Here is a 288,358-nt window from a genome sequence, read left to right as displayed (position 1 = left end):
TTTTGAGAGTTGGGGGGTTGTAGGGGAGAGTCCCCTGCAAATTTGGGGGCTCTCCCTTCAACCCCCTCCCCTCGAAGCGACTTCCAATATACCCTATTTTGCCATTGATTTCAATGGCCATAGGGTATAATGGGGCCGTATATTCAGAAATAGCCATACATCTACCGTATATTTCAAGTACCGGTATTTCAAGTACCAGTATTCAGAAATATTTCAAGTACCGATATTCAGAAATATACGGTATTCTGAATATTTTGGCCCCATATATTTCCGAATCCGATTATTTCCGAATTATTTTTTTTTTTTTGCACACCCCTAATTCTGACCCGAAGGGGCCATTCCACTTCACAGCCTTAGGGTATTGCTGCCATCACTGTCCCAGTCTTTGGCTTTGGTTAGGTGGGACAGCCCCCTAACCTTCCTCTGGTGTCACTAGGAACTCACCTTGGGGCTTCCCAGTGATCTTTGGAGTTCCCCCGGACAGTTGGCAACTAGCTGTTTTACCACTTTTCTCCTCCCTAGGGATTTCCTGCCCCACTCCTAGCACTTCCAACTATATGGTGCAGAGGGACTTCACTCCTTCAGCAATCAAAGGATTTATTTAAAATTCACAACTATATACAAGCATATCAGAAGTGAACAGAAGAAATTAACATGGCAAAAACATTTCATCTTTCACTGTACTTTAAACTCATGCCCTATCCAGGTGGCATGCAGGCATACTTCGTTACTCTGGGATAAGCTGGTCAAACACATCTCCCAAAATGGCCACCGTCTGGCCCAGGAGCAGGCTATACCAGCCTCTGTCCATGGCAAGCTCCAACTGACAACTGACTGGCTTCCTACCCAAAAGCTCATTAAGATAAACAGCATTTCCTATGCAGGAACCGGCTCTCCCTCCTGAAGCATTCTGGAGCAGATCTCCTCTAACCTTAATAGTTTCCTGTCCTTACTAGGGAGTTGCCCTCAGATTACTGGTTGAAGACAGGAGGAGAGGGGGAAATGAGGAGGAAATTAGGCCAAGGCCTACCTAAAGTTTGATAGTCTCCTCCCATCCAACCCACAGACAGTTAAACCCACACACAAGGTGGTATTTCTCCACACTAAGAATTATGGACACATTTGTTTGCAGATTTCTTCATCAACGTGATCGCATGACCTATATGAGGTAATTGTATTATGGCTGCCAGGTTCCCCTTGGCCACTGGCAGGGGAGGTGGGGGAAGAGTTCACAGATCCAGGTTGGGAAACCCCTGGAGATTTGTTGATGGAGTCTGGAAAGGACAGTGACCTCAGTGGGGTACAGTGCCATAGAAAACATCCTTCAAAGCTGGCATTTTTTCCCACGGGAACTGATCTCTGTAGTCTGGAGATGAGCTGTAATTCTAGGGGATCCTCAGGTCCCCCTAGAGGCTGACATCTCTACATTATATAAAGACCTAAATATTGCCTAAACAGGGCCAGAATCTGAATAACTGATTTTTTTCCCCTACAGTTTTTCAATGGTTTATTTATACCCTGATTTTCAGTGTCAGATAATCTCTTTTTCATTTTGGGACTAGTTCATTTAAATTGACCATCCCAGTACATATACCAGATGGTGCAACTTTAAATTGTCAGAAGCTATTTTGGGAATATGAATCAGTTCTTTGAATTACATTATTAACATTTGGGAAGGAAGTGTGTCTAATCTATTTGCTCACGTTTGGCCATCCTCCTACACAAATCACACATTTGATCAATAAGATATGGCACTCAGTTTCCAGCAAGTGGTGCATTTATTCTTGTGAGATTAATCTCATAGAGAAGATGACTAGAGTTGATTTAGGAAATTATTCTTTGCTTCAGATGACATTATCCATATGTCCAGCTAACTAAGATGACATATGAATGAGCCGTAGTGTAACCGTGTCTGTGTTGTCCAAGTAAAGAATTGAGCAGAACATTTGACCCAGAGATGAACCAGCACTGTTATCCATGCTTTTAGCTGACGTTCCAAAAGTCTGAATTCCTCCCCTCATATGGCAAACTAACCTAAACGAACCTTTAATACTGCTCCTGTTTTCTCAAACTATAGTAATCAGCATCAGCAGTTCATGTTGCACTTGTAGCATATTATAGATTAGGTGGTAGTATTCTTCAAAATATGTTAAGAAGGAAATATTGATTGCTTTTCTTTTGGTTAGAGTTAGTGCAGAGGGGAGTAGGCATGCATGCATTGATTGGTTATATGTTACTGCCTTCTTGTGATGTAAAACTTGCCATAAGTACCAATGATGAACAATGTAACAGTGTCAGCATCTTGAACTTTCTTTGGACTTGATGCTTTCCTTGATCATGGTCAATCAATAAAGAAAAGAGTTTCACTTTCTAATCTAGTTGTTAGTACTGATTTAGACAGCTTCTTTGAACCCAGATAAATTTCGTAATTTCCCTGCCAGTAACTGAAAGAAAGAAGCAATAGGGCAGCAGAATCACACACATCCTCAACCATCCCCAAACATTTGATGCAATGTTTAAATGGTGAGCATACATTGCAAGGGGACTTTAATCAATATATTTCAATATCCTTAAAGTAGGGAGTTAGGTAAAGATTACACAGAGTGGGTATACTCATATTGCCATGTATTGTGATGTAACTGATGCATAATGCATGGAAGTCCTGCAGGGCCAAGAGAGGCTGTGGTTACTTGGAATGCAGGGATGGATCCTTTTCCCCACTGGCCCTTTATTGCATATTAGGAATAAGGCCCATTGTGAGCATAAATACAATGGGCTCTAGAAAGAGGCTCTAGGCAAGTGCCTCAGCCTTGGGCACTCAGTCAATTTGCTGTGGTGTCATAGCATGACAAACAGTCACACAGACACTGAACCTCAGAATTCTTTTAGTTCACAGAGCGTTGCTGCCATCTTTTCCTGTTGTACTCAGCCTTGCAGCATCTGGTATCAGCATGTGCTTATGGCATTTTTTTGTTTGGTTGGTTGTTTTCACCTGGCATGGTTGTGTTATGGTATACCACAGAATGTGCACCTCAAGGTGGCTGTTCTCTATAGGGGAATTGATCTGACTTCAGCTTTCCATCTCCCCCCCACCCCACACACACAGGCTCTACCTAGGAAAAGGACAGTTTTTCTCCACAGCGTGGACCAAAGCAGGAGGAAAGCAACCTAAGTAGGCTATAAGGACACAAAGTCCATCCTGAAAAGCAGCTATTTTCTCTGCCATCTAGAGAGCTATTGTAATTCTGAGTGATTTCCAGCCCTCACCTGGAGATCAGCAACAATGTTTCTCCAGGAGGAAATGGCTGGTTTGGAGGGTGGAGTTTATGGCATTGTACCTGTCTGAGGTCCCATCCCTCCTCAATCCCCACCGTCTCCAGGCACCATCCCTCAAATCTCCAGGAATTTCCCAACTTAGAGCTGGCAACCCTATCTCCTTCTCATCCAACCATCAACCTACCTTTATCTGCACCTCTAACTTCAGCTTTCCATCTCTTCCTCCCTCCCTGCAGCCCCTACCCAAGAAAAGGAGTCTTTCTCCACCGTGAGGACCAAGGCAGCTTACATCATTTTCCTCTCCCCATTTTGAGTTGCACAACAACCCTGTGAGAAAGGCTAGGCTGAAAGTCTGTGACTGGTCCAGAATCACCCAGTTAACTTCCATAGCAAGAACCTAGGTCTGGCAGACCCTGCTCTGAAGTGCTAGCTGCTGCATCACATAGTGGGGCTGGAGCTGGCAACCCTAATCAGGACTGGCCCAATGAGGTCTCCCTCAAAGGCCAAAACAAGCCTGGAAAGGGTCTCCCCCCATTACTTTTAACTGACAGAACCAAGCTTGGAATACTATGGTTGCCTAGCAACAGCCACTGAGGGATAATGGAGGAACCAACGGGATGGGCCAATGGGATGCAAAGGCAGCTTCCCCAGTGGCCCAACCCTTGTCTGTCCTGGGGTTGCAAGGTGGGATTAGTCTCCATGGAGACTGAGCGACATGCGACTCAGCCAATGGAAGGGTAGGTGAGTTGTAGCCAAGACGGCTTGCCTTTTATATTTATATAGGATAGGATGGTTCATATATTTATATTGAAATTGCATATGCTGCCTTGCCAGAGATCTGCTTGATGCAGTTTATCTGCTCAGGACTAGTAGGCAAGGGAAAGTAAAATTCTGCCATCTCTCTCTCCCTCTTCAGGATTAATCAAATAGTGTACTGTGACAGACAGGAGGCTGCTTTGTCCCTGAAGATGAGAATCCAATTAGCTGTTAGTGTTTAAGCCTCTCTGAATACTGCTCTAACATCCAATCTTTTTTGAGAGAGCTCTGTACCCCTTGGTTTTTGTCACACATACCATCAGCAAAGGTTGAGGAAATTTTCTGGGAAGCTCTTGGGATTGCCAGCTCTGGGTTGGGGAATTCCTGGCAATTTGGGGGCAGAGCCTAAGGAGCAGGGAATTTGAGAAAGGGAGGGAACTCTGCAAGCGGAGATTCTATCCTCTGAAGCTGCCATTTTTTCCAGGGGAACTGATCTCTATCATCTGGGAGAACTCCTGGGCCTGCCTGGAGGCTGGCAACCCTAGTCAAGCTCCCCAGTGAGGCCAAACAAAGCCAATCTTCACAACAAGCAGGGCTGCTATGGAGATAATAATGCCTCTGAGTCCCTTGCCATGTAATCAAAGTCATTATCAGCCCAATTACAATGTAACAGTTTTAATGGCAGTCAAACAAAATAGATAGACTACCCTTCTTCTAGCTCAGGTACCCTTCACATAAACAGTCTTTAAGATGCACAGCAGAGTCTCTCCCCACTTACACAAACAGGCACATATTTCTCCAGAAGGATAAGAACTGGCTTGGCATTGCTGCTTACATGGAATTACAGAAAGTATGTTTTTGGCTTTTTTGTTTGCTGCAAAATATATTTGACATTTCATCATACACTCAGTATCCTCACACAGCTCTTCTATGTACTGATTCTTGCTTATATACTTCTGAAACAGAAGGCTGGATGGGCATTATTTTCTATGCTTCCAGGGTTTTTTGTTTGTTTTTTAATCATTTTTAAAAGGGTATTCTATTACAGTTATTTCACTATCAGCCTTCACATTTGTGCATTCTTATCTGCTTGTTTTTTTTATTCAGGATCATCCGTGGAGCAGACATCTGAGAGGTACCACAGATGGAGGAGGAGGAGAGAAGAATTGGATTTATACCCCCAGAGCAGTTTACAATCTCCTTTCCCATCTCCCTCCACAGCAGACACCCTGTGAGGTAGGTAGGGCTGAGAGAGCTCTTTGAAGAACTGCTCTTGAGAGAACAGTCCTGGCTCTGAAAACTGTAACTAACCCATAGTCACCCAGCAGCTGCATGTGGAGAAATGGGGAATCAAACCCAATTCTCTAGATTAGAGTCAGCCACTATTAACCACTACACCAAACTGGCTCTCATTCTCTGCCCCCGCATTCAGAAAAGCACACACAACATGCTTGATTAGAACAGGTATTATCCCCAGCAAAATCCTACCCAGGGCAATCTAAGCCTTGAGAATTTTGTCCTTTGGTCTCCTCCTCTCCAAGCCTTATGGTGGAGACCAACATTCAAGCCTCTGTGTAGCCAACAATCCTGTCAATTTCTCTCCAGCGAAGCTCCCTCACGGAGCTGTTACAAGGACAAAATGAAAGAAGGTGGGAAAAGTTTGGGAAGGGAGGGTTTCCTGATATTTAACCAGCTCCCATCCCAAGGGCTCACAGCAGGTGACAAATCCAAAATCAGATATTCACTAGATAGCAAAGATTATGGTATCAAGCAGTATAATTAATCTGAAATTACCCCATGACCGTTCCATTAAAAGCCAGTTCTTTTAAGGGATAATTAATCTCAAACTGGAGCCTGTTTCTTGAGGTTAGTAGCTTATTATATTATTTCATCCTGCCTTTTCTCCAGTGGGCAGCCAGAAAAATTAAAAAGATCAGTTGTGCTGGATTTAACTAGTGGTGCATCTAGTCCAGAATGCTGCCTCACAGAGTGGCCAACCTGATGTCTCAGGTGGGTTCCCAGCTCCAGGTTAGAAAACTCCTAGAGATTTCAGGGTGGATCCTGGAGAGGGTGAGGTTTAGAACAGGGAGGAACATTGGGGTATAATGCCATACCCTCCAAATCAGCCATTTTTCTCCAGAGGACCTGATGTCTGTCATTTAGAAATCAGTGGTAATTCCATGAGATCTCCAGGCATCACCTGAAGGCTTGCCAACTCATATCCCAGGCAGGCCTGGAAACATGCCTCAACTTCCCCTCTCAGTATCTCTCAGTGTAGCCTTCAGAGTGTCCATCTGTTGCATATGTGACCTAACTAAGATGCTACTTGACAGATCTTAGATCAGCACACCAATCCAACAACTTCCTTACTTACACACAACTTTTTGTCAATAGGTAGAAGAAGTTACAACAGTTACAACAGCCTCTACACCACTCTTTGATTATGCAATAGAATACAGTGATCAAAACAGTTATGGTTTTTGGTATCAGAATAAATGAACTGAATTTCTCATAGGAAAGCTACAGGGCAGTTCACACAACAGTCTTCAATATGAAGACAACGAAGAATCTTATGGCACCTAACAATGTTATTGCGACATACATTTTTGCAATTCAGAGCTTCCTTCATTGATGAAAGAAGTATTACTCTCAATGCATCTTGAGGGAGAGTGAGAGAGAGAAGACCTGAACAGATAGGAAACAATTATAGGTAAAGGTAGTCCCCTATGCAAGCACCGAGTCATTACCAACCCATGGGGTGATATCACATCATGACATTTTCTTGGCAGACTTTTTGTTATGGGGTGGTTTGCCATTGCCTTCCCCAGTCATCTATACTTTACCCCCAGCAAGCTGGGCAGAGAGCCAGTTTGGGGTAGTGGTTAAGTGTGTGGACTCTTATATGGGAGAACCGGGTTTGATTCCCCACTCCTCCACCTGCACCTGCTGGAATGGCCTTGGATTAGCCATAGCTCTGGCAGAGGTTGTCCTTGAAAGGGCAGCTGCTGTGAGAGCCCTCTCAGCCCCACCCACCTCACAGGATGTCTGTTGTGGGGGGAGAAGATATGGGAGATTGTAATCCGCTCTGAGTCTCTGATTCAGAGAGTAGGACGGGGTATAAATCTGCAGTTCTTCTTCTACTCATTTTACTAACCTCAGAAGGATGGAAGGCTGAGTCAACCTTGAGCCAGCTATGTGAACACAGTTTCCACCAGGATCGAACTCAGATCGTGAGCAGAGCTTGGACTGTAATACTGCAGCTTACCACTCTGCCCCACAGGGCTCCTTCAGAATCAATTATACAAAACCACAAATTAAAACAACATCCAGTCAAATGATTACAAGACCTAGAGTGGGTTTGACTCACTTCCAGCTGGTGGTGAAATAGCAAAGCAAGCTGAATGGGATGCATGATGAACTTCTATCAGATGGGGCAGTTACTTTCTGTAGTCTAGTTAGCCATTTCCAGGCCCTACAGAGATGAACCTTCGGTTTTATAGCTCATGCCTTTGCTCTATCACTTTATAAATGTTCTCAAAATAACAGAAGATTGTCACTTTGATTAAAACTACAGCAACCTTACTTTGATTATATAGTTCACTGTAGTTAAAAGCTGAAAAAATAAATTATTGCCACAAAATCTGTCCAATGGATCCGATGGCTGTCTTGAATACTCTCGAAAACACTATCATTTTCTCAATTCCATGACTGATTTTGAACTTGTGTGGCACTTCCGTTTATACGACCATCCATTTAGTGGTCCCCTGGCAATAGAGACTATGTTAAATATTTGCTTCGGCCTCTCCAGTGCTACATTAAAAGGAATGCCAAGGACAGTGCATTCACAGCATTTGTGAGCAGGATGTAAATTAACCTGCCTTTCTAAGAATAATATTGCAAACTTTCTAATCTCCCAGGGTTTTGTCCTCTCTCATTTCACTGTTCCTTGGTACAGCTTTCCAATTCAGTGGGTGAGCAATTTCATGCTAATAAAGTCAAATTACAATTAAAAAAAAGGAAAATCCACATTCTGCTCTTATTTATTTAGATCCCTATATATATGCTTCCTTTTGTGAAGTAGGGATTAAAAGTTTTTCACATGCTAAAGCAACTTTTGAGTGATGTGGCAACAAAGTTTAAAATCATCCTTTATGAATTTCTATGGATGAGGTAACCTGAAAATTAAACAACAAAGAATTCAAGAATAAATTTCATTCTGGTTACTTTACTCTCCTGGTATAATACCCCTACATCAGTAAAGTAGTGCTTATTACAATTAAATCATAATAACTTTTGCTCAGTGATAGAGCACATCGTTTGCATACAGAAGGTCTCAGATTAATCCCTGACACAAAGTTAAAGAATCTTGAGTAGCAGATGCTGGGGAAGACATTTTGGGGCCCAAGACACTGAGAGCTGCTGCCTGTCTGTCAGAGAAGGCAACGTAGAGCTAGATGGGCCACTTAAGGCAATTCTATATGTTCTTGTGTGTTCAATTTTTCACATTCCGCATTTCTTCCTCACAAATATCCCCTTAATCCCCCAACGATAGCAAGAGAAGAATGTTTTCTTCCATTTACTTTAATTGGCTAGCTTATTTCATTCCTTTTTGCTAGCTTGACATCTTACCCATTGCTCCTGCATTATTGCTGGGTTGGCGGAATCTGATCAATAAACTCATGTATAAATTCCTGTTTGGTTTAGTACTATATACCCTGTCCATATTTGTGTGAGTGCTGGTGTGAGCAAGTAACATTAAAATGTGCATGTTTTTCCCAGACCAACTTTTGGGAAAGCGCCCAGATTTTGGTTCAGCCATGAACCTCCACCAGTGTCTTCATGTCCACAGCTATGTGTACAACATAAGAACAATATTGTCCATCTTGCAGGGTTGTGGTTATGTTTGTGAAGTACTATGAACAGTTGAAATGCACAAAACAAATATTTATTATCTCTCCAATGTTATTTAACATCTGCATGCTCCCCCTAGCCCAGCTGGGCTATCGTCAATATGCAGATGACACCCAGCTATTTTTTGATGAATGGATGGATTAACTCTGCCCCAGATATTCTGGACAGTGCATTAGGGGCCATGGCTGCAACAGAGCCAACTGAATGAAGACAGAGGTCCTGTACCTGAGACATGGCTGTCTGGGATCAGGAATCAGGCTAATGGTCTTTGGTGGTGCACCACTGGTGCCAGCACAAGGGGTAAGGAGTCTTAGGGAGATGTTGCATTCCTTGTTCTGAAGCCCAGGTCACTTCAGTTGCTGGATCAACCTTTTATCATCTTTGGCCAATCTGGCAACTGGTTCCCTATCTCACCCCCAGGGACTTAGCTAAAATGATCCATGCAATGGTCAATTCCAATTTGAATTATTGTATCTTGCTCTACACAGGGCTGCCCTTAAGCCTGATCAGGAAATTGCAGCTAGTGCAGAATCCAGCAGTACATTTGCTGATGGTGACACCTCTGCGGGTGCACATCCAGTCAGTGTTGTGCCAACTGCACTGGCTACTGAACAAATACCGGATCCAATTCAAGGTTATGGTTTTGACCTTTAAAGCCCTATGTGGCCTAAGAATCATATAGGTGGGTCCGCCTCTCCCCAAATGAGTCCTGTAGAGCTTTTTGTTCCTCTGACCAGCACCTCCTGGTAGTTCCCAGACCAAGGACATCCACTTAGCTTCAGCTTGGTGGAACATGCTCTCACTTGAGATCAGGGCCCTACAGGACTTACTTCAGTTCTGCAGGGCCTGTAAATGGAACTGTTCCACCAGGCTTCTATGTTTGACCATTCTGGCCTCCCCTGCTCATAGCCCCTTTTCCAGTGCCCCATTGTTTTGGACATTAATTGGGAATTAGAGTCTTCTGGGGCACCTATTTTCTGTCTAATATGAGGCATGAATTCTTGTTACTATATGTAGTCCCATCTATTGTTGATAGGTTTTTATATTGGAAGATGCCCTAAGCCTACTTTGAATAAGGCAAGGTATAAATTAATTAAATCAATAAAGCCAGAGACCAGCCTGAGGGAAAAAACTGAAGGTAAGTCAGAGAGGCTGGCTGTCTAACAACCCTCTCCGCACCCCAAGGAGATGCAGAATAAGGGACAATAGGTTTCCCAAGAAGCAATAATGTCACCTTGATCTAGACCCATCAACTCCAGCTTAGTTTCCACCTTATGTATTTAATTTAAATTAGCAACACTTAACACTATTCTTCAGACCTGATAGTTTTCCCATCCAGCGATCATTGGGTCATCAAGGAGCATTTACACCTTTATTATACCTCAGGAAAACCCATCAGGGTTCTTCCAAATCACAGTGTGAAACCCATCAAACCTCTGCCAAGTCTTTGTCCATCTTTGAAAGGTTATTGTTTTGGGGGCAAACACACCAGCATACCCCAGGGAACATTTTCCCTATAATTGTAGCCCTCCATACCTTTGCAAAGTGTGTGTATTATATTCAGACCTCTCACTCACACTTGCATGTAGGCTTCCTCTCATTTGTCTCTCTGTGAAATGCAGATTGTTTCTCTGCTGCCTCCATTGGACCTCTATCTTTGAAACTGGTAACTATTGCCTACCAAAAGCTTCTTTTCCCCTCCTCCCTTTATTTCTGCTTAGCTAGCTTGTGTGTTTTAAGTGTGGTTGTGTGTGTGTGTGTGTGTTGCCATTTATTCTGTTTCAATAAAAACCTTTGTGGGTGAACATCTGACTGACTCATTTTGAGAGTTCCCTAAGGGAAAAATCCCCATAAAAATTGGTGGAGATCCCAAATTACGCCCTCCAAATTGTCTTCTTTAAGTTAATTTCCCCCAATTAAATGGGAGACTGCCTCTTTGGATAGCAACATCCACATTTTGAATGAACTTCCCTACTTCACTTAGAATTTTTTTAAACATCAAAAACAATATTAATTTCACACCCTGCCTTCAGCAGAACAATCAGTCACAGAACAAAGCTAAGCAGAACTAGAACTTAATTTGGCCGGTGACCAAATTAAGGATTGCGGACTGCCTGGAGAAAAGGCAATGTATTTATGCAGCACATCACTCTTCTATTAAAGTGCAGATCACTTTATGAAAGCAGCATACAGTTAATGGTATATGCCTTTTCCTGTGATCAGGCTAATTCATGCCATAATGTTCCGTTACTACGTATAGGTGCGAAAGCTGAAAAATGCTGATTCATTTGAAAATTGGTGTCGGAGGAGAGTTTTACAGATACTGTGGACGGCAAAAAAGACAAGCAGGTTGTAGAGCAAATCAAGCCTGAAGCTACAATGACTAAACGGAGGCTATCATGCTTTGGTCCCATTAAGAGAAAGACAAGAGTCACTTCAGAAGACAATAATGCTAGGAAAAGTGGATGGCAGCAGGAAAAGAAGACGACCCAACATGAGATGGATTGATTCCATAAAGGAAGCCACCATGGCCCTGAGTTTGCAAGACCTGGTCAAGGCTGTTAACAAAAGGACATTTGGGAAGATATTAATTCATAGGATGGCAATAAGTTGGGAAATGACTCGATGGCACTTAAAGAACATAACGCACACACCTTTCCCCGTTTTCAATGACTGACATTACGGATTGGGGAAAGCATATTAAACTGACTGAAGTCCCTGCAGAGGCTCCATTCGCCTTTCTATCTGAGGTACTGCCAAGACAAGCCTGCTTTGCCTTTCATTATTAACGTTGATAAGATTTGACTCCTGCAACACGCACAACATAAAGTATTTAAAAACTGAACCAAGGATGGCCAGCTTAGCTCGGTCTACTTAGATCTATTTTGATCATTCAAGCTCAAGTTATTGTTGTGACAGAATTTTCGTCTGGGAACTGTCAATACTGGAAGTCACTTGGTGGCAAAGACCCACAGATCTGTCGCAGTCACTTCGGCATACTCAAGAGATCGGTGAACTGGAAAAGGGGGCTCATAGCCCAGATGAATCGAAAACATCAGCATGTAACAGCTAAGGTCATGTCTGCTGAAGGGGTGAAACATATTTACTGCTTCAATGAACTGCGTAAAATTTAGTAAAGCTGACTGAGTGAGTGGTTTCCAAAAATGTAAATGTGACCAGACTTGATTCCCCTCACTCTTTGTCTGATGCCATCTTGTCTAAAATGTAGAAGTTCAAAGTTCACACTACTTCATGAGGCTAAGCTGCCACTTGCTAGAGACAGAGTATTTATTGTTGCTGTTTGTAATTCATGCACTTAAAGGAGGAGAAACTTTCCTGTTTTCATCAACTTTAGCCCAGCAGTGTGGAAATAACCTCCAACCCCAACCCCCAGAAAAACTGCTTTAATATTAACTGCTCAGCCTTGACTCAATATTTATTCTTCTTGGCAGTGGCACCTTTTCAGATTTTGAAGGGGGATGCCAAGATTCAGCAAGGTCCAAAAACTCACTCTCAGATACATTCAAGGTTAAACTGTGCAACAGGCATGAATATCAAGAGCAATTATTGAACAAAGTTTGAGTCCAGTGGTACCTTTAAAACCAACTAAGTTTGACTCGAGATATAAGCTTTTGGGGGAAACACAGTGAAGGAAATCTGGAGATTGGCAAGCAGATGTATCCTTAATTGTTGGATGCTGAACAAAGTTTGAGTCCAGTAGCATCTTTAAGACCCTGCCATTACGCTCCATCCATCTCCTCTCAAGCATGGAGGGGACCCTCACAACATCTTCTTCTTTGAAGTGAAGCAAATGGTTGTGTAGAGTTATCTCCCCTGGACCCAGACCAGAAACATATGTCCAATCTACCATACCAAATTCCCCTGGAATTAAACCCAAACAAATGGTAACCATATAAGCTAAGTTTGTTACTTCTGTTTGTTCCTTGAATCTGTTAAGCATTTTCATTATGCTACATGCTAACTTGCTGCTCACCCTATATATCTGGAGTGGTCATTTCTATTTCATTGTATCTGAAGAAGTGTTCATGCACAGGAAAGTTCATATCTTGAATAAAACTTCGTTGGTCTTCAAGGTGCCACTGGACTCAAACTTTGTTCAGCTGTTTCAGACCAACATAAGATACCTACCTGAATCTAAGAGGAATTGTTATTCTTTTCTATTCATTTATGTTTCATGATAATAAAAACAATATATAAATATTTGGAGAATTGCATAACAATTTTTAAATTGTTTTAAATTATGTTTTAGCCCAGTATGCTAGAGACACAAATCTGTCTGTGAGTCAAACCAGCAGAGTGTCTAGAGATATAGTTCACTTTTCTCCAGTGTGTTTGTGTCTTGTGAAGAGGTATCTGTATCCCCAATCACCACAATAAGAGTATAAGAACTGCCTTGCTAGTCAGGTCCAATATTGGTGTAGTCTAAGACTGGCTAAACTAGATGACATATGTGACATGAATTCGTTCAGGCGATCCTGTCCCAAATTGTAGTTACACATGACTTCAGGAAACCAATGTTCCCAAGTGTTCCAGAGTTCAAATCAGTCTGGAAGCATGGTGCAGGAAGAGACTTCAGCCTTCCCTCCCACGTCATTTTTCCAAACAGAAACAGCTGCAGGGGCCCTATTTGCCCTATTCTGGGGCTCCATGTACTGCAGTTAGATCTCTAAAATTACATGTGACTGCTTATTCTTCTCCCCCTCCCTGCAAGGAAAAGGGCAGTGCAGGGTATAAGGACACAGTCTACCCTGCAAAGCAGTCACTTTCTCCAGGGCTGCTGATCTGCTATCTGTAGATCAGTTGTAATTCTGAGTGATCTCTAGCCCTCACCTGGAGATTATAGCAACAATGGATCTCCAGGAGGAAATGGCTGGTTTGGAGGGTGGAGTCTATGGCATTGTACCTGTCTAAGATCCCATCCCTCCTCAAATCCCACCCTCTCTAGACTCCACCCCTCAAATCTTCAGGAATATCACAACCTGGAGTAGACAATCCTATCTCCTTCTCAGCCAATCATCAACTTACCTCTATCTGCCCCTTTGACTTTCTATCTTCTCCCCCCTACCTGCAGCCTGGGTCTGGCAGACTCTTCTCTGAAGGACTAACTTCTATGCAACAATAGCTAACATAGAGGGGCTGCTGCTGAGCAGTAGCAAGTAGCCAGGCCTAGGGTAGCCAACCTCCAGGCAGAGGCTGAAGATTTCCTGATATCACAACTGAACTCCAGACAACAGATCTCTCTCCCCCAGGAGAAATTAAGTGCTTTGGAGGGTGGACTCTATGGCATTATATTCAGCTGAAGACTCTTCCTTTACTGATAGGGCCAAGCTTGGTTGCCTAGCATCAGCCACCGCCTAGCAGCTTCCCCAGTGGTCCAATCCTCATCTCTCTTGGGGCAAGGCTGAGGGGAGGAGGGCAGGAAGGAGTGACAGGAAAGAAGCAGCCGCCATGGCCTCTGAGAAAACACTCCTGGTGGAGCCAGACCTTGCTGCCTAGTTGCATTATCACCTTCTATCCCTGTCTCTTCACCATCTCCCTGCCACTGCTGCTTACTTTCTCTTCCAAATGCTACAGAAAGTGGGTAGGTGATAGCAGGCAGGAGAGAGGAGTGAACTCAACCAATGGAACACAGTGGAACTTGAGTGGTAGCCAACCTCCAAGCAGAGGCTGAAGATTTCCTGATATCACAACTGAACTCCAGACAACAGATCTCTCTTCCCCAGGAGAAATTAAGTGCTTTGGAGGGTGGACTCTATGGCATTATATTCACTGACTGATGGAGTGCACACCACAGCCAATGTGAGAATTTGAAAGTGCCAATACACTTGGCATTTTATACATATAGGATATGTATAATCTGATGATGAGCAGAGTGAGCATGTAGGTTCATGTGTGCAAAAAATGTCCTGTGGCTGGGCCTCCCACAAAAGTTGCTTACAAAAGCTAATCCACTGGTAAGGTTGCCAACCTCCAGGTGGTAGCCGAAGTTCTCCCACTACTACAGGTGATCTCCAGTCCACAGAGATCAGTTCACTCAGAGAAAATAGCCACTTTGGAAGTTGCTCTATGGTTTTATTTCACCAACCCTGCACTCCTGAGGCCCTCAAAATCTCCAGTTATTTCCCAGCTGGGAGCTGTCCATTCTATCCATTGTGTATTTCCTAGCAATACAATGGTATCTTAATAGGGTTTTCTCAGATATTACTTCAAAATGTGTCTATTCAGTGGATGCAGATATGGCCCTTGCACAATGAAGAATGAGACAGACTGCTTAAAGGGTATTTGGAAATTCCTACTTAACAGGACTTTTTGCAACAGTAGCAGTAGTTATCAGGGAGAGCAAATAAATCTTGCAGTAGATCACAGCAGGGAACAAACACCAGCCAGATGAATCCATAGAATAAATCATTTTAGGAATGTATAATACCAAAAAGGATCAAGATGAAACATTGCTGAGGTAACATATGGAAGGAAAGTTTAATCCAACAGAAAATGAGAGTGGCAATAGAGGAGAGTGTTTTGAGTTCAGTCATCTCCCTACCATCATGCAAATTTCTGGAGAATACTCTGCAAGGAAGGATTTCTTTTTTAAAAAATTGCAAATAACTATTTTCAAAATTCAATTATGCAAAAAATATAAATCACTACACATTGAACATATTGTATTATGATCTCATTGCTGAGTATTTGGGAGGAATCCTGCCAAATCAAAGAGCCTGGGGGAGGAGAACTGATATTAATTGATTATTTTAAAATTTTCTTATTCTATGCCAGGGTAGTCAAACTGTGGCTTGGGAGCCACATATGGTTCTTTCACACATATTTTGTGGCTCTTGAAGCCCCCACTGCCCCACCAGCTGGCTTGAAGAAGGCATTTGTTTCTTTAAATCACTTCGACAAACCAAGGCAGCTGGCAGTTATGTGAATGCATTTTAAAGTAAAGTTGCTTTCTTTCTACCCCTCCCTCTTTCCCCCTATCTATTTGCTTTCTTTCTACCTTTTCTTCCTTCCTGCTTCGGTGGGGAGGGTAGGATATAAATCCAATAAACCTACCTACCTTCCTTCCTTCTCTCAAGTATCTGATGTTCATGTCTTGTGGCTCTCAAACATCTGGCATTTATTCTCTGCAGCTGTTACATTAAGCACATTTGGCCACCCCTGTTCTATGCATAGATAGGGCTTTCTTTTCCATGTGGGTTTTTAAAGCTGGTTCTGGCCTCATACTGCTTTGGTTTATCCCTTGATTTCCATATTGTTGGGATTTGCAAGTCTGCAACACTTCAGTAGTTATAGTCAGCCTTGCTGTTATTGTTAGTCAACAGCAAGTCACATGTGTTTACTGTTAGCTAGACAGAAAGCCCGTGAAAGTCTGTAGGAAGTCTTAGTTAAATGACCAGTAATTGAGTGCTGTGATTGGAAATCAATGTATTGCCTATTCTGCATTTTATGGCATCTCTTCCTGTCTTTGTCTAAGTTTGGAGAAGAGAGATCATTCCTAGTTTTGTACTCAAGATGTAAAGATGTAGGAGTTACTGTTTGTTATTTTACTCCCAGTTTACTCTTCCCTTGTAATTTTAAGTAAAGCAATCATATTCTTTTAAACACACAAATGATCTCTGCGTATTCTCTGCTGTGCTATTTGTTCTAACTCTGCTAAATAATATTTTTCTCTAAGAATACCCAATAGATTATGGGCTCCAGTTGTGGGCAACAGTAGTTTTTTAAGGGCTGCCAGTGTTACGGGCACCCAGAAGAAGAATGTTTTAGAATACCTATGTGTGTGTGATTGCTTAAGTTGATTTCTTAAATGCAGGCAATTTTTTTAAGCTGTTTTGCAAGAGTCTCAGTCTTTTTGATATAGCTGAAGAACACCTCCTCAATCCCCAGAGTTCGTCTTGCTATATGTGGATGAAACGAGGACCTGAGATGCATTCTTTTGGCCTTTTGAGTTTTTGCAGATAAGAAAGCGGAGAAGAAAGCGAAGGTGCTTTGCTTCTAAGCTGATACCCTGCTGAGAAGGAACAAAGGAGTGACGCTTAAGAACATAGGAGAAGCCATGTTGGATCAGGCCAATGGCTCATCCAGTCCAACACTCTGTATCACACAGTGGCCAAAAATTTATATATATATATACACACACACACACACACACACATACACACACACACTGTGGCTAATAGCCACTGATGGACCTCTGCTCCATATTTTTATCTAACCCCTTCTTGAAGCTGGCTATGCTTGTAGATGCCACCACTTTCTGTGGCAGTGAATTCCACGTTAATCACCCATTGGGTGAAGAAGTACTTCCTTATATCCATTTTAACCCGACTGCTCAGCAATTTCATCGAATGTCCACGAGTTCTTGTATTGTGAGGAAGGGAGAAAAGTACTTCTTTCTCTACTTTCTCCATCCCATGCATAATCTTGTAAACCTCTATCACGTCACCCCGCAGTCAACGTTTCTCCAAGCTAAAGAGCCCCAAGCGTTTCAACCTTTATAGGGAAAGTGTTCCAACCCTTTAATCATTCTAGTTGCCCTTTTCTGCACTTTTTCCAATGCTATAATATCCTTTTTGAGGTGCGGTGACCAGAATTGTACACAATATTCCAAATGAGACCGCACTATCGATTTATACAGGGGCATTAAGATACTGGCTGATTTGTTTTCAATTCCCTTCCTAATAATTCCCAGCATGGCGTTGGCCTTTTTTATAGTAATCGCACACTGTCTTGACATTTTCAGTGAGATATCCACCACGACCCCAAGATCTCTCTCTTGGTCTGTCGCTGCCAGTTCACACCCCATCAACTTGTATTTGTAGCTGGGATTTTTGGCCCCAATGTGCATTACTTTGCACTTGGCCACATCTGCCACGTTGACACCCACTCACCCAGCCTCAACAGATCCCTTTGGAGTGCCTCACAATCCTCTCTGGTTCTCACCACTCTGAACAATTTAGTGTCATCTGCAAACTTGGCCACTTCACTGCTTACTCCCAACTCCAAATCATTTATGAACAAGTTAAAGAGCATGGGACCCAGTACTGAGCCCTGTGGCACCCAACTGCTTACCATCCTCCACTGCGAAGACTGCCCATTTATACTCGCTCTCTGCTTCCTATTAATTAGCCAGTTTTTGATCCACAAGAGGACCTGTCCTTTTACTCCATGACTCTTGAGCTTACTAAGGAGCCTTTGATGAGGAACTTATCAAAAGCTTTCTGGAAGTCAAGGTAAACAACATCTATTGGGTCTCCTATGTCCACATGTTTCTTCACCCCTTCAAAGAAATGTAACAGGTTAGTAAGGCAAGATCTTCCCTTACAGAACCCATGCTGAGTCTTCCCCAATAACTCGTGTTCATTAATGTGCCTACTCATTCTGTCCTTGATAATGGTTTCTACCAACTTTCCTGGTATTGAAGTCAGACTGACTGGCCTGTAATTTCCCAGATCTCCTCTGGAACCCTTTTTAAGGATGGGGGTGACATTTGCTACCTTCCAGTCCTCAGGAACGGAGGCAGATTTCAATGAAAGATTACAAATTTTTGTCAGAAGATCCACAAGTTCAACTTTGAGTTCTTTCAGAACTCTTGGATGTATGCCATCTGGACCTGGTGACTTATTAGTTTTTAATTTGTCTATCAGTTGTAGGACCTCCTCTCTTGTCACCTCAATCTGACTCAGGTCTTTCAATACCCCTTCCAAAATAAGTGGTTCTGGAGCGGGCAAACACTTCTCATCTTCCACAGTGAAGACTGAGGCAAAAAATGCATTCAGCTTCTCAGCCATTTCCCTATCCTCCTTCAGTAATCCTTTTACCCCTTGGTTATCCAAGGGCCTCACTGCCTCCCTGGCTGGTTTCCTGCTTCTAATATATTTGAAGAAGTTTTTATTGTTGGTCTTTATGTTTTTTGCAATATGTTCCTCATAGTCCCTTTTTGCCTCTAATCCTGCAGTGAGCCTGCAATTGTTTGCTGACCAGAGTGCAACAATGTCGAGGAACAGAACGACAGACACATCTCCACCAACAGAATCTACGCATCCAAACATCAGTAACATGCTTTTAAATCTCCCAATTCTCTCAAATATAAATTTCGTTTGGTGGGAAACTCATTTGAAAGCAATGCTTAAGTCCCAAGGGGCCTCGAATGTGCTCACAAAAGATCCCCCTGCAGGTCAAGCAGAAAGGGAAAAGTTTGATAAAATGGATGGTTTGGGAATCTCTTTGATCTTGGGAAGCATTAACAAAGAGGAGAGCAGAGTAATCCTCGAACATACAACAGCTAAGGCCATGTATGATTACCTCAGTCAGAAATATCAGTCAAAATCAGAGACCAATAGCCTCTTCCTTCTTCAGAGCTTATTAAACATGAAAATGAGAGGAGACAAACTGAATGACTTTTTAAGCAAAGTAATGAGCACATTTTCTAAACTGAAAACTATAGGAGATCCAGTCTCAGATAAAACTTATTTCTTTGGTCCTCAATGCACTTCCAAGCTCATATGCTAATGAAGTTGCTGTGCTAAAGGTACAGAAACAGCTGCCCTTAGAATATGCAATATCATTTTTGAAGCAAGAGGGGAACAGACGGGAAATGTCTCAAACTCCTGATATGCAACCTGTGTTTAAAGTAAATGCTGGGCTTCAAATGGGAACTGCAAAGAAAGATATTAAGTGTTTCATATGTGCCAAGTATGGACATTATGCAAAAACGTGTGCATCTAGACATGTGGAGCATGAAGGAGATCATGCTACACGTGCTCCCACTGAAAGAACCCCCTCTAGAGGTCGTGGGAGAGAAAATGCTAAACCCAATGCAAAGAACAAAAACCTTGCATGCTGTGTCTCAGGAAGTGGAGACCTACAGGCTAGAAAAACATTTGCCCTTTCTGTTACTGAAGAGAAATCTGATACCCGTGGATTTGCTGTGAATGATCACAACTCTAAGGAAGATGGCCTGCGGCTCTTAGACTCAGGCAGTTCCCATATAGCAAATTCCTTGGACTATTTTGTTGATTTGAACAGACAGAACAGACCTAAGCTACACCAAGTAAATGGTCAACTTCTAAAAGTTGAAGGATGTGGCACTGCTATGTTGAAAGTTTTAACTGTGAACAATGAGACTGAGGAACTCACTTTGAATAACTGTATATTTTGCCCTGAAGCCTCACATTGCCTTTTGTCCACGAGATGGATAATTCAAAAGGGTTTTGAAATCAGTCTTAAAGAGAAAAGCAGCAAAATTGTGTTTGATGAGGAAACTGAATTAATACTTGAAGAAACTGATGGTTATCATTACCTGAGAAATGTTGGAGATACTGATGGGGCAGTATGCCATACAAGGTGACCTACATGTGATCACAAGAACTGTCTTGTCAAACTAGGTCATAGAGATGTGCAGAGTGTGCAGAAGCTACTGAAAGACTGTGATATCAATGCTGTTGATTGTGGTGTGATGAAAAATGGCTGTGAGACATGTCTGAAAGCAAAGGGAACAGCTCCCAGGTATAAAAGTCAGCCTCCTGAACAAAATGTACAATTTCTGGAGATAGTACATTCCGACCTTGTGGGGCCAATTAAAGATTCAGCCGTAGGGTCCAAATATTTTGCAACTTTTATGAAAGCAAAAAGCATTTATGTCTATGTATATCTACTCAAAAGCAAAGATCAAGTCTTCGACAAGTTTAAATGTTATGTTGCTGCAGTGAAAAACAGATTTGGTAAAGCTCCTGAAGTACTATTCACGGACAATGGTACTGAATATAGCAGCAGGGAGTTCCAAAGACTCCTGGAACAAGAGGGAATTGAACATAAGACTACAATTCCTTATCCACCCCAACAGAATGGGAACGAACGTTTAAACAGGACCATTCAAGGAATGGTATGTTCTATGCTGATGCAGTCTGGATTTTCAAAAATTTTCTGGGCTGATGCAGTCAACACCGCTGTATATCTACATAATAGAATCCCATCTAAAGTGACAGGAAAATGCCCTTTCCAAATGTGGTTCAATAGAATGCCTGGACTGAAGCATATAAAGGCCTTCGAATCTAAAGCCTTTGCACTCGTACCTAAGGAAAGAAGGGGCAAATCTGACCCAAGGGCAGAACTTGGTATCCTCATGTGATATGCTTTTGGCGGCAAAGGCTATGCAATCCTGAACCCTGAAACTTATGAAGTGAAAGAAATCAATGTGGTACATGTTTATGAAAGCAGCATGTTGCAAACTTCTGAACAAGCTGAGTCCACAGTGAGACCTACTCAGGAAACTACTGCAATCTCTTTCTTCGATTTAGGCACTTGGAACACTGCAGGGACCACCTGTGACCAGGCAGGTCCATCTCCAAAAGAGAGTTCTCGCTCAGAAGGGAAACCAAGAGACCCTTCTCCAAGTGAGCCAGAATCTACCACTGTGAGACAATCAGCAAGAAGCAACAAAGGAGTACCACCACCTACACTTCGAATTTGTGCAAGTGTACAACCTGTGAAGGAAATGCCAAAGGAACTTATTATCAAATATACCACTCTCAGAACTCTACTAAGTATAGTAGCATCAAAGGAGATGCATGTTCAATACTTTGATATTGGGACAACAGATCTCAATGAGGAACAAGTGAAAGCATTGAATGAAAAGTTAACTGCATTACTGCAAAAGCAAGGGTTCCAACCAGGAAAAATAGAACCCAACCTGTTCAAGAAACTGAAAGATGGACAGTACCAATACATGCTAACATCAATGGATGGACTGTTGTTGTGTTGCCAAAGTGAAACTGATGTACAAGAAATTGTTGATGAACTTAACAAAGAAGGACTGATGGAAATGGAATTCTGTCCTACAGAGAAGATGATCGCGGACATACTGACAAAACTGCTCGCCAAGGAGAAGTTTGAAACTCTTCGTGAAAGTCTGAATTTACGTGACTTCAGTGTTTTAACTTGAGAAGGGGTGTTTGGATTTGCAAATCTGCAACACTTCAGTAATTATAGAGTTAGCCTTGCTGTTATTGTTAGTCAACAGGAAGTCACATGTGTTTACTGTAACCTATCTGTTAGCTAGAGAGAAAGCCCACGAAAGTCTGTAGGAGGTCTTAGTTAAATGACCAGTAATTGAGTGCTGTGATTGGAAATCAATGTACTGCCTATTCTGCATTTTATGGCATCTCTTCCTGCCTTTGTCTAAGTTTGGAGAAGAGAGGCCATTCCTAGCTTTGTGCTCAAGATGTAAAGATGTAGGAGTTAGCGTTCGTTATTTTACTCCCAGTTTACCCTTTCCTTGTAGTTTTAAGTAAAGCAATCATATTCTTTTAAACACAAAAATGATCTCTGCATATTCTCTGCTGTGCTACTCATTCTAACTCTGCTAAATAATATTTTCCTCTAAGAATACCCAATATGTGGGTTTTTAAAACTGATTCTGGCCTCATACTGCTTTAGTTTATCCCTTGATTTCCGCATACATTTAATGTCTTTCATTTTCACTGGGTGGGGCTGTTTTTCCCCATCCCCCCCCCCCCCCCACAGAGCTTTTGAGACCACTTTTACCCCACTGCTTTTCTGGAATTTTGAGTCAGTTTGAGTCAGCAGGCAATGGGGCCAGGAAATAAAAGGTAGAGACACTGAAGTTTGGGGGAGGAAGAGAACTGGGCTGGAGCCCAGAACTACTCTAGGGTGTGACGGAACATCTGACCAAGGTACAGGAGGTGACGGGATTCAGGAATGCAGCAACATATGAACATATGAAGCTGCCTTATACTGAATTAGACCCTCGGTCCATCAAAGTCAGTATTGTCTACTCAGACTGGCAGCAGCTCTCCAGAGTCTCAAGCTAAGGTTTTTCACACCTATTTGCCTGGACCCTTTTAGTTGGAGATGCCGGGGATTGAACCTGGGACCTTCTGCTTACCAAGCAGATGCTCTACCACTGAGCCACCGTCCCTCCCCAACAACAATAGCCAGGAGCCTGTGAGAGACAGTTGGTAAATCTCAGATCTTTGCGGTAGCAGAAAGGATAAAGTAAAATGCGCATCCAGTAAACAAGTGACCAGGAAGGCAGCCATCAACCTTCCTCCAGAAGAAAGGATGGGAGGGGCTGCCAGAGGGCTGGGAGGCAATCTGGGGGAGAGACTTGGGGAAATGGAACATGAACTGGAGAACAGGCAAGCCAAGTACTGCCCTGAGTCAGTTCGCGGAGAGGGTGGGATATAAGTTTAAAGTAAGTAAGTAAATAAATAAAACTTGCAGTAAAGTAGCAGCAGAGGCCTAGTTGACCCTGGGGATACACTTTCTGGTGAGAATACTGACTGTAAATAAAGAGCACCTGAATCACAGTACTCAGAGTTTTTGGCCTTTAAAAACAGCCAGAGCTGCATGAATCATCACAGGGTTTTTCCCCCCAGTGTATAAGGTTTCTATCTATTTTCTTTGTCCCACCCAACTCCAGCACACTCCCACTCCTCCCAAGATAAGTGGTTTGGTTTTGTTTGTTTTTTAAAAAGCCCTAAAGTATTGACAAAACACTGTCATGTTTATACTGATAGTTTAAGTAGGTTCTCTGAATTCCCAGCTTTCTTTTTTTTTTTTTGTCTCTATGCTCCTCCCTCATGAAGATATAAGGGAAAAGGCATATCTCCACATGGGAAAAAGATAGAAACTTGCCTTTTTAAAAGAAAGCTGGGGATTCAGATAACCTGTTTAAACTATCAGTACAACACCACAGCATTATAATGATACCTTAGAGCCTTTTTAAAAAATTGGGGGTGTGCTTGGTGCCACCAATAATGACAGCATTCTCCCTAGAAATTTCTCACTGTTTAAGCCACATGCAGAAGAAAATAAACTAATTCAACAAAAGTAAAACTGCACAGGGGGTAGATGTGCAGAAGAATCCTGCCCAAACCAATTCCACTGCTTGTGAAACAACTCCCAAGAAAATTGGTAATAATTAAAGCATGCAAAAAAGGGCATAGTCTGACAATTGTAGTCACAATCTGTCCTTATCATACTAGTTCTTTTGCCTACAAAGAACAGCTTTGGAAAATGTTGGTCCTCAGATTGGAGGATCATTTTCTCAGTATGATCTGAGAACAGGCAAAAATCAGACTGAGACCAGCAGTAGTTTATAGGAGAGATGAAAAAGGTTTGAGATACATTGTTTCCTATGGTTATACATACATATTTCCTTTGTTCCGTGGCTGCCTCTGATCAAAGAGGTTTTTTGAAACAATAAAATAGCCTGCAAAACCTATTTTGCCAGAGGCAAAGCTTAACAACAACTTCTCTCAATCAAACAAGCCTTCAGTTCTGTGAAAAAGCTATTGCCTCCCTCTAGCCCAAAACTGTTTCAGAAATAGCTGCTGTGGTGTATTGTGAATGGAGGCCATAGCCTCCAAGGCCTCCATTCACATACCTGTCCCAGTAGACTAGCAGAAGAGCCACGAACTGACAGCTCAAAGCCGGGAACCAAATTATGCCAAAGTGGAAGGGGGTGGAGCCCAAGGACAAGCACATTGTCACCATGGCGACCGTGCAGCACCTGAGTGTTGGAAGTGGTGTCATCGTTGTGGCAGCCTTTGCAACAAAACAAAAATTATCTTAATCTCAAATTTGTTAGCCATCACTAGAATTGTAATCGTCACAAAATGGAGAGACAAATCACCCCCATCTTTGCAAATGTAGCAAAATAAACTATGGGAGTATTTCATATATAGTAAAGTCACAAGTAATTCCTTAATGCCTAACTTGGAACAATATCAAGAAAAGTTCTAAGCAGTTTGGTTTCCTGTGCTGGATTATCTAGTTAATCAAGACATTTTTCCCAAAGTCCCATTCTATCGCAACCTCATATTATTTTTTTTTAATTATACTAGAATTGTAGAGATCTTTTGCTTGTTGTCGTGGTTAGGATGGTAATATTAAAATGATTTTGAATATTGTTTTGCCATAAAGAAATGGTTACAAAAACTTATTTGTAATCTTTTTATAAATGAATAATAAAACTATATTTTCACTTGTCCCCCCCCCCCAAAAAAAATCATTGCAGCAACTGCGAGTCAGTCAGCAGCAAATAACAGTAAGGAGGAAAGCTAAAGAGGGAAACCACCCCAGGAAGGGGGCAGAGCCAGGGCAATATGGAAATATTATTTACCTACTCATAGCCTGCTTTTCTCACCAATGGAAACCCCAAAAACTCCTAACGTTTTATTTGTTATTTATTTACAAAATGTATATCTCTGTTTTCTGACCGCACAAGACCAACAAGGCAATTAGCAGTTTAAAACATACAAAATAAAATTGCAGTAATATCACCAGTTTAAAAATAGTTAAAGTACATTAAAACGTTGTATATGAAGAAGTGTGCAGGCACATGAAAGCTCATACCTTGAATAAACTTTTGTTCATCTTAAAGGTGCCACTGGACTCAAAATCTCTTCTACTGCTTCAGACCAACATGGCTGTCCACCTGGATATATAAAACATCGCTTATTAAGGAGGGGTCATTCAGAGACTGCCAAATGAAAACAAAATTTCTGCACCCTGCAAAAGAAGGGGACAGACGAACCTGAGAGTTGTCAGGCCATGTTTGGCATAAAATATAAATGCCAGGTACTGGAGGACTTTTGCCACTGACTGTAACCCATACCCCTCCTTAGCAGAGCTTGCAGCCAAACCAGCCTTCCTTATGGTTGCCAACTCTGTGTTGGGCAAACCCTGGAGACCAAGGGGGAGGACCTGCATTTGAGGAATGGTGGCGCCTCAGCAGCAGATATAATGTCCTCATATAGGCCCTTCTGGTCCACATTTGAACTAGTTTGCCCACAGTTGCTCATGGGTCAGATAAGAGTCTGGACTGGCCAATTCTGGCCCCAAGGCCATATGTTTGGCATGTCTGATATAGAGCTTTGAAGGTGACAACCGATACCTTGAATTGTGCCCAGAAACAAAGTGGGAGTCAGTGTAAATAGGATAGGAATGAAGTGATATGGTTTCTATGGCCCACTCCAGTCAACATCCTGGATGCAGTGTTCTGTACCAACCTCTCCTCCTCCATTTTATCCTCACAATACCCCTCTGAGGTACATTAGGTTGAGACAGAGCAATTGGCTCAAGATTAGCCAGTGAACTTCCATACCAAGTGGGCATTCATACCTGGGTCTCCCAGGTCCTAATCTAACATTGTAACCACTATGTCATGTTAACGTGAACCCCACGTTGACCTATTTCAAGCAAGTTTGACTTGCAGAAGAGTTAAGAATTTTCCAGAAGGCTACGAAACTCACTCCAAAGAACAAAAAGGTCATCCCAGGGAACTGCCTAATCCCACCTCCTTATCAGAAGCTCTAAAGCAGTTAGGGTCCTCAAGGCAATGCCCTGATCACACCACAGGCACATAATCCTTATACTTTCCCCATGTCCAGTCTAGGGATGTGCATTCGGTTTGGAAATATACAGCGCTGATTCGAGAGTATACAGCGCTGTATACTTCCGAATCCATTTTCAGCCCATTAAACGAGAGCCGTATACAGCTCCCCATATACTTCCGAATATATATTTGGAAGTATACGGAAGTCAATGGAAAAGGCGGGAAAGGAGCTTCTGCAGCTTGCCTCCTTTCCCGCCTCTCCCATAGCCTCCCTGGGATCAGGGAGGGAGGGGGAGAGGAGCCTCAGCAGCCAATCCAAAGCATGCATTTGCAAAATGCATTGCAAATGCATGCTTTGCAGGGCTGTTGTGTAGCTGATGGCTGGGCTAATCCCCCAGCCATCAGCAACATTGTTGTTCTTTTGTTTACTTGGGTATCCAAGTAAACCGTGTTCTCTGGCCAATCACAGAGCAGTGCTATTTTTTGAAACTGCTCTGTATAGGGCCAGATAACTTTTTTAAGGAGTCTGGCTGGCTGGACTCCATTCCATTGCTGCTGTGTTGGTATGAGAGAGAGATTGTGCTGTGCTGGCCCTTGGCCTCAGCTGCTGCTGCTGCTGCTCTCTCTCAGCCTTGCCTGACTTGCCTGGAGTAGAGAAGACGTCTAAGGTAAGACAGTCTTGGGGGTTTTGTTTTAGTTAGTAAAAGGACTTTTTAAGACTCAGTCCATTTACTTATCCAGATTTGGGTGGGTGAGTACTGGGCAGCTTATTTGGGGTTAGGGGATTCTTCTGGGGGTGGGGGCCTGAGGTGGGGGCCTGAGGTGGGGGGGCGTTACCAATTTGCCCATATCTTACTTTAGTGAGAGGACTTTTAAAAGTGCAGTGTCCTTTTACTTTTCTTGATTTGGGTGGCTTGGATTTCTTGGGGTTAGGGTGAAGGTTTTTGGGGGGAGAGGGGTTGGTAAAGTTCCTGTATTGTTAAAAGTCAAGTTTTTTACTGTTTTAAAAGGATTCTGTCTTTAATAATAATAATTTTTAATTTATATCCCTCCCTCCCCGCCGAAGCAGGCTCAGGGCAACTTACATGGCATAAAATGCAGACATTACAATAACACAATAATAAAATACACTTTCATAACAATTATATCTCTCAATTAAAATATACTATTACATTAAAACCATCCATTAAAACTATCAAATTTAAAACCAACAAATTAATTTGATGCTACAATCTTGAAGTTACTCATTATGACACAGATTGATTCATTGCTGCTGTGTTGTGCTGCTGTTGTTTCTTTTCTCTTCTGGTTCTAGTTCTTGGGGAGGGGCTGTTTGGTTTAATTTTCATTGTTAAAAAGGTCACTTTTTAACAGTTGAGTTTGTTGGCCTTTTCTCAGTGATTTGGATCTGTTATTGTTGGTTTTGCATCATGTCCTCTTGTCCCTTTTCCTGGTTTTTTATTGAGGTTTTGAGTTTCTTGGTTGAGTTTCTTGGATTTTGAAACAGTTGAGTTTCTTGGATTTTTCTCAGTGATCTGTTTGGATCTGTTGTTATTGTTGTTTGGATCTGTCCACCGCTTCTCTTGTTTGAGAGTTGTGTTGTTTGGGGCAGGGCTGGAGAGCCGGCATCTTTAGATTGTGTGTTCTGTGGCAGAGAAGCTGGCATCTGGGTGAGAGACCCAGAACCAGCATGCTTGATGTGCTTGGCTAGCTCTCCCTGTGCTGTTTGGGAGAGGGCTGGAGAGCTGGCATCTGTAGATTGTGTGTTCTGTGGCAGGGAAGCTGGCACCTGGGTAAGAGACCCAGAACCAGCATGCTTGTTGTGCTTGGCCAGCTCTCCCTGCGTTGTTTGGGGCAGGGCTGGAGAGCTGGCATCTGGGTTTGCTGCAGCCAGATCTGCAGAGCAGACCTTGAGCAGATTGTGTTTTGTGTGGCAGTGATGTTGGCATTGGCAACTGGGTTTATATTGGTTCCAGGCCAGCAGGGTTCATAGAGTAGATAGATGGATGTAGTGCATTTGGGTCCTATAGAGATTCTCTGGTGTGAAGTTAGGTTTGGCTTTGGGTGTCCCAGGAATTGGACCCCCTGGTCCAATTTTTTTTGGTCTTGTGGGACAGTGCCCTGAAGCTGCACAGGAGTTTGGGGAGCTCTCCTCAAAACTCCCTGCTCTCCAGAGCCACTTTTCCCACGACAATTACAGTGGGGAAGTGGCTCTAATTGGTTTTTTCTCACCATTGGGAATAGTGTTCCTTTTGGGGTGCCCACAGATGGGTGCAGTCTTTTTGGGCCAAAGGGGTTTCATGCTGGGGAGTCCCCTGAAGCTGACCTGCAGTTTTGGAGCCTCTCCCTCAAACCCCTCTCTGGCCAGAGCCACTTTCCCCACAACAATTATAGTGGAGGAAGTGGCTAATTGGGCTTTCCCCAGCATTGGTGGCAATGGACCTTTTGGGGAGCCCAAAGACAGAGACCCCCTGGCCCAATCTTTTTGGGACTTGGGGGTTTTGTACGGGAGAGTCCCCTGCGGGTTCCCTGCAGTTTTGGGGGCTCTCCCTCAAACCCCCTGCCCCCCAGTAGCCTCTGATTATACCCTATGCTGCCATTGATTTCAATGGCCCAGGGTATAATGGTGGGATAGGGGCACCCTTTTTGGGTGCCCCTGGAATGGGACCCCTTGGCCCAACCTTTTTGGGACTTGGGGGGTTTGTAGGGGAGTGTCCCCTGCAGGTCCCCTGCAAATTTGGGGGCTCTCACTCAAACCCCCTCCCCTCCAAGCGGCTTCCAATATACCCTATTTTGCCATTGATTTCAATGGCCATAGGGTATAATGGAGCCGTATATTCGGAAATAGCCGCGCATCTACTGTATATGCGGCTATTCTGAGTACTGGTATTCGGAAATACACGGTTTTCCAATTTTTTTGGCCCCGTGTATTTCTGAATCCATGTAAATCCGAATTTTTTTTTTTGCACACCCCTAGTCCAGCCCCCACAACACTACTATTGGCATCTATTATGAAAACTGATTTTTCTCAAACACTCTGCATATCGATTCAGTTAGATAGCAGTTAAATCCAAACAAATATGGAATCATTTGCTTCACCATGTTTTCCCCTGACATTAAATCCAAACAAATGTTAGCTTCTTATTCCTGTTTGGTCCTTGCATCTGTTAAAACATCTTCATTATGTTGTTTGCTAATTTGCTGCTCACCCTCTACCAGGGCTGACCCTGTCGCTAGGCAAACTAGGTGATTGCCTAGGACACCAGCCTTCTGGGGTGCCAAACTGGGTGCCCCCCATGTGACTCGTTGACATTATCAGTGCAGGGAAGGTGCCAGACAGTCTGGGGCCAGCCCGGCCCTCTAGCTCCATGTATGGACTGGTTACTTCCATTCCAAAGTATCTGAAGAGGCATGCATACACGGGAAAGCTCATACCTTGAATAAAACACTGTTGGTCTTAAAGGTGCCACTGGACTAAAACTTTGTTACTCTGCTTATCAGTTGGTGATAAAACCAGCCACAGTAAACAGACATTAAACACAATAACACAGATGCAGCATATGGACAAAAAAATGGCATAGCGAAGGCAAAAATATTCAGCCACCACAACAAACTCTTCATAGATGAAAACAGGCATCTGAATGACTCTGTTTTGCTCTTGATCTCCATCGTTCTTACACCATAACATTATTGTCACTTGCGACTCAGCTGAGTTATATGGTGATTAAAATTTACTGGCCTTTTATGCATGAATGTCCTATGTTTTTGAAGCAGTTTGGAACATCTCTCTTAGCCTTTCTGAGGATTTACGATACACTCGGTAGTTTGTCTGAATCTCAGCGATGAAAACAGGGGGGAGAGTGTAGCTCGGTGTTGGGGGGCTGGAGGTGGAGAATCAGCGTTTCCAATATTCAGACATAAACCATCACCTCTTCTAATTTATAGGTCATCATGGAATAGCTGTGCATTTGTAGATAAGTCCACAAAGAGATGAGTCTCAAAGGTTGGGGCTGCTGCATTTTTCATGGCTTCAGCCACCCATGCTTAAAAAGTGATTCATTTGCCCTCTCTTTCATTGTTATAGGCAACAAAATAAAATATTTATTTTACCCAGAACAACAGCCTTGTAAAACTCTTAGAATGCTGAAAATTACAAAAGAAAAAAAAAAACGAGGTGAAAGTCTATCCCTGCTGAAGTCCACTAACAAGCTGGTAAATGACTCCAGATGCAAGGTGAACAAAAAATAATTTCAAGTAGGTTGCCCCCTTGCAGCATGATGTAGTGGTTAAGAGCAACGGACTCTAATCTGGAGAACTGGGTTTGATTCCCCATTCCTCCTCCACATGAAGCCTGCTGGGTGACTTTAGACCAGTCACAATTCTCTCAGAACTTTCTCAGCCCCAGGGCCAACCCTGCCACTAGGCAATTGCCTAGGATGTTGGCCTTCTGGGGGGCACTACATTTGGTGCCCCCCATGTGACCTGGTGACATTATTAGTGCAGGGGGGAGTGCCAAAAGTTAGCCTTTTCTAGGGTACCAAACAGGGCCAGCCCTGCTCAGCCCCACATACTTTACAAGTTGACTGTAGTGAAGCAAAAGGTGATTGTAAGCCACTTGGAGTTTAGGGTTTGTAGAATCTTTCGGGGCTCACGTGCCGTGTTCTACTGGAGAAAGTTTTCCTTCCAGACGTTTCGTTCTCAGCTGCGGAGAACATCCTCAGTGGCGTTGCAGCCGGAGCAGGCGCTCTGACCTTCTTGGCTGCACAGAGCGCCTGCTCCGGCTGCAACGCCACTGAGGATGTTCTCCGCAGCTGAGAACGAAACGTCTGGAAGGAAAACTTTCTCCAGTAGAACACGGCACTTGAGCCCGAAAGATTCTACAAACCCTAATGATGTTACCAGCCATGAAAACCTGAAATCTTTGATATCACTTGGAGATTCCTTAGGGTAAAGAAACATGGAGTATAAAAACCAACTCTTAAAAACCAAAAGCACGATATAAAAACCGACACTTTTTCTTCTTGCAGGAAACTCAAGAATGGAGACTCCTTTCTTGAATTTGGTGCTCTTAATTAAGGTATACCTGGGTGCCAGCATTTCATTCTCACCTATGATAGCAAATAGCTGGAAAATCCCCTCTGCACATCACCAAATCTTTTCTGCCAGGGGAGAGGAGGCAGGGCTGGTTGAAGCTGTTTTATCGCCTCATGCAGGTACACGGCCACATTCTGTGATGGCAAACTGAGTCCCACTTTCAGCATCATCATGCCCAGTGCCTCCTTCTTTGTGCTGCCCCAAGCAGCCTCTTGACAGCTTAAGCAGAGAACTGGTCCTGGGTGGTGGTAGGGAACTTCATCAAAATATTATATATGTATTAATCTCTTCTTTGAAACCTTAGAAATCAAACCTTAAGGGCCTATCTACACACGGCAATGGAATACCATGACTAGACTTATCGCTTGTAGTCAAGTAATTGGAATGTCAACAACATAACTCACTCTTTAGTTTTCCCCAGTTCTTTTCAAAATTTGTGTTTCCTGAGAGTAGTTAACCTTCCAGCTGACTCTAATTACCCATTGGCCAGTTTGGTGTAGTGGTTAAGTGTGCGGACTCTTATCTGGGAGAACCGGGTTTGATTCCCCACTCCTCCACTTGCACCTGCTGGAATGGCCTTGGGTCAGCCATAGCTCTGGCAGAAGTTGTCCTTGAAAGGGCAGCTGCTGTGAGAGCCCTCTCCAGCCCCACCCACCTCACAGGGTGTTTGTTGTGGGGGAGGAAGGTAAAGGAGATTGTGAGCCGCTCTGAGACTCTTCGGAGTGGAGGGCGGGATATAAATCCAATATCTTCTTCTTCTTCACTGCCAAGGTGAAGTGGACTCCATCTTTGGAAACTATATTTGCAAGAAGTCAAACCTATTAACCCCAGCGATGGCAACTAGTCTGGCGATATCTGGGCTAAAAGTTATTTTTAAAATTTATACTATGTTGGAAGATTAAAAGTATGAGAACTCTCCCTATTTCAATTAATTGTTACAGTGCTAAAAAAAGTAGGTGGAATTTTTTGAAAATGGGGCTTCCTTTCAGAGTTATAGAGCTGTTAATAAAGAATTGTATATATCTGAGAAGCACAGAATTGTTTTAATAATGTCTAGTGGACTGTGTTAAATTATTTTATATTTCTAAGCCTTTTGGAGAATGGCCCTGGAAGACTTAACATTACAATTGCAGGCACCAAGATGTACTTTCTCCTGTTTGTAAGCATGTCTTTCTTATAAATCAATAAAATAATAAGTTCCAACACAGGATGGACAAGGAAATAAGCAACTGTACAGCTCATAATAGAATGATCACACTGGGAAAAAAACTAGAACCCCAAAACAGACGGAACATACTGTGCCTTAAGTAACATTGCTACCTTTTTTCTAGCATGACACCTAGGGAGGGAGGGAAGCAAGGAAAATAATTTCCCCCACTGATGCTGATCTATAGCAGGGAAACCTACCCAATCCAAACTTGTCCCATAATACAGCTTTTTTAAAATATACGACCTCTTCAGGATCCTGGAATGGGGCCAGGGGATCCTGAGCAAAGTGTAATGAAATTCACTCCCTGAATTTCCCCTTCATAAGAAGAAACCAGAAACACAGCCTATGTTGGGAGGAGTTCCCTCCTCTTCAGCGACAGATTCATTCCAATCATCGTGATGCTTTAAAGGAATTGTGAGGCCAAAGAATTTTGAAATCAATTGCTCTGATGACTACTTAGGGTTGCCAAGTCCAATTCAAGAAATATCTGGGGACTTTGGGGGTGGAGCCAGGAGACTTTGGGGGTGGAGCCAGGAGACATTGGGGGTGGAGCCAGGAGCAAGGTTGTGACAAGCATCATTGAACTCCAAAGGGAGTTCTGGCCATCACATTTAAAGGGACAGCACACCTATTCAATTCCTTCCTTCCATAGGAAATAATGAAGAATAGGGGCACCTTCTTTTGGGGCTCATAGAATTGGACCCCCTGGTCCAATCTTTATGAAACTTGGGGGGTATTTTGGGGAGAGGCACTAGATGCTATACTGAAATTTTGGTGCCTCTACCTCAAAAAACAGCCTCCCACCCCCCCCCCCCACATCTCCAGGAATTCCCTTCGCCCAGCTGGCAACCCCCTCCCCCCAAGAGGGAATATTCTCCTCCGAGCCCTTCTCCCCCCCCCCCCGCCCAACTGTAGAAATCTTCATCGTGTCCCGCAGGCCAGCCAGTGAGGGCATGCAGGCAGTTCCCTAGAACTACAAAGAATTCCCAAAGTCCAGATTCCCGGAGGGAATTCCCGGAGGGAATTCCCAAAGTCCAGCCGAGGAGGACTTTTGTTCTCCACCCGAAGCAACCCCCCCCCCCTGTGCATTTCTAGGCATTTCCCATCTTGGCTGGAGCTGACCTCCCCGGTCCCCCGCCGCCCTTTACCGAGGCTCTCCAAACGGGCCGGTGCACTGTGCCTTCCCTCTTCAGCGCAACAAGAGCCTTCCAGCCACAGGGCCAGCCCGGCTGCGCGCCGCCTTCCCAGCCGGACTCCGCTCCGCTCCCGGCGCCTTGGCTCTCTCCGGTCCCCGCCCCCCGGCCTGGCTGAGCAGCGAAGGCTGCAGGGAGGCCGCCGCTTGGTCTCCGCAACGCCTGACCGGCGCTCCTCCAGCCACCAAAGGCGAGGGCAAGGCAGGAGGCAGGGCCCCAGGGAAGCGCTGCGGCTCGCCTCTAGCAGCAGCAGCGGGCAGCCAGCCGGGAGTGAGGCGCGCCCGGCACTGCCGCCGCCTCTGGAGCCGCTGGCTGGGCTGCCCTCAAGGGTGGGAAGGGAAGGGGCGAGAAGCTGCTGGGTGGGAAGGGCCGCCATTCCCCCCCGCTTTCCAGACTTTTGGCCAGCAGGGGGAGAAGGTTCCAAACCGGGGGTCCCCAAGCCAGGCGGGGGATTTGGGATGCCTATGACTACTAGAAGTTTAGTAGTTGTTTCTTCCAATTGCCCAAATGCAGGCCTGAAGTCATTCTGAAACTTGTGTGTGTTAAGTGCTGTCACATTGCTTCCAACTTATGGCAACCCTGTGAATTAATAGCCTCCAAAATGTCCTATCAATAACAGCCTTGCTCCTGTCTTGCAAACTGAGAGTCATGGCTTCGATCCACCTCATGTTGGGTCTTCCTCTTTCCCTACTGGCTTCAACTTTTTCTTTTTATCAGGGCTTTTTTTTTTTAAGCAGGAAAGCACAGGAACGCAGTTCTGGCTGGCTTGGCATCAGTGGGTGTGGCCTAATATGCAAATGAGTTCCTGCTGGGCTTTTTCTACAAATAAAGCCCTGCTTCTCATAATGTGACCAGAGTACAATAGCCTTAGTTTAGCCATTTTAGCTTTGAGGGATATACCAGCTGATATAACAGTTTGTATTTGGATACATGCTACGAGGGTATGACAAGACTGTGTGCCTCATACCTGGGAAAATATTATTCAAATTTATAAAATTAAAGGTGATGGCAGAGATTGGGTAGAAGACGTTACTTTCCAAATATATCAGAACTTTTGATCATATTAATATATTGTCACTTTATTTGATACAGAGCCAGAACTCAATATCCAGCCTGAGGAAAAACTCAAAAATTAGTTTACTCTTTTGTTTTCTGAGCAAACATTCTTAGGATTTCACTGTACCTTTTCCACATGTTGTTAGGACTCAAGTTTGGAACATTCATTTGTAAATGCTGCACTGTTACCCATCCATTCCCCAAGATGCTCAGACCATGTTGACTGTGGATATTACCAACCTAGTTTCACAGTCTTTTGTTTATGTCCTTCTTTTTGTCCTAGTTGCCTTTCCCATCGTTCCCCATATTTCACAGTGTTGTGTAAGGAAGTGCAATTCAGGATTCTCAGGCATCTAGTAATGACCCATGACTATGAAAGATGGTCTTGAGTGTTATCAGCACTCAAGATTTGCTGTGGATGGCAGCCCTAAACAAAAAAAGAGAGTCTTATGTTAACCTTAAAGACTGGCAGATTTATTGTGACATATGCCTTTGTAGGCTACAGGCCACTTCATCAGATTCTAAAAGTTTTACGATACAGGAAATGTTCTAGGCTCTTTTTACATATTATAAACAAGTGGAAGGTTGTTTATGAGTGCAGACTTGATTTTGTTTGTTGAGGTCACTTACTTGTAGGGTTGCCAGCCCCTCGTAAGGGCAGCGTTTTCCCCAATTTTAGGACTCCTGTTCACCATTGGCCAGCTGGCCACCAGGGGAAGCCCCACTCTGAACAGCCCCTCCCACATTGACATAGTCAGTGGAATGACATCACCCAGAAGTGCATTGTCATGCTGGGCATGTCATGCACAAATGCTCTAGCATTTTGGCCAAAAACTCTATGATAACCACAGAGTTTTTGACAAAAATCCTAGAGAACCTGTGCCTGGTGTGATGACATCATTTACAGGTGACATCATTGTGGACCTGGGAGCTGCCCACTGGAAACCAAGTAAGACTTTGTAACCCTACTTACTTGAGTCCTAACCCTACCCCGGAAAATATCTGGCTGTCATCAACCAGAGCCAGGTCTTTTTTGGCCCTTGCCCTGGCCTGGTGGAACTCTCTGCCGAATGACATTCATGCCCTGCAGTACTTAGTGCAGTTCCGCAGGGCCTGTAAGACAGAAATGTTCCACCAGGCCTATGGTTGAGGACAGCAATGATTTCTACTTTTCCTGGCTTCTCCCTTTCTCTCTCCCCCTCCACTGGTTAGTGATAAAACTGATCAATTTTAACACCATCTGGAATTGTCATCTTGTCAATATTTAATTATTTAACTTGATCTGAATGTGTTTGTTGAAACTGTTGTTGTTCACTGCCCTGTTGTTCACCACCTTGAGCCTTGTTTTCGGGGGAGGGCAGTCTATAACTTATTTATTGTTTTCAACTTAAATTCTGCCCTCCCTGCAAGCGGGCTCAGGGCAGATCATTGCAGAAAGCCAAATCTATAAATAAAGTAATGTGAGGGAGGTAAAGAGGAGCACAGCACGGAACGGGCCTTAAGACTCCCCAGCTGGGGAGAACAGGAAAGCAGGAGCAGCTGGGTCAAGGCAAGGATGATTTAAACCCAATGCCAGTGCAAGTAAGGAAGAGAAGGAGGAAGAGAAGAAGGCCTGGAGAGCAGAGCAGCGGCAGGATGAGGACAGTCCAGAGAAGGAAGGCTACTGGGCTTCGGGAGGGCCCCTGCCGGAGCGAGAAGGTCGGGAGAGTCCAGAGGAAGGGAAGCCGCACACCCTTGTACGTGGACTGGTAGAACTGAGGACAGTCGGAAGGCTCTTGCCTGGGATGCAGTCTGGGACTGTGTGAAGCATTATGTGGGCATGGAGGTGTAAATAAAAGTGACACTTGCATCCAAAGAACTACCTACCGCTCGTCTGTCACAAGTAAGTTGAATTTATAAACAAATAAATGCCTAAAGTGCTGTTGTAGGCTTGCTGGTTCATGCAGTCATCAATCTAACTATAGAGTTTTTGTGAAATTTGGATGCTTCAACAAATCAGTTTTCTTCTTGCCATGTAACCCAGATCCTAAACCAGGGGCAAATCACAGTTTAGAATCCCAGTTACAGTTGCCAGTTTCTTCTGGCAACCAGCAGGGGATTGGGAGGGGGGGAACTTACCAATAGAAAGAAGGCAGCCTAGGCTACATTGCCAGCATCACATAGGAAGTGACACCCTCACACCAGTAATTTCTGGTTGATGTTCTGGTATTTGGGCAAAAACTCTATGGTAAAACAGGCTTCTAACACAGAGTTTTCCCCAATATCAGAACTTGCCCAAATTCAGACCATATTGTTTTAGAATTGTAAAAGTGCCAATAGTCTTAAAAAGTTTGGGGATCCGTGCCCTAGACTCTAGCTTTCCTAGTTTGTGCATAAATCCAGTTCCAAACAAATAACAGTTTGCTGAATGCCTGCTATTACAGCAAATTGGAAGGGTGAAATGAAGGGAGGGGGTTGAGGAAGGACAGGGACTCTTCATCCATCTTTCCATCATATATATTTAAATAATACTCGGGTCACTGGATATCTTTCAAGTTCACAACAAATCTTTGTAAACAGTTACTGAAACAATTATGAGCAACATTCTCTACTGAGAGGAATACCACTCTAAGCAACACACACAGTTCTGTTACACGCTAATATAATGAAAAAATGGAGCTCTGTAGGAGATTGTTTACGGTTTCTGATGAAATTGAGAGGGTGCTGCACCTGCCCTTCACCCTGGGCACTGGAGTGGCCAAGGAACTGATTTAGTCCTTTCCTATGGTTCTCCCAATTGCCTCACATAGCTTTCTCCCTTATAAAGAAACAGTTGGTATGTATGCCTCTGGGAAGATAAAGCATTGCACTAGGGATACTGTTGAACCAAAGGCTAAACTGGTGTCAAGTCCATTGCCATTGACTCAGCTATAAATCACAAAGTCCTCTGCTTGTCCACCACAAGCATTTTCAATCAGATATGATCAGACATTTCAATCAGACATTTTCAATCCACATTCTCGTTTTCCTCACTTGTGAGCTCCTGTTGCGGGGCAGAGGGGAGTCTGTTCCACACATGATTTCCTCCATCTAGTGCTCAATTAGATATTACATCATCTGATGTCTGGCACAAAAACCTACAGTTTAAATCTGCAGGGAAATATGCCAGACATAAAGTGATGTAATAGAAGGAGCAAAACACGTGCAGAAAGACACACACACCTCTGAAGTATCAGGAAAAAATGGGAGGGGGGGTGAGAATACCAAAAAGTTCATGCAAATCCCCACTGGGAACTCAGTTCCTAGATACTTAGGGACCCAGTGCTGCCTGAGAATGCAGGCAGCAATGAGAGAATGCTTAGGCCTTCCCCACATGACATTTCCCCAACCTGAAACAGCCTCAGGAGAAATAATTTGCCCCACTGGGGACTCCATGTGTACACAGAAGTTTCCCCATTTCAAGCTGGGGTCGGGGAAAGCAAGGGAGAAGGCATAAGCACCCTCTCCCTGCAAGCTGTGGGCTTGACTCAGTTGAGGGCCTCTGTATGGGTGGGAATTAATAATAATAATCTTTCATTTGTATCCCGCCCTCCCCGCCAAAGCAGGCTCACAGCAGCTCACATAGCATAACACAATATACAAACATTAGAATAGTTAAAAAAAACTGTTCTCACAACATATTACGAATCCAATATATATCCTACATTAAAATCATCTAATTAAAAACCATCAGTTAACATTGGTGCTAAAATCTCGGTGTTATCCATCTTACAGTTTTTCCGTGGCGATGGTATTTCTTCTACAGTAACTTCCATATTAGACAAAAGCCAGCTGGAAGAGGGTGGTCTTGCAGGCCTTGCAGAACTGAGTATGGCTCCGCAAGGCCCGCACCTCCTCCGGTAGTTGGTTCCACCAATAGGGAGCTATAATTGAGAAGGCCCTTTCCCTGGTGACTTTCAGTTTGGCCTCCCTCGGCCTGGGGATTACCAAAAGATTTTGAGAACCAGATCGCAGTACCCTCTGGGGAATATATGGGGAGAGACGGTTCCTAAGGTAAGCAAGCCCTCGGCCATATAGGGCTTTAAAGGTGATAACCAGCACCTTGTAACGAATCCTGTACACTATTGGCAGCCAGTGCAGTTCCCGCAGCCTCGGCTGTATGTGCTCCCACCTAGGGAGCCCCAACAGCAACCTGGCCACCGCATTCTGCACTAGCTGCAGTTTCCAAGTTCGGCACAGGGGCAGCCCCATGTAGAGGGCATTACAGTAGTTCAACCTCAAGGTGACTGCCGCATGGATCACTGTTGCCAGGTCGTCACATTCCAGGAAGGGGGCCAACTGCCTTGCCTGCCTAAGATGAAAAAAGGCGGATTTAGCAGTGGCTGCTATCTGGGTTTCCATTGACAGGCAGGCTCCAGCAGCACCTCAATGGCACACCGTCACAGCTCAGGCAAAGGACCTCTGTCTTCACTGGATTCAACTTCAACCTACTCAGCCCGAGCCATCCTGCCACAGCTTGCAACGCCAGGTCCAAATTTTCTGGGATGCAGTCAGGCTGGCCGTCCATCAGTAGATAGAGCTGGGTGTCATCAGCATACTGGTGACAACCCAACCCATACCTCTGGGCGATCTGGGCAAGGGGGCGCATGTAGATGTTAAATAACATCGGGGAGAGTACCGCCTCCTGTTGCACCCCACAATTAAGTGGGTGCCTCTGGGACAGTTCACCCCCAATTGCAACCCTTTGTCCCCAACCTTCAATGAAAGAGGAAAGCCATTGCAAGGCCAACCCCTGAATCCCCGCATCAGTGAGACAGCGGACCAGTAGCCGATGGTCGACCGTATCAAATGCTGCCGATAGGTCTTACAGTATCAGCACCTCGATCCAGAATTGAGTTCCAAGCTGGGAATTCACAAGACATGTCTGGCTGAAAGTCCTTGTAGCTGACCCAGATGCAACACAAGGACATTACAAGGCATAGTTAAGGCCTCGAGTTACTTTACCATCAGTGACAAAGGTCCTACCTGCTGTGTATGTAGAGTTGCCATTTCCAGGTTGCGAAGTTCCTGGAGATTTATGGGTGGAGGCTCGGGAGGACAGGGCTTGATAAGGGGAGGGACCTCAGCAGGGTATAATGCCATAGAGTCCACTCTGAAAAGCAGCCATTTTCTCCAGAGGAGCTGATCTCTATAGAATGAATATCAGTTGTGGTTTCCAGGAGCTCTCCAGGCCTCACCTTGAGGCTGGCAACTGTGTTATGTGAGTGTTCAAAAGGCACAGCCACAAAGAGGCAGCATCTGATGAAGCGGGTCCTGGCGCTATACGATTGTTCATCTTTAAAGGGTTACAAGCGCTGGAGTTGTTTTGCATCCCAGAGGGATCCTTGAAAATAAGGCAGCTCCCCTAAACACATCCATTGCCCATCTTAATTATAGTCATTTGGCTAGTCTCAGAATAAAAGAAAAAACAATTACAGCTTTCCTTTCATTCAGGCAGTTCCAAGCGTGATCTCTGCGGTGTAAAAATAATGACAGAGTTTTGGCCTGTAGCTAATAACATGCACTACGCTAGCTTTAGGGAGCAGCTGATCTATCACAATGAAGGTGTGGGAACAGGCCCATAAATAAATCCAGCTGCTGTTTAGCCTTATCTATCTGCTTCTGTGGTCCTATAAACGCTGCAACACCCCACAGAACCAGCCGATTGCCGGGCCTCTTTCTTTGGCTGGCGTTAAAGATACATTTGATTAAAATAATGAGTGTTGTTACTTCAGCCGCCACCAAGATGGACAGATTATTTGTTAGTTTATTTCGCTGCCAAGAAGTAATCACAGCTTAGCAAACAAATGGCAGCATTTGAGGAGTTCATCCAGTATTGTGTTGGGCGAAAGGACAAATACCAGCCCCTGTTCCGTTGATCCTGTTGTTATAATTAGCCTGACACCACGCAAATTAGAATGCTGGAGGGTGACAGTCTCTTCCGCAAACAAACTATGAAATAAAAGTACTTCTCGTTTGAAAACAAAAGGAGATTTTATATAAAGGAGCTGAACAATGATAAATTAATAATACATGGATACGTATCCTGATATCTTAGAAAATATAATCTTCATGTTCTAAGCAGCTGATTGGAATATTGATTCCTGTTTACATTGTAAATGCTGGGTGCTGTCCCAGATCTCTTGTTCCTCTTAGTTACCAATTCTACCACAATTCTACTCATGGCCTGCTGCTCTCTGCCCAGCATCTTGGCAGAATATACTTGCCTCAGTTTTTCTAAGCCCCAAAATCAGTGCTGTGGAACTACTAGGGGACGAACACACATGTGTGCCAACTGCTATATTTTACCTATTTCTAGCAAACAGGAGTTTTCAGTTCAAAGGTGAATACAAATACCTCAGGGGATTGTTAGGATAAAATGGAAGATGTCAGAAGGAAAACAAGGTGCCAATCTCTATGTCAGGGGTGGCCAACGGTTACTCTCCAGATGTTTTTTGCCTACAATTCCCATCAGCCCCAGCCATTGGCCATGCTGGCTGGGGCTGATGGAAGTTATAGGCAAAAAAACATCTGGAGAGCTACCGTTAGCCACCCCTGCTCTATGTTAAATAAGTATATAAAATGGAAGTCAGAAGTATCCAATTGGCCAGGCATTAATAATGGCCAATAGAGAGGAGGAGATTGGATTTATACCCTGCCCTTTGCTACCCAAAGGAGTCTCAGAGCAGTTTACAATCTCCTTTCCGTTCCCCTCCCCACAATAGACACCCCGTGAGGTAGGTGGGGCTGAGAAGTCTGGCAGAAACTGCTCTTGAGCAGAACAGCTTTGAGAGAACTCTGGCTGACCCAAGATCACATCAGCAGGTGCATGTGAAGGAGTGGGGAATCAAACATGGTTCTTCCAGATAAGAGTCTGTGCACTTAACCACTACACCAAACTGGCTCTCACCTAAAGAGGGTTATATGTGCAACTTCAACTTCAGATGTTTAGTGATGTCCAAAGAAGATGATGCAAATGCACAGCTGGGGTACAGCCCGGACAGAGATGAAAGTAACTTACATTTATTTCCGATTACTGGTAACCGATACTGTGTCTAAACAATATCATCTCGCCTGGGATGCTCAAAGCTGAAGGTGGGAGCCTCTTTCTTACCGGTTCTCCAACTTACTTTCACCCCTGAAACCAAGAGAGCCTTGATGAGCAGTGGAGCTCTTGCATGCTACTTTTGGGCATGTTTAGGCAAGAATCAGGCCCCAAGACTGAAACTCGCATGCTGCTTAATGAGCTACTGTGATGTATTAAGAGATAAATAAAACGGAGCTGCGCATCTTGGCCTCATTTGACAATATACAAATTTAGCCATAGTGCTGAGGCTGCTGAAACTGAGTCACAGAATGAATTGGGCCATTCATTAGTCAGTCGTCTCAGCGTCTGACACTATTTTTTGCATGAGAGATAAAAGGATTGACTGGATTGCGCCATCACCTAAGCAGAAATTATATTCCCCCACAGTCTAAGTAGGACTCTAAGAATGATTAGTCTTTAATTGGTGCCTTTGAGAGTGGAAGGTGGGGAAAAAACTCTTGAACACACCTCAGCCTCTTGTTCCAGCATTCACAAATGAGAGAAAATGTTCAGTTGGTCTAGAGAGGGCTTGGAGCTCATTAAGATTGCTAAAACAGTTGCGCTGAAGGATTTCAGATTTTCTGAAGGATTTCCAGGATGATATCATTATTCCCTTCTGGGCTCAAGCTTCAGAGCCTACTTCAGGTCTAGAAGGAAATATAGATGAACAATGTTGTCTCCTGTAATTGGCAGGCAGAATTAAGCTGCCATCATTACCACTACCACCCTGAATTGACTTGGCCTAGGATAAATATCAGCCCTGTTTTCTGTTACTGGCAGTTCAACAAAGCATTCTTCTTTCTACTTGCTGCACTTCCTTTTCAGGCACTGAACCCCTAACACCTAATCTGGATATAAATATGGCTGTCTATGAGCCCTGCCTTACCGAGGGTTGTCAATCTTAAGGTGGTGGCTGGAGATCTCCTGGAATTTGATCAATAGATGGCTTAGATTAACTCCTCTAGGGAAAATGGCTGAGTTAGTATGAACTAGCTCATAGTTTTTTAGCCTCTGGCTCACACATTATTGTCTTAGCTCAGCAAGGATGGCCCCAGAGCAAACTGATTTATGCAGTAGCCAAATCTCTTGCTCACAACTTTAATGCCAGTAGCTCACAAAGCAGGATGTTTGCTCACAAGACTCCACAGCTTAGAGGGAGCATTGGTCCAACTCCTGACCATATTCACCTCCCTCCTGCTAGCACACAAGAGGAAGAGAGGAACAGCTTGAATAGCTGCAGAAACTAACAGTGCTAGCTTTTTCTTTGCTTAATACATCACTAAATCCCTGTGCATTCTTTGTTATGGCTTATAATTGCCCTTCTTATACCAAAATGTATAAGTATGAGAAAGTTTTATGGACAGATGGAGATTGTTAAGCCATACCATAAATTCATCATATCTGTACCTCTTCCATCAAACACAACAAAAATATCATCAATATTTCTTTTTTAAAAAATTAAACATGATGTTCAAACTGAAGCAAGTTGAAAATTAGCCTCATCCTCTAAATTGCCCATAAACACATCAGCAACAGCAGGTACAACAGGGCTACCCATCGCCACTCCTTGAATTTGAAAATAAAATTGGTCCTGAAAGCAAAAATAATACTTTCCCAAAACTATCTTGAACTATTGAATCAGAAAAGAAGTGGGAGGGACATGTTCATTCCTCTTTTGTAAATATGATTCAGCTCAGGCCTCAGATTCAGCAAGAGCTCACAAGAGCGCAGCTCCTGAACCTTTCTGAGGGTTCCCCCTCTTCCTCCCCACTTACCTTGTCCATTGAATAGTGGGTGCAGCTGCATAACAATCCCTAAATTAGGAGAGAGGGCAGCCAGCCAGCCACCAGGGGCTTTGCCATGCCCCCAGCAGCCCTCATTAACCCCTGGAAAAACCCACACCACTCTTTCTCCACTTTCTGTGTGATTTTGTCCGGTAGGCGACTTGCTGGCCTTTTGACAAGGGAAGGGGAATGTGGCCCAGGAGAGCCCCAGGTGAGCGAAGCCTGCTTGGGCTGCCTGGATCTCTAGCCAGCCCAAGAAAGCCTCACTCGCCTGGGGCTCTCCTTTCTTGTATAGGGTTGCTTTTGGCTGGGGGGGGTTATATGCAAATGGGGGAGTTATGCTAATGAGCTCCACCACCTATTTTTCTACAAAATGACTCCTGTTTCAGCTACTGTGATGGCTTCTGTATGTGGTATATTCATATATTATGATGTGGCCAGAAGATATTGATCATCAAATGACGTATGTTGTACCTTAAGAATAAAGTCAGTGCTTTCCAAAGCGTGCCAAGACAGGCACTTTTCTGGGAAGCAGTTCCACAGGGACAGCACTACCCCACTAAAAATGCTCATGAAGCTGCCTTATAGTGAATTAGACCACCTCTTCATCATGGTTAGTATTGTCCAGACAGTCTGGCAGTAGGTCTTCAAGGTCTCAGATGGAGATCTTTCACATCACCTGATCCTTTTAAATGGAGAAGCCAAGTTTTGAACCTGGGACCTTTTGCATTGCCAAGCGGATGCTCTGCCACTGAGCCACTATTGAAATGATGAAAATTCCATGATATGATTTGGAGTTGGCAGTTTTCAATGTTCTTCATCATTCTGTAATTAGCAAAAGGAACAGATTTCCATAATTGAAATCAAGGACGTCTGTTGCTATAAGACCGGACAAAGACTTTTGATAAAACAGGATTTCTTACCGGTCCCCTTAGTCTTACAAGCTTCAGTTCATCCCAGCATTCTTTGAAATTTTGTATATTGTTTTCCATAGCCTATTTGTTAGACTTTTGTATATTTTCTTCATTTACACTCATTTACAGAGTTCAGTTCATAGAGCATAAACAGAGTTGATGCTGTACTAATTGGTTTAATTTTTTTTAGCTATTTCCATTTCCTTTATTAGCGTCCATGACCAAAGGTCTTAAGTTCAACCGAAATAATTTTTTTAGCTTTTCTTAGCTTAAATTTGTTAGCCTTTTGTATGTTTTCCTTCCTATTTAAACTTGAATTGTGCATTTGTGTTATAGCACTGAGAAACACATTACTCAATTTCATCGAAGTTTTAAGTATTCTTTATTGTTAACAATTTCATAAATATAGTGTATTAGCTCTGGATGAATTTATACATGGTGCTTTAGTTCTTTTTGTTGTTTTGAGGACTGGCAGACTTTCCTTGATCTGGATGAATGATGAATTGAGTACACAATTTTGAAAACTAATTGCATAACTCGTAGAGGCCTTTTCTACCTTTTCTTTTCTAACACAAAAGCTTTGGCCTCTCAGGCATGTATTAAGTTAGGTGTCTCCCCTATTCGTCTTACAGGTACCACATTTATCAAGCTGCTTCCTTGCTCCTTATGAAATTGAATCTGTGCTTATTACTCAAGGGATGGGTCACATCGATCTTGTCAGGTTTCACTTATAAGCTAAGCTTTTAAAAGTTGTGGCTCAGGTTGCAGAAAGAGGTTTTGACCAATTCACAGCAATTAAAATGGGTAATTGCTCCAGACTTGCTCTTCTCTCTGCACTTCATTTCACACTGTGCTGACTGGAGCAACCTAACTCTAATGTCCTCCAGGAAAGCACTGAGGACAAGGACAGGCCTTTCCGGATGATTAAAAAGCACGAGGGCATAACCCCACCAAATTTAAGCATTTTCATCCCTACAGAATTAAGAGAGAAGGTTAATGGGACTTGATTGTGCCCACAATTTCCCTCTTACTACTGGCTGATATGTGATAATGCTGGTCTATTGCAAATAATGGAAGGGAAAACCTTCATGAAGAGAACTCGTTGACATTTTTTTCTGAAAACCAAAACTGATCAGGTTTTCCACTTCCTCTGTTCTAGATTATTTATTTACTTCATTTATGACCCACCTTTCTCCATAACAAAAACCCAACGCAATCTACATGGGTCTCCTCTCCTCTATTTTATCATCTCAGCTCCTCTGTGAAACAGGGTCCATCAGTGGCTATAATGTATTGTTGGAACTCTCTGTCTGGGCAGTGATGTTCTGTATCTTTGGTACATGGGAGGGCTTCTCATGTCCTGGCCCCACTGATGGACCTCCTGATGGTACCTGGGGTTTTTTGCCACTGTGTGACACAGAGTGTTGGACTGGATGGGCCATTGGCCTGATCCAACATGGCTTCTCTTATGTTCTTAGGTTAGGCCAAAAGTGTGTGGCTGGCCCAAGGTCACCCAGTGAGCTTCCATGGCAGAGTGGGGATTCAAGCCTTGGTCTCCCAGATCTTAGTCCCCTCCCCTCTAACCACTACACCATACTGGCTTTCTCTCCTGCTGGATTAGAGCTCATTTTTAAGTACAAAGAATTATAGAAGCACAGAGTTGGAAGGAAGCTCCAGGGTCATCTAGTCCAACTCCTTGCACAATGCAAGAAACTCACAAATGCCTCCCCTTCACACCCCCAGTTACCCATGTTCCATGCTTGAAGATGGCAAAAAACAAACCAACCCTACAGGATCCCTAGCTAAAGTGGCCTGGAGAATATTGCTTCCTGACTCCAAAGTAGTGATTGGCATTTCCTTGAGTGTGTAAGAAAAGGCCACAAGAACTAAGCACTGATGCAACCCCTTCCTGCCTTCCCTCTCATGATCTGCCTAAGTTCACAGAATCAGCATGGATGTCAGATTGTCAGCTAGCCTCTGTTTGAAAACCTTCAAAGAATAAGAACCCACCACCTCCCAAGGAAGCCTGTTCCACTGAGGAACTCCTCTAACTGTCAGGAAATACTTCCTAATGTTTAGCTGGAAACTCTCTTGATTTAATTCCAACCCTCTGGTTCTGTTCTAACCTTCTGAGGCAACAGAAAACAACACTATACCATCCTCTTGGTGACAGCCCTTCAATTACTTGAAAGTGGTTATCATATGACCTCTAAGTCATCTCCTCTCCAGACTAAACATACCAAGCTTCTTCAGCCTTTCCTCATAGGATTTTGTCTCCAGACCACGCACCATCTTTGTTACCCTCCTTTAGACACATTCCAGCCAATGTTCCCTCCAAGCTGAGTTAGTATGAGCTAGCTCACAGTTTTGAAGCCTCCAGCTCACACATTTTTTGTCTTAGCTCAAGAAAAATGGCCTCAGAGTAAACTAATTTATGCAGTAGCTCACAGCTTTAATGCCAGTCACTCACAAGATAGAATTTTTGCTCACAAGACTCCACAGCTTAGAGGGAACATTGATTCCAGCTTAACCAGGGGTGGAATTCTAGCAGGAGCTCCTTTGCATATTAGGCCCACACACCCCTAATGTAGCCAATCCTCCAAGAGCTTACAAAAAAGAGTCTTGGATGATTGGCTACATCAGGGGTGTGTGGCCTAATATGCAAAGGAGCTCCTGCTAGAATTCCACCCCTGTTGTTGTTTTTTTGATGGTCTATTTGTTTTTTTTGGAGGGGGGGTTGCATTAACAATTTATTAAATTAAAATCTACGATGAACATTAATTCACGTTATCTCCCACATAATTCCATCTATCTACTATACTGTTCATCCGCAATATACAATAGAAAAATTTTCTCCAATTAATCCACATACAATTAATACACATATATACTAACCAAGAGTCATTTTCTATTCTGAATCTTATTATCTTGTATCACCCGTTTCCTCTACACCCTTCAGTTCCCCAATTTCATCTTATCCTAATCATCATACTAACAATCCTCGTGTCAACCTGTTTACTTTTATGTCTTCTATATTAAACTCCCTCCACTATCTATTTTCACATTTCTTCCAAGAAGTCAGCTTCACCTAGATAACAAAAAAAGGGGGGGAAAGGAAAGAAAAACCAAATGATTGCCTCTCATGCTGGAGCCAAGAGAACTCGGCGGGAGGGGGAAGGATGCCCTCCCTCCTGTTAGAGAGACTTTTATGGGGAGGCTCCACCCTCTCTCCTCTTGACACCAAATGCTTAAACACAAACTTAATTTATATATTCCCAACTGCCTATTTTACGTTTCTGTTTAATGAATTTCAAAAACAATAATTATATTACGTTACAACAATTTACTAATAACTAATAATATCTAGAAACCTTGCTATATAATATTACACAAATATCCTTACATCTTTACAACATTTTAAACTTTTAAATTGCACCTTGAATTATTCTTAACAAACTTTCAGCCACTGCTTAAAGACTGCCAGTGAGGGCACCTGGTTAAGCTGGAATCAATGTTCCCTCTACGCTGTGGAGTCTTATGAGTAAAAATTCAGTTTTGGTGTAGTGGTTAAGTGTGCAGACTCTTATCTGGGAGAACCAGGTTTGATTCCCCACCTTTCTCCTTGAAAGAGCAGCTGCTGTGAGAGCCCTCTCAGCCCCACCCACCTCACAGGGTGTCTGTTGTTGGGGGAGAAGATATAGGAGATTGTAAATGGCTCTGAGTCTCTGATTCAGAGAGAAGGGCAGGGTATAAATCTGCAATCTTCTATATCTTTCTTAAATTGTGGAGCCCCAAACTGAACACAATACTCTAGGTGAGGTCGAATCAGAGCAGAGCAAAGCAATATCAACACTTTACATAATGATATGGAGACAGAAAAAACCAGCACCCTTTCTGAAAGTCACTATATAAAGCAACAGCTTCATTGCTTCAGGGTATGGCTGGCCCTAGCCCAGAAGATTGCTATGCTAGTTTCCATTTTTAAACTAAATAAGGAGAGGTGCATATTTAATCTTCCCTCTGTTTATTCAGTTTCCTTTATCTAATTCAGGGGTGTCAAACATGCAGCCTGGGGGCCAAATCAGGCCCCCCGAGGGCTCCTATCAGGCTCCGAGGGCTGTCATCTGCTTCCTTCTCCCTCTCTCTTACTTCCTTCTGCATCACAACTTGCTTTGCCAGGCTTGCTCAATCGCACAGCAGAGCTACTGAACCAAGCCTCTGTTCCTTCTGTTGACTGAGGATCCTTCCATTCCTGTGCCCCTGGAGAAGGAAGGAAAGAACCTTAGCTTCCTTTGCCCTGTTCCCAGGATCACATGGGAGAGATACAAAGAAAAGCACCATTAAGACCACTAAGTGCTAATGTTTTAAGCATGTTTTATTTTAAAAAAATTTAAAATCTTTATTTTTGTGTTCATTATAAAATTATCTCTCTGCTACCTGGTATTACATTTTGTGACACACATGGCCCGACCCAACAAGGTCTCATTTATGTCAGATCCGGCCTTCATAACAAATGAGTCCGACACCCCTAATCTAATTAATACTTTCTGTCTCACTTCTTGCAATAAGAACACACAGACTTGCTTGTTTTCATTTTCTTTGTTTTGGGGCTTGTTGACAAAGGATTGGAAGCAAAGGACTAAGGACAGGAAAGTTTTTTCAGCCTTAAAAATGAATTTGTCTACCTAAGGACCCAGAAAAACTATGGGGCTTTGCCAAGGCATTTCTCAGGTGCCAAAAATGTTTATTTCAAGAGTTAGGCATCCCCTGTCCATTTTAAAATTGGCAGAGAAATATGATGACACCTGTTGACTTGCTAGGCTGCAGCCCAGATATTCACATTGTGCCTTTAAAATTTCTGATTATATTGGACATGAAGTGGTCACGGTTTCTCCTACGCATTTCTTTCCTCATCTCCCTCTTCCCAGTTCTCTTATATGGCAAACCTCTAGTCAGCAGATGAGAAGGCTACAGAAGAAAGGGGTGTGAGAAGCTGCTTCATCTCCCAGTTCATTTTTAAAGGCACACCACAAATTCCAGCTTGCAGTCTGAAGTTAGCAAAACAAAGTTCCCCCAGAAGGCTCCATATATCAATATAAGAACACCATACTTGCTATGGCAAAGAACTGTGGGAAGGCAGCCTCATGACACAAGAGCACAGGCACTTATAAATCACCCCTCCTAGAAAATAGATGCGAAATGTGATGCGATCACTCCCTCCCCGGTAATAGGAGGTCTGGCACCTGCGGGTTACCGATATCCAGTCTTAAATCCTCAATAATATTCCAGCCCTTGGAGAAAGCACAATAAATTCCTTTCACCAAGCAAGCCAGCAAGATAAGGGTAATCTCCTGTGGAAATGTCAATGTTTGTGCTACCCCAACTCCAGACTCTTCCTTCAAGGCATACATGTCTCAGCCTGCAAAAACAGGGATATAAAAAATGTATTCCCCCACTTCAGTCTCCTGAGTAAGGTTGCTAAGTCCCCACTGGCTGTCGGCGGGGGACTTTTTTCTATAGGGTTTTCCCCAAAATTGCTAGAGAATACCCATGCAAAACCATACAGTTTTCCCCAAATTGCTAGAGCGCCTTGGCATGGCATGCCCGGCACAATGATATCACTTCTGGGTGACGTCATTGTGCCATGTGCTACTGCGCACAATGGAGCTCTTTGGGGGCAGGGATCCCCCCAGCAGCCTGCTCTGTGTTGGTGGGTTGAAGGCCCTGAAACCAGGGGAAACCCTGCCCCCAGTGGGAGCTTGGGAAGCCTACTCCTGAGGCCAGGTGAGATTTGTCCTGAAGAACTCCTCAGCCTAAGCTAGCAATGAGACCAGGCAAAGTATCCTTAAAACCCTCCTTTAAAATCCTTGCTCCCTCTTCTCTACATTTCCCTTCTCTTTCTCTCTCAAATTTGTTCACCTGTAACTGTTCCCAGCCATTCCCTAGCCCTCTAGTCCCTACCAGGCTGCTCCATACGGACCTCTCTTCCTCCCTCCTCCCTGCTGATTCTCCCTTTCACTTTTCTGGTGATTCTATTCCCTCCCCCTTTTCTTGTCATTCATCCAAGTGACCCTCCCCCTGCTTCCCTGAGCAGTGTCCACGGTAGAGTTCAGGATTGGCAGAACTTCCCTCTCTCTATTTCCCAACCAACCGTCTTTCCCCCCACCACTGAGCTCCCACACCATTCTAGATGGGTCCCATCATTCATTAAGCAACCTGGCTTAATTCCCGTCTTCTAAGTACGTCTCAAATGCAACCGCATGTGGAGAGGGTGTCATCAAATCATTGCTTCCACACAGCAAGTGTCTGTGGAGCTGGTTCCAGCTGAGCATTTTCACTGTTTATATGGCCAGCTATTATATTGTGTGAATTGCTAGTAAAATTGCCTCACTTCTACCTTTTGGCACCCCTTGGAGAATACAATTCAATCAATTTTAGAATGGTCTCCTTTTCCTTTCCAAGACATCTCATCCAAACATGCTTGTTGATAGATAGACTTCAAAAAAAAAAAAAAGATCAGGGCATGCAGATGTGAAGGTCACAGATGTGAGCCTTTTATTCTGTGGCAACACTGGCAAACATGGCTGTACAAAATAACCAGGGCAAATAACGTGTCCTTCATTCATCTAGTTCCTCTGTATCTGTTCAGTGCAATCTCTCTTGCTTTATCCAATGCCTTTGTATGGTTCTCCCCCTCCCCCCCCAGCTTTCTCTTATCCCTGGAATGCTTTAAAAAGCAGGGCAACTTTAAAGAAGTGACACTTCAAGAAACTAAAAATGCAAATGTAAAACACTGCAACATGAAATGCTGGATCCAATTTAAAACAGACAGAAAGCCTCTTATTAGGGAAATCCTTAAGAACATCAGAAACATCTCTATATTTCTTCACCAGTAGTCTTGGGAGCGTTAATAAGCCCCAAGACCTTTTTTTTTTCACTTGCTTGTTAATCCTGGTGCAAAAAGGCTTACATACAGCCAGGCTTTCCCCCCACTTTCTCCCTCATCCCAAAGGCACCAATTACAAGGCCAATCATTTTTAGAGTCCTGCTCAAATGACAGCACCATCTAATTTCTACCAATCCAAGCAAGCCTTTTATCGGTCAGACAACAAATTGTTTCAGATACCAAGAGTCTACTAACGAGTGGCCCACTTCATTTGATGACTCAGCTACCCAGGCATAAGAATCACAATGACTACTTTTTTCCACAAGGAATGTGGAGCAGAGATGTCCAGCAGTATCCATTTGCCTTGGAAACCAAGGGTACAGCCATCATTTCCAGCAGTGGAATCAGTGAACCATGCTTAACATACTGCTTCAAGAACAGTCGTAACAGGTTCCCAAATTCCTGTGACAAGACTCAGGGAGGAAGAATGCTGAGGCAATCTGGTCACTGAGGGAAGAGAGGAGCTTGTCAGACAGTGACCAATAAGATCAGACTGATCTTCAGTTCTTTCTCCCATTGCTGCAGAAGGTGTAAAGAAACCACAGTGTGTAAGCCAGGGGTGGCCAAACTTGCTTAATGTAAGAACCACATGGAATAAATGTCAGATGTTTGAGGGGAGGATGGGAGGGAGGAAAATAGATGGGAGAGTGAGAGGTGTACAGAAAGCAACTTTAACTTTAAATGCATTCCCACAGCTGCTGGATGGGTTGGCTTGGAGAAATCATTTGAAGAGAGAAATGGCCGATGAGGCAGTGGTGGCTTCAAGAGCCACACAATATGCGTGGAAGAGCCACATGTGGCTCCTGAGCCTCAGTTTGGCCACCCATGGTGTAAGACATTCTACTCCCTTTGTATTATGTAGGCATAAACTGTGGGGAATGATACCTCACCCCTACAAGTTTTGTAAAAATTACAATTTTGAAAGAGAAGTGTCTATTTTACACTCTGCTGATACTCAGAGGCTAATTGAACATAACACAGGCCTCTCAACTGGACAAACAAGTTAACCTACTTATCTTTCCACTCACTGGTTTAGGAGATTTCTGTGATGTAGAATCAAAAGAAGTGCCTGCTTGGGTGGTTAAGTCCAATACACCTGAGCTATAAGATAAAATGCAAAAACAGTCTACATCCAGATAGTTCTTTTATATAACGAGTTCATACTATGCAAGTATACAATGCACTGACTAAGCTATGCATAACAAACCTAGTATTAAATTGCTATGCAGGCTGAGTGAACAGGATAATGCCAACAGCCAGAGAAAGCATGCAAATTCCACATTGCTTCTCCCTTCCTAACCAGCATTTAATGGCAGCAGAAGGCAGGCTCTGGTGTGAGCACTAAGGAGCTGTCCCTTGTGCTGGAAATAAAAATGTCTCTCCAATTATCGTAGGCCAGGCTACACCCATTCACCAGCCCAGGAAGCAGCACCCATTAGCTCATAGGTCAATGCAAAGGCCTCTGTCTCCCTTCTGATGGGTTGAATGATTTAGTGAAAATCCATGGTCTAAACCTGTTAATCTCAGCACTCCCATCTCCCAGTGACCTCCTCATACACTATTTCTTCAGTGGCAAAGATGACTTCCCATGAAGAATCTTCCTTTCCCATGAACCTTTAAGAAAATAAAGATCATGCTTCTGAGTCTTGCAGAGAGGAACTTGGTTAACGCAAAGGAAAGACTGAAACTAAGAGAGATGCTAACAGTCTGCCATATTCTAGAAGGGTAGCAAGGAAGAAGGCAAACAAGAAGGAGCTTAGGGCAGCTGAACATGGTGGGGTAGTGCCCCCATTTGCTCTAATGGATTGGTATAACTGGTAGTCAAAAGAACAAAAGAAATTTCTCCACCCCTAATAGCACGGGTACCATTACATATAAATAGCAGCCACCGCCACCACCAAATCTGAAACTGTGTTCCTTACTAGATGAATTTGTAGCTCTGTGTTAGAGCCTCTACCTTGTTGCCTTGTCTCCTATTTTCCTCATACTAGCTGGCACTCAAGTGCGCCTTTGTACTTTGAGCTATAGTCCTCAAGGGATGACAAGTTCAACTACCACCCCTCCCTTTTACTGCTCCTTGGAAAGCAAGACCAAATAGGCATGATGTCTTTACAAACAAAAGACCATCATATGGAGCAGAGGTCCATCAGTGGCTATTAGCCACACCGTATTGTTGGAACTCTCTGTCTGGAGCAGTGAAGCTCTGTATTCTTGGTGCTTGGGGGGGCACAGTGGGAGGGCTTCTAGTGTCCTGGCCCCTCTGATGGACCTCCTGATGGCACCTGGGGGTTTTTTGCCACTGTGTGGCACAGAGTGTTGCAATGGATGGGCCATTGACCTGATCCAACATGGCTTGTCTTATGTTCTTATTAGGCTTTGAACATTCAAAATATTCAAAAGTCTAATAAACAAAAAATAGTACACATGATCTGAACATATGAAGCTGCCTTATACTGAATCAGACCCTTGGTCCATCAAAGTCAGTATTGTCTACTCAGACTGGCAGCGGCTCTCCAGGGTCTCAAGCTGAGGTTTTTCACACCTATTTGCGTGGACCCTTTTTGGGAGATGTCGGGGATTGAACCTGGGACCTTCTGCTTACCAAGTAGATGCTCTACCACTAAGCCACCATCCCTCCCCATCTGTTTAAGCATCGGGCTGAGCAGGGATACAAAGAAATGGTTAAAACACAGTCTTCTTACCCTACACTCTATACTCATCCTAAATCATGTTTAATTATTATAGGCTAGTAATTCTGGAAACTGCAGCATTTAAGGTCTACCATTACCTTTGTTCTCAGAGTTGGGACTTCTCCCACTGTCCCTCAACAAAATGGTCAAGATTGGAAGATTTTGGATTTATATCCCACCCTTCACTCTGAATCTCAGAGTCTCAGAATGCTCACAATCTCCGTTACCATCCTCCCCACAATAAGCACCCTGTGAGGTAGGTGGGACTGAGAGAGCTCTTACAGAAGCTGCCCTTTCAAGGACAACTCCTGCAAGAGCTATGGCTGACCCAAGACCATTCCAGCAGCTGCAATTGGAAGAGTGGGGAATCAAACCCAGTTCTCCCAGATAAGAGTCCACACACTTAACCACTACAACAAGATGGAGTCCCTACTTTTTCTTGGCTTGTGTAAAGAAAAGTCCAAGAAACAAAAGAGCTTCTTCCTCATGTCCAGCGAATTTATATTTTATTTTAAAATTTACTAGTGGCCTTTCTCCCTTGTGTGACTCAAGACAGCTCTCAGTAGAATACAATGCAATAATCTCTCCCTTTTTAAAGTCCATCCTGATCTGGGATCATTCTAGTCTTCCTTCTTTAAGAGGAAAAAATTACTATTAGCCTTTTGGGTGTCCCAGTTTCTGTCCCCTTTTGATATGACATTCTAGTGAGGTGAGATGTTAATCCTTTTGTTCTTACTATTTGCATAACTAAGATCTGGGGTGCTGTGTGCTTGGGAGAGAGATGAGTCATCTCCTGTAGTTTTTCTTTTACCACCATTGAAGCCCCTGAGGCATGAGTAGAATACAGGCCCCAATTAATAGAATATTGACGAAGATTCTAGGGTGGAGGGCATTTGTCCACACTTTCCTTCCCCAATTATTCCTCCTCCTTTCTGAAAAAATAAATGTCCTCTTTATTAAAAAATCGAATAGCCTGAACAGAGACATGCTTTTTCCCTGTCAAAGGTAGCTAATAGGCAAAGTAACATGTCCACAGCTATCCATTAAATAAGAACTAGGGGCAGCCCTCCTCACAGAAGATGTCAAGAAATACTTTTTTGGGGGGGGAGGGGGGCACTTCTTTAATTATTGTGGTAACTAAAACTTTCAAAAATAACAAGGAAATTTTCAGTCTAGGTGATGGATGCTTCTCACATCTCTGTTGCTAATTGAAGCACTGAATCATTATTTCTTTTTTGCTTCTCTATAGCATATAATACATACACATACATATATGATAATTTATTTTCTTTGTTAAAAGCTATGCTGTTTGTTTATTGCATGAAGTTTATTAAACCAGTTTGGTGTAGTGGTTAAGTGTGCGCACTCTTATCTGGGAGAACCGGGTTTGATTCCCCACTCCTCCACTTGCACCTGCTAGAATGGCCTTGGGTCATCCATAGCTCTGGTAGAGGTTGTCCTTGAAAGGGCAGCTGCTGTGAGAGCCCTCTCCAGCCCCACCCACCTCACAGGGTGTCTGTTGTGGGGGAGGAAGGTAAAGGAGATTGTGAGCCACTCTGAGACGCTTTGGAGTGGAGGGCAGGATATAAATCCAATATCTTCTTCATCTTCTTTTCAAAATCTAAAACCATCCAATATAAACATTTGAATGTAACACCATACATTTTTTTTAATGTTGTTAAACTTAAAGTTTTATATTGTTAAATTTAAAGGTTTTATTTATTATTGTATGTTTTATGAAATGCTGTTAGCCGCCCTGAGCCTGCCTGGGTGGGGAGGGCGGGATACAAATAAAATTTATTATTATTATTATATTATTATATCCTTTCATCACATTCCAGGTAGCTTTTCAAAAAAAAAAACCCCGTTTCCTAAAACAAATGCCAATAATTACCAACTTCTGCAATATCTGACAACAACTCAGGCAATGTTAACAGCTTCTAAGTCTAAATTATTTCAATGGGAGGCTATTAAGTATGTGCTTAATCCTCCTGTTGACAGCAAAGGGTAATTAAAAATGTACTCTATACCATACCTTCACTCCTTAATCAACTTTATTATATTATAATAACATTGTTTCAATTTCACCCTGCTCTTCAGTCTTACTAGTACTATAGTTGCCCAATATATATTGGTTCTATATTTAAATTTATTATAATATTATTAGTCATATATACTTTACCATTATCTGTGGTCTTTATTTTTTTAACCAAACAGCGGCACAACCAGGCCCTAGCTAACCAGGGGCCCTCAGGGCCTGGCCTCCTGACCGTTTTAGGGGGGCCCTCACCCCCCCATCCCAAGGCTGCCCCTCTCCTTCCCCCCTGCATAATTTAAATTATGTAGGAGGGGGCACCCAGGAGTAGCCGCTGTCCCTCCCATGCCATTTAAAGGGCCCACAAATCAGCTGATCAGTGGACTCTAAATCAGTGGGAGGGGGAGCAGGAGCAGTCACCCACCTCCTGCACTATTTAAAGGGCCCCTTCCCCTCACGCCCCCCCCATCCCCCTCCCCCTGTGACCTCTAGCTACGGGGCTGGGCACAACATATTCTCCTCCCCCTTTTGAACCCTGCAAAACTGCTGTTGGCGATCATGAGACCAGTGTTGTCAAAAGCGGAGCAGGTGGGGGGGCTGCAGTAAGGAGGAGGAAATCAGACAAAGTTGTTCCTCTTTTGCCAATGAAGAAGGAGATCAGAAAAGGCTAGGGAGGAAAGAGAAAGGGTGAGAGCACAGCACTTGCTCATGTAATGGTAAACCATGGGTTGATATTAACTTCTGGATCTTCCTAGGGAGTTCATAGACACATTGAGATTCAATGTGGCCATCTTGATTTACAGCTCAGTTTCTTAATCATAAAGACAGATCAGTTTTTGCTGGAAGTTTTCCGTTTTATTTCTTAAGTGCTTAAATTTACATTTTCAGCATTTTTAAGATACAACACACACACACATTCAAGGTAACTTTTTTTTTTTAATGTGCTGCTCGTATAAATTAAGGATGAGTGAACTCAAGGTCTGCTCCGTTACTTGGTGCCATTTACTTATCTTACAATTACACGCTGAATCAACAATGCCAAAGATAGTCTGCCAATCCTTAGAACAAGTTTTCTCTGATACAGCTGGAGAGTTCCCTCACAGGAGAGATTAAAACTCTCTATAGGCATTGCCAGCTAAGTGGATTAATAAAGAAGTTATTAAGGAAACTTTGGAAGGAAAACATTAGGTGAGCTTCAGATGTAGTCAGTGCTTTTGTGAAATTGTTTCATTAGCACAAAGTCACTCATGTACCAGGATACCTGCCTGAGATTCCAGAGTGATGGAGGCAAATGGTGCTGCCAAGAGGACATGGTGGAGTCTGTGGATGCCCCTTGATAATCTATAGCACCAATTTCTATACTTTGAAGGAACTAGCCTGGAATGAAAAAGTTACGTGCCAACACTTCGTAGTTAATTTGTTTAGTTATTTGCTTGTTTGGGTGACTTATTTCAGCTGTTTCAGCACTAGAATAAATACTTTACAACCCAATCCTCAGCATGTTTCTTTGCCATTGATTACAGACAGGAAAATGAATTGGCTAGAACTGAAGGGGTTTTTCACCTGTGCAGTTCTGGAGATGATGCCATTGTAGCACAGGGCAGTGCAACTAAGCCATTGTACCTGCACTGGCGTAAAGGCTGGAAGGAGATTCAGGTGGAGAAGGCAGAACAAGCTAGTAGCAACATGAAGTGCAATTGTGTTAACAAGTGCCGGCCCTCTCCAAAATCATTCAACTAGGAAACATTTGTATTAACTCAAACACAGGAATACCCATTGCCAAAGCTCAGGTACCTGAGTTAAATCACTGTGGAAGCTGGGTCCAGGTAGCCGGCTCAAGGTTGACTCAGCCTTCCATGCTTTCAAGGTTGGTAAAATGAGTACCCAGCTTGCTGGGGTTAAAGTGTAGATGACTGGGGAAAGCAATGGCAAACCACCCTGTAAAAAGTCTGCCATGAAAACGTCACGATGCAACATCACCCCAGAGTCAGAAACAACTGGTGCTTGCACAGGGGACTACCTTTACCTTTTAGACACCAAAAGTAAATGGCAGTAATTAAAATAAATCAGATGCTTCTTCTTTTGCACTTGTCATGGTCTGCAGAAGTTTCACCAGAGGCACCTGCCATGAGAGAAGAGGCTCTTCTGTCTTTGGAAGGAAAGCTGTGTGGTTGCTGAGCCCAGCTGTTTTCAGCTTAGCCAGACTAGTTAATATATGTAAGATGAGTCCAGTCAGCAATCCCGAGTTTATGGGGGTCTTCTTACAGAAAGCTCCAAGTCAGAGATACCCAGGTTGGGGATCCCACTGGAGGAAGCTTCAAGACAATATTGTAAGAGCAAGATGATACAGACACTAAAGAGCCTTTCCAACCAGCAACACCTTGGTCTTTTCAGAATTCATTTTAGCTCATTCACTCTTAGCCATTAAATCACAACAGTCAGGCACTGGCTGAGGATCTCTACAGCTTCCCTAGGCAATTCAGCTAAAGGAGCATTGAGCTGAATGTCATCAGCATATTGATGACAGCCTAATCCAAAACCATAAATGTTTTGAATTAAAGGTCTGCATAGATATTAAATAAGGCCCATAGAACTCCACAGGACAAGCCTCACACTGACGACAACTGGTCTCCAATAACAACTTTCTGAGTCTGAGTCCCTTGATACCTGCTTCTACCTCCAGACTTTGCAACAAGACAGCATGGTCCAAGGCTGCTGATGAATCCAAATAGAGCAATAATGAGGCATGGACCTTGTCTGCATCCAAATGCAGATCATCAGCTAAAGCTATCAGTGCTTTTTCCATCCCATCTCCTTCCTTAAGGCAGACTCGAAGAGGACTAGAGCAGATGAGTCTCCAGGAAGACCTGAAGACATTCTGCAACTGGTCCCCCAATGATCTTGCCAAGAAAGGCCAGTTGGAGTCTAGATGCTAATTAGCCACGTTCTTTTCAAGTGAGGAGATTTTCAAAGTAGTGCACAGATAATTGCCTCTTTGCATGACTGGGGAAATGTGCACAGTGACTTACAGACTGGGAGGAAACAGGGAGGAAACATGATCAAGGAATGATTAGTGCTTTTTCTCTAAAATGGGACAGCTGAGCTGATAGAAAGCTGCAGTCTTATGCATAGGATCAAGAAGTCCTTATAAACCATATGCAACTTGCCTGTGAGAAAACATACTTTGGATTTTGCCATACAGCTGAAATCTATCATTAGTAATGCACTCCCTGCTTTTTCTTTTGCTGTGCGCAAATGTGTCTCAGTTACAATTCTTCTTGAAGCTAAAGACAGAAAAAGAATAGCTGAGCACTACACAACAAAGCTGCCATGTGGCGCTACCATAAGAAAATTGATGCAAATGTACACAAGTTGGAGGATTGGGGGGGGGGGGCAGTTTACAGGGGGTGGGGTGGAGAATTTGGATTTGGTTAGCCAGGGGTGTTGGTTGGTTTATTAGACTTCATTAATCACACCATCCTGGCTCACACCTGGCTCTGGGCAATGTACTTTAAAATACAAAATACATACCTTTAAAACAATATCAACATTCAAACTAAAACATCTTATAACTAATGTTCCCGCTAAGCTGCAGAGTCTTGTGAACAAAAATTCTCCTTTGCGGACTACTGGCATTAAAGTTGTGAACTACTGCATAAATGAGTGTGCTCTGGGGTCATCCTTCCTGAGCTGTGACAAAAATGTATAAGCTGGAGGCTAAAAATCTGTGAGTTAGCTCATGCTAACTCAGCTTAGATGGTACACTGTTTATAACATCTTATAAACTCCCCAATGGTGACTTATTAATTCCTTCTGTTCCATCACATTGGGGGAGGGAGCTCAGAGGGGCAGAAAATGAGGTGAGGTGCCAGCTCAGCTACTGTCGCTGCGGACTACTCAAAAGCCTGATGGAACATCTCTGCCTTGCAGGCCCTGTGGCATTGCAAAAGATCCCCCAAGGCCCTGATGTTAGCTGGCAAAGAGTTCCATCAGTTCCACTAAAAAAGCCCTGGCCCTTATTGAGGAACTCATCAAGGAAATGTTGAACTCATTTGTTATGAGGGCCAGATCTGACATAAATGAGACCTTGTCAGGCTGGGCCATGTGTGTCATAAAATGTAATGCCAGACAGCAGAGATAAAAACTAAAATAAAGGACACAGACAAACACAACTAAAGATTTTTTTAAAAAAAACTTAAAACATGCTTAAAAGATTAACACCCTTGCAATATTTTGCTTATTTAACAGTCTCTGATAACTGATACCTCTTGCTCTGAATTACTGCATCAAAATCTGGAGACAATGTCAGTGCCATAACAATCTTGAGTATGCTGTTCATGTGTTGTTCAGGTACATGACTATAAATTGCAAACCTACTATTAATTTATTGACATTCGTTACAGAAATTTCACGGTCAATACTTTGAGCCTAAGACTCATGGGAAAACATGAAATGGCTGGGCATTGCAAGCTTTTGTACATAAGTTGCTTCATGTGCTGGTCAAGAACATGTGAAGGCACCATGACACAGACTGAGGACTATGAGTTTGTCTACAAAACTACAGTTTTCCCCATAGAAAGAACTACAACTATGAGACAGTGCAAGAATAGAGAGACAGCCATGTATAGTTGTCAGAAGCAACCTACAATTTAGGAAGTATAACTTCAAATTTCCCCATATGCAAAGAAAATGTGCTGGGTGAACTTGGTTTGGACACACAGAGAGATACAGTCTCTCTCTCTCTTCCCCCCCCCCACAACCCCTCCCCCATAACTTGAATAAAACTTGGGTTGCCTTAAGGTGCTTTCTTTGTGTCTCTCCCATGAGATCAAGGGAATTAGCTCCTTCCCTCCTTCTCCAATAGACAAGGAGGTGGAGGAACCTCAGCCACTAGAAGGAAAAGAGTCTTGGATCAGTAGCTCTGCTGTGCAATTGAGAGAGCCTGGCAAAGCAAGCTATCTCCCCCCCTCCTTCCTTCTCAAGGGAGGAGCCTCAGTCAATGCAGAAAACAGAGACTTTGCTCAGTAGCTCCTATGGGATTGAGTAAGCCTGGCAAATCAAACTGCAATACAGAAGAAAGCAAAACAGAGGGAAGAGGAATCGGAGACAGTGAGCTGCTGGTGGGCCTGTTAGGAAACTTCCAGGGGCTGGATATGACTCAAGGGCCACACATCTGACATCCCTGTCCTAAGTGAACCTTTTCTACCTTGCCACAGTGTAATTACTTGCCCTGTTCATGCCCTAGTCCAGGAGTGTCGAACACGTGACCCGGGGGCCAAATCAGGCCCCCAGAGGGCTCCTATCAGGCCCTTGAACAATTGGCTGTCATCTGTTTCCTTCTCCCTCTCTCTTGCTTCTTTCTGCATCACAGCTTGCTTTGCAAGGCTTGCACAATCGCACAGGAGCTACAGAGCAAAACCACTATTTTCTCCAATGATTGAGATTCCTCCCTTGGGGAGGAAGGGAGGTAGGCAGAGTTTGCTTTGCCTAGCTCTCTTACTCAGCAGAGGTACTGAGCCAAGCCTCTTTTCCTTCTATTGCCTGAGGTTCCTCCCCCTCCTGGTCCTCTGGGGAAGGAAGGAAAGAGCCAGAGCTTCCTTTCCCCAGTTCCCTGGATCTCATGGGAGAAACACAAAGAAAACATCTTTAAAACCGAGTGCTAATATTTTAAGTATGTTTTATTTTTTTAAAAAAAAATCCTTTAATTGCATTTGTTTGTGTCCTTTATATCTCTGCCTAATCTTAAATAGGTACACATGGCCCAGCCCAACAAGATCTCATTTATGCCATAACAAATGAGTTTGACAGCCCTGCCCTAGTCTCTACAAAACACAGGCAGAAATGCAAATGACCATGCTATATCACAAAACTATCAAGCAACTTGCTGACACATCTGGTCACTGGCACCAACCAACAGCAACGTGCCAAGGCCCTTATCACATAGTCCCCCAAAAGCCCATCATATATAACAGGGGTGGCCAATGGTAGCTCTCCAGATTTTTTTTTTTTGCCTACAACTCCCATCAGCCCCAGCCATTGGCCATGCTGGCTGGAGGTGATGGGAGTTGTAGGCAAAAAACATCTGGAGAGCTACCATTGGCCACCCCTGTTATATAGGAAAAAGTGGACCAAAATAAAAGGTAATTACAAAATAATTGCGTCAAAAGATATTTTCCTGATGGTCAAATGAACAAAGGCTTTGTTTTATCATGACTGATTCAGCAACCGAATATTTTTTACAAGCATTTGGATTATTTCAGAAAAATTCTGGCTCTTCGTTCTATGCAAAACAATGACATCTACTCCATGGATAAAGCAAAACTGATCGCTGTTTGGTGTTGGTCTGGTACTCAAGACCTTAAGTAAACACCAGGCAACATGGTCATCTAGTGTCATAAACCTGTCTTTAAAAATAAATATTAGAATATTGCAGAACATCTCCAGGTCTTCTTGGATGACTCATCTGCTCTAGACCCCTTTCAGTCTGGCTTAAGGCAGACAGTGGGATGGAAAAAGCACTGATGGTTGTACAGAGTGAGGAGTGGAAATGAAGAAATCAAAATCTCACCTATGATTTTGGGTTTTTTTAATTTTTATTCTATTTATTTTAGTAGATTTTAATTCCGCCCTCCCCACAAGCAGGCTCAGGTCAGATCACAACAGAAAACACAAAACAATAGTTAAAAGTCCAATAATTCAGGAACTAAAACAGTTAAAACCATCTAATAGAAAAGCTGGTGACAAAATGTACTAGATTTCCACTAGTACTAGATGATGTATTCCCTCCCCCCCCCCCTCCGCAAAAAAAAAAAATCTGGACAGGATTAAAGATCAACTTGTTGCAGAAGTTCTATATTTCATGTTGACAGTAGTGGGAGAAACTGGTTTTCCTCTTACCAATTATGAAGGTTTCCAATGTTATGCTCTTCAATTGTATTGTGAACTACCTTGAGGCCAGGATGTGGTCAAAAGGCAGGCTTAGAATGCTACTAAAGTAAAACAAACATTCTCAACAACATTCTAATCAATTGCCAGAATGGAATATTATCATCTGAAAGCGTTTTTGAAATGATAGAATATACAGCACAGTTGCTGATCATAAAGTAAATAAAAATAAGGGAGAAAGATCCATTTAATTTTCAACGCAACTTGAAGGTAAGAATTTAAGAGTTCCTATAACGTAATGCATGAGAATACATACCAGTATTTCAGTACTGACAAATACCTGGGAACATTTGAATTGTGGCTGAAGCAAGATACATCAAAGATTTGCAGATGTTATTTGCTAGTGATGGGATTATTCTGTTATATTTTCTAGTCTATTCTATTGATAGTCAGATTTTTTGCTAATTAGGTATTAGGCCAAAATAATAAGTTGAGAGACTTAAAGAATGAAGCAAAATATAACAGCAGAGGAACCATTTCATAGAACAGGGGAGGGGGGGAACCTTGTACATTGCCCTGATCTCCTTTGAAGAAGGATGGCATAAAAGCATATGAGAGAAAGAGAGAGAGCAATTCAAAGGAAGTGGGGACCGGCACAAAGTGGTATAGGGCCATTGGTTAGATTATAACAGCTTGGAAATTGAAAGGGTTTAAATCTAAAAGCAATACTGTATAGGATAATGTGGGAGGGAAGGCAGCATGATATCGTAGCCAACCTTCTCAGATCTTGGAAACTAAGCAGAGTCAGTACTTGGATAGAGGACCCCCAAAGAAGACTGCAGAAGAAGGCACGCTAGCAAACCACCTCTGCTTCTCACTTGCCTTGCAAGCTGCTTATTGGGGTCACCATAAGTCACATATGGGGTAACGTATTTGTGGATTCAAACATTAAAAAACTAAGTATGATTTCTATGAAAAGTTGGAACTGTAAAATGGTTGGCATGGATTTTATACATGACTGGAGGAATGCTCCAGGGTTATTATGTGCCAGGAAATAGTGATTAGAATTATAAATAGTATTACTAGGTATATATTTGGAAAAGCCCCTGTGAGAGCTAGTCCGGCTCTTTAGAGGATCTTTGTTAATGTTTAAGATAGGTATGTTGTATTTAATTTGTTCTTTGCTACTCAAGTAATTTTTTCTAGGCAATGAAAATCAAAAACCAACCCAGAGGAGAAAGAATGGTTGATTAAACCCTGGCAATTGGAAAGAATGGTATATGCCAGATGGATGGGGAGAAGGGGAAGTCACAGAGAAGTAAAATGACTGCAGTAATCTGGGCAAACTTTGTAACATATTGAAATACATCCCAGCACAAAACAGTCTGTACATTATTTAATATTTTGAAGGTTGGTCTGCCCTTTTCCTTCATTTCCTCCCTGTCCCTCTATGTTTACAGGCTTCCTGCATTGTGTTAGCACACAATATAGTTAACCAATGCATAAATTTCAAATAGAGTGTCTCCTCCCAGGGAAGTGATTTTGTAATAGTCTGTCCCTGCAGAAAGCAAGAGTATCCTCTCCTCTTCCACTCCATCTATGTAAAACACATAATGGCATTACCGAGATCCTATAAAACATGTTTTTCGAGTCAGTTCAGTACCTTCAGGGTCAAGTAAGTCATACTGGGAGAATCAAAGAAAGCTTATTGCATAGATACCTGGAGAGCTGAGTAATACTGGGTCATGCCATGGGGAACTCGCTATAGAGTAGCTTAGAAAGACAGTGTTATTTCATAAAACTTATTCTGATTGCCTTGACTTTGGATGGCAGAACATGTCACAAGGCACAAAGAAAAGTTGTTGCCCCGTGTCTCAACAAGCCCACCTCTATCTGAGTGGATGAAACCTTAATATGAAAGTTTCCCTATTATTTAATGCAGCTGACAGTTTCCATGAGCGTGTCAGGAATGCAGATAAAGACTGCTGAGCCACTTGACTGAAGCGGAGAGGTAACATTTGCAGGAGGAAAGGATAGGAATCTACTGCCTCATTCAGCCTAAAATCCACCAATGAGTCATCTGGCATTAGATTACTTTTGCCATTCAGTAAAATTCAAGCATTAAAGTGAGTCCTAGTGAATCAGAACTGGTTGAATGGGTTGAGCTGAGTTGTTTTAGTAAAAATGTACATTTGAGAAATATTTTCTGGAGTTGTCTTCATAAAAGATGTTGCTTTGGCTGTTTCGGCCTCATCCTCAACAGTTTACTAGACTAGTCCACCCGCATCAGGTGGGATAAAATGGAGGGAATTACCCATTTAAGCATATTTGTGAAAGTATTCCTTAAGAAGCAAAGAGAGGATATCTCTAGTGACATCTCCAGTGGAAAAACCATCCCAACAATTTCTGAGGGAGGCATACTCCCTCCCCTCTACCTTCCTTCTTCCCATCTCTCACACAGCTTTATGAGTCTTCCTCCTTTCCACAGAGGAAAGGGAGGGAGGGTGTGTGTGTGAGAGAGAGAGAGATAGCATGCACTGAAACATGGGAAGAAAGTGGAAATAAACTCCTTGCTCACTTGATTTAAGAAAATATGGATGTCATGCTATTAAGTTTGTTTCGAGGGTGGGTAGGAGGTCTGTATGTTCATATATGATGTTGTCAGTCCAGTAGACAATCCACTTGGAGAACAAGGGCCAAGCTAAATATGCCACAGCAAACAAATTAAGTATCTCACAACTTTTATTTTGTATTACAGGCCCACGTGGCCTTCATATTTGATCAGAAAGCAGTTTTGTGCTTCACTGCTCTGATATTGCACAGTATGAATGCAGAAGAAATATGGCCCCTTGCAAGTCAATGTTCAGGATGCTACAGAGGCTAAGCATCCAACCCTAACAGTTGATAAATTCCATCCCTGTACCTACCAGCTCCCATCTGCACTGCTATAGTATATTTATTAAACACCATGCTCCAGATAAAGTTTGCCCCTAGTACCACTAGCAATCCCCCCCACCCTGCACATTCAATGGGCTACTATCCACAAAGAAGCCATACAGATCTCTGGCTATTATCCTGTTTGGGGGTAAGTCCCAATGAAATCCTGTTGTTACCACAGAAGCAAAAAAGGGAAAGAAGCAAAGTCAAGGAGCTGTCCAGCAATGAAAAATGACCTTGAATGGACTTTAGGTCCAAGACCTCAGTGGTTGAACAGCAGAGTATGCCTAGCATGGACCAGGGGATATACTCTGATGCCCTAGAATTCAGATAAATCCAAGGGCGGTTTGTCCTCCATACGTGTAGTTTCATAGTCTACCACAGGGCCCTATACCTTCCTGGGCTCAGGATGTACTAGGGCAGGGGTGGTCAAACTTGCTTAACATAAGAACCACACAGAATAAATGTCAGATGTTTGAGAGCCACAAGACATGAACATCAGTTGCTTGAGAGCAGAGAGGGAGGGAGGGAGGGAGGGAGGGAGGGAGGGAGGGAAGGAAGGAAGGAAGGAAGGAAGGAAGGAAGGAAGGAAGGAAGGAAGGAAGGAAGGAAGGAAGGAAGGAAGGAAGGAAGGAAAATAGATGGGGAGGGAGGAAATGCTGGAAAGAAAGCAACTTTAACTTTGAATGCATTCTCCAAGCTGCCATCTGGCTTGGCTTGGAGAAGTGATTTAAAGAGAGAAATGCCTTCTCCAGGCCAGCTGACAGGGCGGTGGGGGCTTTGAGAGCCACACAATATGCGTGGCTCCCAAGCCACAGTTTGGCTACTCCAGTAGTAAGATCTGCCATGGCCTCTTCCTCTTCTTCTGAGGATCCCTAAGGCTAAGGGACCTGGCAGATCCTGATATGGGATCTCACCTTCTGAATAAATTCAGACATGCTCTGGTTGCCTCTCCCAGTGGTATTAGTGGAACTTTTGAATTTTCTCTGGCTTACCCTCTTGATCTCTTTAATATGGTAAATTGTACCAAATTACAGTATGATATAAGAGTGCACTTCTACTGTAGGAATCCTTTACAAGCTATCCACAAACTCACTGAAAAGCAAAAAAAAAAAAAGCCACATTGTCTCAGCCTCAGTTTCACCATCAGAAGAAGAAAAGTTGGATTTATACCCCCACCCTTCACTCAGAGTCTCAGAGCAGCTTACAATCTCCTTCCTTTTCTCTCCCCACAACAGACACTCTGTGAGGTAGGTGAGGTTGAGGGAACTCTCAGATAACTGCTCTTGAGAGAACAACTCTGAGAGAACCATAACTGACTCAAGTCACCCAACTGGCTGCATGTGGAAGATTGGAGAATCAGACCCAATTCTCCAAATTAGAGTCCACCGCTCTTAACCACCAGACCAAACTGACTCTCAGAGCAGGTTTTTAGACCACACCTCTACCATAAATTTTACAATCACATTCCCGTTCTCTCACCTCAACAGGCACCTTTGTGAGGTAAGTAAGGCTGAGAAATTTCTGAGAAAATTGTGACTGGCCCAAGGTCACCCAGAAGGTTTCTTGTGAAAGAGTGGGGAGTCAAACCTGGTTCTCCAGATTAGAGTCTGTCACTCTTAACCACTGCACCTCACTGGCTCATAAAACCAGCCTAACTGGATAATAAGGCAGCCTACCTTTCTGAACTCTTGTAAGGATTACTGTAATGTATATGAAGCACTTTGAACACTGAAAAGCACTATGCCAATGCTAAGTTTTATAGTTATTCTTGAATTCTGAAGGATGGCCCTCCACTTGGTTCTTCTGTCATAGCTTTTATCTTGAATACCACAAGAAGTCTGCTGACAAAACTGTATTTTTGAAATGGATACTATTCTGCAGTAAAAGCTATTAGTACAGACATATCTTGACCATTCTCACAAATGGTGGAAAGTCTCATTATTTGTTTTTAAAGTTAACCTCTGTAAGTGGATTTTTATGCATAAAGCACAGCCATGGACTAAAAATGAAGACACTTATGATAATGGTTTAGAAAATGGGCCTTTAAAAAAAATAATAACAGCACAGGCTTTAAATGAGAGTCATTTTGATAAAGTGATCTCATGCAGCTGCAAAAGAAGTTGCCAGCTTATGAGGACAAAATTAGGATAATAATGTAGTTTTGAAAGAAAAAAAATCAATATCCATTTCATGGAGTGGGGGGGGGGGGGAATGTCCACCTTTGACTTCACATGAGTTCCTTACAATTAAGGGTACTTCTACACTAGCCTTTTTCTGCCATTAATATCATTTGCTCGCTTATTACTGAGAATACAGATGATGATCCTCCCAAACTGTTGCATTCTCATGTTTTTCCATTGCTGGCCTAAAAAAAAAAAAGATCTGGTTTACCACACTAGTTTCCCTCAAGAGTTAACTTAGTTATTCAGGCCTGCTGTGGCTTGTAGGTGTCCACGGTTTGGGCCTTCCCGCAGATACCATCCTCATCTCTTTCAAGGCTGGATTTAAGAATGTGGTAATTGGTTAATCGCTAGAACCTGTGCTCAGTTGTATAACCAAATAGGAGGGAGGTATTAGGTGAGGACATTAACATCTTCTGGAAAGTTCTACCAAGGGAGATTCCTGATTGGATCCAAGAAACCACCTGTGTCAGAGGGCAAACGACTGTAATAAGGCTATAGGCCAGAAGGAAGCCATGCTAACTTTGTACTTGTGCCAAGCTAGTATGTTTTGGTGTTATATTACATCATGATAGACTACAACGTATAGAATGCTTTGACCTACAACAACATGGATTCTTATGCTGCAAGAAGGTACTCACAGTATTAGACAGAAGGGTGTTTTTTTTCATTTCTCTGTTCCTAAACTGTAGAGACTGTACAGCATAGTGATATCATTTTTTAAAAAAACTGTTCAATAAACCTTTATATATAAAAATATATAAAGGTCTGCTTTATTTGTGTGCATTTAACCTCAAGGACTCATAGGGCTTGGTGCTGCTCAGATAAAAAGGAGTGGTGACCCAGGCTTGGTTCCCCGACACCACTATTGAAATAATACTTTTTAAAAAAAATTCCTGGACCATGATTGCAGCACAGCCCTTGACTGCTGCAGTTGTCTCACCCAGTGCAAAGGAATGCTGGTGATCTGGTTGGCTGACAACATCTGCATTACCTGCACATCCCCTTCCACCATTCCCAATCACCAGTGTAACTGCGGAAGCAAATGGAAAGCCCTTGTCAATTTCACAGCTGACTTAATATCAAGCCTTTTTTGTAAAAAAGAAAAGAAATAACAGTGTATAGCTGAACCCGTTCATTTAAGGACAAGGACAGAAGAGGTGCCCTGCTGGGTCAGACCAGCCATGGACTAAAGAGAGACATTAGTATGCAAAGGAAAAAAACAAGCAACCAGATAGATAAATCTATCTTCCTCCAGATAGATTTTTCACACTGTGGGCAACCACATTCCTTTGGAAGGCTGAAAAACAGGACATAAAGTTGCAAGTGTGGTGTAGTGATCAGAGTGCTAGACAGGGATCCGGGAGACCCAGGTTCGAATCCCCACTCTGCCATGAAAGCTCGCTGGGTAAACTTGAGCCAGTCACACACTTTGTGCCCAACATATTTCACAGGGCTGTTGTGAGGATAAAATGGAGGCGTGCAGAATGATATAAGCTACTCTGGGAAGACAAAAAAAAGTAAAGGTAGCCCCCTGTGCAAGCACCAGTCGTTTCCGACTCTGAGGTGACATCACATCACGACGTTTTCATGGCAGACTTTTTTAATGGAGTGGTTTGTCATTGCCTTCCCCAGTCTTTACCCCCAGCAAGCTGGGTACTCATTTTACCAACCTTGGAAGGGTGGGAGGCTGAGTCAACCATGAGCTGGCTACCTGAACCCAGCTATTTTCTGGGAAGAAAAAAAGGTAAAGGTAGTCCCCTGTGCAAGCACCAGTCATTTTCGACTCTGGGGTGATGTTGCTGTCACAGGGTTTTCAGGGCAGACTTTTTACGGGGTGGTTTGCCATTGCTGAAAAGAAGAGTCTAAATGAAAGAAACAAATAAAAACCTGCTGGTCTAAGCAGAATCAGGAAGGTGAGAATTGCATTATGACTGGTTTATGTGAGCTATGGAACAATGGTTCAAGTGACACAGGGGACCTAGGAGGTGATTATCTTAGAACATAAGAGGTGCCCTGCTGGATCAGACAAGCGGTCCCTTTAGTTCAGTATCTCATTTCACACTGTGGCTAACCAGCTGCCAATGAAGATGACATACAAGCCAAGGGGTTTCCCTCCTGTTGCTTTCCAGTCCTGGTATTCTGAAGTTTACTTTCTCTGAATATGGAGCTTCTCTTTATGGATTCTCTGAATATGGAGCTTCATCATAGCTAGTAGCCACTGCTAGACATCTTCTCCACAAAGTTCATCATCCTACTTCTTCCTCCTGCCTCTCTTCTTCCACAGCCGACTGTAGGGTGGCCAGACCGTCCCGGTCTCCCGGGACATTCCCGGTTCTGGCCACCCAATCCCGGCTCCCGGGCTGCCTATACCGGGACCATTAAAGGTCCCGGTTTAGCCAGCCCCGGAGCCGGTGGGCCGCGGGCGCCGGCGGGGAAGGCGGGGAGGGAGGGAGGGAGCGTCCCTGCGCCTGCGCAGGGCCCCTGCGCACGCGCAGGGACGCTCCCTCCCTCACTCCCCGCCTTCCCCGCCCGCGCGCGGGGCCGGCAGCGGTGGGGGAGGCCTCTCCGCGGCCTCCGCTGGTCGCTGGGGGCCTTCCAGAGTGTCTGGAAGGCCCCCAGCGACCAGCGGAGGCCGCGGGGAGGCCGCGGAGCACCCGGCGCTGGTCCGGGAAGGCCTTCCAGAGCCTCTGGAAGGCCTTCCCGGACCAGCGCCGGCCAGCGAAGGCCTTCCCGCGGCCTCCGCTGGTCGCTGGGGGCCTTCCAGAGTGTCTGGAAGGCCCCCAGCGACCAGCGGAGGCCGCGGGGAGGCCGCGGAGCACCCGGCGCTGGTCCGGGAAGGCCTTCCAGAGCCTCTGGAAGGCCTTCCCGGACCAGCGCCGGCCAGCGAAGGCCTTCCCGCGGCCTCCGCTGGTCGCTGGGGGCCTTCCAGAGTGTCTGGAAGGCCCCCAGCGACCAGCGGAGGCCGCGGGGAGGCCGCGGAGCACCCGGCGCTGATCCGGGAAGGCCTTCCAGAGCCTCTGGAAGGCCTTCCCGGACCAGCGCCGGCCAGCGAAGGCCTTCCCGCGGCCTCCGCTGGTCGCTGGGGGCCTTCCAGAGTGTCTGGAAGGCCCCCAGCGACCAGCGGAGGCCGCGGGGAGGCCGCGGAGCACCCGGCGCTGGTCCGGGAAGGCCTTCCAGAGCCTCTGGAAGGCCTTCCCGGGCCAGCGCCGGCCAGCGAAGGCCTCCCCGCGGCCTCCGCTGGTCGCTGGGGGCCTTCCAGAGTGTCTGGAAGGCCCCCAGCGACCAGCGGAGGCCGCGGGGAGGCCGCGGAGCACCCGGCGCTGGTCCGGGAAGGCCTTCCAGAGCCTCTGGAAGGCCTTCCCGGACCAGCGCCGGCCAGCGAAGGCCTCCCCGCGGCCTCCGCTGGTCGCTGGGGGCCTTCCAGAGTGTCTGGAAGGCCCCCAGCGACCAGCGGAGGCCGCGGGGAGGCCGCGGAGCACCCGGCGCTGGTCCGGGAAGGCCTTCCAGAGCCTCTGGAAGGCCTTCCCGGACCAGCGCCGGCCAGCGAAGGCCTCCCCGCGGCCTCCGCTGGTCGCTGGGGGCCTTCCAGAGTGTCTGGAAGGCCCCCAGCGACCAGCGGAGGCCGCGGGGAGGCCGCGGAGCACCCGGCGCTGGTCCGGGAAGGCCTTCCAGAGCCTCTGGAAGGCCTTCCCGGACCAGCGCCGGCCAGCGAAGGCCTCCCCGCGGCCTCCGCTGGTCGCTGGGGGCCTTCCAGAGTGTCTGGAAGGCCCCCAGCGACCAGCGGAGGCCGCGGGGAGGCCGCGGAGCACCCGGCGCTGGTCCGGGAAGGCCTTCCAGAGGCTCTGGAAGGCCTTCCCGGGCCAGCGCCGGCCAGCGAAGGCCTCCCCGCGGCCTCCGCTGGTCGCTGGGGGCCTTCCAGACACTCTGGAAGGCCCCCAGCGACCAGCGGAGGCCGCGGGGAGGCCGCGGAGCACCCGGCGCTGGTCCGGGAAGGCCTTCCAGAGCCTCTGGAAGGCCTTCCCGGGCCAGCGCCGGCCAGCGAAGGCCTCCCCGCGGCCTCCGCTGGTCGCTGGGGGCCTTCCAGACACTCTGGAAGGCCCCCAGCGACCAGCGGAGGCCGCGGGGAGGCCGCGGAGCACCCGGCGCTGGTCCGGGAAGGCCTTCCAGAGCCTCTGGAAGGCCTTCCCGGGCCAGCGCCGGCCAGCGAAGGCCTCCCCGCGGCCTCCGCTGGTCGCTGGGGGCCTTCCAGAGTGTCTGGAAGGCCCCCAGCGACCAGCGGAGGCCGCGGGGAGGCCGCGGAGCACCCGGCGCTGGTCCGGGAAGGCCTTCCAGAGCCTCTGGAAGGCCTTCCCGGGCCAGCGCCGGCCAAGGAAGGCCTCTCCGACGCCTCCCTGGCCTCGCCGCCGCCGCCGCTGGACTCGCCGCCGCCGCCCGACCCGCCGCCGCCGCCCGACTCGCCGCCGACCGCCACCGCAGGTAAGGGGGCCGAAAGCGGGGGGGGCGGCCTTCCTTTCTTCCCTCCCTCTTCCCTTCTTTCCTTTCTTCCTCCCTTCCTTCCCTCCCTCCCTTCCCTTCCTTCCTTCCCTCCCTCCCTCCTCCCTTCCTTCCTTTCTTTCTTCCTTCCCTCCCTTCCCTCCCTCCCTTCCTTCCTTCCTTCCTTCCTCCCTTCCCTTCCCTTCCCTCCTCCCTTCCCTCCTCCCTTCCCTTCCCTTCCCTCCTCCCTTCCCTCCTCCCTTCCTTCCCTCCCTCCTCCCCTCCCTCCTCCCTTCCTTCCTTTCTTTCTTCCTTCCCTCCCTTCCCTTCCTTCCTTCCTTCCTTCCTTCCTCCCTTCCTCCCTTCCCTTCCCTTCCCTTCCCTCCTCCCTTCCCTCCTCCCTTCCTTCCCTCCTTATGTTCTTATGTGGCGCAGAGTGTTGGACTGGAGGGGCCACTGGCCTGATGCAACAGGGCTTCTCTTATGTGACACAGAGTGTTGGACTGGATGGGCCACTGGCCTGATCCAACAGGGCTTCTGTTATGTTCTTATGTGACGCAGAGTGTTGGACTGGATGGGCCACTGGCCTGATCCAACAGGGCTTCTGTTATGTTCTTATGTGACGCAGAGTGTTGGACTGGATGGGCCACTGGCCTGATCCAACAGGGCTTCTCTTATGTTCTTATGTGACGCAGAGTGTTGGACTGGATGGGCCACTGGCCTGATCCAACAGGGCTTCTGTTATGTTCTTATGTGACAATACTGACTTTGGTGGACCCAAGCACTGATTCAGTGTAAGGGAGCTTTGTGTTTGTGTCTTCTGGTGCAATTTTGTTCTCAGATCCTGTATTTACTTCATCAGTATATGGGATAAGGCACTTTCTCAACTGTGCTGCATAATGCAGCCTATTTATTTTGTCCTGTTGGCTCTGTTGGCTCTATCTGCGCCACCTTCATCACTTTCGGGGTGTGGATCCCCCAGTGGGGTGGGCTCCCGACTCCCTCTGCCGGCTGTTTCTGATAGCCCTGCGCCCCCTCTTTCATTTGATATGTGTCCCGTGCGGGTGCCACCCTCCTGCCGGGAGATGCCGCAAAATGAGCCCCCTTGAGGCTTATGGCGGCAGGGCTCGGGGGAAGCAAGCTAGACTGCTGTTCTTTTGAGGGGTTATAGAGTGTTTCGAGCCCCTCCCTGTGGCATCGGTCCCATCGTTGTGGGACCCAGGGGGCCGGCGCAGCGGCCCGCTGAAGCAGCCTGTCAGTCACTTCCGCATCTCGACCTGTGTTATTAGTGACAGGCTGCTTCGGCAGGCTGCTGCGCCGGCCCCCTGGGTCCCACGACGATGGGACCAATGCCACAGGGAGGGGCTCGAAACACTCTATAACCCCTCAAAAGAACAGCAGTCTAGCTTGCTTCCCCCGAGCCCTGCCGCCATAAGCCTCAAGGGGGCTCATTTTGCGGCATCTCCCGGCAGGAGGGTGGCACCCGCACGGGACACATATCAAATGAAAGAGGGGGCGCAGGGCTATCAGAAACAGCCGGCGGAGGGAGTCGGGAGCCCACCCCACTGGGGGATCCACACCCCGAAAGTGATGAAGGTGGCGCAGATAGAGCCAACAGAGCCAACAGGACAAAATAAATAGGCTGCATTATGCAGCACAGTTGAGAAAGTGCCTTATCCCATATACTGATGAAGTATATACAGGATTTGAGAACAAAATTGTTTCTGGCGGTGATATTTGGGGGATTTTTGGGGACGTCACAGGAAGTGCTGTGAAGTCACTTCCTGTTTCCGGCAGTGGCATTTGGGGGAAATGATGCCATTTGGGGGAAATGATGTCACAGGAAGTGATGTCACTTCCTGCTTCCGGCAGGTGGCGCGGGGGAAATGATGTCACAGGAAGTGATGTCACTTCCCGTTTCCGGCAGGTGGCGCGGGGGAAATGATGTCACAGGAAGTGATGTCACTTTCCTGTTTCCGGCGGTGGTATGACGTCGCCGGAAGTGACGTCGCCGGAAGTGACGTCACTTCCTGTTTCCGGCGGCGCGCGCGCGAGGCGCGCGCGCACTCCTGCCTTCCCCCCCCCAAGGTGTCCCTGGCTGGCCTTCAGACATTATGGCCACCCTAGCCGACTGGCTGAGATCAACACACTTTTCATGCTCCTCCATGTACGGAGTAATTAAACACATCACAGATTGAGAGCAAAAAGTTTAATTAGCCCTCTCCTTGATGCACTAGTTAACTGCCGATGGGAGCCTACGTATATGTGGCAGCACATAAGAACACCCTCCCCCCATTTGCAGCACATAAGAACACCCTCCCCCCATTTGCAGCATGAAGTAGTACAGTCCCGAAACCTACACTTCGCCTAGCAACCATATGATCACCAAGTAACCAAATGTATAATTTCCTCATCCTCTCTGGCCTTTAGCAGAGTTGCTAACTCTGGCTTGGGACATTCCTGAGTGGAGCCTGGGGAATGTGGATACTGGGGAGGGAACCTCAGTGGTTATAATGCCATACAGTCCACTCTCTGAAACAGCAGTTTTCTCCAGGAGAACTAATCTCTGTAGTCTGGAGATGGGTTGCAATTCTGGGAGATCTCTAGGCCCCACCCAGAGATTGGCAGCCATATTTTTTAGTTACTTACTTTATTTTTATCCCAGCCAGATTTTTCTGGATATTCTGAAGGGACCTGAGGACTGGTCTAAATGAGATATTAGTATGCAAAGAAAAAAAAAACAAGCAACCAACCCTGTATTCACCCAAGATTCCATGCATGAACTTCTGTGTTAGGAGTCAACTGAATTGCCGGAGCCTCAGCATGCATGGTTAGCCTGCCAAAACTGTATCCACCTGAGTCACAGATTCAGCTTTGGGAGCAGCTGCAGTGATTGTGCAGTGAAGAGAGAAGTCTTGATATCTTTCCCCTTCCCAGAAACACTGGGATAATAAACTAACAAAACAATGAAACAAATCTAGCATACTAATATACTTAACCAATACATGTTTAGTTTTCAGAATATCTAGACTGGTTCAATTGGTATCATACTGGAGGTTTTCTGCAAATTTCTGCACTTGAGATGCTACGAAAGAAGTGGCAAAATAAGCAGTAGAGAAAACTGAAATTCATCGGGAAGGTTGCACAGATAAAAAAAAGAACTTGAAGCTGCCTGTGGGAACCTGCAGACATCTTGTAACATACCTTCTTTTACTGGTAAGGCATTGCCACACCACTATTTCTGACAGACTGAAGAAAAGGTCTCAGTTTTATTAACAAAAGAGCTCTGTGGTTACTTCCATGAAACAGGCAAGTCGAATCATGCTTAATGACAGCGATGTGGAGTGCTGGTTTACAGCGCAATCCTAGGCAGGCCTAGAATCCTACGCAAGTCAACTCACTGAGGCTTACTCCTTAGGATTGCACAGTTAGTTTCAAGCTCACACCACGTTACAGACTAATCGCCATGAAAACAAGATGAGGGATCTAGATGTTTTGTGCTTGCTCCTGTAGTGCACTGGAGTCAGTTTGGGGAAAAAACAAGGCTGTGCTTCAGTAAGCTGGAGAACTGTAAAATAAATACCCACAGAAGTATACCTATTTGCTGCCAGCATGATGTTTTGGACACAGGAGCTCACTTCATCAGCTGCATCTGGGCTCAACTTAATTAAATGTGCTTGCCTTTATTCTAAAGAGGGTAACTGTGTTTGCATTCCCTACCCTACCTGGCACCAATAAACTTATTTGGTCCCTCTGCTTATATATTCCCTGTTCTCTCTGTTGGCTTTCCTGTCTATTTGCCTGTCCCCCTGTTTGCTTATAACTACCTGCAGGGCTTTTTTTGAGCAGGAACACGCTGGAACACAGTTCTGGCTGGCTTGGCATCAGGGGGTGTGGCCTGATATGCAAATGAGTTCCTGCTGGGCTTTTCTACAAAAAAAGCCCTGACTACCTACATACTCAGCCCTGTCTTCCTCCAGATAGATTTCTCCATTCAACTGACTCCACCTACATATGAATCCTTTTGTAAATCTATTGCACATCTCTAGCCAACCCAAGTGAAAATGAAAGCTTTGGGAGAACTGGGAGGAAAACTGGTTGGAGCACACATGCAGAGGCAGAGTTGGTTGGAAACCATGGGATTGGATCCAGACTAAATAACGGAATATCCCTTCCTTCCCTTGCTACTTCAGCCTACTGGTTTCCACAAAATACTGCTCCAGTGGGACCAGGAATCCTGAAGAATAAGATGAGGGAGATCTGCAGTGGGAAGGGGAATCAGTGGGAATTGCTGATTTAGTCTGGATCCAACCCATGGTATGAAAGACTTCTTTGTCTACTACCTTAGGCAATATAAACCTGGGGAGTTTGCCCATCCCATACCTTTGCTTACCACAAGGGGTACCAGTGCACAGGCTGCTAGTTTGACTCTCAATGGTCTTGATGCCTCTATTACTAGAATAGACTCTACTCCCTGAATTCATGTTTACCAATTAAACCCATGCAGCTATTTAAGATGCAGCAAATACTAAGCTTGCCTTCAGCAGGATGGTCCAGGCTAACCCAGGGGTGGCCAAACTGTGACTTGGGAGCCACATGAGGCTCTTTCACACATATTTTGCGACTCTCAAAGCCCCCACTGCCATGTCAGCTGGTTTGGAGAAGGCAAATCAATCAATTTGTCTCCTAAATCAATTCTCAAGACACGCCAGTCAGTGGCTTGGAGAATGCATTTAAAGTTAAAGTTGCTTTTTTCCCACCTCTCTCCCTTCTTCCTCCCCATCTATCTTCCTTCCTTCAGGCTCTCAAACATCTCACATTCAAGTCTTGCAGCTCTCAAACATCTGATGTTCATTTATGTGGCTTTTACATTAAATGCAAGTCTGACCACCCCTGGGCTAACCCAATCTTGTCAGCTGTTGGAAGCTAAGCGAGGTCAGCCCTAGTTAGTATTTGGATGGGAGACCAACAAGAAATTCTGGGGTCACTATGTGGTGGCAGGCAATGGCACGCTATCTCTGAACATCTCTTGCCTTGAAAACACTATGGGGCCACCATAAATCAGCTGAGAGACTTGACAGCACTTTACACACATAAATACTAAATTTGCAATCCTAAGTGCCTTCCTCCTGAGCATCTCTTCCTGAGCGCCAATGATGCAGCCTGACTGTGGCATGCAAGAAAGTGAAATCATTTAGTGCTGGGTGGAAATCTTCATTGAAGAATGGCTTATGCAAGGTAACAAAGATTGATGCAGAGAAGAGACAAAAGCTCAGGCAGCTGGAGAGGAAAGGATAATCTAATCTGCAAGAGAAAAGGTGGCTATTAAGGAATCTACGTATACAAGGCAAAGTACACAAGTGCCTCTGTTACCTGATTTGCGCATCGAGAGTGCCATCAGTGTGCCTAAATGCATGGTTTATGGGATTAACTTGTGTGTGCCACCGGCAATTTGGTCTAAAATGTATAAATGTCAACTCTGTTCTTTATGATAGCATTTTTCTTAAAACATTCACTTCCCTCCTCCATTTCCTTGAGCTATAGCTAGGACCCAAGAGTACTTCTCCAAGTCTTCACATTTTTTTTTAAAGCTGGATCGTAAATATTTTAAAGCTGCTTTTAATGCTATCCTCTAGACCACTTAAATAAGAAGCATCTTCCATTATGCCTTAACTAAAGGCCCAATCAGTTCTTCATAGAACTTGGCCAGCCTCTCACATTTTTCCCATGGAGGAATATGGCTCCTTGTTCAGTGTCTGCGTAACTAAAGCAAAACTGGTTTCTTCGCAGATCTAATGGACCCAAATTGCCAACCCAGTGATTTCTGAATTAATGCTACCCTATTATATTTATTATCTCCATCAGCTAATGATTCTCTGGTCCCATTTGTATGTTTATTTCCTTTTAAGCAGGCTTTCAGTGAGGCTGCAAAGGTCTTGCCTTCTGCCTAAAAATAGTAATAACAGCCTCTTTCTCTCCTGTTACTCACATAATGAATGTTTTTTACTACCAGTTGTGGACTGAATATCACACATTTAGACATGTCATTCCATTGTTCTGTTTCAATACTTAATCATAATTCAAAATTCTGAACACTGTGTTCGAGGAGGGAAAGCTATATTTTAGCTAAGTTCAAGTCAGTGTCCATTTGCTCTCTTGTAATTACTGCTTTTCAAAACTATTAAACTTTCCCCCCTCTTGCTGAATAGGGATGAGATACGGGAAGAATCATCACCAGCCCAGGCTCATACAAGCTTCAGAAAGTAGGCCTCTATAGTTGATGCTCTGGCACTATGAGCGTTGGATGTTTCCCTGAGCGAAGTTGGAACCTAATCCACTTTCTTAGCAAGTTACTCCTACTCCTCCCCTTACTTGAGGAATGTGCTTTTTAATAATTCAGAAACCCCGCAGAACTGTCATGTGCATGAAAGTGCAGAAACAGATGTGGACACATCTGTATGATTCTTCTTCCGTTGATGTGTTCTACTGTCATCATCCATAGGTTATTCTTTTATCATTTTGAATGTTGTTCCAGTTAGTGTGGGAGAAGATTCTCTCCCACCAGCCTGCCCCAGATGCTGGCGTACAACACCCTCTAAGCAGACTCAGTTGCAACCCCATAGATGTATTCTATTCTCACACACAAGGAATTTCTATAAAACTAGTTTTAATCATTCACCAGTCCTGGTGCATACAGAATCTTTTGTAAAGGAAAACAAAAAGTTCGCTCTTCTCAGAGCAACAGCTAAAGAAAGTGGCCCTCTAGTTTTTCCAGCATTAGTGAAACTAGCAAGGCCTTGCCTGATCTTGTTAGTTTTATTGGCAAAGGAGGGGGTAGTGACCGAAATTGGTTTCTATGACACTTACAAGATTTCTCCACACACATACCTTTTGTCTGTGAAAAGGGACAAGCAGATTCTTTTCATCAAGGAATTCCTTTTATCAAGTCACACGGAAGCGTAAGCAATTGGGAGGAAAGCCCTTCAGTAACAACTTACATTGCAGCAGAGCCTTTTCTGGTAGAAAAGGCCAAGCAGGAACTCATTTGCATATTAGGCCACACCCTCTGGTACCAAGTCAGCTGGAACTGTGTTCCTGTGCATTCCTGCTCAAAAAAAAAAGTCCTGCACTGCAGATTTAATAAAGTTCTGTCCTAGTCCAGAGATCCCCAGCATGGTACTTTGGGATGCCAGGGCACCCATCTACATGTTTCCTGATGCCCACTTGCTTCTTCCACAAAGCTTCTCCTCCCCAAACCAAAGAGTTAAATCTGAAACCACCCGCCTCCAATACACACACAGATTTCAGGACAGGTAGAATACAGTGAAACACACACTGTCTTGCACCTTCGTCCATCGAAGTCAGTACTGTCTATTCAGACTGGCAGAAGCTGAATAGTGTGCCTCTCAGGCAGAGGTCTTTCACATCACCAACTGCCAGATCCTTTAAATGGAGATGCCAGGGATTGAATCAAGGACCTTCTGCATGCAAAGCAGATGCTCTACCACTGAGCAACAGCCCCTCCCCTTATGTGAAAACCTGTTGCTGTATTCAGAAAGGTAGTTTTGTTAATCTACTCTAGCAAAACAAAACAGGCCCCTTGGCACCTGAAAGACTGTGTGCTGGAATAAATACTGTTTAAGATGCGGGTAGACTTCTGTTTTATTTTGCTGTATACACTGGCAGCCCCCCCTCACACCTTTGCTCTCAAAAGGGTCAGGCACACAGCTGAAAGCACAAGGATGCATAAATCATACGGAACCCTAGGCAGCTCAACCAATCCAGGAAATTTGGGGGCATAAGATTTAAGAATGCCAGACAGCAGGCGCTTTTTGCAGATGTGGCACCCTGCCTTCTCTCAGTCTCAACCTATGCATAGGAATAGCTAATGGACATTACAGCAGAACAGGGGATTAGAGGAGAGGCTTTATTTCTCTCTAAATCCTGGAAGAGTAGAACCTTTTGCCAGCTGTTCCTCCAGTTACATAAGGACAGGGGAGTGCTTTGAATTGTCCTGGCCATTTCAGCGAGGAAGATTCAAACTGAGTGTTCAAACCAACAGAAACAATGTAGGTTTGTGTGGAGCAAAGCTATCATTCTGCAGCTTTGGAACGATCTGATCGTCCATAGCAAATTACTGCAAAGGAATTGGACAGAGGAATCCTTTGGAGATGTCAGCATAAGACAGGACAGGACATAAAACAGCCAATGAACAATGCAATTGTACCAGGATTACAGAATTAGAGAACAAATGTAAAACAAACTATCTAAAGCTAGTGTGAGGTCAAGCACTAGGGGTGGCAGATTGGAGTCCCCCAGATTGGTGTTCCCCTGGTCAGACTAAAGGTCTGGCAATCCTACCAAGGGTGAATGTGAATGGTAATGGGCTTGTTCCATCCAGCGGTGTTACTAATTGATCTCTCAGCCTACATAGTTCATATCATCTTCAAGGTCAGAGTTGGAAACACAGTAATTAGCTTCTCACAAGAATCTGCAGTTGCAGGATAGGAGGGAAGAGGTCAGGAGTAATGAGGTAATTTTCTAGAGGATTCCAGCAAGACTGTGTGCTGATTGGGTATCATCATCACCTGATGTCGCTTGACCAAAAAATATAATTGAACTAAGAACCTGGAGGGAAAAAACTAGCTTGGATTCTGATGGATTAGAGACTTGGAGACTATGTTATGCCTGAATTGGAATAGCTAGCAACATAAACAATGCTGGAGCTATGGTCCTTCGACTCTTGGAACTAAGGTTTGTGCCATCGAAAGCAAGTCCTGGAAAGTGAGAGATCGTTAAGCTAGTTTTCTTGCTTTTTTCTGCTGTATGATTCTGAAGTAATGTGTTGTCTGCAGATTGAACCTTTGGTAGAAATTAAATAAACTATACAAAAACTTTTGTTTTTAAACTGAAGAAATGTCTGCTCACTTGTGTGCAACAGCACCGAGGGCCCACGGGGTTCAGCCTTGGACTCCTTGACAGCTAAGTATGTTATAAACAATACTGAAAGTGGATTGCTGAAGCTTGGAGCCTCTTAACATTTCATTGAACTTCCCAGTGTTCTGCCATCAGATCTACTCCATATGGTAGTCACTTTGTGATTAGTCCAACCCACATCTCCCATGGCAGCCCTTTTTAAATGGTGCCCTACCATCTGTCCTTAGAATCTCAGAAGTGCCCGCAGTTCAAAAAGTTTTTGAACCTGTGCTCTAATTTAGAGCTGTGCTTCAGGGTAGGGAGAGACCCATTCTCAAAAGCATATTATTATTTTTTTTTAAATGATGGTTGGAAGACTAAAATTGCACTGCAGGTACAATATGGTTTACAGGCAGGGCTTTTTTTGAACAGGAATGCAGTTCCGTCTGGTTTGGCATTGGGGGTATAGCATAAATGAGTTCCTAATGGGCTTTTTCTACAAAAAAAAAATTCCTGTATTAAATAATGGTGATATTAGGGTGTGTTGCCTAATATGCAAATGAGTTCCTGCTGGGCTTTTTGTACAAAAAAATCTCTGCTCATAGGTAACACCCAAAGAAAAAGGAAAGCTGAAATAAAATTATAACTCTACCAGTATGCATAATCATCGACCAATTTACAAACCTGATTCAAGCATGCTTAAAATCATATTTCCACCTCCTGCACAAGTGTGCCAGTAACAGAAGAGAAGCAAAGAAGCGTGTATAAGAGGCCCGTGTGAAATCTGGATTGCTCAAGCTCCTCCCTGCAAACCTGAGTTCAGAAAGGTTTTTCTTTGCAGGCATAAAAGCAAACTTCCTAAAACTTTTGTGTGTTTAACAGCTATTTATTACAAGAGGACAGATGGGGGGTAGTGATGTTAGCTGATGTATGGCAAAAGCTTTCCTGCCTGTCAGCTTGCCAGAGCCCATCTGCTGTTCAGAAAATATGCTGTTTGTACAGTAAGTTAAGATTTAGGTTGCTGTGAGAGTTATAAAAAGAAACCCAACAAGGAAGCAAGGGACTTCTTTCCTGCCTGCCTCCTACCCACACATTTGAAACTTCTGATAGATGTGGTGTGAAAGGAGTTCGGCCTCACAGACCTGTGTATTATTCATCATACCCTCTTAACCAGAAGACCACTACGCTAGCATTGCACCTGGTAACATAAGACACCCACCTCCCCAACCCTTTGCCCATCTCCTTTTGTGACTGTTGGCTTTGAGATTGCAAAGAATGAGGCAGCTCCTTCAATTATCTTGACGGTCGCAAGCAGGGGTTGCATTGAAGCAAATGGCAATGGAGTGGGCTGGCCGCCCTTCAGGGATGACATATATAGCGCTCAGTGAACTAAAACTTGCAGCCTGCCCATTGAGTTGCAACCACTAGCAACCTTCTTCTTTGTTAGCGAGGGAATTGCCTGGAAGGGGAAATTACTAATGATTTACAACAGCAGCAATTAAAAGTGAACATTTAAAGATGAGGGTCATGGACACCTGCTCAGCTCTCTGCAAGTCAAAAAACCCTGCAAAAGTGGGTGTCGCATGCAATTAAAAGGCAGACGCCACTTACGTGGCCCTATTTCATCACAGCAGCTTCATGAAGGCAGCATTGGAAGTCATTAGCGAGCATATCAGAGGACAGGCACATTTCTTGGGAGCTTAGCAGGTTCCTGCTAATCGGACTGGCTCTATAGAAGTAGCCAAAAATGTGTTGTGAAAAGATTCTACTGTTTCATGTGGCTCCCCCACTTCCTCAAAGCAGTATGGCACCAAGGGGCAGTGGGAGGAAATAATGGAGATGTCAGGTTGTTTAGGAAGTTATGTCAAATGGAATTGTTTCAGGGGACATTTGAAGGGGGGTAACAGCAATGTTAGGAGCCCCGTGGGAAAGAGTGGTAAGCTGCAGTACTGCAATCCAAGCTCTGCTCACGACCTGAGTTTGATCCCAGTGGAAGCTGGGCTGAGGTAGCCGGCTCAAGGTTGACTCAGTCTTCCATCCTTCAGAGGTTGGTAAAGTAAGTACCCAGCTTGCTGGGGGTAAAATGTAGATGACTGGGGAAGGCAATGGCAAACCACCCCATAAAAAGCCTGCCAAGAAAACATCAAGATGTGACATCACCTCATGGGTCAGTAATGACTCAGTGCTTGCACAGAGGACTACCTTTACCTTTTACAGTTATGTTGTTTGGGTACTGTTCCTTGTTGGCAGGTTTCAATTGTTCTGTAGTCATGTTTACTCTGATTCAGATAGCCCAGGCTAGCCCAATCTTATCAGCTAACATTAGTACTTGAATGGCAGACCACTAGGCTTGCCAATTCCCAGGTCCCAGTGGGGGTTCTCCCGCTTTCCCAGGTTCCTTTCTGCTCCCAGTCAGCTGGCCAGCAGGGGGAAGCCCCGCCCCCACAGCCATCATGTGCCTTTCCACCTCCGGAGGCTTCAGACTCCACTCGGAAAGGTTTCCTCTTGGGATGGTGCGTCTGTGTCTTTAATGCTGAATGGAGGCAGAGGTAGCAGGCAGAAGAACATGGCTGCTCCCAGTGACTGTGAAAGCAGCCCAGACCCTTCATTGGTTGCACAATCTTTTCAGAAGTAGTTTGCATAGGAAAAGTAAACTTGAACCTTTGGTTGCTCTGTGTTACTTTGAAGAAGTTGGAAGTTCAGCAACTCATGAGTAGAGATGCCAATCCCCCGCTTCAGAGTCGTCAGAAATGGGGGTGGTGAGGGGCGGGATGTCTGATAGGCATTTCATTATTCCCTATGGAGAACAATTCCCATGGGGTATAATAGAGAATTGATCTGGGGGTATCTGGGGCTCTGGAGGGGCTGTTTTTTGAAGTAGAGGCACCGGATTTACAGCATAGCATCTGATGACATGCCTCAAAATGCTCTCTATGTTTCAAAAAGATTGGACCAGGGGGTCCAATTCTATGAGCCCCAAAAGAAGGTGCCCCTATCCTTCATTATTTCTAATGTAGGGAAGGCATTTAAAAGGTGTGTGGTCCCTTTAAATGTGATGGCCAGAACTCCCTTTGGAGTTCGGTTGTGCTTATCACAACTTTGCTTATGGCTCCACCCCCAATGTCTCCTGGTTCCACCCCCAATGTCCCCAGATATTTCTTGAATTGGACTTGGCAACCCTACTGACCACCGGGGAAGCCCAGGGTTACTATGCAGAGACAGACAAAGGCAAACCACCTCTGTTTGTCTCTTGCCTTAAAAACCCCATGAGGAGTCACCATAAGTGGCTGTGACTTAACAGCACTTTACAGTGTGATGTTTGGTGGTTTTAACCTTTTGTTGTAAACCTTTTGGTCAGGAAAAAAGTGCGGCGTAACTGTTTTCAGTAAGTAACCAATTGTGTTTTTATCTGTTTGTCTGCAAATGTGGGCATTTGAGCAAAGGGTGACTAGATAGTGCCTAGGCAGTACCAGACCCTCAAAGTGGCATCAGTTCCCCCACTCATCCACTCACAAACAAAAATATTTGCATTAGGAGCTTCTACCTCCATGCCCTCTCCACACACAAAAAAAGTTACTTATCCCAGTCTGGTTCAAAATTCAAGCCTTCCTAATACTGGCTACGTCAGCTTCTTATTTGTCTGTCTCCAGACTCAATCCAAGTAGTGTGTGTCCAATCTAGTAGTCACTAACCATCAATACCTATTGAAGAAATATCTTCAGAAATCTTCTACTAAACCAAGAACCATCCACTGACCCTTAAGCAAGCCATCAAGCAATCCAGTTACTCAAAAGTGGACCCACACATCACAAAACACAATCATGGTTCTCTAAAATAACATAGGTCTTTTTCAGGCTTGAATTTTACAGCCAACTTGGTAGATGTGGCCCTTTCTTACACATCCAGGGAAATGCTGGTTGACACTTTGGGGTCAGTAATCAATTTTTCTCCAGACCAGTTTGGCAAGGGATCCTGGAGGTTCTTGACATCTTCTGGGCATGGAGCAGGGGTCACTGGGGATGCATGTTTGGGAGGGTGATATTTGTGAAGTTCCTGCATTGTGCAGGGGGTTGGACTAAATGACCCTGGAGGTCCCTTCCAACTCTATGATTCTATGGTCTATTGCTGATGGGAGAAAGGTATTCATCCCTCCACACACCACTGCACACTTGGAGGACATAACTAATTTCATTTTTCAATCACAGAAAACTATATGGCCTCCCATTTTCATTGTTTTGCAATCATGCTGCAGCCTCATTGGTAAGAGACATTCAGAATCTGTTTGCTATTGCCTGCTTCTGCATAGTAACTCTAGACTCCTTTGGTGGTCTCCCATCTGAGTACTAACCAGGGATGACCCTGCTTAGCTTCTGAGATCTGATGAGATCAGGCTAGTCTGGGTAATCCAAGTCAATTGCTAGAGACCCAATAAATATATTCCAGCAACTTGATATTCAAATACAGGATCATACTGCAGTCAACAAGCAACTTCATTTTCCATTCAGTGGACCTAACATTATTTTTAATGGCTGCTACTAGCATGGCAATCTGAGAGTCAAATGCATGTTGGTAGATTTAACAAGATCTTTTCCTGACAGCCATTCTGCAAAGTGATGGTACAGCTGACAGTGTAACGGGAGAAAAGAAGTGATGTGAATCCAAATTTAGATCTCTTTCCCTCAACCTCCTTTTAAGATGCGCAGATCAAGAACTACAACCAAAAGTCTCTTTCTAAATGAAGCCATTCAGTAATTTGTACAACCCTTTTCAGCTCATTTGCTCAGTTGTTTACAAGATTCTGCTCAGATTTAGCAAATGCACATCCACCTCTGAGCGTATGAGTCGCGTGTTGAGATTAATGACTCCTCTCGTGCCTCAAGCTAGTGAAGTTTATAAGTACACGGTTCAGCTGCCGCCTTACCAGTCCAATCACTAGAAGCCTAATTACTCATTACTTCTATGGCATACGTTGGTTGAGGAAGTGCTAGATAAAATCTAATTCTATAAAGGCTGCCTTGCAAGCTATAACAGGCCTTTAGAACAAGCTGTCCTTAAAATGCCAATTGACAATAACATGAATTATTACGGACAAATGGCATTAACAAGTGAAGAATAGTGCCACAATCTAGAGAAAGGTTGGTGTGTCTTATTCTGATTGAAATCAATGGAACACTAACTGAACTGTGTGGCTTAGTCTCATAAATTCCTGCACTCAGGGTTGTTTCTTCACAAAGAGTTATTTGCTGAGGAACTACTGCATTTTGAAGTGGGGAGTCAGTCTCGTCCAAGAGATGGGGCAGGAACAATTAGGTCGGGGTCCCCAATTGGTGCCTGTGGGTGCCATTGTGCCCATCAACATCTTTCCTGGCACCCACAAGAGTTTTTAGAAAGTGGGTGGAGCCAACTGAGACTATTGCCCAGCATGGCTTCTGATTGGTTGTGCAGATTTTTAAAACATTGCTTTGGCAGCAGCTGCCACCACAGCACAAGAATCTTCACTGTGTGAGTAGCAGTAAGCTGCAGCAGCCACTTTGTGGCTGACTCCATTTTCTGTGGCAGCCATTTTGGAGCTGTGCCCACTACACGGTGTCAGAATTCCAAAGCTGATCACAAAGGTTGGGGATCCCTGAACTGGGATATCCTTATTCACCTAGAACTCATGAACCTGTTTTATACTGAATCAGAGCATTGGTTCATAAAGATCAGTATTGTCTCCTTTGTCTGTCAGCTGCTTTCTGGGATCTCAGACAAAGGTCTTTCACATCACCTACTACCTGCTTCTTTTAGCTGGAGATGCCAAGAACTGGACCTAGGGCCTTCTGCAGGCAAAGCAGATACAAAGTTTAGTGACATAAAGAGTCTTTACAGCATATTCAAAGCAATGGGGATGGATTTCACCTTGACTATACCAACAAACCAGGCTGGCAGACTACGGTGGGACAAAACAGGGGTCCCTCTCGTATGATGCTTAAGTCTCAGTTGTGTAACATGAGCCCAGAGGGGATTTTCGCCAAGTGGCTGTGGTGGGCCAACACAACATGCTACAAACAAAAAGGAATTTCTAAAGACTCTGTCCTAGCATGAGGAATATCCTGAGAAGAGCAATCAGATCCTAGCAAAACTAGCTTTTACACAACTGTGACTTACTATTTATGAATGCTACCCATGTCCCACCTCTGAACACAGATCTGCCAAAGTACATTCAAGGGCACCGTCTCATAAGTTGCCACTTGGGCCTTATCTTTGCCACATGCTTAACCAATTGGATGACTTTATCTGTTAGCAGAAAGTGCTGATGGTTTTGGATCTTCCCATATTCCCACCCAACAGCCACCCTTGACTCCCAGGGGTACAAGATCCCCATAATGTAAAAAGCCATGGGGATTGGGGAGTTGCAGTGGGGAGGGGGAATAGTGCAAAATTGCTCCAACCTGCCTCTTCTGTCAGAAGAGTGCAAAACTGCTCCATCCTGCTCACATAGGAAATAGGAAGCCATTTCACCTCCTCTCACCTCTCACCTCTCCACTGCAGCCTCACAATCCACATGGCTGTTTCTCCTGCAACCCTGGGAATAAACTCCCCCAGGGTCAGAAAGGTCTGCAGGGAGGAAGGGAAAGCTAGGCAGACTGACAGTCCTCATATGGTCCTTGCACTGGATCCAACCCCAGGAGTGTGCCCCCAATGCTATTATGTAGCCGGAGTGAACAAATTGACTTTCGAAGGATGCTCATCGACCGCTACTAGTGTTCTCATTGAGGAATCCCTGATAAGCTTCCATGGACTCCTAGGAATGAAATCTGAAAATCACTGCCAGTGGCACAACTGACTTCCTCCGGATTGCACTCGCTATCACTAGCATAAATCTTATGATAAGCTGCATCAGTAGTTTTCAAATACCTGCTTGCTAAATCTCACATCTATGTCTTTTGATTCCAGGGAGTGAAAATGCAGAACGTGTTCTCTTTTCTGCATCTGTCATTTTAAAGAGCTGTTTTGATTCCTTGTACCAACCAGCGAGTTATTGATTCATAATATGAAGAATTTGTGTTTGAAAAGAGGCAGTTCTGGGAAACACGCTGCAGAAAATAACTGTAATGTTTGCATAGCTTGTTATAAAACCTCTTAAACCATGCAAGATTTCAAATGATCATACGTCAATGATATAGCAAACAAAACCAGTCCAAAGTCTTGTGCAATCTTTTACAGCGAGGGCAGGTTTTCAGTTGGGGTTTCTAAGAAATGGATGTATTACTTAATGCAAAGATTGGGCTAGGTGCTAGGTGTACATGGAGGCAGCAGATACATGTTTTTTTTAACCCAGATTTACAACAAGGACGTAGAAAGTAAGGTGTTGGAGTATGCAGGCAGGGGGAATGGAACTCTCACCATCCCTAGTCACCTCCATGCCACATTCACCCTCATTTCGAAGGGACTCATTGCTCTCAGGAGCAGTTTTTGGTGTAGTGGTTAAGAGCAGTGGACTCTATTCTAGAGAACCATTTTGATTCCCCACTCCTCCAGCTGCTGGGTGACAGCAACATGTAGCTACCTGGTGACCTTTGGTCAGTCACAATTCTCTCAGAGCTGTTCTCGCAAGAGCAGTTTTCTCAGAGCCCTCTCAGCCCCATCTGTCTCACAGGGTGTCTGTTGTGGGGAGAGGAAGGGAAAGAGATTGTATAACTGTTGGCTCATTTTGATGATCAGAAGGCTGGTACATTCTTCCCGGTGCCCATACCCCTTCTCTTTGGAACACCAATACTCTTCTTGAGTTTTTGATTAACTTTTACAATATCTACAGGCAATTTCTAATCACACCAGACCAGTGAGTTCTGTACTCCTCAGAGATAAATCTCCTTGTTTGACTGTGTATGGATTCTTTTTCTCTCTCTAGAAGATTTGTCCCAGTTCTTTTGGCCTGAATGGGAGTCTTCTCTACTACCCAAACCTCCTTGCCAAGCTTTCCCTCAGTTCTCTGTCTGTGTTCAAACTGCTGTAGCTAATGCTGGATTCAGATTGCATTCAGTCAAGGCTGAAATCTGACTCTGTCAACACTAAACCCTTTTTTCTCAGTTAAGGCAGGAATCTGACGGAATCTCCTCAGCATCCAGTTCTCACAAGACTTTTTCTGCTCAGCCGATGCCAACCAGTCAGATTGCTTAGAGCAGCCTGTCACTCAAAGTTCTCTGGCTCTGTGAAGAATTAACCCTTCACAGTCCTTTAGTTGTTGGTACAGCACATCTGAGCCTCAAGTGTACTCCATCACATCTGCATAATCTTGGTCCCCACCTGGCATTTTCCGTCTGCAATGCTTCCCCTCCCCAGCTGCTTTGCCATTCCATCAGATTTCCAGACACATTGCAAAGGCACTTACAGTGGCAATGAAGCCTTTGCATGCAGATCTACTTTGTATGTTTCCCTCCCACCTACCATTCCCCCCACCCCACTTCCTACCAGTGCCCTTTTTGTCTTCCACAGGTTCCTGAAACCTGTTTTGGGTACTGTTTTTAGGAAAGATCTACCAAAGCAGATTTGGAGAAATGCACAGCAGAGATGGAGAAAACCCATCAACAGAAGCACAACAATGTAATGCAGAAGCCAAAATTAAATCTGCCGCAGTTTGGGAAGAAGCATGGAGTAAGAGCTTCATGTGGAAACAGCTTTAGCCACAGGGGGTTGCAAGTCTGCCTTCAAAATCCTTATTATGACCTTGCCAAGGTTGCTCTTTGTACACATCAGTAAGGTTACTCTTCCCCATGGCCCCACCTCTGGAATTTCCTGTCCCTATTCTCTGCAGTCTCTTATAGATTTCTTTGTCTTGCTTATGATCCAGCAGCTATAAAAGACAGGTCAGCAAACAGCATTGGGGAAGAAAAGCTCAAGTTTCACACAAGTTCTGAAGCCAGAGTGTTAATTATTCATTAAACTAGAATTTCATATCTACATAGCAGATGTAACTTCAAAGTTTTGGGTGAAAAATGGTTTCTTATTAGCATTTAAGCAAAAAACATTTATCCTGTATTATCACAGTCAGGGGCTGAAACCAAAGTCTTTTAATAAGCACCTAGTCACTGCAGGTCAGGCTTCTAACAGTGTCCTTAATTGGAATATAGTACATTTTATGGATGAAACGGCAAGATATTGAGAAAGTAAGCTTTTCTGCCCCTTCTGCCTTGTTAGTCAAAGCAATGGAAAAGAGCCCCCCTCTGGATTTCAATAGAGCTTTGTTTGGAAACTGCAGTAGGGAATCACCCTAAGTAAAAGTAAATAAATGGTGTTCAGTCCAAGGACAAAATCCCATTGAAGGTTGAAGGTACTACCTGTTGTCAGTTTATTCGTCAAAAATTGAAAATGGGTTTTTAACTCAGATTTCATTTGGAGCCATCATGAAACCCCAGAACTCCATCAGTGATAACAGGTCAACAATCATAATCAATAAAGAGGCACATACTTGATGTTTCATTTATTTGTCATGGGTAACAGCCATTGATAAGGCATAACCTCCATGAATTACCCTTTAAAACCATCGATGGCATCAACAAACAGCACAGCTTGTGGCACTGAACTCCATCCCTGAATTGTACTTTGTACAAAAAAGGTCTTTCCTTTATCCCAAATCTACCACCAATCAATTTAACTGGATGACCCCAAACTCAAGTATTATCGGAGAAGAAGAGAAATTACTGCTTCTTAGTCTCTGACCTTTCACCGGCTGCTATTTTTCACTCCTGTCCAGTCCAAGTTCTGAACTACTTAATTAGGAGGTGACAATCAATTTCTGGGCATCCAGAGGTGATGCGCTGTCCATGGTCCTACTCTTAAGAGAAGCCACATGAGGAGCTTGGGCCATCGTCTCTGTTGCTATCGCTCAAACCCAGCTAGCCTTACAAGGCTGTTGAGAGAGTAAAATGGACATTCATGGATGATGCCCTGAGCAATTTAAAGGAAAGGTGGGATTTAGATGTCACCAACAAACAACAAAACAAACAGAAGTAGCTTGCACCCTGATACCACCATCTATCTACTTCTCACAACCTGGAGTAAATAACACTCCTTCCCCAGATGTCTAACCAGGGTGGAATTCTAGCAGGAGCTCCTTTGCATATTTGGCCACACACCCCTGATGTAGCCAATCCTCCAAGAGCTTACTAGGCTCTTTTTTGTAAGTTCTTGGAGGATTGGCTAATCAGGGGTGTGTGGCCTAATATGCAAAGGAGCTCCTGCTAGAATTCCAACCCTGTGTCTAACCACAGAGTGGCAAGCTGAGCATGCCCAGTAGGATATCAAGACTTCTCACAAGATATTAATGCAAGAAGAATCTTGTGAGAGTTTAGGAAGCCTTACCACAAGGGTTTTGAACTCATTTGTTATGAGGGCCAGATCTGACATAAATGAGACCTTGTGTCACACATCACCCATGACACTTTGTTGGGCCAGGCCATGTTGGGTTGGGCCGAGCCATGCTTGGCCAGGCGATGTGTGTGCCTATTTAAGATTAGGTAGCAGAGATATAAATTTTATAAAAACACAAACACAAATATATTTTTAAAAAACTTAAAACATGCTTAAAATGTTAGCACACACTGGTTTTAAAGATACTTTTTTTGTATTTCTTCCATGGGATCCAGGGAATTGGGCAAAGGAAGCTCTGGCTCTTTCCTTCCTTCCCCGGGGAACTGGGGGGAGGAGCCTCAGCCATATAAGAAAGAGAGGCTTAACTCAGTAGCTCTGCTGTGCAATTGAGAGAGCCTGCAAAGCAAGCTATTCCTCCCCCCTTCCTCCCCAAGGGAGGAGCTTTAGCCAATGGAGAAAATAGAGGTTTTGCTCTGTAGCTCCTGTGCAATTGAGCAAGCCTTGCAAAGCAAGCTGTTATGCAGAAGGAAGCAAGGGAGAGGGAGAAGGAAGCAGATGACAGCTAGTTGCCCAGAGGCCTGATAGGAGCCCTCTAGGGGCCTGATTCAGCCCCCAAACTGCATGTTTGACACCTCTGCCTTAGTGGGTATGAACAACTTGTCCCCACTGGGCTCAAAGAAGTTTGGAAGAGTGATAAAGGAGGGCACTTTAGATGCTGTGGCCAGGGGACAGACACAAGCACAGAGAAAGCAGCAGCAGACATGATGAGGGTGGAGGCAAGGGAGGTGTCCAACCTCCCCAAAACCCCACCACCTCAGATGACCAACCTCACCCTTCCTCATTATAAAGCAGTAAAGGTAAACAATATCCACCAGAGCCTAAGGAAGTGCTACCTGACATCCTATGTAAGGGGAGGAAAGTTAAATCTATAGCCCTGAAAGAAAAAGTAAATGTGTTGACTCAGAATGAAAGAAATAAAATCTGCCTGGCCCAAAAAGACATTTTCAAATACTGCTGAGGCATTTTACACTGGTAACCTTCATAGGACTTTAGTGGGGGATGACTGACTCAGTGACCATGTACAGTAATCCCAAACACCCTCTGCCACTTCTCTGTTTACTTCCAAAGTAATCTAAAGAAGGATTAATATCAGGAGAATTGCCAGCTGCCAACAAAAAAGGCAGATTATTTAACAAAATGACACCTCTTTGCCAAAGCACTTGATAGTAGATCCTTCATGGCTCTCAGACTTAGGGAAAGCAACATAAACACTCTTGGGCTAAAGAAGAGTGAGAATATCTCAACCAGCTGAGGAACTGGGGAAAACAAGGTTGAGTGTGTTCCAAAATGCTGTGCAAAATGTCAGGCATGTCAATCCCAAATAGTCCCAAAATGAGAGCTGAGGCTGTGAACAAAACCCAGCTAATTCCCTGCTTGTGCTGTGGCAAGGTGACCTAGAGAAAATGCACTAGCAAATTTGCTCTTAATGATTCTGACAGAGGCAAACTGGAGATGGATGTGGTTTAAAAGATAAAGACTGAAAAAGGTCACTGAGATGACAACTTTTATATAGAACCATCAGTGTTTGTGGTGCTCTAAATTTGGTTCGGGAGGGGACATGAAAAGTTATATTCAAAAGACATGGTAGAGAATGGCTTATATTCTGTTGTTGTTTTTAAGCAAACACTGTTTTCCAGACGAAGTCCCTTTCCTCTGAAGCATTTCTTTTCCTCTTTCAAAAATTCATCACTGCCCACTCTCGGGCCAAAAGAGGAGGAGGAGGCGAAGAAGAAAAAGAGATTGAAGATTTATACCCCGCCCTTCTCTCTGACTCAGAGACTCAGAGCGGCTTACAATCTCCTATATCTTCTTCCCCACAACAGACACCCTGTGAGGTGGGTGGGACTGAGAGGGCTCTCACAGCAGCTGCCCTTTCAAGGACGACTCCTGCGATAGCTATGGCTAACCCAAGGCCATTCCAGCAGCTGCAAGTGGAGGAGTGGGGAATCAAACCTGGTTCTCCCAGATAAGAGCCCACACACTTAACCACTACACCAAACTTGGAAAAAGTAAGTGACCAGAAGAATAGTCACAGGAACAAGGAGAAATAACAACTCTTGACATTTGTCTGCATACATGCTCCTAACCCTAGTCAGATCAAACCAGAACAGCTCTGCTCCCAGGGCTGGGGGGAAAGAAGACAACCCTGATCCAAGGTAACTCACAATTTATACACCATGGCATATACAAGTTGGGTCCAAGGTCCTCATACTGTGTTCTGTACAGAAGTTTGATGTGGATTTCAAGTCCTCTTCAGTTCCCAAATGTGTGGTGGCCAGCTTGGATCATGAGTGTAGTACACATGGATCTGGGACTTTGGCCTCTCCCTCCCCAGCACCATTTTCATGAACTGAAGAGGATGTATTCTTTGGCCTATTGCGGAAACCTATGTGTACATCGACACATGGTGGGGCCCCAAACCTAACTGTGTATAAGTCAGCAAGATAAGGGAAGGCAAAGGAGGACTGTTTCTATTCAACCCAACTTGAAAGTTCTAAATGTTACAGATAGAGATGGGCACAAACCAGAAAAAAATGGTTTATGGTTTGAACCAAATTGGTAGTTTCTTCTGTAAAGCAAACTGGTTCATGGTTTGTGGCCCACAAGCTCCATTGAAGGGAACTGCAGAAAGCCCAAAAAACAGCTAAGCAAGGGAGAGCAGCCTGGTGCCCACCATTCAGCTGTTTCGGGCTGTCTTGTGCAGTCCCTTTAAACCCCTGCTTTCTGCTTTATCCATGAACCACCACAAACTGCTATGAAAGTTCATGACTGTAGACCCATCACAAACTTCAGTTTGCAAACCAGGAACAGGCAAAATTCATGATATATTTTGCTTTGTGGTTCAATTTGTGCCATCCCTAATTATAAAACTGTGCAAGGATTGAAGTATGGAAGGGACATACTGTTTATATTTTAAGGGACCCATTTTTGGATATCTTGCCTTATGTCATTCAAAATCATGGAGAGGACACTAATAAAGGAGGAGTCTCCTCCTTTATCTCACCAAGGACTCCTGAGTCAATTTAGCCATCATTGGATAAGAGAATGGGTTAAAACTGGTTAAATGGCAGAAAGGAAAAAGTGGTAATCTCAGGAAGGAAAGAGTGGGAATCTTACAATGGAGAGAAATAAGCAGTGGGGTCCCACAAGGATTGGTTTGGGGGCCATGATCAAGCAGTGATCTGGAATTAGGAGTGAGTACCATACTGGCCAAGTTTTCAGATGACACCAAAGGTCCAGAGACCTACTACTTTTGGATACATTCAAGACTACAGATGAAGGGGCAGCATATTTCAAGAGTGTCTGCTGTTGTATTTGTTATTAGTATGAGAACAAGCAGGCACATTTTCTAAAGCAAGGAAATACTAAACCCATTGGAATTTATAACGATACAGAGGGCTGTTTCATTGCAATAGTGAGTAAGAACAGCAATGGCTAAGGACTTCTGAGGCAAAATTATCTACAAAACCAAATGTGATTTTCCAGATAGTGTTCCTGATAGGGACATTGCAAACACAGCCTAGTTTTTCCCTTTTCATCTATGTCATCATCATTCGGTGGTAAAGTGTTCAAGAGTGTATTCATTTTTGCACCTTATTCTATTAGTTTCTTTCAATGGGAATCCACCATTCCATTTACACAAAATGGCTGCTATACAGACTTGTGCATGTCTTATACACATTTATCTTACATTATTTTGCAAAAAGAAAAAAATCACCCGCTCTATTGATGCTTTTTAAATTTGTGACATAATCGTCCCCAATATATTTATCAGTTGACAGCTTCAAATTTTCATAACAATAATCTCCCACATTAATCATTCTGGATTATAATAGAATCATTACCTCAGTTCTCGAATGGGCTGCTCCGAAACACTGAGTCGCTGTAATCTTGCACTGTAAAAGCATTGTCCTTGCAATGTAATAAGATTCCCAAGCATTTGCATCCAAATTAGCCTGATGAAATGCTCACCATTCATTAGGGCATTAACATCTCTGGAGACTTCATGAAATACTGCCACCATTGGAATCCACCACCATGTAATTTTCTAACATCGCTGCTTGACAATGAAATTCATTCTCTATCAAAATTGTCCTCCCATCATCATCTTACACATAATGCTAGACAAGGATATGGAGAAATTATTATGTATCAATCTGACTCAAGGTACGATGAACTTTAAATAAAGAAAAGTATACCAACTGACTAGGGCACAACCCATCTCACTCACTACAGTTCTCACTTCAGTAGCTCATATGCAACCGACCTACAGCTCCTTCTACCATTATTTCTCTGAAAAGCTCTATCATAATCTGTCACTGGATATCAGAAAAAAATGTCTGGGAAACATTTTTGGTCAAAAAGTGAACAAGAAGAATTTTCAAACCAGAAAATGTTCATTAAGTGGGGGAGGGGAGAACAACCATCTCTGATCACCATATTTCAAAGTGGCATAGTTCAAAGCAGACACAGCACAAAATCCTGAATACTTCATGACAGCATCTGGAGCAGCGTCCAAAATGGCACTAGGCATATGGGAAATGTCTTAAGGGCTGCAGTTTGATGGAGATCAACCAATTAGAGAGTTTTGCAAGTTCAAAAAACTTGTGTCTGAAAATTAGACTTTGTTTCATGAAATTAAATCTTTCAAAAGTAGAGCTTTTTACTCAGCAGCTGATAGACTTCAGGCTCTTGAGCTGCTCTGTATATATATAATCTATAACTGGTGGGTGATAGAGGGAGAAGAGTTAGCCGACAGAATCCCACACCATGAGAGATTACCAAAATTTGATGCAGCCTTTTCCGCACCGACTTGGAAGTAAGCAGGGTGCTTTTTTGTAGAAAAAGCCCAGCAAGAACTCATTTGCATATTAGGCCACACCCCTGATGTGACCACTATTTCACATAGCACTCTTTTGTAGAAAAAACCCAGTTGGAACTCATTTGCATATTAGGCCATACCCCCTGACACCAAGCCAGCTGGAACTGTGTTTGTGTGTTCCTGCTAAAAAAAAAAAAAAGCCCTGGAAGTAAGCCCCATTTAACATAATGGACTTACTTGTGAATCTATGTGTGTAGGATGGCACTGCGTGATAGATTTAAAAACAGGGCATGAAGTAGGTACCCATGTTCTTAAGAGCAGAGCAAAGGAAAAGAGGTAGAAATTTTATAAAGCAGGTGCCAACAGGGGGGATGCTGCTCTCTCTCACACATGTACCAAATCATTAACACACTGTGGTGGGAAGTTGCAGCCAACTTGTAGTGACCCCATGGTTTTCAAGGTGAGAGACATTCAGAGGTGGTTTGCCATAGCCTGCCTCTGCCTAGTGACTTTGGACTTCCTGGGTAGTCTCCCATCCAAATACTAACCAGAGCCAACCCTGCTGAGCTTCTAAGATTTGACAAGATCAGGCTAGTCTGGGCCATCCAGGTCATGCCTTAACATGCTCAGTGAAAAGGGACTGGCTCATGAGTCCTTTTATCAATTCAAGCCCCGTATGTCTTACCTTAAGAGAAGTCACAAGAAAGGACACAAACATGATCTAGTGTGGGGAGAAGGTTAGAGTTGAAAATTGTATTGGGAATGGTGGGGCAATGGGGAATGGTTAATAGCCAACACTTCAACTAATCCAAGGGTAGATGCCAGAGTTCCAGTTCACTCCAGATTGGAAACTCATCCCCGAATTAAAGTGGGTGTGACTATTGTGTAGTGAGGGAAAGTGGGCTATGCATGCTCATGGATACTCTCCTCATCTATTCAGTCTTGACAATAAGAGCAGGGCTTATCCTTAGTACAAATATACTTACCCACACCCTTGCCATTTTTGGAGACAGAAATGGAGAGGTTGAAGACTGCCTGGTTGAGGGGGGAGGGGGTCAACCCTGTATAAGGTTAGAGTTGCCAGCCTCCAGGCAGTGGCTGGAAATCTCCTGGGATTACAATTGATCTCCAGATAACAGAAATTGATTTACTGGAGAAAATGGCTGCTTTGGAAGGTGGACTTTATAGTATTATAGAGCCAGTATTAGAGCCAGTTTGGTGTAGTGGTTAAGTGTGCGGACTCTTATCTGGGAGAACCGGGTTTGATTCCCCATTCCTCCACTTGCACCTGCTGGAATGGCCTTGGGTCAGCCATAGCTCTGGCAGAGGTTGTCCTTGAAAGGGCAGCTGCTGTGAGAGCCCTCTCCAGCCCCACCCACCTCACAGGGTGTCTGTTGTGGGGGAGGAAGGTAAAGGAGATTGTGAGCTGCTCTGAGACTCTTCGGAGTGGAGGGCGGGATATAAATCCAATATCTTCTTCTTCTTATATATTATTGAAGTTCCCTCTCCCCAACCACCCTCTTAATCTCCAGGTATTTCCCAACAGATTCTCAAATTCAAGCCTATTTGAACATTAAGACCTTTTTAGCTCTTTAACCTGAATTCTTCTTTGAAGAAGGTGATCACACAGGCTTGACAAAGCTAATTTTTTGTGAGACAAAGGCATTTGGCACATGTTCTGAGAAACAGTTGCCTTTATACAGTCATCTTTATATGCTGCATAACTAGAGGTTGCTACAATGAATGACTAAAAACAGATACCAATCTGGTTGGTTTAAGAATAAAAGAGAAGCCATGTTGGATCAGGCCAACGCCTGAGTCACACAGTGGCCAATAACCAGGTGCCATTAGGAGGACCAATTTTTTAAACCAAACTCAGGAATTCTGTTTTTATTTTTACAGAGAACTGCTAGCTTTTGATGAGTTTTCAACCAACTGTTTCCAGAAACATTTCTAATAAGATCAGAGAGAATTATTCAGCTTTTTGAGGGTTGATCTGTAACAAAAATTCACATCAAAAGTGTAATCTCCAAACTTAATATTTTTCCCAATTTGTGCAAGTAAAAGTGGACAGATATTATGCTTCCTCAATGACTAAGGGGTTTTTTTTTGGGGGGGGGGGATAACATAAAAAATTGTAACCTTAGTTATCTAAAAGGGCAAGGGCAGATCAATCCCAGACATCAGTGTGTAGTACACACCAGCATGGCACTGGTATAAACACTGTTCTATAAGTAGAGAAAAGAAATGCAAAAAACAACCAGTCAGCCAGAGTTAAGACCATAGCAACTGGGTAAATCTGCAATGACCCCACTGATATCCACCAATTACAGAGTGGCATGCTGATGATCAGGGCTATTTTTTGCAGCAGAAACTCCTTTGCATATTAAGCCACAAACCCCTGATGTAGCCAATCCTCCGAGAGCTTACAGGCTCTTCGTACAGGGCCTACTGTAAGCTCCAGGAGGATTGGCTATACCAGGGAGGTGTGGCCTAATATGCAAAGGAGTTCCTGCTACAAAAAAAGACCTGCTTATGATGTAAGTCATCTTTTTAAGCCTGTGGGTACAGTTGAAATGTTGACACAATGTGGTAGGCACAGCACAAAATGGCTGTAAGAGGAGGCAAAGTTAGCCCCAAAATGGAGCACAGATCCTTCACTGCTGGTGGCAACTGCTGCCAAAGCAATGTTTCTTTTAAAAAATCTGCATAGCCAAACAAATCTCCACTGGCCAATCAGAAGCCTTGCTGGGCAAAAGCCTCATTTGGCCCCACCCACTTTCTGAAAATTTTTGGCAAGTACCAAGAAACATGGCAGCAGGCACCACTGGGGACACCTGATGTAAGTCATGAATGGAAGCAGCCAACCCATGCACAATTATGCCAGTACACCTCCCTGATATTACCATTCTCCTTACCCTCTCACAGAATATAAGAGAAGTCTGAGCCTGTCTCCATCGCAGAAAGGAGTGTGGCGTGCCTACAATGAGCCCTGGACCTACTACACTCCTGGAAGGTCAATCGATGGAGAGCTGCAAATATGTATCCTTTTGACAGATAGCCACACAGGGAAGAACGTGTGTCTACCCCAGCCGATATCACATGGGCATTTCCATAGTTCACTTAGTTGGGGAAACACTCCAAGAAACCATGGAAGGTTCTCCACAATACCCCAAGAAGCACAGATCTAGGCATCACCCAGAGAACTCACAACAGATCATTTACAGAGGGCATTCCTGTCATCTGTCAGAGAGCTCTGTAGGGGGAGGCATTCATATGGAAAACAGCAATGAGAGCTATGAATCCCACCAAGCGGAAAGCTGGAAAATAACAGTAACCTCACTGTTTGGCCTGCAGCAGCTAATCAGCAGCAAAAACACAGGCAGAACAAAAAACCATACCTCATGTATTGCAGATATTCCTCTAACCCTACAGCCACCTGGGCACAAAAAGAAAAGACAGATTTGGGGGCAAAGTCAAAACCAGCCATAGACTGCCCCACAGATTTTCCTGCTATGGGGCAGGACACAATGCTGTAGAGCTTGAGCATACATGCTGCCTCCTGGTCAAGCACTGCATAGTTATTTCTAAACAGCCCAGGAAGGAGTCCCTGCAGGGCTGGCCCTAGACTGTCTGGCACCTTAGGCAAGGCTAACTTCTGGCATTCCCCTCCCCTCCAAATCGTGTTTCTTGTTTTCTCTTCTCTCTGCCTCTTGACTCTGGCACTGGAGATGACATTGCAGAGCTGCCAGGGGAGACAGCACAGCAGGGCTGGCAGGCAAGCCTCAGCTTTATCAGCAGAGTGTGCATAGCTGGAGTGCAATCTTCCCTTGCAACCAAGGCATGGATGTTGTTGGGAGGTCATTTAGCCTAGCCCCTGATGTCCAATAGATAGAGTATCAAAAGGTCATTTAGCCTAGCCCCTGATGTCCAATAGATAGAGTATCAAAAGGTCATTTAGCCTAGCCCCTGATGTCAAACAGACTATCAAAAGCTTCACATGAATCCTTTTTAGGAGAAGAGGACAGGAGAAGAGATTGGATTTATACCGCACCCTTCGCTCAAAGTCTCAAAGTTTACAATCTCCTTCCCTTCCCCTCCCCACAACAGACATCCTGTGAGGTAGGTGGGGCTGAGAGAGTTCTCCGACAACTGCTCTTGAGAGGAACAGCTCTGAGAGAATTTGTGGCAGACCCAAGGTCACCCAGCAAATGCATGAGGAGTGGGGAATCAAATGCATCTCTCCCAGATTACAGTCCAGCACTCTTAACCACTACACCAAACTGGCTCTCAGTTACCAAACCAGCTCTTTTTAATCATATGAAAGGGGGAGGGGGGGAGTATATAGCATTTTATTCACTATAATGGGGAGAGCATCAGGCTTCATTAAATGGGCACAGTAATTCACAGCATACTTTCAGATTCTCCAGTAATATCATGAGTTCATATTGTGCTAATTACTTAGCCTGTGCAAGATATCATGCAAAATAACACATTATCTGGGTGAACGGCATAAGCCTGAGAAGGATCCCAAGCGTTGTGTGTTAAGACCAGCGTTAGCAGTGCAGCATCAGTGGCGAATGAACGCCTCGCAGCCTGAGAGTGCCACCTAGTGCTTCCAAAGATACTCAGAGGCTTTCATCTCTGTTGCCAAACCATCTCCTTTTTTTCTTAATGTAGATCTGGGTCAAAGGATGTGGATAGCTCCACTTGAATGAGAAGAAAGGCATTGCTGCTACTGCAGTGTCTTAACATCTAAAGAGGAGGCAAGAATGTAGTGCTCACCTCCACATGTTTGTTTATTTAATCCACTTATATACTATCTTACAAGCATATAGTTCTCAAAACAGTTAAATAGCAGTTAATAAAACCAAAGGAACTGGCAACATTTACAAACCACTTCAACATTGCTGCAGATAAAAAGAGCACAGTACCAATAGAGAGAGGCAGGATTTAACACTACTAGAATGTTCAAGAAGTAAAAATTCTAAAGAGAAGCAGTGAAAGCAGGACAGAAGCTGGTGCCTGATAGCTCCACCCCCCACTTCTCCCCCAGGAGGTGTGGGTTTTTGCATTCCAAGATCCTCTAGCGCCTGACAAAGCCAGAGGCTTGGATGAATCCTTCTGTCACATTTTCCCATATGGGCCTCAGACTAGGATCCCGAAGTGGCTTTTCTTCCTTGGCCCCTGTTGACAGCTTCTTTGGTTTTCTTTTACTTGCAGGCCCACCATGCTATCATCATGAATGCCCTTACCCCAGCATGCCCAACACCCATGCACCATCCTGCATGCAGATAAATCCAGCAGCATCCTCTTTCAACCGCATAGGCTGCAGGGGTGGACCCTGGCACCACTACCCACCACAGGCATCCCATCCATCACTTCTGGCCCAGATGTATTGACATCTGGCCAGGCCAGTCAGAACACAGCACCGCGGCCTGGGCTCCACCGCCTCACATCAAGTTAGAGCCTTTTGATTAAGGCACATATTTCCCCAGGCTCTCTCAACAGCAAGTAGACTAGCTTCCATGAGAACTCCAGGTCCCATTAAGTAAGAGGGTTTTTTTGAGGTCTTCTAGAGTTTCTCATGTCTTGGCAATAAGGAAAGACTTTTGATTTCAGAACAAAAACCTTTCTGCTCAAAATCTCCCTCACTGTGCAGATGTCCATGGAAATCTAATCAAGGATCTAGGAAGGGCCGTCGGCCCATCTCTTGACCACTGTCAGCAGGTATGAGCCAAGCCACCCAATTGAACTCAGTCATATGCAACTGGACACACCTCCCCTTCCCATCACACTATGCATATCCCTCACTAATACATCTTACAAGAAACTCTGAATTATCCAGTGACAGTTCAGATTCTGACCTCGCAATAAATGGATCCTAAAAATTCCACCAATTGCAGTACAGCCCTCATTTCACCAAATAAGCAGCCAGATCCTGAATTTTGGTCCAATGCCACTGAGGATCATAATTATCTGCCAATGGCACGGCTTCCCCTTCTCTGAGCCCAGGTAAATCCAAGTGAATAACAAGGCCATCTATGCTTGCAAGTGGTTATGCTCTCAAGCTTCCTTACATCATTGCTGATAATGAAATCACTAGACTTCCTCCTTAGCACAGGCAGAGTATGCTTCTTCCTTCTCCCATTCTACTTCTCTTCCTGAAACTGAGCCTCTAGGTCAGGGGTGTCAAACATGTGGTCTGGGGTATGAATCAGGTCCTTGGAGGGATCCTATCAAGCCTCTGAGCAAGTAGCTTTCATCTGCATCCTTCTCCCTTTCTCTTGCTTCCTTCTGCATTACAACTTGCTTTGCCAGGCTTGCTCAATCACACAACAGCTACAGAGAAAAGCCTCTATTTTCTTCATTGGCTGGGGCTCCTCCCCCAAGGAAGGGGAGGAAGGAGAGCTTATTTTGCCAGGCTCTCTCAATTGCACAGCAGAGCTACCAAGCCAAGCCTCTCTTCCTTCTATTGGCTGAGGCTCCTCCCTCTCCTGATCCCCTGAGGGAGGAAGGAAAGACCCAGAGCTTCCTTTGCCCAGTTCCCTGAATCGCACAGGTGAGGTACAAAGCAAGCACCTTTAAGACGAACTAGTGCTTATCTTTTAATGTTTTATTTTAAGCTTTTAAAAAATCTTTGTGTTTGTCTGTTTATATATCTGCCCGTTTGTGTTTATAAAGTTTATATCTTTGCCAGTTTGGTGTAGTGGTTAAGTGTGCGGACTCATCTGGGAGAACTGGGTTTGATTCCCCACTCCTCCACTTGCACCTGCTGGAATGGCCTTGGGTCAGCCATAACTCTGGCAGAGGTTGTCCTTGAAAGGGCAGTTGCTGTAAGAGCCCTCTCAGCTCCACCCACCTCACAAGTTGTCTGTTGTGGGGGAGGAAGATAAAGGAGATTGTGAGCTGCTCTGAGATTCTGAGTGGAGGATGGGATATAAATCCAATATCATCATCTTCTTCTGTTACCTGGCATTATGTTAGGGGAGGGACGGTGGCTCAGTGGTAGAGCATCTTCTTGGTAAGCAGAAGGTCCCAGGTTCAATCCCTGGCATCTCCAAAAAAGGGTCCAGGCAAATAGGTGTGAAAAACCTCAGCTTGAGACCCTGGAGAGCCGCTGCCAGTCTGAGTAGACAATACTGACTTTGATGGACCAAAGGTCTGATTCAGTATAAGGCAGCTTCATATGTCCATATGTTTTATGACATGCCTGACCTGACAAGGTCTCATTTATGTCAGTTTTGGCCCTCATAATGAATGAGTTTGCCATCCGTGCTCTAGGTCATTCCACCCATTCCTGTCTCTTTGACTTGTCCCCTCCTCACTCTTAGCCAGTCAACTCTACAGCCTGCTGGTCTTCTCCTTCAGCATCCCCACCTGGCTAGGGATTCCTTCCTCCCTATTCTGACCCCTCCCCATTCCTTCTGGTCCCTTTAGAGGCAATCTCTACATCTATGTCTTCTCAGCAAGTTGTTTCTCCAAAGTAGCCATGTGGGAAGAACACAATTTTGGATCAAAAGTACTTTTACTTTGGTATTAGCTCAAAGTCATAAAACTGAACACTGGGACTGTGCAAAAGTCATGACCAGTTTTATTGGATCGCCACAAGTAAATTGCTATTGTATTGTTACCATTAAATAGTTCAGCCTCACTGTCTTATGCTGCTACTGTTTAGCTTCTGTTTGCTGTTCACTATCTTTCTTAGGAGGAGAAAGGTACCATACTTTTTGTCCGCCTCCTCTTTTCTTCCCTGGGGGATTTATTAAGCCAAACTGGGAACAGTGTATACACTAGACTCATAAGACCTCCACCCTAAAATCTATGTCCAGTTCTACACATGTAAAGGACACTCTCATGTCTGGACCCTGACTTAGGGAATGACTTGGACAGCAGACCAGTAAAACCAATAAGCTCCACAATAAAGTTAATCATTAAAACCCCCAAAAGAACAATGTTTTTATCTGGTCCTAAAACTGATTGATGCAAGTATCAAGCCTAGAGTTCCACAAACAAGGCACTCCTTGCAAACAGAAAACAAGCACAGCAAGCAATTGGAGGGGTAGAAGAAAAGCTGTGCTAGTTTACTGTCCACATGGAATTTCACGTGAATGAACATTCCAAGCTGGAATCCAGCCACCCAAAGTACATCCCTCTACCTTGTTCTCTGGCATTTGTAAAGCAGCCTGACCTGGATGAAAAAAGAGAAGCAGAGCTGAGCATCATTCAGACATTTGCAATACTTCATGCTGAATTTCCAGGCAACCTTTCCCTATAGTTTAATGTAGATGTGAAATAACATGAGACGCAAGAAGGAACCTGATACGACCCCATATAGCACAAGGGTTAAGCAGTTAAGCAGTTCTCTACAAGCACCTTCTGCTATCAGCCTGCCAGATACAGCCAGAATCTGCAGAGCAGAGTCACCAGTACCTGCATTTCAGAGGTGATGCCACCAGAAACATGGCTTTTTCAGTGGTGGCACCCGATTTCCAGAATGCCCTTTCCCTTGAAGCTTGCCTGGCACCTAGGCTACTCTCTTTTAGGTGCCAGACCAAAGCATTTCTGTTTGCCCAGCTTTTTAATTAAAGGGTTGTTGTTGTGTTTTAACACTAGTCTGGAAACTCTTATTTTAAGCTGTTATGTTTTTATGCTTTGTAATGCTTTTCTGCTTGGCTGGGTTTTTTAATGCTGGATTTTATTAATATCTACTAATCTTTTGTTGTTATTATTTTTATTTTGTAAGCCACCTCGGGGAGGATCCTAGAGAGGCAGCATAAAAGTTTTCTGAAGAAATAATCCTAGAGGGCTTGTCTTGAAAGATACTACAACTGATGATGCTGAAAGTCACTGGAGACATCCCGGTGAATTAGTGGGGTTCTCTTCTCTGTCTCTTTTCTGGCCAAGGTCATCTTTCAGGGAGGAGGCAGGAGGGCTGATACTGCATAGGGCTATCCCACCCTAAAAATCACAAGCAGGTGAATGCAACCAGGTGGAATGATTTTGGACACCCACTTTCAACCCTTTTTGTAACATACAAGTGTGCTTTGGAAGACATACATACTAGCTGTGTTCACACATGACAGTGAATGCCCATACATCCTGCACATATGTGCATACATTTGTTTGCAAGAAAGATCAAGCATTCACTTTGTAAATGAAACCAGGGCCTGGATAAATGGGGGGGGGGGTTAAATGTCTTGAATGTAACATGAAGATATCTTGGATGTCTTGAATGTAACACGAAAAATATTCAGTACACGTATACAGTGTACACAGATTTTTGTGAGTTCACTGTTACTTGTGAACAGGACTATAGTGCTGGGGTTTCGCTGGCTCTCTTCCTCACTCTGTTGCAACCCGAAGTCTACACTCTTCTTCAAAGGAAGGGCAAAGAACAAATGTCCATGATCTTAAGAGCATCTTGCGGCGATTCAGTTTCTTACATGAAAAAGCTTCACCCTGCTTCCTATCGAAGTCATTATGCTGTTTCAATGCACACATTTCATATGGCTTTTTTATTATTATTATTGATCCTCCACTTCCAGGACTGCTGCAAGGGACATCTGCCATTTCTTCAACACTTTTAAGCAAGAAGAGATAACCTCCCAGTGAAGAATACTGCTACTTAAAACGCTCCCCACAGCCTATTCTCAGAGACAGGCTGCTAGTGCAGAACGTTGCAGTTTGTCTGATGACGGCTTTTCCCCTTTGGTAGCCAGCACTTCATAATTTTACACATCTGAAATGCCAGTCAGTGCTGGCCCCATCATTGGGAGCCCTTTGTACAGGACTTCTAATTTCTTGCTGTCAGCGGTCAGTCTAATAAGGTTGGCTGGCTGCTCTGCAATGCTCGTGGCTCCCAGATCCCTGCTAAGACACAGGGCACTGAAGAGATTGTCATAGATTAGGTACTAGCAGCACAATTAGTGAGAATTCCATTAAAGCACTTTTTTTAATTGCAGAAAGGCAGCTGAGAAGTGAGAAAGCAACAGCCTGTTTTAAGTCAAACATAGCCATTAGAATGACACCAGTAACATCGCACTATCTGAGCTGAGTTACAGCTGCTTTTTAAAAGGCAAATGGCTTCTTACAGCTGAGTATACAAGATCAAAATGGGTATATTGTGCAGCTAGCAAACATAAGTGGAGGTTCATCAGTGATAATGATAACTTCAGTACACATGCATGCACAGTGAAGCAAAAGGCACACACTCAAAATACTCAGATTTCCCCTAACGAAAGTAGCAACATTATTGGTGTCAACATCTTATGCATCTCATCCTTTCCAAGTAGGTAAACAAGGGATCTAGCAAAGTGTAAGCAGCAGGTGGATCATGGACAGCAGCTCACCAAGCTAAAAGAGGTTCCAAAAATGGATTACAGAATTCAAGACCATTTAGATTAGAATTGCCATGAAACTGCTTTTGCCAGAGAGAGATGATTTCGTTAAGATGCTAAAGACCTTCGTAAAGATGAAGAGCTCCATCAGAGAACCACAATTCCCAATACTTTTTTTAAAAAATTGAATCAGCACAGAGAAGATAGGGTTTCTCACTAGTTTCTCATCAGGATTTCTCACTAGTTTAAACTTTATATGGCAAGGGGCAGTTCCTCTGCTCAAGACCTTGCACTTGTGATTTCCAACTAGTAGTTTGCAGGACCATGCCTGGCTGGGCCACAGCAAGACCTCTGATTCCTGTTCCTGCTGGTGCATGCAGGGCCTGCCCTGCCACTAAGCAAACTAGGTGACTGCCTAGGGCACCAGCCTTCTGGGAGCACCGAATTGGGCACCCCCATGTGACTCAGTGATGTTATCAATGCAGGGTGGGGTGCCAGAAGTTAGCCTTGCCTAAGGAGCCAGACAGCATAGGGCCAGCCTTGAGTGCACGTGAAGCACTCTGCTCTCTTTCCTTCAGTAGCAAACGCAGACTTTCCATCCTAGCAGTTTGAAGCTATGCTGATCTTCTATCAGAGAGGAATCATAATTAAAAGTTAAAATCATCATAATACAGTGCAAATGCCAACAACATAGTGATGAAACTGCCAATGTGTGCCACTGCCTCAGAGGGGAGGAGAAGGAGGAATGCCAGCCAGAAGGGGAAACCATTGCTGTCCTCAACCAAATGCCCAGCGGAACACCTCTGCCTTGTGTGCCCTGCAGAACTGCACTAAGCTCTGCAGAGGCCATGCATGTTGAGACCAGGGCAAAGAATGCCCCGACCCTGGTCAAGGACAGCCGGATATCTCTCAGGCTGCAAGTTCTTCTTAGCTGAGCGCAATGCCTTTTGGGGGCATACCAAAAGTCGGTCATGAAGATACATGGGTCCCTGACCATTTAGGGCCTTAAAGGTTAATATCATAACCTTGAACCTGATTGGATACACCACTGGAAGCCAGTGCAGCTCACAAAGCACAGACAGGATATGTGCCGTATGCAGAGTCCCCATAAGGACTCAAACTGTTGCATTCTGGATCAGCTGGAGTTTCTGGGTGAGATGCCAGGGTATCCCTACACAGAGCAAATTACAGTAGTCCAATCTGGAGGTGACCACTGCATGGATTACACTGACTAGGCCGTGGCAAGACAGGTAGGAGGCCAGTTGCCCGACCTGGCAAAGCTGGAAAAATGCCAGTTTGACAACATTTGCAATCTGGGCCTCCACTGACAAGGAGGCATTCAGAATCACACCCAGTCTCTTGACAGTTGATGCTGGTGTCAAGGGGACACCATCAAGAGCCAGGAGAAACACTGCTTCCAAGAAGTGACTCTTCATCACTACACCACACAAGATATCAAGGAGCAAAGGGACAGAGCTACATGGCACATGGACAAGAGCTCATAGGCAATGTGCTTGTCTAAGCTTATTACACCCCACAACTTTAAGGCCAAGCTACAAAACACATCCAACACATGCTGGGTCATGGGTGCATGACTATGCACAGGAAGATGTGCACTGAAGAAACTCGCCTTAAAAAGTGCTGATTTGCTCAGAGCTGCAAGGGAGCACTGCAAGGGGAGGGGGGAAAGGAGCATCCAGTTTTCATTCCACTCTGCTTTCACTAGTGGAAAGGAAGGCAGAGGAATTTTTGCCCTTTTCTCTGGCTCCACATGTCCTTCCTAGGGCATGTAGAGCCAGAAACAAAGGATGAAAAGTCTTCCCCCTCCTCGCAGCCTTGCTCTCCACTGGCAAAAGCAGGGTGAGATGGAAACTTGAAGCTCCTTCTCCCCCACACCCCATCTCCGAGCATATGACCACTCTTAAGGCGAGCTCCACCAAGTTCTGTGTGCTGGTCCAGTCCTACTGGGAAGCAAGGGCTGGTACCTAGCAGGGCAGTCCAAAAGCAGGAATTACAGAGAGAGAGAACACCCCAAAGTCCAGTCCAAAGTCAGTGGTTCCAGAGAGCAGGTTAACAGAATCCAGTCTAAGTGTCTAGGAAGCAAGTTCAAGTCCAGCCCAGGGTCAGAGATTCCAGCGTCCAGGTCCATTGCAGGGTCCAAGGTTTCAGAGATCAGATATCAGCAAAGGCAGTGACTCCGTAGCAAGTGTACTTGTTGCACCCCCAAGCAGCTGCTTCTCTCAGCTGGTTTTATAGCTAGGTCTTAATGAGCTTACAGTCAGTGACTTGGCAGCCACCCAGCAACCAGTCATCTGTCTCATCAGTTAACAGCTAGCAACAGGCCAGGAGATGTGTGCTTTATCTCCTTGCTTGCAACTCTGCACACCATTGGCATCGTCAGCACTGAATGGGTGTGGGGCTGCCAGGTGGGCTGGGAATTGCCTCTGAAGGCTTGTTTACTGATTCAGACCCACAGGGTGTTGGACCAGCTACGGACTGTGAGTTATGGTCAGGCGGTAACACAATCTCCAGTGGCTCCTCTGCTGCCTCAGGGCCAGCTACAGCCAGCTCTTCTTTCCCCAAGGAGTCCACACTTTCACTGCTTGCAGGATAACATACAACAGTCTGTCTGTCTATCTGCAGGTCTAGTCATGTGCCCGTCACTCTGCACCTGTTGGGTATATCATGCAATAACACCCTTAAAGGTGCAGATGAGGGAGAAGAGGGAAACAAAATGGGCTTCTAGTCACTCTCATGGCCATGGCATTACGAGGGTCATGTGATAACATTTGGGCTGAGTCTCAGCAGTGGGAGAGGGACCCCGAGGGAAGTTTTGAGGGCCCACTGCACACAAGCAGAAGGACCCCGTCCCTATTTTATTAACATGTGTACATACCATGCCAATGAGAAAGTGACCTTCACCTACTTTGGGGGGAATGATCTTAACAGAATAATTTTGCTTTTAAAAAAATCCAACAATATAATGCTCACCTCTACCCATGCACTTCCCTGCAAAACACATCCAAATTCACATCACCCTTCTGATGAATCTGAGCAACGCATGAAGGTTTAATAAGCTACTGAAAGAGGATCTACAGATTCTCTTGTAACAGAAGTGTTCTCCTATAATCTCAGGGGATCCCCAGGTCCCACCTGGAGGCTGGCATCTCTATTACTTGTCCAAGAAGGTCAAGAGGAAACTATTTCTAACTGCTTACCAAAAGAGGTACCAAATAGTCTTGTTTGAGAGGGAATTTCAAGGATGCTTGGGGGTTGCTATTGAGGAAAAGCGCTGTTGTTAAAAGCAAAGCTGGATTGGTCAGTTTGTATTTTTCACATTAATTTTTCATTGCTGGATGCTTTAACTGTGGTTATTGGTGTACTTTCGGATATTTTCCTGAGTTGTCTTGGGATCTTTGAGGAAAAGATGATGTATAAAAATTTTAAGCAAATAATTAAACTATACTAGAAGCATGCTCTTGGAACATTTGCATGCATGGAACACACATTGTAAAAACACACACAAATTCAGAATACAATAAGCAGAATATACATACCCTTTCCACTTCAGAGATAAGTACCCAGATATTTTTATACCCTGCAGAACCGCAGTGTCCAGGGGCCCTAAAAATGAAACTGATGCCCTCTCACGAACTTCAGTGGTATCATACCTTTTTAAAAATCTACAGAGAGCCCTCTTAAAAACATTTTCTTATATTAAAAAAGATCTCAGGATTCTTCCCCCACCCCCTGCATGAATTTCTGTCACTTGTAAATGCAAGGGAATGTGACCTGAGGCTTCAAAAACAGATGGAGAATGAAAATAGCTGCAACTGTTCTTTTAGTTATTTAATCTTCTAATTTTCTGTCCTTTTTTAAAAAAAAAAAACACCCTGTAATTTGGAAGCAGAGGCTAACTTAGTGTTTCAGCGGGAGAGGAAAGGCAGAATGCGGCAGGCTTCCAAGAGATCTTACATGATGACTTATAAATACAGAGGTGGTGTGAACATCAGGATGTGCCAGAACATCTGCTTTTTAAACCAAGTGCTCTCATGCCACCACCATGCACAGCTGCCCCATCTAGCCTTTTCCCTATGTGTCACATTTTAAACTTTTTGTTGTTGTTCTTTGTACATGCCTGTTCCTCTATTTTAAAACAGTCTTGCTGTTCATTTAATATCCACAAACTTTTAAGCACACAGAACTGGCTGGCCTGGGACAACCCAATATTGCTTTATTATGTACTCTAATGAGGAGACATTGAAGTTCAGCATTTTTCTGATGTAATGTAAAAAAAACCTCCAGCCACCTAGGAAGAACTCACACTGCTGATTCTCCTCAGACCAGCATCATTCCAGTTTTATTATTGATTATGTGCCCCATAATCAAGTGCTATGTGTGTTGGAATATATAACATTCAATGTACAAAGGAGGTCAGCTCCTGCATTGGGCAGGAAGAAAGCTAGTTAGTTAGGGATATGAGTACTTTCCTGTATTACTTGCTAAGCTGCTTGTCCCAGAAAGCAAGCGGCAGGCTTGCTTCCTGCTTCGGTTAGCTGCGTAACTTAAAACTTTTCTCTCACTATCTAGCAAAACAATTTCCTAAACAAATGCTTTGTTCTTTTAAACAGGACATGCTTCCCAGTGCATTCTTTTTATGAATAAAAAAACCTCACTCTGCCAACAATAGCTGCATGTATAAAACCATCCCATCCGCACCAGCATCATAGGAAATACCTCTCCTTCTTCTGAAGGCCAGGACTTCATCTTCACCTCACAGCATGGAAGCTGCTGCCTCAGGGCTCTGTCTGCCCCAGTAATGTCCCAGACCTCGAGGGCAGAAACGATAACATGGTTCTTTCTCACCTGAACATCACCTGACATGGCCCAGCAGGGGGGATATTCATTGTGCTGCAAGCATAGCTTTGGTTCCAAGAAGCAAGTGTTTCTAGAGTGGCAAGAGCAGACTAATGTAACAATGGAAGAGAAAAGTTCATAAAACGTTGAAGCCACTATGGAGTAGTACAGAACTAGGCTCTGTCGTGTTTCATGGCCAAGGCAAAAGATCCAGCACCAGTAAGTCACAGGAAGGCCCCAGGCATCTAAGTTTGGCAGCCAGTCCCAACTACAGGTGAGTCCCCAGGCAAGAGGTCCAGACACCAATGTCAGGAGTCAATGCAGGGTGACTTCCAAGAGATGTGGTCAGGTCTTGTTCAGAGGTCAGGGCACAAAGAGTCAGGATACAAGGTGGGTCCAAGAAGTGTGGTCAAACCCAGAGCAAAAGTCATAGCAGAAGAAGCCAGAATATAGAGAGCAAGTCCAAGAGGCATAGTCAAGTCTGGAATTAAGGTTGATTCACAAGGAGTCAGGAAGCAAGGCTGATCCAGGGGGTCATTTGGGAAAGCAGGGTGCTGGGAGGAAACATTGCTAGAAAAGAACTGGCTGTAACTGCTCAGTGTTTATGGGGCTGCAGCAGATGTTTCTTATCCTTTAATGAAGCTAGCAGTTACTCCAAGTGTGAGCACTTACTGCTGCATTCACTTCTGCCTTTGCCTCTTCTCCCTTTGACTCTCTAGCTGCAGAGGGAGAGATTCCCTCTTCCACAGATTGTAATTCAGGGGAAGGCTCAGCTGTAAATCTTGGGGAGTGTATTTACTTGTTGAAGGATCTGGTTGTAAAACCTGGGGGAGGGTCTGCATCTGTCAACAACCCAGGCATTTCCTCAGTCAACAGGCCAAGGCATTCCTCACCTGCTCCTGACAAGGTGTGATTGACACATGAAAGCTCAAACCCTGAATAAAACTTGGTTGGTTTTAAAGGTGCCATCAGACTAACTTTGTTCCACTGCTTCTGAGTCATCATCAGAGTCACTATCAGCTTGAGCTGGCTCTGTGGAGCTGGCACTGTGGAGATTGACTGAGCTGAATTGTGAGCTGTGGCAGGATCAAAGAAACCAGGGTTCAAATCCCCACTCTGTTATGAAGTTCACTAGATAGGGATGCCAGCCTCCAGGAGGGACCTGGGATCCTCCAGAACACAAAGATCAGTTCCTCTGGAGAAAATGGATGCTTTGGAGGGTGGATGTTATGGCGTATCCCACTGAGGTCCCTGTCTTCCCCATACTCCACCTCCAACAGCAGTTTTACAACCTAGATTTGGCAACCCTAGCCCCCCATCCCCCATGGTGGCTAGGAGAAACCTGAAAACCCTATCACTGAGTGATCTATGGCCAGTAATGATTTCTCAGTCAAACATACCCCACAAGTTTGTTTTCAGGATAAAATGGGAAGGAGTCACCATGTCCTCTGTCCTCTGTGGAAGACCAAGGCAATCATCAAGATTTTGCTGAACTTTCTGTTTCTTACTCTTACTCTTACTCACCCCCAAGCAGGAAATTAAAATATCTACTATTCCAAATATTCACTCCTTTCCATTGACAAGTATCAACAAGTTTTAATTCACGAAGGTATATAATATTTGTTCTAGCCTGTTCAAGACATAGCTTTCTCTTCTGTTTTATACTTAGCTGTTGAATTATTGAATTTATGAAGGTGAAGCAGAGCTGAAACTACTGATCGGTGAAATTGGGTGCAACTGGGTGTAAGCATGCAGTGTAAAGAACTACAACAAATGGCAACATTGCTCAAAGCTTACAGGTTTCTGCTGTGAAAACATTGCCCAATGACACACACACAGAGATGCATAAAGTTCAAGATTGTTTCAGGAGCATGGTAAAAAGGCTTGTATGATATTGAGCCAAGTGACACAAGATGGCAAATACAAAAATTATAGGGCGTTTTTGAGACAGTTGGGGAAATCAATTTTGTACACCAAAATATTGCCTGTAACTCAGATTCTACACAACCTATCACACAAAAATTGTGTTGAAGTTCCCTACAACAGAACTAAATGGTCTTCATCATACATCTTCAAAAGCCCACATGCACACACTCACACAATCCTTGGACTTCCTAGTAAGACTTTATTACACAAACCAAGCATTAATGTGTAATATGCAGTCAACAAAAGGAAACAATAGAAGACAGTGCACATGAGCCTGAAGGGAAGCCCAAAGCTATGAATAGTTACCATGTAATGATGCATGCAGTTACATCCACAGAAGAGGTACCAAGGAATGTGGTAAGAACCTTTTGCCACCTGTGCACAAAGAGCAAACGGAGCTAGAAGAGAGGAGCTGCAATAGGTAAAGAAAGAGCAGAAATACTGAAAGAGATTAGATCTGCTCAGGGGTCATTTTGCAGAAAAAGAGGTGTTGGAGTTAATTAGCGCAATTCATTTGCATAACTCATTTGCATATGTCACACACCCCTGACATCATCAGCTCAGCATCTACCCTAAAATGTTTCTTGACTTATAATTGTCATAATAAAACCTTGCTCCCACTATACCTTTTAAACTGCTGTCTTCTATGTGGCCACAGTGGCATGATGAAGATTTCCATTTGTCTGCTTTATATGTTTGGGTTATTTTCCCAATTTTTTGTGAGGGGAAATATTAGAAAGTTTGTCAAATCTTAGAGTTCAGCAAAATTCTCACAGGGGGGTTGAACAATGGAGCCCAGAAGCAAGTATTGGGGGAGGGGAGGTTAAGAAAGAAAGAGCACAATAAAATTCAGAGGTTCCAGAGTTCTGCTCCTGTGAGCTCCTGCCCAAAATGAGGCCTGGCTCTGCTCCTAAGAGGCAACTGCCGCATAAGACAGTGTGGTTTAGTGGCTGGACTAGGCTTGAAGATACTCACATTCAAATCCCTGTTCACCATAGGTGACCCTGGACCAGTCACACACTTCCACCCCAACGTATCTCACAGCGTTATTGTAAGGATAAAATGGATGATGGGAGAGAAACATGTACTCTGCCTGAGCTCCTTGAAAGAAGCACGGGATAAAAATGTACTATATAAATAAAATATGGAGCAGTGTGACATCTGAAAATCTCATGGGACAAGAGCTGAAGTAGGAGAGAAAAGAGATGTTCCTTATTACCCAAGGACATGGTCATTGGGGTTTTTAAAGGGGACACTGAGTACTTGGAATAGAGGCTGCCACCCCTGAATTTGATGGGAAAAGGACATGATTAATTGACTAGACACTTCAGAACAACAAATGACATTGCACAGCAAGTATAAAAGATATTACAGGGTACTGGATACAAAAATGGACTCCCAGGAAATAATTTCCTTGAAGTAGAACAGCAGTAACTCTTCATAGAGGTAGAAAGGGAGTCCCTGTTTTGCAATCTGCCCAGGAAGAATGGTCCACACCATTCTGTTTATTACACGGAAAGCAGTCACATTGCCTTCATTGTCTGGAAAAGATGCCTATACTGAGATTTTAATAGCATGCATATTTATTTAAATTTAATCAATCCGTTAAAAGGGGGCATATGACTGCTCAACTAAAAAAAAATCTGTAATTTGTTTGGCAACCCAAGGGAGGGAGAAAACAACAACAACAGCGTATGGCTCCTAGTTGTAGCTCTTCTGATTGCATGGAGACCAGTTTGCAAGGTTGGGTGCTGAAAGGATTTGTTGCTGGATTCACACCATCCAAGGAGTTACATCTGGCTGGCTGTGCTGTCAATTTGCCTTACACTGCAGTGAGCCAGATGCCTCATTAAGAATGGTTCTTTTATTCTTTCTTCCTTCATTTGACGTTACTGGACTACTCAGGATCTTGGCATTACACCACGATCATGATAGCAAAGTGCAGGATGAACTGCGTGCAAATGAAATGGTTAAGAAAAGATTGCCCTGTGAGCCATATATGCAGAAAATCAGCATTTTACATCTCGGTGTCTAACCTTGAAGTGAAAATGAAGACTTTCAGTTAGAATGTACTGTGGGGATATTCCCCTCTTGAGTATCACCCATTTCTAGACATACCAAGTACATTGCTTGGAAGTCAGTTCTACTTGTTTCAATGGAACAAGCAACAGATGCACACAGGCCAAAGCCACACATGGATTCTCTCAGGGTTTGTTTAGTAAAAAAAGTCCAGCAGGAACTCATTTGCATGCCCCCAGATACCAAGCCAGCTTGAGCTCCGTTCCTGTGCATTCCTGCTCAAAAAAAAGCCCTGGATTCTCTTCTTATACAGGAAAACAACATGCACAGATGGGATATAGATGGACAGCTACATTGCAATGCCTTTTTTTTTTAATATGAGGCATTTGATATGGCCCTCAATCACAGTACACAGTGTACTGTGTATTGAGCATTTAGTACACAACCCAAAGCACAGTCTGAGGTTGAGCACGCTTTACTTTGTGCAAGGGTACCTTTGGTTATTTAAATTATTTCTATACCACCAAACAGCCATAAAGTTATCTTGGGGTGGTGTACATGAATATGCAAACAGGGCCATTTTGTTTAAAATTGAAAGTGAGAAAGAGAATAGAGGAGAAAGTGGCCTTTTTCATTCTGCATGTCCTATTCCTTTACAAGAATCTCTCATTCCATTTACAGTTGCCAATCCCCAGTTGGGGGCAGGGGATCTTCCAGTTTGGAGACCCTCCCCCCACTTCGGGGTTATCAGAAAGCAGGGGGGGGGAATGTCTGCTGGGCAATCCATTACACCCTATGGAGACCAAGTTCCATAGGGTATAATGGAGGGTTGATCTGTGAGTATCTGGGGCTCGGGGGCTGTTTTTTTGAGGTAGAGGCACCAGATTTTCAGCATAGCATCTGGTGCTTCTCCTCAAAACACCCCAAGTTTCAAAAAGATTGGACCTCCTATCCTTCATTATTTCCACATGGAGGGAAGGCATTTAAAAGGTGTGTGGTCCCTTTAAATGTGATGGCCAGAACTCCCTCTAGACTTCAATTGTGCTTGTCACACCCTTGCTCCTGGCTCCACCCCCAAAGTTCCCAAATATTTCTTGAGTCAGACCTGGCAAACCTAATTCATCTTCTCATCAACCCTAATATAGGGGATTTAAAGGGGGTGGTGCAGTATAGCTAGTTACTAAAGGGGGTGGCAGAAACCAGATAGTAGTTGGCTCAGGCATGCTGATGGAAAGGGAATAGCCATCCTCCTCCATCATCACCAAGTTTACTGCTTGCTGATGCAAGATTCAGTTCAAACAAGCTCTGTGGTTTGAAAAATTCTCTCTGCTAACCAATATGCTGTCATCTTTTTTCTCAATCATTTCTATTGTTTTTCTTCGAAGAAACTCAAGACAGTTTGCAAAGTATCTATAAAATCAGCACACATGAAACTTCCTAAAACCCATGAAACCAAACAATTTTAGTTTTCAAAAATTAAAAAATTCACCTACTCCATAATGCATCTAGCATCAAATGTCCACCCAAATAAAACTGCTTTACAAAGACTAAACAGGGAACAAGCATACACCTGTCCTAAGGAAGTTCACTCCATAGAGCTGGGACTGTCATATAAAGGACCTGGACTGTGCTGAAAATGAGCATACCAAGCAGATTTTCTGTCCCTGCTTTTTGACCTCTTGATGTCACCTGGGTTTTGGCCATTATGTGACACAGAGTGTTGGACCAGATGGGCCACTGGCCTCATCCAACATGGCTTATGTTATGCTTTTATGTAGGAAATGTAATCTTCCAGAGATGTACCACAGGAAACATGTTCAGTAATCCAGCTTCAAGGTTACAATATTTGGATCAGCGTGGTCAAATCAGCAGCATCAATAAAATAACTTTCTCACAAGAAGTAATGGAAAGAAGGTGTTCTTTGCAACTGCTCTAGTCATACATGCCCTGCATACATGCCTTGCACTCTCCTCACCATGTAAGCTTCATAGGCTGAGACAACAACTCTCTTTTATGACATCAGAGCAAGCAGACAAATAGCAGCCGAGCTAGAGGAGCAATGACAAATATGCACATCAAGGGCAAAGACAGAGAAAGAGACAGGAGGGACCCTAGAAAAGTTTTGAAATGGACAGCTTGTGGGTATTGACCTTGACTGGAATTCCATATGGCTTTTTATTTTAAAAGAGACAGAGAAAACAGAAAAAAATATTTTGTTGTGACAAAGAAATAAAGATACAAGGTACATTTTCAGCTATATATTGGAGTAGTTAGTTTTACTTCCCATCCAAATATTTCTACAAGGTTTTTAAATAATGAAAAACGAAAAGAAAAAGAAAAGCCTCAAAAATAGCATTCTTCATATGGGACTGCATTAACGATTCAAGCTGTCTGGAGATGTATTACAATTCATTTCCAGAGCTGTAAGATTTCTGTCCTGCCACACTTACCATTATTTATTGGTAACCTTTTTGTGTCCTAAGAGCTTTTCCCAAACCTATGAACATTCCTTTAAGTTGTTTCATCACAAGAGTGGTCAGATTTAACAATATTTCTAGCTTTATGGCACATTTTTCTTGTATTCCGTTCATCTAGGCAGAGGGTACGCTCTTAGATACGAGAGCTGTTCCTTTCTATAAATACTTCAGGGTAATTACCAGAAGATCCAAGGAGAAAGCTTGCAAATAGAAGACGTTTCAGTGCAAATGTTCTGCCACATTAATGGCTTTGGGGCTGGCTAAAGCTATATGGCCTACCAGGCTACTGCCACAAAACGATTATCATGAACCCAGTATGATCAACAGTCAGGCAAGTATTTTCAGTCAGATACAGTATCTGTGGTCTCAAGTCTTTCTTTCTTTGTATCATTATTCTAAATATCTCCAGGGGTGGAATTCTAGCAGGAGCTCCTTTGCATATTAGGCCACACACCCCTGAAGTAGGCAATCCTCCAAGAGCTTATAAGGCTCTTTTTAATAAGCTCTTGGAGGATTGGCTACATCAAGGGGGTGTGGCCTAATATGCAAAGGCCCTCCTGCTAAAATTCCACCCCTGAATATGTCAAATGTCTTTTAATAAACCAGAAGGATACTTGTCTGTCTAAAAAGACTATCAATCAGATGCCATCATTCCAATGGTGGAGGTCCTTTCCTTTAGCAGAATGGGGCTCCTGCAATGGAAGAAGTTGTTTTGCTGGTAGAGTCAGGGGGAGGTTTCTTTTTGAAAGTGGAAAAACTCCTCTAGAGGAACAGAGCCCTGGGCTCTAATCCCACCATCCAAAGAAAGAGATGAAAATTGACAATGGATTTCCTGCTTCTCCTGGCTTGACATAAGCAAACAGTTAAGCAAGAAGAAACCACAATGCACTGGGAAGAGGGAATGTTTAATTGGTAGCAGGGATAATTCCTCTTCCCCCGTAAAAACAAACTGACCTCCTTGAGCTTACATTTTATGGGCAAGTGAGAAGTATTTTAATGGATAAATTTAGTAGCATCTAAATCAGGGGTGGGGAACCTTTTTTCTGCCAAGGGCCATGTGGATATTTATAACACCATTTGCAGGCCATAAAAAATATATCAACTTAAAAAACAATGCTCCGCCGAGGGAGAATGATTCAGCCCTGCAAAATTAATGCAAATAATTGTATTTCTATTTGAAGTCATGTGGGGAGAGCCTAATCTGGCGCGCGCACACACACACGACCCGCTGCCCTAGGCAAATGCATAGGTCCAGGGCTTTTTTGTAGAAAAAACCCAGCAAGAACTCAGTAGCATATTAGACCACATCCCCTAATATTAGCATATTAGGCCACACCATCTGGAATAATCAAGTGCAAACTGAACCGTGACAGTAACTTTTCCAGACCCTGCAGCAATTCTAGCCTGCCAGCCAGGCCCCAAAGAGGCTGCCGCACAGTACATCTGGGCCCTGTGATCCCTGGCTGATCCTGGGGGGGCTGCTGCACAGCACAGGTGGGCCCCACGATCCTTGCTGGCCAGCCAGGCCCCAGAGAGGCTGCCACATGGGTCGTTTCGGCCCAGCAATCCCCGAGGGCCACACCAAGTGACATTGAGGGCCGCATACAGCCCTTGGGACAGAGGTTCCTCAGCCCTGATCTAAATCAACACTGGCACAACAGCATCCACTTTGAGAACACTGTTGATTCCCTACCTGCATCTATTTTGTTTCATTGTATTTTTTCACCCACCTGGGCAACTGTCCATGAGTTGGTATCGATGGCTGTCCAAAAATGTGGATCACTGGAACTTAAAGATGCCTGAATATGTTTTGTCTTTGGACTCATCATTAGCATCTCATTTCCATTACATTAAAATGCAATTTTGGATATTTCTGACAAGAGGATTAGACATATTCTTTGTTTAAAAAAAAAGGTTATGAGGCAATCACCACTAGAGTAGGCCACTAACGATGTTTTAGTTGATTAATCATCTGGGATTCTCCCAACTCAACTTTCTGATTGATCTTTTCTCAACTTTAATTCCTTTTGTCCTTTTCCACAGGTTTTCATGACACTGCCTCATCTGACCCTTCCTTCAACTAGCCTGTATCCTTAAGTCACTGCTTGGGAAAAAGCTTCTCAGCGTCTTTAAAGCCAGCCTGTTCTGGAGGATGTTGCACTACCCTGAAGGAGCAGGTTTTCCACTTGGGGGTGCTACTAGATCCTGACCTATGGTTGCGGGTTTAGGTCTCCACCGTGGCACATACAGCCTTTTATTAGCTCCAGCTGGTTCACAAGCTACAGCTGTTATTATTGCCTCAGTGATCCATGCCCTGGTTACCTCCAAGTAGACTATAGTCAAGAGCCCTACATGGGGCTGCCCTTGAAAACAATTTGGAAACTTTGGTTCATCCAAAATGTGGCAGCCAAGCTATTCTCAGAGGCTGGTTACAGGGATTGCATCACCCTCCGTGATGAAAGATCTGTACTGGTTATGGTTACCCATCTATTTTCAGGCACAATTTAAATTTCTGGTTCTTATGTTTAAGGCCCTAAATGGTTTGGGGCCTGAGTACCTGAAGGATTGTCTCCTTCCATACTATCCAGTCCATCTGTTAAGATCTACCTCTCAATACCAGTTCTCAGCATCCCTGTCTTCAGAGGAAAGGTGGATGGAAGCCAAAGATGGGGCATTTTTTGTAGTGGCACTTCACTTTCAAAACACCTTTGCCCTTGAGGCTCACCTGGCATCTACTTTCTCTTAGAACCCAGGCTAAAACCCATCTTTTTACACAGGCTTTTAACATGAGGTTTTATTTTATCAGCTTTTTAATAGTTTGCTTCTGCATTATTGATACTTTTATGCTGACTTATGTTCAACAGCTTGTTTTTTGATGGTTTGTTTTTTAATATTGTGGGGTTTTTTTAATTGTAAACTGCCCCAAGCAGGACTCTGAAAAGATGGCATAGAAATTTTAAGTTCTTCTATGTACCCTTTCCATTCAGTTTCTAGTAGGCTTGCCAAGTCCAATTCAAGAAATATCTGGGGACTTTGGGGGTGGAGCCAGGAGACATTGGGGTGGAGCCAGGAGCAAGGGTGTGACAAGCATAATTGAACTCCAAGGGAGTTCTGGCCATCACATTTAAAAGGACAGCACACCTTTTAGAATGCCTTCCTTCCATAGAAAATAATGAAGAATAGGGGCACCTTCTTTTGGGGCTCATAGAATTGGACCCCCTAGTCCAGGGGTCCTCAACCTTTTTAAATAGGGGGCCAGTTCACTGTCCCTCAGACTGTTGGAGGGCAGGACTGCCGTTACTGTACAAGGCCGCGGGCCGTCAGTTCTCCGTCTTCTGCATCTCTCTCCCTTCCCCACACCACACACCCTGGCCTGGAAACTCACCTCACCTTGGTATCACCTCACACTCTGTCTCCGCCGCCTCAGCCCAGTGCCGGAAGTGTGCGTTGCTAACGCAAGTTTAGGTCGAACGTCACTTCCGGTCTGATTTTTCCATAACCCGGCGGGCCGCATAAACGTCCTCAGCGGGCCGCATCTGGCCCACGGGCCGTAGGTTGAGGACCCCTGCCCTAGTCCAATCCTTTTGAAACTTGGGAGGTATTTTGGGGAGAGGCACTAGATGCTATATAGAAAATTTGGCACCTCTACCTCAAAAAACAGCCCCTCCAGAGCCCCTGACACCCGCAGATCAATTCCCCATCATTCCCTATGGGAATCGTTCCTGGAGGTGCATAATGGCTGTGGGGTGGAGCTTCCCCCACCAGCCAGCTGGCTGGGGGAGGGGGGAAGCCTGTAAAACCAGGGGATCCCCCACTGGGACCTGGGGATTGGGAAGCCTAGTTTCTAGGCCTCAACCTCTCCCCTGCCCTTAAGCTTTGTATAAAAAGTGCTCCAGCTAAATCAACCTTTCGCTTTGAGAGGAGGCAGCTATGGAAAGCAGAGCAATAGCCAATTCCAACTTACTCTAAATTTAAAATACTTCTCTATCACTTAGGGGTTGCCAGGTCCAACTCAGGAAATATCTGGGGGCTTCGAGCCAGGGTGGAGCCAGCAGCAAGGTGGTAACAAGCATGATTGGACTCTGAAGGGAGTTCTGGCCATCTCATTTAAAAGAACCATGCTCCTTTTAAATGCCTTCCCAACTCTGGATAATAATAATGGATGGGGACACCTTTTTAGGGGCCCATGCAATTAGGCACCCTGGTCCAAACTTTTTGAAATGGGAGCAGGGGGGGAATTGAGGAGAGGAAACAGATGCTAGGCTGAAAATTTGGTGCCTAAATGGCAAAAAATAGCCCCCCAAGCCCCTGACACCCACCAATCAATTCTCCATTATACCTTATGGCAGAGGCGGCCAAACTTGCTTAATGTGAGAGCCACATAGAATAAATGTCAGATGTTTGAGAGCCACAAGACATGAATGTCAGATATTTGAAAGCTGCAAGACAGAGAGACAGGGAGGGAGGAAGATAGATGGGGGGAGGGATGGAGAGATGGAAAGAAAGCAACTTCAACTTTTAAATGCATTCTCCAAACCTCTGCTGGCTAGGCTTGGAGAAGTGTTTTAAAGAGAGAAATGCCTTCTCCAAGTCAGTCAACAGGACCACAGAGACTTTGAGAGCCACACAATATGTGTGAAAGAGTCACATGCGGCTCCCAAGCTGCAGTTTGGCCACCCCTGGAGTATCCAGTGGACATTCAAACCAACCCACCCACCCAGGTTTCTGATAACCCTGAAGTAGGGGAGGGCCTCCAAACCACGGGATCCTCTGCCCCCAACTGGGGATTGGCAACCTTACTATCACTTCACCTGTGTTTTTATTTTATATAAGGCTGTTTAAAATTAAAGATAATGAAACCCCACATACACACACACACAATATTGTTACCTTTTCCCTAGAATTGAATAATTTTTGAAAAAAGTTTTTAAAAGAGAGCAGGAGGGGAACAAATGAGAACTTATTCTGTTCTGTATACTGAGAAGTGAGCTTTCAAGTGTTCTGTGTATGGCGCCATCGCCCATCTGATATTCAGCATTTAGTACTTTTTTTAAGGTGTTTTAACTCAGCACAAATTATTCCAACAACCACAGCTGTATTAAGTGGCAGGGGCAGGAAAGCCACCAGCAGCTTAGAGCAGGGCAGTGTCAAAGTGGAAGAGTTAACAGATGCAGGGGGTCTCTGTGCCTGCAGCATCTCCTCCACCTTCTGTGAACCACAGCCATCAGGGAGAGCAATTAATCTTTCCAACCTATAAAAGCAAATGCTCTTCACAGCAGCCATCCTCCACCTGACAAGGCACCCCTGTCTCACAACTGCTGGTTTGGTTAAATACAAATAATCAACGGTGTTTGAAAGAAGCTGACAAAGCCAGGAGGACATTATGAAAATTATGATCAGCTCTTTGAGAGTTCAGCCATTCACTGAACCGGTCTCCCTCTGCGGGACTCTCCCCTCCCCACATACACACTGCATTGTTACCTTAATTATAGGGGTTTCATAATACCCACATTACATTAAGAGAAGTGGGTTATGACCTCTTGCTAAAAACAACATCGCAATATTAAACAAAATTATATATTATCACCATGGAAACTGAATATCTACCCATGCTATAGATTCAGATGTAGCTTTCATTCTGAATTTACTTTACTGTGTCAAAAGAGAAAAGCCAACCATCACTGTCAAGCTTGTACTAATTGTTTTTTTTAAAGGGAAGAGAATGGTGCTGAGATCAAAAAGAAGGAAGATGTCAGGTAATGGGGAAAGAATCTTGCTGGCAGGTTCCAGAAAAAGATTTGAAGAAGGCCACGTTGCTCTTGTTGTATGACATCTCTCTCCCCCACCCAAGAAATTGCTGAATGATTCATCCGAAATTTCAGAAAGCAAATACAAAGGGAAAATTGTCTACAGTGGACAATACAGGACACATCTCTTCTGAGATAGATTGCCTTGAGACATTTAGAGGTGCCATACACAAAAGAGAAATGTGCTTCTGTCTCCTTTATGAATCCTTCTAATGCCCTGAAATATTTGTATACAACAGTAAATTCAGTTCAGATTAGTAAGTCAACTTTCCCATCTCCCCATATCCCCCCTCCCTTTAACTCTCAGCAGCTGTGCCTTGTGGAACTTCCTTCTTATTGGTAGGGATATCCTATTTTACTTTATGACGTTATATTTTTCTGCATACCTGTGAGTCCCCACAATGTGTAGAAAACCCTACCTTCTCTATGGGTGGCCTTGCTTGGGCTTCTTTCACAGTTGGCATAAGCAACCCACTATTGGATACAGTGATACAATACATTGCCAACATAACAACATTCATTGCTGTTGAAGACAACCATGTGCCATTACTTGTGTTCTTAGAAACAGCCTGACCATACTCTCACCAGGAAAGAATTGTCTTGGCAAATCAACCTTACTCCAGGGCCAGGGGAGACTATGTTTTTATGTCTTAATGTAATTTTATATTCTAGGTATTTACATGAACATGTAAGCCGCCCTGAGCCTGCTTTCATGGGGAGGGTGGGATATAAATCGAACTAAATAAATAAATAAATGCAATAATCTACAACTGCTTGCTCTCATTCACTTATTATCATACGATTAAGGGCCTTTCTACATTCTGTTTTTACATCACAGTATCTCAGTAGAAAAGTTGCTATGCCTTTGGTTGGGATCACTCTCTGCGGATTATGCTTTCTATATTTCCACCCCATGGTGGGGGATCTACAGCTGGCTGGTTTGGATGAGAAAGTTCCTGCTGCCGTGGCAGGAAATAAAAAGCCAAGACCACAGAAAGAGAAGCCAGAGAGAACACTCCACCCCCTTAAAAATCCATCAATAAAACTATTAATGAGGGAGGGGAAAGCTGAAGAGGATCCTGGTTGGACATTGATGGCTTTCTCCTCTGACAGGACATGCGAAGAGAGAATAGGACTGTGTACCTTTAAGAGAAGCCAAAGCAGGAATCCTCTGTCTGATGTCCTGAGAAACCATATTTCAGCAGGAATTTCCAGCATAGTTATTCCACTCTACTCATTTCCTCTTCAGCTCAAGCCAAACCTCTCAAGAAACCGTGATGGGAATGGGATTCATCAATTTGGATGAACTCTTATGTCAAAATTTCCTTCCCTGTAGAAAGACTAGATCTGAAGCTCAGCGTACAATGGCAATGTTATACCACCTATATGCCCTGTTCATACACATGCTTTGTGGAGAGCATAGCCAGGTTGCACTGCAGTGTGAGAAGCCCTCAGTAAAATGGGGTACTTGTAATATTGGAACACCCTGGAAACCCTGTGCCAAGCTTGGCACACAAACTGGAGTCTGGCAGCACTCTAGCCAAGCTGGTCTAGCTCTCAGACACACTGCAACCCCAAGGCTCAGCACATACAAGCCTTTAGCAAGCCTGCAAAAATGGGAATGGCAAAGGCTTAGGGCAGGTCTTACTCAGCCAGCTCAGATGTTCCTGCTTTCTTCCTTTTCTCCATCATTGCATACTACTCTGGAAATTGTATGATATTATTGTACTTGGACCAATTGCTGAACAGAACTGTGTTTCCTAGAAAGAGTACCAATCCTTAGAAGTTTGGGACATGAATTACGTGCAAAAATAATAAACAAAAATGTTCAAAGGAGGGGGCCTTCACTCGTAATATGTGGGCTCTTTTCTCTTCATGTTATATTTCAAGATTAGAATTCCTTTCAAATTAAAACTTTCAACTTCAAAGACTCCAGGGTGGGTTTTTTATTATTTCCCCCCTCCCCTTTCATATTAGCACACAAACTCTGTTCTTTTTCACCGCAGGTTAATTATGGCTTCTGTCTTACATTAAAATTCTGTTTGCTCTGCTTTAAAACCTCTTTCACTATCTTTGCCTATTGACCTCGTGGAGTTTTTTCCCCCTCTTCCTCCTCTTTGCCTATACCGTGTTTCAGAATTCTCTGGCTTTTGCTGATTGGTTCCCACTTTCAGTATGTATGGCCTTTTGTCTTCTACTGCTGCACGCTTAGCAATTAAACCTTTCTCTGGTGCTTAAAAGTCACCTCTCCTTGCTCTAAACTGCAAACACAGTTTCACGCACAGCCATTCCACATTTGCCTATGAGGCTCCTGGCTGGCTAGATCTCAAGCACTGTGCGTATCAGGGGGTGGGATGCACTCACCCTCGAGTTTCAGCTACTTTTGAAAGGGGCAGGAAAACAACAGCAACCAAAGACAGCATTGGCCTCTCCTGCTGCATATTCAACAAGGCATATTCATAAACATGACCTGTTGATACAACCCATCGTGAGAGCCACAGCCATGACTAAGAAGCAGACTTAGCCTTTTCTGGATTTCGGGTACACTCTCTCACCAAATTGCAGCTGCCAAGCCATTTACCTTTCATTTTTGTCTTTGATTCCCTCTTTGCAAAGACTCTTCATTTTCTATTTGGAACAACATACTGTGAGTATTTTGCAGTCCTTTTAGCCTTTCCTCTAAAGGAGAAAAGGTAAGCAGCCAATCACCCGCTCCAATACTCTTTATTAAAATGCTGTGAACTTGAGCTGCTCTCATTGTCATTTGCCAGAGCACACTCCCAGGATCTCTAGAAATTAAATCCAAGCAATGAATAGAAGCTTCTACAGTCCTCTAGCGCACATCCATGTAAATGCACACACATCGTACACTAAGGTATCCCAAAGTGCACAGCCTGGTGTTTGGTACATTACAACAGCTGAGATATTCTGAACTGTTGATGACGTATTAGAAGGCAGAACAAAATTTGAGCACCTTTAAGACCAATGGCCTTGTTCGCCGCCCTGGGCCTGCTTCAGCAGGGAGAGTGAGATATAACTAGAACGAAATAAATTCTCAGTATAAGTTTTCATTTGCACATAGGCCCAGCACTAGGATTTCCTGCTCCCCAGGCTGAACCCTGCTCCTCCATCCTGCCCCCAGAGTATATTTGTTTGTGTGCCCCAATGACATCACCAATGATGTCATGTCAGCCCCCCCCCGACTTCGCTGAGGTCACCTGAGCCTCAGAAGGCCTCAGCGAAGTCCAGAAGGCAGCACATATGCTCAGAGCCCAGCTCTGCCACACACACACTGCCACACACACACACTGCCACACACACACACCCCGAGATCTCCCGAGCCTTGGGAGGCCTTGGCGAAGTCCAGAAGGCAGTGTACACATGTTCAGAGTCCAGCTCTAAGCGTGCATGCTGCCACGCCCCCTGACTTCGCCGAGGTCTCCCGAGCCTCAGGAGGCCTTGGTGAAGTCTGGAAGGCAGCAGGCGTGGGAGATGGGGTGCCCTAGGTGGCTGCCTACTTGGCCTACCTCCACACACCAGCCCTGTCTGCATGTAAAAGGTTACACTGGGTGAGAATTAACTTTGTTGGCCTTAAAGGTGCCAATGGACTCTAACTTCGTTCTGCTGCTTCAGGCCAGCACAACTACTCACCTGAATCTGTACTGGAAGACAATTATTCTTCTCCTGGTATTTGCTTAGCAAAAGAACTGCTTTAGCTTTAAAACAGTACAGGATGGCTCACTGTGTGAACTAGAAGAATATGACACGTTTCCAGCGGGGAGAAGCCTTCAGCAAGGCCCAACAGCAGAATGGTGGCACCCATTGCACAATCCTTTTTATGAGAACGGAGGGGAGTGTTAGAGGCATGCCCCCATTCCTTATGCTCCATCTGTACCATCTGTCACTCTGTAGCTGTTCTGATGTTGTCCCTATCTTTGCCTTTTGGAGGCACCTTATTAGCAGGGCCAGCCCTGCCACTAGACAAACTAGGCAATTGCCTAGAGTGCCTGCCTTCTAGCCGCAGAATCTGACCTAATGTCCACAAGATTAAGAAATGGCAATGTGCAAAAATGTCAAGAGGAATGGGACCCTATTTATAAATGGGTTAAAAGCAGAGGTGTCGGATCAGAGTAACCATGGGGTTTTTCCCCCTTTGTCTTTTTTGATGCTTAACTCTCTCCATCTCCCAGTGTGTATGGTTGGGTAGATGTCAGTTGTTAGATGTTAGATTACAGTTGATTGTTTGTATCTATTTTGTTTGTGGTTTGCGAGAGATAATTGTTTATGTATTTTATGTCTATTTTTTATCTTATTTCTTTGTCTTTTCTTTTACTTGTATTATTTCTTCTCAATAAAACTTTAAAATTCTTGGGGGGGAAAAAATAGAGTGCCTGCCTTCTGGGGGTGCTGAACTGGGTGCCCCATGTGACTCTGTGATGTTATCAGTGCAGGGGGGGCAGAAATTAGCCTTGCCTAGGGTGCCGAGGATCTAGGACCGGCCATGCTTATCAGAGAGTGTTTTACTCATATTTTCCATTCTTCAGAACTTAGTTTCTTCTTAGTTTCTTCTCAGGGTCTCTTGAAGTTAAATCTCTGAGTAGAGGAACTGATTCAATGTGCCTCTCATGTGCACACTTGTCAAGGCATGTGTATGAATGTTAAGGTGCTTTGTGGCACTCACCCTGCCATTTTGTACACAGCAGCAGAAGGACAGAGAACTGGCTTTTTCTTTAAAATGTTTGTATTCCATGTTCTCAGTTTAAATTGTATTTAGTTTGATTTACATCCTACTTTTTTCCCTAGTGAGAACTCCAAGCAACCCTGTGTGGTGGGTTAGGCTGAGAGTGAGTGACAGAGCTCAAATAACCCAGAAAATTTCCATGGCAGAGTGGGGATTCGAGCCTGGTTTTTCCAGAGCCTACTCCAACACTCTAACCCGGGTGCCCCCAATGTGCCCCAATGTGCTCACCAATATCTTTCCTGATGCCTGCCAAGTGTTTTTAGAAAGTGGGCAGGGTCATGTGAAGCTTTTCTCAGCAAGGCTTCTAACTGGCCACTAGAGATTTGATTGGCTATGCAGATTTCTTTAAATGTTGTTTTGGCAGCAGCTGCTATCACAGCACAAGGATCTTTCAGTGTGACTAAAGAGAAGTTGTGGCAGACATTTTGTGACAGTCTCCACCTCCTGCAGCAGCAGTTCTGAGGCAGCCATTTTGTGGTTGTGCTCACCCCACTGTGTCAGAATTCCAAAGGCATCCACAGGATCAAAAAGGATGGGGGCTACTGCTCTAACCCTCTAAAAATGCTCAAGAATCAAAACATTTGACATTTAAATCAATCAAAACATTTATCAGTAAAATACCATTACAAAAGAAGCTGGCATCAAAGAGATAATACAAAATGAGCAGCAGCATATGAAATAAAACAGCAGTTTGCATTAAAAACAACAAAGCCCAGATCAGCAGGGTACAATGCCATAGACTCCACCCTCCAAAGCAGCCATTTTCTCCAAGGGAACTGGCCTCTGTAGTCATAGAATCAAAGAATCATAGAATCAGAGTTGGAAGGGACCTCTAAGGTCATCTAAGGTCACAATGCAGGAAACTCACAAACACCTCCCCCTAAATTCACAGGATCTTCATTGCTGTCAGATGGCCATCTAGCCTCTGTTTAAAAACCTCCATGGAAGGAGAGCCCACCACCTCCCGAGGAAGCCTGTTCCACTGAGGAATTGTTCTAACGGTCAGGAAGTTCTTCCTACTGTTGAGCCGGAAACTCTTTTGATTTAATTTCAACCCATTGGTTCTGGTCCTACCTTCCGGGGCCACAGAAAACAATTCTACACCATCCTCTAGATGACAGCCCTTCAAGTATTTGAAGATGGTGATCATATCACCTCTCAGCCGCTGCATCTCCAGGCTAAACATCCCCAGCTCCTTCAACTTTTCCTCATAGGACTTGGTCTCCAGACCCCTCACCATCTTCATTGCCCTCTTCTGGTCTTGAGATCAGTTGTAACAGCAGGAGATCTCCAGATGCCACCTGGAGGGTGGCAACCCTATCTTGACCTCAGTTCCCCAGCTGTAAACAGGAATAACAGTAACTTACCTCACACAAGCAAACCACAATGGATAAGATATACAAAAGTGACTTGCCAAAGGTGTCAGGAGCTGAGAATAAAATACAGGACTCGTGCTCACTAACTCACTGCCATTACTTGCATTACTTCCTTTCCCCCCTTTAATTTGAAATTTCATAGAATTCATTTAACTTTATTCCCATATGGGTTTTGCCCAACTTCTACCAATTTCCTTTATAGCCCTTTGACCACCTTTGACAGAAAGCTCTTGATTTCTATTACAGTTCCTACTCTCTGGGGGTCTCTCACTCTTCCCCCACCCATATTTCACTCACATTTCTTGTCTTTTTTTTTTTTTTAAGAACTAGAATATCTTTATCACGGCTCCTTTGCTCAGCTTCACTTTCCACCTTTTCTCAGCTGCTTTATCTCTGCAGCAATTATTCAAGGCCACAAAGCATTAGGGGGATACACGGAGTTAGCTGAAGCGCCAGGGCTTATGGTAAGTTGGAGAATTTGTAAGGAGAGACCACTTACATTTTGACCTTCTCTGACCTTGAGAGGCAGGATTTAGCAGCTTTATATGTATCTGGGACAGTATTATGTCAGAAAATCCCTGCAGATGTCAGTCACTCTCTCTGGGGCACTCACTGGCGATATTACCTGCTGCTGCCTGAAACAGTTTCTCGCTTGTATACTTAGCCTGGTTCTTTGGCTGTATAGTCAGAGTCAGTCACCAGGCAGAGAGGGACTCTGCAGCTTCATCTTCACAAAGGCGTCAAGATCAGGCCAAGAAGGTCTGGCAGGGTGATGTTGTCAAGTTTGTTCTGTTGGCACTGAGCTGTTGTTGTTTTTGCTTTAAAGCTCAGATTATTCAGTTAGGAAAGACCTCTGGTGCAGAACTCATTTGGAGGACCTACTAAGTTTTAATTTTTTTTAACCAGGGATACAATTTCCCCAAGGGTATCACACCTACCAGTCTCTCCTCTAGAGAGAATATTCCACTGTGTCACAGGCTGGGTGCAGGCATGAGAAAGTCCGAGTCCAGTCCTGGGCCAAGCCAAAAATTCCAATGAAAGCTGAGTCACAAAGCCAAGTCAGAGAGCGGAGAGCAAAGTCGTCCAGAGCCGGGAGGCAGGATACCAAGAGTCTGAGTGAGAGTGCAGGGGCTGAGGTGGATGTGTGTCATGCTAAAACGTGTTGCTTCCACGGAGGTCCCAGCCCTAAGCAGGGACTAAATGGGCTTCTGGTGGTGCTCCTGCTAATACTCAGGGCTTAATGACCACCTTCCCCTTAGGTGTGAATCCTTCTGCCAGGCTGCTAAGTCATGGTGTAGCCATATCCTTAATCATGCTACTTGCTGGGGGGTGAGTCAGGCAGGCTCCCTGCTTGCAGCTGTGCCTGCTCCTCCTCCTGCTCTGCTGCTTGGTCAGGTGCAGGGACTGCTGGTGGCAAGCTGTCAGCCTCCGGAGCACTAGAGGGGCCAGCTGCAGGCTCAGATGCCTGATCATCCTCGTTGCCTGTGACACATCATGCATCAGATTTCCATTTTAAAAACCCTCAAACCTCGTTTCAATGAAGAGGTCTACATAAACTGCTTTTCCAAAGATGCAGGAGGATGCAGGAGGACCTACTGAAGACATCATATTTGGGGAGTACATGCAAGCCGAGCTCTGAAAAGCACACGATGGGGCACTTAGTGGAAAGCACCTTTCTGCAAAGCTGGCACATGAGAAAGAACATTAGGCTACACATCTTCTTCCAGATTCTGTGTTTATTCTGTGCGCACAAGGGAATTTTAATATGGGGGCACTGTCAAATAATACCTTCCTGCAAATGCTTGCCTCATGCACTGTGCTCATAGTGAAGAAGGGATGATTTATGAACTGTCAAATTCACACTACATAAAAACTGGAAACCTAAGTTCCAGATGTGTGCATGCCACTGAAAGAAGAATTCAAACTACACATGCTTAAAATCAGGCCTCATTTTGGGCAGGAGCTCACAGGAGTGGAGCTCTGGAACCTCTGAATTTTATTGTGCTCTTTCTTTCTTACCCCACCACCACCACCAATACTTGCTTCTGGGCTCCATTGTTCAAACCCCCTGTGAGAATTTTGCTGAACTCTAAGGTTTGACAAAGTTTCTAATATTTTTCCCCACAAAAATGGGAAAATAACCAAAACAAATGAAGCAGACAGATGGAAATCTTCATCATGCCACTGTGGTCACATAAGAGAAAGTAATTTTAAAAGTATGATGGGAATAAGGTTTTATTATGACAATTATAATTCAAGAAACATTTCAAGGTAGATGCTGAGCGGATATAATTTAGGAAACCTTCTGGTGATGTCAGGGGTGCGCGGCATATGTAAATGAGTTGTGCTAATGAGCTCCAGCTCCTCTTTTTCTACAAAATGACCCTTGCTTAAAATACATTCTCTTTTCAAATATGATTAGGGTTGATGGGTTGCCCAGAATAGTGGGAAACCTCCCACCACCAGCCCCCACTTCCTGCCACTGCATGAATGAAAAATGGGGAGGGAAGTGAGGTCAATCAGTGTTGTGAAACCCAGAAGTGTTCATGATGCTGTTGGGGAAATTTCTAAAACACACTGGGCATGTCATTGGGGGGGACACTCTAGCACTTTGGAAAAAATTCTATGATTATCACAGAGTTTTTTTCCAAATGCAAGAGAGTTCCCCCCCCTCCCGGTGACATGCCCACGAGATAACATCACTTCTGGGTGACATCATCACATCAGGCACATCGCAGTGCACCAGAGCTCTTCAGAGGCAGGGCTCCCTCATTGGCTAGTTCTGTGGTGGCAGTTTGGAGGCCCTGAAATTGGGGGCAACCCACCCCCAGCAGGAGGCTGGGAACCCTAAATGTAGGGTAGGTAGGTTGAGAGTGTAGAACTAGCCCCAGCAGACATGCGCATTGCCAGACCATCCGAGAATCTGATGTGTCGCTTCTGCTTCTCCGATCAACACAGGATCGGGGGGGGGGGGGGGACATTATCCCACTATTCAGAACAGGAAAAAAATCTTTTTTTTCCAGTGTGGAGGATTTCTAGATATCATTGTCACTGCCAATTTCTAGGAAAGTAGTTTCTGGTAGTTCCCTGGTTTGAATTGGCAACGTTAATTCCAGAAACTTTCCCCCCTTCCCACCCCCCACCCCCCGCCTCTGAAGCGTTTGATTTCCCACCTCCAAACAGTTGGGCACATGTTCAATGGACACACCCCCCTCCCAGGAATCACCATCTGATCACGCATGCGCCAAGAAAAGAGCGTGACAGTATTGGATGTCTGATCGCTCAACAACAGGATGAGTTGCATTCTTCGATGCTCGTCTGATCGGCCCTGCATCGAATCAATATTCAGCGGTTTAAATTTGAGCGCTACACACCCCGCTTTTAATGTGACGTGTGACCGCACCAAGATATACAAATTTTATAAAGAACACAAACACAAATATATTTTTTTTAAAATTAAAACATGCTTAAAATGTTAGCACTCATTGGTTTTAAAGATGCTTTCTTTGTATTTCTCCCATGGATTCCAGAGAACTGGGAAAAGGAACTCTGGCTCTTTCCTTCTTTCCCCAGGGGACTGGGGGGAGCCTCAGCCAATAGAAGGAAGAAAGGCTTGGCTCAGTAGCTCTGCTGTGCAATTGAGAGAGCCTGGCAAAGCAAGCTATTCCTCCCCCCTTCCTCCCCAAGGGAACAGCCTTAGCCAATGGAGAAAATAGAGGTTTTGCTCTGTAACTCTTGTGCAATTGAGCAAGCCTTGCAAAGCAAGTTGTGATGAAGAAGGAAGCAAGAGAGAGTGAGAAGGAAGCAGATGACAGCCAGTTGCTCGGAGGCCTGATAAGAGCCCTCTGGGGGCATGATTCAGCCTCCAAGCCACATGTTTGACGCCCCTGGACTAGGACTTGCCTATTACAGCATGACATCACTAACACCCACTCAACCAAAAGCAATGTCATGACATCGCACTGATGTCCCCCTGACCACATTTTTCCTTCTCACTGCTCCATAGGGCAGGGCAAGACCTGGAGCACAGGGGCAGGAGGTAAGGGAAAGGGGCTGTTATGGTTGCTTTTCTGTCCTTGTGTCTTCCCCCCACACACATGCTGAAATTTGGGTTGCAAGTTCCTTGGGACAGGGGACTATTTTTTTAATAGATTATTCTATGAACCACCACCTATACCCAGGGCTTTTTTTTTTCTGGGGGGGACACACCAAATGGAGTTCTGGAATGTTTTCATGGAAACTAAATCCTCAAAAAATGTCAAAAAGTTCATGAGGGGCACCGGGAGAGCATGGCAGTCTTTAATCCTACAAAGTATGGTAGAACAAAGTTGCTTCAAGGTCTTCATTCAGCCCTAAGCACTAAAAGCAAGACCCGAAAAAGAACTGAGAAAGCTGGTGACATGGCTAGAGTTTGGCAACTACTTTAAAGTAGAGGTAAGTCCATAGTGCATGAAAATAATATGGTTTCAAAGAATCCTGTGTGTTTCTCCTTCATTTCCCTCTTAAGAGTCCGGTCACCTCTTTTTCCAGGAAACAAGTCCTGCTTACACCCAAAGGCAGTAGACAAAAATAACATATTCAGGGTTTTTGTTCTGTTGAACCTTGGCTCCAATTATAACCTACATCTGCTTCTACAAAAACCAGGTTCTGACACTCAGCTGCAGAGGTATGCTGATTTAATTCCAAAAAATTATCATAGAGATGAAAACCTTGGGCAGACATAAGTTGATGCTATATTTACCTTTTCTCCTAACTAGATTGATCATAGTGTTATGAATTCAAAGAGAGCTTTGCTCCTGGTTGGGTTTTTGTTTTGTTTTTTTCATTTTGGCAGTGAATTTAAGATAAGAGTAAAAAAATAAATATAATTGTCCAGTTATTCACCAAGGGAATAGAAATAAATGGAGCCATCATAATTCAATGTTTCCATAACAGAATTAAAAAGATTTCCAAAGCCCTAGTGGGTGGTGGGATGGAGGGGAAGCGACAGGATTGTTCCATTTTGGAGCGTGTTCTATTTTATTCACAGGCTCCCTTTGTGTTTGGCTGCTCTGCTTATATATAAAACTGGGTATTTGTTGTATGACAAGACAGGAGAAAGCATTTGAAAAGAAAAGAATGAATAACTCTACCGCGGAGCCTTTTCCCGAAATATGTTACATCTTATACTTCACAGCCAGATTCTATGAAATCAGGCATGGTTAATAATAAATAAGTGACAGGGTATTTATATTAGGAGCTCTTATAGTTAACAGTCTCACTTGCTGAGAAATATGGCTGCAACTTGAGGCTGCTGCCTTGAGAGAGCTATTTGCACGGATTAACTCCCTCATGCAAGATGCTTCCAGCCCAGAGCATCTGCTCTTCACCTAGAATGTGTGCCTTGCAGAGTAAGCCTTTCACACTGTAACCTCATCCACTTTTCCTTTTAGTAACCCTTATGTCGGCTATTATTAATTGAAAGTGCTGCAGTTTGTTTTTTCAGGATCAGCCCACAATGCTCCTAAGCTGTCTGGCTCAGCAATGCTTTTGGGTAGCCAAAGCCTTAAGGGCTGTGCTGATCTACAAAACACTCCTTTAACTTCTTTAACAATGAGGTCAATTCAACACGCCAGAAATAACCTCAAGGACAAGTAATGCGTTATTCACCCTGGCCATGTTGAAATGGCATCGGGGAGCATTAAGCCGGGGATCATTTCTATAACTGAGTCATATAAGTGGTGGACTTTGACATGACAGTGCTGACTCAAAAGCATAAACACCAGAGCGGCCAGCCATGGGGACTTCAAACCTAAGACTTTCACATTTCAAGATAAGCATTTGCTATAAGTATATGCCACCTTATAGATACCATGTGATCAGTATTAGAAAGATCTGTGTTCTGGAAACGACCAGGGCACCTTGAACCCTTGTCCATGGAAAGATCAGAAAGTCAGCACAGCTCATCACTCGCAGCAATTCATTCCAGGAAATCTGGAGCTGCAGGGAAGTGTTAAGCAAGCAGTAAATAGAAAGAGTGTTCTAGGTCACTCTCTTGATGAATGCAAGTCAATAGCCGGGTCAGGTCAATGCCCTGTTTCAAGGTATGCTATAGAACATACTGGTGGATCCAGGGCAGACACACAAGGACCATTTGGAAGATGATTCAACATGGAATGGAAAATGATTTCTGGAAAGTTAGCAAGCTTGAAAACCATTCAGATAGGTCAGTAGGTGCAACTGCCCACTGAGACCCTTGGAGATTTCCTCCATTAGACCAGTGGTGACACTCGGTCTTCTCTGAAAAAATAGATTCCCAAACATTCCCAATATTCAGCTGCAGAGGATGACAAGTGCATGCTCTTAAAGAGTGTGCAAAATATCCAGGAACCAAGGCTATTACCCTACAGCACTACTTCCCCTTAGGGTTCCTAGCCTCCCTCCAGAGGTGGGGATTCCCCTATTTTTGGGACCTCCAAACCACCAGCATGGAGCTGGCCAGCAGGGGGATCCATCGGTGCCCAACATACCCCATCTGGTGATGTCACCCGGAAGTGCCATCATTGCGCCGAGCACATCACAAGGGGGATGCTCTAGCATTTGGATAAAAACTCTATGGTGCCACAGGGTTTTAACCTAAATGCTAGAGCTTCCCCCCACACAATGTGTCTGGCATGATGTCATTTCTGGGTGATGTCATTGCACCAGAAGCCTCCCCCGCCAGCAGCCAGGTAAGACCTGGCAACCCAACTTCCCCTGGTACCCTCCAAGCTTTTCAGAAAGTGGGCAGGGCCATTGTAAGGCAAGGACTTGTTACTGGCTGCTTTCATCCAATGAAAGGGTTCCCTGCAGGTGTAATAGCAGCTGCAGCTACTGAAGGATCAGGAGGCTTTGTAAATACCTGGGCTTTCCTTAGTATGTGATTCCATTCTCCTTTCAGTTTTTCTTTTTTTTTTTTCTTTATTATTTTTATTAATTAAATTTATATCCTGCCCTTCTCGTAAACAGAATTAGGATCCAGGGCAGACACACAAGGACAATTTGGAAGATGATTCAACATGAAATGGGAAAGACTTCTGGAAAGCAAGCTTGAAAACTACTCAGATAGATTGGTAGTCCAGCTGAGACTCTTGGGGATTTTTCTTTGCTATTCTCTTTCTCACTCCTTCCCTAGGCTTTCTTTTGTTTCATTGCAGTGAAGTGTGATGGTGAAGACTGCCTCCTGCCACCTTCATTGTTATGTATATGGTTTGTAATATATGATTCCTGCCAGGCTCATATTCATCGAGAGCAAAAGTTGATTCTCCACCTTGACCTGGCACTCTGACCCATGCCACAAAAACCTCAAGACTAAACTACTATAACACCCTCTTAATGGGACTGCAAATGTGTTAACAGACACGTTACAGTTCATCTCAAGCTGCTGGGTATCCTGATGAGTCTTTAGGCCTAGAGCTGCCTGTGTGCATGCCTGTTGCTTCCCCGCTCCTCAATTTGTATCACTGCAAGCAGACATACCATAAATCTCCAATACTGCCTCTTCCTAATGCAAGTGACCTTATATAAGACTGCCTCCAGAACTTCCTGTGACACAGGAAATGAAGCATACAAAACATGACCAAGAGAAATAGTTATCTCTGTGGCTGAATTCCTGATGCTCTTGCCTTGACTTCTAGCAGACATCAGATAGAACCTCAAGCGTACATTTGCCACTTTCCAAATCAAATAGTGTCCCCTTCCAAACTGAAGTGCTACCAAGGAGGGCTAAAGAACAAGAGCAAGCTTGCTTTGTCTTTACCTTTGAGACTCAGTGTTGACGGACTGACAGCAGCTCATATTGCTGTCGCTGGGCCACTAGCCAGGACTGTGGCATTTGCCAGCTTTGTGGCTTTCCTGCCAGTAACCTTCAGAGCTCACAGTTACTGTCTCGTGTTCTGGTTCTTCTCTCCCAAAACCTGCCACAGAGAGTTGTCTCCTCCAAAGAGGACTAGGCAGCAGCTGAGACCCAGGCATCAGTTCCTCTCCAAGTGCTGTGGGGGGGCGGGGGTTTCTCCTCATTGCCTGATTACATCTTTGCCTGGTCAAAGGGAATGAGAGACTCCCAAAGATGGATGCCAGCATCGTTCCCACACTTTCAAGCCAGCTTGGATTACAAGAGCTGCCACGCTAGGCTGTGCCCTGCTGGAGGGAGTTACCAGATTTTGTGAAACATTCTGCTGGAGAGTCAAGATTGGAATTGTCTTTTTTTCTAAACTATGCCGATGACATTTTAGATTTGTTCTTTAAAAATGTCCTGATCTGGATAGCCCAGGCAAGCCCAATCCCATCAGATCTCAGAAGCTAAGCAGGGCTGATCCTGGTAGGTACTTGGATGGGAGACCTCTATGGGATACCAGGGCCGGGACACAGAGGCAGGGAGCAAACCACCTCTCTGAATGTCTCTGCCTCTGAGCACCACTAGGGGTCACCAGAAGTCAGCCATGACTTCCAGGCATACACGCACAAAATAAATGCATAAATAAAATAATCAGCGGAGGAGGAGGAGATTGGATTTATACCCCACCCTTCACTTGGAGTTTATAATCTGCTCTTTCAAGAACTGCGACTGACCCAAGGATACCCAGCAGCTGCATGTGGGGAGGAGTGGAGAATCAAACCTAGTTCTCCTAGAACAGAGTCTGCAATCTTAACCATTACACTAAACCGGCTGCGTTCTTAATCACCACACCAAAGCTGAAACTCATTTTTCCATCAGTATTATATAAATGATGACATTAACATAGACATGCCATAAAAATGTCATCAAATATAAAGTCTGTAAGAGAAACTAATGAACTAGGAACTCCAGCAACAAAAACAGCCAGCGTGGCATAGTTGTTAGACTCTCAGGCTAGGATTCGGGTTGAATCCCTACTATGCCATGGAAGTTGGCTCAGTGACCTTGGTCCAGTCACTCTCTTAGTCCAGCCTCACAGAATTGTTGTTCTGAAGATCAGCAGGAGGAGGGGGAGAGCAACATTGTAAGTTGCTGTGGTTTCCCATGGGAAGATCAATGGGATATAAAATATCTAATCTAAAATAAATAAATGGGTAGGATAATGAGGCTGACATCGACAAGGCAAGAGAACAAAAATGCATTTAAAAAGCTGATGTATTCATGCTGTGCTAATCCTGTTCACTCTATCCTGCTCATTTCTAATACACTATGGTAGTTCTGAGACACTGGAGGAGCTAGAGGAAGAGCTCATAAGGGAAGCAGAGGCTTCCACACCAGTCTGTTCCTTCCCAGGATGACCACATCTCTGAGCTGGTTATCCATGATGTCAAACATCTTTAGGTTAAAAGTTCGCCATTGTGTTATACTTTTGCAAAGACCCCCGCCCCCATTAGCAGCTCTCGGAAAGCTGAGGAGCAACGTTGATTCATAGCCTCTATTAAAATTAAATTACTGGATGGTGAAAAATAATCTGCATGACAGTTACCTTGCTTCAATAAGTAGGTCAAGGAAAGATAAGGAAGGTGGAACAGTTACAATAGGGAACAAGAGAAATATATATATTTAATTACATTATGAAGGGTTTTTAAAGGGTGTATGCAGAAACAGTAACCTTAGTGGAGGTGGTGGGAGTTTCTCAGCTATGGAACAGGATGCACTTACCCAAAATGTATCTTCCTGTAAAGAGCTGGGTGCACAACCAGTGCTGAACTAGGCAGAATTGCAGGTTTTGTTTGTTAAAAAAGAAACCCAAGCACTAGACTATTTATCTAGTGCAGGGGTGGCTAAACTTGCTTAACGCAAGAGCCACATAGAACAAATGTCAGATGTTTGAGAGCCGCAAGACAGACAGGAAGGGAGGGAGGGAGGGGAAAAGGAAGGAAGATGGAGGGGTGGAATTTTAACTTTAAATGCATTCTCCAAGCCCCCCCATGCCAGCCGGCTTGAAGAAGTTATTTAAAGTGAGAAATGCCTTCTTCACACCAGACAAGGGGACAGTGGGAGCTGTGTGAGAGCCACACAATATGTGTGAAAAAGCTGCACGTGGCTCCTGAGCTGCCGTTTGGCCACCCCTGATCTGATGAATTGTTTACATGGTACATTTTAAAGTCAGTTGATTTACACAGACACACACTTGAAACACTGCCCACGCAGAGGAGGGGAAAGCAGCTTTGTGACTGTCATAACAGCTAGCCAATCAGCTCTCTATGCTGCCAGCTGGCTTCTGCTAGAAATAGGAGGGAAACATTGTTCTTGATCAGTTCCCTACAAAAGGTTTACATGTGGCCCAAAAAGGCCGCAAACAGGTATCCACAACAGGCTTGTTACTTAAACTATCCACATAGATATGCTATCTGACTTTACGATCATTGCCATTTCTCTCTAATTAAAAGGTATTTTAAAATATAATTAACGTAAGTCAAGACTAATTGTTCATACTATGATTGCAGAACTTGGCAGAAGGAACATTAACTATTTGAGATATGTCCATGACACCACATTACCGGCAGAAAATAGTGAAGACCTGAAGTGATTACTGATGAAAGTTAAAGCAGGAAATACCAAAGCAGGATTGCAGCTGAACATCAGGAAGACAAAAAATGATGATTACTGAGGAATTACTTCACTTTAAGGTTGATGATGAAGAAACTGAAATTGTTAAAGATTGTCTATTCCTTGCCTCTGACGTCATCCAAATGGGAGACGGCAACCCAGAAGTCAGGAGATTCAGTCTCGGAAGGGCAGCCATGAAGGATCTGGAAAAGATTCTTAAGATCAAGAGAAATCATGCCTTAGTAATCCACATTGCTATGTATGGGTGTTTTAAATAGTTTTATCTGGTTTATTTATGCCTTGAATTTTTTACATGTAAATGTGTTATACAATTGATCAAATGACCGTAATAAAGTATGACTGACTATGCATAGGTGTGAAAGTCAGACAATGAAGAAAGCTGGCAGAAAGAAAGTGGATTCGTTTGAAATGTGGTGTTGGAAGAGTTTTACAGGTACCGTGAGCAGCCAAAAAGACAAATAAGTGGGTTCTACGTTGAATCAAGCCTCTCCCTTCAGCATCGACAATCTCATTGACTATAATGGAAATCAGAAGCTTGCCATCTTGGATTTTTAATATGTATGGAAATGTTTTTATATATTTAATTTTAATATGTTTGTAAATTGCTAATGTTTTTAAACTGTTGTTAGCCGCCCCGAGCCTGTCGGGGGAGGGCGGGATATAAATCGGACAAATAAATAAAACTCTGCCTAGAAGCTAAAAGACCAAACTAAGACTATCAATAATAATGCCAGGAAAGACAATAATGCCAGGAAAAGTGGAAGGCAGCAGGAAAAGAGATGGATGGATGGACTCAATCAGGAGGCTACAGCCCTCAGTTTTCAAGACCTGAGCAGGGCTGTTAACATTATGTTGTTTTGGAGACCATTAATTCATAGGGTCACCATAGGGTCACCATAAGTCAGAAGGGACTTGATTGCACTTCACTTACACACACACACCCACAATAGCAATATGCAAACCACATGGCATCATTTTGCCATGAGAGAGACTTCAAAAGGAAAAGGCCACTCAGTAATTCTTAGGGCGTTTTCGCACTGACCTGAATCGGCAGTGACGCCCCTCTTCACCGCACAGGATCTGCACGGATTTCGCACCAATTGCCGCGGAGCACCCAGAAGAGCCGCAAAGTCCCGCGGCTTTTGCGGCGCAAATGGAAACCGCCAAAAGCCAGTTTCCATTTGTGCCGCAAAAGCCGTGGGACTTTGCGGCTCTTCCAGGTGCTCCGCAGCAATTGGTGCGAAATCCGCACAGATCCTGCGCGGTGAAGAGGGACGTCGCTGCCGATTAAGGTCAGTGCGAAAACGCCCTTAGTCTGAGTTCACACAGTTCTCACTGTCTGCCCTGGAGCCATCTTCTTGCATTTACTTTAGTTCCTGCTTATGTTTCTTCAGCCTGGATTCACTGGCCCCACCTTACGAATTAGCCCAGAACAGTAAACTGGTATTATTCCTGTCAAAAAAATCCAGCAGCTTTTAAAATGAATGAGTAATTGAGATAAAATCTGAACCAAGGGTTTCCCAACTCGGACATTAATGGGATTCCTAAGGGGCAAGAGCAGGTTTGTGACCATACACTCAGTATGTCACAAACCTGCTCTTGCCCCTTACATTTGTGACCATACACTCAGTAAAGACCATGTTAACTCACATCAAAGTGTGCAACCAAAAGTGAAGGCAATGTAAAAGAGGGACTGTCGCTTGAGGTGTGCATACTCATCAAACTTTCATCTGTGGTCAAACAGGCTTTGCAGGTTTCTGTCTCGTTTCAAATACCTGCAAAGCCTGTTTAACCAGCATTGGCAACACTTCAAATTTGCATGCATACTATGTGAAGCAAAATCTCTCTCGAACCCTTCCCCGCTGTCTTGAAAACAATGGTCTGTCTCCAGCCACAGATGGCAATTCAGAACTCCCATGGATGGCTGTAGAAGACAGACCATCTGATCCACTGGACAGCAGGTTGGAAACCAGGATTAGAAGCAGATTAAAAATGAATTCTGGCTGCTCTGGGCCTGGATTTCTCAGTTTTATTTGTCTGGATGAGAATGGTTAAATTCCATCAACCATAAACCATCAATCCTCCTCCTAGAAGAACATTTTCATGTACTAAAAAGTGTAAGCGAAGCAGTTGCTAAGGGGGTTGTGCTTGGCTTAATCTTAACATGAATCATTCCAGCACTTGAAGCAAATGTGAAATGTTTTCCTTTTGGTGAAAAGTCTTAGATTGCTTGCTAGAGTGAAGAACACTTGCTTCTGAATTAATGAATCTCCCCCCCCCCCCGACACACAGAGGGTTCAGAAGGCTTTTTATTTTCTTTTTCGGCTGGCTTTAATTTTGTGCAAGCCATAACAGGCGCCATTCAGAGCAAGCAAAAGGTGTTGGGGAGGGGGAAGCTTAGCGAAGCAGCTCTTGAGAACTTCTACAGACAATTATTTAGAGTGAGACGTTTCATACTTCACGCAAAGCTTGCTTATACAAGCAGCTCTCCTGAAATAACTACTGTTTAAATCACTGCATCTCTGATTTGTTTATATGCTCTAGAAATGAAATGAGACTTGCAAGGCAAAAGTGGAGAAGAGATACTCTAGATCATGAACTACAGGTTGCAGCCCAAGGACATCGACACCCACCAATAGGTGGGGCTTGGAGTTTCCCCAAGATTTCAATTGATTTTCTGACTACAGAGCTCCATGAGCCCAGAGGAAACTGCAGCTTCAGAGGATGGAATAAGAGGGGGGGGGGGAAGTCCCAGAGTGACATGTCCCACTCCCATCCCCAGACATTAGCCGTAAATCTCCAAGAATTTCCCAAGCTGGAGTTGGCATCTCTATCCTCCATGAACTCCTCTTTTTTGCTACTTGCTGGCAAGCCCTGCATCACATCTGGTGCTACTCCTGAGGATAGCATTTCTCTGCTCTCCTCACATTCCTTTGGATCCAAGCTTTTATATCCAATAACAACAGATGGGTGTGACATTAGAAGTGTCATGCCCATGCCTGCCCATGGACCCTGACATAGATTCAGCTGAGGAGTTGTCCAGTCTACCCCTTCACATAGATCCACACAGCCTGACCTCATCCACAGAAGAACAGGATAAGGGACAGAAGTGGCGTCCCTGAAGTGGAACTCAGAATAAAGTATGCCAACCTTCTCCCCCCATCCAATACACAGCAAGAGCACTCAGAAGACCTGAAGGCCATGACCACCACATCCTACTCAACAGATTCTTTGTTATCCGCCCCCCGCCCCCCCCCCCCACATACACACACATAGCAGCTTTGCTTCTGCTTTCCTTCACCCTCCTCTCCTGGTATCTCTGGCACTGTTTCACCTCTTCCCTTGGCTCCAGTTCTATTTCCCTCTCCTCCTCTTGGATTCAATGACTGCTGTTAACAATGCTGGACATCATTCTGGGTCACTATGACATGCATGGACGCCACTCCTGAAGGTTTTTGGGGGAGTAATCACAAATTAGTCAATACTTTTTAGAAAAACAATTCATTTTTTCCCCAGCCTATCTTGATGTTCCTCCAGCTTTGTAGAACTCTAAATTGTAGCTGTGGGTGGTCTTGTTGTGTAGGTTTTTTATCCACATGGAGACCAGCTCATGGCTATTAGAAAAGGATTATTGTGTAATAAAGCCTCAGCAAGGAAAAAACCCTGCAAACATTTCTCTCTCCCTTTATCACTATTACAAGCATAATCCAGACCCCAATATAAGATTTACTTTCCCTTCCATGAAGTTGCAAAAGCATATGGAGCTAAGATCAGCTGGGAAATATGGGAACCTTAAATGTCAACAACAATTTATTTACCACTTCCTTCTCTAAGTATGAATTTCTGTCTTGTGAGAAAAGACATTTTATTGATTTATTTGATTGACAGTTGTTCCGGATTAAATTTAATAAAGTGGGAGAAGAAATGTGGGTCAATCAGGATTTATAGATATAACTCCTTTCCCCACAAGAATCTCTCTAGTTGGAAGGCATTTAGGTTTTTCTGGTACAGTACTGCCCACCTCAATAAGTTTGCAAACAATTGCTGATAGAATTGATCTTATTCCTCTCAAGCAGATACCTATGTACGTAAGGCTCTATATACCTATTTTTCTGTTAACTGGTCCCCCCCTTCTTTTGATGTTTCTCTCTCTCTCTTTCCCTCCATCCCTCCAAAAGCTGAGCTAAAACTAACAAAATTAAATTCAGCAAAGACAAATGCAAAGTTCTGCATTAGGGCAAATGCCAAGGGACAGGATAAGGGATACTCGGCTTTGCAGCAGGGCATATGAAAAGAATCTCAGGATTGCAATCAATCACAAGCTCAACAAGAGTTTACACTGTGATATGGCCGCAAAAAAAGCAAATGCGATCTCGGGCTGCATTAATAAAATCAAAGCATCCAAGTAATGAGAAATATTCGTTCCACTCTATTCAGCACTTGTCAGATCTCCTTTGGAGTGCAGTGTCTAGTTCTGGGGCCAAAGAAAGATGCAGACAACAGACTGAGTTCAGAGAAGGGCAAAGAAGATGATCAGGAACCTGAACAGAAAGGTTAAAGGAATTGTATTTGGCCTGGCATACAGAAGACTGAGAAGAAACATCACTGTGCTCTTCAAATATCTATGAAGGGCTGACACATGTTCTTTGCTGCTTCAGAGGCCAGGATTAGAGGATGTAACAGGGTTAAGTTACAGGACAGTAGATGTTGGGTCAACATTAGAAGAAATTTCCTATAAGTAAGAGCAGTTAGTGAATCGTCCATTTACAAGTAGGGATGGGCACAAACCTTAAAAAAGTAGTTCAGTTTAGGGTGGTCGCTGAACCCAACCCCAAATTGAACCAAACAAGCCCCACCTGAATCAAATCAATCCAGCAAGTTTGGTTCCCCCTTCTCCCAGCTGCAGCTCACTGTGGCCTGAAGAAAGGGGGCAGGGATCACCCTGGAAGGGACTTAAGAACATAAGAGAAGCCATGTTGGATCAGGTCAATGACCCATCCAGGCCAACACTGTCACACAGCGGTTAAAAAAAAACAGGTGCCATAAAGAGGTCCACCAGTGGGACCAAGACACAAGAAGCCCTCCCACTATGCCCCCCCCAAGTACCAGGAATACACAGCATCACTGCCCCAGACAGAGAGTTCCATCTATACCCTGTGGCTAATACCCACTGATGGACTTATGCTCCATGTTAATTCAATCTCCTCTTGAAGTAATCTATGCTTGTAGCTGCCACCACCTTCCTTGGAAGTGAATTCTATGTGTTAATCACCCTTTGGGTGAAGAAGTACTTCCTTTTATCTGTTCTAACCTGATTGCTCAACAATTTCGAGTGTCCACAAGTTCTTATATTGTGAGAAAGGGAGAAAAGTGTTCCTTTCTCTACCTTCTCTATCCCATGCATAATCTTGTAAACCTCTATCACAGGGATGTCAAACATGTGGCCTGGGGGGCGAATCAAGCCCCTAGAGGGCTCGAATCAGGCCCCTGAGCAACTAATAATAATAATAATAATAAAATGTTATTTATATCCCGCCCTCCCCGCCGAAGCGGGCTCAGGGCAGCTAACAACATTTTCATAAAATTGTACAAAGTTTAAAATCACATTAGCTTTAAAACATTCCAGTTAACCAAGTACTATACAGATTTCCAGGTGCTAATTCCATTTATAGATGATAATAGGGAAAGTCACCCAACAGCGGTCTCTCAGCCAGCAAAGGCCATCCTGAAAAGGGTGGTCTTGCAAGCCCTGCGGAACTGGTCAAGGCACCGCAGGGCTCACACTTCTTCTGGGAGCTGGTTCCATAGGTGTGGAGCTGCGATGGAGAAGGCCCGTATACGGGTGTTTTGAAGTTTGGCCTCCTTTGGTCCAGGGATAGTCAGCTGGTTCTTCCCTGCTGACCTCAGTGCTCTCTGGGGTTCGTATAGGGAGAGACGGTCCCTCAGGCAGGCAGGTCCTCGGCCATATAGGGCTTTAAAGGTAATAACCAGCACTTTGTAACGAACCCGGTAGGTAACTGGCAACCAGTGCAGTTCGCGTAGCCCCGGCTGTATGTGCTCCCACTTTGGGAGCCCTAATATCAGCCTAGCCGCCGCGTTCTGCACCAGCTGCAACCTCCGGGTTCGGTACAGAGGCAGCCCCATGTAGAGGACATTACAGTAATCCAATCTTGAGGTGACCGTTGCATGGATCACTGTTGCTAGGTCCCGGTGCTCCAGAAAGGGAGCCAACTGCTTTGCCCGCTTCAGGTGGAAAAATGCCGACTTGGCAGTGGCTGCTATCTGGGCCTCCATTGATAATGAAGGCTCCAGTAGGACTCCCAAGCTCTTGACCCGGTGCGCCGCTTTCAGAGGCACACCGTCAAAAACTGGGAGAGGCATTTCCCTCCCCAGGGCGCCGTGACCCACGCAAAGGACCTCTGTCTTCGTCGGGTTCAGCTTCAGCCCACTCAGCCTAAGCCAAGTTGCCACGGCCTGCAATGCCAGGCCCAAATTCCCTGGAATGCAGTCAGGCCGGCCATCCATTAGCAGATAGAGCTGGGTGTCATCTGCGTATTGGTGACACCCAAGCCCATACTTCTGGGCAATCTGGGCAAGGGGGTGCATATAGATATTAAATAGCATCGGGGAGAGAACTGCTCCCTGCAGCACCCCACAATTAAGAGTGTGCCTCTGGGGCAGCTCACCCCCGATTGCCACCCTTTGTCCCCGACCCTTGAGGAAGGAGGAAAGCCATTGTAGGGCTAGCCCCCCAACCCCTGGCTGTCATTCATTTCCTTCTCCCTCTCTCTTGCTTCCTTCTGCAAAACAGCTTGCTTTGCAAGGCTTACTGAATTGTTCAGAAGCTACAGAGCAAAGCCTCTATTTTCTCCACTGACTGAGGCTCCTCCCTTAGGGAGTGCTACTGTGCCAAGCCTCTCTTCCTTCTAATGGCTGAAGCTCCTTCCCCTCCTGGTCCCCTGGGGAAGGAAAGAGACAGAACTTCCTTTGCCTAGTTCCCTGGATCCCATGGGAGAAATACAAAGAAAGCACCTTGAAGACCAAAAAGTGCTAATGTTTTAGGCATGTTTTAAATTTTTGAAAAAAAATTTTTTTGCATTTGTCTGTGTTCTTTATAAAGTTTATCTCTCTGCTACCTAATCTTAAATAGGTACACACATGGCCCAGCCCAAAATGGCCCAGATAAATGACAGATAAATGACAAAGAGCCCCAAGCGCTTTAACCCTTCTTCATAGGGAAAGTGTTCCAAACCTTTAATCATTCCAGTTGCCCTTTTCTGGACTTTTTCCAATGCTATAATATCTTTTTAGAGGTGTGGCGACCAGAATTGTACACAGTATTCCAGAAGAGGCTGCACCATTGATTTATACAGGGGCATTATGATACTGATACAGCTTGCCACAGCCAAGAGAAAGGGGGGTTTCCTTTCTCTCCCTATCCTCCTTTCTTCAGGCCACAGCTCACCAAAGCCAGGAGAGAGGCGGCAGGGATCCCCCAAGAAAGGACTTCATTTAATCCCTTGTTCTGCTCCCCGTGGCGCAGAATGGTAAAGCAGCAGTACTGTGGTCTGAGTTCTATTTCGGTGGAAGCTGGATTCAGGTAGCCAGCCCAAGGTTAACTCAGCCTTCCATCCTTCCGAGGTCAGTAAAATGAGTACCCAGCTTGCTGGGGGGGGGGGGGGGGAGTGTAAAAGACTGGGGAAGGCAATGGCAAACCACCCTATAAAAAGTCTGCTGTGAAAACATTGTGAAAGCAAAGTCACCCCAGAGTCTGAAATGACTGGTGCTTTCACAGGGAACCTTTCCTCTCTTTATTCTCTCTTCTCAAAATGGCAGGGATCAAAACCAAAGGGTTGAATGAACCCTGCATCTTTTTATACATGACCCTTCTCTGCTTGCAAAAACACCTGGGGTGGAAGGGAAGGAGTGATGATTCTTCTCCTGCCCTCAGACACATGTGCAGTGCTCCATTTCCCCCCATACACACACTATTTTGAAGCTGAGTGCCAGTCAGACATTGAACATGAGTTGGGTTGAGGTTTCCCTAAACCCAATTCATGTTTAGCTTATTGTCTAAATAGATCCCAATTCACTATAAGGCAATTTCATTTGCCCTTACAGTAATTATCATATCCTACCACTCGGTTCATCTAGAGGAGGAAGAGGAGGAGGAGGAGAAAAGTTGGTTTCATAACCCACTGTTCATTACCCAAAGGAGTCTCAGAGTGACTTACAGACACCCTGCTCTTCTTAACCACTACACCAAGCTGGAGGAAGAGAATTCTTTCACAGGAGGAAGGTTCTGCACTCAGTTGAGTTGGTAAGACACAACCCACAGTCATGAATACAGGCTGACATGGTGCACATCAGGTGGCTGAGTGTGCTATAAACTCGAAGGAGCAGAAATGGATACTTGAACAACATGCATTTGACAGTGTGGAGAAGCTGCAAATTACACCCATGGGTGGAATTTCTCCCTTTCACAAATACTGGTTGACATAGGGACCCATACCCCATCTTTAGCCAAGCTGGCACAATTTTGTCACCTGCAGGTCTAATTTCATCATTATCGAAGTATTGATTTGAGCAGAGAGAAGTTATTGCTGTTCTCACAGCTCTTGACACTGTACTATCAAGTCTGGATTAAAAGATAAATGCAAAATAATTAAATAGGATTCCTGCATGCCTAATGACAATACAAGTTGTCTATGGCAAGTGCTGGAAAAGGATAGCCAGAAAACCGGGGTGGGGATCCTATTTCTCAAGCTCAACACGTCATCTATGACTCTTTTGCAACTTATTCATACCCCAAAGAAACATGTTGCATGTATTACAAAATGAAGAACAGTATGTCTCTTCTGCTGTAAAAACAGAATGTTTGCATTCCAGGCATATGAAATCCAAAGTGAGTGGGAGAAGAAATAAAGCTCTACTGACATCTAGTGTTAAAAATAGCATTGCAGTTACTTTTGTTTTTCCTGGCTTCTGTGATCAATTCTATTATTTCTATTTCCCATCTTAGAAAAATGAAGAAATATAAACAAGAAACCTTCTTATATTGAAACAGGGCTATGGATGTGCAGAGGACAGCACCACAAAAGGCAACGAAGCCAAATGGTCATAGAGAGGTCCCTGTGTGTTTTGTGCTTCAGTGGCTTTTCAACATGCACGTCTCCACTACAAACTTAGTTGTTTCATCAGATCACTCTGGGGTGTTACAGTTCCTGTGAGAGTGGCTAATTCTCAGCACCCTTCCCAAACTACAATACCCAGGATTCCTTGGGAGAAGACAGAATAACTAAACTTACCTTGATGGCCCTTCAGGATTCACATATTTAAAAGGCAATGTTTGAATTCCTGCTGCAACTGTGTTCATCCCAGCAGTTTCTCCTCCCTTAGCCCCATCTACCTCACAGGGTGTCTGTTGTGGGGGAAGATGATAACGGAGATTGTAAGCCACTCTGAGACTCTGATTCAGAGAGAAGGGCGGGGTATAAATCTACAGTCTTCTTTGTCTTCTTCTTCTGTCTATTCCTTCTGCAATGCTAATTAAATCTGCTTCCGCCTGGTCACACTCACAGGTCATATTGATTCTGGTTCTAGTTATTCAGAATGATTTACCCAAGAACATCAGGGAGGTTCCTGATTAGTAGCACATTTGCTAAATCTGTATTGTTCAGGAGACTTTCCAAGAGGAAATAAAGACACTTGAGATCTTCTAGAGGAGCCTCAGCAAACCTGATTGTTTGAAATTACCAGTCACACATATATTCAACACTCACAATCAGGCTGTGAGCTGACTGAGGATAGGTTCAGATTGCATCAAGCAACTTGAACCAAATGAATCAACTTGAACAATACCAGAACAGATTTGCAGCTGCCTGTTGGTCAGAACAGAAGCCAACTTGCAGTTAATTGGGGGATTTAGTTGGGAGTGGGGTTCTGATACACCACCACCCCTCAGCAAAACGGCTACACAGTGAAGCTGCAAAAGGGAGAATACACAGAACTGCTTTCTGTTCTCTCATCTCTGAGCTGAACAGGGACAGAAACAATGCACCTGAGCTTCCAATTGCAAAAGGGAACGGAAAAAGCTTGTTTTCCTCCTTTTTTTGAAGTTCAATAGTGTTAGGTTGGGTTAGGGTTAGCAATAGTGTTGCTGTTGACACAGTATCATTGCTTCCAGTGCACCCTGAAAGTGATGTCATCTCATTATTGGCAATGTGGGACACTCTGGTATGTGGGCAAAAGCCTGTGCAGCTATCCCTATCTCCACCAGCTATTCCTACCACCAGCAGTAGCAGCAGCAGTCTGCCTGCACTGCAGGGTAGACAAGATGCTTATCTCAGAGAGGGGGACAAAACCTGGGCCTCTGCCACTGTTTGCCTGTTTCTACAGTAGGGTTGTCAATCCCCAGTTGGGGGCAGAGGTTCCCTTAGTTTGGAGGCCCTACCCCTGCTTCAGGAAGCATGGGGGAATGTCTGCTAGGCACTCAATTATACCCTGTGGAGACCAATTCCCATTGGATATAATTGAGAATTGATCTGTGGGTATCTGGGGGGGGGGCTGTTTTTTGAGGTACATGCACTAAATTTTCAGCATCACATTCAGTGCCTCTCCTCAAAACACCCGCCAAGTTTCAAAAGGTTTGGACCAGGGGGTCCAATTCTATGAGCCCCCCAAAAAGGTGCTCCTATCCTTCATTGTTTCCAAATGGAGGGAAAGTTATTTAAAAGGTGTGCGGTCCCTTTAATTGTGATGGGCAGAACTCCCTTTGGAGTTCATTCATGCTTGTCATACCCTTACTCTTGGCTCCACCCCCAAAATCTCCTGGCTCCTGGTCCCCAGATATTTCTTGAGTCAGACCTGGCAACCCTATTCTGCAGCCTTGCCTGCTCACTACCTTTTCCAAGGCCATGACCTCATGTGACATGAGTTCCTATTAATGCAGTGTGCTGTCTAGAGATATCAGCCTCCAGGTGGAGCTGAGGAATTCCCCCAATTACAGCTCATCTCCAGGCTACAGAGATCTGCTTTGGAGGCTAGACTCTATGACATTCTACCTCACAGAAGTCCCTGTCCTCCCTGGGATTCATCCCCAAATCTCCAGGAGTTTCCCCAGCCTGGATGTGGCAACCCTACCCCCCATTACAGGGCCATAGCCCACAGAAGGATTTGTTGTTTGTGGGGGGGGGGCGCTGGGGCCATCCAGTTTGGCGGCCCTAGGCTCTCAGCACTGTAAGCTGCCTTGAGTTCCACAAGCTAACCCCACTTTGCCTGGGCAGGTTCGGCAGCTCCACTCCCCCCACCCCTTTCTTATGTGCCCCTCTCGCAGCAGAGAGACCAGCAACAATGCTACTACTTGTTCAGAGTGGCGGTGAGCAAAGGGGACAGACTGGGGGGCCTACAATGGAGGCGGCCATACAGTTGGAAGGGAGGTTTGAAAGGATGGGCCTGTCCCCAGGCCCCACTGTAGCTATGGGCCTGCCCCCATTGCTCTCTGGTGGCCAGGGGGGACCTGGCTACTCTAGTGTTACCTTATTGCCACCACTGTAAGCTATAGCTTTGGCCTATGTGGGGTAGCATTCTGGTGGCCCTGATCTCTCTGGAGGTAAGTAAGGAGAATTATTCTCATATGAGTTTGAGTGATATGAGAAGTCCCCAGAGGGAATCTCTGTCCGCAGGGCTATGGAGGCTATTGGTGGCCTTGTTATTGATCCTGGAAGGAAGATCTTCTTTGAGCCAGTTTGGTGTAGTGGTCTCCAATCTGGGAGAACCAAGTTTGATTCCCCACTCCTCCACATGCAGCTGCTGGGTGACATTGGGTTACCCACAATTCTCACAGAGCTGTTCCGTCAAGAGTAGTTCTCAAAAGAGCTCTCTCAGCCCCACCTACCTCAGGGTGTCTATTGTGGGGAGATGAAAGGAAGAAGATTGTAAGCCACTTCAAGACTCCTTTGGTTATTGAATGGCACAATATAAATCTAATTTCTTCTTAAAGTGAAGTGTATGGTCACTGGCTGTATTTTATCAGTCATAGGGAAAGATACCACACGCTCACTATGTTTTCTGCTGGTGGTGGTGGTGAAAAGTACCATCAAGTTGCAGCTGACTTATGGCAACCCAAGTGGGGTTTCAAAGGAAGAGACAAACAGGTGGTTGGACATTGCCTGACTCTGCATGACAACAACCCTGGACTTGCTTGGTGGATTCTCATCCGGGGGTGGAATTTTAGCAGGAGCTCCTTTGCATATTAGGCCACACACCCCTGTTCTGCTTGTGGCTGCACTTCCTTCCAGAGGAAGGAGACCTGCCAGGATGCAAGAGACTTACAGAACAAAGCAGAATCTGTTGCTGTGATTTCCATAGTACTTTAATCCAGAATGGTCTTCTCCAGGGGTGGAATTCTAGCAGGAGCTCCTTTGCATATTAGGCCACATACCCCTGGATATAGCCAATCCTCCAAAAGCTTACAAGGCTCTTTTTTGTAAGTTCTTGGAGGATTGGCTACATCAGGGGTGTGTGGCCTAATATGCAAAGGCGCTCCTGCTAGAATTCCACCCCTGCTCTCATCCAAGTACTAACCAGAGTTGACTCGGCTTAGCTTCCACAATCCAGTGATATCAGGTTAGCCTGCATTAAGTACCAAATGGGAAATGTATGCCTGTTCACACCTGCTTATGCCTGCTTATAAAGTGTGACTCCTACAGCTTAAACTGGAGCAACTCTGAATTGCTTGGTACATTGTCTATAGAATTGGGATGCTTTCTCCAGTCTGCATAGAATCTGGCAGGGAGGTCCTCTTGAGTGACTTGCTACCATTCCTGGAAATTTCTTCCAAACAGAGGGCACTTGCACCCAGAAATAAGTACTGAAATTACTATCTGATTGAACCCCACTGAAACTACTATCAGATTGATTAGTATACAGAACAGTCCAACTCAAGTATTTTTTTAAAAAAGAAATACAATCCTGCCCCAAATCCAGGTTCTTATTTAAAGGGGGAAAAACCTACATCTGGCACCATGAATTGTACATAACCACCAGGATATAAATGCAGACATAACATAGCTGCCCTGCAGTACCACAGACATAGACAGACCTGTCTGGAATGGAACCAGCAGCAGGCATGGAGATGTAAAGTGAGGGACCTGAGTTATTCCTGCATGGATGGGTGCAGTAGTGGATTTCCATTCCTCCAAATAATCTGTCTTGACTGCTGCTTTAGCAACTCAGCAAAATGTTACTTAGCACCAGGTTTCATTTATCTGCCACAAAACTGAAACTGATTCAGTAGATGTGATGTCTTGGGGCAACATGGAAAGTGGAAGGCAATTTCTATTCTTTAAGGTTTCATATTAAATTGAACAGCAACTCTCGCTGCTACTACTACAAAAATGTCTAATACATATGTACACAATGCAGATTCACCACTTAGTTTCTAAATACCAATCAAAGAGCGTCCTTCATCTTCAGTCCAAGTTCTGTCTCTACCAGAGTATAGAAACCTTACATACTTTATTTAGGTTTTATATGCTGTTTGTTTCCCTGCCCTGATTATCTGGCAAGAGATTTCTTGTGTGCTGCGCATGCAAAAACCAGAAGAACATGATCAAACTGCTGAAGCAGACATGGGAAAGAACAAATGACCCAATTAGTGAATACTCTTTCTTTTTTTATACATCAAAAAAGGTCACAAGGACTCACAGAATTCCAAGTGTTAAGGCAGATGTAATGCAGGGAAAAGGCAGTAAATGAGGACTGGCAGTACTCAGTGTGGCTAAATGTTATCCGGCACCTACGCTAATGGCTCCATGGGCATGGTGAGAAATGAATGGTGACAAATTGAGTGGGGTTATAGAACAGCAAAATATGCCTATCGCTGGATACTATGGATAAAAAAAGAAACATCCCTAAGCCTTTATTACAAATTTAAGACAATCACAGAAAGGATCTAGAGCAGTAACAAGCCACTAATCATGTCAATTTGTTTTCCTAAAGACTCTGCTATTCCTAGGGATGTGAGAAACATCGACAAGAAATTTCACTCAGTCTGAATGATTAACTACAATTATGATATCCAGTAAGTGTGCAACATCATAATGGAAATCTCATCTTTTAATGAAAGTCAATGCACGGAAGTGGCTCAGAAATATGTGTCCTGAAAGAACGGGGATAAAGAACGCCTGTAAGAAATTGGACCATTTTATTCAATCGACATTTCGATTAAAGTGACATTTCACTTCAATACTGTTTCATAAAATTCATAAAGAGAAAGTTTCCTAATGTAATGGACTTTTGCAAGTGCTTCCTAAAGGATGCCCTGACCTAGATGGTCCAGACTAGCTCAGCCACATCAGATCTTGGAAGCTAAGAAGGGTCAGTTCTGGTTACTACTTGGATGGGAGACCACCAAGGAAGTCCAGGGCTGCTACACAGAGGCAGGCAATGGCAAACTACCTCAGTTTGTCTCTCACCTTGAAAACCCTATGGGGTCACCATAAGCTAGCTGCAACTTGACGGCAGTTTCCACCAACTCCATCATATAAAGGAAGTAGATTTTTCATATATGTATCAGCGGTGCAAGATGATTAAGAAATTCTGCGAAGACCAGGGGTGGAATTCTAGCAGGAGTTCCTTTGCATATTAGGCTACACACCCCTGATGTAGCCAATCCTCCAAGAGCTTACAAAAAAGAGCCTTGTAAGCTCTTGGAGGATTGGCTACATCAGGGGTGTGTGGCCTAATATGCAAAGGAGCTCCTGCTAGAATTCCACCCCTGGAGAAGACCATTCTGGATTAAAGTAATGTGGAAATCACAGCAACAGGTTCTGCTTTGTTCTACAAGTCTCTTGCATCCCGGCAGGTCTCCTTCCTCTGGAAGGAAGTTCATCCACAAGCAGAACAGATCCACAGAATTCAGCCCTTTGTAATTAAATTGTTCATTTGAAAAGTCATCTGAAGGGTGTGGGGAAGCACAGATGCTTAGTTGGCAATTTGCAATCAGCAGCCAAAATAATTACCGGAAAATCCCAGAAAAATAAAGAGGAAACCTCCAACAGACAAATTGTTTCGTGAGGTCTGGTACATGATGCCAACAAAGGAGATAACTGAGTGTATTTAAATGAGAACTGTGGAGGAAAGTTTAAGGCCATTTCCCACTTATGAGATAACTAGAGATGCCTGAGCGACCACCAGTTCAGCTGATGCCTAGGGCTGCCCAAACTCCTGCAAGATTGGATGGAGTAATAATTGCCAGCCATAAATATGCCGCCATTTGTCACTGATCAGATTGACCAGTCACTGAGCCATTTATAGGTATTCATTGGGTGGTTGCACAATAGTAGTATATGCACAGAGTATTTCAGGCATGTGCGTAGTCTCTTATGACCTGATGGTTGTGCTGCACAGGTGTTAATTCTTTTTCTCTGCAACCAGACATAGATCTATCACAGATGTCTTCCAAAATGAATGAGCTTTAAAGAAGATCTTCCCCATTAATTATTTCCAAGTACACTCACCAAAATGTATGGATTGGCATGGGCTTTATCATACTGTGCAGATGGAGTACGGAGGTTATAGTTTCCCATTAAACACAAAACTGATCAAAGAAAACAAGGTAATGGGTCATATATGGTCTTTGCAAGTAGAATAAGGCTGCAATCAGTGTTCTCTCTAAGTTAATGTGAGCTAGTTCACAGTTTTTTTAGCCTCCAGCTCCCGCATTTTTGTCTCAGCTCAGGAAGGGCAGCCCCAGAGCAAATTAATTTATGCAGTAGCTCAGAACTTTAATGCCAGTAGCTCACAAAGTAGAATGTTTGCTCAAAAGACTCCACAGCTTAGAGGGAACATTCACTGCCGTCCTTCTTTTTGGAAGCAATCTCATTGAGTGAACAGGGTATTACATCTGAGTAGACCTGCTGGGGCGGACTGAAAGGCCATCACCATCTACCACCCAGCATGGCCATTTGTTTATTCCATGCAGAGGGAACATTCATTCCAATCTGCGGGGCTCTCATCCCTGTTCTAAAGCATTCATTCCAGTCCTTGGGAACTTGGAACCAAACCAGCTTCCCCAGACCTAACTCAGGTTCCCCATGGCCCCACAGCAGCTGCAGGAAATGGCTTCTTTTATTTAAAATGAATAAAGGGGAGTGCAAACAGGCTTAGAACATTGTTGTGGAGAGAGGAAAGCCAGTTTGGTGTAGTGGTTAAGTGTGCAGACTCTTATCTGGGAGAATCGGGTTTGATTCCCCACTCCTCCACTTACCGCTGCTGTAACGGCCTTGGGTTAGCCATAGCTATCACAGGACTTGTCCTTGAAAGGGCAGCTGCTGTGAGATCCCTCTCAGCCCCACCCACCTCACAGGGTGTCTGTGGTGGAGGGAGAAGATAAAGGAGATTGTAAGCTGCTCTGTGATTCAGAGAGAAGGGCGGGGTATAAATCTGCAGTCTTCTGCAGACCAATAGGACACGAGGCAAGGAGCTTCTCGTCTTGCATAAGACTGCCCTTGGCAGGTGAGGCCACTCTTATCCTGAAAGATGGTGAGAAAAGTAGCACCCATGTGCCTGTTTGCAAACAACCTTCATTCCCCGCAACAACCTGCCCTCCTTCTAAAAGATAGAATCAACTAACCAATTGTCACATGCCATGCCTTCACACCAATGCATCAATCCACCCATTCACCATCCACCACGCCGCAAAAAAAAAAAAGTGTTGCATTGCCCCCAACAAGTTTGGAAAGTTTGAGATGTGGGCCACACCTAATAAATGAATCCTGACATTGATTCACTAGAACCGTTACCATCAATTACAGAAAAGTTCACCTGACAAGCTCATTCATGGCAAAGTGTGTGGCATCCCTGCACTTACATCCTGATCACCCATCACGAGCAGGGCACTGATAATTCAGCAGACAGTTCAGGTTGCTCGAGAGCAGCTCAAGCCTGTTCATCAGGTTATTTTCCCTGATAGAGTCATAAGCAATGTACATTGACCTCCCCCCCAAACATACACAAACACTGATTGTTTCTCCTTGATCTATCACCAACTGCTTAAATAAAGAAACCAACTATATATAACAAACAGCAGACAGTATCCTACCACTCTTTGTATTGAAGGCGCAGTTTCCCCATGTTCTTCTGCATTGCCGCAGCTCTTCCTGGATGCTGGAAAATACAAATCTTGGCATTACCATTTTTTCCTTTTATTAAGCTTGATTGCATTTTTTTTTCAAGTTAGCAGCACATTATAGTTAGATATCTACAAGAATGCAATTTGGGTCTGAATTATCTGGAGGAAAATTTCTTTGTCTCCATTATTACACTATGAAAAGAATTCAAAGCGTATAGACAAGTTAAATATAAAGGGATAACATGATACAGTTTTAATTTGGAGATGGAAACCCCATGTCCCCATTTAACAGAGCTCTTTTATAGAATTATTTAACCCAAAGACAATCCCAACATATGTGTAAAAAGGCAAAATTTTAGTTTTAGGTATGGTATCGACAAAAACAACAACAATGTATGCAGGAGCACTACTTGGGAGTTCAATTGCATTCTGGAGAAAATAGCTTCTCCTTTGGAAGGGAGAAGGGAATCTAATAACCTGTTTCATATTATTCTTTGTTCAAGGCATCACCTCTTTAAAAGCTTATTTCAGCTGCAGGCAGAATAAAAAAAAAGCAAGGGCTGAGTTAGGGTTCCACGTCTTACTTAAAAACTGTAATAGGCTTCACTTTCAACAGATTCTCTGTTCCTGGGGCTAGGTGGGAAACCTTAATACAAAACAATAACCCAGGCAGTAACTACCTCTGTCAAAGTTTTCCCTCCGTGATGAATAGCTCATAGGATTCCATGACGATCAGCATTTTTATCCAGGCCATTTCAGGAGGATTCCTTAACTCTTGTACTTCTGAATATGTTCATTTAGAAAGTAGGGCAGCAGCTGTATTGCAGCACCGCTGCTGGGTTCCACTACTTCCCGTCCCATGACAAGTAGAGCTGGAGCCTTCTCATTTCCTACCAGAATTCACATAAGAGCATTAGGACCAATTCACAAAATGGTTCCCCCCCCCCTTCCAAAGCAGGATTGCTTTTCTTCTATCCGTTTGAAGAAAAGATGCATTAAGGTCTGGAATTCCAGAAGAGTCACCAGCTTAGTCCATTGCAGCAAAATTAAGCAGGAGCAGGGCTTTTTTTTTTAGAAGGAACACACAGGAACACAGTTCCGGATGGCTTGGCATCAGCGAGTGTGGCCTAATATGCAAATGAGTTCCTACTGGGCTTTTTCTACACACACACACCCCTCCACCTTAAAGACCGACAATATTTTATTGCCGCATAAGCTCTTATGGACTAGAGTCCACTTCTTCAGATGCAATGCCGTGCCTTGTTGCTAGGTGGGCCTCTTATGGAAAAGCAATTATATATTTATTGCATACTTCATTTTCCTCCCCAATGGGGGCCCACGGGAGCTTACAAACCTGTTCTCCCACCTCTGTTTTATCTTCACCAACACAACCCTGTGAGGTAGATGCTGCTCTATAGTTACTCAGCCAAGCTCCATGGCAGAGTGTGGAATCCAAGCTGCGTCTCCCAGAGCCTTGTCTCATACCCCTAACCACTTCACCACACCGGTTCTCAAACAAACAGCAGGGTGAAAGGGCCATCAAATGCAGAAAGCACAATGTGAAGTGTAATTGTGTAGAAATCCAATCAAGAAAAATACAGAGACCATTCAGTAATTTCACCAAGCTAGCTAATGCCTGTAATGAGTGGGGTATTCTTGGTTTTGCTTAACACAGCGAGATAAAAATCTGATCCCAGTTTGGGAGGAGTGGGGAGGTGTGTGGAAGTAATAATGCAGATTTTGTGAAACTTTATGACAGCCTTTAGTTGGTTTTTTGGCAACAAAAGTTATAAACAGCATTAACAAAAATCCATGAAGCTGGCAAGAAAGTTAAAATAAAAGGGAGCTACAATTATTAACTACAAAATCATACCTCACATATTTCTCCAGACTACTTCAAACTATTAAATTAGCTATGAGGGAATGGGAAAAACACCTTACACACAGGTTCAAATGTTTATAGCAAGACCAATGGTAATCAACAGTGTTGACCTCATCATACCCCATAAAAGCCCTCTGAAAAATGATTTGTCAAGAAAAGAAAAACAAATTACTTGGAACAGTGGATGAATTTTCCTTTCAGCGACCGTAGTTGGAATTCTGACCTGCATGAGCTAAATGCAAAAACAATATTATCTTCATCTTTTAAAAAATTGGAGGAGGAAGCAGATGATTTTAGAGCAAGATACGAGAATGGGTCTCAAAATAGAACACTGCTCTTGTGGAGATAAGGCATCTTTGCAGCTGCAGGCACCTCAGTTTCTCAACAAAAAAAAAAACATGCACTGACAGAAAAAGTACTTCTACAAGAAGCCCCCTGCCTGAACTCCACAGAACTTCTGAGCTTTTCCAGCCTAGCAATCGTTCTTCCATATCTTAGCCCTGATTACTGCCTAAAAATAAACCTGTGAGAAGTCTACCTGTGGTAACTTGGCCGCTTCAGTTTTTCGCCCCTCACAGAACATCACAGATTATTAGTGGTTTAAAGCATTTGCAGTAAAGGTGGTAACTTCTCCCTTTGTCACAGGGAAGAAGAGGAGCTACTTCAAATAACAGGAGGAGTTGGACTTGGAGAAGCCGTTAAAATAAGAGGGAGGAGAGGCCTAGAAGACATAGCCTGTGGTTTATTTCACATATAGGAACTCATCTAGTGGAGCTATTGTAACAGTATTGGGATGTTGATACAGCAGAGCTTTGCCCAGTCACAGAAGCGTGATAATGAGTGCAGTAAATAAATCTCCCAAGAAGTATATTGCAAAAAAAGGTAAACTTGCATTTATTTAAGTAGATCCAGTTCACATTCAAGTTGCAGTCAAAAGAAGGCTAATTTAAAGAGTACTTTCCTGATCACAAATGGTCAGCTTATCTGACATCATGTGTGTGGGAGTATGAGGGCATTGTTTCTACAGGAGAGACCTGCTAAGACATGTATCTCCATGGAAAACCATGGAAAGACAGTGAGAGGACAAAGCGAGACAGGAGGGATCAGAGGGCAGCTCCCAGGTTAAAACAAAGAAAGGCTCCCCATTCAAGAAGACAACACCTATACACACTTAAGAGTGATGCAGCACCCCCTGATGTCCAGGCTTACTGAGTTACTCACTCCAACAAATGATACTTCCACAGGTGTGGGGTGGAGGTGATTTTTGCTAATTATAGACACCCCATGAAGGCAATGGCAAACCACCCCGTAAAAAGTCTGCCATGAAAACTTTGTGAAAGCAACGTCACCCCAGAGTAGGAAATGACTGGTGCTTGCACAGGGGACCTTTCCTTTTCCCATGTTGCCTAGAATTGCCAGCTCTAGGTTGGGAGATTCCTGGAGATTTTTGGGGTGAAGTCTGGGGTAGAAAGGAGAAGGAGATAGGGTTGCCAACTCCAGGTTTAAAAATTCCTGGAGATTTAAGGGATAGAGCCTGGTGAGGGTGGGATTTGAGGAGGGGTGGGACCTCAGACAGGTACAATAGCATTTCCTCCTGGGGAACCACGGTTGCCAATCACCAAGTGACAGCTGGAGATCACTCAATGTTACAACGGCTCTCCAGATGGCAAAGATCAGCTCCCCCGGGGAGGGGGGGGGATGAATACCCTCACTTGGGTGGGTGGGAAGACAGCAAGGGGAGGCACTAGCCCAGAGCCTCTTTCTGGAGCCCATTCTATTTTTCTCTTCAACAGGCCTTATTCCTAGTTAACATATAAACATCTGAAATACTTCCCAATCACTTCCCAGGTAAAAAAATTCAATATATATCTTATTACATATTCTTGATATTTTAAATTTAATATGGCCATGATATGCCTGATCTGTAATATAGGAAATTTTCAGTCTTTTATCAATTTCCCAAATGTACATAGTTTTGCCTCTTCCTATTGGCATACATTACTCAATGCACTTGGATCTGTCATCTCAAAATAAAATATTTATACTAATGGGGATAATCCTGGACTCAATACTTGTTTCAATTTATTCACAGAACAAAGACCATTGCAATTTATGCTTCAAATAACTGGCAGCATTTTCCCCACTGTTTCCCTCCTCAAAACATCCTCACCTTTTCTGACTTTGGGAGAAATAAATCTCCTTTCTCTGTTTTCAGCTTTTCACTAAGCATCAATGGGAAGATGGGACTCTATAGACGCGGATAAAGCAGTTTGCAAACTGAAACAGTGCTATTTAGAAGCAGGAAATAGTAACAGTAGGACAGCAGCCGTGTTTTAATATGAACTTGGAGCCACATTTCTCCATTGCTATTAAGACAGACTGAAAGAAACCTGCAGCATTACTTCCCCCACCCACCCGCAAAAAATCAATGAGAGTTTTGCCATTCATTTGAGCAGAAGACAGATTGTGCCTAGAGACTTTGAATTTCCATCTTCCTCCATATTGCCATTGGATCAAAAAAAGCAATAATGGAGACAGGCTGTAAAGTTTTGTTACCTTATAAAGACCTTAGCGTTTTTGAATGCCTCCTTTCCAAGCTGATTTGCACTGCTACATGACTTATAACTGAGCCCTAGAAAGCTGTATACCATGAGCTCCCCTGGTGAGTCATGTACAATCTTTCCGATAGCATCCATTTGGGCATTGTAGGTAAACCAGAATGCACATTCATTTAATTTATATCTTACAAAGCTGCAGAACTGCTATATCCATTAAAAACCTGTGTGAAATTCCAATGGAAAAAAATGCATTTGGCCTAAACTGTATTGGTGTGGCACAGCAAGCCAGTAATTCTACTGTGTTATGATAAATGTTATCTGGGCCTCTTCTGAAATATTCTGGGTATGTATTCCAGGATTAGAGGATAAGGATGTGCTGGCCACTGGCTCAATGTGCACTGAATTGTTTCCAAACAAAGGAAGCAATCTCATCAGAAACATTGTGTAAAAACGTAAAGGTAGTCCCCTGTGCAAGCACCAGTTGTTTTCTACTCTGCGGTGACGTTGCTTTCACAATGTTTTCACGGCAGACTTTTTATGGGGTGGTTTGCCATTGCCTTCTCCAGTCATCTACACTTTCCCCCACAGCAAGCTGGGTACTCATTTTACCGACCTTGAAAGGATGGAAGGCTGAGTCAACCTGGAGCCGGCTACCTGAACCAGCTTCCACTGGGATCAAACTCAGGTCGTGAGCAGAGGGCTCTGACTGCAGTACTGCAGCTTTACCACTCTGCGCCACGGGGTTCCCTGTTTAGACAAAGGGAACAAATCATGCACCACAATGCAGAGTTATGAGATGGCCTTTAATCAGCCACGTTTCTTGAAATAATTCTGTATGACATACATAGCTCTTTATGGGCCAGTTGCACAGATTTCTCCCTCATTCCCACTACTGCTTTTGTAACCAGAACTGTGGAAGCAGAGGGTGTTTAGTTTGGCTGATTTGCACCACCACTGGGGGCCATTTCCCAGCCCTGCATTCTTTGCAGTGTATGATTAAATGTATATCGCATCTCACTGAAGCAATATGTTTAAGCATATTCCTTAACATTTGTGCTTATGTACCCAAAAATCCTTTATGTACATGCAGAAATTATCGATATAGCTCTTGCAGACACTAAATCATGTCTGCTTTCTCATTCTATGGAAAATTACTCCAAGGTGACATAGGCAACAAAACATGTTTTAAAAGTGCCAAAAATATTTACGCCCTATAACTTGCAAAGTTCCACTAGCTATTTCTTCTAGAAACACTGCAGAATGCCAGAACTATGGCTTCTGAGCAAGTGGGCCGGCCATTTGTCCAGGACCGCAATTTTAGGAGCACATTAAATGCTAACCATGCTTTTGTTTCCCACACAATGAGCAATCCAATTCTGTGGAAACACCTAGCCATTAAAAAGTAGTGTCAGAAGAGAGGCATTTGTGGTGGGTGAGTGTTGAAATGTTCAGCCATTATATATACATTTCTTAGGTGCATAGCCAAGAGTTTCATAGGCCCCAAGAGCCAGGAGTGGTACGTACAGTGTAATCTCTTCAGGGGACCACAGCTCACCAGAACATAACTTAATTATTCACTCATATGCTAATCTTCCTAACGCCTGTGATGCAGAAACTCAAGGGTTCTTTGCCTTGGCATTTACCCTATGATTAAAACTATATTATTTCCCATGCATATTTATAAGCTGAAACAATACCCAACCACAAACTGACTTTTTTGGGTACAGGTTTAATGTACTGTTTTAAGTTTCAGATGGGACATGCAGAACTCTTATTATATAACAACTCTGTTATTACTTCAGAAGCTCATGCTAGGAGGTCAGCATGTTTACATGGCTCACAAGACTTTCCGAAATGAACTTCAGTGGAACTACCATAAAACATCTCACTAGCTGCGGCCTTTCATTTCATAGGGACAAACTTCTGAATGTTAGCAGCACCATCTGGTGGCCACTTGGCCACATTTGCACAACTTTTTTCTTCTAGAAACCATTCCAAGTGAATCTAAGAGTGTTTTTGTGTACTTGAAGGACACATCTTGAGTTCCTAAGAGCTTCAGTAACAAGGAAGACCGACTCACAGAGAAAAGGGCGACTTTCTGTGCTAGAGTTTCAAGCTGTTGTAGGTTTAACATTTCTGCCAATCCAGATGGATTGCCCCCTCCCTGCATCTGCAAGTAGAGCTAATGGATTATCTGGGTTCTGAACTAATATTCTAGTCACCCATCATAGAACTACCAGAACTGTGAAAAGCTGACATCCTGAAGTGATCTAAATGAACCTCACTCAGATGTACTTCATACACATCTTTGTATGTGTACAGCCTTAGGGCTGAGGGCTGACTGCCCCCATAAATAGATAAATCCATACAATAAGGCCAACAACATCTATGACTGAAGATTCTGCAACCCAGGGGGAAACACCATCACCTCGTTCTGGAGAAAAGTATTAACTTTAAAAATGATGGAAAGGGGGGGGGGTTAAAAAAACCCCACATACACAGATGTCTGAAAAGCCAGCATTTGGGAAGAGTCCCTAACGTTATGGCAGCCACTGTCCAAAGGTGACAGAAGCTGGAGCCTAAATCAGAAACAAGAGGAAGGGAAACAAAGACAGAGCCAGAGGGAATGGAAAATGGGATTCCACTGACCCACCTTCCCCAATCGTAACAAATGTCTCTTCTATGGGGGAAGTAAGATGACATTGGTGATCTCCTTCAATCTGTTTTATTTGGCAGGTGTGACGTTAATGTCATGGTTGAAACGTTATAAATACTACCTAATCATAACAAATTAAAAAACAAAAATATGCAAAAATTAAAACTGATGGAATCTAATAAAACAGAAGATAGATCAGATAGTAATAAATAAGAAGCTGGAATGATGTAGCCAGGACAAGGAAAAAGAAATTGACCTTTGAGTACCCAAAGACTCAGAAAAGCAAGATAGGTTCACCCAGCACTTCACTCGGACCGAGGAATTTCATAAATGGGGTGCCACTGGAGAAAAAAGTCTGACCAATTTCCCGCTAGACCTTTAATCCTGATTTAGCTCTGTCCCCAAACTGACATTCTACACTAGAATCACAGAATCAGAGAAACCGACTCTATGATTTTAATGTAGAATATCAGCTTGGGGGCAGGGCTAAACCAGGATTAAAGGCGCGAAACTGAGTGTTTGTGATCACCAGCCTCACTCCCAAAGGCAGAGCACACTTAGAGCTCTGTTGGGAGTCCTTAGCAGGCAGGTTCATAGGGAAGAAGGCATTCTTTTAAACACTCTAATCCCAGGCGGTCTCTGGCTATTATTAAAAGCAGCACTATGAATTGTGCTTGGAAGCAAACCAGGAGCTAGTAATGCTCTTGGCACAAAGAAGACATTTGCTTCCTGTAGCCACCGTTTGCAACCTGACTACTATGTTCTGGATCCCAAACCAAGAACAAAATCTACATTTTATTAGGACCCTCTACATTTACACAAAACATTGTGCAAGCTTCAGGGTTCACCAGAAGTCCTCATCAGGTTGGGTGTTACAAACTGAGGCTATTATCTTAAGGTCTGATCTTGCAAGCATCCTCAGTGAAACGCAAGCAGGCTTCACTTTATTGCCGAGACACAGAGTTACGGCAGGGTCTCTGTGAATGCTCTAGACCTGTTAAAAGTTTCCACAGAGTTTTCAAAGGGGACATATCAGTCAAGCATGCATGTCACTGAAGCATGTGCTAAGATAACCTTCTCCCAGGAGGGTCACAGCTCCAAGGCCCTTTGTGCCAGCTGCTCATGACAATCAGACTCGCCCTGTTTGCCACAAACAAGAGTAGCTGTTAGAGGCACCAAAAGAAAGCCACCAGAAACAGGCCTTACTTAGGAGGCGACATTCAAGTGTATTAGTGCTAAATCAGGACACCATTTCATTAAATTTTACAGCTCTTCTAGCAGCAGATGGTATTTATAATGTTTCGACCATGACATTAACTTCACACCTGCCAAAATAAAACAGGCTGAAGGAGATCACCAATGTCATCTTATTTCCCCCATAGAAGAGACAGACTGTTCTCCTTCACTGGAAGATCTTGATTTACTACTTCTTTCTAATAGAGCTGTGAAAAATGGAAGGGCATGAGGGAGCAATGAGAGTGATAAGGGGCTCAAAAGAAAATTTGCAGTGTCAAGTTTTCCACTGGTTAAGAAAACATCCCATAGGTTATTTTCATGCAGGATATGGACAAGATGGAAACATATTTGGAAAGCAGTTTTAGCAGGATACACGGTCTCTCCTAAAGATAAAGAAATTACTATTGTTCAAATCTGTTTGAACTATTGATCAAATCTGAGTCTTTAAGCATTACAGTATTTTCCTTCTTTAACTTTGCCTGCTGATTGCTTACAGTGGTCACTAGTGTTCCCTCTAAGCTTAGTATGAGCTAGCTCAGTTTTTTAGCTTCCAGCACACACATTTTTGTCTTAGCTCAGGAAAAATGGCCCCAGAGCAAACTAATTTATGCATTAGGTCACAAGTTAAACGCCAGCAGCTCATGAAGTAGAATTTTTGCTCACAAGACTCCACAGCTTAGAAGGAATATTGGCCACTACCCATTCCCTTCTACCCATTCCCTTGAAGTTCTTAACCTCACCCCTTTTTCAAGCTTTTTAAAACAAATTTTTAGACTGTAAACCAATTTTCATAGCAAGACAAGAAGTTGTGGTAACTGATATCCATAAATCAAACTTTTTTGGGTGGGGGGGGGACTTCAATTCACAGCCAACTTATAAGCCACCCTATAGGGTTTAAAAGCAAGAGATGTTCAGAAGCAGTTTGCCATTGTCTGCCTCTGTGTAGCAAACCTGGTATTCCTTGGTGGTCTCCCATCCAAATGCTTCACTTCCAAGAACTGATGAGATCAGGCACTCTATACTTCTTTTAATTTCCTGCTGGCAAAACAATATATATATAGTGGAACAGAGTTCAGATTCATATTTTCTGAATAGGATATGAAATGAGTTGCTCTGTTGGTGACTATGCCTGAAATGCCAGAAAGTCAACTTTATACTAGACAGCCAAAGTGCTACATTAAAGAAGCTTCACTAGAGGAATTTTCATCCGTTGTTCTTGCGGCTTTTTGCTCAGCTGGCTGACCTGCATTTGAACTGGAACATAAACCCAGTCTTGAACTTCAGCAAAAGAAAAGAGAGGGAAACTATTATACACTCTCTCAAACTCAGTGCCTCACAGACCTGATATTGCTGGTCAAGCTACCTTTAAAAAATCTTGTATGGTGCCGTATTTCCTAGTCCTAATTCTTCAGGCCTCTTCAATGGAGCAGGCTCTCATGATTGAATTCTAAACAGTGAGACCAAAGTCCAGACTTCCAACCGCAAGACTGTAGCTTTGTACCACTATGTCCAGAGTCTAAACGCTAGTTTGGTGGTAGAGAAAGTGATTCACATACAGAAGGTCTTAGGTTCATTAACTGGTCATCCAGCACCTCAGCTGCTGCCATTATCACACCTCACTTCTTCACTTCTGATCCCTACACCACTGCCAAAGTCATTCACCTAATTGTGCTTTGCATGCAGTTCCCCTCTCCTTAGTCTTACACACTAGTTCCCACCTAAGCCTGTAACTCCTTACCATCAAAGCCCTTTGAGTCCTTTCCTCTCCCCTTATTACTCATGCCCATCCTTCAGCCACCCACACACTAATTTCCAAGGTCTCCTGACCCTTTAAGAGCCGGTTTAGTGTAGTGTAGTGTAGTGTAGTGTAGTGGTTAAGTGTGTGGACTCTTACCTGGGAGAACCAAGTTTGATTCCCCACTCCTCCACTTGCAGCTGCTGGAATGGCCTTGGGTCAGCCATAGCTCTTGTAGTTGTCCTTGAAAGGGCAGCTGCTGTATGAGCTCTCTCAGCCCCACCTACCTCACAGGGTATCGGGGGGGGGGAGGTAAAGGAGATTGTGACTGCTCTGAGACTCTTGAGATTCAAAGTATAGGGCGGGATATAAATCCAAAATCATCATCTTCTTTAAGCAACTCCAGCTATTCACCCCTACATCTAGAGCTTCCTTCCAGAACATCAGGAGCCAACACCAACTCTCCTCCTCAAAACCTGCCTTTTCTGTGAGGCTTCCTGCAAAAAGTAGCCCAAGTAAAAGCACGACTGTATTTGCATAATCTTTGCCTCCATCATGCCCCCCTCCCCATTTTCTCCCCAAAAAAGGTATATTGTAAATTCTGCAGGGCATCAACCTGTCTTTTGCTTACATGTGAGTATAAAAATGCCATGTATACCCATGCACTTATATCAATATATAACGATGTGTAACACAGCTGGCAACAGAAATGAAAAGAGCAAGAGAATATCTTCCCCAAACTGGAGTTGTATACAACTTAAAAAATGAAGGGCCTAATGCAAGGAAGATAACTTGAAAGAAAATTTAATAGTCAGCCAAATATACAGCTATTAGGGAGTTACCTAAATATCACATAAATTACAAAAGAATTGGTATAGAGCATAATAGATCTTTTTGCTATAAAACAACAGACATACCTCTTCAGTTCATCAAGCCCCCCTCCCATCATTTACAGTTAAACACACAAAAACCAAAGGATACTGTGCCAACACAATTCAGACCTCTGAGTCACAGGAAATAAAACCAGACTAAGTACATTCATTCATTCAGATACAAAACATTTAAGTTGTAGAACTCCCCCTTCCCCCCCACCCCACCAGTTAACACAGCTTTAGGTGCAATTTCACATGCATCCATTTATTTTCCAGCACAGTTCCCAGAGCATTAAAGTGCTTATGTGCACTCTGGTTTCATTCAATTTCAGGTGTGCAATATCGTATTTGGACATTTTAAATTCAACGTCAGTTCAGCCAGTTTAGATATCTTATATCCAGTGCCAACATTTACACATGTTATTTTTCAAAGCATATTGAGACAATGATTTCAGACAATGTGTGTAAAATGTACATTTTGCTCCCAAAACCACCGGTTGCACTCTGTACTGTTGCTGGATTTCATATAAAGATTAATCTCCAACACAACTACACATTTAAAGGAGAGATGGTTTCGAAAATATGGTAAAAGAACTTTTCCTAAACCTACATGAAAAAAAAAATCAGATTTACTGTCAACATGAGAGCAATAGAAATATTCATAGTATGAAAGTTTTAAATGTGCACTAACTCTTCAGTTAACAAAACTGTCATCCACAATTACAAATGTGCAGTATTTAGCTCATGGATATGTAGTGGAGTGATATTTCACGGCTAAATGGCTCACCAGTCTATGTTTCAACTAAACAGTTTATCAGCATGAGCAGTAGGTACAAAACAAGCAAAAGACAAAGTCAAACATAAGGCTTCTGGATGGATGATGTGCAAGAATTACCTGCGCTTTGTGTGGAGTACAACTGATTTGCTGCTGTCTGCTTTAGCCTCCCAACATTGAACTTCTGACTAATCAAACTGCTCTCTCCGCATTACACTATCAAAATCTCTTGTCAAATTCAGCTGGTTGCATACAGTCTAAGCGCTGTTCTGAAGTCGACTTTCCTGGCTGCTTCCTGGTATACAAAGATATAGTTTGGCGGCCATCATCATATTAGAAACCCCTCAGGTTTTTTAATGCAGTCTGCATTAGCAATAGTTCTGTGGAAGGCCTGCCTCAGAAGGAGCTGGAAGAGTAAGCCAAGGCTCTAAGCCCCATGAAATTATGTGTCCAGCCTTTGAGACCGTTGCTTTAGAAGCTAGCTCTGCAACTTTTGTTGGTTTCTTGATTGGTAACTGAGGTGGGGCTGGGCGAATGACATGTTTGAGCACAGCAGTTTCTCTGTGAACTAGTTTTAAGATAACCAGCTTATAAACAATTAGAATAATGCTCTCTAACAGTAGTGGAGCATCAGCATAGTTAAACTCTTAAAGCATTCCAATTACATCACCTTAGATGCTACACGAGGTCACTGAAAAGGTACCAAACCTGAAGCAAAAGGCACTCAGCAGGGACGGTTATTGCAAACAGTGTAAACTATAATAATTTCAAATAGCTAACAAATGGGCAGAGATGTTCATATGAATTAGCTGTAGTCTTTCTCTAAGGGTCATTTTTCAAGAGGTCACACAATGTGAACCAATTTTTAAAGATCAAGCTCAACAAAACTTAGTGCTTGCATCATCCTCTTTCTTCCTAAAGTAGTACTTGAGAAATTAATTTCTCATTTAAAAGATGTGCTGCATTTTGCATCTTAAGTAACAAACTCACTTTCCTATATAACACTAATTGAGTTTTGTGGTTGTGGTTGTAGATTATAGCAACAATTCTATGCATATTTACTAGCGAGTAAGTCCAACTTGCTTCTAGGTTAACATGCAAGGATCAAGTTGTAATCCACCAAACTGTTCGTTTGATCTGCACAATATGAAAAAGCCCCTTCCTATAATTTAAGCATCTCATATAATAGAAGAGTATTATGGCATAGGCAAAAATACAGTTTACTGTACAATACAGCAAAAATAATTTGTTTGAAAATACAGCCTCCATGTGAAACACCATTATACATAGTTTCATAGTTTCTGTAAAACTAGTTAGTTAAAATATTTAAACAGTTCATATTACCATTATTTTAAATTTAATTTGAATCTATGCAACAGGAATGACCAATATCTAAAAATACCAAGAATGAAAATGTCTTGATATAAAAATTATACAATTTAAATTCTTATTAGGTAGGACTGTACACAATTTCCCATATAACACACTTGAAAAGAAACATTTTCACAAACACAGTAAACGCAATACTTTAAGAGCCTGCCCTTGTGGCAAGAAGCTGCCTTGTCAAATTCAATGCCATTTACTTTCACATCTTCATGGTGCTTACCTCAGCCATCAGTTAATATTTCCCTTCCAAATAGGTCCACATTAGTTTGACAACAGTTTGATTCCTCAATCTATGCAGGGGTTCTAATCCCAAACTAACTGGATGCTCCAATGAACACACCGAACTCTCATCTATACAGATTTCTATATTCACATCACTCTATTATGGGCAGTTCCATCTGGCCTAAACAGACTGGAACTGACCATTCCACATGTGCGCAAGTAAACATTACATGTGCCAGATATCCCTGTGTACATTGTACAAACAGCAACTACAGCAGGCCATCTCTTTGAGATACAGAGACTGCTTTCACAATTATGTGTTTCATTTTATACTAGCAGGATATCATTCTTAAAAGTAAGCTTTGAGCAGGAAATCTTGTGGGGGGATTAGTTCATAGATTATAGGAATAGAGAGCCCATAATCTGGAATGTGATAAAACCAGGTATAATACTATCTCATTTAGAGTGTTTATTGTATTTTTTGCCCACTAGTGAAAGTCACAAAAAAAGATGTTTCAAAACATTAATCTAGACAACAGTATGTGCAGAATTTAGAGTGTACTGTTTCTTGCCATAAATCAAGTGTGAACTATTACCATAAAGTTTTTTCTTCACTCAACTTCCAATTTAAAGCATCCTGTCTTTCAAATTCAATAAACGTATTAACCAATTCAGGTGCAGACACTTAAAATTAGCTGGAATTATTTTCTATGAGATAATCTTAACAATGTTGTAGTTGCAGTAAACATTGTAAGGAACATAGCAGACAACTATAAAATACTAATGCAACACAGCACAGAGATTAAAACCCTACAGACTGCAGGATTTCCACTGGCACGGCACAAGAAATACCACCTACCTTCACCAGACATATCTTTCTTTCTCATACAAAAATATTCTGTGTTAAAAGAACCTGCCAGTAAGAATGTTTAACTACTAGACCTAAGCTACCAATAAAGGAAACTGATGACAAACTAGCACAACTTTTTCTGAATATGGCTTATTTAACAAAACACTGAAAACACCTAGTCACTCTCAAAAGTTAGTATCACCTAACATTTTTACTCTCATGTTATTACCTTTTTGGGGGGAGGGGGGGATTACTATTAAGGCTCTCTTTGTTAAAAATGAACCTCTATCACATGTTCCTGTATGAACACTACTTCCAAAGTATTTCTCTATATTATCTGATTGTTATATCTTTATTACAATCCATACTTTAGTGAACCTTATGTATCTGTAATAAGCTCCTTGATAGTGCTGTTTGTCCTATCAATGCAAGATATTTTACAAGGATTCAAAGACTAACACAATGTTGATATGAAGTATGGAAATCTAGGCTTCATTCTATTTCTATCTAAGTAGTCTAAGAGAACAAAAGAAGGCAAGAGGAGATTAAGTGTTTCAGTGATTCCCTTACAGCAGTTCTAACCTAGTAACTATTCATTTATCCCTGCTCAATAAGGTTATCTGCCAAATGAATACAGGTTGCTTCAAATCTTATTACAGGTCTGAATTCAAGCATGTTGTTCTTCTTGACACAACCATTGAAGTCTTTTTGGTTACAGAGACGACTTCCCCACAGCCAAATCCATGTTAGGCTTCATGGCCCAAGACCAATTCTGTACATGCCAGTTCTACAAATGTGCCCTTACCTAGTGGTGAGCACTGGTATGGATGGTCACTCCATAAGCATTCTTCTTACCTGCCCTCCTGTACTGCCTTTTCTCCATAAGGTTAGGTACAGGCATATATCTCCAGAAAATTAACCCAGGTTTTCTTGTGACAGAGCAATGTTTATCCAGGACAGATTCTGAACATATAAAATTAAATAACTTTGAAGCTACTCATCGTGGGCACTGTCATTCTTTGGCAAGAGGCAATGTATTTATACTGAATAAACGAAACAAGTACCTTTAGTTGGAGACTAAAGTTCTTTAGGTATTTTCTCCAGCTATATCCTCTTAAAAATCACAGAGGCAGATCTTAACCACCTTTTCCATTAGTAGAAAACACTTTTGCCAGCAGCAGGAGGAGAAAGTATTTCCCAGTGCCCCCTTGTACTGAAGAACCCCAATGGTATTCCCAATAATCCACCAACCCCTGAATGTATGATATTGGGGGAAGGGTTGCTTATATGATGACTGTCAATCCTCTCTGCTCATGTTAGATAGAAATTTTCCACTTATTCATTATACAGTGAAGTGTCCACGAAAAAGAATGAACTAATTTGATGAGTTGCTTCAGATGTTCCCTTCAATTCCTATAGTCACCCAGTTGATTATATGAACAAGGCTTGATCTTTTCTAGTATAAACAAGACAGGGCCTCTGAAAAACAGGCATTTTAACATACAACTCAACATGTTTCTTAGGATATTTATATGGCCAACAAGTCCTATTACACGATTTCTGAAAAGCACTGTTTTGACAGCACCTATATGGGAAGTACACTCCACAAGTTTAGCTATGAGATGAGCCAGGAAAGGATGAGAGCCCCCAGCCAGATTTAAGAATGCAGCAATATGATCGTATTCTTCCTTAAAATGCTGGTTCAGTTAGAATACAGATTTTTTTTAAGTATCTCTTACATAGAATCATTCCAGTTTTGAAGATGTAGCATATACCCCAGGACAATTCTAAAAGATTCTTCTAGTAACCCGTTATTTAGAGATATGGCTCAGTGTTCTGGCGGCACGGACAGATTTTGATTAAGCTAAGACCTTTAAGGTACGAACAAACTCAATCATTTTATCAGATATAAATTCTTTCCAATTTAAATCTAAGCTTCATTTGTTAATTTTTTTTTACAACTACCAGTTAAACCTCACTAGCTCTTCACTTATTTTACTAAACTATGAATAATTTTCCTGAGTAAGATTATAAAATATTTGATCATTCTACCAAAAGTACAAAGACGAGTAAAACAGGGAACAATACAAACCAACATGTAACAGGATCACAAGTGCAGAAATGTTGTTGCTTTTCTTTGTGATTGGCCCCCAGTAGAAATCATAGCAAAGAAATTCAGGTATCTAAAATATTCTGAAGAACAGTAATTAAATTCTTCAGCCCATGAATGTAGCCCTCATCTCCTGTGTTGCTGGGGAACACGTGCGCAAAATCTATCATTCGGACTTCCACCTCCGCACTTTCTGGCACCATAGCAGGCCTGTGGCAGAAAACTTTTTCCAACTGAGGTATAACATTTCCATTCAGATGTTCTTGTGAAAAGCATGCACTGCTCTTCCATAGGTTGTCTTGTTCCACAGTTTCAACTTTTAGCGAAATTTGACTCTGGTGTCTTTTGTGAAGTGCATACATTTTAGAGAAACCTCTGCCTACAGAGGATTCGAGCTTGCCGTTTTCTGAAGAACTGATCACACGAATGTTGTTGTTGTAGTACTCCAATGTATTACCACCCGGGCCCTGGCCTTTGGACACTCTTCTCTTCTCCACCAAATTGCTGTCATTTAACCAGCCTGTTGTCATCTGAGATGAGCCATCATAGACAAAGAGTAAGGAACTTGCATAAAAGTTAAGATGCTTCTGGCTCTCAAACCACTGCAAGATTTCTTTAATCTTCTGAATACTGGCAACGACGACATCTTTTCTCAAGTAGTATCCATTATGGAAAAACCGAGCCACACCTGCAAGACAGAAATCACTACCATTAATAGCTACTGATACGGAAAGTTCAAATAGTCTCAGTACATGAAAGCAAGTTTTAAAAACCCAAAAGCCCATGATTCTGAGCTATTATAACAAAATATGGACCCAAATCATTTTTATAGATTTTAATAATGCACACTAAGAAAGTAGAGTATTATGTTCCACCCAAAGTGTTCTTTAAAACCTAGTAACGGCTCTGCTTTAGATAGCTTATGGTCAAAATATTAACTTAATACCAAGAAGTTTTTGAGATGACTGGATGTTGATCCAATTAGGGAAGCATGAACCAAACCATGAAGCAAAATTTGTCATGAATGTTGCCGTGTTAATTAAGAGACGTTTGTGATGGGTCTACCATCATGAACTATGGTTGATTGGTAGCCACCCTGAGTCCATTTCTGGAGAGGGTGGGATATAAATCCAAAGTAAATAAATAAATAAAAACTTTTAAAGCACTCTGTGGGGTTCATGATGCTTCGTGGATGGAGCAGAACACAGGGGTTTTAAGGGACTTCCAATCCCTTTAAACAGCTGCTTTCCATTCCCTGCAAAAATCACAAAAACAATGGTAGGGAGGCACTTCCTGCCACCCAGCTGTTTTGGGCAAAGTTTAAAGGGACTGCAGAAGACAGCCTGAAAAAGCTGAGCAGCAGGAAGCAAGCTGCACACCTGGTTTGGGCTTTCTGCAAACCTGGTTTAAAGGGACTTCAAGTCCCTTTCAACCGGATTTGAGGGGCCACAAACCAATCCTCACGGTGCGGCCATGAACCGAACTGCATTTTTCCCAGTTTGCACCCATCCATAGATCCAATACCCATTTGAGTATATGTGCATGTCATTCATACCAATTTTTAAAGAAATGCTTGTCTACCTATTACTTTGCTTCAGAGGAAAAGCCTATCTATTTTGGCAGACTGTGACCCAGTAAGTCCCTGAGATGAGTTCACTAAGCCTCTTGTTCTTATACAGGGATAATAAAACCTGACAGGGTTACTATAAAAATTACAGAGAATGAATATAAAGCTGACTATTAAAACACACACAATATAGATACTGAGTACTTTAAATTACGTTCCAGAGCGGAGACACTTTTATCCAACGGATACATTTGACTAAAAAGGAAAACAGCATCCCTCTCTCTTCAGTCATCCCTGCTCTACCTTATCAGCACCACTGTTTCCTCTCCATAGCCTCTGGTAACACTGTTCTATAGAGGCTGCTTAGTTTAATTTTATTCTCTTGTCCTAAACTTTCACTACCACGGATACTACATATAGGACCACAAGCCCTAGATAGGGCCACAAGCCCTAGATAATACTCTTGCAATTAAGATCTGAAATTCCCACTTCATTTAACACACAGGATTAACAGATACACAAACATTACCATCTTTTACTGTCTCTTTTGTTAAGCCTCTTCCATAGTGCTGGTTTTGTGTCTCATAGCTGTCAGAATGAATGTGGTAAACCTTTAAAAAACAGAAAAATAAATAAAGTTGCACTCAAGCTCCTTTCTCAAAACTTTCTCTTTGCCCTAGGTTTAGTTACAAGGTAAGATTCTGCATGCACAGGGCAAGTTTTCTTCAGTATGAGTTGACCACACAATTAACTTCAAAACAATTCTATACATTGGTCCTGCATAAAACACACGCTTAGCTCAAAAGGACAATATTTTAAAACATCATCAAATATAACTGCCTCATCATGTTCCACATACCAATATGAATTCCATACTTTTACACAACTGATTTATTTATATCCATTTCAATCTAGCTTCTAGCTTAGTTTTGGAACATGATCTTCTCCAGTAAAAAGATGGATGAATGCAACACTACTGAAACGCCTCGATCTCTGGATGTTTTCCATTGTTATCAATCATGATATCCTTTAGGACAGGTTGGCAGATATTGGAGTTGGGGCCGGGATACTGCTACTCAACTTACTGGCACACACCACAGGTTCAACATGATTCCATCTTTTGCCCTGCACCACCAAACATGCATGTCTACAGCTAGGAAATATTGCCCAAAGATTTGAAGTATCATCAAAAGAAGATGGCATCTGAGTCAGGTAATGAAGTGAGTCTCCTGAATAAGTATCCGGAGACGGTAAAGGGGCTTGAGGAGGGAAATCAATGTTACCAGACAAGACCAAGTTGCTATAAGTCAATTATATATCTAATCAAGTTATGAGCAGTCATGCTATTTCAAACAGGGCAACACCCTGATCCCCTCTCCAAAAAAAAAAGGTTCACAATTTAGAAGTACTACAAGTTTCATGTTACAGACAGTCTCATATCTCCTCTTTAACACTTTCACCAGCTTTGTCCAATGTGTCACCTGCAATCCCTCCTCAAAGGAAGATATGGTCATTGTTATTTGTGTCACAATCATATCCAGCTCAGTTTTCTTCAATGCGCTCTACATACAGTGGTCTTTAAATACTATTCAGAGTGCTGCAGAAAGACTGTTAGTTGAAAAGATCTATAGGAAACTCATCAGTTTTCAAATAACTACACTGGGTAGCAATTTGTTTCCCAACACAACTCAAAGTGTTGGTTCTTGGCTGCAAGGTCCTAATTCCTAAGTGCTTAGCTATAAGGATATTTACCACTTGCTGCCATACAAGCCCCATAAGATCTTCTGCCCACAACTCTGCATGCCCACTCTTTCAGAAGTAAGATGGGTGGCAGAGATTTTCTACTTCCAGGTCTTAACTGTGGAACTCTCTCCCACAACCATATGACTTGTGTCACGTTTGTTGAGTTTTAAGCACCAGGTACATTTTGTTTCTTCATTGCAAATAACTCTCTATGCACAGTGGACCTTAGCAGTACTTTTTGGGATGATACAGAGATCTGCCATGTCAAAGGGGAAAGAAGAATACATGCATTACCATGAGTGCCTTCTGTTCACATAATCATAGGACTTTTTGTAGAAAACGCACAGCAGGAATTCATTTGCATATTAGGCCACACCCCCTGATGCCCAGTCAGCCAGAACTATGTTCCTGTGCTTTCCTGCTCAAAAAAAAGCCCTGCATCGAATCCAACCAAAAGCCTTGTGTTGGTAACCCTGTCTGAGACTTCTGCAGCTGCTGGTTTTACTGATATTTGTATTTACGTGTATATTTAATGATGGTGAACTGTAAGCTTCCCAGGAGCCTATAGGCTGCAGCTTCAATCCTATACTTCTGTTCTGCTCACATAGCACAGTCCTTCACTTCAGACCTAAATGGCCCAGGTTAGCCTGATCTCGTCAGATGCAGGGTCAGACCCAGTCTGTACTGAGGTGGGAGACAACCAAGGAAGCCCAGAGTTGTTACGCAGAGGCAGGCCATGTCAAACCACCTCTTGCCCTGAAAACTCTACATGAGTCTGCTGCAACCTGACAGCACTCCCACTACCACTTTCCCTGCAGAAAGTTAAGCACTTTCTGCTCACTTGAGATGCAGAAAATAGATGATGAGTACAGCATTCAAGCTGAAGGACACAGGGTAAAAAATGTTTTTAAATAAAAAAAATAAACCCTCAAAGAAACTAAGGTAAATGAGAGCTTATAACAGAGAGCTTCACATTCAGGTATAAAACTACAGATAATGTAACCATTCTTCAGATGAATGGGCATTGTCTAAAACAGGGCATTCGTGGAACATCTTCACACCATCAATATGTTTAATTCTCAATGTGGCCCTATCTGTGGATACATATCCAGAGACTGGGAGAATTGACAGACAAGACAGATCTTTCTACACACCTGTGGGAAAAAACAAGTTTGCAGAAGAACTGAAATCTAAAAATAAATATATTGGAGAGGTTAACCCCCACAAAACAACAGAAGAAGCTCCTAGTTTTAAGAAACAAATGCCCTCAGTGGCTGTTGCTAGGCAACCACAAGGCTTCAAAGCTTTTGCTTCTGTTAGTAAAAGGCAGGGCTGTTTTGGCATTAAAGGGAGGGCAGCAACCACTGGACAATTTGCTACCGCATGATTTGCATGACTCATCCAAGCCTAGCTTCTTACTACTGTTAAACAGAAGGCATCCCATGCAAGCCACTGTGCTGCAGTGGTTAGTGTCAAACTAGGACCTGGGAGACCCTGAGTTTGAATCTGCACTCTGCCATGGTGCTTAATAGGTACCCCTGGACCACTCACATATTTGCAGCCTAACCTCCTTTGTGGGACTGTTGTGAAGATAAAATGGAGAGGAAGATTATTGTGAACTGATTAGGCACATTGTGAACTGATGAGGCACATGTGAACTAAATAATAAATATGGGGGACAGATAAAATGGAGGGAGGGAGGGAGGAAGTTGAGGATAAGGGTGTGCCAGGAGAGCGCAATGACAACCAGTAAACTAAAGCTCAACCTGGAGAAAACTAAGGTGCCACTGGGCAACAATATGGCTAATCCAGGAATGAGAAATCAGTCTGTACTGGAAGGAACTTCAGTTCTCTTGAAGAATCAGGTTCACCTCTTCAAGGCACCTTTAGATTCAACCCTACAGATGAAAGTGCAGGCATCCTTCATGAAACAAGTGTTGTTAGGCACTTAAAACGTCTTCAACAGCTGAAGCCTGTTCCATAAGAAACAAGATCTGACCAGTTACCCATGCTCCAATCACATCAAGGTTGTACTGAGATGCACTGTCCTTGGACAGTGCCCTTGGACCTGGCTGCCTTTGGACAGTCTGGAAGTTGCAATTACCACAAAACATTGGAGAGGTCACTTGCTGGTATAACACACGGGGAACACTTCGTATTGATACTGAACAATCTACAGTGCATGTTGATTTGGTTCCAGGCCCAATACAAAGTGCTGGCTAACAGAAGCCCTACATCGCCTAGGAGACCAAGGTATTTAAAGGGCCATCTCTTCCCATACAAAATGCTTCTACATGATGCATGCTGTTTGTGCCCTCCACCTTTTGAAACAAGGTGGGCAAAAAGATACATGACCTTATCAATTGTGATTGGCTGGGAATGCCCTCCCTACATTTTTGAGCTAAGGTGACAATGTGCTAAGTGAAGCTTCACTAAGTGGCGTTAGTTAGCTGAAGTTGTACCAACTGCTGAACTATGGCCTCAGGCTATACTATTGTTGGAGTTATGGTCTTCTTATTTTAATCTGTATGTATTATGTTTATGAGATACCTTCAATTCGTTGTGTTTAAATTGATGTTTTATTTATGGTTATTGCAATGTTTTAATGTTGTAAGCCGCCCCGAGCCCACTTTGCAGGATAGGATGTGGTATAAATCGCAAAATTAAATTAAAATAAATTAAAATGTTTTTTTAAAAAAATTGGGTTACTTTTTCCTCCTGCACTTGCAGAACAAAAAGACACATGGTTCTTCTCAACTATGGGACCGGGCCACAGTTCAGTAGTGTAGCTCATGATGTCCTGCTCTGAACCGCAGCAGCTCCATTTAATGGAAATAGGGAAACAAGGACTCCAAAGGCTTCTTCCATAAGATTTTATGTGAGCTGCTGATTTTAAAGATAAGTAATACCAAGCCAGATGAATCAATGCTCTGGGCAGGGCTCTTCTTTTAGCAGGAGCTCCTCTGCATATTAGGCCACACACCCCTGAAGTAGCCAGTTCTCCTGGAGCTTACAGAAGGCCCTGTACTAAGAGCCTTGTAAGCTCTTGGAGGATTGGCTAAATCAGGGCAGCGTGACCTAATACGCAGAGCAGCTCCTGCTAGAAAAAGAGCCCTGACTCTGGGGCTCAGTATAAGTAACATTAAAACTAGATACTCCTTGCAAATACAAAGCTTGTACTTACCAGAATCAAACCATGTTTTAGTGCTATTCTGTGTATATATGTTGCAGGGAATTCTGTATCTTGAGAATATATACATATGGTTTGAATTAAATAACCAAGGAAATGCAGAAGAAAACACAGATTTCATGATTGACTAGAATATGAAACAAACCTTGAAATATTATCTCTCAGAAAATCTTTTCACCCAAAAAAAAGAATTAGAATCAAAAAGATATTGTAAAAATATTGTAGACATTAGATAAATCATGATAAACAGTGTTGGCAAAAATGTTAACCTCTTGACAATATTATTTAGTGGAATAAATGGGGAAGAAGGGAGAATCTGAGGAAGACAGAACAGTGTGATAAAGGAGAAAGCAATGCAGGAAAACTGGATGGAAAGGAAGTGCACATTTAAGCTCAAGGACATATCCAAATTTGAGACAGAAAGAGAGAGGGAGAGAGAGAGAGAGAAGACATGACACATATTGGAGAGACTCCATTAAGATATCCTTCATTCAATTAAAAAAAACTTCTGTTTTCCCCTAAGACTGTAACTAGGGAGACATCAGGAGTGGGCCTTATTTTACACTTGCAAGTGCACGCACACACACCCCTTATGGAAGGCAGGGATGGACACTCTCCATTTCTACTATGTACAATCCTAACAGAAAAATATTTTCTGAACAGGTCTTTAATAATTCTTTTCTGATCAAGAGAATAAACTTATCAAAAATCTAATGAAGAACTACTTCTTACCCTCATGCCAAGCACCAAGAACCCAATCTCCTCCATTAGTGGGTACTTGCTGACCTGCTGTTTAATCTTCTCAGCTGAGGCATATGGATCGTAGCTTTTCTGGCCTATTTTTACGTCCATTATACATGGTTTTTTAAATCTATGGGTCACATCTTCCAGTTTCAGGTACAAATCTGTTAACAATCCGGAATAAAGCATTATACTAATTGCATTATCTAATTCAACCAACCCATTAGATGCCACCAGAAACTAAAACAAAGCAGCACAGTAGGATTGTACATCTATCTATTATTTTGGATTTGCACATTGCACCCCATTCTACCCTACCCAAACAAGTAACTTACTAAGCCCTCTCTCTCTACTTTTTTTTATTATCTGTCCCCACACATCATCAGCCCACATTCAAAACTAAACAAGTATTTACGATTACTCAAATACTACTTTGCTTAGCCTTATTTTGTACAAGTTCTGCTGTATAATTGTACTTATATGATTACAGCATCTGCGTTATTCCTGTGGGCAGCTGAATACAGACATTTTGACATACGAGCACTGCACTAGATCAGAACATACTAAATCCAATCTTATCTAGTTTGCAGAAAGCTGCCCCTATTTACCTCATACTTCCTCTGTCAGGCCATATCAGTATATAGTTTCATGATGTTCTACATGATAGGACTTTATCAAACAGCACTGAGGTTCTCAGTTTCTGACATTATCAATGGAATCTTCACAACTGTTTTTATCTAATTATAGCTAGAATAGAGTCACCTAGGCAATAGTACCATTAGGAGCAGTAGGTGGTGACCAGGTCCCATGATATTTTGGCAAATATTTTCGCAGTTCTAGAAACACAGGATCTTCACAGTCAGCAGCATACACCTGAAATTAAACAGATATTCAAAATAATATGTGAGAGCACTGCTCACATACTTCCTGTAGCAAGCTAATCTTACACAGGTAAGATTCCTTAAGAAAAAATAAATATCTGTTTAGAGTTGCCCTTCAAAATAAAGGCAATTATTGCATATAAAAACTGATCAAACCTTATAAACAATGCAGGTCCAAATATAAAATGAAAATGAAAAATGAAACTTTCACCATTTGACACAAGCATAAACCTAAGCCACTGTTAAAGAAATTATGCAGCAGTTGCAGTGGGGGGAATACACACGAGCATACATTAGGAAACCTGTGGAGAATAACTTATACCTCATAGTTACAATTGGCCTAGCCAAGCTGGGGTAGGGGGGGGGGGGTGGTACTCCCACTTTCACCTTCATTGAAGGTAAAATTATATCAAGGATTGGTGTAGTGGTTAGGTGAGCGGACTCTTATCTAGAAGAACCGGGTTTGATTCCCCACTCCTCCACTTGCAGCTGCTGGAATGGCCTTGGGTCAGCCATAGCTCTCATAGGAGTTGTCCTTGAAAGGGCAGCTGCTGTGTAAGCCCTCTCAGCCCCACCCACCTCACAGGTTGTCTGTTGTGGGGGGGAAAGATATGAGATTGTAAACTGCTCTGAGCCTCTGATTCAGAGAGAAGGGCAGAGTATAAATCTGCAATTATTCTTCTTCATCTAGATCAACATTTCTGAAGGTACATGGGCTTCTACTCACAGAGTGTGAATTTCCTGTCAACCATTCCCATAGCAGCTCAAATTGGAAAACTGTGCTCCACAGGCAGAAATTATTGCTTCCATAAAATGTTAGTCTGGATCCAAGCCCAAGTGATACATTTGAGTGCTCTGCATTTTTTAAGATTAAACAATAACTTTTAGAAATTATGTTGGAATGGTAAATCCATCCCATGGGAAGTATTTGATATAAGAATTATTTGTTGAATTTCTATCCCGCCCTTTCCACAAGTGAGAAGAATTCTTAAGTCAACCTTATGAACTATTGGTATAACCTCCATAAACAAGAGCAGAATATACCTAAAAAACATGGTCAGCCATGGAGCTGTTAAAAGCTAGGAATTCTGAGCTTCTCATTGACATCTGTTATCTATTCCTAAAATATTAATATTTCTCTATTAAATACAGATACAATATTTCCCAGTTCTGCAGTTTTAATTCACTATCATACTTAAAACTATATAACTGCTAAAGAATGTTGAATCCAATTGTACATTCCAAAGAATCCTCAAGCAGCATCCATATGCACTGACAGAAAGAAAGGGACTTTCTAGTTTTCTATAACTTTCAGAGTGGAACTCAATTAGAGTAAAATTAAATAGGTATTTTGAAGCAGTGAATAAAGCAATCAGAAAATCTCTTTTTTTACCCCAAAGAAGAACATTGATAAATTCACAGAGATTAAGTTAATATAAGAGAAAAATCAAGATATAGGAAAAGACAGAAATGCTGTTTTAGGAAATGACCAGGGGAAATGTTCATTCATACCATCTATCAAGGGAATGAGCTTTCTTTGAATAAAATTCTATTTCCAAGATTTCTTTTTTCTGCTCTCAGTTCAGTAAATACCAGTTGCCAGCAATTTGGTGAGAGAAGCTGTCCTCACATGAAATTAAGGTCATTCCACAGGTATCCAACAGCCCTGCTAATTAATTCACTCACTCCAGCTGTAATGATTGGGAAGAGAAAATTCAGCTCATCTTTTAGAAGGTTCACTCAAGACAGTGTCTTGATTGTTTGAAAGAAGTCAGGAAATCAGATGTTTCCTGTAAATGCAGACTATCCTCATAGGTGTCACTCATTCCTTTCTCCCCTCAAACATACTTTTCCTTCAATAACTCTGTCTTTTGCCTCTGCTGTGCTATTTCATCATTGTATGTTCTTTGGATTTTGCTGCCTGAATTTGAACTGAGTCTGTCAACGCTTCAAGAATTTAAGATCTATACTGGAAGAACCTTTATTTAGGAGATATCTAGGAAGCTTGTTTTGTTGGTTTCAGGTACTTTGAACCTTCATGAGAAATGTATTTTTAAACCTTTTTATTTAATTTCTTTATAAATAAAGCCTATTTAGGGGTTTGTTTCTGTGAGTTGATTGGTCCTCCTGACTCAGGGTAATCTTGGTTATATTATCAAAAGAGTGTTTCGTTAAAGGGTCTCAGGATGGAGACGGGAATAGTTCAAATCAGAACAAGGCAGCGCAGCCTTAATACTACTGAATATTCATTTAAAGTATCCTTTAATTCAAACTAAGCCCAATGGGTTAATTTTAGAAAGCTAGTTTCTATGTTGTCATTCCTCTATAAAATTCTGCTCTTGTTAAATTTGACATGTTATTCTACAAAAATACACTCGTCACAAGCACCTGACTGTGGACACAGCGTCCAGTTTCTTACACTGAAAAAAAAGTTAAAGAATCTGATCCAAATGCAGGAAAATAAGCTTCACTGAACAAGACCATTCCTAAATGGTGTAGCTGTGCACTGCTTTTGGCTTTAATAAGGAACACAATCATTTGCAACTGAATGTTTCAGCCAGTTGCTCAGAGCTCTTGTTCTAATGAACTATTTACATTTCACTCCAAGCTCACATTAGCATTACCCTAAGCAGTTCCTGCTGGAAGGTACATAATGCTCACTATCCAACTCTGCACCACCAAAAGCATATTATCTTATGCCATTTCCTCTTAAGAAGAATATCAGCTTTTATTCTATATGCAGCCTGCAAACAACTTCTGGGCTGCCTATGCCATGATGCCTGATTTAACCACTACTAGTCACAGCCCAGCCACTGCCTTCCTGCCCAATGTGATATTTTTAACAAGACAGCAAGAATACTCTAATACCCATTAGTAACAAAAATGGCTGTCGATATATCACAATATTCAATAAAAAAAAGAAATGTTTAAAAATAACAAAAATGGCTGTTGCACAATATTAGGTATGAGTACCAACAGACAACCCTCGGTTAATTGATAAGATGCTGTAGTTGCCAATGCTAGTACAAGGCTCATTCAGGGAAAAGAAAAAGCTGGAAGAACACTGTGAGTGGCAACTACACAAATGGCATTGGCAGTGCTAAAAGAGTGGTTGATCTATGGACAAGATGAGCACTGATTCAGAAACCAAGATTCACTGTTTGAAAGTTGCATTGTTAAATATATAAGCTTTATTCCATAATTCAAGACACTGGAGCACCTTTATTTCAGTACTGAGGGAAATGCCCACAAAGATTCACTTTCCATTGACATTTACAATAAAAAACCAGGCTTAGTCCAACTAAGTAGCTGAAGAGGGCAGAAACAAACCACTCTGTGTACGGAATGCAGTTTTCCCACGTTCCTGCCCACTCGTGCAGTACCTCCTGACCCCTGAGAAGGACCATTCTAAAGGTCACGGGACCCACACAGAGGAACGGCCATGCAGGTTGGGCAGGATGAGGAAGGGCAAGGAGTGTGAAATGGTTCCTCTTTTCTTTTCAATACAAGAATTCAACATAAACCAGAGAATCGTTCCTCTTTCCCTTCCATTGTGCTGTGCACCAGAGACAAGGCCAGCCAAAATCTGCAGACTGCTAGTTGAACAACTAAATGACTACACTACACCATCTACACTTGTTACCTAAAGCACTTGACATTATTAAGCTACTGGTGTAACTCTCCTAGAAAACGCTTTAAAATGTTGAGCCCAATATATCTAATTGCCATTTTCTAAATGTCAGTCACATTCTCCAAGAGTGACCAAGATCACCAGCTTTAGAATTTGCAATCTGGGTCAGCAAGAGTATTCAGAGGGCTTCTGGGCAACATAAAAGGGCGATTCTATTTGACATCTAAGTATAAATTCTTCAGTTAAAGGATTACCTTGTTATAGAATTCTAATTCTCTGGGTCCTCGAGGTGGTGGCTGCAATTGTTTCAAGACTGTGCCATCAGGATGTTGCAGTATTCCTGGGGGGCCAGAAAAAAAAGCCAAGTTTGTTCACAGCTCAACTTTGAAGATACCTTTTGTGTATGTGTTTTGGGGGAGTAACTGTAATTTCAATTGTTCCGTATTAAACAGCTGAGTTTTTCCATAAACAACAATTGGCACGCATATTAGCAATCCCCAAAATAAAAAAAAGTTCTTTCTTAGAAAGTCCGCATTAAGAAAAATATAATATCAATAAGGAAGGCATCAAACCTTCAGCCAACAGAGATATCCTGTTTTTACACCACCATATGCAGGCAGTTTTCTAAGAGTCAGACAGAATACTAAGAGATGCCTCGACAACACGCATATGAACACAAAATGTTTTCCAAAGGACCACTTGGAGTCTGGCACGCATCTTGCAGACCAGACATGTCTCTTCTGCTGAGCAAGAGCCTCATGATTTTACAGCTGACCTCCCTCCTATTTTCATTTCCAAACATTGCCTTTTGTTCTGGACAGTTTCAGCTTCACTGAAGTTTACTGAACAATACATAGTCAATTAAAGCTGTGCAAGAGCCAAAATTCCCAGATCAAAGGAAAACAATTTGCAGCTCAGATAATTCGTAAATTACTACTTACCTAATCACCTTGTAAAGAATTAACCTAAGTGCAAAGTGCTTTGCTTTGATCCAGTAAACTATATTCTTAATTAACCTTGAAGAATCTGCTGCTAGATTAAAGTTAAAAAATTTTATGTGATCTTTGCAAAGCACTTCTTTGCTATGCTTGAGCCAGGAAAATAGGTCTGATTTAAAGATTTGAAGGCAAACCTTACAGGAAAAAACAAGCTCATAATTTAGAACAGGATGACAAACCTGTTTAAACAAAGGAGAGCAACAATTTTCTTTTTTTGCATTTAGCCTTATTTAAGAACACCCTTTAAGGAAATGCAAATGTCACATATGTCCAGGGTAGTCTGTTTTGTTGTTGGTTTTTTGCTATCATCACTGATTAAATGAGAAGACTCGTGTGTTCAGGATCAAATGGAAGAGCTTAAAATTCACCCTGCAAATGAACCTACAGGAGTTATCAGGACCGGCTCACCCACTAGGCAAACTAGCCAGTTGCCTAGGGTGCAGGGAGGGGGGCGTCAAATTGGGTTCCCCCCCCCTCCTGGTGCCCAAGACAACCGCCTAGTTCACCTCTCCCCCGCCACTGCCAGCCCCCTCCCTTCCACCACACTTCCCCCACCCCCAGCTAGCCATTATGAGGCTGGGCCCTACCAGCTTCAAGGCAGCCACACATTTTTTGAAGCCAGCACTAGAGGAGGCTTCGCTCCCCCTCACTTCTGGTTCTGGAATAGAGGGTGGGGAGAAGCCTCCTCCCATGCTGGCTTCTAGAAAACATGCAGCTGCCTCAAAGCTGGTAGGGCCCAGCCTTGTCACGATGAGCTTGGGGGGGGGGGTGCGGTGGAGGGAGGGTGGGAAGAGGAGGCAGGGGGTGGGGAGTTGAACAGGGAGCCTGCCTGGGGTACCATGCACCCTAGGGCTGGCACTGGGAGTTATCAGTCAACATATATTGTTGCTAGTTTCCCTGTCCATAAATACTTAGGCTAGTATGAGCTGTACGGGAAATATAAGATTTCTGTTCATTTAGCTCCCCCTGCCTGAAAGCTAGCTAAAACTGGCCTAATGCCCTCTGTAATTTCAACAGCTTTGTAGATACAGCTCTTGTCATAAAGGTAACATATTACAGATGATATCTGAAGAAATGTGCATGGACATGAAAGCTCATACCCAGAATCCAACTTTGTTGGTCTTAAAGGTGCCACTGGACTCAAACTTCATTTTTATGTTACAGGTGATGATAAAGCATAGGCAATGTGTCCCTGAAAAGGGCTTTTTGCTTTCTTGTATTGTGTGTTTTGTTTATAAACAGTCACTGGCCCATTTTCTCCAAGTGATCAGGTCAAGAAGCTTTTTAAAACAGTAAGAAAGTTGACCCCTTTAGCCTTATTAGGCTATGACTAACGTGGGTACTTCTGGGCTTCAGAGGCCTACCAATCCTTTTTATTAATCCAATTCAAGTCATTATCTCTTGTAATCTATCATGAATGAATGCCTACTTTTTATAACAGCAGTATCACTAATTATGATGACTGATAGTTCACGCTAGATGGTTGTATTACTATGAAAGCAACACATCTACATATATATTTTTCCCAGAAAAACAAGGATAGAAATCTGAACCCTGGCATGTGGTTGCAGTTTAAATTCATGAAAGAGATGTGAATAAGTAAATGCTGGTTCATCTTAAACCACGCTGCTGCTTTACTTTCTGTTTTAAGAAGGTATGGATATGTATTGACCTGCAAATATAAAAACTTAAAAATGAGACTGCAAGCTTCACTAACTTTTTAAAAATTAATCTGGTCAACAAACCCATTCTACTTGGCCTAGATCGAAGGATAAGGCACCAGCCCACCCAGCTCTACTCAAAGGCTGGCTGAGAGAAACCCTAGGAAATGCAGAAGATGTCAGTGCTACTGCTACCATAGACCTGTCTCTGCATCCCCTTCTCTTTGAAGCAAGCGCAGCAGCAACCAGCTTCTTCCCACCCAACTCGTGAGCAATAACTATGGTACAGCCAAGTTCCTATCTCCACTGAGCTCAAGCAACTGAGTCCATGGCTGCCAGAGGCACATCTGAACCTCAGCTACAGGGAACATAGTCACAGATGGGGTCTTATCTCCAGCTGATCTTTTCTACCAGTCTGCAAACCCTTTTGTGGCCTTTGTATTTTTTTTTAGTTGGAGAATATGTGTCAGAGAAAACACTCTCATAATAACCTTACGCTCTTGACTCTGGAATAACCCTCGGCTCTAAATTGACTTAGTGGGTGTCAGTTGGGCCCCCATTAAAAGTGGAAAGACAGTATACTTCAAAACCTCAGCCTTCTCAACTTGTTCACCGTTTAATCACAGGTCATTTAATCACGGCAGTCTGACACTGGATCTCTACTGCAGGGCTCAACAAATCTTAGGCGCCAGGCTGCCATGATGCCTAAAGATTCCATTGTGCTGCCTAGTATTTCCAGCAATTATTCTACTGCAGCATCTTTCAGCAATTTTCAGTGGAAACCCAACAAGTTTTTCCACTGATCAAAAAGGAAATGTGCCCTTGACTCTCCCAAAGGGCTATGTTTGGGATCACGGGACCTGTTTGGACAAAAACCACATGAACTATATAATGCCAGGAACTGACAGAAACAGAGTGCACATCTGGGCTGGATCCACTCTGCAGTTTCATATTAGGCTGGCTCCTTCAATCAAAGATAAATCAGGATAAAAAATATAGAGCTGGGACAACAGCATACTGATACCACAAATGATTTCTTGTAAGAGTTTTACACAGAGATAGCATGAAGAGAGTGAAGTATAAGACCAAACCTTGTGGACAAATTCCACGCTGATGACAACTGATCTCTGATACAACTCTCTTGCATTCATCCCAAAAGGAATAATTTTAAGCAAACCAAGTACATCCCTTTATCCTTACTTCTGTCTCTAAGCCCTCAACAAGATGGTATTATCTACAGTAGGCTGATAAATCCAGTTACAGCAACAAAGAAGACTGAAGATTTATACCCCGTCCTTCTCTCTGAATCAGAGACTCAGAGCAGTTTAACAATCTCCTATATCTTCTCCCCCCTACCTCCCCCTATGAGGTAGGTGGGGCTGAGAGGGCTGCCCTTTCAAGGACAACCCAAGGCCACTCCAGCAGCTGCAAGTGGAGGATTGGAGAATCAAATCTGATTCTCCCAGGTAAGAGTTTGCACATTTAAATCACTACACCAGACTGGTTCTTATCATGGCCCTTGTCTACACACAAATAGAGATCAGAAACTCAAGCCACTACAGCCAGTTCCATCCCATAATTCAGCCTGAAACGAGACTGAAAGGAATGCCACCATATATTTTTGGCCATCAAGTCACAGCCAACTCATAGTGACGCTGTCAGAGTTTCAAGACAAGAGATGTTCAGAGGTGGTTTACCATTGCCCACATCTCTACATTAGTGACTCTAGAATTCCTTGAGAGTTTCCCATCTAAATACTAACCAGGGCCAACCCTGGTTAGACAGCCTCAAGAGGGGATTGGATAAACATATGAAGCAGAGGTCCATCAGTGGCTACTAACCACAGTGTATTGTTGGAACTCTCTGTCTGGGGCAGTGATGCTCTGTATTCTTGGTGCTTGGTGGGGGCACAGTGGGAGGGCTTCTCATATCCTGGCCCCACTGATGGACCTCCTGATGGTGCCTGGTTTTTTTGGCCACTGTGTGACACAGAGTGTTGGACTGGATAGGCCATTGGCTTGATCCAACATGGCTTCTCTTATGCTCTTAAACCTGCTTAGCTTCCAAGATCTGATGAGACTGATCTAGCCTGGGCCATCCAGGTTAGGCCTTTCATTACTTATGTTGCATTAATGCAGTATGAATCTTGCATTATACCCTTTCATACCAAAGATATCTGCCCCAGCAATCAGGACTTTCCCCCTTTGATTATGGCTGCAAAGGAGAACAGTCCAATCTGGTGCACTCCTTCATCAGAAGGACTAAGAAAGCTATGGAAAAACCTATCACACCTAGAGATGTAAAATTTCTGAAAATTTTGAAACTCGGAAAAAACGGAAATTTTCAGAAAAATTGAAAAAATGCTACATTAGCACTTCTTTTTTCTTTTCCAGATTGAAAGCCATTCTGTTGCTTTAGGAACATAAAATATGACTATGAACAATTTTACTTGGCATGAAATTATCACAACTAGCATATTAAAAATATAGCGTATCCAAACATTACAAACAGAATTTACTTTTTTAAATAATAATTTATTTGTAATTGTAACAAATGGAGAAACAATCTCACGAACTGTTTACTAATTTATGTGGAACAGACAAAAAAACCTCCACAAAACAATTTTTAAAAATCCAGAAGTAACAATTATTCATACTTCCTCTCCACAGTATTAAAAAAAAAAATTTATACCCATTCATCATGATAAAAAAAAAGTTCCATAATCAATTCCTTTTCTTTTCTTTTTTCAATTTTTCAGAAAAAAAACCAAAAAAGCTTCAGGAAAAAAAACAGTTTCTTTCTGGGCCTTCACATCTCTAATCACGCCCCTAACAATAAGAACGGGACAGAGCTTTCCAAAACTTGTAGTTTCCTTATGATTAGAAAAAGTGTAAAGGGAGTGAACAAAGCTGTTGGGAACAGCTGCAGCAAAGATAAAAGACAATAGGATAAATTTGAATCTGCTGAAAATAGTAGGTACCACAAGGAAATTTCTACATGTCAGGGTGACCTGGCAACCAGGATCTGTCAAGCGCTAGCTTAAATGGGAGTAACTCTGCACTGAATTGCAACATATAGCTATATAAGCATTTGTAATACTTGACATATTAATTAATAGCTTAGCTTTAAATCTGCTTTCAGATGCTAGATCTTACGTGTCTTAATATGGCCTAAAAAGATTCCACTCCCTTCTTTAAAAGGAACTACACTGACTGCATACATCATTTGTTAAAAAATAACTAGGGATCATGATTTATTCTATTTATAACCATATAATAGACAGGATAATCATAAAAAACAGCCTTTGGACTTTACAGCTGGATAAAGCACAATGAAGCCTTCAGTCCTCAAGCATAATTTAGAAACAGTATCATGAGTAAAAATTCTTCACTGTCATCGATCTGCAAGAAGTCACCAATGCATACCCTTGAGTGAAACTACCACCAACAGTGCAATCCTAAGGAGTTACACCGTTCTAAGCCCATTGAAATGCTGATGTGGGTCATAGGGATAGTAGCATTCTAATCTTATTCCACCTACACTGGTTCCCTATTTGCTTCTGGGCATATTCTGAGGCTGGAATTGAACTGTGAAGTCCTATATGATATGGGGGTAGAATACTTTAAGGACCACCTTTTCCCATACGAACCTAGCTGACCTCTACAGTCATCTTTGGAGACCCTGCTTGGGTCCCCCACTCATCTGACGTTAGACAAACAAGAAACCATGATTCCACCATGGCACCAAAATTATAGAACTCTCTCCCAAGGGAGACTGATTGTTCCCTTCTCTCATTGTCTTCCACCACCAGGTGAAGACTTTTCACAGTTTTGCTTTGTGTTCTCTCAGTGACCTTCCTTCCAGTTTATGTTTTTGTTTTGTTGACTTGTTTTCATCACATATATGTATTTTAACACACCTCCTTGGGGAACCTGAACTGCTCGAAAGGCAGCATTAAAAGTTTTTTTTTTAAAGAAACATTTACTGCTCCTAACACCCTTACCACTGATAATCTCAATGTCAATTACAAATAGGTACCCAAGTTATTTCTATGACTGCAGACAATACTAATATGCTAAGATTTTTTTAGACAGCAGATCAAAGAAATACGTGGTCTATATGTCCAATATACCACACATGGCACCTCTCTTTATGTGAGCGCCTCCACCTTTTGAGACCATCTGAGGAGGCCTTGCTGAGTACTGTACTTCAGAGAAATAACTGAGGGCAGGGGGCAGAAAAGCTCTTTCTCCTCGAGACCATTCTCAAGTTAGCTGATTTTTAGAAGCAGTAAAAATACTGTTTTGCTTTAATTACTGTGAATTATTGTAGGTATGTTCCCTTGTCTCAACAGATTCTGAGACTCGTATTCACATCTTTTATGCACCAGTTTTCAGTGTTGTTCCATTTGAACAAACACTTTTATGAGTATTATGACCAACAGGCTAAACAATGTTATAAAAAAGGAGTAAACAGTAGTTTAACATATTTGAAGAGGCATATGAAAGTACACAATGTAGATCAGTGTAAGAGTACTGGGCTTGGCCATTAGAAAAACCCAATGCCAAGTTTCTTTTCTGCTTCTCAACTCATTGGACAGCCTTGAATAAGTCATGATCTCTTAATAGGGCTGTTTGTGAGGCTGTTGTACTGATCCATTTTGACTATTTTTTGAGCATAGAAAAGTAATGGTTCAAGAGTGGTAAGAAAAGTTTTATAATATAAAAGGAACAGTGTACTTCTTGTGCAATCACTTTCTGCAGTATTCTACATGCAGCTACTAAAAGAAAAGGAAAACAGGGCAAGCAAACTTTAACTCGGAAAGTCTTCAGCTCAAATTCCATCTTTTCCTTTTTAGGTCCATTGGCACCTTCTCTCTTATGCATGCATGTCCCATTCTTTCCTATTTCAGAGCAAGCTACATTTAATGCTATGCACGCAACACCGTTAAAACAAAAAAGGGGAACTGTACCTGCCCAAGAACAAAGGTGCCCACAGGCAACCTGGCAGCATTAGACAGGCACTAAACCTGCAAGTACCGTATTTATTTAGCTGGTTTGAATAAAATAGGAAGACCAAGAAAAAATAAAAACCCAAACAGTTCCTTTAAATGGTATATTTTACATGCATGTGCAAACAGTTCATTATTTGCAACATCTTCATCAAATTGTTTTAAAGGTGCTTGACTGACATTTACTGGTACTTCAAGATACCAAGTTATCACCTTGCCTAATCCAGAAAACTGAAACCCCATTCAAGAGAGACTAAGAAAGTAGCTTCAATTGTATAATTTCAAAAACTCGCTTGTTATTTATTCATCACTCTTTCCCTTTTTTCTCCTTCTTACCCATGTCTATTTTCCAAGAGACAATCTAGTATTACAAGGATTACACTTTTTTTCCACAGTGATGAAAACTCTCCCTGACTAATACTGATCATTGTGTTTACGCAAAACAGGCCTGTTTATTCTTTCAAGTGTCTCACGTGGCAAACTACAATAAGAGATATCTCTATGAAGCAGTGAGCTTTAGGTTCCCCTGGTATGCTCAACAAAACAAATTTTACCATCCTCCAGACTTCTTAGTTGGGACAAGAACAGAATCGTACCTCTCTTCAAATTTTCCTCTTCATGAATATTAACCCTGCACATATCAGATTAAAAGATTGTGGCTATCAACAAGAAAAGCTAGAACCTTATATAACTCCTAAAGAAAGGGTGACCAGGCCAAAAAAGAAAGAAAAGCATATGCAACAATGGACAAAGCCATGAGAAGCTAGAAAGCAAAGTGTTGTGTTGATAGTATATCTTCTTTAATTATATACAGATAAGCAAATGATTACTGCTAAGTACAAACAGTAGAATATCACATAAAATCACCAGAATAAAGGAATGAAGCTTAAATACAAGTTCTACATAGTTTTCAGACTAAAAAATCAACTTTCTGAACTTCAAACATTGTCAAATATTAATGCTTCTAAAAGCACTATTTAAGATGTTACATCTTATCAAATTAAGTATCAAGGCACTGTCCAGAACAGCAATCAGCTTCGGGACAACATTTTAAAAGCTGGACTGGAGATCTTTGTACAGCTCCCAGTTTTGCCACATAAACCATGTCATGGCCATAAACTAATCACACCTTTTGAGCCTACCTAAAGGAATTAAGGGGCAGCCAACAAAGTTCAATATACATCACTATAAGAAAATCATACTGTCACAAGTTAATCCACCTAACTAATGTGTTGAGAAGATAACAGTAAAATGACCCACATAGGCTGAACAAACCGTGTGATACTTCTAGGGTAAACAAACACCTGCCACGTATGATACTCTTTACACTTTGGGCTTTTATTTTCCTAACAGTGTTGTTTTAAACAGTTACACCCTCCTAAAACCACTGATTTCAATGGATTTATGTGTAACAATGCTTAAGCAACCTACAAAGTCCAGTTGAGCTTGGAAACTAAGCAAGGTCAGCCATGGTATTTGGATGGGAGACCACCAAAGAAGACTTGGGTTGCCACACAGTGCAAATCAACAGCAAACCACTTCCGTTTGCCTCTTGCTTGGAATGGCCTGTGAATTTGGTTGCAGCTCAATGGCACATTCTTGCATGACCTACATGGCCCCAGGGAAAGCCAATCTTATAACAGCTCATAAGTTAAGCAAGGCTAACCATGGTTAGTATTTGAATGGGTTCTTTCCAAGTTAGTCCAGGGCTGTTTTGCAGAAGGTGGGCAATGGCAAACCATCTCTGTTCATCTCTCACCTTGAAAACCACAGGGACTCTCCATAAATCAACTGTGACTGGGTGGCACTTTCCACCAGTAACTGTGCAGGGATAGCACTGTAAAACCCCTAAACCTTAGCAGCTCAAACAAGCGAAAGTACTGGAATTAAAAAAGAGAGATTTAAAGGTGGAGAAACGGGGGTGTGATAAATAACACCTGCCATAGGGAATATTTTTACACTTTGGGGTTTTTCTTTCCCTAAAGCTTCTATGCCTTAGGAAGAGATCAGTGTTCCCTCTAAGCTGAGTTAGTGTGAGCTAGCTCACAATTTCTTAGCCTCCAGTTCACACATTTTTGTCTCAGCTCAGGAAAAATGGCTCTAGTGCAAAGTAATTTATGCAGTAGCTCACAACTTTAATGCCAGTAGCTCACAAAGCAGAATTTTGCTCACAAGACTCCACAGCTTAGAGGGAACATTGGAAGACACACAACCTTAGGGGGAGGTATTTGTGAGTTTCCTGCATTGTGCAGGGGGGTGGACTAGATGACCCTGGAGATCCCTTCCAACTCTTATGATTCTGACTGGAAGCACACGACTGGAGCAACGCAAAACGAGAACAAGGAGGAAAAACGGCGGGGGGGGGGGCGCAAGCAGACTCAAGCAAAAAGAGTCTGCTGGGCATCCCCAGTGCAGCCTTCCCATTAAATCACCCAAAGGCAAATGTCCACATAAACTTGCGCGGAGGGAGAGTGTGAGGCTACGCGGCCACAGCTCGCTGCCACCTTCCCCCTCTCACCTCTCCTCCCCGGAGGGACCAACTTTCGCCTTCGGGTTGCTGCTGCTCGTCCCTCCCACTCGAGCGCTGGCCGACTTACCGCCCTTATCCTTGCCGTACATGTGGCCGGCCACCTGATGGGAGAGCGGCACGCAGCCGTTGAAGAAGGGGACCTTTCCTCCTCCGTCCTCCTCCTCCGCCGAGGCGGCTGAGCTGGGCGGCTCGTGCAGCTGAACGGCCCGGGGAAGCCGCTCGGCCTCGGCACTCTTCACGCAGCGCGGGGGCTCGGTGGCCATTTCCTGGGGCGGCCTCCGCGGCAGCCACATCCTTCCCGCCTTCAAGGGCCGCCGCCGCTGCCTCGGCCCCCGGCTTGCCGCCCAACGAAGGCCCGCGGCTCCATCGCGCGCCCCCGACGCCAGCAGCTCTAGCCTCCGAGAGAGCCGCGCAGCCACCCACCCTCCTCCTCAGCCGCCCGGGCTCGACTGACTAAGCGGCACTATGCCCAGGCAGCACCTTGCCGCCACTGAGCATGCGCGCTTCAAAGGGCGCTTGCGCCTTGGCGGCGCCTGAAGCCGCGAAGTGTCCGGCTCGCCCGGGAGTTTCCCACACAGCCATCTGAGACGTGAGGCGAAAGAGGCAGCGCTTTAATTACTCGAAGGGGAGTGATCACAGGGGCTGCTAGGCTGATTCTGGGAGGCAAGACTTCTGATAGCGTAGTAGCCCTTGTTCTAGGTCCGTATATAGGATAGGAGTGGCCAAACTAGCTTAAACATAAGAGCCACATAGAATAAACGTCAGATGTTTGAGAGCCACAAGACACCATCATCAGATGTTTGAAAGGTGCAAGGATAGAAGGCAAATAGATTGGGAAGAGAGGTGGAAAGAAAGCAACTTTAATTTTAAATGCCTTCTCCAAGCCGCTAGCTGAATTAAAGAAAAATAATTCCTTTTCCAAGCTGGCTGACGGGGCAGTGGGGGCTTCAAGAGCCACACCATGTGTGAGAGCCATAGTTTGACCACCCCTGGTATAGGATGAATTAAGACCAGATAGGAGTGAGAGAAGGGTGCTCTGCTCATGCTCATAGACTACTGTGATCCTGAACTGAATATTCAAGCAAATTGAGCCCTGGTAGAAATCGGTTCATAGTTTGAGGCAGGATGCAGGCAGCCCTGATCCTGTTCCTACAAAAACTAAAGCGTATAGAAGTGGATAACAGCAAGGTAAAACTGCTTCAAACAGCCTGATACTCCCAGCTTTCAATTCTAGGTAGCAAACCATAGCATAGACCTCACCTTGGGTAAGGAATGGACATGCTCATAGTCATATCAGTGTAGTGACTGTCCATAGCATATTCCCTTAAGGTCCAATCCTCTAATCAGAGAATTTTGGAAGAACCTGTAAACAGTTACAAAAATATACTTCCAAATTGGGGAGGGGGGGGGAGAGAGAGACTTGGTCCCCACAGTTTTTTTAATGAGAAGCCACCCACTCTAAACATCAAGATTAGAGGAGAGGTTGTGGCTCAGTGGCGGAGCATCTACTTGGCATACAGAAGGTCCCAGGTTCCCTGGCATCTCCAGTTAAAAGGACCAGGTAATGTGAAAGACCTCTGCTTGAGGCCCTGGAGAACTAGACAATACTGACATTGGTAGGTCAAGCATCAGATTCAGTATAAGGCAGCTTCACATATTCAAGATTTCTTTGGGGAAGGGAAGGAGCAAGACCTTCCTGAAACAAAATAGGAAAGACCATGTACAGAAGTATTAAACAGAAGAATTTTGGAGAATCTTTACTGTTACCTACCATCTTTTTCCCAAGCAGAAAAAAAGCATGGCTTACTGCCAAAATGAAAAAAAAAATAGCTGTACCTATGTCAACTTACCTTGTGCCATATTAGTCAAATGTGTTTGACCACAGCCATGGAATCATTCATCAAAAGTTAGTAGTATAATCAATTTAGTGATTTACTTTCATTAACTTTGGACTGTTGAACTTCAACAGGGAAAAACTGGATGCCTACTCTGTCCAACAGGGTGTACAAATTGTGCTGTAATAGGAGGAAATCGCTAATCAAAATATAGTACCTGAAGTCCTTAGTATTCAACACCTTCCCCTCATGCATTTTAGGAATTTGCTCTGGAGCACGGAGTTCAAAGCTAGAAGCAGGTTAACCACATCCTCCATGCCAAACCTCAGTTAGGAAATCTACTCCTGAGCAGAGCACAGCCCCACATCTAAGAACAGGATGAGAAGGTTTCTTGTACAAGATAGTTTACACCATACCATCATGTTAGGAAATGTTCTTTCCATGCAAATCCCTTCCCTATTACTAGATTTCTTTTGAACATAGTACTGTCACCTACCACCCCTAGTTCAAATACTTGTTACTTCATTGTGCAAACTGCATTTTATTCTTCAGGTTCAGAAAGGATGTGAAAAGTTCCAAATGGGAGTGAACTCAAGCACTTACCAGAAGCAACAGCCATTAGCTCATGAAAAATTACCCAATACCTTATCACCCTGTAGTAGAGATATGAACTAATGCCGGGAACCATGTGTGATTCATGCTTTCAGAAGAAACATCCCTTCTCACCTTACAATTGGGATATTCCCGAGAAACTGTGGTGTAGTAGGTGTTACAAACTCAGATGCAATTAAACAATTCTTGCATAATATACTTAAGGCCACTGTCTGTGACTATCAGTTGAACAGTACTCACTCCAAATAAACTGACAACAGATTTTCAAAATACCTCTTGTCCATCAGTGAACAATACCAGAGATATTTTATCATTAGTATACAGAAGAAATTATGAGTGCTGGCTAGCAACATAGATGAAATGCAACTGAAGTGGTTACTGCTGTTACCAAATAGTGTAATGTGTTCAAGAAAGCTCTTGATGTAGCACATTGATTTCCAGGCTACACCGTATGAACAAAAAAGCTCACACAAACCAGAAAAGACTCCCTAGGACCTGAAGAAGGGGAAACTGATGACTGAAGTATAAGCTTTATTCCTAAACACACAACAGCCTTTGAAGAGATTTCAGAGAACAAGGTACAGTTTCAGAGTATCATTAAATGTTCTCTGGAATCTCTTCACAGATATTGTGGGTTCATGAATACCTCCATCCTACTTAGGGATTTTTCCAAGACTGCCCTGGGTTCTCTTTTGTTTGAGGAGAGTTTAACATGTTGTTCTCTAGTTCCACACAGTACAAGGCCTTAGCAATTTCTTGAAATTTGTATTCTCTACCAATACAAAAATGTGAAAAACAGTCATTAATAGCAATTTGGTTTGGGGACACAACTTGGGAGAGCTTCTCAAGGCTCTGCTTCATGTCCTACTGAGCAAATACAAATGCAGAATTTTAGAATTTTGAAGGATATGTATTTATGTCAATAGTTATGTGTGAATCTTGCTTGCACAGGAATGTCCCCATACTCTTATATGAATGCAATGCAAAATCAAGTTTAATACACTTTTATTATTGTTCCCAAACCATTGTTAGATCTTGGGAATGTTAGCCTCATCTACTGGCAATAACCAGCCCATTATTATGGGAAGGAAAAACAACCATACCATTCTATACACATTTATTCATAACCCCAAACTGAACAAACCTTACTGTTAAGATGCACAGGATTCATTAGGCTGAGTTTTGGCTGAGAACCGCTTCCATACTTTACCTGTTTTCTGGAATACAGAATAATAAGTAACCTAATTATATTTCAGCAACTGTAACAATTTTATCCATCCAGAATGTGGTACGTGGGCTGACAAGCACACCACATATGTTTGCACAGAATAAGAGATCCCTCTGTTTTGTATACAAGCTTAAAGACCACAAGTATAGGCTGAAAAGTATATTATAATGTGTAGTTAGAGGGGGGGAAGGCAGAAGTGTTTTTGTCCGGCAAATTACAAGTTCCTTCCAATTCTTAGATTCATGGAAGGTCTTGGTAAAGGGAAGGGTGTAGGTACTCTACATTCAAAATAATGAGTTTTTAAAGCAACATTCACATTAGATTAGGAAGGTTATCAGGCAGTAGCAGCATAAACTAATTTACCACACCCGAACTACAGAAGCAGCTAGTTACACAACTGTGGTCCAATTAAACTTTCTTTTCGAGCACATATCCTTGATTCATGAACTTGTGAGTCCTTGCAGCCCTCAGAAAACATCCACTTGTGTATTCTTTTAACATTAAGAACTTGTTTTAGGCAAAATTAAAAACCCAGATGCTTAGTGACTAGAACTGCTACATTTCCATGTAATCGTATCTTTACAGCAAATAGTAACTTGTTTCAAAGCACGTAAGGAGATATAAGCTCCTGTCCTGGATGACCCATGCTAGCCCAATCCTGAAAGTTAAATAGGACCAGCCCCAGTTAGTACTTGGATGGGACACCACCAATGAAGGCCAAGAATACTATACAGATGCAGGCAATGGGAAACTGCATCTCACCTTGAAGACCATATGGGGTTGCCAAAAGTCAGCTGTAACTTGACAGCACTTTCTGCCACCACCACCTCCTTTCCATGCAGCTGCACAATCTCATTACAACAGAACATGAAAATAATTTCTAGTGCTTATATCCACTCTTTCTTGACAATCTCTGTAGAAGTTCTAAAATTTGAACATGGCTACAAACCCTCTTTTTAAGGCAGAATAAAACAAGGCATGTTACCGATACATGTTATCTAATGATTGCATAGTCTTTGGAGAGTACTTAAGTTGCAAAACTTCACAACTTAGCATTCCTTTCTCATTGTCATGCCATTCACTAGTACACAGGGTTTAAACTGAGTGGGGAACTGCGTCATTCTAGGTACTTACTGCACTGGGTTCTAAACAGCAGAGATGTAGCACAGATGGTTTTCAAGAATGCCACCATGTATTTGAAAATAATTTAATGCATCAATACACAGTTCAGAGTACATTCTAAAGGTCTTTTTTTTTACACTTAATGAGAATGAACACTTTACAAGACAAATAAAATCTGGAAATCATAAGTACTCATTTCCAACATTCTGTAGTGTTTAAGCAAGGCAAACACTGTGAAATTATGTATGCTGCAACTTGCTGTGTACCTCATCTAAAAAAAAACTTCAGTGAAGTGACTTAAGATTTCCATTTACTTCAATCACAGGTGAGCATAAAGCGCTGCAACAAGATCGTGTTTTCGTGTTGTCTCCGAATCAGTGGGTTTTTATGCATCTCTTTTCTTGATGATGAGAGGTCCCACGTTGTCTCCTGTTTCATCATTGTGCTTTGTGTGAGACCCATCACATAATGGGAACTACAGGGGGGGGGGAACATTAAACAGTCATAACTGCACACATTCTCTGGTAAGGCAAATAAAAGACTGAAAAATATATCAGTCTATGAATGCAGAGATTATTACCTAGAATATCAGAAAGCATACAGTTGCTTCAACATGAAAGACGACCTACAAGCCTTTCAACAAATCACATTTGTCTGAAAACCAATATCAAGATTTGAGTTGCAAAGTACTCCCTCTCCTACTGTTTACATGTATTTGATCACCTTCCAAGGGTAACAGCACTAGCTCGATGGTAACCTCTGGAAACAGTAAGCAAACGCTCAGCTGCAAAGGCCATTATATATTTGCTTTGCAAGATTAATGCTGCTTCTGGAAACTAGCAGGAATTACATCACCCTGGTTAAATTCAGTCAAGGAGAACTAGAATCAATACATTAAATGCCACTTGCCTGGAGCTGAAGAGGGAGAGGGAAGTTATCCTTATAACCTAGTTTACTGTGGTGGGAGCAAAGAGGGAAGACCTGCATGACCATTTTCTTCTCAAGCAGGGTTATATTATTGGATATTGTGCTGTTGTTGAATTTACCACACTCATTTGCACTGCCCATATAGAAAAATCCAGTTGTGAACTACCACTGTAGTGTCCATGGTCATGCAGTTATCCAAGAATGTATGCATCTCAGGTTGACAACAGATACTTTCTCTACCTCCCAAAAAGTACAGTGGAAATTGTGGTGGGATGGGGGCAGAACAACTCTCCTTCCCCTGTACTACTCTTCACAATGCTGCATGGATGGGTAGAAAGAAGACAATATGGGGAGAAATCTTACTCTTCCTAATCACTTAAACCAAAAGCCTCTTGAAGCAGCACTCCGGAGCAAGTATGCCACCTGAAGTCTCTCTTGTAGAGCACTACTTAGCACTCCATTGTCACATTGTTTTAACAGTTCAGCATGGAGTTCCCCTGCTTCAAGATGTACTTACTTCATTAGACTTTCTTTCTCATTAAAACTTAGGGTGGAATACAATTTTTTTTAAAAATAGTTCAAACAGCAAGCACCTTCAACATCCAGTGCTTCAAAACTAGGGTCACAGAATTAGGAAACAATATAAACATGAACAAAAAACAACAAAAAGGAAAGAACTGTCTAGGCACGATACACCATAATGCACAAAGTGGATAACAAAGGTAAAGGACAATTCAGCAAAAAGGTGATACATGCAACGAATATTGCAGTACACTACAATCACTTACAAAGAGGCCTTCTGAACTGTTCCATTCTTCCACAGTGCTAATGCCTTGATAAAAATGCCATCTTGGACATTTTTTTGCACATTTTGTGAAAAGATAATAGGATGCTGGTCATTCCTCAGACAGCTCATTCCACCAAAGATAAGTAGAAACAGCCTCTTGCAGCCACATTTTTTGCACAATGGTAACTGTTTTCCATTTTACCAACTTTTTATGAAAACAAGGTACTCCAAAGTCCAACAATTTAAGCTCCACACAATGGAGTCCGCGTGGTGCCTGCATGATGCTTGTGTGCTTACTCTTCCTTCCTGCCTTGTACAGTTGGCATCTAGTGACTTTTAATGACATCTAAATCAGCAAACAGTGGTTTGTGCTCCTCCTCTAACTCAGGATTGCAAACTAAAGTTGACACTACTTTGAGATCCAAGACTTGGAGGGGTAGCGCAAACCATCGTCTGCTGATCCCATGGAATGACAAGCTATACCATTTGCACTAAATTACTGATGTCTGATTTAACTGCAAGGCAAAAGGGATCAAGCATGCCCTTTTGTACACTGCCAAGCCAACACTGTGAAGCAACATCCTATACATTATCTTCAGTGTTAGTTGGACAACTGGCAGGAGCAATTCCTCATTGGGAGCACTTGATCCCTGTATGGCACTGAAATAACCTCCACCTGCCCACTTTTTCCATTCTAGTTCAGAACTCACTCATACTCAAAATGACAATTTTATCTAAGCTTGTGTATGAGTATTTGTGTACGAGAGATTTCTCCCCCAGTGCTGCAGATTTTCAGCCTGCAGTAAGGTTTAGTTGGCGAGATAACTGAACTTCTATGAATATCCCAGCAATTAGGAACTAGGCATGTTGTCTACCATAGATTGTGACTTCTAGAACAGTAATGGGGGGGGGGGGGGGGCGAAGGGCACATACTAGCAGCTGCTGAGAACTGGGACTCAACTACTCATTCTCTTACACACTCAGTAATATTATAGTTTTAAGCAACCACAACAAATCCTAACATATTTTAGCACCCTATTCTATTAATGTTTAGTCCAAAGTGAGTCCCAACAATCCAATGGGACTTGTGTCCAGATTTGCATGAGACTGCAAAAGTAGCATCTCCTTTTTAAAGGCTTCAGCCTTAAATGAACTAGTGTTTCTTTGAACATCTGCTTTTATCCTGCAATGCTAAAGAGGTTTTATACTTCTTAGTGACAGGAAAATGCAATGCCCTAAAAAGGAGTGCTGCTTCTCAGAGAATAACCAGAGTGAAATGCCACATAGATTAAGTGATTAAGAAACAAATTCACAATACTGTATCTTTTGGGCCAGAAACTAGATTGCTAGAGGGTGAACAAGGTAAGAGCAGCATGTAACTGACATGACATTTACTCTTTCATTCACATGCCCTTTCCTTCAGCTGGAGGTACTTCCAATTTTTTTTTTGAACAAATTTTCCACTTTTAACAACAGCCCACACTATTCCCAAAGGTCCTACCTCCAGGAGCAGCTTTTCAAATGGTGTAGGGGACTTCAGAAAAAGTGCTGTGAGAAGTATCCAATCAGCGAGCAAACTCCCTTTAAGTTTTCTGGATCCACCCCACATTCTCCAATGGAGAACAGAAGATCTTTTAGTATAGAAAGCCACTTCCATCACTCTTTCCAGAACCAAAAACTTCCTTCAACTCCTCCATTTTACCCAGTTATGGCTTTCATCTTTCACTGCTTACAGGTATTTGGGTTCTGGAGCATTCATCAAACATCTATTATTGTTTTCTTCTCTTACCTTCTTAGACCTCCAGCAGCGGCAGTACACAGCTTTATCCCCCAGGTCTTCCATATCAAATGCATGAACTACCTTGGGATTATCTTTCTGAATATGCAGGTTGACCATTGCATTACAGCATCTGTCCTTGGCAATGAATTTTTTGTAGGCAAGATACCCAACGGCTGCTGCTCCGGCAGCAAATGAGACAGCTACAATCCATTCAACTGGAACAAGAAGATAGAGAAATGATCAAAAACTGTCCACTTGAGTACCCCTGTAGGGACAAACATGGGGCTTAACATCGTTTCCATTTGCAGTAATTGTCTCCTTGCACACATTTGACATTCAAAGGAGCTGCCCCTCCTATTCCTTCTTCCACACCTGAGCCACAGAAGCTAAAGCAATCTGGTCCTTCAGCTTTACAACCCAGTCCTATGAATGCTTCTCTCAGGAGCTTGTCACTAAGCACCCATGAGAATGTTTACCCACAACTAAGCCCCACTGAATTCAATTAAACACCCTCTGAAAGGAAGCTTAGGATTACAACCTTAGCCTTTGTCCTGACATCAGACACCGCTAAGAATACTGATGACTTCAGAAAGAGGATTACAACTTCAGGGGCAGGATCACCATTTATTTTATATAGAGGGAGAGAAGAAATCCCTTTCTGGAATACTACTAACAGCATTTTAAATTCTTTCAGTAACAATTCACAGAAGGAGGAATTTAGAAACTAACATTTTCCAAGCAGGCCAGGCCCCACCTGCGCCAAGTTCTAATGAATTTTAAGAAACAGAAGCTTGGTATAAAAGGGTTATGTAGAGCTACAAAACGAGAGAAAATGTTATAGGGAGATACACTACACAGGCAAAAGCTCAGACGCACCACTACTAATCCACTGATCTGGATGAACAAATGGGGAAAAACTGAGTCCAGTGGCATCGTTAAGAACAAGAAAGTTTTATTCTTTTGTGTGCATGCACATGTCTTTAGATCTTAAAGGTGCCACTGGAATCCAACTCTGTTCTCCTGCTTCAGGCAAATATATCCACCTAAAACAAAAAGGAAGTCATCCACATTTCACGACTTCTGAAGCAACACATGTTATCCCATTAAAGTCAAAAAGTTTAGAAGCGATCAGGAGCGACCAACAATGATAAAGTGGATCGTTTCCAGTAAACAATTCTAAAGCAAGTTTACTTGTAAATTCCACTAAACTTGGTAAATTTAAGGGAATTTACTGAAAACCAGTGGGGTACAGTGGTTAGTGCACCATATTAAGATCTGGGAGATTCAGGATTGAAAATCTACTCTGCCAAGTGTTGTGGAAGTCAACACTCCATGGAAGCCTGCTGGGTGACCCTAGGCCAGTCATACGCTTTCAGCCTAACCTACCTCACAGGGTTGTTGTGCTGCTTTGGGCCCCCACTGGGGAAAGAGGTGGAGTATTAATGAAGTAATAAATACTTTCTTATAATTCTTTAGGATTGTAATTCTATGAATGCATACTTAAGGAACATGTTTAGTGGTACTTTTTATTTTGCCTACAGAAAAAGTCAAAAGTTCTGTCATTAATTAGCTAGCACCCTACACAGAGAATCCAATCAATAATGCTCTGTGGCAGATACAGATTCCGGAAAGATAGGAAAACAAATAGGAAACAGATAGGAAAAGGATTTCATGACAGTAGGAATTTTGAGCTCTAGTGACTTACATACACTAAACAAAAACTGGGCCATAACAATTATATTATGATCACCTTAATTAAATAATTAAAGCAACAAGGTAGCTTTTGGATCCCACAGAATTCTTCCTCCTTGTACTGTAGGGCATAACGGAGGCCATGTTTGCATGTGCTAATCTCAAAGTGATTCAGGACAAAGTGCAAAAGACCACAGATTGCTAACTTAAGCTCTGCAAAAATTCCGCATGCCCTCATTTTTTTTCTTTAAAAGAGCCTGAGGAAGTGTTCTGCAGCTAACTCACAGTTTTGTGTTTTTCCTTAGCTCTAAAAAGGTATTCTACCACTGTTTCTATTTTTTCCCTACTGGCAGACAGGCAATAGGAATTTGTCTCTTAGGATAAGGTTTTTAAAAATGTCATAGACACAAAGCTATAAACACATGGCTTCACAGAACAAACAGCTTACATATTCCTCCACACAAGTCAACACAACAACAAGCACACGCAAACATGAGACAAAGATCAACAGGGAGAAGATCACTATAGAATGGTTTTAAAAATTGTAATATGTTTTTTTTAATTGAAATATGTAAATTATGGTTTTATATGTTTTAATGGTTTAACTGTATTGACATGATGTTGTAAGCCGCCCTGAGTCTGCTTGCGGAGAGGGCGGGCTATAAATTGAACGTAATAAATAAATAATAATAATAAATAATAATAAGCAGGACAGGGGAGATACTAATAAAATAAGTTTCATTTATGCACAACAACACAGATTACTGTTTCTGTGTCCTTTTGTTTACTACACTGATTACTGTTATTTTTCTTTTACCCTCCATTTTCCAAATTGGCAAAAAAAACCCACAACCCAATCCTAATATAAAACTACAATAACTTTTGGTGAGGCAGACTGCAGATCCATCCCCATCACTAGATATATCTGAAATTAGTGTTTGAATAAAAACATTTTTTACTTCTAAATTTAATCAATACCCTGAAGAGTACAATTTTATTTGCCAATATATTTCATGTACGTCTTCCCAACACACACCTCAAGGGGAGCTGATCTCTGCCATCTGGAGAGCAGCTGTAATTCTGAGTGATCTCCAGCCCTCACCTGGAGATTGGCTACAGCGGTTTCCCAAGAGGAAATGGCTGGTTTGGAAGGCAGAGTCTATGGCATTGTACCTGTCTGAAGTCCCAAATCTCCCGGCTCCACTCCTTAAATCTCCAGAAATTTCCTAACCTGGAGTTGGCAACCCTATTTATTTGCCTTTATCTGCCCCTCTGCCTTCAGCCTTCAATCGCTGTCCCCCCCCCCCCCCCGCAGCCTCTACATAGGAAAAGGATAGTCTTTCTCCAGAGTGAGGGGGACCAAAGCAGCTCACATCATTCGCTCCCCACTTTGATGTGAACACCAATTCTGTGAGGCAGGTTAGGCCAAAAGTCTACAGGACACCATTTTCCCCTGTCTCTGGCTGTTTTCTTTCCAGAGGAGGTGAAGGAGGAGCCCTCAGCCAATCAAGGGAAGTATTTCTCTGGCTCTTTCCCTTCTCCTCCCTTGGCCAATCAAGGGAAAGGCTTTTTCTGGCTATTTCCCTCCTCCTCCTTCTACCCATAGAGGGGTTTGTTTCTTTCCACAGCAAAGCAGTGCAACAGGTGGCTCAGCCAATGGGAGAGCCAGAAACTACCAGAACCAAGGTTGACTGTCTTTTACTAACAGAATCAGCTTGGCTGGCTAGCAATAGCCACTTGGGTGGGAGAGAGGAACGGACTCAACCAATAGCACACAAGTGCTTTTGATGGATGGCTTGACAGGCCGAAGGCTGATGGAGCACACCCCCAACCAATGGGAGAGCTCCATTTTGCCAAGACAAAAGGGCTTTTATATCTATAGAATACTTACCATCCTGCGAAACCTAAACTACTTTTACTGCTGTAACAATATAAAACATTTCTATAACTCACTTAGCATCATTTATAATTTAGCATATAAAATTGCAATATTTGACATATTTATGGAATTTAAAAGTTACAAGTGTGCCTTAGTTTTCTACAAGCAAAACTGCAAATATTCCCAATATCTGAGAGAAAACTTCAAGATTATGTACCCTATGTTGTCTTAGCACATATGTTAATTTTTGCTACTTTGAGACACTGCCTAAGTTCTCAATGAAACTTCAGTTCCCCTCTGAGGCTTTGGTGTGGTTTCTGCCTCGCTCCTTCACTCATTCTAAAACATTATTTCATAGGAGATTTTTTTTTCACTATTCCTCAAAATTTCAGGTTTTCGTGTTGAAAATTTTTCCAAGACCTTTTTTCCCAATTTTTTCCATGGGATTTTCCACTTTTTCCAGGCCTTCACATTTCTACTCCTACCTGTATAACCAACCAGATATTGTGTCTAGCTATCCATTCCTCAGCACAGACAACTAGGAAGCCTCTACAGCAATATGGTTTAGTCTGCTGACCTGTAAACCAGAGTTCCCCAACATGGCAGCAGCAGACACTTCCATAGATACCCACCATGTACTTCCGGGAAGTAGGCAGGATTAACTACAGAGAAGATTGTAGATTCAAAATCAGTCAAAAAGTCAGTCAATCGGCAGAATAGAGTAAAGCACTGACAAGCGTGAGAAAGCCGAAGACACCAGACACAGCATTTGCAAGAAACTATAAGGAAGACTGAGCACAGAAAAATAGATGTTTTTGAGATGTGATGCTGGAGAAGACTCTTGAGAATCCCTTGGACTGCAAGAAAATCAAATCAGTCCTAACGGAAATCAACCCAGACTGTTCATTGGAAGGTCAGATGCTGAAGCTGAAATACTTTGGGCACCAAATGAGAAGGGAGCACTCCCTGGAGAAGATCCTGATGCTGGGAAAGACGGAAGGTAAAAGAAGAAGGGGACAGCAAAAGATGAGATGGCTGGACAGTGTTACTGATGTAACAAACACAAATTTGAGCATACTTCGGAGGATGGTGGAAGACAGGAGGGCATGGCGTGACTTTGTCCTTGGGGTTGCAAAGAGTCGGACTCGACTGTACGACTGAATAACAACAGCATGCTCTAGTTACACATCTTTTCATTCATGCACACCACACTGTCTACTTACTTTAACACAGGATTCCCTGGGGAACGAACATACCGTAACTATTCCAAAGGGCTCATTTACACCTATGGAGTAGGTGTCACCAAAATATACTCAAAGGAATCAGCTGCAGTCATATTATTCCAGTTCACACTCCTGGGCATGTTATTATTGTCATGCCTGAGGCTCATAACCTGAAGGACGCAGCACCCAGCCTCATGTGTGTGTGTGTCAGAGCTGATAAAGAGTTCCAGGGAACTCAAACTCATATTTTGGTTGGTCCCACCACAATGGTGATAAAGCCCTGTGGCACAGAGTGGTAAGCTGCAGTACTGCAGTCCAAGCTCTGCTCACAACCTGAGTTCGATCCCGGCGGAAGCTGGCTTCAGGTAGCCAGCTTATGGTTGACTCAGCCTTCCAAGGTTGGTAAAACCAGTACCCAGCTTGTTGGGGGGAAAGTATAGATGACTGGGGAAAGCAATGGCAAACCACCCCATAAGTCTGCCATGAAATGGTTGTGATGCGATGTCACCCCAAGTCAAAAATGACTGGTGCTTGCATATTGGTACCTTTACCACAATGGTGAGGCTTCTGAGTTTCGCTTTGACCCCTACTGCCAGCCTGCTACCTCATTTCACATCAGGGGTGCCCAAACTGTGGCTCGGGAGCCACATGTTGCTCTTTTGCACATACTGTGTGGCTCTTGAAGCCCCCACTGCCCTGTCAGCTGGCTGGGAGACGGCATTTGTCTCTTTAAATCACTTCTCCAAGCCAAGCCAGCTGGAGGCTTAGAGAATACATTTAAAATTAAATTTGCTTTATTTCCACCTCCACCTCCCTCCCCCATCTATTTTCCTGCCTGCCTGCCCTCGAACATTTGACATTCATGTCTTGTGGCTCTTAAACATCTGACACTTATTCTATGTGGCTCTTATCAGTGGCGAACTGGGTCTAAAAATACTGGTTGCCAGGAGACACAGGGGGCCCACCCACAATTATAAGGCTATTAATTAATTTTTGTAAGAAATAAATAAAATTTTCAAAAAATACATGTGGAAAAAAGGTACAATTAAAACTTTTGTGAAATATATATATACTAGTAATTACAGTGTACATATGTTGTACATATTACTGGCAGTAAACAGCAGATACTAAATGTAAATACAGACTGCATTTTCTCCAGGAGAGCTGATCTCTGCCAGCTGGAGATAAGTTGTAAAAGCAGGAGATCCCCGGGCCCCACCTGGAGTCTGGCAACCATAAATATAACATAAATGTTAGTTGCATTACAGTAACTTCTATTATATTTTCAAGCTACTAAAAGGTCATTCACATTTTTAACATATTGCCGAATGTTTAAGGAGGCCCACTTGCCATTAGGCAAGCTGACACCTTGGCCAGTCCGACACTGGCTCTTACGTTAAGCAAGCTTGGCCACCCCTGTTCCACATTATCCACTAAAAACGGGGGCCCCCCTACCTACCCATCTTTCAGGGGAAAAGGCATTCGGAACAACGGGCTGGAATGGATGCTCAAGTGACAGCTCGACCGAGAACCGCTCAGGGGTTTCTCCTCAGCAGCGTGGCCGTCACGAGTCACGCCTATGTCGCGTTCTCCACATGAAACCAGCAAAGCGAGGCTGGCAGAGGTGTCAGAGAGGCAGGCGCGTGGGTCGCGCGTGGCGCCCCAGGAGGATCTCGCCGGGAGGCGCCTTTAAAGCGAACAGGTGCCCCAATAAAGAGCGCGACGACGCCTCCACGCCCAGGGAAGGCGAAGCCGGCTCCCCTCGAGGCACGGCTGCTGCTGCTACCGCCACGAAGCATGCGTGCCGCTGCACCGCGAGGCTGGGCTTGCAAGGCTGTGATCACACAAACAACACAATAATGCACTTTCAAGCCACTTTCCAACTGGATTTTACTTGTGTCAACGGTAAAAATCCAGTTAGAAAGTGCATTGAAAATGGAATGAAAGTGCATTATTTAGTGTGTGCGATTGCAGCCCAAGAGCTTGGGCTGCGGTGACCCGAGGGAGCTGCTGCAGCGGGCATCCAGGCCAGGAAGGAAGGCGAATTCCTGAAGGTCATCAGAAACGCCGGGAAAGCTCGGCGATGTCGTCTATAACAAACCAAGCGGAAACAAAGCACAAAAAACCCTTCCCTGGCATGAAGGCGTTCAAAACACCGCCTCTCCGCGGGGACGGCTTTGAGAACTGCCGAAGGAGAGCAAAGAAGGGGGGGGGGGCTCTTATTCGCCTTTGTTTTCACCTAAATCTGGGTAAGGCAAACAAGGCAGCAAAGCAAACGCAGGCCTAGGCAAAGGCAACAAGTCGCTCCTTCCCAATAGTGGTCAAAAGAAAGGAGAGAAAGCTGAAAGAGAGATCCCGCAGAATGCCCCCGCCTTGCAAAGGCAATGCAGCTTACCCCTGTGGGTTTTCCCCCCCTGCAATCTTACCCCTCACAGACGAATTCGACCCGCCACGCATTATTCCTGCACTGATCACACTGCCTGCACAGCTCCTGCCTATTCCGACCATAGAGGACACGCCGAACTGGAGGGAGGAGTGGCGTTATGTCAACTGCGCCTGCGTGTCAGGGCGCTCAACAGGGCGACGGGCGTGGCGCCCTCCTCTTAAAGGGGCCCGGCTTACATCCCATGAGAGGCGTTTCCCAAGGAGTTTGAAATAATCGCGGTTTATTTCGGGATTTCCTTCCGAATGCATATTGCTCAGGCCTGTGGACCAAATGAATTGCATATTTTCTTAGCTTCAGTAGAGCAAGATCCACTCCACGTGAAAATGTTCTGTAAGGAATGGAAGAAAGAGGGTCGAATGCGTTTGGTGGTGTTTTGTTTTTGTTTAATCTGGATTTTAAAGGGGGGGATCTGTATTTTGAGAGCAAGGCTAAGATCTACTTAGAAGCAAGTCCTGTTTTATTCGATGTGGCTTACTCCTGGGAAAGTTTTCTAGGATTGTGGCCTTTATGAACTCACTTGTCAGTCCTCAGTGATATTTGGTTGGAGCTTACTTTAGCGATAATTTAGAGCTGCCAAACACCTTGGTGCTGGGGTGGTAGAAAGCCTGACGCTTTAATAATGGAGGCTTAAAGTTGACTCAGCCTTCCATCCTTCCGAAGTCGGTAAAATGAGTCCCCAGCTTGCTGGGGGGAAAGTGTAAATGACTGGGGAAGGCAATGGCAAACCACCCCGTAAAAAGTCTGCTAAGAAAATGTCATGATGTGATGTCACCTCCTGGGTCGGTAACGACTGGTGCTTGCATAGGGGACTACATTTAGCTTTTTAATGGGATGCTATTACTAGGCCATGAAAAGATTCAACTTCCTATCTCCACACATTAGGCCTCTATTAAAGGGGGGTGCTTAGAGAGCACACGAAAACTTACGTTCTAAATAAAACTTGGTTAGTCTTAAAGGCACATCTTGACTCCTGCTTTATTCCATATTCAGTAGTACGCTTAGTAGGGCTGACTTCCTGAAAGAAATGTCCTGTTTCTTGAATGCAGGCTTAATGGGATGGAACTTGCCAAGTGATATTATTTGGTTACACTGTCAGCTCAGGATCTAGAAGACCTAGATTTAAATCCCTGCTCTGACCCAGAAGCTCACTGGGTGACTACATCAGTTGTAGTTCAGTTGATAATACTAATAATTGTACCTACCAGTACAATCCTAAAAACAGCTTCCTAGGAGTAAGTCCAATTAACATAGGATTTCTCAGCAGAGTTCTTACACTTTCTCCATCTAAGCACAATCCTAAATAAGTCTCAGAATCTTAATCAAATATATGCAACAGCCAGGGCTTACTCCCAAGAAAATGGGAGTAAGTGTATTTAACATGGCTTACTTCTAGGACTGCACCATCCACATCATGTATTAAATTAAATCTGCTTTTTGTTGCTGCTTACTAGGATGCATTTCTTATTAATTTTTCTACTAATACTGAATAAGGAGTGTTTATTTGAAAGAAGGATCGGGTGGTGAGCTTACCTTGATCCTGTCGGGTGGTGAGCTTACCTTGATCCTGTCTATCTCACACACTTGCGGTTACCAAGCTGAAGGGAGGGAGGCTACTTGTCTGAGGCTCAATACATTTTACTGCCCTGACCTGGGTAGCCTAGGCAAGCTTGATCTCGTCAGAAGCTAAGCAGGGTCAACTCTGGCTTGAATGGGAGACCTCTTTGGAACACCAGCAGTTGGGAGGCAGGGGAAGGCTTTATTCAGCCAACTCCTTGAATATCCTCCTGGTCCCCAGTAGGGATCAGTCACCAGAGGTCACCATGACTTCCAGGTACACATGCACAAACACACATATAAATACAAAAAAACCATACACACACCAAAATCTATATCCAAGGCATATTAGGCCATACACCCCTGGTGTAGCCAATCCTCCAAGAGCTTACAGGGCTCTTAGTACAGGGCCTACTGTAAACTCCAGGAGGACTGGCGACATCAGGGGGTGTGGCCTAATATACAATGGAGTTCCTGCCCCCCAAAAAGCCCTGCACGTGTCTACAAAATCAGGGTTATCAGGGCACAGTGCATGGCTGGTATGTAGAATTGGCAGCCTCAAGATGGTGCCTGGAAATGTTCTGGAATTGCAACTAATTTTCAGACTACACACCTCAGTTCTGCCAAAAAAAAAAAAAAAAGCTGCTTTCGAGGGTAGACTAGGATCAGCCACACAGCTCAGGTTTCTTTTTGGTGGCACTTCTGAGGAAAATTGGGGAGGGGAGGAGGGAATCAGGTTTGGGCCGCAGGAGAAAAATAGAATTTTAAAATGTTTGTCTGGCTGATGATTTGATGTCACTTTGGAGGAAAAGTGAAAGTGATGTCATGCCTCTCTAGGAATCACTGGGAAATCTGTGGTGAAACCATAGATTTTACAGTGTTTCATGGAGAGGATAGCCATAATTTCTGGGGAGAACCTGGGCCTGGCAAGCTTAGGGCAAACTCCATGGCATTATATCCCTCTGAGGTCCTCCCTAAATCCTCAAGGCATCCTCGCTGATGGATTGCATTCAGCATGATGAATTGCAGACCTAAAATAAGCTTGTATGCTGCTAAATATAATACACTGATTGTATTCCTAAGCACAGGTACTTGGGTAACAGTGCAGTCCTAAACTGAGTTACACCTTCTAAATCAATTGACTTTGGTGTACTTTGAAAGGATATAACAGTCAAGAAACTGGTTCCTTTAAGTAGTTTCTTGCTAAATTCAAGCCGGTTCACACTGAGGCCTAGTAAGAATAATATGGAAGTTTTTGCCTCTGAGAACTTTGGTCATGCTGATTGTAGCTTCAAACAGTTTGGTGTAGTGGTTAAGTGTGCAGACTCTTATCTGGGAGAACCAGGTTTGATTCCCCACTCTTCCACTTGCACCTGCTAGCATGGCCTTGGGTCAGCCATAGCTCTGGCAGAGGTTGTACTTGAAAGGGCAGCTGCTGTGAGAGCCCTCTCAGCCCCACCCACCTCACAGGATGTCTGTTGTGGGGGAGGAAGGTAAAGGAGATTGTGAGCCGCTCTGAGACTCTTCGGAGTGGAGGGCGGGATATAAATCCAATATCATCATCTTCTTCTTCTAAGATATAAAGGAGATTGGAGGTAAGCCAGGTGCCAGTCAGACCATTAGGCCTGACAGTTGCAAGGTCACAAGAATCTGGGAGGTTCATTGCATCTCTAGTGCCCCCAAGCTCATGGGACTGAGAAGGTGTTTGCTTAATTGGACTTGATGCAACTGTAGAGCATTTGGTTTAATTGGCAAATTTATTTCATTGGTTGTTAACTAGTTAGCAAATGTATCTGATGAAGCAGTTTGATGTGGTGCCTAAGAACTGCAGAGTCTAATCTGGAGAACCAGGTTTGATTCCCCACACCTCCATATGCAGCTGCTAGGTGATCTTGGGTCAGTCACAGTTCTCTCAGAGCTGTTCTCTCAAGAGCAGTTCTTGAAAGAACTCTCTCAGACCCACCTACTTCACAGGGTGTCTGTTGTAAGGCAAGCATTTATAGCTTTGTTATTTTTATCCTATTTACTGCTCTTTTACTGAATTTTCCTGCACAATTCTATAATTTCACTTAAATTTTGTGTTGTTTTGGGGGTGCTGAGGCTTTAATCTAAATTAGCACTTCAGCCTGTTCTGGCTACAGCTACCAGAGTAATAGTTTTCTGGAACTCATCTTGTAAGTATCTTACCTTCCCAAAGTGATTTTCTTGTTCTTAGACCCAGGAGGGCTAGGGCTAGGGCCTTTATCCCTCGGTCGCTAGCTGGCCGGGTAGTAAAGGGCTGGTGGCAGTGATATTCTGGTGTGTGTGGATTCATGTGTTAACCTTTTGGTTTTGTCTTACCTAACCTGCCACTTTAAATGGGACTTTGCTTTTAATGTCCTTTGACAATAACTCTGTTTAGGATTGCATTGTAAATGTGTTTTGGATTTAGTTTATGCTGGCTGTACTGCTCTTGTATTCATTATACTGTTCAGTAGGGATGGGCAAACCGAGCCAAAATTTAGGCTGGACTTTGCCCCATTTGCAAACCCTGAACTGAGGACTGGGTAAGGCACCTTCCCTGAACAATCACCAAGCTTCTGTTCGATTCAAGTGTCCGGCCCCCTCACGTGTGCACACTACTTCCTAGGGAATTGGGTGCCACTCCTGATTAGCCCATGTTACTCAGAAGTGACATGGTCATGTTGGGGGTGGCAATCAATGCAAGGGGGACCCGAACTGGTTCAGCTCAGGCAGCTTTTTTGCTTAGAGGTTCATTTCAGGGCCAGCTGATTTGTGAGCCACAAACTGGGCTTTCTTGGTCTGTACCCATGTCTCCTGTTCAGCATACTCTGGACAATAAATACATGAACATTAGTAAGAGTAAAAAAAGTTTAACTAGGCAAAAGAACACAGTCTAGTGCAGGGCTGTCAAACTCCCAGCCTGTGAGCCACACCTGGCCTGCCCAGAGCTTCAATCAGGCCTGCTGCATCTATGAGGTTCCCAGCTCCTTCTGCCTTGTCTTTGCTGACTTTTGGGCTTCCAAAGCTGTAAGGAAACACAGAAAGGATTTTCCATCAAGGTCTCTGGGTGTTTTCCTTGCAACATTGTGCTGCAATGTATTTCAATGGACTGGAAGTAAGGCAGTTTCACTTTTTGCAGAGTTTATGGCCAGTTGAAGCTACTTGCAAATAAAGGGTTGATGCTTTGAGCCAACTTGTCTATCTCTCTCTCGGCTTGGCTTCGCGAACGAAGATTTAAGAAGGGTGCAATAGTCCACGTTTGCTGCAGGCTCGCTGGTGGCTGACAAGACCAATGTGGGACAGGCAGGTCCGGCCACAGCGGCTGCAGGGAAAAGTCTGATTTAGGGTTGGTCCTGTAGCAGTGCGATTCTTCCTCAATCTCCTTTTGTCCTCAAGACCAGCTATGCGTGTATTCTCAAAGGAAGAGACAGCCTGGTGGATAGTGTGCCTCCATGCTTTGCGATCTGAGGCTAGGTCAGACCACTGGTGATGGTTGATGTGACAGGTGCTAAGGGATTTCTTCAAGGAGTCCTTGTACCTCTTCTTTGGTGCCCCTCTATTTCGATGGCCGGTGGAGAGTTCGCCATACAGGGCAATCTTGGGAAGGCGGTGGTTTTCCATCCTAGAAATATGCCCTGCCCAGCGCAGCTGCGTCTTCAACAGCAGTGCCTCGATGCTGGTAACCTCTGCCCGCTTGAGGACTTCAGTGTTGGTCACAAAGTCACTCCAGTGGATGTTGAGGATGGTGCGAAAGCAGCGCTGATGAAAGCGCTCAAGGAGTCGCAGGTGATGATGGTATAAAACCCACGATTCGGAGCCATAGATGAGGGTTGTCATCACAACCGCTTTGTAAACATTGATCTTTGTGCCTTTTTTCAGATGCTTGTTGCTCCACACTCTTTTGTGCAGTCGGCCAAATGCACCGTTTGCCTTTGCCAGCCTGTTGTCAATCTCCTTGTCGATCTTGGCATCTGAGGAGATGATGCACCCCAGGTAGCTGAACTGCTGGACTGTCTTCAGAACTGATTCACCCACAGTGATGCAGGGAGGGTGATAATCTTCCTGGGGTGCAGGCTGGTGGAGAACTTCTGTCTTCTTCAGACTAACTTCTAGGCCGAATAGCTTGGCAGCCTCTGCAAAGCAGGACGTCATATGCTGCAGAGCTGATACCGAGTGGGAGACGAGTGCAGCATCATCAGCAAACAGTAGCTCTCGGATGAGTTTTTCCATTGTCTTGGAGTGTGCCTTTAGTCGCCTCAGGTTGAACAGGCTGCCATCGGTGCGATAGCGGATGTAGACACCATCGTCCTCATCTAGATCTACTGCGGCTCTTTGAAGCATCATGCTAAAGAAGATCGTAAAGAGAGTTGGTGCGAGAACGCAGCCTTGCTTTACACCTGTGCCTATTGAGAAGGGCTCTGAGAGGTCGTTGCAGTGTCTGACTTGGCCTCGCTGGTCTTCGTGTAGCTGGATGATCATGCTGAGGAACCTTGGGGGACATCCTAAACGTTCCAAGATTTGCCACAGGCCTTTCCTGCTAACGGTATCGAAAGCTTTGGTAAGGTCGACAAAAGTCACATACAGAGCCTTGTTCTGTTCCCTGCATTTCTCTTGGAGCTGCCTGAGAACAAATACCATGTCGGTGGTGCTCCTGTTAGCTCTGAAGCCGCACTGGCTCTCTTCTTCTGCAATGGTGGGCACCAGTCTGTTCAGGAGTATTCTGGCAAGGATTTTGCCTGCGATGGAGAGCAGGGTTATCCCCCGGTAGTTGGAGCAGTCTGACTTTTCCCCTTTGTTCTTGTATAGGGTGATGATGATTGCATCGCGAAAGTCCTGTGGTAATTTGCCTTGTTCCCAGCAGGTGACAAGTACTTTGTGAAGTGAGCTATGTAGTACTGTGCCCCCATGCTTCCAGATCTCTGGTGGAATTCCATCAACTCCTGCTGCCTTGCCACTTTTCAGTTGCTTGATGGCTTTAACAGTCTCTTCTAGGGTGGGGATCTCATCCAACTCTGTTTTCACCGGTTGAAGTGGGGTGAGGTGGATTGCTGAATCTTGAACTACGCGGTTGGCACTGAAGAGAACCTGAAAATACTCCGACCACCGGTTCAATATGGATGCCTTGTCTGTGAGGAGCACTTGGCCGTCTGCACTATGCAAGGGACTCTGAGCCTGATATGATGGACCATATACTGCCTTCAGGGCTTCGTAGAACCCTCTTAAATCACCAGTGTCTGCACACAGCTGGGTTCTCTCTGCAAGCTTGGTCCACCACTCGTTCTGAATGCCTCGAAGCTTGCGCTGGAGGTTGCTACATGCAGCGCGAAAGGTTGCTTTTTTCCCAGGACAGGAGGGCTGAGCAAGATGTGCTTGGTAGGCAGATCTCTTTTTTGCCAGTAATTCTTGGATCTCTTGATTATTCTCATCAAACCAGTCCTTGTTCTTCCTTGTGGAGAACCCGAGGACTTCTTCAGAGATCTGCAGGACGGTAGTTTTTAGGTGTTCCCAGAGTGCTTCTGGAGAAGGGTCTGTGGGGCAACTGAGGTCCTCAATTCTTGACTGGAGTTTTGCCCGGAAGGCAGCTTTAACTTCGGCTGACTGGAGGCTGCCAACCTGAAACTTCCTCCGAGGGATACCTCCTCTCCTGGGTGTGGGTTTAAAGTGAAGACGGAGATTGCAGCGTACAAGACGATGATCCGTATGACATTCTGCGCTGGGCATTACTCGGGTGTGTAAGACATCTCGAAGGTCTCTCTGGCGCACCAGAATGTAGTCGATAAGGTGCCAATGCTTGGACCGTGGGTGCATCCAGGTTGTCTTCAGACTGTTCTTCTGCTGGAAGATAGTGTTGGTGATGGTGAGCTGGTGCTCCATGCAGAATTCTAGCAGGAGGCGCCCGTTGTCATTGCAGTTGCCAATGCCGTGTTTGCCAAGTACTCCTTTCCAGGCTTCCGAGTCTTTACCTACTCTGGCATTGAAGTCGCCAAGGATGATCACCTTGTCCTCTGTAGGGGTCTTCCGTACGAGGTTGCGTAGATCAGCATAGAACTTGTTCTTTTCTGCAGGATCTGCTTGAAGGGTTGGGGCATACACACTGAAGAGTGTTGCATGCTGCTTGTTTTGAAGTGGGAGGCGCATGGACATGATGCGATCTGAGTGACCTGTTGGAAGGTTTTCGAGTTTGGAGGCAATGGAGTTCCTGACCATGAAGCCAACGCCAGAAAGGCGGCTCTCAGCCTTTGACTTACCCGACCAGTAGAGGGTATAGCCAGCACCATGTTCTTGAAGACTACCTTCCTCAGGGAAACGGACCTCACTGAGAGCTGCTATGTCGATATTCAACCTGAGAAGTTCGTGGGCAACTAGAGCAGAGCGTCGTTCAGGGCGACCACTGCCTACTGTGTCAAGCATGGTTCTGATGTTCCAACACGCAAGCTTTAGTCTTTGCACACTTTGTGAGGCAGGTGCATGCCTTTTCTTTGTTGTTATTTTTCGACCGCAAGTAAGGATGCCCGTTGACCGCGGCTAGCCAACTGGGGTGGGGGAGACGAGCTTTGTTTAGGCCACCTTTTCTAGGCCCCTCTCCGTGTGGAGCAAGCAGTGCTGTCCCTAGATAAGGCTGCTTGGTCGTTCAGGGTGCTGCCGAAAGATGCTTTCGTCTCCGGGTTAGCATCAGGCGACCAATATCCTGAACCGCCTACATGCAGGATCGGGACTGCGGCTTCCAGTGGCACCTTCCACCTGCCGTTTCGCCCCTTGCCTATCGCTGCAGGACTTGATGCGTTGTGGGTTGTGTGTGTGGATATGCCCTTCAGGCCTGCGCAGAGGAATTTTTTAGGTGAAGCGCAGTGTGCCGGCAGTGAGTCCTCCAGGTGGTAGGTGTTACATTAACGAGCTCTATCTGCCCGGGTTTGATGTTAGAGTTTTCCTTCTCTTAGGCTGACGAGGTTGGTGGGCCCAGCCTGCCCATCCGGTTATACCGCCGGACACTTCAGTCGCACTCCGGTCGCACTTGTCTATACTGAATGAAGAACTGGTGCCTAGTGAGTACTCTAACCTAAAAGCCCACAGCCAAAGGGGGATATTACACAGGAGAGCTATTAACAATCTGAGTAGACCTGGGGCCGAAGGGGAGAGAAGCTTTCAGTGCCCAGCCACTTCATGTTTTATTTTTAAAATTGCATTGCCAAATCCCACTGTTCCCCACCTTTCCATTTTAAACAAAATATCGCAAGAGTTTTAAGCATGTTTGTTTTTAAAGTTAAAAATGTTTGTGTTTATCTGTATCCTTTATAAAGTTTACATCTCTGCTACCTAGGCTTCCCAATCCCCAGGTCCCAGAGGGGGATCCCTCAGTTTTACAGGCTTCCCCCCTCCCCCAGCCAGTTGGCCAGCGGGGTAAGCCCCACCCCCACAGCCATTATGCACCTCCATGAAAGATTCCCATAGGGAATGATGGGAAATTGATCTGCGGGTATCGGGGGCTCTGGGGGGCCCTGTTTTTTGAGATAGAGGCACCAAATTTTCAGTATAGCATCTAGTGCCTCTCCCCAAAATACCTCCCAAGTTTCAAAAAGATTGGACCAGGGGGTCCAATTCTATGAGCCTCAAAAGAAGGTGCCCCTATCCTTCATTATTTCCTATGGAAGGAAGGCATTTAAAAAGATGTGCAGTCCCTTTAAATGTGATGGCCAGAACTCCCTTGAAGTTCAATTATGCTTGTCACACCCTTACTCTTGGCTCCACCCCCAATGTCTGCTGGCTCCACCCCCAAAGTCCCCAGATATTTCTTGAATTGGACTTGGCAACCCTACTGCTACCTGGCATGAAATTTTATGACACACATGGCTTGGCCCCATAAAAATGAATTAATCGCAGAAAATGAATTTGACACCCCTGAGATTGTTCTAATTATTTTATTACTATTAACTACATTTTCTGTACAAATTTTATATATCCAGTGCATATTATGTATTGTTGATATCTTTGACTGCTGATCTTGGATTGTAATAATAATAAAATAAAGTAAGAGTATCAGTAGCATATGCTTCCTATGTTATCAGTAAGAGAATGGGTGCTCAATCTACATAAGGAATCAGTTACCTTTTGATACCGGTAGTGATAGCAGGAACCCAAGCATCCAGAGCATGTGTCTATGAAAGGAAACAGTTCCACAGGTTACCAGCAGAAAATTTAAAATAGGGCAGGAGGCTTTTTCAGGTCAGTCATAATAAACAGCGCACAGGGTTGAGTTCTTTGTTCTGCTTCTCTGTCTCCTGTGGTATCACTTTACAAAGGCTGTAATGACAAATATTATACGTCAGAACACAAGAAGAAAGTAAAGCAGCAGCAAATAGTTATCTTTATGAAGCCCCCAGAAAGCTGTTGTTTGAAGTTAAAGGCAGCCGAGGAACAGAAAGAACAGTTTGTGCTCCACTGTAGGTGGGCCAGATAAAAGACTTCAGTCGGCATGGCTTCTCCATTGGCAGGTAAAAAGAGACATATTTCATATTTTGGATGACAATACTGATGAGGAAAAACCACGTGTGTGGGTTAACTTTTGAGAGCGCTACGTATCTAGAAGAGCTATTAGATATGGAAGGCACTAACCCTTCCTAGGAATTCAGACTGAAAAAGACAGTGTAGAGTGGATGTGATTATTTTGAAGTTATTTGTGCAGACTTGTGACTGGAGAATTGTGTGACTCGTTTATTCAAGACCCTATAGGGCACATGTCAGAAAGGCAGGGATTACTTAGAAAGCTTGATTTAACATTGGAGCATACAGTAAACTTATGCAGGGCAGTGGTTACAATTACAATGTTCTCTCTGATTCCCCCCCCCCCCTACTGAGTGGAGCAGTTCACATCCTGAGCATAGAGTTGTCAGGTCTGCGTTAGAAAATACCTGGGGACTTTGGGGGCAGATCTGAGAGAAGATAGGGTTTGGGGAGGGGCCTTAACATAGTACAATGCCATAGAGTCCTCCCTTCAAAGCGGCCATTTTTTTCAGGGGAGCTGATCTCTGCTAGCTGGAGATAAATTGTAAAAGGGGAAGACTCTAGGCCCCACCTGGAGGCTGGCAATCCAACCTAAACAGAATATAACTGCTGCAGTCTTAAAATGGGCAATGGGCAGTACAGTTCTGGATTTATGCTGGATTTTTCCTGTTTCCTGTGTTTTGTTGTGGTGATACCAGTACTGAATACCACCACCGTTATTTGCAGGGCTGTCTCAAGACCTGAAGGGAGAATTAGTGGAAATGGGTGCAACATATAGAACTGTCAGCCTCCAGCTGGTGGCTAGAGATCTCCTACTATTACAAGTGATCTCCAGGTGACAGATCTCCTGGAGAAAAACAGCACTTTGCAGACCCACAGACATGGGGGGTGGGGCCTGTGGGAGCCCTGCTCCCGACTTCCAGGTGGAGGGGCTGATGTCCGGTGGCCCTCTGGGGTGCAGTGTGCCCCCCCCTCCCTTTTTGCCACAGCTGAGCCAGTGAAGCGTTATCAGCAGCAGCTGGGAGAGCTGAGCAGGGCACAGTGTACTACAGCAGCAAAAGCAGCAGGTGGAGAGGAGGGAGGTTAGGTCTGCCAAGCTCCTGTTAGGAATGGAATACAATCTGAGAGAGGTCACTATAATGGATTACACAACAAAAAATGCAAGCTAGTGACCAATTTAATAAGAAGTATATAGAAATCAGTCCAAATGTCCAAAACATGTATATTCAAGTCCCAAAGTAGTGTGGTGACAAGCCAATCGAGTATTTGTTTCTTTGCAGTCTTCATCAAACCTGGGACCAATATTGATTCAATTATATAGATTCTTTACACAATTTTCAAAAAAGAGGGACACAGAGCATCTCCAGCAGCAATTTCACATCGGCTACAGCTCAGTATGTGACTTCTTGGTCCCAGGTCTGATGAAGACTGGAAAGAAACAAGTACTTAATCGATTTGCTTGTCACTACACTACATTGGGACTTGAATATACATGTTTTGGACATTTGGACTGATTTCTATATACTTAGTAAATTGGTCACTAGCTTGCATTTTTTGTTGTGTAAGCTCCTGCTAGGGGCAGGCGATCACCTTCCTGGGAGGGCCCCAACCTGCCAGCAGAGCCTCCAAAGAGCCCCATCGGTGCGCGCTGTCCCCAGCGCGATGATGTCACCCAGAAGTGACATCATTGCACTAGGGATGTTGCACGGGGATGCTGTAGAACTCGTGCTAAAAACTCTATGGTACCATAGAGTTTCACAATGAGTCCTAGAGTGTTTCCAGTGTGACACTCTAGGAATCACGCCATGGTGTTTTAGTGCGAGTCCTAGAATGTCCCCATGCAAAGTCCCTGGTACAATGACATCACTTCTGGGTGACGTCATCTTGCCACGCAAGCAAAGAACATGTCCCCTGCCCCAGTGGCAGAGGGACTTGGCAATCCTAAGGGAGGTGGAGAAGCGGGAGGTGGACGAAGCCACATGGAATGGACTGGGGGGATGGAGCTGCTGGCTGTAAAGTGCTGGGGTGGGGAGAGGGAGTTGGAAGGAAACCCCTGCTTGCATGAAAGGTGCAGTCCCTTCTTGACTCCAGAGATTTAGGGGTGACTGTCTCAACTTGGCCACTTTCAGAGCCTCTAACGTTTAACACTATACCAGAAAGCTTCTGAGAAGCTGCAAGCCCTGCGGTGGATGGTAAAGGGTGCCTCACCCTCACTTTTAAAATCCTGGTTATGCCCCTGTCATTTTGGAAGGTGGATGCTATGGCATTTGGTATACCCCACTGATGTCCCTCCCCAAACCCTGCCCTCCTCCAGCTCCACACCCCAAATCTCCAGGTATTTTCCAACCCAGAGCTGGGAACCCTAGCAACCTTTTATGTGAACACTGCATCTATTATTTTTGAAACAAAAAGAAATTACTGCTGTTACCCAAAGCTTATGTACCACCCACCACCAGCTTTCTGTGCCTGGTCAACTAGCAGCGACTCCCAGGGACTCAGGCAGAAGTCTTCCACATTGCCTACTACCTGATCTTTTTTTAGATGCCAGGCACTAAATCTGAGACCTTCATGCCAAGCAGATGCTCTACTGCTGAGTCACTGGCTCCAACTGATGCTGCTCATTGGACCAATCAGTAAGGTTGCTAACTCTGGATATGGAAATACCTGGAGATTTGGGGAGTGAGGCCTTGGAAGGTGGGGTTTGTGAAAGGGGAGGGACCTCAGCAGGGTATGATGTTATAGAGTCCACTCTCAGAAGCTGCCATTTGCTCCAAGGGAACTGACCTTGATCATCTGGAGATCAATTGTAATAAGCAGGAGATATCCAGGTGCCACCTGCAGGTTGGTAACACTACCAGTAATTCATATAGGAAATTCCTTACTGGGAAAAGCAAGTAAGTACTTCAAAAATGATACATGCTCCTTTTCCATTTTAGGTTTCCATAGTGGTGGTTTCAGACAAGACATTTGCAAGGTTGCTAATTAGGTTTCCTTGTGGCTGGACAGAGAGAGTTTTTTGCTGGATTTCTGTTGACAGAAAGTTCCCTTCCAATAGATTGCATCGAAACACTTCCTGATGGTAAGAGATGTTCAGCAGTGGAACAGGTAGCTTTTGAATGTGATGGACTTGCCTTCATGGAAGGTCTTTAAGCAGAGGTTGGGCAGCCATCTTTTGGAGATGCTGTAGTTGCACTGAGCAGGAGGCTGGACTACAGAACCTCCAAGATCCCTTTTTTTCCTGGGGGAATGCAGCGGAATTGAGTTCTAGAACCTCTCTGTGGAAACATAATTCTCAAAAAAATGTTTGAGAGTTAATGAGCGTCACCTATGTGTTTCTCCTTCATTTCCCTCGAGAGTTTCAGAACCTCTTCTTTCCAGAAAAAGAAGCCCTGCTTCCTACACTCTGTGAGATTACAATAAGCACAATCAGTTTTAAAGCCCAAGTTAAAGCAATAACCAGTTATTCCTACCTATGAGCTTTAGGCTATTTACAGAGCTATGCTCTTAATTTTTTTAGAACACAGTCTAAATTGGTCGATCTAGAATCAGTTCACCTGTCCATATTATCTACTTTAACTTATTTATGGCCATTTATATAGACAGCCTGTGTGATGAAACACTTTGAACGAGTAGTGTCTGAGAGACTTGAGTTTGAATGCCCATTTGTGCCATGGAAGTTCACCTTGGCCCAGTAACAGCCTGCCTGACCTAGGCTAACTCATTGGGATAAGTGTGTTAAGCTGCTTTGGATCCCTAGTGGGGAAGAACTGGCAGGGCAGAAATGAATTAAATATGTAAAATATTTATATCCTGCCTTAACTCCTTAGACTTAAACTCAGCTGACAAAGCACCAAGAAGGCACAAACTAGCACAGTCGGTCAGCTACAAAGAGGACAGCCATATCTCACCTATATGGGTTTTATACATCCCCGAGGGTGCAACTTTAATCAGGGGAAGGAGGAGAGACTCATCACCTTGAGTAGATAATATAGAAGTGAAGCATCTTTTTTTCTCACAAATCTGCTAATTTAAATGTCTTATTAGCGTGGACAAACATGTTTGGTTGGAGATCAAGGACGTTTAAACAGCTGCGCTAACAAACTGTCACCTTCTCAGCAGATTGAATTGTGGCACAAGCTTTTCCCGCGCTCTGGGCAGGTGCCGAATCCCGCAGCGACTCCAACGACATCGCCGGCAGTTTGAGCCTCGTCGAGGCTGCAGGGGGCGTCCGGCGGTCGCCACGACCCTCGGGAAACTACGTCTCCCATGATGCCCTTCGGGCGGCGAAAGGCGGTGGGCGGGGCGTCCAGTCTATAAGTAGAAGCGGAAACAAAAGACCCATCGATCGGGAGCGAAGAGGCGCCTCGGCTCCGGCCTTAACACGCCCCGCGAGAGCCCGGCCCCCTCCTGGAGCAGCCAACGCCGTCGTCGTCTTCGCCTCCTCCTCCTCCTCCCCCCCTCACAGCTTCCCTCCACCGGCCCGCCCGCATCCCCGGCTCCCCATGGCGCTGAAGCGGATACAGAAGGTGAGAGCGCCCCGCCGTCCGTTGGGAGCTGGGTGGCCTTCGAGCCGCCGGGCCTGAGGGGGTGGGGGGCGCTGAGGAGAGCGCGGGTCTCGCGATTGGCGGGGGGGGGGGGGGGAGGGGAGAGGAAGGTGATGGGGGAGGGGATCTGGGCCTGGCTGAGGGAGCAGAGATGCTGGGAGGAAGGCCATCCGAAGAGCGAAAAGGCATTTCGTTTCAGGGGGCGCCTCCAGGCCTGTAGCCAGGATTTGTCATTTGGTGGGGCCCAAAGCCAGGATTTTCGTTTAGTGGGGGACATTTTTTTTTGTGGGGCCCCCAGTTATTTATGCTTAAGTGTGTCACTTGGTTCGGTTGCTCCTGAACAACGTTTCTTTCATCCAGCTTCTCAGATCTGACACAGCAAGGCAGGTTTAATTTGGCTGCCTTTTAGTGAACAGTAGCATCAGCTGTACTGACGTGTTAAAAAATTGCAAATAGAGAAGCTACGGGTAGGGTAGAATGTTCACACAGTAGTAAGACCTACAGAATGCCTTGGGCCTAAAATTAAAGCCAACACTTTCATGAGTAAATAAATAAATGGCCCCTCCAATCAGCTGATTGGAGGGGCCATAAAGGTAGAACAGGGGTTTGATTGGAGGGGCTTGGAACCCCCTGACAACCCTTTAGTTAGGGGCCTGGATGCCTCCTGTTTTGGGATTAGTTTTAGTGCCTCTGCGAGAGCCTTGAAGATTTAGGTATGACCTCTCAATGTGTTTTTTATGCCACTCATCCTTGTGTCGGTTAGTACAGTTTAGCAAGTGGTAGAGCTTTTGCTGGACTGTACCACTTCAGATTCCAGGGGGGCGGGAATAATCAGCAGTGAGTCTTCTGCCATGACCCAGGCCCCCCCCCCCCCCCGAAAAAAAAATCCACCCGCAGTGTCCCTGTGAAATGATCGGATTTGTGAGTTCAGCTGTTGTGCAGTTTTATTTCCTGTTAGGTGGTTTTGTTTTCCATGTATGTCACCTCCAAGTGCTATAGTCTGGGGAAAGCTTGACCTCTTGATACTGTGGAATGTCCATAAGCTGGTCCTCAAAGGTAATTGGTACAGACTTACCAAGGGAGGTTTCAGGCTGGTTTTTTATGTGACAGTGGGAGCTGCAGCAGCACCCCTCTTTTCTGCAGCTCTGAAGCAGAATAAGCCTAGGAGTTTTTGGGAGCAGTGTGTGTGTATGTGTGAAGCACGTCAGTATCAGGCTGGGTATACGTTACCTACCATGTGGGAGAGCTGTGCCATGTCCCCTTTGTGTGGCAACTTGAGAAGGAGCATTACTGCAGCACTTTCATGCCAATAGAGTAGTATGAATCGAGTGGACCAACACAGAGTATTTATAAATGCGATGAGTGGACTCCTCCTACATCAGCCAACTTGCTGTTTTGGATGAAGTACTCACTGTAATTACGAATTTTTTTGTTTGTATGTAGTTTGATGTAAGGGTATATAATTTTTGTTTTCCCCTTCATGCATGTGTTTAAAACTTATTGCACCACAAGAACAATGAGAAGGTAGAACAAATTTTGAGTCCAGTGGCATCTTTTAAGACCAACAAAACTTTATCCAAGGTATGAGCTTTCGTGCTTCCTCAGATCTGTTGTATTTGAGGAAGTGTGCCTGCACACACCTTGAATAAACTTTTATTGGACTTAAAGGTGCCACTGGGCTCAAAATTTGTTCTGCTGCTTCAGACCAACACGGTTGCCCACCTGCATCTATCTGATTAGAAGGTAGTTTATTCCCAATTGCTTCTGCTAATTCCAACATTCATTTCTGCTAATATTGTGCTGCTTTATTTTATGGTCTTGAGAGATCACTTGTCTATTGCTCAGTCTTAACTGGAATGATCTGCTTTCGAACTTGCTCAGTAGTCTAAAAAAAGAAAGTGAGAGGTGGATTCAGTTGTTGGAATTTGTTGTCCTCCTCAAATGAGGTGAGCAGTGTTCATAGTGAGAAGGTGAGGAACTGAACAGCTAAAGTCTTGCCAAACTAGGTCTCAGCAGCAACAGCTGCCAGCAGTGCATGATGCTTAATGCAACTTCTTGTGTGAAGTTGGACAACAAAACCTATGAAAACACCACTTCAAACATTTGGGTTGACCTGGCATGACCGAAGGCTTGGTTAGGGTTGCGATGACAATTCAGTCTCTAGCTTGTGTCTTTGATGCAAGTTAATGTCTCATTCTGACAGAGGTTCACTTTGAGGTGTCACATTCTGTTGCTTTGACTTTTTAACATCACTGGGAGCAGTTAACTAAAATGCTGGAAACATAGACACATGGGCAGAAGCCTTGGTTTTGCTTTGCTAAAACTCCAGAACAGAGCATGGAAGACAAAATGACTTCTGTCCTTATTCCATGATGCAAGGACAGTGGTTTTTGTTGACCTTTCCTCCTAGGATGTGGGTCACGCCCTGCATCCAAGAAGGGAAGATCTCTGATCTGAAGAGCATTGCTATAGGAGAGTGCCCAGCACTGTGTGGGCGGCTGCACCAACTTTATTCTCTCCTAAGGGCTCCCTTCTCCTGGATGCAAGGCAGGCTTCCAGCTCAGTTTTTGCAATTGCACTAGCCCAGGAACTCAAAGGAGTTCTCATGTGGATCTGAAGTTGTTGAAAATTGACAGGGTCTGCTCCATCCAGAAGCTGTGGTTCCATCTCGTAGCTCAACCAGAACAGCAATCTGCTCCGTCCCTAATTTTAGCCAGTTTTCTGCAGATGTAAAAAGACACTTAAATGTCAATAACAAAAACTCTCAGACTTTTCTGATGGCCAAAATCTGTTCTGTACTAAAAGCAGGGCTTGGTCACATCTCATAGTTATGGGCCAGGGTCTGATGATAGAGATGGTACCTCATTGCGCCATACACATGCTGTGCATGTGCAGGTATTTTTGATCCATGACACAAGATTGTGATAGATATAGGAGTGGTCGTTGTATTAACTGCATTCATGCATCTTGGTCAGCAGCTTTAGTGCAGAAATCTCATATCCAGAAAAGAAATTTGTCAGAGCCTAGAAGTTGCAACAAACACCAAAGTGAAATTGGAACGTGTTTAAAGCATAGGGTCTGGAATGTGTTTACACCCCAGTCTCCCACCAACTAAAGACTCAGGTTGGTTACATAAGAATTTGAAATACATTTGAAATCCTGTATACATTTTTTTTAGTTTGCTTTAGAAAAGAACTGTCAGGATTTTGATCACCCATGCAGTTCTGATTGTCATATCCCAGTTAAGTCGTATAGTCTAGCTTCCCCTACTGGCCATTAGCTGTATCTGCAAGTATCTTTGAACATGAAATTGGGATTTGTAAAGAAGCAAGTAAATACCATCACAGTGGCAGAAATTACAAGTGCCCAGAAGTCAACATTTTCACTATGTGTTGTTTCAAAGTGATCCACAAAGCTTTCCAACAGGGAACTTCTAAGGATCTTCTGAGAGACCATGGTTTTGTAATTAGCACAATGTCTCTGTTTATTTATCAAACTAGTACTTGGTCAGGTATGTTTGACTGGTCAACAGACAACCGACAAACTACAACTGCAGCCTGACTAGCTGGTTGGCCAGTCTGTTGATCTGCTCTGCTAGCCTTGAACTTGGTCATGTGAAGTTATTTAATGTGGATCTTTTCTGATGCAGCTTCCCACTCTGGCACCTTTCTTGTTCAGCCTTAGAGAGCGAATATACTTAGCATGCAGCAGCAGTGGAAAAAGCAGACTCTATCCTGGGATGGGCATGGATGGCTTAAGGAATTACATGGATTCATCCAGGAGAGGCTCACCAGTGGCTCGTAGCCTGTTGGTTGGCCTTTGGCAAATGGCCCTCTGCTGCAGTTTCCTCTTACAGTTCACTGTACTTGCCTTCCTTGCAGGATTGGTGTAAGAAACCAATGTTCACAGAGCTAGTAACTAGGATGTAAGCTGGCAATCAGTCCATTGGACCTATTGGTGAAGAAATCAAAGGAGAAAGAAACCCCACCTTTACCAGAGGAGAGGCAATCAAAAGGATAGCCAGGTCACCTTTCCCTGTCATCCCAGCAAGTGTGGGTGGGGGCGGGGATAGGTTAAATATTCTCTGGACCTGAAAGGGAAGGTCTCACTTCCTGGACTCTCTTGCATTGCCTCTCATCTCTGGACTTAAATTGGCTGGCATGAAAAACTTCCTTGGGCCCCATTTTGACCATGTATAGCCATACAATGGGAAGAAACCAGAACCTCAAACTCAAGGTAATGGAATTTCTCTGGAAACATGTAGTTCCTAAGAATTGTGCCTGTACCATTAGATACACCAGATAGGGACGAGTTTAGTCACGGCACAATAACAGTAGTTTGCCGTTTTGTTTTCCATCTTTTGCCCAGTCTTGTTGCTTATAAGTTTTGAGTGTGTTCATGATTCCTTTATTGTAACTTTAGAACTTGAATGCTAGAAGGCTGATTCAGCAGTGCTCTTCTTAAGTTCTTAACTGGGCAGAAAGCAGAATACTGTACCTAGCTTCCACTACTCTGTGCTGAATTTCTCTGTTAAACAATAATCAGGGCACTGTCAGCCATAGTGTATTTTCACCCTTTAAAATGGTTCTCATATTTGTTCTGGTTTTTAACAGGTGGAGTCTGGTTCTTAGGTTAGCTTTAAGAAGAAGCTTATGTGAGTGGGGAAGATAATAGCTGATTGTGTTTTCACTGTGATTTAGTAGGGCACTTGAGACTTATTTATTTGCATTGTTAAAATCTGCCTTTTTCTCACTGAGACTCAGGGTGGATTGCCCAGTGTAAGTCAACATGGTCAGCAGGATGGTACATCCAGTAAACAATACAATAGAGTTTGGATTGCAGAAACCTGAAAACAAGCTGGAACTGACTAATAATGCTGTAAATTTGTACTAAATTTGACTTCCTTTAATTTTTAAAGTGTTATTTGACATTACACTTTTAAAATTATTAATTATAGACTTTGGCTAATTGATTGGTTGAAAGCCAACGTGGTATAGTGGCTAAGAGCAGTAGACTCTAATCTGGAGGACTGGGCTTGATTCCCCACTCCCCCTCCACATGAAGCCTGCTGGGGGACCTCAGACAGTCGCAGTTCTCTCAGTACTCTCTCAGCCCCACCTGCCTCACAAGGGGCCTGTTGTGGGGAGGTGAAGGGAAGGCCATTGTAAACCGCTTTTCAACTTCTTAAGGTGGAGAAAAATGGAATATTAAAACCCACTCTTCTTACGCTTTGTACTGGGAATCACCAAAAATCTCTGCATGTACATTCTTAGTTGTTGTCTGAGGTACAAGTGAAAAGATTACACGAACAGGATGGTGTTTGAAGTTTACCCTGCATGTCAAAGAGACCACTTTTTTTTTGTTTTTAATTTTAAAATTGAAATGAAAGTCATCTTGCTGCTTTGAGCAGAGCAAGTGCTTTAAGGGGAAGCTACAAAGAAGCTCCTGCTATGTGTGTAGTTGACCCCAAGCTGCTCATAGGTTTTGGCTGGATTGTGTGGTGACCAATGCAGTTGAATTCTAATAGAGAATTCTGTCTGCCACCCCCTACAAAAGATAAGAAAACATGGTGGTCTGCAGAGAAGCATGCCTGATAGTGTCCATCAATATAGTCAGGCTCAAGAACCATTAAGACTAATTTATTTAATTACAAAGTCAAGGTACATGTGTAAGATGGATAAAAAATTTTTCCCGAGGGCTGCAACCAGTGGTGTGCATTTTCAGGGAACATGAGATTTGAACCATTTTCTGTTTCCAATTTAAATATTTTGAAAAATGTTAGCAAAAAGAGGCAAATACACCTGGGCGATGTACAAGCACTGAGATTTGTCCATGCTTCACGTTTAGTCCATCTGTGACTGATTTGAAGCACAAGAACCCTGACCACTGTAAATAGAGTGTGTTTACTAATGTGTGGTAGAAAAATTTTCCATGAAAAAGTACAACATTTTGGGGGGGAAATTCCACCTCACATTAGTGGCTGCAATTTAAAAAGAAGTGCAGACCTGTACTGTTCCCTCTGTTCATTACAGGGGCAAACTTAAATCTCAGATCTTTAGAAATAAAAGGAAGGAGATACTAAAATGAATGCTGGATGACAGATTATCAGGTTCAAAACATACAGTAGGTTTTTAAAAAATTGTTTTCTATTACCCTGGCGATATGGGAGCTGCTGCCCCACCTGTCATGTTGCAGGAATAGCGTAGTTCCTCCACATGCCAGTATTATCCCAGTTTTCGGAAGATAGACACTGGTTGGAGGAGCACATGTAGTGCGGACCCCCTCCTGCTTCCTGTGGCTTCTCGTATTTCCCCAGGGGTGAGGGGAGGAATGTCAGTTCAGTGGATTTAGGTAAGTAGGAAATCAGCTCAAATGTGCTCTTGTTGCCGATCTCCAAAGCTAGTGAGAAATTACTGCAAACCAGCCACATCAGTGGTGAAGCACTAATGAAGTGTGCAGTAAAATGTGATTGTAAAAGATGGGTAATTTAGGGAGAGGTTATGAAATGAATGCAAAGCCATTTGGAGATTTATTGAAGCCTGTTGGCTTACAGAAACGTGGGCTACACACATGGATCCCTACTCATCGTAGATGAAATTATGTTGTAATGTTACGGTCAAATTGACATGCTGTGTTCATTAATGCTGAGCTGGAAGTAATATAATAATTACTGCACAACAAGCACCCCTTCCAGCTGGTGCTTAGAAAGCTTTACCATTTGAATGCAATATTGAGGCCTACAAACATTAATAAAATAAAATAATGTTGTACACGTTTTTAATAAGGGTATTCTGGGTCCTTAACATGGAGGGCCCAGTAGACCTACCAAAGCAGAGGTGTTGTTGACTGCCAGCTTAAGGTCAGTGGTGGGATTAGTAAAAGTAGGTAGTAGCGGAGCAAAGTGGAATCCTAGAAGCAACTTCAGTGTCAAGGGCATTCCCAGAAACGCAGTTATCTGCCACCCTAAAGCAGAACTCAACAAATCCCAGGTTGCTGTGGCCGCCTAGAGGTGTCATGGTGGCGGCTGGTATTTTCAGCAGTTATTTTAATATGGTATGTCTCAGCTGTTCTCAGTGGAAATAGAAAAGGTTTTTCCTCTAGTGAAAAAGAGGATAAACAGTCCCCTTTGGCCACCTAAAAGGCTTGTGTTTGGAATCGTAGCAATTGCATGGGCAAAAGCCGTGAGGAATGAGGACTGGTGGCATCTGGAAGATACCATCCTATGTGCTTGGTTTTGCAGTTCTCAAAATCATGAATTTGTATCTACAGAGAACTTGCCTCTTTTTGATAGTAAAAATTTTTTTGAGTAAACACAGAGTTGAGAAAGAGATCTCAACCTTATGGTTCCTCTGCAAAAGCCATGTATACGGAATCAACATCCTATCTCTTTAAGTGCTAAGTTTCAGGAAGTTCATTGAATAGAAGATTGAGGTATAACAGGTCAGGATAAGAAGGAGATGTTAAAAGCTCAGTAATTGAGCATCTACTTGGCATGCAGAAGGTCCAGGTTCAATCCCTGGCATCTCCAGTTATTAAAAGCACCAGGCTGCTGGTGTTAAAGACCTCAGCTTGAGCCCTTTGGCAGTTGCTGCCATTTTGAGTAGATAATATTGACATTGGTGGACTAAGGGTTCGATTCAGTATAAGGCAGCTTCATTTATTAGTGTAAGGAGGGAGAGACAAGAAAAAAGTGAAACTTTTTGAGCAAAATACTTCAGAAGCCTTTGAGATCTTTGAGTGTAGCCTCATAGATGTTTAAGCAAATACAAGCATGCATGTGTTATATCCTGTTCTTGTTTTAGCTAAATAAAACAATTTACATGCTTTTTGTTACTGATTGTGTTTATTCTCCCTCCAGTAAAGTACAGAAGAAAAGTTATCAGAATACAAATGATTACCCTGTTCAGCTGGAGATAGATAATTCTGAAATAAATGCAAGGTGAACTATTTCAAATGGTTAATAACTAATCTATCATTAGGTTTCTCTAATAATAGTTGTAAAACTAACTTGAGAAGTTACTGTTCTAAAAATGAAACAGTCATCTGAGTTGTAAAAATTAAGGGCAGCAAGAATGACCCTATATGCAGGAAATCATGATTTAAATCAAATCCACCCTGCTTTATACCATTCAGTGGTGGTAGATGAATTCATTTCATAACCAGTTGCTTTTTTTTTTTACTAGCTCTAATATTCAAGTGAGTGGAGATTTTAAAGAAATAATACAATTATGAGAAATTGTGAAGACATTAGATTTTGCCTTTTGTTGTGGTGGTGATGACAACTAGGGTTTATATTAACCTGTTAGCTTTTATAACATTAAGAATAATTGTGAAGAGGTTAAAATTAGGTTTTGTGGTAACAATAGACATTCTGACAATAGTTAGAAATGCAAAACACTGCATGTTGGAAAATGAACCTGGCTCCTAAATTTTTGGGCTGGCTCCTGCAGCCAAAGAAAATTTGTCAAGGCCCTCAAGTAGAGGTGGATGAACTCCCTTCAGCTAGATTCAGAACTGAATGAGTAATTCTGTTGCGTGTTTTTCTCCTTCTATGTAGAATCACCATCATTAATATAGACAGTTGTCATGGTGATTCCCACTGTCATTGCTTGTTCTTTCTCTGTTACACTCACACTTTTTTCCAGGCGCCACTCTGTTGCACGTTCTCTGGAGTGTGGAGATGATCTTTGTGTTACTGTCTTGTAATCGATGCAGTGTGTAATCTTCCCTGGAACCTCTGGGCAGTGTAGCAACAAGTACTGCAATTCAGGTGTTTTTTTAATTAAAAAAAAAAGATGTTTATTGGCGCTATTTGAGAATTAGCATCATTTCTCGTTGAAGGGTTGTCAAGGAGAAAATTGTAATTTGAGAGAGTGTGGAGTTTGTAGCTAGAGTTAACTGTGACTGGAGTGTAGCTTTGCTAGGAGGAGGGTTGTACAAATTGCTCCCTGGGAATTGAATGCAGGATTAATGGATTTGCTGCTGAAGAACAATGTGAAGATGAGGGAATAGTTGTATGGCTCCATGAAATAATAATACAAGTCAGCCCATTTTTTAAAAAAAGAAGTAATGAAAGGAACATCCATTTATCATGAAGAGTAGGAGGAGATGGAGTCATGGCGAGAGCAGAAACTACTCATAAGGGGATAAAATCTAGGAGATGGTTGATCTTCAGTGGTGCAGTACCTACCAACCTGTGAATTTTCTGTTGTAATTCCACACACTTCTGAATGTGGAAGAGGAATGAATGAGCTAATGTAATGTAACATAGAACCACACCTAGAATGTAAAATGAGATTCTGCCTGTGAACTTGAATGTGGTTGTAGACTGACAGCACTTGTTTGAATGCTCTGGGGAATTTTGGGGCAAGCTCTGAGAAGGTCCTGAGCCTTGGGAGAGAAGTTTCCCATCCTGTTAACCTTGGTTTTGTGGACACTTTTCATTTGCTGTGCTGCCTAGGGAGGCCAGGCCAGGAAACAATGGAGGGCAGCACTATTTCTAATGATGTATTAAATGACATTCAGTTCACAGACCATCCAAACATTACAAGCTATGCTGATTTGTATTCCAACTCTGGTAATACAAAAAACTGGTCACATTGCTAACCTAAAAGCAACCATTGTAAAGAGTGGAAAGTGAATGTGATCTAACGAAAATGCCCACACTTTAGGCTTCGCAGGCTCTCTGCATCAGCACCTTTCCTACCTGCTTGGCTGCTGAGGAATCTGTCTTGGAGAGGATTCTGGGCCCTGTTTAAGGGTGCATTGTTACTATAGCATTAGATAATTCCTGTGTATACTATACTGTAAGTATATACCGTACTTATTTAAATGTGACTAGCTCCTAAACAATCAATACCCTGTTTATCTGAAAGGAAGACTAGCTTTCCCACCCTGCTAGCTATAGAGGAAAAAGAAGGGTCTGTCATTGCACATAAGTTACCATCATATACAGTAATTAACTTTAGTATATAACTTTTTAGGAGGTTCATCTTACATTCAGGATAAACATTGAAGAGGAATGAATGAGCTAATTGAAGAGTTCAGTATTACAATGTTGAACTTGGTATCTGATACGCCTATTGTTGTATGAGACAGTTTCTGTCCAAATAGGCACCCGCCTCATTTCTTTACAACAAATCCCTGTGTTCAGCTTTTATTTTTTCCCTGCCTCTGACTGAAAAAAGATATATACATTTGCTTAATAAGCTGCAGTCCTTTGCAGAACACTCCCTTTTTTTGTATTGTTTGTATTTTTAATTTTGCTTGTAGAAAACAAAGCTGTTTACACTTCTGAGTTCATAAATATGCTGTGAAATTGCATATGCTATTATGAATTATTCATTTTACATTAAAGCATTGAAATTCATTTAGATAAAATAACGTGTATTTCTATGTTGGGGATGGGGGAAGAGCTGTGTTTTGAAATGGCTTCAGATTGTCCAGAAACGACACATCTCGCTCTTAGTGCTGCCTGGCAGGATTTTGTAATTTGGCAACCCTGTACTTCATCTCATTGTAATTCTCAAGAGCTACTTTACTCCGGGAGCACAGCTGAGCTACACAAGTGTGTTTGAAAGACAGAAACATTCCTGCTGTGCTGAAGGAGCTGGGCCAATTGACAGCTGGTACGGTGCGTTCTGCAATCTGTTGGATGTTGGTTGGGGATAACCGTGTTTACATCCCTGCTCAGCTGTGATGGCCACCAGGTGACTTTCGGGCAACTTGCCTCTTCTCAGCTTAATGTACCTTAGGTATTGCGAAGCAAAAAAATGAGAGAGCAGTGTCTCAGCTATTCTTGACAAAGGATAAGGCACGGACTTCATGTATAGCTGTAGCTCCCCAGGGGTAATTTGTAGAAAAAGAGGTGCCAGAGCTCATTGGCACAACTCATTTGCATAATTCATTTGCATATGCCACACACTCTTGACATCACCAGAAGGTGGTCTAAATTATATCATCTCAGCATGTACCTTAAAATGTTTCTTGAATTATAATTGTCATAATAAAACTTTACTCCCATCATACTTTTTAAATTACTTTCTCCTTTGTAGCCACAGTGGCATAATTATTTCCATCTGTCTGCTCTATATGTTTTTTGTTATTTCCCCATATTTTTATGGGGGAAAATATTAGAAAGTTTGTCAGATCTTAGAGTTCAGCAGAATTCTCACAGGGGATTTGGACAGTGGAGCCCCGAAGCAAGTATTTGGGGGGGCGGGGTGGTAAGAAAGAAAGTACAATAAAATTTAGAAGTTCTGAAGCTCCTGCCCAAAATGAGGCCTTTCACTCCCTACAGACATCTTAGTGTTGATTAGTGCACATTTGTGTCTACTGTCTAAGGAAACATTGGTGGAATACTGATCCAACCCAGCTGCCACACAAAGGTCAGAACTGTTGTTTAGTTCACGTGATTCCAGAAGCTAGACTGAAATTTGATAGCAAATATACTACAGGATGCCATAACTGGGTGGCAAGTTAACCAAACTGAAAATATGAGGGTTGAAATACTCATTGTTCAGAATAATCAAGAAGCTTTCCAAACCTGCATGAAGATCTTCGTATTGGAACCCCATTGGGTTTTGGAATTTGCCTTACTTGAGCCAGGTAAAATCCTGCCAGGCAGCACATCTCATGCCTGTTTCTGATGTGCTTCTTGAGTGCTGAAAACAGTGTACAGGCAACCCTAGTCAAGATGTTCCATCCCTAAGATTAATAACTCTGAGGAGTGCTCCTTTTTAAAAACAGCTGGGGGACATTGTAAAGTACACTAAGCTCAAATGCCTGCTGAGATTAATATTTCTAATAACATACATGTCTAACATGAAGTGCCTTCTGAAAAGTAAAGCTCCAAAGTAACAAGGGATGTTAATCTTCCTTACTGGTCTTTGTGTAAGGTTGCTTCATTACAGTAACAGATTTTTCCATGTGTTAAACGACTCCTTGGGGAATGCACTCAAAGACTGGATTGCAGACTTTCTCTCTACGATAGCTGTATATGAGGCTGATTCTCAGAAACTGAGGTTCTCTATTGCAATTATTCATCTGCTTTGTTTAATGATCTGGCTCCATTTAGGAAAGCCATTATTTAAAATAGTGAGCTAGTAGGTGAGAAAAAGGCATGCTGAGACTACGCAGAAGCCCTGTGCAGCTAACAGTTAATGGCCCTATGAGGTAATTGCTGATGAAATGGTCTTGTCAGCTAGTGAATGCACTGGAGCACCAATGCATTTGGGTTCTTGACACTAGGCAGAGCTATGTTAATGCTTGCCAGCTTTGCAAAAAACCCCAGCTTGCTACCTTTAGAAGACTCTAATGGCATTCAGGCAGTAAGGCTCTCTCTGTGCTTTATGTGCTTTTGACAGTTGTCTCCTGGACTGGTTTCTGCTTGCTTTTGTAACAGCACAGGTGGTTGTGTATCTGACAGCAGAGTCTTGGATTTAGATTAGGACTGCGTGGAAGCTCCTGCTTATCCAGGTTAACGCTTCCTTTCAAAGAAGGCAGTCTGAGAAAGAGTGTGAGTAGGCACGAAAGAGGGAGTAGGCACGATAGTCTTCTTGCAACAAAAATGAACAGGAGTCTTCCAGCCCTCTTTAAAGCAAAGGGGCTTTTAGCACAATTTTTGTGGACTGGATCCCACACTCAGAGGTATGCGTGGGGTCCTTGCTAAGGGAAAGTACACAAGATGAGAAGAGACGTTGTAAGCAGGGCCATGAAATGCAGGAAGTACAGGGTACGATTAATTATGAGTCAAGATCTCAATAGAAGTAACTGGTGATAACCAAACTTGGGAAATGAAGTTTTTTTCTTTAAAAATTACCTCATTTATAGTCCACCTTTCTCACTTGGACTCAAGGTGGATTACACAGGGTGAGTCAATAGTGACCTGTTGATTGTACCCATAATGGCTTAGGACTGCCAGGTCTTAAGTAAAGTTAGGGAAAAGATATATGGTATGGGTTTCTTCCTGCACGCTGGGCAGCCATTCAGTCATAACGTTTAGCATTTATATAGTGTATCTTGTTGTACACCTTGAGAGGTCTCTTGGTCTGCATGTGTGTGGCCACCATGGATGAAAGGTTTGGGTTGTGCATGGGTATCTTGTGGCTGGGAATCAGATGTGCTAAATGTACATCAGAAAGCTGCAAAAAAAAAGTTTTAGAAGTGCAGAGACTGTAAGGGTTTCTTGAGACAGAAATTGTTAAAGATTTTTTTTAAAGCAGGGTTGAAGTACCATCTTAAGTATTGAGCAAAGACTGGATATTGTGTTCTTTTCTCTCCATGCCCTGCCCTTCCCTTCCCTCTTGGGACCAGCAACACATTGAATGTGTTTTTACGGCATGAAATTAAAAATGTTCTGTCATACTGTGTCAGCTGGTCCTGAGTGCCACTGTATTGAGGTGTTGGGTTGTCCAACAAATCTCTGGGTGCTTGGTAAAGGGTGTCGTTATTAGGGTGCTAATTTTAACCTCTGCAGGCTCTATTTGTAGCTTGGCAAGTCAGTGAATCATTCACCCAGTTCATCTGGAGAACTGCTGTCTCAGACTTGATAGGCAGTATGCCTCATTTACATTTCTACTGAAACTACCATTTTTATCCCTTTATCAGTGTTGCAGTTATGAGTGCTTCAGTTGTAAGCAGTTTTTCCTAACAGCCATAAAGGAATTCACAATGTTTTGCACATACCTGAAATTTTACTTGGGACTATGTGGAAAAATTCCTTTCAGCTGTTCTTATCAGGTATATGAGGAGAGATTTGAATCCTTCATGCTTGGAAGATATCTGAAAAATATTTGGAAAGTGTTCCGCATGCCAGAGGAAACTTGATTCAAGCTGTTTCTAAGCCTCACTTTGGATTCTGAAGTGGGAAAGGATCCTGATCTTTTCCTCCCCCCCCCCCCCCAGTCTGGTAGGCACAACTGAGTGACATCTGTCTCAGTGTTTATGCATTCCCAAGCTTTATATTTTTATATGGTTTTTGCCTAGTTGGAAAAATGTAATGTTCAGTTGATTTAAAAAGTAGTATTATTGACAGTTCATAGCTGCATTTTCTTGCATAAGTCATAATCTTCTGAAATGTCACATTTGCTCTATAGAATAAATGTGCTGTAGTTAATACTTTGACTCATCAAATAGCTTACTTCTTAAGCTTCACAACTGGGTATTTCAAATTAGTCTTCCCTCCCTCCCTCTCATGTCAAGAGCTGGAAGCCAGTAGTACTAGATGAAAAGCATCCAGTATTGGATATCACATTGTTGCACTACAGCAGTGCAGCAGTCTGGCAGTGGCATTTTCAGTGTGGACAAGACAGCCCAATTGCAAATGATTGTTGTAGCAACCAGTGCAACTTCTAATGATCTGGGGATGCCGCCTACTAATAAAGTGAGTAGCTTTTGTCAGTTACTTAAGCAGCACCCATGGGACCATTCACAAAGGGGGAGGTTTTTACTTACCTTGGGACCTCCAGGCTATGTGAATGTTTTTACCTCTTTGCCCCAAAACTGAGGCGTAAACCCTGAAAAGAAGTTAGAATGGGGATATTATAAATAAAAATATTGGCTTCATTTACAGTCCATTGGGACTTAAGGTAGCTAAAATATCAGAACTATTAAGGTAGTCAATAAGTGAATTACAAAGTATGATCAAAACATTTGAATGCAATAGCAAAGATACATGTGTCTTCCTCTCATATTGCTTTGGAATCCTGGCATCAGGAGAGCAGAGCGCAAACTCACTTTGTCTTTGACAGGCTGAATGGAAGTGAGCACCTTTCTTTCAGCTCCAGCTTGATAAGACAACTTTTCCATGGGGCTGAGTGTTAAGGGCAGGTTGCCATTTTCCATTAAAGGAACATCTGGTTGATAAATTACAGTGAGTGGGTGTGCAATTCATGTGTACCTGATTTTTCTTTTTTCCTTGCTCTCAAATCGCAACCAACTTATGGTGACCCTATAGGGTTTTCAAGGCAAGAGACATTCAGAGGTGGTTTGCCATTACCTGCCTCTGTAGCAACCCTACTAGTTCTTGGTAGTCTCCCATCCAAGTACCAGCCAGCGCAGACCCTGTTTAGCTTTTGAGATCTGATGAGATTGGGCTTCATAGCAGACTGTCTATCAGGAGGACAGCAAAATGAGGACACCTTGAACAAGGTTTTGTTTTTGCATTCTTCAAAGACCACTGCACATCAGCAGCAAGTGTGCCTTCATTCCAGCCTCATGAAGCCTGAGTGTTCTTATTGCTCTTCAGAAAGAACGTGATGCTGTGGGCAACTGAGTGTGGAAATTATAATTATAATAATAATAATAAATAATAAATTTTTATTTATATCCCGCCCTCCCTGCCAAGGCAGGCTCAGGGCGGCTTACAAGACATGATAGATATACCATGATATAACAATAAAATACAATTAATACAATAAAATACAGTTAAATACAGGTTTGTAAATTTAAGTTAAATAAATAATTTAAAACTGATATAAATTAATGGTGCTACAGTTCTAGTACATATATAAAGATGGCTGGATATCATTGCCAAGATTCCATCTTAGAAGGCAAGTTGGAAGAGGGCGGTTTTACAAGCCCTATGGAACTGATTAAGATCCCGCAGGGCCCACACCTCCTCTGGCAGCTGGTTCCACCATTGGGGAAAATAATGGGAAGGACCTGCTCAATTTTCTAAGACTTTTTTCCCAAACTCCCCCCACCGTGGCCCGGTTATTTTGACACTTTTCCTTCGTGGCCCACTACAATTTGGGGGTGGAGCCAGGAGACAAGAAATGATGTACAAACATGCTTAAAACTCTTGCAATATTTTGTTTAGGAAAGGTAGAATAGGGGGATTTTGCAATGCAATTTTAAAAATAAAAATCAAGAAAAAGCACAAGGGTCACAGGGGAAGAAGACAGGGTGGGGGGAAAGAATGACAGAGAGAGGGAGGGGGAGAGAGAGAAGGAAGGAAGGAAGGAAGGAAGGAAGGAAGGAAGGACGGGAAAACTGCCTGACAGAGAGAGAGAGAAGGAAGGAAGGAAGATGGGGAAAAGACTGTCTGACAGAGAGAGAGAAAGAAGGAAGACAGAGAAAAGACTGCCTGACAGAGAGAGAGAGAAAGATAAAGAAAGAAGAAAGGAAGGAAGATGGGGGAAAGACTGCCTGACAGAGAAAGAGAGAGAAGGAAGGAAGACGGGGAAAAGACTGCCTGACAGAGAGAAAGAAAGAGAGAGATGGAAGGAAGGAAGGAAGACAGAGGAAAAGACTGCCTGACAGAGAAAGAAAGAAGGAAGGAAGACGGGAAAAGACTGCCGGGGGGGGGGGGGGTAATAAAGCAAATAGGGTTGTTTTCTGGCGCCCTTCCGGACATTGAAATTGACCTGGGGTGGGGAAGGGAGGGAGGAGGAGGGGGAAGAAACTAGGTGTTTGGGAGGAAACCCAGTGTCCTGCCTAGCTTGCCCCCCTCCTCCCTTCCCCACCCCCCATCGATCACCTGGTCAGTGAGGAAAGCGGCGCTGAGTTCACTCAGGCCAGCAGCAGCAGGAACCAACCCCATCCCAAAAGGGCGCCACTGCTGCAGAGGGTAGAGCTGAGCCCCAAAGCCAGCCTCTCCCCAAAGCCAGCCTCTCCCTCCCACCCCATGCCTGATCAGAGGGAAGCCATGAGGAAGCTATGGCCTCTTTGGCAGGACCAGGCTGATTCTAGCATGCTGAAGGAGGCTTCTCCCCTTCCCCTTCCAGAAGAGAGAGAGGGGCAAAACTCCTCCTCCAGCCTGCTCTTCCAAAAATGTTGAATCAGGCCGGTCCCTGTTGAAGTGGATAGGGCCTCCCAGCTTCCTCTGATCGCATGGGTGGGGGAGGGGGGCAGAGCACGGCTTGGGCGCTGGGGAGAGGAAGGGAGGGGATGGGCCCTGGCAGTGGCGGCAAGCCGAGGCTCGTCGTGGGGGGGCGGGGGTGACTGAGCTGCAGCGCTGCTCTGAAGGGCAGGGGAGGCGGCAGCAGCGAGGGGGGGTGTTGGAGGGCAGAGAGTGGGGGCCCGGCTGCTTACAGGCCGCGGACCGGTCCCGATTCGGGACCCAAGGTTTGGGAACCTCTGCTTTATAGTATTCCTGAGGGTCTGACATGAACATTCAATTCTCCTATACATGCTAGGAGAGAGGAACTTAAAATAGCTGTCGTCTTCACTGTCACTCAGATTCAGGGTTCAACAAACAACTTACTGCTTGTCTAGCCCCAAACATTATTTACTTCATTCATACCTCAGTTTTCTCTCAAATAAGAACCTGAAGCAGCTTACACCGTTCCTTCAGCTGTATACTCACAATGGCCCTGTGAGGTAAGCTCGGCTGAGAGTGTGTGACTGGGCTGTGGTCATCCAGCAAGCTTCCATAGCAGAACAGAGATTTGAAAGTCCTGTGAGTGAAGTGCTTATATCCATTCTGGGGCTCACTTCCATTCAACCTGTCACTGATATTTCATGCACATTTTCATTTGCTTGCCCCGTAATTTTGGTGTAATACTAATCAAGTTGCCTTTCTTTAGTAAGCTGTTATCCAGGTGATAAAATTGAAGGAGACCCCCTGGATGATAATGAGCTTTCTCGGAAAGTAACAAAGTCAGTGGCAGTATAAGAACATCGCTGGAGAAAAAGCATACTCTGGTTTTCATCAGCTCATGTAAATCTTTTACCCATCCTTTTTTTTTTTTTAAAGTGACCATGTTTACTGGATATTTATTATTTATCATATACCAGAGTTATACATAGGAAGCATATAATATATATAAAATATATAGCCAAGTTGATACAACAGGTATGCAGATTGCTTGGGCAATACCCCTAAGTACTAATATTTACATTTTCAACCCACTCAGTTGCAGCAGGGGAGAGTTCAAATAGTTCCGTTCCCTGGGAACAGACCCTACTCATACTTGCCCAGGTGAATGTGAGCTGCTGGAATGCAGAGGTACACTTCATTTTAGTCCTGGCTTGTGGGCTTTTTCAGGTTAAGCAAATGCCACTAAACACAGATGTTCCTCTTTGTCTGTAGTCTGCCTTGAAAACATTGTGAAAACGTCACCCCAGAGTCAGAAACTACTGATGCTTGCACAGGGGACTACCTTTCCCTTTTTTATGGGAAGTGCATCATATTGCTGCTGTGTTCTTATATAAACCTTATTTTGAATATCTGGCCCAGTACCGCTGCATATGCTGGTGCTAATGCAGCAATAGTATTTTCTGTTTTTCAAAAAGTTGTCTCACGTGGGCTGGAACCTATGACCCATTTAGGGGAGCCTTCTGCCTGTAGCTTTCCCCTGTTTATTGGGGGTCTCAAGAGGCCTGTCTGCTTATAGATGAGCCTCTTGTACTGGTTAAAAGCTTTTTGCACCAGAAGAACAGGCTACTGATAGCTGAACAGATTCATAAGATCCAGACCTGTAGATGTTTGCCTTAGTGATATCTGTCCCACAGCTGGAACTATTTTAATTTACTATAAACCTGCCCAGTATGATCTACTGTGCTGAATGCAGCTTGCCAGCTATGTACAGTGACCCATTACAGGTTTATAGAGCGTCATACAGTGCTAAGAGTTGGAAGTGACTTGCAGGCCTCCTTTCCAGGCAGTGGCCAGACCTGGACATACTCAGACCATTTTGTTTGTCCTGTTTTTGCTGCCTACCTGAGCAGGTGGTCTAGCACATGACAGGTTGCAGTATGTGGATCATGTAATGCAGGCCTAATTTGATGTGTGAAAGCAAGTTCTTTTTATGGAATGAATTACTTTCTTTAGCACGCAACTCAAAGGTCACATAGCTATTAGTGAAGATAATGAAGGGGGTAATTTGCCTCATGGGACTCACTATACTGCTCTTGCATTTTGCAGAGTCTCTCAACTGTGTGCTCTGTTTCCAGCAATAATATCATGGTATAACATAGCATTAATAGGCGGCCTGTGCGGTTGCTTGTGCAGGTGTTGAGCACCAGCATATTATAAACTACCTCTTCCCTTGTGCATAATGAAGTGGTTGTTTAGTCTGTGTTTTTAAGCAAGCAGAAAGCAAAGCAGGAAAAAGCATGGGGCATATATTTAGACCAGCCAAGATTTTAAGGTGGTTTGGCTTCATCTGCAGCCTGAAAATTCATAACCTCTTCCGCTTGCAGTCTACAGCTTTGTTTAAGAGCTCTCTGGCTCTAACTTTCATGACGCTAGGAAATCTGACACTTGTGGATCCTCTCTTGAACTGTGGCAATATCTGGGCTTTGCATAGATAAGTTGTTCTCCCCTCTCAGTGAAACCTGAGTGCTCTGATTAAAAAGGAAACTGCACTTCTGAAAGATTTTGCTGTTGGTTTCTCTGGACAAGTGTATACTGAAATGACCTCTCTGGACTGGCATGCAGCTAGTTCCCCAGAATAAAATTAGTTGCAAGTAGTTAGGTGAGACCTTAAGGCTCTTCTTAGAAGGTCAAGGAAACAATTCTGAGAGCTTAGCAACATGGGAACTAGTATGTTCTGATGCATTTATTTATGCATAGTTAGAAGGACAAGGGAGTGTTCCTTGGGGGGTGTTCTTCAAAATGGTTTCAAGTTTGAGAAATGTGAACTAAAAATGAAAGACTATCATATTCAGAGGTTGATTTGTTGGCGTGCTTGTTCGTACATGATTGGGACAGAGGGGTGGACCGTCAAGCAAGTAGACTGGGAAGATTTTGTAAACTGACAGAGCTGATTCTTTCTGCTTTCGGTCATTAATGTTGCACACAGACAGATAAGCTGGGTTTTTAAAAAAAAAAAATCATTGTGAACTTGTGGCAGTGAGCATCCTTGGAAATACACCAGTAATAAGAATATTAAAAGTAATACGTTGACCATGATTCATTCACTCTTCAGCATTTTCAGTTTTTGTTTATTCAAATGGGAGAAAAATATGTCCTTAACAGCCCAATGAAATGGATTAATTTGCACTGGATTGAGTCTTGTGATACAAGAACTTTTATCTTTGTTGTGACCTAAGAGAATTAGCATATTTTGTTTGGGGCAGGAATGACAATTTAAAAGAAGAGCTAGAAACCTTCCTGTTTTAAATACCCATTTCGCAGTAGTGTTGAATGTGGCAGTGATGTATGGCGCAAGTTTGTGGATACTTAAAATTTAGAGATTGGGGGCATGGGCAGACAAGACAGGTCTTCCTACAAACCTGAGAAAAGCTCCAGGTTTGTAGAAAAATCAGAGATCTTTTAAAAAATATATTTGGAGCTAAAAAAACCAAACTATACGAATGCATGTAGCTTTAAGGAATGAATGCCATGGCTAGGCAACCATAATATTATTGGCAGCCTTCAAGACTTGGTTTCAGTCAATGAAAGACAGGGGAAGAGGCATGACCCTTTCCAGGGCTTTTTTGGCCTTTGAGGGAAAACTAATCTGGGCCAGGTCCAGCAGCAAACGTCTGGTGACTTAGTACCACATGACTTGTACATCTCACCTAGGCCTGGCTACTTGCTGCTGTTCAACAGCAGCTTTCTCACTAAAAGCCAATGTGTTCTAGTGGCTAGACTCTAGAGGTTCAGATTAGGATTTGGGAGACCCAGGTTTGAATTTCTATTGTGCTGTGGTGCTCACTGGGTAACAGTGGGCCAGCCATGCATACAATGGGTCAGCCATGTATTCTCACCCTAATGTACCTAATAGTATTGATGTGAGGATAAAATGGAGGACAGGAGAATGATGTGAGCTGCTTTGAATCCCCCTTGTGGAAAGGGGGTTTAGATGAAGTAAATGAATATAGCCAAAAATGGGGGGCAAATTAATGATAGGCTGGTTTGTGGCTGGAAAGTAGAAAAAGAAGCAGGGAAAGGTGAGACAGGAGCTGCCAGGAGGAGGGAAAGAGGAAATAGTGTGGTGAAGAGATATAGGGGAAAGTGAGTTACCCCCCCCCCCAAGTCCTTGCAGATTCCCCACTGCCCACCTGGCACTGTGCAACTTGGCTGGTGTTTATCTAGGGAGGGGCTTCCAGTGAGAGGGAAGGAGATGATGGCAAATAAAGGTAGTTTGGTTCATGGGTGGAAAGGAAGTAGGGAAAGGAGAGAGACTATCAGGGCTTTCAAGGAAGGGAAAAGAAGAAATAGTGCAGGAGGCGGAAATGAGTTGCCCACAGCATAGCCTTCCTAATCCCCAATTCTTCTTGTACTTGAAACTGCGTGACCCTGGAAAAACTAGATTTTGGAACTAGAATACTGCCATTGCATTGTGGCGCTTGGTGTTGAAATGGTGTTGCTCCATTATGTAGTAGGTGTGAAACATTTAAATAACTGTCATCTTTGTTCACTAACATTTCTATTAATTTTGGGGGGTGTAGCATTTGGGAGCACTTGACCAAACCTAAAGAGGATCCAGATTTGGATAACTAATCTTGGGTTTGTTTAAGTAACATTACACGTGTTTTCATGTTTCCTGTAGGAGCTAAGTGACCTGCAACGTGATCCACCTGCACACTGTTCAGCAGGACCTGTTGGAGATGACTGTAAGATCTTTATAGTTGATGGCAAGATACTTTTGCCTATTTTATCATGTCTAAGCACTTAGTAAAGTGATTAATGTTTTGTGTTTTTCAGTGTTCCACTGGCAGGCAACTATTATGGGACCTGTAAGTATGCAATTTACATAACTCAACTCCTCTTATTCTCCTCCAATAAAATAAGCCTTAATGGACTTCTGCTGAGAATCAGGTTGTGTGTATGTTTTGAACAATAACCTTTAATTTAGACTTGGAGTAAAATCTGCTGTTAAGTATTCCTTTGTTGCTTTTGTTTGGTAGTCTAGCCCTCCTAGTACCTGGAAGGGTATTTCCTACCCTTGTTGGACATTTTGGCAGAATGCAGAGGAAAAATTGGCTGTAAGACATTTTCATTTTAGGACAGGAGAAGATGTCCCTAAAGTCCAACCAGATACTATTTTACATTTTTCTTTCAATATAAAAAAAAGCCATAGAAATCTATGCATTTTGCCACCTGAGTAGTTTTTCTACCAACAACTGATTCAACATGGTGGGATAAAAGAAATACCCTAGGAGTTCATTAAGGAAACTCTGAGCCCAATAATGAAGTTTTAAGATCTTCTTCGTGGTCTCTGTGCTTCACACTCATGGGATTGTGCGCCTGCGCCGATCCCCGAATCGGTATCTGAAAAGCCCGGGATTTTTCCGCGCCCGGCGCCAGCGGGCATGCGCGGGCGTCCCACTGCGCATGCCCGCCAGCGCGGGGATCCCGCCAGTTCCTTTCTGACCGCCGCGCTGAGAGGTGTTCCTTTCGGTTTCCCCGGTCGGTGAGATTTTCTCTTTTTGCCCGTTATCGTTATTAAATAGTTAGTTAGTTAGTTACTGTAGTTGTAGTTAGTTAGTGTTTAAAAAAAAAAAAGCGTTTCTTTATTTATCTAGCGGATTACCCTTCGGGGTACTCCGTTCGCGCGCTTTTCCCCCCGTTTTTCTCTCAGACCTTCTGAGTAGTTTTTTCCGTGCGACTGTCGTCTATGGAAAGTCGCTGGGGGTTTTTCAAGCGCTGCCGTGCTTGCGGGAAGAAGATCGCCCCTCCGGACGGCCATTCCCTCTGCCTGTTGTGCCTGGGAGAGTCGCACCGCGTAGAGGCCTGCTCGCATTGCCTACGGTTTTCGAAACAAACGAGAAAAAACCGAGCGGCTCGGCTGGCGGCAGCGCTCACCGAATCGGCGCTTCAGCCTCTTCGACCGATGGAGGTGTCGGCACCGAAGTCGACCGAAACCCCGGCTCTGGGGCTTGCATCGGCCGATGCTGCTCCGATACTGACTTTGGATGTGCCGGAAGAGCGTGGCTCCACGAAACGTTCCCATGAGGGCTCGGTGGATACGCCCGCTGAGAAACGCCGAGAGGACTCGGGGACCCGAGCTCCGAAAAAGGCGAAGTCGAAGGAGAAGCGAAAAAGACCCCGCACTCCTTCTCCGTCGGGCGATGCGTCGGCGTCGACGTCGACAAAACCGGCAAAAAAGACTCAGGCGTCCCCGCGCCGTAGCCCATCGGCCCAGCAGCGCCTGTCGGCGTCGGAACAAGAACCGGAGATCGATTTGACTCAACGGTCTTCATCGTCGGGTTCACGCCGCAGCTCAGCCAGCGAATCGACCTCGGAGGTCGACGCATCGGCACCGGTCATAGACCCACCGTTCAAGCCCCGAGTCAGGCGTGACACATTTTACGCACCTCAGCGCTTCCCGATACCACCGTGGGAGCAGCGTCGGTGGCAGCCTCCCTACGCCCGGTACGAGACCTGTCGTTGGTACCCGGACGACTACCCAGACTGGGAGCAGACATCACAACTTTCCTCGATGTCGAGAGTATCGCACCGATCCCGGAAGGCGTCGGCGTCGGTATCGGTTCCCCCGGATCGACAATTGGTTCCGGTAGAAGCTGCTCGACGACCACCGGTCCTTCCACCGAGAGAATCGACCCCGATGCTTTCGGAGCACTCCACTCATCCAGACTCCTCATCATCGGAGGCGGAGAGTGAAGTTCAAGGTTTAGAACCTTCACCTGGCTCCCAGACGGCCGAGGATCTCCCGATTTCCCCTTCGGAAGACCTGAAGTCCTATGGGGACCTTGTGAAGCGGATTGCTGCCACCCTCAGACTGCCTGTGACCCAGCCAGAACCCGTAGTGGACGACAATGTGTTCGATATAATGCAGAGGAACACGTCCACTGCGGTTGCCCTGCCGGTTACCAAGGTGATCCTCCAGGTGGTTAAGGAACCTTGGGCAAAACCTTCATCGACGCCCGTCTCATCGAAACGGCTGGACCACATGTATAGGGTCCAAGAGACTGGGGCTGAATTTCTATTTACCCACCCGCGCCCCAACTCAGTGGTAGTCTCTTCCTCCTCAAAGGCAAGGAAGGTTCACTCCTCCCCACCGGATAAAGAAGGGAGGAAGATTGATGGAATGGGCCGCAAGGTCTATTCCGCGGGGGCACTCGGCATCAAGGTGTCTAACTATGCAGCCTGCATGGCTAGATATCAGTATGCCGTGTGGGAACAGCTTTCCCCTTTCCTTTCCTCTTTGAATGAGGACAAGAGGGCTGCTGCGACCAAGTTACAGAAAGAAGGTCTCGCTGTGGCCAGACAACAACTGGCTGCAGCGAAGCACATGGTGGAAGCTGCATTCGGCGGCACTCCTGGCTCAGGTCTACGGCACTCCACCAGGACACAAAAACCTTCATTGAAGACTTGCCTTTTGAAGGTGACGGGCTCTTCAGCACCACAACTGACTCGGCGCTGCAAGAGTTCGACAAGAGTGTCAAGACCTCTAAGAACTTGGGCGTCCAATCTACCCCTAGGGCTTCCAAATCCAAGCAATGGTCTAAACCCTGGACCAAGAAACCCTATCAGAAGACGTCCCCTGAGCCGTGGCGTCCCCGTCCTGCCCAGGCTGAGCGATCACCCTATCCGGGTAACAGCAGGAACCGTTACGGGTCACAACCTCCTAACAAGTCGAAGGGGGCTCGCTCCCAGAAGCAGGGGGTTTGACTTTCTGCAAGCACGCGTCATCGCCCCCACGGGAAACCCTTCCATCCGCCTTCGCCCTTTCCTACCTGCTTGGGAGTTGATCTCTACAGACAGGTGGGCTTTATCCATCGTGAAAGAGGGCTACAAAATAGAGTTTGTTCAGACCCCAGACCGGTCCGTGGTAGTTACCGCTTCCCCTTCCCCACCTCTGCTGGCGGAGGTGAACAACCTCCTACAGAAACAAGCCATAGAGGAAGTTCCATTGGAGGCCAGGACAGGAGGTTTCTACTCCCGCTACTTCCTGGTCCCCAAACGGGACGGGGGCCTGAGGCCTATCATGGACCTTCGGAGTCTGAACAAATTTATTCGGTACCAGAAGTTCAGAATGGCCACGCTGCAAACAATCCTGCCCCTCATCAATCAAGGGGACTGGATGGCGACCCTGGACCTCAAGGATGCCTACTTTCATGTCAGCATTCATCCTGCGTTCAGGCGCTTCCTAAGGTTTGCAGTGGGTGCTCGGCACTTCCAATTCAGGGCCCTGCCGTTTGGACTGTCAACTGCCCCTCGGGTGTTCACGAAGCTGATGAGTGTGGTGGCTGCCCATCTTCGTCTGCAGGGAGTCGTTGTCTTCCCATATATCGACGACTGGCTTCTTGTGGCGAAGTCGAGAGAGAGTCTAACATCACACATTGCCATCACTCTGCGTCTTCTCGGCACCCTGGGGTTGCAGGTCAACCTGGAGAAGTCCCATCTCACTCCTTCGAGGACAGTTCAATTCATAGGGGCTCTGTTGGACACACAGCAACATCGAGCATTCCTTCCTTCGCAGAGAGCGAAGGACATCATCGATCTGGTACAGCTCTTCCGAAGGCGGCAGTGGGGCACGGCCCAGCAGCTCCAGCGGATGCTGGGGTTGATGGCGGCGACGACAAGCGTGCTACGCTTCGCAAGACTGCACATGAGAGGCCTGCAGCTATGGTTCTTGCGCCATTTTCGACCTCTCAGAGACTCACCTCGAAAGAGGTTCACCATTCCACCCGGGACTCTCCGTTCACTGCAATGGTGGGGAGCAGAGAGCAACATCTGCCAAGGGGCTCCTTTTCACCTGCCGGCCCCTACAGTGACCATCGCTACCGATGCTTCCATGTGGGGGTGGGGAGCTCACCTGGAAGATCTATGTGTGGGAGGCAAGAGGACACCGAAATTGAGCCGGTGCCATATAAACTATCTAGAACTGCTGGCAGTTCATTTTGCCCTTCGGTCTTTCCGCCCACTGTTAGCGGGGAAGACTGTAGCATTGCTTACGGACAACACCACTGCCCTGTGTTACATAAACAGACAGGGGGGGACAGTGTCTCGCAGGCTGTGCTCGCTGGCAGTAGATATCTGGGAGGAGTGCCTCCAATGGGACATTTTTGTAAAGGCTACACATCTGCCCGGGGTCCTCAACATACAGGCGGACTCTCTCAGCAGGGGTGGAGCTTCCCCGCACGAATGGGAACTACAATGGAGGTTCCTGGAGCCGGTGTTCCAACTTTGGGGTTACCCGCAGCTGGATGTTTTTGCCACAGCGCAGAACAAGAAGTGCCCCTTGTTCTGTGCCAGGGGAGGTGCGGATCCGGCCTCCTTGGGAGACGGACTTCTACTTCAATGGGAGGGCTGGTTCCTGTACCTGTTCCCGCCCCTACCTCTGCTGACGAGGGTGGTCCACAAGCTAGTGCAGGAGAGGCCACGTTGCATCCTGGTGACTCCGTGGTGGCCCCGTCAGAGCTGGTTCTCGATTCTGCTCCAGCAGTCGAGGGGGATCTTTTACCAGTTTCCGGCAGAACCGGACCTGTTGTCGGCCCAGGGCGGGCACGTGTTCCATCACAACGTGCCGCACCTGAAGCTGACAGCGTGGTTCATCGACCACTAGACTTTTCCACCAGGGTCCAGCAGGTGCTCCAAAGCAGCAGGAAACCTTCCACCCGTGCCTCTTATGAGAGGAAGTGGAAGAAGTTTAGTAAATTTGTGGCTGACTCCTTGATGCCGCCGGACTCTGTTGGGCTATCGGCAGTTTTTGAGTTTCTTTTGTCTTTGGTGGACGAGGGACTGGTATTCTCCTCCATCAAGGTCTACTTGGCAGCTATTTCTGCCTTCCATGATTCAGTTGAGGGTTACTCTGTTTTTGCGCACCCGCAGTCCAAAAGGTTCATGAAAGGGCTGTTCCGCCTTCATCCCCCTTCTAGATCCCCTCCACAGTTGTGGGACTTGACTTTGGTTTTGGGCAAGTTGACTCGTCGTCCCTTTGAACCCATGGCAACGTGTTCCCTGCATCTTTTGTCTTGGAAGACTGCATTCTTAGTTGCCATCACCTCGGCTCGTCGTGTGGGGGAACTCACGGCGATGCGGTGTGACTACCCGTACCTTGCCTTTAGGGAGGCTGGGGTCTCTTTGGCTCCGGACATTACATTTCTCCCGAAAGTGGTTTCCCAGTTTCACCTTAACTTAGAAGTTTGGTTGCCCACTTTTTACCCTAGCCCTTCCTCAGATGAGGAGCGTAGGCTGCATGCATTAGATGTTAAGCGTGCCCTCCTGTTTTATTTGGATCGTTCACGGGGTTTTCGTAAGGACAATCAGCTTTTTGTCTCCTATTCTGCCCCCAAGTTAGGGTCCAAAATTTCGTCTCAAAGACTTTCCAAGTGGCTCACTGAGACGATCAAACTTTGTTATTTGTTGGCTAAGAAGCCTCTACCTGGACCTGTTCGTGGACACTCCACGAGGGCGATGGCCACGTCGGTGGCGTTCCTGAAGGGTGTGTCCCTTTCCGATGTCTGCAAGGCGGCTACCTGGTCTTCTCCGCATGCCTTCATGAAGCACTACGCACTGGACGTGCATGCTCAGCAGAGGACTCGGTTGGGAGCTGCGGTGCTACAGGCTGTTTCTTCGGGCTGACCGTCTTCCCGCCTCCAGGTATGCTTTTGCTTGCTAATCTCCCATGAGTGTGAAGCACAGAGACCACGAAGAAGATAGACAGGTTGCTTACCTGTAACTGTAGATCTTCGAGTGGTCATCTGTGCATTCACACTACCCGCCCTCCTTCCCCACTGCTGACGGTCTCCCTCCAGTAAGGGGCTTCCAGCGGTCAGGAAGGAACTGGCGGGATCCCCGCGCTGGCGCTGGTGGGCATGCGCAGTGGGACTCCCGTGCATGCCCGCTGGCGCCGGGCGCGGAAAAATCCCGGGCTTTTCAGATACCGATTCGGGGATCGGCGCAGGCGCACAATCCCATGAGTGTGAATGCACAGATGACCACTCGAAGATCTACAGTTACAGGTAAGCAACCTGTCTTTCACTGGGACGAGAGAGCTCTCCATGACAATTTGGAAGATATTTATCCTACCACAGAGTGCCATATTTGTGGGGTAGAAAAATAACTTTAAGATACAAAAAATGTTAGAAAATATTTTGAATATTCTAAATGTTTTCCTTTAAAATTCACAAAAGTTTTAGTTGTTTAATATAGTCTGTGTTTACTTGTGTTTATTGATGTTTTGATGTTATGGTTGGTTAAGAGGGCAGCCCTTGTAAGTAGACCTCATCTGTCTGGGTGTTTTAATATTGTGAAATGCCATTGATTTCTTACTCTGAGAGGGAAGACATCTTGACATAAATGATTCCCATCTGTCCATCAAGGAGGCAGGTTTAAAATTCTTCCAGACTCTCTGTCATTTCCTGTCTTGTTAAGGAGATCAGGTTTTTGGTAGGAGATGCTCAGCAAGGCCCCAACAGTGCAGAAGAAGACACCTAATACTTCTATTTCTTCACTTTTATACCAGTTTTTTCTCATTTATTTATACTCAAATTCCTCCTTTTGGCCTACTTTTGAGGGTCTCTTCTGAGGGTGGAGTGGCTGAGATAATGTTAGTCATTGAGAATGAGGAAGCTTCAGATGGCTCCATGGGAACCCTCTTGTCCTCCCAAGAACAGGATGAGGGGACTGCTTCCCAGCATGGTCAAGTGGGTACAGACCTGTAGATGAGCAGCCAATGGCATACAAGCAGGGGTGGCAAGAGGAACATGGTGCCTTGGAGGGTGTTTCAACAGCAGCAGCCAAATTTGGTGGGAAGATCTTATGCATCAACAAAGATGGCAGTTACTTGGTGCTTATGACTGTAGCAGAGCAGTCACAGAGACAGAACACCACCATGAAGAAAGATAAAGATGCCTCCCCTCCCTAATTTCATCACAGCAGATAGAACACCTTTCTGGGGGGTGGGGTTCAGTAGATTCCCCCATGAACAGGCTGTACCTACCAGAGAAGAAGATCCAAAACTCAGTCATGGCAGGAAAACTGATTAATTCCAGGTCATCACTAATTACTCTGGCAAGACTGCAAAACTTAATGATCACTTGCCTAGTCTTAGTTCCTTGGGCAAGGTATTATTCCCATCCTCTGCAGTAGTTCCCAAGACCTTTCCAACTGCAAAGCGCTTCTGAAGACAGACATTTCCTTAGTTCTTACTTTGTTACTTAGTTCTTTGACAGGGCCTTGTGTCAACAATCCAGTATGGCCAAGGGCAAGGAATATATCAAGCCCAACATAATGCAAGTATTTACAGATGCAAGCCTAACAGGCAGGGTAATCTGTCAGGGAACACATGCACAAAATATCTGGAACTGTGCAGAGAGGAAGATGAGTGTCAGTCTTCTCAAGATCCAGGCGAGAGTGTCTCTAGTCAGGATCTGGGACATGATTAGGAACAATCATGTCTTAATAAAAACAGGCAATATCTCAGTAAGGCCCTACATAAACAAGCAGGGCGGGTCCAAATCTTTGACCCTTCACGCAGAATCAGCATGAATCACATGTTGGTCAGTAGGAACCTCAAGTTCATATCAATAAAGCACATCAAGGACCAGCAAATGTGAACTGGCTAAGCAGACAACAGATGAACAACAGTGAATGTTCTCAAGATGGAGATTTTCTTTCAGATTGTGAAAAGCTCTGGATATTCAGTGACTGGACCTCTTGGTCTCAGACCTCGATCACAGTGTGCCCAGGTTCTTCTCCAGAGTACAGACAGGGGGAGCAAATCAAACAGATGCCGTAATGGTTCCTCTGGTCACCAGACCTCCTTTATGGCTTTCTATCTATTTCATTAATACCAGAGATGCTGAGACCATTGAGACAAGAAAAATCAACCCAGATCTGCATAGTTCCAATTGGCCACACAGACTCTGATTTTCAGCATTAGTGGAATACTTGGCATATTCCAGTCCATCTGGACATGCTTCAACAAGGGCCACTGTGGCACCCAGATCCAACATGGCTACACCTGACAACATGAAAATTGCAAGAAGACTAGACTGTTCTACATTGGGAATTTATAATTCTTTTTGGAAGGTGTATGAGAGGTAGTGGAAATGGAAATACCTCGGCCATTTTGCCCTTTTGTTACACCAAATTCTGGAATTCCTGCAAGATGCTGTCTTAGCATATTTTGGTCAATAAGTGGCAGCTTTATCTGTAGTGGACCCACAGCTTGATGGATGTTCCATATCCAAACATCCTCATAGTCAGGTTTCTCAAAGGAGTAGCCCATGTCAGCTCTCTAGTTGTCCATAGATTTCCTTCTTGGCAACTATGCATAGGTCTTTTGATGCTCACTTAACTGCCATTGGAATCCCTGAGAGAAGTTTCACTAAAATGGTTGAGAATGAAGGTTCTGTTTCTGATAGCTGTGACTTCACAGAGAAAGATCTTAGAATCAAGAGCAAGCCTAACAGGCAGCAGGGTAATCTGTCAGGGAACACATGCACAAAATATCTGGAACTGTGCAGAGAGGAAGATGAGTGTCAGTCTGTGTGTTTTTCACAAAGACAAGTGGTTCTAAGAATAGATCCAACATTCATTCTTAAGGTCAATACTTCCACTGCTCTCAGGAAATATCATTGCCTTTATTCTGCCCAAAACCATCCCACCCAAAGAAAAGGACAGGCTCATACTAGATCTTTACAGAGTCGTTGGCATTTTCAATAGGCACACAGCATCAGTTTGTAAAATGGACTTTTTTCATCACTGTGGGTCTGCCCAACAAGAGACAGAACATGTCTCGATGGGTGATAAGTAGGACTCTGAGGCAGTATATCTCAGATGCTTACCAAGCTAGCAGACTCCAGGTACCACCTGGAATTATAACTCACTCCACTCATAGTGGTGCAGCTAATGCAGCGTTGGACACTGAAGTTTCCATTGAGGAAATCTGTAAGGTGGCCATGCAGTCATTTCTGTCAGCCTTCATGAATACCCTTGCCTCAGCTGATGCAGCCTTTTGAAGGAGTATATTTCAGCAAGTGGTGCAGGTGAACTGATTTTCCCACCTGACACGGGTACAACTGCATTTAGACATCCCATGTCAAGGTGCCCCTCTTCCTCAGAGTGAGAAAGGAATATCGGCACTTACAATGAGGTTTCCTTCTGCTCTAAGGAAAGGAGGGCATCTTGTCCCACCCTGATTTAAAAAACGGGGATAACAAGCCATGTTAACGCCTTCTTGTTTCCTGTCCTAATGTTTCCTTTTTCCTAAAATGTTGAGTGGTTTAGTTAGTATTTTAGTATAGTTACTGCTTCGGGAGTTACAGAATTGAAGAAAGTAGGTGATTCTGCCCAGGAGACAGGAAGTCTGGAAGAAGTTTAGTCTTCCCTCCTTGATGGACAGATGGCAATCACCCATGTCAAGATGTCCTCTCTCAGAACAGAAAGAGCCCTCATCTTCTTCTATAACACCGTGCACACACACACACACACACACACGTTTTCTGGACTACCCCAAGGTACATCAGAATTTGGCTTGGGATGAAATAATATCCAAAACAGGTTGTTAAAGGGCTAGTATCCTAGTTTTCTAGGATGCGTTTTCTAGGTAGTTTGACATTTAGTTTACACTCTAATTTGTAGTAGCTTTTTAGAACTAAATACAGCAGGGGTCCCCAACATGGCACTTGCCAACACATTTCCTGGTGCCTGCCAAGTGTTTTTAAAAAGTGGGTGGGGCCAGGTAGAGGTTTTGTCCAGCAAGGCTTCTGATTGATCACTGGAGATTTGATTGGCTGTGCAGATTTTTAAAAATGTTGCTTTGATAGCTGCTGTTATAACAGCACAAGGATCTTCACTGAAGATAAACTGCAACAGCTATTTTTGTGGCTGGCTCCACCTCCTGAAGCAGCCATTTTGTGGCTGCATTCACTACACTGTGTCAGAATTCCAAAGGCATCTGCAGACTCAAAAAGGGTTAGGGACCCCTGAAATAGAGCTTAATAAGTATATTGCACTTGCGCTGTAGCAAACATCTCAAACTCATAATGTTTGTATCCTGCTTGTTCTCCAAAGAGTTCAGGGTATCATTAACAATTTTCTTTTCCCATTTTATTACTTCTATAGCCTTATGAAGTAGGTTAGGGGAAAGAAAGAAAAATGGGCCAAGGACCATGGCTTTTATAGCTGAGCAGGTGTTTGAGCCTTGATGTTTGTTGTCAGAGTCCCAAGCTGTAGCCATTAATCTCTTAAAAAGTACTAGGCAGGCATGCAAGCCTGGATGGATACAGGGAGCCCTTTTTAAAGTAGTCCTACCTGGAACTCCAGGTATGTGCGCTCTAAACTAATCAGAGGTACCTGCTGAGATGCCCTCGATTTTACTATGCACAGTGTTTAAAGTAAATTCTAGGCCTCCTGAGCCAAATTAAGCTCTGCAAAACTTTGCTTAGAGTTCCTATACCTTTCAGCTTCTAATGTAAAAACTCTCCAGTTATACTGAAGTAACAGGTTATATTGTTAGAATTGTATAAGTGAGGATTTGTGCATACTGCAGTTTTGCAGGGGAAATGCAGAAGAGGGTTAAGAGGTATACAATTCATTTTCCTGAGAATCTTTGCTCTCGTTTTTAAAAATAAACATATTTCCAGCCGTTATGGCTGTGACAGTATGTTTGCAAATGTGCAGGCAGTGCCTCCTGAGCACATTAGAGTTCGCAAGTACACATTTTTTCCAGTAGTTCCCTCCCAGAACATGCAGAACAACAAAAACTTCTGAATATGGTACTCAAAATGTGGGATTACAGTTGCCAATTTTATACAGGTTACACATTTTTTCTTAGTGCATTTGTTGCTTTTGTGCATAGTTTAGTTTAATTACTTTTTTAAAGTATGGGAGTATATAAAGCTCTCAAAAACATGCCTAAAGATATGGCCATTGTGAACTTAGCAACCAGTTAGTGGTTGGGCCTAATCTTCCTATAGAACAGGGGTCCCCACTTCTTTGAGCCTGTGGGCATCTTTGGAATTCTGATATAGTGTGGTGGGTGCAGCTACAAAATGGCTGCTGCAGGAGGTGGAGCCAGCCATACAATGGCTGTTGCAGTTTACCTTCAGTCGCACATCGTTGAGTTATGGTGGTAGCTGCTGCCAAAGCAACATTGTTACAAATCTGCACAGCCAGTTGGATCTCCAGTGTCCAATCAGAAGCCTTGGTGGGAAAAAGCCCCACCTTGCCTTGCCCGCTTAAAAACACTTAGCAAGCACCAGGAATAGTATTGGTGGGTGCCATGGTGTCCACAGGAACAATGTTGGGGACCCCTGCTATAGAATATTTGTAATGTTTGCTGAAATACCTGAATGTTAGCTGCTGCGGTCATGAGAAGTTCATCCATATTTTCTATTTTTGATAGTACTGCTGATTTTGGTTTATGAAATTGCAACAAATGGTGGCTGATTCAACTTTAAGCAGAATGGAAAAATGAGGGAGGAAATGATGATGTTCAAGACAGGCCAGTTAAAGAGAACTACTTACTGAACCGTCCTATGATGGTAATACATTAGATGCAGGAAATAGATTTGTGTTACAAGTTCTCTTCTAAATGTTTTTAACAGTCTGGGGGATAGCTGAGCTAGCCAACAAAATCTTTATCAGCCAGCATCAAACATGAATTACCTCTCCCATAGAGCCATCCTCTCCTGAATAGCTTCTTTCTTCCAATCTCCCCCTCTCTAGTTAAGGCTACTCAGAGTACCCTTAAATCCAGGGCACATTATACAGCCCACTTGGTGAAGCTAAGCAAGTCCATGTGAGAGGCTGCCAGGGTACTCTGTGGACACTACTCTGGGCTCCATAGAAAATACAGGATATAATGGTAATAAGTAAACTAAGGATATAAAATTGAATTCAGACACAGGCTGAGAATCTACTTTAACAGAATCAGTTTTAACTTTCAGCTGAGGTGACCGGGGGCAAGGGGAGCTCCAAAAGATCACATTTCCTAAGCTGGTTTTTAATTTAGTTATTTTTAATAGAGAAACCAGTTTTGTGCTTGGCCCATCATGTTCTTCTGTTTCAAGATGAGCTTGGGTCCTGTGTCTGTCTTGACTAAGAAACTTTCTGACTACATTTTACTGATTGATTGATTGATGGGATTTATATATCGCCCCCCCCCCCCCAAAAAAAAAAAACAAATCTGGCCAAGGCAGGCTCAGGGAGAGTAATAACATAAAAACATATACATTAATTCATTATTTGTAATCATGCTTTCGTTTCTGGATCTAGAAATAGGAATTTGAGAATTGTTCTGGATAAACATCTCAATCATTTCATTAGATGATTCAAGATGATCCAATACTAATGTTTGACTGACAGTGTTCTTTCAAAACCAATATTTCTAATAGGAATTCTGCACCGTAAACTAAGGCGTCGTATGTGTACTATTACTGGATATCCTGACTGTTGTGAAGAGTTATCATAAAGTAAATAAATAAATACAAAATAAATAGTTAAAATTGAACAGTTGAAAATTAATGGAAAATACACCTGCAAATAGAAACCAAATATTTAAGTAGCTGCCTGTTGGTCTGGTTGTTAAAGTTCAGAGGCGGTTGCACATTGTAATGTAGCAGCATTAGTTCTACTTATATTCCATCTTTGTGGATGTTACCTGTCCACCTTTGTGGATGTTACCTGTCAAGCAGTTTCAGTTTTCTTTCTCAAGAATATTTTTCAGTTGTTCTGTTCAGTCTGTTATAACACAGTTCATGGTGATGTCTGTGGATGGTGCCCTTGTTAGCCAGCAAACCTAGAGGCATTGAACTTGAGTGATGTGCTAGTGACAATTTGACCCCAAATGAGTACAGTTCTTCAGATTCACTTTTATGTGAAATCCCTTGTCTGAAAGTGCTGCCTTCTGAATGTACTTGTTTTTCAGCCTGACAGTGCCTATCAAGGAGGAGTCTTTTTTCTCACTGTACATTTCCCAACAGACTACCCATTCAAACCACCAAAGGTAAACACTTAACACACTAGATGTAGTTTTCATTTCTTAGATCTGAGACTGGTTAGTAGTTGTCTTGAGTTTAAACGCATAAGAATCTTCCTGTAGAATATCTGAAGCGGGAGCAAAAATTAAAGGAAGAGAGCTTGTGGACTACATGCAGATTACTGAAACACTAAGAACACTTGACAACAGCTGTGCTGTTTTTTCCTTTTGCATCCATTATTTTTAAGCGTTTTATATAAATGGGAGTTTGGAATAAAAGTATTTTAAATACGATAAAATATTTTGATCCCACCAAAAAGAGAAAGAGGTATGATTTTTACCAGTGGTGTCCCCCTACCTGCCATTCCCTCAGTAGTTCTCCAACTCTCAGTCAGCGTATTGGACTGCAGCAGGCATGGGGAGACATGCTTCTGTATGTGGAACTTACAGGGTATCCAGCTCATTGTATTTGTCAGTTTACTAGGTTGTACACAATTAATCTACATTAGTGGTTTTTTAGCTTCATGGGATCATTTCCATATGATATGAAATCCCTGCATTTTGCAGTGTTCTGGGATCAAAACAGAATTGATCCTGGAATGAAAATGTGGGATCTGGCCTTAAGGCCTGTTAGGCCCCATCATTGTGCTGCATAAGCCATAACTTTAGAATGTATCCAAAACTCTCCTGCAGCTTCACATTTTCTGAAAATCTTCCAATGATGAGCACTTTGTCTTTTGGTGAAGCTTCTCTTCTTTATATTCTTGTTGAAGAACCTTGTCAAGTTTCTACAGAGAACACTAGGCTTCCTCAGAGTTCCATTCAACAACCACTGATCAAGGCCTTCTGTAAATGTTCATCTGACTTTGGTTCATTGTTCTAAAAAATGTTTGCACTTCCTGATTTAGGATTGCTGATCTTATTTGTGAAAATCTCAGTTTTGCAATGAGTTTTACTGTAGCTGTCATTCATGCATTACTTATAGCTGTCTCCAAGATTCCACATTATTGAAGGTAGAAGATATATGCTTTAAAAATGCTTTTAGTGACTGTCTATTCTCTGAGGATTTAGGTGCTACCAGAAGGGTTGGATCAGCATGTTCTACGTAGCCCGTTTAGCATAAGGCAGATTTATATCATCTTACCCAGGGAACAGAACTATATCTGCTCTTTCTCATGTATTAGTGACAGATTGTGTAACAGAATGTATTACTGTTTGTTATAAAGCCAAGATATTGTGCTTTGAGAGATGTCAGATGGAGAAATAAAATACAGGGAATGTGTGTGTGGTTCCAACACTGAAAAAATACTTGCAATTCTTCTGTTACAGATTGCATTCACAACAAAAATATATCATCCAAACATAAATAGTAATGGGAGTATTTGTCTTGATATCCTGAGGTCACAATGGTCACCTGCTCTGACTGTATCTAAAGGTAACCCTATTTGTAAAGGATACTGTGCTTGCTTTTAGGCTAAAATTTTTGTTCCCCGTGTAGTTTATGGTTGTTATGGTTAGGTAAAAGATGATTTTTGCTGCTTGTAGTATTTCCACAAAAGTTTTCATAGAAACTTTATTCTGTACTACTGCTGGAAGTACATTAGCAGGAAGAGGGGCAGGAATCCATGCACTTTACCCACAAAGAAAAACTATTCTGTTTAAGGGCAATCCAACTTTGCTTAATCTTCATCTATCTATCTGGCCTTGTGCCCCTTTCAGCTGAAAAGCATCTGCAACATAGTTTGTGCATGGAGAGAAAGAAATAGGCAAGTTGACCCTGGGGCCTTTCTTTCTACACAACTAAACATTCATCATTTGTGAACCTCAAAATTAAAAGTTGCAAAGAGGAAGTAACAAGCTAAAAGGTAAAGTTAGTCCCCTTTGCAAGCACCAGTCATTTCTGGCTCTGGGGTGTAATTGCATCACAGCCTTTTAATGGCAGACATTTTACGGGGTGGTTTGCCATTGCCTTCCTCAGTCATCTACACTTTCCCTGCAGCAAGCTAGGTACCTTGAGCCAGCTACCTGAACCCAGCTTCCACTGGAATTGAACTCAGGTCATGAGCAGAGCTTGGACTGCAATACTGCAACTTACCACTCTGTGCCACGGGGCTCTGTAGTAACAAGCTATACAAGGCCTAAGCTGTCACTGCCTCTGTTCCTAAGTACACTGAGCTTTTTTTTTCCATTTAACCATTTGAGAAGATAATGCAAATGTGGAACAAAGCCAAAATAGAAACAGGGTAACGTTGTAGCATCTCTAGCATAATGATTGCTTACTGAGAATAAGTTCCAGCTCTACAAAATGCTTATATGTGTTGCCAGGTCCTTGCTTTGGAAGAAGGTGCGTATAGGATTGTGGTGTGCTCTGGAATGTTTCAAGAGTCCAGATGTGTTTTAACCTAAATGTTATGTGTTGGGAAACCATTTTTGGAATGAGAGATTACTCTTATCACATTGAAGTGACATTTGTAGCAGTTTAGATAAAACTGCCTGGTAACTGAATACTAATTTAATGTTATGTTAAATATGACTTGCAGTGGTTAATACATTCATAAAAATTTGCTCAACTAGTTCCATCGGTCTGCAGGGATGGAGGGTAGGCGTACCTTTTTTTGTTACAGCAGCAACCTGCTTTCAAAAGCAGTTTGATTTCTGATGTGAGATCTTGGGGGGCGGGGGAGGAAATCTAAAATCCCACTAGATCTGTAGCTTTCCTAAAGGATCCCTTTGTTTCCTTGCATGTTGAACAAGCACCTAGCCTAATAAGATGCTGGGTTGGACCCAATGAAATGTGGATCTACAGGTTTAAGAAACAGTTCTCTCCCCTTCATCTGTACCCCTGAGAAGCTGTTTCATAAGGTCATTGGGTTCTCAAACAGAGCAGGATATGGTAAGGGAAACGGCAGCAAGAGAGGGGAATTGGCAGAAATTGCCCATTTGCTTGTGTATGAACTCCTGCCTCATTTAGAAAAAAGCTAGAGCAAGATCAGTTGCCCTTGAGCTCCAGTTCTCCCCGAGCCCAGCTGTATCCCACTGTTACCATCAGTCCCTGACTTTTGAGGGCACATTTTCAGAGACGTCAGGACGCTGCAAGGAAAAGAGGTAGAGATCTGTTTCATGAATTTCAGTTCACTGTGAGGTGAAGAAAGGCAGTGCAGATGTGTCCTAAATAGTAAACTTGTTCCATTCATGGTTCATTGGAACCAACACACATAGATCAATCAGATCATCTTGGAACGAGTACATTGTTTCTGAAACTTATGGTGGGTTATTCCAATGATCATAAACAGCATTGCTTGCTTTTATTGGTGGTAAGCCTTTAAAACAGTAAATGCTGTAATATTTTCAAGGTGTCAATGGTGACCCCTCCCCCCCACACACACTGGAACTGCTGAAAAGAAAGAGTAGAGTTCAAGCACCTGCCTGATTGCCACCTGTTTCCTTAGAGTAATAGGAAAGGGGGAGGTACAGCCTCTATCTGTAGCAGTGGAAAGGTTAGCCATGTAAGTATATCCAAATACATGGGCCTGCGTGTGCACAAAAACTACTGTGTTTAAGATAATCTCATAAAGTTAAAGAATGACAACGTATTATCTCTTTTTTTGGTCTTCATTGTCTAAGTGAATTTTCTTTTTTCAATCCAGTTCTCTTGTCCATATGCTCTTTACTTTGTGATCCTAATCCAGACGACCCCTTAGTACCAGATATTGCACAAATCTACAAGTCAGACAAGGAAAAGTAAGTATGCACATAACACTTAAGAGATCACTGACTACGGTTCTACTCTTCTCTTTGCCTCTTCTGCTTTGTGCTTTCGATATGCTTTTCTGCAGTGTCTTTACCCTTGACAAAATGTACAAGTCTACTGCCTCAGCTCCTTAATATGCCATTCTGATGTCTGCTAATTTGGTTCTATTCTTGCCCTAAATAGTATGTTTCTAATCTGCAACTGCTAAATTTAAAGCAGCAAATTTTGTAGCATTGTTTGTTTTCTGTCATGTTCTAAAACAGCATATGTATATGGAAGTGTACTGTCACAAATCTTAACTCTGAAGTGATGGTCTGCTTGCTTGACTTTAATGTATGTACTTGCTGATATTCCTAGATAACAAACTCCTTTTGCCAGCTTTTGGAAAGGTAACTCCACATGCTGCCTTTTGTGATCTCCAAACAAACTGAACTAGAGTTTAGATGTACCTTTCTATGGGCTGTTGTAATTCAGTACAAATCCATTACCCTGAGCTTGAAGTTTCAGCCATTTTATGCCATCTGTCAGATTTAACTATCTTAAAATCATATGGCATTCCGACTGTGAGAAGATGATGATATTGGATTTATATCCCACCCTATACTCTGAATCTCAGAGTCTCAGAGTGGTCACAATCTTCTTTACCTTCCCACACACACACAACAGACACCCTGTGAGGTAGATGGGGCTGAGAGAGCTCTTACAGCAGCTGCCCTTTCAAGGACAACCCAAGGCCATTCCAGCAGCTGCAAGTGGAGGAGTGTGGAATCAAACCCAGTTCTCCCAGATAAGAGTCTGTGCACTTAACAACTAAACCAAACTGGCTCTCTGTTGGTGGTTGGGCAGACTGAGGCAGTGATATGTAGGTTTGGTTGGCATTAGGAATCTGTTCTCCTCACTGTTATGAAAGGGGTAACTAGATCAATTTTATCTTTGCGCTTCCCTCATTTAGTAAGCTTTTGAGGTAAATAATTTACTACAACATCAAAAGTCTCAGTGTGTTTACTTGATATTTCTGCATTTCAGTTTGTAAGCCCTCTTGCTATACTGTGGGTTAGGTCACATAAGAAGTGATTAAGAGTGTAATGTGGGGGCATGAGATAGGCGCTGACTCACTACCCCAGAGCCCCCTACACCAAATTAAAAACCATTGTCTCCTCCAGTCACTTGTTTATCATTTGCTCCATTTCCTTTTGCGTCGTCTTATGCTCCATATAGAACGCTTCTGCCTCTATATATTCTCATGCTGCTGCTCATAAACATGGCACGGGGGAAGAGGGGGCGCAACTGATATTTCATTCATACACTGTCTTTCTCCCCAGTGACAACCCAAAGCTGCTCCCGTTGTTCTCTTCTCCTCCATTTTATCCTCACAACAACCCTGTGAGGTAAATTAGGCTGAAAGTGTGTGACAGGCTCATGATCACCCAATGAGCTTCCATGGCGGTGTGGGAATTTGAACCTGGGTCTCCCAAATCCCAGTTTGACACTCTGACTACTGCACCACACTGGCTAGCCACCTCTTCATCTGGCGTGCTCTCTATGCAGCCATGTCTTAAGCAAGCACCATGGATGTTTCTTCACATTCACTGTGTGCTCCATGGACAACAACCAGGTGTGAATTAACTCTTTCCAGGGGCCAGCAGCAGGCTTTTGCACCCTTGGTGGGCCTGCAAAACTAGTATTCCAGTAGACTTCAATGGCACCCACCTGCTTACCTCATCTCACTGCTTCTCTCTGGAAACCACTGGCACTATTCTCACTTCGTAGTCTACATCGTTCTTTGGCTTGGCAAAGTACCGCACCTCCTACCCAACTCCTGTTCTTCTCCTGGGCAGGAGTGTTTCAGTATACCATTACTCATCCTGCTTAAGTCTGCTCTTACAAACATGGGTTCTAAGGAGATTGCATACAACTTGTCAAGATCATGAATAACTGGTAGAAATAGCTGTAGAAATCGGTATATTTTATCTGTGTTGGCATTGCTGTGAGTGATTTGTTTCATTACTCTCTTTAACAGATATAACAGACACGCAAGAGAATGGACACAGAAATATGCAATGTAAACTTTGAAGACTTTTTCATATATACCAGAGTACTGTAAATTCTAGGGTTTTTTCAAAATTAGAAGTAAGTGGAGCACAGTTTACTGTTTCAGTGTACCATGAGGCCCTTTTTGATTTTCACCCGTATAAATGTGTTTCTGGAACAAGGAAATAACTATGAAATTTAACCTGAAGACTGTGATGAGAGTATTTATCCTTTTTGTATGCTTTGCAAAAGACATTTATTATGTTTTTTAAAAGATACTTGGACATCTGCATCTCCAGCCTACAAGATCCATAATGCAGTTGTAGAGCAACCAAATTATTTTTGCTGAAAAACTAGGTGTTACATGAAATATTCTTTGTGTGTCTTTGAGATGTTGGTCCTGTAAGTCTGTCTGAATTTCATTCTTTGTTAGTTCATTGTATAATTTGTATTTTTTTTACTGTATAGACTATATTTTATTTACCGTGTAAGTCAATTCACTTTAGATTTTCTGCACAGTATTGATGAAAGACAACTGCTATGAAACAAGAGACATTTTCCTTCCTAAAGGAATACTCTGTAAACTGATAGACTTAAAACAAAACTTTGCACTCTAATTCTCAGTATGCCGATTATGGGGAAACACTTGGTTTTGATTCTGTTGCATACTTAATTTTATTGCAATGTGAACTAATTGCACTGCTCTGTAGAAAGAAATGTAACTAATTTTGTTCTGTTCACAGCTGACTTTTTTTATCCCACATGGGCAATATAATCTCTGACCTTTTAACAAATTGACTTGAAGCTTTTCCATACAAATAAAATGTGTTTTTTACTACTTGTCTTGGTTGTTCTTTAAGTCTTGCACATTTTTTTTACATGTGCTTGCTCTGCAAAGATCAAAATATTGTTAAATATGTGAATTACTATTGGGAGAAACAGGCCCATGTGTTTGAAATTACTGCGAATTCTTGAACATGTTATGGAAGCTTACGCAATTTTGTATGTGCTATTCAGTGTGTGTTGTTCAATGTATTGTGTATGATCTGAGTTGTTGGATCTTGTACCCAATACAGAAAACGACTTCAACTAACAAAATGGGAAATCCCCACACTTTGCTTAAATCAATAACTTATTAGTGTCATAGTGTCACTGAAGCTTTTTCCCTCAACTGTGTAACAATATTTTGATCTCATATTTTGATTGCAAACTTCCACACTTCTAAGTGAATGCTTTTAACCATTATCTATATACTTCACCATGCATGTATGGAGAAAACAGCCAGTTAGGTTCTTTAAAAAACAAGAACGCTTAAAAAAAAATTAGGGCGTCTGTGGCCTTAGGATACTACATCCTTGTTAGAGTCTTTTTAGTTTGCGGCTGCAGTAATTATTAAAGCTTGCTTGAGTGAGAAGTTTGCCACTGCAGACTCCATTTGACCCCTTTCTCGAGAGGGGAATATAGTTACAGTGCTTTGCTATACCAAGGAACAAAAAGCACATATATAACTGGAATGTGTAGAAATAAGGGAAGCATCCCAGTGGCTATTTTTCTATTACTGGAATTTAAAAGAAAAAAAAAGTTCAAACTTCTTGGCAAGCTTTCATGGCCTAGGAATGAAATCTGTTCGGGCATTTGTACATAAAGGTAATTGAGGGTTCAGGTTTTTTTACCTCAGTGTATACAATCAGCTCTTTAAGATGGAAGCTTTATGAAATAAGCACTGAAAAAATATTCTTACATTGCTTCTATAAGTGTCATTGCTTGCTGTGAAATAGATCAATCTCTGCAAAATAGCCGATAAGTGTTTCCGTGCAGTAAAAGATGACTTCTGCTATACTTGAAAAAAAGGGATGCATAGCTTAGAAGGCAAGGCAATTCATCACTTTTGTCATAAATACTTAACACTAACCGTTGGCAAAGGATTCTGATTGACTGATTTCCCAGACATTTTTTAAAATCCCTGTCTAACTTAGATTATCACAATATGTTTATCCCAGAATAAAGCATTTATAGTCCTTAATCCCTTACAAAGGACTGTGAAATTTGGCAGTTATGATTTTGCATGCCTGTTCAGTGAAAAAGCATTTAATCTTCTGCTTTGCTAAAATTATATGGAGGCTGGTTTGAAACTGTTTAAATGTTACTATGCTTTGAAATATGCATCATACAAAAAGGAATTTACTTACCATAATGCAAAGTCTTCAGGCTGAGCAAAAAGGTGCAGATCAGCAAGCCTCTGACTCTTCCTTCATTAGAGGGCTTTGTGAAAGGCAAGTGCATTGAAGCCATACTTCCCCCCTCCCCAGTACCTGTCATTTAAAACTGTAATTTGGAGACTTGCATATGGAACTTTCAAGATCATCTTAATAGAACGGCAACATTAAACATAATTACTCCATTCTCTGGGCTTTGTTTGAACTATAGCTGTCAGTAACCAAGGGTGTTGAAATTCCTACTTAAACATTTTCTATTCCCTGGTGAATGTTCTTTCTTTGCTTATTTGAATAATCTGAATCTAAGGTTCTTTCGTTCTCATGCATCTCGTTCTCATTTTGCTCAGTCCTGGTGCTTCCATTATGGTGGCCTAAATGTTGTCTGTGCTTCAGTCCCACCCACCAAATCCCACTTTATACTGTACAAATGCCTTAGCAAAGGGCGCTTACTGAGCCATCCCATTATACTCTGTATATTCCTCACATGGCACGATTGGCATGACTAAAGCAAAGGATCTCTGTTATCACTGAACTTTTCAGAAGTGTAATCTTTAGTCATTCTAGTTAATGTTAAATAAGGCGTACTTTCTAGCTACTTCTGATGTGATATTTTTCTGCCTAAAGATGTCAGCTGAGGCTTGAATGAAAATAAAATAAAAAGATTTGATTCGAAACCAGAACGTGTCTGGGTTTTTGTTTTTCCCCCCCTCTTTCCTTAAGTGCTTCCTTTTTGACTGACTCAAAGGAACTGATGGCTCTCAATTTGTGAGCAGTAGGTGCTTGGATGTGTGTTGTCCTTTGATTGCCTTAGCAACCCAGACTCCTAACTGCCAGTGGAGCAATGTGTAGGCTGCTGACATAAGCACAAGATGGGCATTAACAGGTTTGTAAGAATGGAGTGTTTTCACTGAGATAGGGCGGACTATAAATTGCCTAAAAGATATGGTGTGTCTGAGCTCTAATGACAGGCTTCCTTTGTGGTAGGGAACCAAACATATCCAGACCTTATCTCTCCCCCCAGCCCAGTGTATCTTCCAGAAGAAGAAACAGACTAACAGGACTTCATACACCTGATGAGGATTGGATGGATCTAGATAATTTTAAAAGTATCTTCGTGGATTCGTATGATTTTTATATTGAAACAAAACCATCATATTGCAGATCATGTCTTAGTCTATAGACAGCACCACAAAAAATCATGCATCCACCACTTCATGACACTGCAAACTCAGCATAAAATCACATGTTGTGCCTATAGCAACCAGATTGCAACAGAAAAAAAACAGATCTACTGCCTTGTGGCACTGTCATAGCACATAATCATGGTTCTGAAACACAGATCCTCAAAGATCTTCAGGATTTTTGCGTTGCGCCACTTGAAACCATCAAATCGCATATGTCCACAGCTTGCACCACAAAAACCATGGATCCCCTGTTTTATGGCACCACTACAACAGAAAATGTGGTCTTAAAGCACGGATCCTTGGGTTATGCATTGAATTATCCCAAAGTCACTGTCAAATCACATATCGTACATAGCCCCAGATTAAAGTCACTGCCACAGTGCAAAAATATGGTTCCTAGAAACAAGTCCTCATGCATCCTCAGGATTTTTGCATTGGGTCACCCCAAACTCACTGCCATAGCTTGAACCACAAAATTTTTGTATCCATCAAGAGCTGTCACTGCAAAAAATGAGTTTCAAAGCAAGGATCCTCATTATGTTTGTGTTGGGTCAGCCCAGACTCACTAACCAAAGACATATGTCCTTGGCCACAGGTTACACCAGAAAAATGATCCACATAAAAATCATATGAATTCATGAGGATCTGCGCTTTGGAAACATCTTTTTGCACCATGGTGCTGCCAAAACAGTGGATGCATGATTTTTGTTGCAGTCTGTGGCCATGAGCATGATGTGTGATTGGATAGTGAGTTTGAGGCAACTCACTGTAAAACTCCTGAGGAATCATTAGGATCTGTGCTTTGAAACCAATTTTTGTGCCTTGGTAGCCCCACAAAGCAGTGGGTGCATTTTTCTGGTATAATATGTGGCTATACACAATACGTGATCTGATGGTGAGGTTGGGATGACCTCACACAAAAATCCAAGAGGATCTGCACTCTTGAATGATGCTTTTGTTCCACCGTGGCACCACAAAATGGTGGATGCATGATTTTTGTGGTGTTGACTATAGACTATTAAGTCATGATCTACATGAAGGCTTTTGTTGTTTCAGTGTAGAACTGTTGAATTAATAAGGATCCATGCCTCAGATCCATGTTTTTGTGCCACTGCTGCCTTTGACTCCTGTATTTGGAGGAGTTTGGTGAAACTATAGAGAATCCATAAGAATACATGTTGATCTAGTGTTTAATTTTTCCCAATCCGTCTGACTCAGGAAAGATCCAGGTGGGCAGCCGTGTTGGTCTGAAGCAGAACAAAGTAGGAGTCAAGTAGCACCTTTAAGACCAATGAAGTACTCTAGAATAAAATGTAAGTCTTGTAAGGTGCTACAGAGCTCTTGTTTTATTTTTTGTGGTATAGAGTGCAGTTACCTACCTTTCTGTAGGTAACAATTTCTGCAGGTAGCATAATAGTTATGCTAAACTCATTTGTCCTTCCATAGGTATACTTACCAAAAAGGGTTTAAACATCCTCCGTATTTTAGTGCATTTCTTTTTTTGGAATAGTAAGAATGCAATGTGTATTCAATGACTATTGAAGTATGTTCCTCTGACATAACACAGCACCCCATCTCAAAGGAAAGGATGCTGTGAGCTAACTCCATGCATGAGGGGAGATGAATGGTTCCTAACATCATTGTCTCAATCACTCTTAGAAAGTCTCCTACTTTGATATTTCATTGCTACACTGTTTTTTCCTGTAACGAAATCCATATTGTGACCTATAACCTTAGCTTGTTATTGGTGTCCAGTATTTATATATGTCAACATATCTCTATTAATTTCTATGCTAATTTGCTGTGTTCAGCTATGACATAGCTGCAATGTAGCGGCATCTGCTTAGAGAGAGAGAGAGAGAGAGAGAGAGAGAGAGAGAGTGAGAGAGTGTGTGTGTGTGTGTGTGTCTTTCGTGGTACAGTACGACGAATTTCCCTCCCTGCAGCTCGTCCACTGCGCGTGCGTCACTCTGGTCACATTTACCAAACAAAGACAAGGGTGGGCGGGGCAAATGATAAGCCCAAGGCTGTCTCCGCCCACCGTCTTTTTTTTCTCCGCTTTAGGAACGGGAGCGCACTTTTAACTAGGAAATCTTGGCCTTCTACAGGACTGTCCCCTACCGCTTTCCGTTAACCTTTCTTCGATCGGTCACCCTCTCAGCGTGGCTTTATGACACGTGCGCTGTCCAACTGAGGCAACAAATCCAAATACAGGAGAGCCCGCAGGTTCATAGAGATAAGGGGAAACTAGAGAAATTCATCTACGTTCTAGGCTTCCTGCCCCGCACATGGCAGCAGTAAAAAAAAAATTGAAACCGGAAGTAGTGACTGTATTTAACGGTGTCTTGTTCTTAGCGCCAATCGGCCGGGAGGTCTGGGCGCGTGCGTACTTCGGGTCTTTCTGTCTCTCTACCTGCGGTTGGGAGACGGTGTGCCTGGCCGGAGGCTGCCGCGCGTTTGGATTGTTTCGCTGCCCCACAATTCCCCGCTTTTGTGGCGCGCGCAGGTGACTGTTCTGAGGCGCAAAAAAAGCGGGCTTGAGAGAGAGGGAGAGAGGATCGGGGGTTGCTGCGAGAGGCCCCGCCGGGACGGTGCTATGGCGGCCGCGCTGCTCGCCCGGGTTTTAGCCACGGTGTCCGGGCCGCGTTACATTCTCAGGTAAAAACAGGAAAAAGTGCCCCGGCGAGGTCACGTTGGGAGAGTTAAATCTTTTCCTCCTCCTTAAAGCTGCTTCTGTTTTAGGGTTGCCAATCCCCAGGTGGGGGCAGGGGAGCCTCCGGTTTAGAGGCCTCTCCCCGCTTCAGGGTCGTCAGAAAGAGGGGGGGGGGGGAGGGAAATGTCTGCTGGGCACTGCATTATTCCCTATGGAGACTGATTCCCATAGGAAATAATGGGGAATTGATCTGAGGGTATCCGAGGTTCGGGAGAACCTGTTTTTTTTAGTTAGAGGCACCAAATTTTCAGCATAGCATCCAGTACCTCTCCCCACGTTTCAAAAAGATTGGACCGGGGGTCCAGTTCTATGAGCCCCCAAAGAAGGTGCCCCTGTCCTTCATTATTTCCAGGGCTTTTTGGTAGAAAAAGCCCAGCAGGAACTTATTTGCATATTAGGCCACACACTCTGGTGACACCATTGTTTCACACATGGCTTTTTTGTGGGAAAAGCCCAGAAGGAACTCATCACACATATTGATGCCAAACCAGCCGGAGCTGCATTCCTGTGCATTCCTGCTCAAAAAAAGCCCTGATTATTTCTTGTGGAAGGAAGGCATTTTAAAAGGTGTGCAGTCCCATTAAATGTGATGGACAGAACTCCCTTTGGAGTTCAATTGTGCTTGTCACAACCTTGCTCTTGGCTCCACCCCCAAAGTCCCCAGATATTTCTTGAATTGGACTTAGCAACCCTATGTCTGTTTTTCTGTCCCTTTTTCTGCCTAGCCAAACACACACCCCACCGCCCGGTTTCTACTGGTCTCCATTTCCTTTCGTTGTTTGTTCTATGGTGGGGAAAGTTTATGTTTCTTCTGGCGAAGGCACTGTAACTAAGGAGCGATTTGGTTCTGTTTTGGGTTGGAAAATGAAATAAATACATCGAACATAAGGTTTCATGGGCTTCTTCAGATATGAGTGGATCCTCCCTAGACTGTCCTGTTGTAGGTTAAAAATAACAGGCGAATACAGTCCAGATCTGTTTCTCTCCCTTCCAAATTAACTCAGCTGGAATATCTCCTATTTGTATTACGCTTTCCCTATATTTTCCCCCACACCGCGTATATAAAATGGTTGCCTACAGAGTTTTTAATTCATAGTATATGAAGAAGTGGACCAGTAGATGACAACTACTCTTCAAATTTAAGCATTCTATTGTTTGTATTCCCTTTGCATTTTAAAGTGGCTCTCTGTATGTTGATTTAGAGTTGCTAAGTTCCATGGTGTGACCACCCTAACCACCATTTCAGGGTTTGAGCCTCATCTTCAGTGTTAAACCTCAGGAAGGGAATACTCTTATTTTCCATGGGTCATGTTTCTTCCAGTTCTAAGTTTGTCACTTCCTGTCATCACTTTGTTCTTCAGATTCTGGTATTCATATATGTAAGGTGTCATAGAGAAATAGGTGACAAAGCTGGCATAATAAATGTCTTTTGGAAGAATAAAAAATAAGGAATTCTGCATGGACATCAATAAGTAAAGCACTGAAACATCTTTAAAATACCACCATGTATTTCTTTTCACTTAACTTTCCTTTTTGTAAAGAACTTCTATTGTAGGAGGCTAGGTTCTGTGCTGTGTGGGCAAGAATAAATACAATAGAAATTATGTTTTTATTTGCCACTTAATAGAGATCCATTGGAATATCTCTTGCTTGTTTATATTTATATTTCTAACCCACCCTTCCCTATGTAGCAGGGCTCAGGGTGGTTAACAGCATAATAATAATTTAAAAATTATTTAACTTTACAGGATTAAAATATAACATTTAACAGCACAGTATGGCACACAGTAAAATCCATACATTAGAGCTGATGGTTATAAGGAAAGGGGTGATGGGAGGGGAGATGAAGCACCACGTGACTGGGTTGGTGATCAACCATCACTTACCCTTGATCATTTGCGGTGGAACATCTCTGTCTTACAGGCCTTTCGGAACTGTTACGTTATGCAGTTGCTATTCATTTTCCCCACTCAATGGAAGTGTCTGTGAATCCCTTCACTAGCCTTTTGTTTTATCCTTACATTTGAAGTAGGATAGACAGAATGAGATTGGCCAGCTTCAGGTCATACAGTGAGCTTCATGGGTGGCAAACAGATAGCTCTACAGCCGCTTTGTTTCTGGTTCACTTCCGAATTTCTGAATAATAGACCTCTGTTGAAAGCGTTGTGTATCCCCTCTCTACCAGCCATTATTGGCTGGCCCAAAGAAACCTTAAGTAACTTAACTGCATTAAATACTGCTTTGCATGTTATTGTTGTACTACTATTCTCCAAAAATAGAACATGCTAGTAGTAATTATATTTTTGCATATAATTAATACCTACTTTTCTTTATCTTACCTAGTCTATCTTGAACATCTTTTGTCTTTCTTAAAAGCATCATCCACCCAACCCACTCATAACAACTTGTCATGACTCTGTAGAACATTTTAGTAGAACTGTCAAATGAAAACTTCCCTGAAATAAGTGATTTAGTCTATGTATTATAGTCCTATTGTGAACTGGAGTGACCTACTAGTCTTTGAAATGACATCTAGTAGCCCTAATGCTGATGAATGTTTTTGTTTTATTTAGTAGCTTTTTTTAAAGACTTCAAGGCAATTCAGAGTACAATTTGAAAATTTAATATTAGAAGTAGCTGGAACAATTCATAATATGTGGGAGAAACTGCTTTTCACCATAGCAGTTCTGCAGTCTAAAACAAAGGCCTGCTGGTAGGTTTTTAAACCAGTCTGGCAGTTAGCTATTTGATTCTTCTTGATTCCTGGGGAAGAAGGTTCTGCAGTTGGGGAGTAGCAACAGAAAAGGCTCTCTATCAGATCCCAGAAAGCTGAAGATCAATTAAGGCTGTTTCCCTAAGGAACTCTCCATTGTGCATAAATCCAGCATCAGACACTACAGGTGGAGACACTCCTTTAAGGTACTCTCTGAGCACAATAGGACAGTTAACTGACAGCTTTTATTGATTTCTCACACAAATGATATCCGGACCAAACGTTCTTTCAATTTGTTAATTACACTATTTTACCATTGGATTTTAACTTTGTACCATTTTGCATTGTAAACCACTGCCCACCAGCTCTGCCCACTGTACCTCATTCCTTGTCTGAAGACGTATGCATGCATACGAAAGCTTACATTCTGAATAAAACTTTGTTCGTCTTAAAGGTGCTATTGGACTCCTTCTTTGTTCTCTGAGTACAAGACACTTAGACCTTTAAAGGTCAAAAACATACTTTGTGTATTATCGATACAATTTTTTTTAATCCTGCTGTTCTTCCAAGCAACTCAGAGCAGAGTATGTGGTTCCCCCTTTCCTCATTTAATCCTCACAGCATGGCAACCTTTTGAGGGAGGTTAGGGTGAGAAAGACTGGTATGTTGAGAAACTTTATCCCACGTTTCACTACATGCCTACGGTGTGTATGTTGGGGGGGGAGGGTTAAGTATATGTGTATAGCTGTTTTTTGAAGACCCTGCACTCTAAGCTTGAGCATATGTAGCTTTGTTGCAAAGAGCAGTCCAAGTACACCAGTTTGGTGTAGTGGTTAAGTGTGTGGACTCTTATCTGGGAGAACCGGGTTTGATTCCCCACTCCTCCACTTGCACCTTCTGGAATGGCCTTGGGTCAGCCACAGCTCTGGCAGAAGTTGTCCTTGAAAGGGCAGCTGCTGGGAGAGCCCTCTCCAGCCCCACCCACCTCACAGGGTGTTTGTTGTGGGGGAGGAAGGTAAAGGAGATTGTGAGCCGCTCTGAGACTCTTCGGAGTGGAGGGCGGGATATAAATCCAATATCATCATCATCATCATCATCATCATCATCATCAAGTATGATGCTGATACAGGTATTCTTGCACCAAAATTGTGATTCTTCTCTGTTTCTGACCTAGTGCTAAAATAGTCAGCTGAACTGGGGGGGGGGGGGGGGGAGTTCTGGTGCAAAATACTGTAAGACTGGTGCAAAATGGCTGAAATGGGTAATTATTGGTTGTCTTCGGCCATACGGTAAAGCTATAATTGTTACTTGTCCCACTGTATTCCAGAGAATGTTATTTTTGCCCTCTATAATAACATCAATTGCCTTTTTTGAAAGTTTGTTAGATATTGTGCTAATACAAATAATTTTGCTTTTATTAAGATGTAATAACAACTGCTTGGTGGAGAAGTGGTTTTCGAAATATATTAGTTCAGATAACCGTCCAAAACTGCCTCTGTCGGCCTACATACGCTTTTGTAAAGACCAGCATCCAATCTGTAGGAAACAGAATCCAAGTAAGTAAGTTTCTAGAATATGTGACTTATGTAAAATCATAGTTTTACATATTGAATGTCCCTTTGAATGTCAAGTGATGTTTAAAACTTGTTGACTTTTTCATGCCTTTTTGCCTGGATTTTCTCAGGCCTCTGCTTCAGCTATGCTTCATGAAGCGGTTATACAAATTTTGTCTTTGGATCACCAACTACACCATAAAACTAAAGGGAAATAATTCTGATTGTCCTGCTTTAAATGCATTAGCTAGGTACGAAATAATGAAACTTGATAATTTGCCTTGATAATATCCTACAAAAACTAATATGCTGTCTTTCTGTATTTAGGATATCAGTGGGGAAAACTAAGGGGTTTGGGTATGTTCTCAAAATTGGCAATCTTGTTATCCATGGAATGCCATCAGTGTGCATGGTGTTGTACGGAGTAACATATGAAAAGGAAGATCCTTGCCCTGAGGTGCAAATGAAAAAAAAATCAGTAGTGGGGGGAACCTACAGAGGTAAGAAAAGGCAGCAGTATGAGCAAATGTAGTAGAACTCATTTAGCCTTTTCAGTTATGGGCAGAATATTGCATCTGTGGGGAATATTTCAGAGGAAGTCCTCTGCAGAAGTTTTGACCATAAATCCACATTGTAAAAATATTTTTTTGTTTGCTACTGTCAGCTGGAAACATCTTTCTTTGAATTAGAATTGAAGCAGATACAAATATTTTTAAGACTACAGATAAGAAATATAAAACTTAATTGGAAACATTGCGTTTTGGTTTTGAATTGCCTGTTTTAGATATTAAGTCACAAGGAAGGTCTTGCTAAAGTCACATTCTAACCCACAGTGTTCTGTTTGGAGCAGTTGTAATATACCTTTCAGCAAACCAGTCAGAACTGTGTCTTTCTTCATGCATGATGAAGTGATTTGCTTTATGAATACCTTGGGGAAAATACAACTTAACATTAAATTTGGCAGAACATTCATGTTTGTAGCTAAACCTTTTCTTCTTCAGATACAAGTGTTTTGGAAATAACAAAAAAGATAGCACATGCTTGGAGGGAGCTACCAGCATCTGAGAAACAAGTGAGCATCACTTTCTTTTGGGTTACTGTTTTCACATGAATGAAAATTGTACTGTATTTTACTAGAAGCATCATTTTGGAGATAACAGAAAGAAACATTTTATAAAAATGTTTGCCATGTACACTTTTGCCCCTTTCTGACAAATGTGCTTTGTGTAGAGTTTGGCCTGTTAATAAGAATAAAAAAATTAGAGAGCATTTTTATTATTATTCATTGTTTAGAATCTACTTGGGGTGGTTTACAAAATAAAATATGATATAAACATAGTATTGCTAAGGACCCTGCCAGAGCATTAAAAATGACATGAAATAGTCCTTAGATTAGAAAAAAGAATGAAAAACAGCTTGAAAAGATCCACACAGACAGTGTAAAAGGAAAGCTTTTAAGTTCTGGCCTGGTGCCTGGAAGAGAGCAGTTGAGGCAGCAGATGAGCTTCAACGGGGAAGCGCATTTTCTGGTGAGGTGCCACTATTGAGAAATAATTTCTTGTTGCCACCCTCCTCATCTCTGCAAGTGAGGAGACAAAGAGCAGGGCTTGTGAGGAGGATCTTATCTAATGGGCCTGGATAGTATGGGAGGAGTAGGTTCTAAAAATACCCTAGCCACAAGTCATCTAAGCCTTAAAGATAAGAACCAACAGTTTGCACCTGGAAACAGATGGGCAACCTGTGCAGATATATCAGCACATGAGTGATACAGTCCCTGTATCCAGCCCCTGACAATAACTTTGCTGCTGCATTTTGGAACAAGTGAAATTTCCAAAGGCAGCCCTCACTTAAAGTATATTATGGTATTCTAACCTGGATGTGATCAGAGTATGGATTTCTGGCTGAGTCATGCTTTTTGAAGAAGGTCATAGTTGGTGTATCAGCTTAAGATGATAAAAGGTGGTGTGTGAAGGAGACAGGATCCTATGAACCTGCTCCTTCAGAAGGAGTCCAGTCCCCTCCAGGACAGAGGTAACTTCTGACTTACCTGGATTGACCTTGAGTTTATTGACCTTTATACGTTTGGGTAACTTCCTCAAGTACTTGTTAGGATTTCTGTAGACCTACCTAGATCACCTGTTTAGGAGAAATAGACTGTAGTATTATCTGATGATTGTGGGCACCTTAACTCCAGATTGCCTGACAATCCCTCCCAGCAGTTTTGTCTAGATGTTAAATAACGGGGGACCAAGATGGATCCTTGCAGCACCCTATACTGTAAATGCTACAGGATCAAGAAATAGTTCCCACCAAATTAGAAATTACTGAAATAATCAAATAAAAAAGAGAAGTCCAGCCATTTATTTAAGACAGCAATTAGTTTTAACCATGGAAGTAAATTTTATTACAGGGCTGATGATAAAATTACTGTTTTCTCTTAACATTACTAAAAACCAGGTGCTAATAGTCTGCTGTATAAGTTCATAGCTGCTTTAATTTAAAATGTTTTGTAAGCCACTTATTGTTTAAACTTGTTAATTGAAACAGAAATTCAGTGTCCCCCCCCCCAAAGAAATGAATCATGGTAAGATCATGGATATTTTTGTTTCTAGCCTTATGAAGCAGCTGCAAAGATTGAAATGCAGACCTACAAAGAACAAATGGCCAAATACAAAGCCCAGTTAACCCCTGCCCAGGAGGAAGCTTTGAAAGAAGAAAAGAGAAGGAAAGTTGCAAAAAGAAGAGCAACAAGGAAAAAAAGAGTTAGTAATTAAAATGGAAAATTTTCATTGTAACAGCATATGAAATATTATACAGTGAATTAAATATGCTTCTGTTAAGTTTTGTATTAGGGTTTCAGTATCTAAATACAAAAAAGATCTTGCATAAGTTACAAAGTATGCATGGTCTTTGTATTATACCCAACAAGGCTTGCCATCCCCAGTTGGGGGTGAAGGATTCTCCTGCTTTGAGCACCTCTCCACTGCTTTGGAAGCATCAGGCAGCAGCAGGAGAAAAAGATTGCATCTGTCAGGTGACGCTGTAGAATTTCCTTCCTAGTCTCTGTGGTGAGCATAGAGAGGAAAGCTAGAGTGCTGCAGCTGCTGGAAGCCCCTCTATGCTGTAGAGCACCCCAAGGTGCTGTTGGTAGGAAGGAAGAGGTTCCGGGGTGGGGGGGTTAGTGTGCAGCCATGCTTTGAAGTGGGCAGGAGTGGTTTTGCCCATCTCTGACCCATGCCATGCTTGTGCTTCTGAGCCCTTAGCTTCCCGCAGCGAATGTTCTCAGGGGTGTGTGTGTGTGTGTGTGTGTGTGTGTGAGAGAGAGAGAGAGAGAGAGAAACTTCTAACAAAAAAACCGTGTGGGGGTCTCAAGGCAACAAACACATCATGAGATCTCAGCTGTCTCATTTACAGTTGCCAAGCAAGATACTTTGGGGTGGGGAATGGTGGCAGAGAAGAGAAGAAGGTGGCTGCAAAGGTCAGTGCTGAGTGGCAGCAATGTTTGGTCTGCCACTGCTACCTGGCACCACTGCCTCCTTGCTGACAGGAGGGAAAAAGTGACTAAAAAAAAATGTGCTTTCAATTTGTAGCATTTGGGCTTGGAGGGAGCAAGTGCAGTTTATCTGTTTCCCACGCAAACTTTCAATCGATTTTGGGGCTGTTGAGCATGAGGAGGGTTAGAGTTTAGAGGGAGCCCACAGCTGACTGGGAGCCATTTCAGCCGTAACACCACTGGCACCTAGTGCTTGCCTGTCCTCCTCTCCTGGTGGTGTTCAAAGAACCTCACCATAAGTTTGCCACTGGTTCCTGCTTGAATGATTAATTTTCAGTTTTGAAGCTATTGGAAGCTTGCCCATACAAAACCACTAGAACTGAGTCCACTGGCACCTTTAAGACCAACAAAGTTTTATTCAAGGTATGAGCTTTTGTGTGCATGCACACTTCCTCAGATACACTGGGAGGGGGAGCTCATACCTTGAATAAAACTGTGTTGGTCTTAAAGGTGCCACTGGACTCAGACTTTGTTCTGCTGCTTCAGACCAACACACCTGCCCACGTGGATCAACCAATAGAAGTGTTTTTGTAGTGTGACCCCCCTCATCATTGTGTCTGTTCAGTCATACTCTGCAAGCAAGCTGGAAAGCAGCTGAGGAGCAAACTCCAGAGGCTGTCCCTTTGGCTGCATGTTCCCTTGTGCTGGATTAATAATCTTAGATCTCTGCGTGATATCTTTTACACCTGGAACTGGCAACTGGTTTTCCTGCACTGTCACTCCCAGCTAAATAAACTTGGTGAAGAACTGCGGTATTTGTGTTTATGCACACTTTCTAGTATCTTGCTTTAAGGGGGAACAGAAAGAACTGTGATAGTTGTATGCGACTCCCTCTACATTACAGTCCAAAGGGACAGTATAATATCTGCCCCTACATACAGAAACAGCAATCATTCTCTAATTTAGCTAGTTTTCAAATTAATCATTTGATTTTTAGAAGTGAATGCTTTTAATGTGACTTGATGTCTTAATGTCCTTTCCTGAGAAATTGGCATAACTTAAAAGTGAAGTTCAAGATCCAAAGCACTGTGCGGTTTCTTTTATATATTTGGGGTGGATGGGAAGGGTTTTACAGTATCCCTATCCTGTTGGAAGTTTGTCTTACTTTAGTATTTGCTGGATCCTTTAATATTGGTCTGAACAATGTAAATGTTTCAAAGTGTCAGAAATGCTAAGATCATGGTAGACAATCTTCCTTAACAGGAAAACTTTTCGGGAGTGGGGTGTGTGTGTGGAAGAGCAGAGTAGAGGAATGCAATGCAATCATCATTATTAGTAAAGATGTTATGCTGCTTTGATTAGATCTTGATATAGAAAACTTAAATTTTAACACAAGAGCTCTCTCCTCACCCCCACCCACCCCTGGTTAGTGGGACTCTAGAACAGCATCCATGAGGCAGTAGGAGCTGCCACCAAAAGTAATAATCTTTGACTGGATTCACTATCTAGAGAGAGAGCTACTTACAGATGTCCTTTTTTTTCCTTTTTAGCAATTAACAGTGCTTGGAAAACCTAAAAGACCTCGCAGTGCCTTCAATATTTTTATGTCTGAACATTTCCAAGAAGCTAAAGGAGTCTCATCTCAGGTAAATAAGCAGAGCTGCTGTTCTAATAACAAAATTATATCTGTACTGAGAATAAAAAGGGAAAGAAAACAATAAGTAGAAATATTCTGTCATATCGTTGAATTTACCATCCCAGTGGGACGAGTCCAGGTTGGAGTGCCTTTGGAGTATCTGAACTACAGTTGAGATATCAGGTTCACCCAGGAGTAGTTGCACGGTGTTGAAGGTGGCTAGTGACAGAATATTTCTACGTGTGGTTCCTGTTACTCAGGATATGAGAATTGATTGACTACTCTCAAGAAGTCAAAGGAATGGTCTCATTCTGTGTACTGATTTATGAAATAGGTTTGTTTATGGGAATCTCAGTGTGTGGAATCAAGTTGTAACCTTGTTTGTATGCTGAGGATAGTAAATTAGCACAAAGTCACTTTATTTAAGAAGTCTTTGTTATAGAATTTGTTCTAAACATGATAATTTTTTTCAATATACTTTAGCCTTGTATTTGTTATTGTAGCACGGATCTTTCAGAAAGGGGCAGTTGGGGCTGCTGCAGAAGTGGGGAGACAAGGAAGTCACATTCTGATGATGAGAATCCTTCCCTCTGTAAAATGGCTCTATAGGATCTTAAACCTATGAATTCCAGTTTGCTGAGGGAGACAGATTGCTGTAAAACTTCTTTCCTGGTTTCATATGTCATAGCTAACTGGAGTTAGTTTCTGACTGTGATTCTCAATGCAAAGAAGTGGGAAAGGGGAAGGGTGAGTGCAAGCCTAATAAACCAGGTTTATGCATATTTTTAATTAACTACAGCTAAATAACATGTCAGATTGTTGCCCTAAAATTCTGTATCCCAATAACAAGTTATATGCTTCACAGTTTGCTTTTTATAGCTAGTTTTCCCCCATGTCTTTGATGCATAATCTTAGGTCATGAAGATAGGAATTTTGTACCTATGCACTCATGCATAATTGACCTGTAAAACAGACAGCTTTTGTCATGGTTTAATCCCAGCCATCCTGAGATTCTCTCCCTGTCTGTATATTTGAAAACCTTAAACCTCTTTCTGGAGGTAGATTACCTGCCAGTCAACATCCTAAAAAGTAAGAGATGTCAAGAAAAGGCACTTGCTTATGATGTTTAATTATATTTAGATAATTTATTTTCTAACAATGGATAATTTTTCTGCTCCCATAATTCTAAATTTGGTCGTACCCATCTCCACTAATCCTAATGCCCAAAGTTAGCAATCTTAACCTAACAACTTGTTTGGCAATGGAAATTATGCTTTTGCCATTTCTTTTAAATCTTTGGAACTAGGATTGGAAAGTTACCGTTTTTAATGGCTCCTGTAACTGCCTTTCTTTTATTTAAACGAAGACATGGAATGGTCAGCAACTTGGTTATAAATTCTGTCCCCAAGCCATTCAAAACTTGCCAAAATTGATCTTCTGCTGCTTTTCAATAACGTTTAGGTTGGGATTTTGGCGACTTTCTGGGAGAATGAGCTCCGTAATGGAGGAATGGTCTGCACAAAAGCCTCTCTTAATCTGCTTGCTGTTTATGACTTCCTCAGATGATGGCTTGCACTGTAGAGTTTGTGTGATTCTTCACCTTTACCCCCCCCCCCCCCTCTTGCATTAGGTCAAGACTTTTAAAATGCCAGTCCTGATACTATAAGATCTGCAGAGGTCAGGGGGACCAAGCAGAACTGATTGCATTAGTGAAAGTGCTATTGGTGCAGGAGGAAGGAGAAGCCAATTTTACCTGGTTCTCTTCATCCCCGGTCATGTGGAGTTTTATCCATGTGAGTCCTCCAGCATCCAGCATTAGAACTTTTGAGGTTTTGGGGTTGCAGATGGGGACTGCATCATGAATGCAAAATATGCAGTCCATTGAACCCAAAGCCTTATCACTGAGATGTCATCCTTACCTGTGACTGTATGTCACTGTGTTGCCTAGTAGTCTCTCTCTATATATGACTTGTATCTTTAATAAATATGAACACTTTAAGTATGGGTAGAGGGATATTTCTTTCACAGATCTGCATGTGTTTTTTTTCTTATAGGGAAAGATGAAAAATCTATTTGAAGAATGGCAAAAATTGGCCAGTTTTCAAAAGCAGGTATTATCATAAAACTGTCTTTGAAGTTTAGTGGCTAGAGATTGCCATGTTTAAGTTTTGTAGCTGAAGTTTTTTCCAGCAGTAATTGACTTAGAACTCAGGTTCATGGGAAAGTGTTCAGATATGCTTGGCTGCTTAAAAATTGTGTGACTGAGTTTTGCAGATCCCTCCTGTGTCTCAAAAGGTACTTCTTCCTTGTGATTATCTTAAACTCAATATTAGCTTTTTGCATCTAACAGCAATGGAAATTTTGTCAATTCATTTGCTGTATCTTCCCTTTGCATTCAACAGCAGGTTTTCTCTTAAGGGATTTTTTGTAGGCCTTGACAGTGCTGCTAGTTTTCTAGGTGTGAATGTCAAGTTCACTTGAAGAGATATTTGGCTTCTCAAACTATTATAAAATACTAGGGTTGGCCTTTTCCTGTTACCATGTACTGGCTGGGATCCAAACTGACAAGTGGCTGTTCCCTCATGCATGGAGTCTTTTAAGTTTCTGCAGACAGCTACAACAAACATTTTTTTCCCTCTCCAACAATTGGGGCCCTCCAGAGATGGTACCCCATAAAGCATATAGAGCTTCTGTGAGAAAGAAATTTTGCCCTTTCCAGAAGCACATCACTCACACATGGAAAGGTGAAATTCAGTCTCATCTCTTGCTTTGAAGTTGCAATTAACTATTGGCGAGGACATTGTTATGAGGCTTTCCTTCTCTTTTAAAAATTTGCTTGAAGAATTTAAACATACAGTGATTTGTACTTGTCAGTAATCAGTGTGGTTAAGGTACCAACATTCTCACTAGTGCTGACTCAGTTGATGCAGCTAATTTGTTTTGAGTTTTCTACTTCAATGAAAAAAGAAACATTTGCTTCAGGTAGTCCTTTGCATGCATGTTGAAATGTATTTACTTTTGCTTATTGACATTGTTTTAGAAAACTAAACAATATCTTAAGTATTGGGTATGGCTGAAAAAAAAATTCAAATGCCTTTATTTTACTAGCGGATCTTTGGGTGAGCAGGCTTTAAAAAGTCTAAAACACCTTGACTGTGCTCCTGAAGAAATTATCAGAACTTGTCTTGAAGAACTTCTCCAGCATCACTTTAAGGTACACACCTTAACAGCTGTACCTTAAGGGGTGTGCACTTGTCTTGAAGGAAAGAATATGCATGCTTGCATTCCATGGCAAATACCAAGTTTTCATCAAACAACTTCTGGAGTTCTGCTGAACATACACCTTTAGAGAAACAAATGTACATAAATGTTTCCTACATGTATGGAGAGCACTAAGATACTTCCAAAATGCCTTTATTTCTGTGAGGCAAATGTCTCAGATACTGGTACAATGTTCCTGAGGTTTCTGGTGCCTTTAAACTTCTTCTTGTCATACAATCAGTTTCTCTTTGTGAAAAAACTTACTGAGTATTCCTTCTTAGACATATCATCAGCTTGCTGAAGATGATAAGATCCGGTATGAAAATGAAATGAAGTCGTGGGAGGAGCACATGGCAGAAATTGGCCGTGGAGATCTTATACGTCATAAAAACAGAAGGAAAATCTCAAAAGAAAAGAACACTGTAAAAGAGGCAACTTCAAAAAAACAGTCTACAACTTCAAAAAATCGGTTGGGGAGCAAAAGGGCCTCCTCAGCATCCAGTGTAAAGAAATCTGAAGAATAAAATATTAGGTAAATTATATTTTGTCATTCCTGAGTGCAGTCATGAATGCATTCAGAAATTATGCATGGCTGAGAAGGAGCTGAGATAAGATTGTATGCTTGAAAAAGAAAGGATGATGAGGTTTTAAATTTCTGGAAACTGTCCATTAGGATAAATCAAGCTGTGAGAATTAAAGCAGTGACTGATCATGAGACGAGATGCTTGTTTAAATGTGTAAATAAGCATTCTCTTACAAATTAAAACTGCTATGTATAAAATCACCATCATTTTACTTATTAGGAAGTACTTTGATTGTGGGCTTCAGATATTCAGCTTGTAAATAATGTGCAGTCACTGAAGAAAGCATGTATATTTGCTAATTTCAGCCTTGTAATTAACAACTACTCAACACAAATTTTTGAATTGTTTTTCATCTACTTTTTTGTATGTCTCTACCAGCAATGTATATTTATATTGCATAATACAAATAAAAATGTCATGGCTTATACAAAACTCCAGCTTTCTTCATTTTAGACAAGTCTGAAAACAAGACCTTTTCATATAGGATCTTTTAAAACAAAAAATGCATTAGTTTTAGATTCAGTACATTAATTTATTGCATCTAAAACCTCCAGGTCTGCTTTCCTTCCCTGTCTGATAAAATATGATGATGATATGCATGGTATTGCTTTACTCTGCTCTGGTAAGACCTCACCTGGAGTATTGTGTTCAGTTTTGGGCACCACATTTTAGGAAGGATATAGAAGCTGGAACGGATCCAGAGGAGGGCGACGAAGATGGTGAGGGGTCTGGAGACCAAGTCCTATGAGGAAAGGTTGAAGGAGCTGGGGATGTTTAGCCTGGAGAGGAGGCGGCTAAGAGATGATATGATCACCCTCTTCAAGTACTTGAAGGGCTGTCATTTAGAGGATGGTGTGGAATTGTTTTCTGTGGCCCCAGAAGCAGAAGGTAGGACCAGAACCTGTGGGTTGAAATTAAATCAAAAGAGTTTCTGGCTCAACATTAGGAAGAACTTCCTGACAGAGCGATTCCTCAGTGGAACAGGCTTTCTCAGGAGATGGTGGGCTCTCCTTCCTTGGAGGTTTTTAAACAGAGGCCAGATGGCCATCTGACAGCAATGAAGATCCTGTGAATTTAGGGGGAGGCGTTTGTGAGGTTCCTGCTTTGTGCAGGGGGTTGGACTAGATGACCCTGGAGGTCCCTTCAACTCTATGATATGATATTTGGGGTGGGTGGGAGGGGGCTTTACAGTATCCCTCTACTATTGGCAGTTTGTCTTACATATTTGCTGGATCCTTTAATGTTGATCTGAACAATGCAAATGTTTCAAACTGAGAAAATGTCTCTCAGGTCAGGTACCATCAGCAGATGATGGTCACCAGAGTGCAAGGCTCTCTTGGGGATATACCAGGAGGGGTGGTCCCAAAAGCATGTGGGTCCCTGGCCTACTGCCACCATTTGGACATCCACTCACAACAGTTCAAAGTATTTTATTATAACCATAGGCCATAACAACCCAGCAAACCCCCCAAAGTGTACAATTCTAGCCACAAAAATTAAAACATTTTTTTAAAAACCATAGTGAAATACAGAACTATGAACAAGATTTAAAACATAAATAATAAAACAATGTAACAGAATGAGACTGTAACTTGGCCAAAATTCTTGTATGGGTGGCTGTGATTATCTTATTTTTGTTGCTAAAAAGATGAAAGTAGCCACCTTAAGGGTAACGTATTGAATGGCATCAGTCAATAAAAATGTAATACATTCCTCTTCTGATTTAAGCTGTGAGAAATTGATTCAGCAGTTTATTTCGAATGGGCCCATAGAATGGACAGGACAGAATACAATGAGCAATATCTTCTGTCTGATTGGTACCACAGGAACAAAGATGCTGGTCTACAGGTATTTTTTGA

The 288,358-nt window shown here is 43.5% G+C and overlaps 4 protein-coding genes and 2 long non-coding RNA genes across 11 annotated transcripts; 4 read left to right on the top strand and 2 right to left on the bottom strand.

Annotated features, from left to right (window-relative positions):
- The first annotated feature begins 170,295 nt into the window (after window positions 1-170,295).
- Window positions 170,296-171,300, top strand: LOC132573640 (uncharacterized). Its single transcript, XR_009555555.1, has 2 exons — window positions 170,296-170,463; window positions 170,543-171,300. It is a non-coding gene; the product is annotated as an uncharacterized LOC132573640 (long non-coding RNA).
- A 2,447-nt stretch (window positions 171,301-173,747) lies between these two features.
- Window positions 173,748-196,848, bottom strand: IPMK (inositol polyphosphate multikinase). Of its 2 annotated transcripts, XM_060241240.1 has the most exons (7): window positions 196,511-196,848; window positions 186,498-186,583; window positions 182,508-182,604; window positions 181,723-181,895; window positions 176,587-176,668; window positions 174,988-175,178; window positions 173,748-174,933 (listed from the first exon to the last, which is right to left on the bottom strand). In XM_060241240.1, the coding sequence occupies exons 1-7, from the start codon at window positions 196,734-196,736 to the stop codon at window positions 174,556-174,558; spliced, it is 1,233 nt and encodes a 410-aa protein (XP_060097223.1). In that variant the 5' UTR covers window positions 196,737-196,848; the 3' UTR covers window positions 173,748-174,555. The 2 variants fall into 2 exon arrangements, with proteins under 2 accessions (XP_060097223.1, XP_060097222.1); XM_060241239.1 differs by having other exon boundaries at window positions 173,748-175,178.
- Window positions 196,849-201,311: 4,463 nt separating this feature from the next.
- Window positions 201,312-212,171, bottom strand: CISD1 (CDGSH iron sulfur domain 1). Its single transcript, XM_060241238.1, has 3 exons — window positions 211,955-212,171; window positions 204,744-204,949; window positions 201,312-201,715 (listed from the first exon to the last, which is right to left on the bottom strand). Exons 1-3 carry the CDS (start codon window positions 212,034-212,036, stop codon window positions 201,626-201,628), a joined length of 378 nt encoding a protein of 125 aa, XP_060097221.1. The 5' UTR covers window positions 212,037-212,171; the 3' UTR covers window positions 201,312-201,625.
- A 20-nt stretch (window positions 212,172-212,191) lies between these two features.
- UBE2D1 (ubiquitin conjugating enzyme E2 D1) lies at window positions 212,192-267,984 on the top strand. 5 transcript variants are annotated; one of them, XM_060241233.1, is made up of 9 exons: window positions 212,192-212,304; window positions 224,967-225,109; window positions 226,147-226,556; window positions 248,018-248,081; window positions 248,173-248,204; window positions 261,314-261,391; window positions 262,694-262,799; window positions 265,012-265,105; window positions 267,136-267,984. In XM_060241233.1, exons 3-9 carry the CDS (start codon window positions 226,533-226,535, stop codon window positions 267,179-267,181), a joined length of 444 nt encoding a protein of 147 aa, XP_060097216.1. In that variant the 5' UTR covers window positions 212,192-212,304; window positions 224,967-225,109; window positions 226,147-226,532; the 3' UTR covers window positions 267,182-267,984. The 5 variants fall into 5 exon arrangements, with proteins under 5 accessions (XP_060097216.1, XP_060097215.1, XP_060097217.1 ...); XM_060241232.1 differs by lacking the exon at window positions 212,192-212,304 and adding an exon at window positions 215,320-215,379; XM_060241236.1 differs by lacking the exons at window positions 212,192-212,304; window positions 224,967-225,109; window positions 248,018-248,081 and adding an exon at window positions 259,790-259,928 and having other exon boundaries at window positions 226,361-226,556.
- A 200-nt stretch (window positions 267,985-268,184) lies between these two features.
- LOC132573637 (uncharacterized) lies at window positions 268,185-270,038 on the top strand. Its single transcript, XR_009555554.1, has 2 exons — window positions 268,185-268,727; window positions 268,803-270,038. It is a non-coding gene; the product is annotated as an uncharacterized LOC132573637 (long non-coding RNA).
- Window positions 270,039-272,885: 2,847 nt separating this feature from the next.
- TFAM (transcription factor A, mitochondrial) lies at window positions 272,886-286,931 on the top strand. Its single transcript, XM_060241231.1, has 7 exons — window positions 272,886-273,204; window positions 277,395-277,528; window positions 278,527-278,597; window positions 280,138-280,287; window positions 282,569-282,664; window positions 284,709-284,765; window positions 286,197-286,931. The coding sequence occupies exons 1-7, from the start codon at window positions 273,143-273,145 to the stop codon at window positions 286,437-286,439; spliced, it is 813 nt and encodes a 270-aa protein (XP_060097214.1). The 5' UTR covers window positions 272,886-273,142; the 3' UTR covers window positions 286,440-286,931.
- Window positions 286,932-288,358: the final 1,427 nt, after the last annotated feature.

This window comes from Heteronotia binoei, chromosome 6 (genome assembly GCF_032191835.1).
Source record: "Heteronotia binoei isolate CCM8104 ecotype False Entrance Well chromosome 6, APGP_CSIRO_Hbin_v1, whole genome shotgun sequence".
NCBI classification, from domain to species: domain Eukaryota; kingdom Metazoa; phylum Chordata; class Lepidosauria; order Squamata; family Gekkonidae; genus Heteronotia; species Heteronotia binoei.
The sequence above is the reverse complement of the archived record's forward strand: the minus strand, read 5'-3'. Positions and strand labels throughout refer to the sequence as shown.

Excerpts from the sequence above, each read along its gene's own strand:
- IPMK (XM_060241239.1), bottom strand. The coding sequence starts at position 196,736 with ATGTGGCTGCCGCGGAGGCCGCCCCAGGAAATGGCCACCGAGCCCCCG. Across the intron at positions 182,605-186,497 it reads AATTAGAATTCTATAACAAG|GTGTATGCTGCTGACTGTGA; the intron begins GTAATCCTTTAA and ends GTTTAATTTCAG. Across the intron at positions 175,179-176,586 it reads AAAAGAGACAGTAAAAGATG|GTGTGGCTCGGTTTTTCCAT; the intron begins GTAATGTTTGTG and ends TCTGTCTTGCAG.
- UBE2D1 (XM_060241233.1), top strand. The coding sequence starts at position 226,533 with ATGGCGCTGAAGCGGATACAGAAG. Across the intron at positions 226,557-248,017 it reads CGCTGAAGCGGATACAGAAG|GAGCTAAGTGACCTGCAACG; the intron begins GTGAGAGCGCCC and ends TGTTTCCTGTAG. Across the intron at positions 248,205-261,313 it reads AGGCAACTATTATGGGACCT|CCTGACAGTGCCTATCAAGG; the intron begins GTAAGTATGCAA and ends CTTGTTTTTCAG.
- TFAM (XM_060241231.1), top strand. The coding sequence starts at position 273,143 with ATGGCGGCCGCGCTGCTCGCCCGGGTTTTAGCCACGGTGTCCGGGCCG. Across the intron at positions 280,288-282,568 it reads GAGCAACAAGGAAAAAAAGA|CAATTAACAGTGCTTGGAAA; the intron begins GTTAGTAATTAA and ends TTTCCTTTTTAG. Across the intron at positions 284,766-286,196 it reads TGGCCAGTTTTCAAAAGCAG|ACATATCATCAGCTTGCTGA; the intron begins GTATTATCATAA and ends ATTCCTTCTTAG.
- CISD1 (XM_060241238.1), bottom strand. The coding sequence starts at position 212,036 with ATGGTCGGAATAGGCAGGAGCTGTGCAGGCAGTGTGATCAGTGCAGGA. Across the intron at positions 204,950-211,954 it reads GTCGAATTCGTCTGTGAGGG|TTGAATGGATTGTAGCTGTC; the intron begins GTAAGATTGCAG and ends TTCTTGTTCCAG. Across the intron at positions 201,716-204,743 it reads GCTGCTGGAGGTCTAAGAAG|TTCCCATTATGTGATGGGTC; the intron begins GTAAGAGAAGAA and ends CCCCCCCTGTAG.